Here is a 288,358-nt window from a genome sequence, read left to right on the forward strand (position 1 = left end):
TTGCATAGGCTTTGTTGCTTTTTTCTCTTTGACTGAGGTTTGGCAGCATTCAGACAATCTGCAAGTTGCACAGTCTCTTACCAGATCAATAACCATCCGATACTCTGAACTGGGTTCCCCATCCCAGTTTTACATTCACCATTTGCTTCAGTTTGTCTTTCTGCCAGCACCTTACACTGCCTACAGCAGAGTCCAACAGCCCACTACTTGGTGCTTGCCATGAAGAGAATGGTTTCCAGGGAAGGGACACTTGCTTTGCTGCATCCATCTCCTCAGGCAAAAGCTATCGTAGGAAGAACTTGAAAGTCCAGCACAAAGCACTCTCTGTTGCCTCACCCTTTGTGAATTAAAACATTATTTTTTCCCAACAGCTCTTTAAAGAATTTTTCTCTGCCTTGCCTGCATGGTACACTTGGGTATCATCAAAGAATCACAACACAGCACTAGTTTACTTTCTTGGGCTTATTTTGGTGTTCTTTTTGTAACGCATGCCCCAATTGTATGTGACAGCAGAGTACCAAAGCTATTGACTTGTTCCCAAAAGCAGTTTACTAGTGACTTACTACTGTTATTACTCATAAACAGCTGCTGCTCAAGGACAATGCCTGTTCTGGGGGACTCCCAGTTTAAGGATAACCACTGATCCGCTCTCCCCTTTTCCAAATCAGTGGGACTGAAACACCACACAATTTTTAGAAACATTGAGGTTGGATCCTCTAAGAAGCCATCCTTTAAGAAGCTAAGAACCGTGGCCAAGGGGCTTTGCTGTGAGGTTAGTGGGGCTGCGACATACAGAAGATGTTAGAAAAGGGATGGTGTGAGAGGCTGAAAATGAAGGTGACGAAATCCAGTGCCTGCAGAGCAGCGAGGGCATTGCAGGGTTTTGGAGAGGTGCTGTTAATGAAAACCATGAGAACAAAGAAAGAAAGAGATGAGTTGCACGGCCAGATTTATGGGCAAGGACGGGGCTAGCAGCTACAGTTCTGAATTATTTGAAGCAAAGAGAGGAATGACATAAGCATTTGGGAAGCCAGAGAGGTGAGTGTCACAGAAGCCAAGCTGTTAGGACAGGTAGAATATATACTGCTCCAAAGACTCATTCATTTTCTGCTCATCAATACACTTCCATTTCCCAGACAGTACTGCCCTTCTCTGGGAAGCGCCAGGCCTCAGGAGGACGGATCTGCTGGCTGCCACTGCAAGGCAGGAGCCTCTTGCCAAAGCCTGGGCCCTGGCTTCTGGGAGTGACCCAACCCAAGGTGCCAACATCGTTGTTCCCATTGTCTGTCAGCACCCAACGCTGTTGCTTTCACGTTTGCAGCCACCAGCTCTGGGTTTTTTTCCCTTCCCAGCATCTTAAACTAGATCATTATATTTAAAAACTGTGTTGTTAAACCCAGAATGACAGAGGTGAAAGTAAAGACATACCAGAACTAAGGTAGCAAGATTTATTGACATGAGCTGCTAATACACGCAGTAGGTAACTACATATATTTAATTATATATTAAAGGCAAGCTGGATTTTTAGCATACATTTAGCACGGTGTATCTCATACTATTTTTGTATTCCTCTAGAGTTCCCTACTAATCATTAGAAAACTTTCTCGCAAGCACTTGCTGCTACAAAAGGCCAAGGCGCTGAAATACCTCAATTAACTTTTGACCCAGACTTGGCACAATGTATTAAGAAACTCAGAGCAGGAGGGAAGATTAATTCACAGCAGACCAGGCACCATCCAGCTGAACAACCCCCAGTTAATAATAAAGCAGGTATGTCAGAAATAAGGAGGAAGGTAGGAGTTTTTGACATTTGAAAAATCATACTTCACCTTCCCAGATGTCTTTCTCTTACTTCATCTTCTGAGGGGAACAAGACAGTAACGGTAGTAAGAAATTTGTTTCATGTCTTTTTTTTTTTTCTTACATCTTACATGCCTTTCTTTCTGTTAAGATGCTGAATTGTTTGTGCTGTATTAATAAAATCCATTTTAAATCCATGTTTTGTCAATGTTTTCTGACCAGAGTGATGCACCCCTTCCTGAACATGTGCAGCACAGCACAATTTTACCTACATGATCACAACTCCTGTCTGCATTTCCTCCCCTCCATGCACTTGGCTTTGCAACTTCAATGTCCTTTGGAGGCAGGACCTTTTAAAAATGATACAACTTAAAGCTGAAGGTTAAAGGCCACTGGGATTACTAAATTTCTCAAAGACTCCAGCCTTTTGGGGGAGTAGAGACAAACTCATTGGAGAAGGTGAGTTCAGATGAAATCTCTCCATGCCCAGGATGGTGACACTCGGCAGATGCTGCCAGAAGTTCAGCCAAGGGTTGGCCAACAGAATGTGATGCTGGGGACGTGGCTGTCCTTGGGAGCCTCCCCCTGGGATACGTGCTCCCACGTGCTGTGATGCTGCTGGAACCCTCCACGTGCACAAGCACAGAAAATTAAAAGGCAGCAGTGCTGGTGCCCAGATTTCCAGAGCTTGTGTTGGGCAACCTCCTTGGCCCAGTGGTTCCTTGACATTTTGTTAAGACCTCTGTTTAGAAAAAAACCAAAAGCAACAAGAAGAAAAGTTTTAAACTATTGAACTGGGCTACAGATGCTGGTGGCTTGACTTCACAGCAGCATCAAGAGCCCGGGTAAGTGATAGCCACAAAGAGGAAACTAATTTTTTTTTTTTTTTAATTGGTGATTTCCAGTATCATTTTGGACATGTAGAATTAAAGTCTTCTATACAGGTGATAGAAGTTGTATGCATTTCTTGATTGTTTTAATGCATTATCATTATAACACAATATCCACCTTTATTTAACCTTTACCGAAGCACCAGTGTAAGTGCAGCTGTTGCAGTGCTGTCACTGGTACAGGTAACTCATGTATTTCAGTCACGTACAGCATTTATTGTGAAGCAGAAAAGAGTGGCTTGTAGGAAAATAACGCCCTGATTTTAGGCTCTTAATCCTGAATTCTGCACATCCTTTGTTTAATTTTCTTCTGCTATAGACTCTTTTTCACATAACATTTAATATACTTGCCATGTGAAATATGCTCTTTAATGCCTGCTAATAAATAAGTATATAATTACCCTGACTCCTATCAGAGCTAATATAGTTGAACAAACTTTCTGAAAAGCAAAAAATCTATGTACATTGCACAGTATGAATGAGCATCCATAAACACCCTACTCCGAGATCTGATTGACAGCAATAAAAAAGTGACAATGTACACTGGGGAGCACCCCAGACACGACAGCAGAAACAGTGAGTGCGAGAGAGGACAGAGTATAACCAGTAACTGAATGGTGATGGTTGGGCGGACAAGGAGATGAAAACTAAAAGACTTTCCAATGCAGAAACCGGAGTGAAGGTGATGTGTCCGTGGTCACGCTGTGGTTTCAGGCAGGTAACTGATGATATCCCAGCCCCTTCGGGGTCATACAGAGCCCAGCCAGCTCAACAGAGGTGAAAAACAGGGAAATATGTTCTTCCTTTATCTTCCCTCCTTGTATGATTTTCTCCTGGGAGAGAGCTCCTTGGCTACTTCACAGCTTATTTGTCCAGTTTGGCCTCTGTGGCCTGCAGTTTCAGGCCTCCTGTGACTGCATGTACACAGACACACGCAGCCGAATGTCTCAGCCTGAAGGTGAAGTCAATCAGCTTTTTTGGCTGATTTGCTGACGTTGAAAGCACTTCCTGAAGAGCCTCTGCTCCTTTGACCCACAAAGGTGTATAGTTAACCTTAATGTCGCTGAAGTCATCGCTCATGTGGATACAACACCTGCAAAGTTCACATTGTAATAAAAGAGAAAGTCTCTATAAACACCGCATCCAAGATACGCTTCGTGTTTACGCTGAGGAGGTTTAAAGACAAAAACCCTGAAGAGCTTATATGTAGGTTTAACAGTGCTAAGTCGAGGTAATTGTTACACGATATTCCTGGTTAGGGAAATTCAGTTTCCAGTAGCTTAATGTTGCATTTGTGATGGAGAGCAAGTTGCCAACCACAGCCACATGAAAGTCTTACTGGCAAACACTGTTTGACATTTCTCTATTAAGACAGGATGCAGTGGTCCTATTTTTTCCCAATCTGACTTAATTTAAGAAAAAAGGAAAACATCTCAAAATGACCATCAGCAGCATGACGTCTCTTTGTTTGTTTTCACACAGAGGTGGGTAGGGGATTTTTTTTTGTCCCAGTCCTTCTTGGATAGATGATAGTGTAGCACCTAGCACCCCACTACCTGTGGGATGCTACCAACCTCTGCTCCCCTCATGTGAAGTATCGACACTGTGTAGAGTCAATGTAGCAGTACGAAGTGCATCGCAATTTTCCGTAAGACCTAAAATAAAAGAGAATATCTCAGTTTCAACATATGCTATAGTTCACACTATACAGCTACTGGTTGTAACTCTCTGCAGGAGTGATGAACATCAGAAAATGCCATGTGGAGCAGCAAATGGGCACGAAAATAAGAGAGTAATTTCTGTCAGTGCTCCACTATGCTCCAACTTGTCAGCAAAATAAGAGTCCAGGAGAAACTATGAGTGAAGACTTAACTCCTAGTAATGTCAATTTAAAAAAAAATAAAATCCCCATTGGCAGTGGGACTTGAGAGTTATGCAAGGGTGGGTGCAGAAGGCCTTGGCGTTCACCCACGGGAACTGTGTAACAAGATACCTCAGGCTCTGAGTTAAGTGTTTTTCCAGTTACTTCCAATAGCTCCAGCAGATGTGACTGTGCCTGTCCTTTAACTTATTGTTTATGTACTTGAAATAATGACAGTTACACATGCCGACCTTTGAATTAAAAAAAACAAGTAAATGGAAGGGTTCTTGCAAAATAAGGAAAACCAGCAATTTTGTCTTTCTGTTGACTTAAACTGAGCTGCAGTGACTCTACCTACTAAAGACCTTATCAGAGATGTTAATAAAATAAGCATTTTGATGAGTTTTTATTGCTAGCCCATGCCTAAGTGAATAACCCATCCATCAGATAATCCACAAGAAGTGGATTAAGCAGTCATTAAACAGGTGCTTAAAACTACGTCCTTGGATAACCCACATTCTCAGAAAAACAACATAAAATTTGAAGTGTTTCCATGAAACTAAAATTGTAAAATTTAGATTAATAGCTAAAGTTAACCGCTACCATAGATACCCTTTGTATAGTCCTATCCTTAATTATTTGAAGCAACAATAATATTAGTTAAAGATTTTCAATTTAAACAATGTGCTTTTGTCTAACCTGTCTAAAAGCAAGAAGCAAAAATTATAAAATGCTAGCTCCATCAGCAACCTATGAAGAAGTGCTTAGGTTTGCCAAAGTCCTGGAGAAATTAGAGGAAAGATAATTCTAGCAGGGGTCACCGCAACCACCAACTCATGTACCCTCTACCCTAATCGCCCTACTGATTTAAAAGAAGTAGACAGAGTGGAAATTATACGTGGAAAGTGAAATTTATAAAAATTTCTCAAGCTTTTGTGGTGCCATGTTTGGCATCAAACTTCAGGCTCCTGGAAGGGAATAGTTTTCACAGTAGAAAACAGCTCCACACTGTCTGAAGATGAGATCTCTGTCAAATGTTCCAGGTTGTCAGGTTTGCTGGTCTGGATTTTCGTAATCTGGTACGCCAGGAGTGCTCCAACAATCGCAGTGGAAGGATTAGCACAGCACTTGATTTACAAAGACATCCTGTGGTTTCTTACTCCTGTCAATTAGCACATTATTCTTCCATGAATGACGAGGGCTGTGTGCGTAATTTCATTTGCAAATTAAATGTTTCCTGTTAGCCAGTAACAATACCTGACAGTTAAATAGAGGTACTGCTGTTGGAGGCAAAATGCTGACCAGAGGAAGCTGCTTGAACAAAGGCAGAGATGGCAGGTCAACAATAAGCAGATGTTTGAAATGAAGGACATTGCTAAGCAGATGCATGGCTTTGTGTCTGCTGTTGAGTGAATTTCCTGGTTTTTGGAAAGCCTGATAGATGACTGGTTGATTCAGAAACAAAGATACCCCAAGAGTACCCATTAACGGTAAGGGCAACAGCAGGTTGGTTGGAGGTTGTGGTTTGGGTGTTTGGTTTTTTCCCCTCAGTGTAATCACCTCTTTCTCATGGTCTTTCCTAATCTTGGTATATTGTGGGTGAACATTAATGCAATAATAATGTCACCAAATGAGAAAATCTTTGCAAACAACGTGTGCAAATGTGCGTCTATATGGCCATCATTATTTTTGTACAGGAAAGAGGCATGTGCTTATTACTTAGAGATGAGATTTAGACCTTAAAGTCAATGATATACAGAAATAATCTAATAGACTCTTTCTCCTCCGCTACTTGCAGTGGTCCCAGTGGAATAAACTTTAAGTGGGCAATACTTAAATAAAAAAAAAAAAAACTTAAATAAAGCTTGTAAAGAGAAAAAAAAAAAACAAGCCAAAACAAAAACCTGAACAAAAGTGAAGACAGCTCAAACATACCCAGGGAGATATGTTCTACATGTCAAATATCCAAAATCCTTCCCATCGCAGTCTTCAACCCCCTCATGTCTGTAGCCATCTCCGCAGTAAGCACGCCGGCATCCTAGTGAAAAATGCAGAAAGAAATACCTTGACAGCACTTCATATGTAAAAGAAGCAGTTGAGGTAAGTGGAACTAGGTTTTTAAGGGTAAAGTATAAACCAAGGCATTTTGGGGAGGCCATCCTGTAAGGACTGTCTTAGGAGCAGCAATATTCTTCATTACAAAGATTATGCTTTTTTTAAGCCTAATTTCAATGACCAAGGGAAAGAATGGATAACTACTAAAAATAATTACTACAGAAACACTAATTACAACAGCATTTATTCTAATAATTATTATTACCATAGATAATTACTATCAAAACAAATTAAAGAAAGCATAAAATACAATAAACATAAATGATTTGAGGAGGTCACAATTTCAAAAACACTCTGAGGTCATTAAGTGGTTTGAAATCCCAACCTAGACCTTTACCCAATATTGCACAGTACTTATGTGTGTCTAGTGCAAGTGAATTCCCACATATGAACAGAATTATGAAGACCTATTGCCTATCATCTGTAAAAAAAAAAAAAAAAAGGATGTAATGATTACCAAAAAAGTGTTTTTCCCACTGCTGACTCCTACTGACTGGAATGTGAGTGGGCCTTGTGACATTTTTTTCATGGTGACTGGCATGTAGGCTGCAGTAATTTGTGGGTTTGCTTGCTATTTTAGCAACTAGACTTCGCTTTTGATGTCTTCAACTGTTTGAGTATGACTTTACAGCTTGAACAAATTAATTTAGCTAAAATCCCTTTGACATCTTCTCACAAGTACTATTAAGCAACAAATTAAAAAGACACTCAAGAACAGAGTGTTTATAAGAGTTACAGTGGGTTATTTACAAATAGATTAATTAATTGCACCTAGGATCTGTTTGTGAGAAATTGATGCTTCTAAGAACAACAAGCCTATTTTCCAATTAAATCCACTTAAGATTAGTTAACCTTTTCTCTTGGTTCAGTCACAAGAGCAGAATGATGACAATGTGCTCATTTCCAAGTAACTGAATGACAACTCTTCGGGTCACAGCAGTGTCAGAAGTCTATGTATTGCAAGGCCTCCATAGACCTGAAGCCTTGCCCAGTGTATAGCACAAAGTAACACCATGTACCTCCAGACACACAATGTACAATTTTGCAGGCACTAGAACTAATGAACGCTATTTTCCTGTATGCTTGTTCCCCACAGTTGATTGCAAATTCTAATTGAATAATTTTCTCGTGCTTGGAGCCTGGAGAGCTCATGCTCTCTGGCTGGATTACTCTGCAGTCAGGCAAGCTTAGGGGGGCATTTATTTACATGTCCCCCTATACCCGTTGCAACTGCATTGCCTTTGAAATCTCTTCCCTGTTGCCATTGAGAAGCTGACAAGGATTCCTAACTCATAAGGGGAAGGGTGGTGATGAACAGGTGGATGGACAAACTCATACAGAGCGTGGCTGCATACACCTCATTTTCAAAGTCAGGCTAAAAAATTGAGGGCTATATAAATGAAAAAGAAAAATTGCATCTTTCAGCGTTGGCTGATTCCAGTTCTGAAATGTTAAGCATCAACCCTTTGCTAGAGCCAACAGAATACCAAACCTGCTGTGTGTCAGCTGTAGCTGGTGTAGAGTGCTGCACTCTGGGGAAGGAATCAAGCTGTAAAAATGACTGAAAGGTAGAAGTGAAGGCTGTATCCTAATATGCTCTTTGCTATCCACAACCAGCAAAATGATAGGAAGCTTGACTAGACAGCAATCAAATGCTGTGTAAACCTAACAGTGAAGATAGTGGGCTGATACCTTCCCTATGCATGTAAATAACAAAATCCAAAGTGGTTTTACTGGACTCAGGATCTAGCTTACTGCTAGAAACACCCAGCTACAGTGTCTGTCCTAAGCGGGTTTGTGGTGCACTGCAAAGTTATGCTCCATCTTTTGGCCAGAAAGCCGGCAGCCCCTGCCAGGGGAAGATGTGTATGTAAACCAGCTGCTGGATTTGGCCCCTGAAATACAGCGGTTTTGCTCTGACCACACACATCTCTGCTCAGTGAGGTACACGGTCCTCAATGAGGATGCAGGAGAAGCACTTGGCATTACCTCTTTCTTGTGCTGGTGTGTGGCATCCATGTGCATGAAGGACCTCAGTTTTCACAATACAGTTGTTGTGCCGCCCTCTCCCCATGCCTGCACTCAATCCACAAACCATGCAAGCTCCCCTGAGTGAAACACTTGTGTGACTTACATAGCAGTGCACCCCATGGAAACCACTAATGCAGTGGTGGTGCACTAGTTTCCTGGTGGAAAGAGGCTGCTCTTGATGCACTGTCACTTACTTATACAGTCATCAGTCACAATCGCATTGCCATCGTCGCACTCTTCCCCATCCTGTACAATCCCATCTCCACAGGTACCACCACCCTCGAAGCGGTAATCCACGGGATAGAAAGGGGTGAGCTGGCCAAACAAACAAACAGTGGTTACTGAACTGGACCACGAGCCGCACAGCAAGCAAGCAGAGGTGAAGGCCTGTGGGAGGCTGATCCCGCAACCCAGTTTTCATATCCCACTATTTGGTGGTTCACAGGGTTTGTACAGAATCTGATTCAAAGTCCAGTAGACACAAGAAGGATCCTGCTGCTGATTTCAGCAGGACTTAGCTTAGCTCCTCAAAACAACAAGGAAATATATGGTTTTGGTTTGCAGGGCTTATGTTTTTCTGCAACTTTGTACCCTTGTGAGTTTTGCCTTATTTTGTATTAAATAAAAAGTGCTCTTTACTATTGTAATTCTCCAAACTTAGCCTCAGTTTGTTCACCAGTGGAGCCTGCTTCAAGGGAGATTAGCAAAACCTGCAACACTAATGAGTTAATGCCTCAGGAACTAAGACTTCTGTGAACAAAAATCACAGCATAGTTATGTACAGTTCTGGCAGTGCTCAAAAACGAGCTTTTTCTCCAATTGCTTCACAGATTCTGTATGACACCTTAAGTACAGATGTATGTTCTGTATTTAAAAAGGAAACATACACTCACGAGTTTTCTGAGACCACAGTCATATTTTCACCTGGATTGGGAGCCATCCAAAGGTATCCTTGAAATACAAAGATCTCTGGTCTCTTCTAAAAGCTAAGGCATTTTCGGTGTTTAACCGGTCCAATTCTTCTTGATTATTCACCACAAAAATCTGAGGCACAGAAAAAGAGGTGATTGGTAACCCTCTCAGGAATTATTTTGGATTGTCATGGAATCTAGTTTTGCCAACTGACATATGTATCTGCAAACAGGCAAATAATTACACAGAAGAATGGTTTTGTTGTTTTCAGAAACAGAACGGTGTGAGAACTTACATCCATGGACTCCCAGACCATAAGAGGTTCCTTCGTGACTGGTAAGAAGAGACATGAGTTTTCAAAGGAGAATGGTCTTTCCTGAGCACCTAGCTATGACTACAACGGCCCCTATTTCAAAATGCACATCCACAAGTAATGATCATCAAATACTCGTGCACAGTCATTGCTGAGAAAAACTGTTAGATGCTCAGAGGGTTAGATGCTGGAACAATTGCAAAATCCATATGGGCATAAGTGCTTTTTGTGGGTTTGTCTACAATTTTTTAGGTATGCTCATGGCTGCAAAATAAATAATGCATTGCTCACGGCAACCTTCACTTATCTTTTACTACTTCGTACTTTGTTTAGATTTAATTGGTGTTGAAAAGCATGTTTCTTTATATGAATATACATTAGTCTAAAGCCAAGTCTTCAATTAAACAGAAAAAAAAAAAGTTCAAAATTGAAAAATTAGGACAACCTGCTCTCTTACCATTTTTTTCAATGTCTCAGTCACTGAAAATGGCTGTAAGGGGCATTAGGAAATAATCTCTTCCTTCAGCAGCTTAATCAAATTAATTCTAGCAAGATTAAAACCATTTTTAAATTAAGAAAAAGCAAATGGAGTGCTTCTGAGTAAAATAGATTTAGAGCTGAGCCAGATTCCCACCTGAATAAACAGAATTGGCTCTTTTTAAAACAAATTACCCTGAAATTTTTACATAGCAGAATATTCCCATAGCCCTTGACAAAGGCCAATTTCATTAAAGAAGCATTGAATAAAAATGCCTTCAGCTTGAATGAAAGCAGAGAAACAGAAAGCCAGCAAAGAGCTGATTCTGCAGTTGTGTTCAGGAGCTCAAGTCCCAGCCCCACAGCTCTAATTTCTCATGAAATCAATAGCAGATCTGCTCTCCAAAGCTCTCTGTCACAGATACTGGCCTTTGAAATTGCAGAAGATTTAAAAAGTGGAATGAATCTTAGCCAGTGACACAAAACTAGTGCTTTATTTCCCAGCCTCTCCCCTCCTCTGGCAGTGCTGGCACCAGAGAAGTTGATGGGCAGTGGGTGATGGCGCTGCGGTAGGATGCAGCTTTGGCAAACTGGGCGACAATGGGACTGGGTGCACAGAGCATCATCTCTGAGTCTTTACTGTTCTCAAGTGGTACAAGGCAGGCTTCAAAACTGCTACATGTGGATCTGAAGAGAAAAAATGTTTAAGCTCCTGCTCTTGACACTCAAGGGAGTAAAAGAAATGGGGCAGGCAGACAGGGAGCACTGCTCTCCAAGAGTTCCACTTCCAGAGCTGAGGTTTGCTTCTTTGCTATCCCGCATGTCTAAGAACGAAACGGCACCTGATCACCATCAAATGAGAGTTCATAGCAGTAGCTCAAGGTACTTATATTTTAGGTATTTAGCTCTCATTACCATCTTTTAAGATCTAATATGAAACTGTGCCTGATGAAGAAGGAGGATGATAATACCTACACAGAATATTGCGAGCCTCGTATTTTTTCCTATGAGTTCTCCATGCCATGAAGAACACAATAGTTTTTTTTTTGCAATAGCATGCAGCATGATGTGGTATACACCTTTATTTCATGCACTTTCTTCTCTCATCATTAAGTTTTAAAATTAACGTGGGCTTTTTTGCAATGCAGCACAGAGAGGGACCAGCAAGCAGCAGACAAGACTCGCAGTACGCTCCTGCAAAAGATTGAGTTCAATGACCCACTTTAATGGACAGTGTTGTGAGTATGTCCCTTTCACACGCTGTAGCAGTCTTCTGACAACTGTGACAGATGGGAAAGTTAACAAAGCTAATCGCTGCTTATTGTCATTCAGAGATGACCAGACACCGCGCAATATCCACTCGCATGAGTGGAGTGGCTGGGCTATGCTGGTACACAGCAGCAAAGTAGCATTTTCATCACTGATTAAGTGCTGTGATGCACAGAATAATAAGGCAGGGCCCAGAAGAAGGGAAAGTACAAAAATAGTATTTACAAAGCCCAAAGAAATGAAGTAATGAGATGAAAAATTGCTAGGTTCAGCAATGACTTGTCCTTTAAAGTGCTTTGTCCAATTTGCTCAAAAAAAATGCTTTCAAGATGGATCGAGATTTAAATTAGCTATATGAAGTGCATGTCTACATACAGGAGTTCAGAAGTCTGACTCCTATGGTTTGCGAAGACTCCTTTTTGGTTCAAGGCAGAGGGTCTGTGCTTTGGGAGAAAGCTCTATTATATATGCAAAATGCTTGACCCCAATGTTCAACTCTGAAATGACTGTCTTTGCAGAAGAAGATATAAAAAATAAGCAAGAAAGGGATGCTTACTTCACTGGCCAATCTGAAATATATTTCAATTTACTGAAATAAAAAGAACAGTAAGTATAAGTATAGTAAGAGACAGAAGACAGCATCCTCAGACTTGAAAAAAGGTTTCCAAACACGTGCTACATTACTGATGGTTTGAAAGAGTTGCATTTCAGTACCTCAATCACATAGCCCTCAGACTCTTGCACTGAATGGATCTCAGAGGTTTTGGATGCTAGAAAACACACAGTGCCCACATATAGACATCTTCCCTGTTAAATCCAAAGTATTACTGAGTACATCATCTCTTACAATAAAAGTACTTAAGAACTCCTCACATCCTCTCCCAGAAAATCTCCTTACCGCAGGGACTTTTGGATAACTGTATCCAAATCCAGATTCCTCATATGGTGGGTTATTCACATGTTGTGGGGATCTGCAGAGACATCTCCCTGGAGGCCCTGGAAGTCCTCTTTCCCCTTTTGGTCCTATTGCAAATTGCCCTAGAAAGCAAAATACCATGTTACCTTGTTACGAAGAAAATACACAAAAGACAAACACAGCTTTAGTAGGGAAAGTACAGATCAGGTGGATATATGCATTTACCTAAGTTTCAGATATGCACATCTCCCACCAAATCACTGGGAACTGAGGGAAGGGATTACCAGAACCAGCAATTACAGCACTTCAGGAGAAAGATACAAGTTTGTAGCATAGTTCTATTATTTCAGATCCCTTTTTAAAATTTTCTACCAACTTTACAGAGAAAGAGAGAATCATAGAATCACAGAATCAGTAAGGTTGGAAAAGACCTCAAAGTCCACCTGTCAACCTAACACCACCGTGCCTACTAAATCATGTCCTGAAGTGCCATGTCTACATGTTCTACACATTCTTTGAACACCAAAGACCATTGAGAGAGACCATTTGCTTAGAATAAATGTCAGTCTGTTTGAAGCTGCAGAAATTCAGGAGATGATGAACACACAGATCACTCTACAGGACCTACACACCAAGTTTAGCAGAGTTATTCTCCATATACATTCACAACGTATTGGACTTGTGCATTTGTACAACTACTTAAGCAATGATGTTTCAGAGGTTTCTGTACAGGAAAACCCAGCTAGAAATACAGAGGTGCTACAAATAAAAATAATTTTAAAATACCGCTTTTTGACTTTCAAACTTTGTCAAGGATGTGCTACTCTGCAGAATTAGACTATGAGCCAACATGTCCATACTGCAAGCAGTGACATCATTACAGAAAGGCCTTTTAGGGCCAGAATTTATATTCTAGAGGAAAAAGATTAACAAGCCTGACAGATAAACTGTCTGTGGATGGAATAAAGCCTTTAAAAAGTGATCTCAAGATCATGGCTACCTTCCCATCTGCATGGTGAAAATTCTGCTCTCTGAAAACTTCCAGGTAATTTACTCAAGACAAAGATGTTTCATAATGGGAGACATGAGATATGTGGAGATTTTGAAGCAGCCCCTAGCTTCATAGATGTACCATTTCTACACTGTCACAAGAAAAGATCTCCTGCCCACTGATGTAAGCAAGGGAAGACAAAGGGAAAGCAAAATGGAAGAGGATATTGAAGAGATCGGCTGCAGTACAAGCAGCTGTAGTCCACTTGAAGCAATAGTAGTTTCCAACTGGTTTAAGTTTTCTTTTCAGATACTCTAGTATATAACCAGGTTGAGAAAACCCTACCTGAGGGTTTTAGTGTCACTGAAAATTGTGGGTGGTGTATTGTCTTTCATGTCTACACTTGGTCCCACAAGCTGCTCAGAGTTTATGTGCACACATAGCTTTGAAGCTGTACAATTATCAGTTACAAGATTTTTCTCATTATTTCTGCAACACACGCAATTGCAGTGAGCAGAGGTCTCCATCTGAGGGCTCCAGACCTGGAGTACTGTGTCCAGCTGTGGAGCCTCCAACATAAGAAGGACATGGACCAGTTGGAGCGGGTTCAGAGGAGGGCCACAAAAGTGATGAGAGGGCTGGAGCACCTCTCCTATGAGAACAGCCTGAGAGCTGGGGCTGGAGAAGAGAAGGCTCCGGGGAGACCTTATTACGGCCTTTCAGTACTTAAAGGAGGCCTGTAAGAAAGACGGGGACAAACTTTTTAGCAGGGCTGTAGCAATAGGACAAGGGGATATGGTTTTGAACTAAAAGAGGGTCAATTTAGACTAGATATAAGGAACAAATTTTTTACAATGAGGGGGATGAAGCACTGGAACAGGTTGCCCAGAGAGGTGGTAGATGCCCCATCCCTGGACACGGTCAAGGTCAGGCTGGACAGGGCTCTGAGCAACCTGATCTAGCTGAAGGCTTCTTGCAGGAGGGTTGGACTGGATGACCTTTAAAGGTCACTTCCAACCCAAACCATTACACAACTCTATGAATTCCAACACTTGCTAAAGAGGAAGTTTTTCTCCACTGCCCTTTCCACTTCCACCCCTGCCACCTTGACTCCTATCCCTTTCCTTCTGTTCCTTTCTTTCCTTAATGTCATTGTGACTTGAGTCTCATCTGTTTTTCTTTTACAGAGCTACACAGAATGAGTATGTCCTGGCTGATTAGAAATCACAATCTTTCACTGTAAGCCAGGGTATCTGGAGAAGCAGCAGACCTCTGATGATGGAGATTAACTAGTCCCTCCAAGACTGCCAGATGGCTTTTCATCATCCCCATCTACCAAAGTCCCACAGGAACCAAATAGGCTATGTTTTTTGTTTTATTTGAAACATCAGAAGCCATAATGTAGGCTTTAAAGTAAGGTATACAGTCCTTAAAATGGACAAGGATGGCATGACCTGCCTTCATGAGAAATCCTCTCCTTACTGTCAGCAGAGAAGAAAACTAAGCCCTACAGCACTTTTTGTAAAGGACATACGTGATGAGTCAGGAGGGGAGCAGGGACACTGTTTAGGAGACTACCTGATCTCCTGCTTACCTGATCCTGAAGGTCCAGGGGGCCCTGGCTGGCCAGAAGGACCAGGCCTTCCAGGTGGACCCATGATACCTGCAGGTCCAATGTCTCCCTTTAGTCCCTAGGAGAGAGGAGACATCCATTTATTTGATAAACTATTCATAACATAGCATCTTCCAGCCAGCACTGGCTTCCCTTTCAAGACAGCCAAGACATTTGCCAATAGAAGCACGTAGCATGAGCTTCATAATCACCACCCCAATGAAGAGGTGCTGTCCTTTTCTACGTGGAAATGGAAAAGCATGTCCAGGCAGGACTTCTGCTCCTAACTGTGAATGGTCCCAGAGATCTCCTTTGTGTGGTGTCAGGAATCACCTTGCTCTAACTTCAATAATTTTATAGCCTTTGTTTAAGGATGCCTTTTTACCCCTGTAGCTCTCTGTGATTCAGTGCAGCTCAGAAAGGAAGGGCTGGTGGAGCTGAAACAACTGACCTTGGAAATCCTTAGTGCTGCACTAATACACTCTGGGGAAAAAAAAGAGAAAATTCACTAAGGAATTGGCAAGGGCTTCCATAGTGACATTTCTCAGTCTTAGGGTGCAGTGGTTCAGAAGACTTTGAAGGCCACACTATTTTCAGAAGTACCTTGACTCTTATATCTCCTTTACTTTCGCCACAGGTATAGCTGTGTTAACAAATCACCACAAGGCAAGTAAGAGCGTGGCTTTAAAAAATGCAAGCTAGTGTCTTTCAACACTCATGGTGACAAACAGTGTCCCTCTGGTATGTTACCACTCAGTCAAAATGTTGCAAAACTACCTATGGGAGATGAGCTTACACACAGATTCCATACAATAGCTAATATTCTGTAAAATTAGCCCTAATTTGCTTCATGGGAGCTTGTTTGTGCAGCCATACCCTTAGGTATTTGAAAGTTTCAGCCTAGAACTGTTCAGCATCTTCCTGGTTTTGCTCCTGAATTTAATATGGTGACACTTATTAAAAAGGATGATATTCATCTTCCTGCTCATATACTCTCCAAGGCTTGGATTTCTCAGCTTTGTGTGTCAGAAGTGCATTACATAGCTTAAAGTTGAAATATCTGATTTGATTCTTAGGTAACAGCATAAATTATTTAGCATAATAAAAATGATGTGCGCTATGTAAGCTTTCATTTAATGACAAAGGAGATGAATTCCTGGAAGATGGTGTAATTCCAGGTTAATGTGCATTCACATGCGCATGATGATGTATGTCTAATTTCAGAGTAATGAAGCATATACAGTAATATATGCTGAAATAATTTGTTCTTATATAATATGTTGTATCCCATGGATATGTTTGAATGTCACTTGCACCATTTCAACAGAGGAAGGTTGATTTTGCCATGGCCCATAAAGAACTAATTGAATATTTGCTTTGCTTAATCCTATTAGGTAAGCTCTGTGCCATCAAAATATTTCAGGATTTATGTGTATGTCAGCAATGCTAATTACTTCTTACATTACGCAACACAGAACTAGCAGACCAGGATTTTGTAGCCCCAAAGAAGTCTGTGGGAAATCCCTTTCCACCGCACAATAGCGATGTGGCAAAGGAAAGCCAGTGCTGGTTGGACATGTACTGTCTGAAAAGTAGCTGTCTTCTGCGTCTCCTGCTTTGGAGGAATGATTGCTTAATGCTCTTTTGTTTAGCATAGACAGAATAAATAATAATGGCAATGATTGATATTGACTATCTTTGCCTTTTTTTTTTCACATGCACCCATGACAGTCAGAGAAGTTTTCCCACAGACAGTATTTATATTTCTCTCCTTTCTTTCAAAGTTATCTAAAGCACTAAGCCATTCTTTCTCATCAAGACTGAAACTCTAAACTCGTTCCTCAGTGTCAATTCCAAGTGCAAATGTTTTGGGTGTTACATCTCAGTGAGAGGGCAGTGAGGCTGTGACTGGTGACTCCCACCTCCTGGCCATCTTTTAGGAAGAGCCTGCCCCCGAGGCAGGGAAGAGCTGAAGAAGTCAGTCAGATAATCAAGACGTATCTCAAAATGGAAGTGGAAGTGACACCTTCCCAATTTAGCTGCTTTTATCTGGAGGACAGCTGGATCAAGAGACAGGAAACGGCCCCATGTTTTTGGAAATTATCCTCTCAGCTGAACAAACAGCCAGAGAGCTACAGCAATTAAAGGCAGCAGCCAGACCCACAGAGATAGACACTCTCAAGTTTTTTTCAAAGGATTAGGAAAGAAGAAAGGAAATAGCTAGTTCACCAACTACAGAGAGAGAAACTTGGTTTTCATGCAGGAGATCAACGCTGAAATTCCTTTCAGGGCACCAGAAAAGGGTTTGTGTACTGAGCCTTGGGCCTGGAAATCCTAATTTAGGGCCAGACTATAGGTCTTTTAGTCACACTGATTGTTGCCTTAAATTATGACATGCCTTACGTCACCACTTTTTGATTAAGACACTTGGTAATGAGACAAATGTCTAAGGTTAAGGAGTGCTCTGTGTTTAAGTTGGTCTGCAGGCACTGAGTCTTCTCTTTGCCTTATGCTATAGAGAGATATTCTGTGAATATTACTTTGGCAGGACAGATGACCACAGTATACAGAAAAAAAAGAAAACAAAACCCCAAACAAACAGCAAAGAGCCCACATCAGCTCTCAGAACCTGAAAAATTAAGGACAGAAAAATATTTCTTGTGGGTCATTTAGCAGACTCACATTGCATATATCTTCCTTACTCGGTGACCTGTTATTCCCTCCCTAACATCCAACTTTTAATTTTTCCCCATGCTGGCTATTCTTTCACTTCAGATAATAGCTGATGGCATGAGAGCAACAGTGAAGCAGGCATGTGCCTCCGTTTGCAACGCCTGGCATAACCAGACTGCAAATAATATACTTTCAGCTAAGCCCATTAAGCACTTCATCTACAAGCTCCTATATCTGAGTAGATGTACATTAACACCAACCTTGGTGTAGCAAGAATAGGTTCCCTTCCCTGCTAGTCAGCAGAAAGAAGCAGGCTATGCAGATGGCAATTCAGGGCACCAGGAACCGGTTGTCTTTGTACGCCCAATATCATTGCTTAAAATAAATACAAAAGGAAAGGTACACTCAAAGAGGCCCATTTGGTGACTTGAATAAGTAACTATACAAATATTGCTACCTCCTCCTGGGAAAACGCTATGGTAGAGGAGTCAGTATCAAATTTACACACATTTCCTGATCTTTACAATTCATCTGAAAGTCTGAAAAAATTGTTCTACCAGCATAATTATTTTGAACTCTAAATAAGGACCATCTGCCAACCATCTCATTCCTAAACAGCTTCCATATAAGATTACTATCCCTTAAGGTCATTATGTGTCTTCTTGACCTTTCTCAGAGCAGAAGAATCTGGCTGGCATGCAGTACTATGGTGAGAACTGCCATATAAATGTCCAGTCTAACAAATCAATCTTGGTTTAGTGTTAACAGAGGAAATGGGAGAAACAGAGAGGGTGTTTTAGTGCTTTGGTCCTTTGCACTGTGTGTTGGACATCTCCAAGGTCTTGTGGCTCTGCAAACTGATCTGTGTTGATCAACACTTAGGCCTGAGCAAAGCCTGACTCAGCCAAATTGGATGGTGTGGACAGAAAGCGTCCTCCAGGTGGGCCCAGCAGAAAGGGCAGAGCCTGAGTGGGCACAGATGTACGCTTAATGCATGTACTAGAAACCAGGAGTGTATTCAGAGACCCAGAAAGACAGTGTTTCCCTACAAACCTTCCTTCACTCATCCCAGGAACCTGTTTTTACGAGGGGCAGAGGATGGCACCTGGGCAGGCTGAAATGTGTTGAATATTGGATATATCCCATTTGCCATTGCAGCCTGCCTGTAAATCGAGATGCTGTACTCCCTAGGTCAGCTTCAGGGTTGGAATCTACAAAGTGTAGGGCACCATGCTGTTACATCCCACGCTGTCTGAGGCCTGGACCTTGCACCAACTCTCTAGGCATTGAGTGGGACTGGGACCATCACTCTGTGTTGCTTAAGATTCAAAGGAGGTGTTCAAGGTCTGCTCAAGTTGTATTCCGCAAGTTCGTTACCAAGCCAGGAAAAATACAACTTTCCCAGAGCTGCATGGCCAGGAATTTGGATGCTACAGATAAGGCTCCAGCCCTAAAGCTGAAGCTTTAGTTCCTGCATAGCCTGTGCACGTGTGACGTGTTTCAGGGTTTCTATCCACTCCCCGTGTGATAAAGTGCATGGTAACAGGAGAACACAGACCACATGGTCATACACCATGACCACAGAGATGCCATGAGTCACGGGAAAAGGAAACACTGTAGTCTTACTTGTTTGCCTCGTTTTCCGGGTCTTCCTATAGGTCCTCTGTGTCCTGGTACTCCAGATTGTCCCTTCGGGCCCATCTCTCCCTTGGTGGGTGCATAAGGAAGGAAGCAGGATGTAAATACATCGTTATACTTGCCTCATAGAAGACAGCAGATGGACAGTGCTTTCATTCATGATTCCTCTGCCACTGTTTCTTTCTCAGAAATACAAAATTATAATAAAATATTTTAAAACAAGCATAAAGTAAAAAATATCTCTTGCAATTTACCCTCATTTTCCTGAAAAATCCTTTCCTAAAGAGGAGGCCAAATAGAGAGATCTGAAACACGCTCAGAGACTTGGAGAGGTCAAGGCTGGCAAAACTCTCTGACCTCTTGGCAATATCTTGCTTTGCTGTTAAGAGGTATGTGTAATAAAATCACTCGGATAAAGAGAGGTGAATTCACTTATCTTCTAGCCTCCTTAGAAGCAACCTTATTTCCTTATCCTAATTTCAGAGATAAGATGTGATTATGTCACAATATTATGCTCCTTTAGGTTTTCTATCCATAAGCCAATGTCTGAATTTTGATTGTTTTCCAAGTAGAGAATAACAATGACATAAAAACTGGTCAGGGTTATCACTGCTATTTATAGTAGTGCCATTCTGATTCAGAGTATCACGAAAGAAACATTTTTTAGCTTCAAGTGAATAAAACCTAAACAATTAGAGTAGTTATGAATGTATAATCAAGATTCTGAATATGTTAAACAGGAGGAAGGTTATGACTAAATCAATGTTCTGGGGGAAAAAAAAGAGAAACAACAACAAACAGCTAAATATCAGAGTTTTCTCCTAAAATAAAAAGCCTAAAAAATATGATCAAGTCCAAGAAATGTTGGTCCCTGAGGCAAGACCTTCAGCGTCTTATACTTTCCAGGATGTCCCTGAAGCCACTCATTGACCCTATGTCAGCACTTAACGCAACTCTCCAACACATCACACCCACTTACTTTTTGTCCCAGCATTCCAGGGAAGCCTATTTCTCCCTACAAAGTAAAAGGAGAAAAATAATCAAGAAATGTGGAGTGGTCTTTGACAAAGCAGCACCTTCCTTGGAAGGAAGACAAACAAGTGCCATGTACATCAATTAAAAAACCCCACGCTGTGATTCAGCACTGCAGGTGATGGAGTAGGTAGAGAATTATAGCAAAATTTTACTATAAAGCCCCTTGTACGATTACTCTACTTCTCCATCCGATCTTCTGCTGCCTACTTCCTCTCCTCTGGCAAAAATATCCTGATTGTGCTTTGTCTACAGGCAGCCCTGCTACCTGGACAACTCCCAAAGCCTGCCTTTGGCAATGTCATTTCTCCATTTACATCAAAAGCAGTTTATTTTTCCTTTCTCAGTTAAAAGAAACCCCAAGTGAAGAATCTCACTCCCCCCCTGCCCTTCTTCCCCCCTACCCCTTTTTTTTTATTTCCTCACAGCATTATCATATCACCAGCCAAATGCATTTTGGCAAGCTGTCTAGGTTATGGACTGCAGAGGCCAGGAGAGATTGAGGTTACCTCCAGGGAAATCCCCCTCTGCCTCATCACCCTGCTACGTGCTGGGGCTGGGGGGCACATGGACATGGAGGCTGCCCCACCGCCCTCCCATCAGGTAGGACCACCGCCTACCCTCACCACTCTTGCCCTCTCAGGGTGATGCCTTGAGGCTCTCTCCGTCCATACCATTCCTGGGTTTTGATATTAGAAGTACATTGCTCCTCATGTTCACATTCAGCTAAAGCTCACAGCCATTTGGAAAGGAAAATTACCTGATCTCCTTTGACTCCTTTGTCACCCCTGTCACCTCTGGATCCCTAGAGAGAGATAACAGGGTGATAACAGCTTAATTACTACCATTTCATAAGCAAGCAAAAAATATTTTTCTTACATGAGGTGTTATTTGGAGACACACAAAATACAGTAATATCTCCAGAGTGAGGTATATGGTACATACCCAAAAATGTTTCTTTATTACTTTTGTTGGTATTATAACAGAACTAAGAGTAAGCCTTGTAGGAAAAGTGACTCGTTCTCCCTAGATAATTACTTTAAACACATGCTTTCCTGGATGTAACACTTCCAAACTTGATTTTTTTTCCCCCAATTTTCTTCTTCCAAGTTCTAGTCTCACTCTATGGTCCTACAATAAAAAATATCTCTGTGCCAAAGTATATATAGCTTAAATAAACCAGACCAACAATTAAGGGTTATTATAGCCATTCTACAGATGAGGAAACTGTAGTGAGGTGCACTGTAGTAACTTGTTCATAAGAAGATGGGGTGTAAAACAGTTATTTAGTATCCTAGCCCAAGCCACAAGACTGTGCTCTTCTCGATGCTTGTTTTCATTTCTCAGTGGGACCTTTAGACTTTACTCCATCAACATTAAATCTTATTTCTACAGTTACTTTTTAAAATACAACTGTTTCAAATTGTTAAATTATACATTATTCTGTTGTCATACTGACCTTTTCCCCTCTAGTTCCAGGAAAACCCTAAAGGGAATGATAGATATTTTAATGCTTCTCACGTTCAAGATTACCCAAGAAGCAGGACTTTCAAACTTTAAAGTGAAGAAAAAGAACGAAGCACAAATAATTAATTGCATCAACTTGTAAATGCAGATGAATATTTATAGCTTCTAAAATTGCACTGAAACAGAATTATGAAATACGCATTAAAGGCAAGACAACTCAGCCCAAAAGCCAATGTGAAAAAGCCAGGTAAAGCCAGCAGCTTTGATATTGCTTTTAAAATTGCAACAAGGGAAATAAAATGTAACTGAAAGTGAATGAAGCCTTAGATGCCATAATTAATAATCTAAAATAATTTTAACAATAACCTTCCTTCCTCTTCTGTTTGTTTTTTTTTTCCCTGTAGAACACACTTAAATTGTACTTAAGTAATCTTCTAATGTGAAGATTACTAAAAAACTGAGTTTCTCTTTAAGAAATATATAACAAACAACAGTGTTCAGTTCTTCTTTCCAGTCCTTTATTTGAGTAATAATTACATAATTTTTTTCAAGTACCTTAAAATGCTGTGACCTGAATTTTTAAAGGCAGAGGCTATGCTATAGGAAATGATGTACAGATACTAGAACATCCAGACAAAATTGTGCTTACTATCCAACTGTCAATAAATGTGCAGTTTTAGTAGAGGACCAAAATGATCTCCACAGTATTATGAACTGGGTGGAAGACATTGCAGACACAAGTTAACGCGGCAGATACACTTCAGAACTGCAGTTTTCTAGTGGGATGTAATTATATATAATTTTTGCCTTTAAAATATATTTTTGCATTACAGTAATTTACACCAAAGCATTTTTATGAAAAGCCAAAAAACACAGCCAAGCCCAACCAGACAACATAACCTTGCTTGAAGGAGAACATATCTTTTTAGCTGTATTAGAAAAAGATATCTCTTGAGTAATGCCTTCCAGCAAATTCATGAGGGAAGCAGCTGTCAGCAGAGCGTTAGAAACCAATGTCTGAAAATGCACCATTTGGTTAACAAACCTTGGAGCCCATTGGTCCTCTTGTACCTGGTAATCCCATCACACCCAACTCTCCCTTTTCACCCTAAAGGGGTCAATAAAGAGAATTATTGATTGTGGCTCTCTGATGAGGTCATATTTGAATGTACTTGAGACAAGCCTAACCTTGGTGTAGCATCGTAGTTAGAGGTCTATATTGTAATTGTATTCTGCCTGAGTCTTCATATCTTATCTTATTATTCTATTTGCATTTTCTTGGGTGTGTAACTTGTGCTTCAGTTTTGCCAGATGCTATTAAAGGACATGCAAGCAAATTAGCAGCAGCAGTGCATCCTTTACTGCATGAAGGTCCACTGTCTTTATCCAGCACCACTTCCACTGAGTTGCAGAAAAGAAAGGTATTTTGCTGCAAGCCTTTATGGCTTGGGGAGGCATAGTGACTACTTTTATCATAGTTCTGAGACATTATGTGCTTTGGAGTGGTTTGGAGCCAGTAAATCATGAAAAGGCTTTACAACAACTTCTCTGGCTGCTGTCAGCTAATTATGCCTAGGGTGAAATACAGAGTAGTCCCTGCAGACATGCAGCAGCCCTACCAGCAGAATACTGTTGGCTCTTATTGTCCTTTGGCCTTCACTGTCATAGTAGTGGAGAGAATTTTCACATTGGCTGCTCCCTCGGCAGAAGTTGAGAAAAGATTTGAAGAAACAAAACAGGAGAAATAGGGATTGGACCAAAACTGTGTCTAAGAAAGAGAAGATAGCTAATGAGACTCAGCTGAAGAAACAGAAGGCACAGAGATAGGAATAAGAAAAAAAAACCAACAGCTTAGTGGAGATTTGCAGCAAGAAGCTGATGCAGCAAATGACCATAGTGAAGATGAATATCAGGGCTTTGGAAGATCAGAGACCACAAGAGAAAGGAAAGAGAGACACAACCTATGGAGGTGAGCACAGAGACCTGCTGGTCCTTATTTGACTGGAGCCTTCATCGACAGACAGGAAACAGAAATTTATAAAGACTAGAAGAAATGAAAGTAGGAAGCCGTCTGGAGAACAGAGGAGACAGGTGTCAGAGGAGACAATAAAAACAGAAGAATGGGAATTAAACAGCAAGTAGGACTTGCAGTCTAATGTGAGGAATGCTTCTAGAAGAGTGATGGAAAAGCATATCAATATACAAAGAGGAGACAAAAATCAAAATTACGAAGACTTCATAAATAAAATTAGAGCTTATATAAGGAAAAGGCCAAGTGAATGAATTTTCTGACTGCCCTGCTCTCAGTATTCAGACTTTGAGGGAACAAGGCTGTTGGACCTTCCTTCTGTCCTCACTGCTCCCACAGTGCTTTTGGGAGGACACAATTTCTTATCTCACAGTTCAAAGTGAACACTGGCTCCTCTTTAGGACATAGTCTCTCGTTGCTTGTCTACATTCCCACATACTATAATATGATGTTCCTCATCTAACATAGCTGTGAAGAGCTTGAGGATCTGCTTCCCAGGTGTAGCTTGAATTCAGAAGCCATCTACTATTATTCTTGCAGAAACGAGCTACTGCATCATGTCCTCTCAGGTGGGGGCACTGAACTCCACGGAGCAAATGAAAAGTCAAAGATTTACTGGAAAATGCAGCTTTGAACGAAACATTTTGTGCAGTCCTACTGGACTGAAGAAAAAAAAGTTATCTCAAAAGTCCTGGTAGAAACTTCATATACTGTGGCTCCTGTGAAGAGCTGTATATATTTTTCATAAGGTAACACTCAGTAAAAGACTGTCCTGCAGCTTTTTAATAATAAACAGGGATGACACAATCACTCTGCAGTAGCAAAGTGTGTCCTGCCATTTCTTCTGCTGTTGGTTATTAAAAATCCCAGGAATGAATGCATGTTTGTACAGAAAAGAACTTCAAAGATCTGATCAGCAATCGACATGGTTTGTAATCTGTTTCCCTCATACCAGCCTGGTATTTTCCCTGTGATAGCATGCAGACACAGTTATGCTGCCAAGAAGTACAAATTCTGGCAAAGAGATCATCGTAAAGAGCAGACATAATGATGATGGTCAGTTTTGAAACACTGATTCGTGCAATTGTGAGACACCAGTGGTTATCAATGAGTCTTCATTAGACTGATTTTCAATTTCCCTTTGACATATTTTAATCGACATAAGAAGCGCTACCGGGGCTAGGCTGATGGTGGAGTGACCTAACGCTAGACTGGGCAGGTCTTTGCAGAGTAGTGTAAGAAATGGTATAAGCACAGTGTCCTTGCACTCCTGCAACGTCCCAGCCTCCAGCAGGTTGTGGTTTAGAGACTTCCCAAGACAACTGTTGTGTTCAGATCACGAGGTTTAACAGGTTATCCCAAGTGAATTTTAGTCTTACCTTCGGTCCCACAGGTCCAGGCCATCCTATTGGTCCTGGCATCCCAGGGACTCCTGGGGGACCTGGTCTACCCTTGAACGGAAAACATTGATTACAACAATTAATTTAACATCATTCCTACGTACAGGCCTCCACTGCAGACAGGGGTTATGGAGGAACATAGTCTTTTTGGGAAAAGACCCACAAATTCTTCTTTACTTTGTTTTTAATTAAAAAAAAACCTATATCATATTCACAATACAGTTCGATGCTACTGGAGTGTGGGCTCACAGAAATGCTAGGTTACACTGGTTCAAATAAGTAGATAAGCTACAGAGTAAATCTACATGCAATCATAAAAATAATCCTAAAACCCCACTATCAATAACTTAAATCCTCTTTTAATTTAATAAGATTATGTAAATAAAAAAGTCCTGCATATAATTATATCAGTACGAATCCAATTTACATTAAGAACAGAACCAAATCTTTAACTATGATATTCCTATTTTTATTTTCTATTATTCTTATTATGAACATTCTCATATTGCTAGCTATAATGGCTCTTTTATTAGCTACTATATGGCTAGCAATAACTACATACATACAGCTATTTACCTATTTTAATTACTGCCTGTAGATCACTCTTTGAGTACCTCCTAAACCACTGCAGATTAGTGCTATTCTGCTGCTTTACGCCACTTGACAATATGATCTTAGAAATGTCATCATGACAATCTGGGGCTCAGAGTGACCTCCCATGAGTCAGACAGCTGTCAGCAGGATTTACATTGTTTTATTTCAACCTGGGCACCTTCTCTTTTGGGACCTACTAGTTTTTGTCAGAAGAGTGAGTACTGATGTAATATGTTTAAGGTTTGCACTTTCTTGTAGATTGGTGGGTGACTCTCTCTCTGAGATATTACTGTTTTGAACACTTGCATTTATAGAAGCAATTTTTTTTTTTTTACTATAGGGCATTTGAAATTTAGATTAAAGAAAGAGACCTACTTGTTTATATGTTTGATATTTATTTGAATTATTAATTGGTAGCTGGTGTTAAAATCCTTTGTATATTATTAGAAGGGTGTTAAAATCCTTGGTATATTATTAGAAGGGTACTTCTTTTCCTGGTTAGTGACTACCCCCTGCTTATCTCTGATTTCATCCTGCATTTCTGTCTTCTTTTAAAGTTAATTACATTAAATGGAAGCACTTAGTGACTGAGATAACATATTCTGTTTCATCACATGTAGGGGCACATATTTTTGACAATATATCATGGCTCATATGTCACCAAGCATAGGATTGTAGTCAGCATATTGCATTGGTGCCAAAACTCTATATGTGTACTCATTAATGGCTATTCTTCCTTCACGGGTATTTGGCTGAGCCTTGTTTAGACTTCGGAGGCGTACAAATTTTGATTTTGCTTTGGGCTTTTTAAAATACATCTTTTATGATAGCTCCCATACTCTGCTTCCCTTGTCCACAGAGATATAGTTCAGGTAATTTCCCACTCTGTTTGAATTCTCTGACCAGAGCCACATGCTCTTACTGAGGGAATTTGTCGAATTCAAGCCAACTGGGACAGCTGTCCAAGCCAGAAGGCCCAGGTCTCCAGCCCTGTGCCCAGAGCTCCCTACCACCTGCCCTGGGTACCAGGGGAAACAGCACAAACCTGGTAAACTTCAACATTAGCTAATTTTTATTTAACTATTGCCTGCACCCCTCTCTGACAGCTGCTATGTGTCAAGTATTAGACGGATGTCTGAGACAGGACCTTCATTCATACCTTTCTTCCTGGCCTGCCAATCTCCCCCTGCCAGAGAAAGGAATATGTTAGTCTCACAGGCACCACAAGAAGCACAGTGGCTCATTAGTTAATGCATTTATTTAAAAAAAAAAAAAAAAAAGAAAAAGAAAAAAGGGAATATCTTTGTGTTCAAGACTTTGCTTCCAGAGGTAAAATGAGAAGAACCGCTTTAGCAGAGCTCCTTGGTCTTTCTTGTGTTTTCTGCCCTAAATCTACAGTCACTCCCTTCTATAGCAAAGCATGTGTTTGTGTGCCCAGCTTCAGCTATAAGGCTTGTTAAGCATCATAATGGAGCAAATGCTTTGCAGATCTGAAGCCATAATTTAACATGCAGACCACTTTTAATATCTGAGCTGACCCGTACAATTAACACTGCATGGGGGAGAGCTCTGCTTCTCACCTCCTCCCAGAGGCATAAGGCAGTCAAAGGCTGTTGGATCAGTTAAATCACTGACTTGTGCACCTGAGCTGCTTTCTTAACACATACTGTAGACATAGATAGCTATCACGAGAATCCATAAAAAATATTTCAAGATTGAAAATGAACACTGAAAGATAAATATTTAAATTGTAGCTTCAAACCAATTCACAGCTTTACATTCAAATTAAAGCAAATCTCCACATCCAAAAGTCCCACCAAACAGACAAGGAAAAAAGTGAACACGAGCCCCCTCTCTCTCTTTAACCCCTCAAAAATACACCAACTCCATAACACAGACACTTACTTTCTCCCCTTTTGGTCCCATTATACCAGGAATTCCTTGTGGACCCTAGGGAGAAAAGTGAAAGCATTAGTAAGAAGGCACTGGTGGTTGCCTTTCCTCAACACATGGCCCTGCAGATGACTCCTGGAAACAGTGTGAACACCCCAGGTTGGGGTGTTAGTTGTGATGTTTGAACATGGCCTCTAAATCCCAGGTCTGTAGCACTGCTGAATGGCAGGCTGGAGAGTTGGACAGACATGAGAAGTGCAGGGTCATCTTCTAGATGAAGAAAAGTAGCAAGAATCAAGGCCTGGGGCAAAGGAGAGATGAGAAGTGAAGAATTAGTGACAATGAGGACATGGAGACACTGCATCAGGTGGCAAAGGAGGTCAGACAAAGGGATGGTGGAGAAGTGGCATAAAACATGTGGGATGGACTCTGCAGTGTGGTATGGTCTTGGAGGATTGCCACCACTTCTGAATCCTGAAGGTATTTCTCTCTCTCGAATAAGGCTGATTCTCCTTTCAGGAGACTTTTAAATCCAGGTAGACCTTGAACCTCATCTCAAAAAAAATAAAAAAAAAAAAAAGAGAAAACCCAGTTTTGTTTCTAGAATGCTTCGGTTCACAGACCACATTTTCTTTTTGAATGACTGAGGAAAAAAAATCCCATGAGTGTGCATCAGAGGAGTGTTAGATGCACTGTACAAATCACACACTCGTTTTGGATCCTGACTGTCTTATACTGTCCAAAACATGATCCAAATTGTACATGAATAGGAGCAAAGTATACCCTCAAATGCAAATTACTACAATTATTTTAGTCAGTAGAGACATATTAAGTTTTTCAATAGCGTAAATCAGAATGTACTCTATTAGATTTAGAGCCAAATCTTGTCTTATTGCTTTCATTTACATATGAGTTACATACAGTTACACATATGAGGAATTATACTCTGAGTTATATCATTACAAATCTAATTCTCCTTATGAAAAAGCATTAAAATTCAGCTCTGAGTCAACTGCATGAGCTTTTACAACTCCTTTGAAAGTCATGCAAGCTGCAGCAGAAAAGAATTCAGAAATATTTCTTAGATCTTTTTTTTAATGGTAGCACAGTAACATTTCTTTCCAAGTGATCATTGTCATAAAAGCATTGCTCAGAGGATTGCTGGCTCTAACATTATCCCATTATAAGACAGAGTCCTACAATTTATAATTAAAATTTTCAAAGCCACGTTATACCCACCCTACTATCTGCCATTGTGATAAAATCTGCCAGTCTATCTCTATTTAAAAACATTCTTGGAGGGATCATAGATAATTTGGTTGCAAGATTAATATTATTTATAGCAATAGACCTTGCAGAACAATAGAATTTATATTACCAACCTCATAATTTAAGTCAGAGAAAGTATTAAAAGGATTTTTGAAAAAAATAAGACAGTCTAGCAAAGACTGAAATAACAACTGCTTCTTTCACATGTACTGCAACTCTGCATTGTGGCCAACCACAGCTGTTTCATAATGCAGAGAAGATGTTTCTCAATATGGGGCAGGACAAATGTTTCCCATCACTTCTCTCCACATCTCATAATTCACATGATAAATTAATCTGCCTCATCCTGCATCTCAGCAAGGACAAAATGGCAGAACAGAAAAGTCAAGGTTCATAAAACAAGACTTTGTGGCTTTCATATTGCACCTTCTAGACTATTTAAAAATACCTTCTGAAGTATTGACTTCTAAATAATCAACTAAGCTCTTTGCCACATAACCGAACCTTTATTGTCATGGACCGTCCTCAGTTTTTAAAGAGCATTTGGGTGCTTGTTAACTCCTCAGGCTGTCAAAAGCCTCAGTCACATCTTTGCTGCAGCGAAGGTCCCTTGCTGTGCCTGCTATTAGCTATGCTGTAATAAAATCAGCACCCAGGGGCCTCGAGGAAGATCAGCATCCCAAAGCATCAGGCACGGAACAAAGGGATCACCTGTGCCCCAGGAGAAACTGGAAGTATCTCTGTGAAAAGCTGTATTTTTCTTTGGAGGGAACAAATTGAAATGGAAAGGCAGATAGGTAATCTTCTCCACACTACATAGATGTTCACAAAAACCTTCTCCCTAGAGGTGGACCGTTTCCTCAGAAGATTTCTGACCTCCCTCAGAAGATTTCTGAACGTACACACTGTAGAAAATGAAATGGGAAATCAAAAGGACTGGCTCAAGGCTACCCAGCAAGTCAGAGGCAGAGATGTTGCAGGTCAAGCTAGGAGATCTCACATTTCCTGAATCCCATTCCATTGCCCTTCTGAAGCCTCTCCTTGTCTCTAATGTTTACTGTGGGTGTTTGCCTTCTCAGGGAGGTACTCCACTGATACTCCAGTTCATTGCACCTCTTGTACATCCCCTCCGTGGGCTCTTTCCCTTACACGAAAGACAACAGAGTCTAAAGCAAAGAAAAAGCTAGTGAAAAGCCTCTGAAGGAAGTGATTGCACCTCATGGAGTTTTGATGGGTGCTGCCCACCATAAAACTCCACGAAAATCAAGGGTAAACTTGAAACTGACTGGAGTGTGCAAGGCAGGGATGAGAACATAGGGTAAAAAACCGACATGATTTATGCATAGTCATATCAAATGACATTCAGTCAGAGCTTGGTGTGCTTATTAAACGGCAAAAAGCACTTGCAGAAGATATTTTACAGCTTTCTAAGGACCTTGGAGCAAGTGAGAAGGACCTTGGAGCAAGTGAGAGAATGATATAATTTAATCACAAATGCATCACTCACCTGGGGCCCAGGAGGCCCTGCGGGGCAATGCAATTCAGGCAGAGAGGAAGACTCTATTGTCTGGAGCTCTTGCCACAGCTCTTTCATATCCAGGGTAAGCAGCTTCTACATAACGTAAAATACAGGAGTGAACACGCAGCCATGTGTAGCCTGTCAGAGAAACACATAAAAACCCAGCCACCAGACACTACAGCCTCAAGAAACTTTATTCGCTCCCTTAGGGTTTGTCACAAGGTTCTCTTCACGGATGCTTGAACATTAGCACTTCAGCATAGCCTCCTGCCCCACGCTTCCTCCTCTCGCTGAGGCACGTCGCAGCCAGGCTGTCACAGGCCCCTCCAAGTCAGCGTGGGACCCCGGCCTATTCTTGGACCTGACCCTGCTCTCTCCATCCCACTTTACAAGTAGCAGCTTCTCTCCAAAAATAGCGTCTTGGCTCTAATAATAGAGACTAGGCTCAGCAGGGGTGCAGGCAGCATGAACTTCACTCCAGAAGACACCAACCTGCAGGCATTCATTCACTGCAGAGCAGAGTTGATGCCTTTAAATATCAGTGAATGACTGATCTTTTGACTTCAAAATCAGGCTTGCATGAGCAAACTGCTATTTTCATGTCCTGTGACAGAAGTAATCTCCCCTGGAAATACAGATGAACACTGAGCCTGGGTTAACACAACTGCTCTTCAGCTTCCAGTTGAAAAGCTGTTTACCAGAAAAGCTCCAACTGGAGACTCCAAAGCACAAATTGCTTGTAGTGAGTTCGCATGGTTCCCATCCTTCTAGTAACTTCTTAGTTTTATTTCACGTTTTTATGAGGCAAATGGTGTGAAGGGTGATTTTACACTCTGATTACTCTTTGGGCTGCTTGAAGGAATGTCAGGGGCCCTGGTCTCAACCTCTTCCCCACTGAAGGAGTACATCACATTTCCTAAGGAGATCTTGTCTCTTGGTCTCCTTTCTGTGGAAACCATGGCACAGGGAAGGGAGGGGATGAGGAACGGGGAGGCAACTACGTTTTGGTTTGGGGCGGTTAGCACCCTGAGCTCAATTCTGATCTCTCTGAAGACAACAAGGTATTTTACACTATTTTTTCTTGTCAGTTCTTGTCAGAGATCTTTCTAATCATTATTTACATGACACTAGCAATGATCACAGCATTTGCATATGGTAAATGAATAGTAGAATCAAGAAACAGGAATTACCCAGTAGGTAGAAAAATTATTTTTGTTAGGATGGAAAATACATTGGAGTTAACAAACCCTGGCAATAAGTGCCATATCATTGTATCCTTTATGTTTTGTATGTTAACATATATATATGGATGCATACCATATAAAGTAGGTATGTGCCTAGATGGGCAACTGAAAACTCCATACCAGCAACCCAAACACGTCCTTCCTGCTGCAAAATGAAACGATGGGAATAGATTCCACAGGAGGATTTTGAGACCTTCATTTCACCTACTGGGTAAGGCAAATATGATGCAAAACAGGACACATATACAATATACACTCTGAAATCATTGTGCAGGATGGGAAATGACCTTTTTGTCCTTACTTGGTTTACTGCATTTCCATTTCCTTTAGTTCAGGATTCCCTTGCTCTAAGGAGGGTCCCAAAACAGATTAAGGAGAATATTTTAAGTTACTTGAACTAATTGCTTGAGCAAACCTAGCCTCATTTTATTCCTTGATCTATTTGAGGTTTACTTCAAGCCCCACTCTGTGATACCGCAAAGCAGCACTCGAGAGGATGCTTCAGTTTTTATCAAACACAAGAGGTCACGTAAAAAGAAGAAGGCGGCTCCCAGGCCACACTTACAGTGCTCCAGCTGTGCCTGAAGTAGGGTGGTGGAAACAGGGGCGGTGGAGGAGGGCCGAGGAGACAGCACGCTCTGCGACTGAGCTGTTTCTTCTGTTCCAAACAAGGGAGATCTGTTCAATACAAACACTCATCCGTTGTCTTGAACACCACAAACATTTCTTACAGAATAAAAGGAGTTTCCGTTCCACAGGATTTTTCTACATCCTGTGTGCCTTGATTGTAATGCTGCAACCCAAGCAGGAATTTAAGAAACTGGGTGGTCCCTGAGGTCTGTAAGATCCTTCTTGTGCTGAAGGCTATGCAGAATTTTAAGCTCTTAATGTGTCTGTGACATGGGCTGAGTTTGGAAAATTTCAGATAGGCAACATTAGAAAATAGATTTAAATAGTTCTCTCTCCCTTCCCTGTTCCAAAAGTCTATTAGAAATAGCATCTTCTTGTTCCTGTTACAGCTCCAGTGTTACCAGGAAGCACTCTGTGCTGTTGCTCACCAACCTTCCCCATGGACTGAATGGCTTCAGGCACTCTGTTGTAACAGAATGGGAAGTTGTTCCACAGCACATTTGCTTATATTTCCCCTGGGACTGAAATCTGGTTGCTTTATTTCTGATTCGTGCATTTTCACTAAGAACAAATATTCTGCCACCCAGATTTAGCTGATAGCTTTGCCATCAACTGACTGGTAAGACGGGATCTCACTTGTGTCTGGCAATGTATTTACCCTTTTCTAAGAGGGAAACCTCCATCAGCAAAATAAGCAGCTGTGACCAAAGATTCAGAGAGAAAGGATGTGAAGATGGTGCATCTATATTGTCTTTTTTTTCCTGAATCTATTTAGTCCTTGGGTGAGACATCTCTAATGAGGGTGGGGGCCTTCTGCAAAGGTTTGGCCAAAGACAGCAAGTGTTTATTTGTGTTTGTTGGTTTATTCCTCTGGCTAGTGGCAGCTGGAATGGGTGACTGTGAATTGAAGGATCGCACAGAGTCAAATACAGACGGAAGAAAAGCCCATGATGAACTATCCTGTATTAATAGAAAATATCAAAATTAAGTTTCTAGGCAAACAAATCTGACAAAATTGCTAGATTTGTGTGCAAATCAATCACAGGCTGGGTATTAGTCACATCTCAAGGTAAGGTAGATTTTCTGAGGGACAGAGATAGAGTTTTTCAAATGTCTCAGAAAATGTACTACGTCAGTTCCACCATCCCTCGTTAATGGGGACAGCATTTTCCTCGGTCCTGAAGCACAGAAACCAGCTGCCCAGAGGCGTGTGATGCAGCAGCGTTCACGAGTAGTTTCTGTTACCCAGATTTTTCTTCTCTATCAAAACACTATGATGTGTGATGATACCTTTGAGAGATGAGTCAATGAAAATCTGAAAGGATCCATAATGAAGACTCTTCCTCAACTCTTATGCAGCTGTAACTATGGTCGTCAATTTTTACCACACAGACTTCTGTGGTTATCTTAATTTTGGGATTGTATTTGAACATATTGCACTGGGACTAAATTGTGTATTATTAAAGCAATTACAGCTTGTAATTTAACAGGATATAAGATGTTATTATTATTTTATTTTAGGCCACGTTCCAATATTATCACTCTTTCTTAGTATTACCATAAGGAAATGATCTAGATACATTTCAATAGGATTATTATAATTCAACAAGAATAAGAATATCAAAGCTGGCCCGATGTGGCTTAGTTGCTAAGAAATCACTACCAGGCACTGTAGAAAAATGTTTACATTACTGCAGTTGTACAGCTACTTAAAAAAAAAAAAAAAAAAAGAAGAGGCTAGTAAAGTGTTGTTCTTTAAATATTTTGCAAAGATAAGATTAAATATATATGTACATCTATAACTTTAATAGGATACTTGTTATGTCCTCATGTCAAGTTTTGTGTTATAAAATATTGGTATTTTCCTAACCAAGCTGATAGCAAAACAGCCATTGATTTCAGTCTTTATAGTCTTATTCTAATACTACTGTACCACAAGTTAGCTTGAAACCCAGTTTAGGTTTGCTGGTATAAACATTGAAAGCATGTAGTGATCTCCATGTGAAAACAAACAAGTAAAAAGGTATCTAATTACTATTACTATAATATAGAATAGGTATAAATTATATGATGATGTAGGTAGTTAACATTTCAGGAGGTCCATAATTTGCCAGGGCTATGTTCTGAAAGGTGTAGTTGTAAAGCAAATAGTTAAGAAAAGGCTGGTCCTAGACCCAGGGACCTCCCACACTCAGATATGGCAGGTGGATATGACAGAAGAGGGAGTAAAAAAAATGAGTCAGTCACAGAATGACTACAGGTATGACTGCTATAATTTGCTCTTCCAGTAAGCACTGTATTTCATTTGTATGGACTTCGTAATTGCGATAGATCCGAGATGTACAACCATTACAGTATTGCCTTGTTTTGCGTCTCCCAAAAGGGTTACCTTGACAGGCTTACAGACTCTCTGCAAATGCAATGTATATTTTTAGGCTCCAGGTTACCTTTGTTTGCTAAACACAGCTTCAGAATACTCCAGTCCCCATCAGTGGAAAAAATCTCAGCCCAAGAATAGGACTGTCATAGTTTTCTGCGAAATGTGAAGACCCTGCCTACACAGAACGCGTGTTCACATATCTCATATGGACACTGCTCTTTCAGCAGCTTCACTATCAAAGAATGTACACAATAAGAGAAGGAAGATAAAATTAAAAACTCCTTATAGGACTTGTCTAAGTGGCAATCGTTTTCAGAGAACATAAACATTACCATAGCGAGCTTTAAAACAGAAAGTCTTTATCATTTTCAAACTCAAATTATTTTTATGTCTCAGACTATATCCTAATCTAATTCAAGAAAGTGACAGTATAAACCTGTGGGTATACTGGCAATTACTGCTTCAGAAAATAACATATCTTAGATAAGCTATTGCAATGTTTCATTTTCTTCCTGCAGACTGCTTGCTTCTGACCACAGCTGGAAGTTGGGAACTCGGATCCGAGACGGTCCAACGCAGAGGCAGAGAGAAGCCTTCACCCAGGCTGAGTCCCCCAGAGTGGGGGTCATAGACCCCTTAGCCCTCCTAGAGCTGCTCCGAGAGCTGACCTTCAACTCTACGAACCCCTCCAGCTGCAAAGGAGGTAACCAGAGAAGTGCTGTCCTGGGTTCAGGTTAGAGTTACAGGATTTCATTGAAAAAAAATCCTAAGTAAACCATGAAAGTGACTTTTATCCTAAAATCACAAAGCTGTAGGCCAACTGTCAGGAGGAAAGGACAAGAAAGGAAAATGATACTTAACATGTGTTTCCCTTCCTATTTGTGACCACAGTCATCCGGCAAGCCCTGACGGGAAGCCAAGCTGCTGTCCAAAGGCTTGTCACCCCGACAGCAGTGCTGGTGGCCTGCCCAGCTTGTGACGGGCAGGACTCCGCTAGACGGAGACCTCTGATGGCTGACACCCCATCGCAGGTTCGTCTCCCACTTGGATGGCATTCAGGGTTAATAATAAACAAGCTGGGCAGACCATTCAGTAAATGAATGTGGGCTTGTCCAGCTGGTACTGAGACTTTTCATCTGCTTTGCTGTCGTTTTTTCAGGCTCCTCTTACCCTCCTTGCAAGGACAGCAGCGTGCCATGGGCAGCAGCCACCTGGTACCATTCTGACTCAGGTGCTTCTTCTTTTTAAGTTAGAAAATTTTAAGAGTTTGTCAAAAGTGCCTTTTGAGAGCCATACAGGCCAAAATCCTTTATTTACAGAGCAGAGGCAGGTATTACTCTCTCCCTTAAAGCCTCAAACATATGTGCCAGCATTGAAAATATACACTTTAAAATGTGTTTTACAAGGCTTTGTGACCCTAAATGTACTATAAGCACATATAAGCAGGGCAGGGAATACAGCCTGAGTCTGGAGATGGGTCACGTTAGCAAATGGTCTGCTTCTCTCAGGACCCTTTTCAACTTTGGTCTTATGGTTGATGGCCTAAATACATCTTTTCCTACAAACCAGCTAATGTAAATATGCCAAGGGAATACATCAAACCCTACAGTTTAGGTAATGCTGCCTGCGCAGAGGAGACAGTGACCCAGGAAGCTCCCATGGGAGTTACAGGATGAGATGTGGGGCTGCATCTCTCACCCGCTTCTGTTTTCCTCCTGCTTGAAATGGGGCTTGAGTGTCTCTAAGGAACAAAGCAAAGCTGATCAGAAATTAATTCCCTGTCCTTCTGAAAGAAAATTAAAAACTCCAGTGGAAACCTTGCGAGTTTCTTTTCAGCCAAGAAAAACTCATAAAAAATTTGAAAATATTTTGTTTCTAATCCCCAAAGTGTCAATGTGGCAGCCGCAATGTGTACTTTACCAGCTAGAGCACACTCAGAGCTGTCATAATAAATAAATAATAAAGGCATTTAAAATCAGTTGACGTTCGAAAAGCTCAACAAGAGCACGAACCCTGGCACACTGCCTGGATGGTGGATCTCGCTGTTCACCCGGCCGGGGGAGCAAGGACACTCTGTCCTCCGTCCCCACCTAATATTCAGTCCCTGTCCCCCAGCATCTCCCAAGCGCCTCCCACGTGCTCACCAGCAGCGAGGTCCCAATGAGCCCCTCGCAGCCCAGCCCATAACTGGTTGGCAGCAGCATCTTTGCAGGTGAGCCTTAGAAAATGCTGCAGAAATGGCAAGACTCAGCAAAGCAAAGGGGCCTGTGAGATATCTAAGCAAGGGAAAGGCCTGTTACTGCCCCTATGTAAATATTTCAAACATTTAATCTGTGTGTATGTGCATGTACGAGGGCAACACATACTCCAAAAGATTATACACTGTTCTCTCAGAATGATTGCAGAAGGAAAATTCTGAGATCAGTACAGAAAAACAGAGGAGCGTTTGCTTGGGCTGGCTCTGTGCTCCAGTTTCACAGGAACATGAAAATCCCAATAAAATCTGAAGGGTGGAACACTTCTGTGGGTTATAATATGGGTTTATAACATAAACCCAGGGCTTATAAATCCCAATAACCACAACAGGGCTATTTTGTGCAGTTTTTCTTCTATTGCCTTCAATTTGCAGAGGTCCAGAGCTCTGGACACTGCTAAATGATGTTGACAAATCTAGGTGCTCCCCTTCAGTGCACGGGAAACTGAGGCACAGATAAGTTAACCAACTTCCCCAAAGCCACAGATGACTCAATACCAGGAGCAGAGTTCCAGTCTGGTAAACCACAGTATCTCATTTCAGTCATTTTATGAACCAGATGATGAAACTCAACTGCTCATCACACCAGAACAATATCATAAATGCTCTGCGTATTAAAGCCGAAGAACTTGCTACAACCCATAGAGGAGCCTGAAACCCTAAAGATTAATGCAAGATGACCGCTGCATCAGCCCTGGAAGACTTCTGCATATCATTCACTGCCACACAGTCGTCTCCTACTTTATCTGTGAGATCAGTAGCAACAAAGCTGAGAGACGCCAGTGCCGTCCTTCTGCAACTGCAAGATCGTAATCTGCCAGTGCTGGCATGGATTAAAAGTGTACTTGACTTTGATGTTGCTCCACCATATGCTTAGGCAGTCCCGGACAATCCCTATGAGACTGTGGGTGTTGCCGTATGCTCAGAAAGACTTCAGAGAAATGCTTTCAAAATCCTCTTTGAAACTTTGCTACCATGGACTAAATTGATTCCTCACAACTCCCTTGCTGCAACAGATTCACAGCCCAGCTGATTTTATTCTCCTGCCTTTCACAGAAAAAAAAAAACAACTGCATTGACTTGGTTTTGTAAGAAGTTGTTAACTTTGTAGTTTCAAGAAGCTAAAAAAAATGTCCATCAACGCTTTTCCCAGGTTAGAAGACTACTGAAATTGTAGCACTGCCTTCTTCAGACAAATCATCTCCCTTTACTTGTGTGCATTCCCTGTGTGCATGCATTTATGCACACACACTTACCAGTTCCTGGAAAAAATGGCTAACAACTGCTTTTCTCTTTCCCCCTCCCGGTCTCAGTCCTCTTCTGCATTCTTCCTACATTCATCTTCTCATCCCAAATGCCCTTTTACCATTACAGTTGTGTGACTACAGAAAGCATCCTTCTCCTGTTTCCTTTTCATTAAAGCTGTGATTCCTTGGAGAGGAGAAGGGAAGGAACAGAACATCTAGGTTGAGGTCTGTTAATTCCTGTGGGATTTTTCTTTCTTGCCTGTGTCTGAGCTTCCTCAAAGAATTCCCCCTTGAACTAAAGGGCTTTCCCTGTTTTCTTCTACCTACTAAGCCTCAGCATGAAACAGGCGTCTTGGGTTAGTCCCATGTTGCATTACAGTTGAACGTGCCTCCTCATTTTGCAACCACACACCATCCCAGCACCAAAGGTTAAAGACTGCAGGGATGCACAGCCTATGCTGACAGCAAACTTCCTCCTGCATAAACACAAATGGTGTTTTTCTGTAGTTTTAACCAGGACTAGTAGCTCCTTTTGCTGCAATCATGCTGCTGGTGCTCCTGTGCCAGTACAGCTCATCCATGGGAAACCTCTGTATCCCAAATTAATAGGTTTTAAAAATTAATCCTACAATCACAGAATCATAGAATGGTTACGGTTGGAAGGGACCTTCAAAGGTCATCTAGTCCAACCCCCCTGCAAGGAGTAGGGACATCTCCAACTAGATCAGGTTGCTCAGAGCCTCATCCAACCTGGCCTTGAATGTTTCCAGGGATGGATCATCCACCACCTCTCTGGGCAACCTGTTCCAGTGTTCTACAACCCTCATTATAAAAGAATTTTTCCTAATATCTAATCTAAATCTGCCTCCCTCTATTTTAAAACCATTACCACTCATCCTATCACAACAGGCCCTACTGAATAGCCTCTCCCAATCTTTCTTGTAGGCCCCCTTGAGGTACTGGAAGACCGCTATCAGGTCTCCCCGGAGCCTCCTCTTCTCCAGGCTGAACAGCCCCAATTCTCTCAGCCCATCTTCATAGGAAAGGTGGTCCAGCACCTTTAAGGAGGCTAAAATGCAACATCAACTGTTCCTTCCCTGTGCAGGGGTTTGGTAATACTGACAAACCCACAAATGAACTCGTTATACTAGGAGCAGAAGCCTGCAAGCACTATCTGTCTGCAAATATATAGGGAATAAAGCTGGCTTTACAGCACTTTGGATTGCTTGTTGGTGGAGTTCCCGTCCTTTCACAAAAACACCTGATTTTGAAACAGCTTGCATTGATGTGCTGGAATTTCAGCCTTCACCTCTGGGTCTGGTCACAATAAAAATCAAGCATTCACCAGCACATGCAATACCTATGGACTACAGCAATGACACAGCATGGGCACACTTCCTCGAACCAGCTGGGATCCCCATGCCAGCTGCAACATCGCTGAGGTTGCATTTTGGACTGGTTGTTGCCTGTCAGAAACATTCACAGGTTATAGAAAAACCTTCAGATCGGTTACCACTTCCTTCGCTGGAAAGCCAAGCAAGTGCTGCCTCAGCTCCTGGGTTGACCTCTGATCCTGATGGGAGGAGCACTTGTTCTCCACAGAACAACTACCTGAAAAGAACTGGTCCACATAGTCCTTTGACACACATTTATTGGAGCCAATGAACCTTCATAATACTCACCTTAAGCAGCGTGTAACTGAACCCTTTCCCTTCATTTTGCATTATAGTCACTGAACCTTTTTTAACAAGCCTAGAGCTTTGTCATCCGGTAATGCCACAAGTAGCTCAGAAGCCCCTTTCCTCTCCTGCATGTAAGACCCTGAGCTGTACTGAAGAAGCCTGTCGTAGTTCAGCCCCAACGGGGACCAGACTACGCAGTCTCTCTCTCACTCTGCCCACTCTCCGAGAGAATAGGAGGAGATTTGACAAACAAAAGAAAACCAGGAAAAAAAAAAACCAAACACGCGGGTTGAGATTGAACAAAAAGTAAATTTAACAGTAATGACAGAAGAAAACAATAGAGTGATGGAACACAAATACAGTATAATAGCTCACAACAGATCTCTACATCCAGTCTCTTCCAACTAGGAGGGCCTCCCTTCAGCACCCTCCTCACTTATATACTGAGCATGATGTCAGATGGGATGGAATAGCCCTTTGGCTAATTTGGGTAAATTAACCCCAGCTGTTAGCTAATTAGTTAACTATCCCAGCCATAGGGGCTACCAGCTTCAGTTCTCCACCCAGCTCAGGTAAATATTAACTCTATCCTGGCCAGAACCAGGACAAAGCCTTGCCACAACCAGCTTCCCTCTTCCTCACTAGTGGCCGTGTCCTCTTCTGATTTCTCTCCACTGCTGCAAGCAAGGCAAATGCCACAACCTCCTGAACAGCTTCTGATGTCCTTCCCTCGTCCCTCACTGACTGGACCAAGCGGGCTTCTACTCATCGGGCTGCTGCTAATTTCACAGGACCTCCTGGGGGTCCTTTGCTATTGCAGCTTGCGTCGGTCTCCCCCTTGCTTGGTGTAGGCATGAAGTCACGGACAGCCTGTGCACCAGCGTGGCTGACCTGCTCTCATCTGACTCAGCCCAGGCGTTGCACCATACATCACCAGAGAAGTGTCTTTGAATCCCAAGGTAATTTCATCCCTGAGTATTATCTGCATTGACCTGAGCAGGAAACCCAATTTGGGATTCTCACAGTTGTACCTACCAGGGGAGAAACTACAGATAAAGTCAAATCAGATGCTTCTTTAACCTGTTTTTATTTCAAAGACCCATTTACTTAAAGCAACAGTAACCACATCATGCCAGACTGTTATTTTGCTACCAGTCCAAGCCTTTCCCCAGAGGAACTGCCTCCTTTCTTGGCTTAGAAGGGTAACCACTACACAACCCTTCTTTTGGCTTATCTTTCTAGACACTCATTTGGGCTACCAAGTGCAAATGACCAATCCCAGGGCTATTTTCTTCTCTCAAGATGAAGAGAGATTCTGTTGAAAGAATCTGTTGCCTCCCTTTCAGGCTTCTGTGAGTCACAAACAAGATAGAAAGCTTTTAAATGCCCAGCAAGTCCAGCCCTAACACTTTTGCCCAGTCAGATCCACAGCCAGGTGACTGCCTTCCCTTATGGCAAATGATACTTTGCTTTCCTTCTCCTCATGAAGCTGTAGCCTTTGCCAGTGGCTCATTTCCATCAGGAATTTTAATCTAACCAAAGCTTTCCTGCTCACACCTGTTCCACGAGAAAACCCCAACCGATGGCATCAGGATGCTGGGCACCTCCTGGGCCCACGCTGACTTTTCAGAGCAGGGCCAAGCTTCCCTCCCTGGACTGATATTTTTGCCCCTGAAAGATTCAGCTCTGCTTGCTCGTCACACTTTGGGCTGTTTTCCCAGTGGCCTCTGGCTGCTGCCTTTGAGAGTCTTCCAGCTTTTACTGATGGTCTCATTTTAAATTCCTCCTGCATCTTTCTCACTCCTGAAAGCACTCTGATAATCTTTTTCCTTTGTGATTTTACATAAATAAATATTTACCACCATTCTCCTTAGAAATGAAAAACACTTGCTTGACATCTCTACTATCTGTTTTGACAATATTTAGGGTACCTGCAGGTTGTTTCATTAGAGGGGGAAAAAAAAACCCCACCTGAAGATGGAGTCAGATATTCCTTTTACAGAAACCCAGCCAGGATCCTCACTCCCTCAATGTCAGGAATCACCACTTGGTTTTGTGTTTTCTTTCTCCCGCTGTTTCTCTCACAAATGTACAATGCCCTCTCCTGTTAGCATAGTGACACAGGGGGTACCAAGGTCCCCTCCCTGCTCTGCCCAGCCAAGGCTGTCATCCTGCACAGCTCCTGTTCCCAACCCACTTTGCCCAGCACCGCAGCTCTTACTGCTCCAACTGTGTTGGTCCACGAGAAAGCCCAACTGTTTTCTGCAGCGATCTCATATGAAGTCTGGTTGTGGGTTAAAATATTAACACCTTCCCAATTCAAAGAGGCTATGCCACCCACCCAGTGAGGCACGGTGTTCCTTTTCTTTGGGAAAACAATAGGAAAAAGGCAAAAAAAGTGTGAGGAATCCTGCCAATAGTGCTCAGATGTTACTGTCCCATTTTGTTCCTTTCAATTAATCAACGATATTTTTTTCCATAGGGCTGTGTATCAATATCAATCGTAGAGAAAACTCAGTATCAAGGGATAAATCTGTGGCATGCATAAAAGTCAGTTTGGGTCAGAAGAAGCATTGAGATACTGCTCTTCTCTCCAGCTATTGATGATATTTTAAACACTTTCCCATCTCTCCATAAAACCCCAGAAACCTTCAGCCTTGCTGAGTAGAAGAGGGGAGGAGAAAGAAGGAGGGGAGTAGAAGAGAGTCTTTCTACTACCTGAATTTGGAAGGCGGTTTTCTTCAGGCTGGTTCTTACTGGTCTGCATAACTCTACTAAAAATGAGTATAAAATTCACACCTAGTTTCCATTATGTGAGCGTGAGAGTGAAGGCACTCAGGCATCCTACTCAAGCGCACAGCGCAGGAACCTCAGTAGAGCAGAGCGCTGAAAAACGCTTATAAAGGACACCATAAACACAGTGGCTTAACAGAGGGATACCACAGGCTACCCAGAAAAGAAACCTGCTGTTTCCAGGAGGGCTGGAGCCACCCACCCCTGGGGATCTTCACTGCCATGTGGAACCACAGCCATGTGCTTGAATGTGTTGCCATATTATTCCCTGAAGCATTTCATCCAGAAATGACGTGTCTCTCTCTGGAGCTGACATGACATCCAAAATAGTTCCAGAAACAAGGATGCAGTGTTGCTTGAGGCTGATGGGACTACAAGGTGGACTTGGCAGCAAAACAGACAAAAATCCACCTTATTCTTCTGTCCTCAGTTATTCTACAAACACTCTTCCCCCTCACTGGTTGTTTATCTCTGCTTTCTAGTTGCTGCTTTGTGACCCGTAAATCTTTTCATTTGTGACCTGTAAATCTTTTCATTTGTGACCTGTTGCTATGCAAAGACATGCAAGGAGAGAAATAAAAGCACTTTTAGCCCAGAAGTTTTCAGACGTACTTGGAAAATACCCAAATGCATTTTCTGAATTATAGGAAAGACAAGTTGTTGCTTAAGAACATCCTCACTGTTAAATGTGATTAGTTTTAGAATGTGCAAGTATAGTGCTGAAATTCATTCTTTAAATGTGAAAGTACATCTTGGCACCAGATACAGATAATTGACTTAGCTGACAGTCACAGAACACTTGAGAAGCCATTAAAACAACCGAGAAATTAAATTGAATTAATTCACCTTCTGTACCCACTGTGAGATTTCTACCAGAAAATTAAAAACTTTTTGTTTTTTTTTTTTTTTCTTAGGACATGTTTCTTAAAAAACAGATGGAATCAAAGCTCTACAGGAATTTTTGATCATGTAATTTTTCATACCAAATAGCCCTGATTAGCAAATAATAATGGCACATATATATGTAACAGCTCGCCAAATATGGTTGTTAATCCAGCCCTGCAGTTGGGGGATTATGACTGAATTATCAATCATATGTAATTTTTTTTCACATAGTACCAAGTAATCATTTACAATATGCTTGTGACAAAAGCCCTGCTAGGAGCTTGCTGCGTATAAAGGTGATTTTCAGTTGCTTGGCCAGAAGAGCATGGCGTGGGGCTTTCCCACAGAGCGCTGCATGGTGTGGGCATTTGGCCAAACGGACACATTAGGAACCAGATTTCCCAATAGGATTCCTTCTCCGAGCCTAAAACCAGAAGCTGCTGGCCTGCGGGGATGGAGGAGGAAGGGGCTGCGGTCGGTGGCAGTCGTGGCCTGGGGAGCCCCAGGGACCGCGCCACGGAAAATATTCTACTGTGAACAGTGGAGTCCAGCCCTAAGAGAACTCGGGCAGCATCTGCTGCCATCAACAACTGGTTTCAAGGGCTGTAGGCACAGGTTATTGTTTCATGACGTGATATTTGGGTGGAAGATTAGCCTGCCATCCCTGAGTGCTTCTTCTAATTTGACACTATACCATCCTTAACACTAAACCTGTACATGTGGCATTACTGTTGTAAAATATTTTATTGCTGTGCAGCTATTCTAGCTCAGCTTTCTCACTAGTGCGGATTTAGGGATACAAACAGTTTTCATAGCTCCTTGTTAACATAGCTGAACTGCTGATAAAATACTGAAATACCCTTCTGCCCCAAAGCACAATAATAAGGACAATAATAAGCTATGCATTTTCCTTCATATTTGCCTCTTCTACTAGGTTTTCAGCAGAAATGGGAATTTACCCCTCAGAAGAGAATGGACTTGTTTGTTGAACCCTTATTTTCTTAAGAAAACAGTTTAAATGGCTTCTCTAGACACACAAGCGTGTGTGATAGGAGAAAGGCCAGGCCATGTAGGCGACGGAAATGTGAAATTCTTGTTTGTCTGGGTGGCATCTACAAGTGTCAAATAAATGTAAAGCTCTTCAAAACAATTTTTGAGGTCTAATAACGTACATGCTATTGCAAAGCGATTTGGAATATATCAGAGAAAATAAATCTTGATGATTCCTGTACCTCAGCATTAACTACTCTAAACATGATGGAAAAATCATACCCAATTGAACAGAAATGATAACAAATGTAAGAGCTTTTTAGTATCCTACAGAGCTCAGCAGAAAAAGTTATTAGTTCCTAAAGATTTGAAACAATGGATTAAATTGTCTTTCAAAGGATGTACTTCTTCAAACATCAGGCTTCTCTAGATGTTATCTTAAAAGCTATCTGAAATGACTATAGAACCCTAATGGCTGTGTTATTAAATGTTACAGGGCTTTTCCCCAAAGGATAACTGCATTAGTCTCGTGGTCCTCAGAATCTTATTATTGGAATAAGAGTATCTTTAAATGAATGGACTGTTCAAACCATTGGGAGTGAACTGCAGTGTAGTAGCTCTGCACATTAAAAAATATATTTTTAAAAACCCCTAGAAGAAATCATGCATACTGTTACTGTTATTTAGTGCAGACATCTATCATCTCACACAAGCCACCCTCCTGATCATCCTTCTCTCTTAAACACCTTCAATGTAAAACCATCTGTCTCCATGGTCACACCAGAGACACAAGAGACAGGCCATGTGTCTTTAGATTAATCTCTAAGGTTGATTTTACGTACAGTTGTAAAATGTACAGCCTTTTGGTCACTGTCTTTGTCTGAAAGACATGGTGAGGATCCGTAGGTGTAGCTGACCTTGACTGACGAATCTCAGTTGAACCATCTCACATCTGACACTGAAGGAATCTAGGATGTTAGTTAGAAGCATCTCTAGTGACAGATACAGAATAACAGACAGAAGGTGGGAGACAGCAATTTGCCATAAGTTGGTGAAAGCTCCTCAAAGGAGAGGTGGAGTCAGAGCTCTCACCAACTTTCTCCTTCCTTTGCGTGGAACGTGGCTAAAGGAAAGTCCTGCTGATGAAACGGTGAAATTTATTAAGTGGGATTTCCAGTGCCCTGGCTCAGCTGACAACTAATTTGTTTTGCCTTTGCCTAGCAGGGATTTTCCATGCAGTGGGCTCTCGTTTGCTATGTAAGTCATCCGAGTATTTGTTAGCGTCGTAGCCAGAGCCAGATGATGTTTATTCTGCTAACATCCAGTCGGGCTCCGGCAGCGCTCATTGAGGTCAGGGCTTTATTTATAGAAGCAGATATACATTGAGATTCATTTTCTTTCCCTTGCCATAACCTACCTAAGCTCATCCAAAATAGAAAGAAACATGCAGACGTGCAAGTCATATACTAATTGTGCCAGATCCATGAATTAGCACAGTACCATAGAAACCAACGGAAAAAAAAAATCATTTTAGAGCAGCTGACGATCTTGTCTGTTACTTCTCACAGGGAAGGGAGGGGTTTAAAACCAGAAATCATAAAGCAAAAACCAAAACTAACCAAGCCACAAAATGTCCCGGCATGTGGCAGAACAGGTCTGCAATGCAAAATCCCTCCACTGAGACCTGCAATTTGAAGTATTGATTCTTTTCTCCTGTTCTCCCAATCACCGGAAAGTGCAAGAATCAGAGTGCAGAGAGCTCCAAGCAAGGAAAGGTAACAAGACTTAAAGCAATTTACCTGCTGAAACTGAGAAGACGTTGTCAACGTACGCAGTCTGAGATAAAGCAAAGCAGAAGAAAAGCTGCAGGTAAGATCCCCAGGTACGCGGGCTGAGGACCAACATGCTGGCTGCGCCCTGGCAGCTTCCAGCTGAGAGGCGCAGGGCGGCTTTGGGGATCTCTCTCTCTCTCCCTCCCTGCCTTGCCTGCTCTCTGCCTCTTCCCTCTCCGTGGGATGCGTGTGTGTGTCTGTGTGTGTACGTCTCTCTCTCTCTCTCTCTTCCCCCCCCACCCCTCCCAGTGCCTTTAGGAAGAAAGAATGCCAACCATTTCCCATCAAATCTTCTCCTTACACTAGACACGGTTATATTTAACTCCTGTGCTGGATCAGTTGCCCCTATTGTGGACATTAGCTGCTAAAACTGGGGCATGGGGGATTCTGGCTTTGCGAACAGAAGCAAAAAGGCACTTTGGATAATAATAATGATGAGCAGGAAAGGGAGAAATTATGAACTAGACTATAAACAGCATCCTTCGGTGCAGGCAACCAGACACCAAGGTTGAGATGGATAAAATCCCCGATTGATCACCTTCTACAGGTCACTAATTGCCTTAATGAGAGTGATGAGCAGTGACCTAACATCTGCTTATCACCTGTAGCTACAAGCATTGCCGTGGTTTACAGACCGCAGCTCAGGCTGAGGGATGCCACAAAGGCTTCACAAACCGCAGAACTGATTATTATTTAGGATTTAAGTGCAAACAACAGTATCGCTGATAGCGCCAGACATCGTAGGAGCGCAAAGAGTTTAATGACAGGGTGCAACAGGTGGGAGAAACAATACGTGTGCCGTGATGGGGTGAGTGAAACGCTATCAGCTCCGGGGGCGGTGACAGTCAATGCACTATGCAGCGCTGCAGGAAGAAAACAAACCTCTGACCCTCTGAAAAGCAGCCTCTGCCCTTGTTACCTGTACAAAGCTTAGTGTTTCTGTGCTGTATTGCAACTTTGCAGATAAATTTCTGTTCTCTGAATAAGCAGAAGTTCGATTGTCCTTTCTGCCTGGAATCTGACAGGGGTTTCTGTGAAAAGCAGATGTACTTCTTCACTGTGAAAACCATCATTACTCCCTGTCTTCCAGATGGAGATGGTTTTCTTTGCCCACTGTTCATTGTTCCTCCCAAGACAAACATGGAAATCTTTTTGGATTAATTACAGAATTGATTTTTTTTTTTTCATTTGAGAGAATTACTCATTGACAGAGATGATGACAAGTCCCCCTGGGTGTTAACTCCTACTGAGTACACCACTAAAGGGCAAAGTGATATATTTCCACAATTCTAGGTAACAGTCTTGGCTGTCACTTTCAAGACATTGCAAACATATTTACAAAATCTTTCTAAATGTAACGGTGTGATAGGAACAATCACATCTGCCTTATATTTCTATACTTAAAGGACTTGCTTCATATAACCATAATGCTTTCTAAAATCTCTTTCCAGTACTGCAACATTTTGATAACTGAATTTATTTTTTAATTTAATCTACTTTATGCCACTGTGTTACTTTTTAATATTTGGCTATTTTTAGTGAAGATTGTAGTTTTGCCTCTTTCTTCTTTGACCAAGATGACCATGGATTAAGTAATTGCCATTAGTTCCCTCAGCACGCTGCATCTCAGAGGGAAAGGCATAGCTCCTCTGAAGTTTATCATGACACGCCCTAAGTATGTAAGACAAATGTCCAGCTGCCTAATTATAAAGCTAAGCAGAGGACAATCCCCACATTAGCAGCCTGCATGGATGCTGGGAAAAAAAACACTCAAAAGTTAAAATGTCAAGATTTTATAAAAAGATTCACCTCTGAAAGCGTTTGACCAACTCAGTAGTTAGTCAAAGCAACAATTGAGTAACTTCCAATCCTCCTGAAATCCTCTTGTAGTCTTTTAGCAATAGAAAATTTGTACTGCAAATTTCTACCAAAATATGTTCTATTTGATAAGGAAATTAATTAATCCAATAGCACTGCAAAGAACCAAGATCACACTGTAGGACCCATATCTTTCCCCTCCTCCATCATCCCCTTACCAATTTTAGTTCTTGGTTCTCCAGCCTAGAACAGAAACACATGTTTGGGTAAAAATGCAACAACATCTTGCTGGAAGAATATTGCAAGAAATTCTATTATAAACCACATCCACCCTCTGATCTACTCAAAAGAAGACAGGAACAAGGAATATACCTTTTCCTCACCAGAGTGAATGCTATACCGGAGGTGGCCAGAAGCAATACAGAAAGCCAGGCCTGCTTCAGAGTAAAAAAACCCCACATGTAGATAGCTTTGCAGTGAAATCTAAGGTAGAGACTTTTTTATCCACTTTTTTCAGTGGAAAATCCTGATTTAAAATGGATGTTTTGTCAACATTCTCCTATTTTTTGACATGGCACCTCTATCTCTCTGAAGCCTGAGCCTGTTTGACCAGAACAGGCTCTCAGCCAATACGAGACAGAAGTTCTGTAAGCAAACGCTCTGCTGTAGAAAACACACCATCTTCCACAAAGGATTCAAAAGGTGATGTTTGGACTTAGATGTGAAGAGACCTCTTCATCATGATGTAATGGTAGTTCATCAACTCACTGGTTTTTAGCGGGACCACCATTAGGTCAACACAAAGGAGAGCTCTCATTATAAGCAGCAAACCAGGTCACGTCAAGGCGCAAGCACCGGATTTTGTTTCCTCTAATTTTAAGGGATTGGCCTGACGAGCTGAAACTGCTGGCAAGGTTGCTAGTGGTTTGAGTGGGAGAAGAACGAAATCTGTTGGAAATAAAATGGACAGTAGTTGTGGGCTTTTTGTTTTTCACTTAGGTGGCAGCACAGAAGACTGACGCTCCATGCTGACTGACGCTCCATGTTAGATGACAAGGATGTACACCTGGTTACACAGTTTGTTTCTGACCTCCGTGGCATTGGTGCACGTGATAGAGACAATCCTGAGGAGAGGAAGTGTCATGTAGCAGAGTGAGTCTTACACGGTTCGAGAAACTTGACAAACTTATGCTTTCCAGGCCCCCAAGCTATCTATTATTGTGAACTTGCTCAGCCAAGAAATGCATTCCTCCATCTATTCCCATGGGCTCATGAAGCCCATGGAAAGCTGCTGCTTCCTTCAGAGAGCTCTGCACCAGGTAGTCAAGGCCAATGCTCTGAGATTAGAGATAAGTCCTTGTCTCTATCATCCAAATCACAATCAATACAAAAGGATTTTTTTTCTTTCTTCTGTATTCACTGCAGCTGCTGTTGCAGATGTAGTGAAAACCCACATTAATATGACTTCATGGTGCAACCACTGGAGAAGATCCCATAAATATTTGGGAATAAAAATATTTTAATTTTGAGGAAGAATAATAAAATAAACTTAATATTTTAATATGAAATTATGCCATTGCTAGAAACTGCATAATTCTCACTCTTGTCTCACCTAGAATTGCTACTCTGATACCAGAAGCAGCGTTCATCAAATGGAAATACAATGGCTTTGGCAGTATTTCTATTTCAGATGACTTTAGCTTAAGAAAGAAACACAGAAAAGTTTTCACACTGCAGTTTCTGAATCTTATAAGATAGCCCAGTGGCCTAAGTGAGAACAAGTGATTTTGAGGACTTGACTATAAAAAAATGATTCCACAGCGAGAACCCCAAAACCCCAAATGCTGTCTGCAGTTTAGTGTTCAAAGATAAAGACTCCCACCATTTTATGACAGGGAATCAACTGCAGTTTAAAAAAATCCTATTTTGAGTAGATGCCATAGCAACTAAATATGTCAAAAACCAACCAACATATAATGAAAAAAAAAAAGCTACACAGTTCACCTGCTCAAGTAGCTATTGTTTGTCCTACTCAAGGATTAAGAATCATAGAATCAAATCACAGAATAGTTTGGCTTAGAAGGGACTTTTAAAGGCCATCTGGTTCAATCCCCCTGCAGTGAGCAGGGACATCTCCAACCAGATCAGGTTGCTCAGAGCCTCATCCAACCTGGTCTTGAACGTTTCCAGGCATGGGGCATCACCACCTTTCTGGGCAACGTGTTCCAATGTTTCATCATCCTCATCGTAAAAAATTTCTTCCTTATGTCTAATCTGAATCTACCTCCTTCTATTTTAAAACCATTACCCCTTGTCCTATCAAGATATTCTTTATATAATTGAGACTTTCTAGTTCAAAAGTCTGAAAGCTCTTTTGCTGAGTAGGACAAGGGTAAAACAGCAACCCAGTGTTAATGCAATAATTCAATAACAGCTTATGTCTGCAAAGTAGTACAGGAGAATTCTGTTCATTCAATTAGTGTGGGAGATGGGAAAGATTATAATTATGTTTTCCTTGTTAGATAGTTATTTAGCAACACTTGTTTTTCACAGTAAAAATACCTGTTCAAATTTGCATGCCTGAATCAGTTATGCCTAACATTTAGATTTAATACTTTGACAACATAGCTAACCTTACTTTGGAAGACACTGTTATCCAAAGGTAGCTGCTGAAGTAAAAGAGATGGTAAGTGCAGAAAACCAACCAATGGCTTCACAATTTCCTTGCTGGTGTATTTAAATTTACTTCAGAAGCCCGCACAGGAACAGACCTACTAACTGTGCAATGAAATAAATTCAACCACATGATGAAATTCTAGTTTACTCCACAGCTCCACCCATGCCAGTCACCCAGCTGGGTATCTGGTCACAGGGCAGGTGGCCAGTTAAAGGCAAGCCAGTGCTAGCAAGTCTTCAGATTACCCACTGGATGAACAGCGTGAACGCAGGACGTTGATGCCTAGCAACTTCTAAAAGCAATCCCTTTTTGCAAATTAGCCACTTGATGGATGTTATGAACTGCACAACAACTGGTGGCCTTCTGGCCTCTTCTTTTCTCTATACTCTGTTTTTGCAGAAATGCAAGACTAGGGAATCTGATTTATTTTTACACCTTTCAGAGGTTATTTGTTTCCAGAGCAGCCGAGCTCCCACTCCATTTTTAGAAATTCAGCTTGAAACTCTAACTTTGCACTTCTAGATCTATTTCAAAGGGTCAGTCCTTCTCTTTTTTTTTTCTCCTATGAGTAATCCCCATGCATACATTTCTTTTTCTATTGATGGTAATGGAATAAAGTACATAACAAATACATTATGGACATGATTATAGGATAATGCAAAGTGACTTCCATCAAAGCTGTCAGAAGAACCCCACTGTTGCCTTTTAATGTTGGAAGGCACAACAAAGTAGAACAATTTTAAAACATAATTCAGCCACTGACCTTTATAACGTTACTCTTCTTTCCCTTTCCTGTCTCATCTTCCTTTTAGACCTTGCCTTTCAAAGTGCAAATAATTTAGCATTCGCTGTGGGATTATATGAAATTTTGCACAACGGCAGGGCTGCCATTCACAGCTGAAATACGTCCATATATGTAATGTGGTAGATGTGCAGAAAGCCTATGCTTCCGTACAATGCATGCACGTGCTGTAAAAATCTATATAGGAAAGAATCCCATGGACTAGCTGCTAGATGGTTATTTGGTGCATACATAGTATGCCAAACATGTTCTCATTGTGCTGTATCTATGGCACAGGAGCAGACCACCACGCAGAACGCGTGATGCTTTTTGGATGAGATGCACCCATCACATGTGCTCACAAGTCTGCACAGAATCAAGAGGTATGTCCAGGTTTGCCAGCTATTTGGAAACCCTGAACAAACATGCAAAATCCTAGAATTATTAATAGAAATATGTTCCATAGGAAAAAGAGTATGTCCATAAAAATCCATGTGTACAATAGCCTTGAGAATGGGAGTCTAGCCAACTGGAATCTACAGTTCCTAGTATATAAATACATAAACAGCCTTTAACATCCTAGGGTGGTGAATCACAAACAAGATACAGCTACAACCCAGCCTCTTCTTCATCTTTACACCTAGAGGAGATGGAAATAGTCTTCAGGGTAATTATCTTTCATCTCATTTTCATTTGAAGTGTCTATAGCTATTATTTACTTCTATTAGTAAAGGTCTGCAGAACTCACCACCTGTACTAGTATTACTGCAGTGCTGCTGAGGCACGGAACAGAAGAATTATCTGGCAGTAACCAGCTCTCACAACTCCTAATTTAAGTGGTTTGTCATCTAGCTTGCCAAAAAGCCCAGTCACTTAAACACCACAAAGCAGAGTTTTCTTTTTTCTCTGTTAACACTATTGCAGGACAAAAATATTAATATTATTGTTTTAATGCTGACACTAGTCTCAGGAGTCTTCATTCCAGAGAGCTTCATGGATGCTGGCAATGCAGCATCCCGTTCCCGATTTTCATACTGTGCTACAGCCCACTGCACCATTAAGATGCAGGCAAACGTGGATCCAAACACCAGTGGGTATGCACCTAGAAGAATGCTCCCTCACATAGGCACTGCAGCCTTCTGCAGAGGATCCCTATCAGCTGCCGGAGCACCACTGATTCAGGAAAAGACTTAACCATGAGTGTAACCTCAGGGGTACAAGCAAAATCAATGAAGCTGCTCCTGAAATGAAGCATGTGCATAGATGCCTTGCCAAATCAGGGCCTGACAAAGCTTCAGATACCTTGCCTTTAAAATAGCATGATGCCACACGTTTCCATGGCTGGTTTTCCTCTCCTCTCATGGGTACCTCCGGGCACTAAATATTTAGGGATCCTGTGCCTTGCAGAATGCAAAACCAGGAGCAGAGCTGCTGAAGCCACTTGGGGAGCAGTAGTAGAGGACAACACTCATGGGTTTATCCAAGGGCCCGACAAAAGAATCAACATTATCAAACTGTAGATAAGTAAATAAAACAGGTCACAGTAGAAGAGCAGGAAGAAGTAGCAGTGTGGTGCCAAATTTGCTTGCTTTTTTTCTTTTGTTAGCAAATGGATGGCCACAAGCACTGACCATGACACCACAGCAAGCAAAAGTCAGTGAGACTTCACTGGCACCACAGTTGCTGGGCAGCCCACATCCATGTTTTAAAAACTGCTGTGTTTTTGTAAGCTGATGGCAAATTTCATGCTGATTTCTAGGGGTGCTGGGTCAGGCTACGGGTGGAGAGATTTCGCCTTTTTGCAGTGCTTCAAATTATGGAGGCCAGGCAGCACTCCTACTGAGCAGCGTACAAAATGTTGGGCACTGCACATTGCCCAGTCATTCCAGTATGCCAGGGCTGTCGTCTTCCAAACACAGGATAACAGCTGAGCCTAATCAAACTAGACAAATGCATTTTCCCAGCTCCCTCTGCAGAACTAGGGAGCTATAATTAAGGCTGCATTAGCATTTCCGTTATGAAGTCCTGCTTTGGAAGCTTCAATCATTCATATTAAAGACCTCCTTACCAAGTAGCCATTTGGCAAACAGGGATGAAAACTTTGAGAAAAAGCAGCTCTTACACTAAGCTCAGTAATAAATATCTCTCTAATTTCAACTACACAGAACAAGGCCCAGCCTCAGCTGCTTATCTGTGCTAGCTTAAAAATACCTGGTAGGGCTGAAATATTAATTTTTCCTAACATAACTTTTATTTATTTTCTGAGCACTTGAATTATATCCCTGTTTTTGCAGAGCAAGCAGATGGTTTGTGGCCTGGTTAATGTGGCTTTCGTATCTAAATCCTGTCAGCCATGTCTCCTTGCAGAGAGAGGAGGCACTGCTTTGGCCGGAACTGAACGTGTGCCTGCAGGTCCACCAGTATCGATATCAGCACCTCCCAATGTCAAGGTCTACAAAATGCCATACGTGCATGTTATCTTAATAACAGTGCTAAAGAGACAGATGACAAGTTCTTCAAACACTTCAAAAAAGTGCCAACTTTTTTTTTTTTTTAATACTTCTAATGTGCTGATTTCATTAGGGAGGAACCTGCATCCAGACTCTGCAGAGCTCTACCTTGGATGAGTGCCTGAGGGTATGTTGAAACCGCAGTCACCACTGCAGCTGCAAGCTGATGCAGAGGTATGCAAACCTGCTGGAGCCACCACAAGGAAGGCAGAAGGTCCTCTTTGCCCAACAAATTGGTTCTCAGGTAGGCTTGCAGGCTATGCTAAGTTTCATGCTACAGGTAGTCACTGAACAAAATTAATGCCCCAGAATAATAACTGCTTTCTGGCAGCAAGAACCACAAAATCTTATGTTGCTGTGTAGACTGGAGGTGTAAAAAGGCTTATATGAGTCTTCCACCATCTTCCACACCTGCTAGCATTACCAACACTAAGTACTAGAGAAAATTTCCCATCAGCTATATGCAAAGATCATAGAATGGTCTGGGGTGGAAGGGACCTTTAAAGGTCATCTAGTCCAACCCCCCTGCAAGGAGCAGGGACATCTTCGACTAGATCAGGTTGTTCAGAGCCCTATCCAACCTGGCCTTGAATGTTTCCAGGGATGGCTTTCTGGGCTGCAAGCACAAATTGCTGGCTTACGTGGAGCTTCTTATCCACCAGTACCTCCAAGCCATTCTCCCCAGGGCTGCTCTCAATCCATTCTCTGCCCAGCCTGTATTTGTGCCTGGGATTGCCCCAACCCATGTGCAGGACCTTGCACTCGGCCTTTTTGAACTTCATGAGGTTCTCACAGGCCCACTTCTCCAGCCCGTCAAGGTTCCTCTGGATGGTGATGTTTTAAGCTGCTGATGTTCATGTGTCTGTGGTCACTTACACAACCCTAGATGGGTTGCTAATCCATTTCTTCAACTGCAAAATACAATTCAAATCCTGTCTTCAGAAGCACCCCTTCTCTGCATCCAGTTTAGAATCTGACAAGAAAGACATTTGAGGTGCTGGAGTGTCTCCAAAGAAGAGCAACGAAGCTGGTGAAGGCTCTGTAAAGTCCTTTGAGGAGTGGCTGAGGGAACTGGGGTTCTTTAGTCTGGAGAAAAGGTGGCTCACAAGAGACCTTACTGGTTTCTACAGCTACCTGGGCAGACTGGAGAGGGTGCAAAGGAGGGCCACAGAGATGATTGGAGGGCTGCAGAACCCGCCCTATGAGGAAAGATTGAAGCAGTTACGTCTCTTCTCCCTGGAGAAGAGACAATTCAGTGAGACCCCATCACAGTGTTGCAGTACTTAAAGGACAGCTACAAAGAGAACAGAGGATTTCACAACTAGTTGCTAGTTGGATTGCTCAAACATCCTGAGAAAAAGTAAAAAAAAATTTCCAGATTAAACTATTTTATGCAACATTTTCAGTAGTGTGCTTCCTTATCTTCTCTAATACCCCCTCAAAAAGACCGATGAAAACAAAAAAATTCTTAGAGTATTATTTCTTAAAGTATTGACTCAAGCAAGCAAACTGTTATTCTATTAATTTCTCTTACTTATTTCTGCACTATTTCAGGCAACCTAGAGATTTCCTGGAAAGAACAGACACTGAAATAATTCCCATTTATATTAGTGTGCCATAATTAGGTGGAAGGGTCTGCTTTACTGAGGGCCTCTTTAAACCTTGTCCATCTGGTTTCAATCAAATCATCAAAAGAAACAGCAAACATCTTCAGAATAGCAGTTTCCTGCTCATTACAATATTCAGTTACAAGTAAACAAATCAGCAGAAGTCACATTGCCTCTGTCATAAAGAGGATCAGCTGATACCCGGTCTGACCTCAGAACATCACTACCACATGAACTTCCCATCTAAGAGAAGTTTTCACAGGGATTAGACTAATGATTGATGGAGGTCACCCATAACAGGTATAGCAAAATTACAAATATTCTTTATTTACCTGAAAGCCATGATAAGAAAAAGACTCAGAACTGTGCCTTAAACATTAATTTTTCCTGGTATGTCTCAGCAAATTACAGTCAGTACCTCTTCCACAGCATCTTCCCTTAGCTGAGGCCCAGGCATTTTCTTCCTCTTGGGTTTGGTGTCTTGAGTCTGTTCAATACCTTTAATTCCCTGCTCTGGCCTTGAAGAAAAAAAAACCCATACGGGTCAGCATTTTCCAGACTTACGATATCTGTAATATTTTGCTCCTTGTAATAAAATCAGGATATTTCAAGAGAGACTTTGTTTCTGTCTCATCTCTGAAACAGTTTTCTTTCATATCATCTCATGTGCCTAATGCTCCTCTCAGATGCAACTCCACGGTGTAAAACAAGCAGGTAAGCAACACAAACATAGTAGAGATTCCAACCTCCTGAATATATGGAAATTGCGCACTCTCGTCTCAAAAAATCTAATCATTACAACCTAAGAATTTGCATTCTATCATGGTATTAGTCTATTTTAAAGCCGTAAGAAATGCAGTGTTAATTCTTTTTTGAGCTTTTTAAAAGCTCAATGACATCCAAACCGGTGTTACCAATATTATTGCAATATTATTGCCTCCCCACAATTTCAAACTCTTTGCTTTCCATTTTCCAGGCATCTTGACATAATTTCAAATGCTCTCATTAAAGAAGAAACAGTATGAAAATATCTTTTTATTAATTTTCAAATATAAACCAAGAATTTCTGCATTTGCTTATCCAATGCAAATGATCTTCCCTGTGGTTAGTCCCAGCATTAACTCTTACAGACATTTTACATCATCATAATGGATTGTGTTTAATCACTGCAACATATTAAAATCAACTTTTGCAAGTTAAAAAGAAGAATGAAACAAAATCTGTCACAAGATCCAATGCTGTTCTACATCCTTGCAAGAGTACCCCAGAGAACATACCAACCCTGCCCTCTCAAGCAGCCTTACACTCATTCCTTAGTTGTTTCCATTCTATGGATTTTCTCTTCTGGCACTTCTTAGCCCTCATAAGGATATTACCTTTCTTGACTCAAGTATTCGTAGTGCCACACAGCTATTCCCCCCCACATAACCGGTAGCGGTACCTCTAGCCAGACTGTGGTACTCTCGCTCATGTCAGATACTATCTTTCCATATGAGTGTGTGGAGACATTCCTCTGTCTAACAGTAAATCATGGCCTTGAGTCAGACCCAGACTGAAGTGCAAGAACTAATAAGCCAAGCTTTTTGCAACAAACCTAACTGCAGGCTAGGATCCCCCACCAGTCCAGTTCTCCTCTTCCTTGGGTCATCCAAGTGCCTTCCACTAGTTAGCTAACATTTAATGTCAATGGAATAACAGACAATAAAACAATCAAAATCCAAACTGGAGCCAGAAATTTCCCTTTAACATAAGTAAATGCACTGGGAGATTCTTTGCTGTTAAGAACAGACGTAAATACAAAGTAACTCGCTTACTAGATACTGAATAGTAGTTGCTGTAGGCCATAATAGAAGCATAGAGAAAGAATTACTTCACTATTAAAGTCTGAGCGCTAAGTCAGACTGTCAGATGCAACAACAGATGAAAACATTGTAGATAGAACCTCAGTACGCCAATTACTTGCTTTAAATGTTAGCTCTGCATGACAGTCAGTCTGAATTGGGCACTGAGTTTCTACACAGTAAGTACATTATATGAAGAACCAGTTGCACAATTAGCCAGCCACAGCATGAATGCTGGTAGCCACTTTGTGATGCCAGCCAAACTGAACATTAAGCTCCAGCTTAACACTTTTTCTTTGTTTTGGTGAGGGTTTTTTTTTTTTGTTTCAGTCTTTTTTTGTTCTTTTGGTGGTGTTTTTTTTTTTAATGCTTCTAATTAGAAAAATTTACAATCTATTAATCTTTGAAATCTTACTAATAAATCCAGTCCTGTTTTCAGCCTACAGGGATGAGATTGCCTTTGCAAAGTGCACAGCTTCAAAGAAAAATGAGATTTATTTTTTTTCCTGCAAGCACCCTAAGTCTCAGTTAACAAAAGCAAATGCAAGAGAGAAGTAAGTCTTGAGTAAGTCTGCATTTTTAATACACTATTTCTACCTGCAATAGAAGTTGAAAAAGCAACATGTAAAATTATGAAGTGACTATAAACCCAATGGGCTTCAATGCATAATGAGGCCAATCAGCACTTCTTCAGAACAAGATGCTTTTTTTGGTCCTTACACGTCAAAGTCTCAAACAAGTAGCATGCTGCTGGTTGATTAAAAATGAAGTTTCTATAATCACAGACTAAGACTTCTATGTTTCTGTCAGTACAAAACCCTTAGGCTTACTCCCTTCATCCAGAACATCCAAGATTTTAATTCACAAATCTTGATGGGTATAACTCTGAGTAAAAGAAACAAGCATGTAATTTTATTGTGTTTCTGTACAATCTGCTAGAAGGCCTGCTATACATTCATAAGTGTGTTGTTCATTTCACAAACACTTAATTGCAACACTTAAAGATTCCGCTAATAGGAGTTCTAAAATTCCATTTTGTTCCAATGCCCAAGAGAGTTGTACCAGTTCAATTTCTGGAAACCAATTCAGTTTTGCTTAATGCACAGCCTTGCACCACCATTATCTTCCTCTTCTGCTACAGGTTAGAACGAGTCAGCCAGGGAAACTCCTGGAAGCACAAAAAAAAAAAAAAAAAAAAAGCAAACAAACAAAACCCAGAGTAAAAACTGAATCAGAATGGACAACCAGTAAGAGAATCCAAATATGCACTAACTACTAGAAGGAATCTACAGGAAATAAAGACTGCTCAAAAGTGTTTTGTCTCATTTTGTCAGGAATGGAAAGGAACAACCATAAATTCTGGAAACAGTCATTAAAGATGCTATGCATTAATAATAGCCCATTAAAAAAAAAAAAAACAAAAAACAAAAAACCAAAAAAACCCAAGGAAAGCAGATGGCACAGTGCAAAAGCACCAATTCTCGTATTTCCCAAATCTAAAGACAATCTTTCTGCCTTGCAACTATCTATGCCTTCTCTGCCATTTAAGTGATACCTCCTCAGGACATCAGAGGCTTGCCTAATGAAGCTAGCAGAAACAGAAATGAACACATATACACACCTGCTTCTTTCTCTCAGACTGTGGATCAATCATTACATTTATAAGAGAAGGTGTTTGCTTGTCAGTGACGCTTGCTTTCAGAGCATTCTGCAATTCTTCTGGTGTTTTAACAAAGTATCCTTTACCTCCAAAGGCAGACATAATTTCCTCATAGTGTGAATTTGGCAACAGAGAAACAGGAGGTGCACTGTAATGAAATGGAAAATCTCTGATTAATGGCAGGGAAGAACTGCCAGACTGACCAATTTAATTACTGATTTTGAAGTGTAGATTATTATTGTGCTGGACTGATGAATTTTTCTGGGCTGGAAGAACTACGTTTCCCATACCATATAAGCTATGGTTATAGGGTAGCATAACAAAGCCATTCCTGAGCAAAGCTTTAGCCTAGTTCTCCTGGTACAGAGATGTCAGCTCCAGAAGCAGAAGCCCAGTGTAAATTCAGAACACAAGCCTCAGGTAATTTTGGAGACTATAATGATTTTGGAGGTATGCCCACTATGAACTCTGTACTGTGTGGCCTGAACTGCTGCAGCAACCTGAGACACCTAACAGAGAGTCATCTCAATGCTGCACTGTTGTGTAAACAATAGTCGGGAATTAGGTTGGTTCCTCGCTTTTGGTAATTGATTCTTACATATACAAACTTAGTGTAGGACTAAGTTCACTTCATAAAAAATTTCAATCTGAATCCCAAAGTATTAAAAGTGAAGAGAATGACCATTTTGGTCACATCTTCCTTAATTAACAAGATATACTTTGAAGATGCTCACCACGTAGTAGGATCTCCAAACTTTAACATCTCCTTCCAGGCATCTGCATCCAAACCAGTGTAAATTCCATTGTTGTTTACTACGATAATCAAGATTGGCAAGTTGTACCTACAAAAAGATGCATTTGGTAGAAATCTGAAATACTTGCACCCTTCTGTAAGGTGTTAAAAGTGTTACTTCTCCTTAAAAAGAAGTAAACTTCCACCTGAAACATGATCTACTGGTAACACATTCTGTCCACTATGTATATTTTTTGGCTTGTTTTCATGTGCTTTTAAGAGTACCCCATCTAACAGCCACGTGCTTGGCCTTCTAGTTAAATTGATCCTGGCAACACACGTACAGGGTCTTCTTGAGCAAAAAAAAGAGTTACCTGCAAATAGTTTCCACCTCCATCCCAGAAAATCCAAAAGCACTATCTCCTTCTATGCAGATGACTCGCTTGTCAGGTGTTTGGTCTCTAGCTACCATTGCAGCTGCGACAGCAAAACCCAGTCCGACTCCCATCGTTCCAAAAGTACCTGCGTCAAGCCTAAAGAGGAGAATACAGAATTACTATTCCTTTATTTCTAAGCAAACTTTTAAGTTAATCCACAGTGACTTATCTTTACTTTTATTATTAAATTTGCCATATACTATTCAAATACTTTTTCATAAACAATTGATATAAAGAGATATTAGATGTATAATTATTATATCCAGTCAAACATTTGATAAGAATGCAAATGTTCTGAGTGATATAAACATACTGGAAGTCAAATTAAGAACTCTTATACACTAGCTATACTACAGTAAAGAACTATTCTTGTATGCTTTTAGCCTGCATAGTAACAATATTTCAAAAACATTCAATTACTGTAGAGATGGGCAGACTACACGAAATCCTTCTATATTTAACTTCCTTAAAATACAACTAGAAGTCTGAAAGCCATCAGTTAAATACTGCTGTTCAAATTTTAGTCTTCTGTTCAACTTCTGAAATCAAATTGAAAGCTGTAATTAGGTTAGATTATTTCAGTTAGAAGCACATAACGGAAACAAAAGTACATAAAAACTAGATTATTCTAGGGTTAACTTTTCAAATTTGTTTTCAGATACGTGCAATGCAATCTGAAGAGTCAACCATTAATATTACTGTGCTCTTATTTTAAATAATGCAAACTCTTCCCCCAACTTCACTGGAAGTATGGGTTTGGTTTTTTTTTCATTGGTTGTTTTTTTGTTTACAAAGAAGTATTTAGGTTCATTTAGGACTTTAGTGCTACTTTCACAAGAAGGCACAAATTTCACCTTCAGATCAAAAGTTTCACCTCACCAGACAGAAATAACTTTTTCCCCTCAATCAAGAAACGGCACTTAATTCCTACTCACATTAAAACTAGACTACACATAATGATTCAAGTGCGTACCAAGACTTCAAAATTTGAGTGCTTATATTTTAGGCATGGAGGTTTACATGAAAGTGTGCCCAATATATAACCCAATTTTCAAAATGAGTTTATTCTTCTTACGTTTCCCCTGTTTTTAATTGTGTTTCAAAGAAAAACCTCTTCATACAAATTCTTTTCAACATGAGAATCCCAAGGATTGTTTTTATTTTCAATCAATATTTACCACAGACTCTGAGCACAGAAATAAACATCTAGATCAGGAAGTTCAACATGATGCTCCTCACTCACTTTCCAGAAAAGAGTGAAAAACTATCACCATTCTGTTGCAGAGCACACAGACATGTTGCAGAGAATTATTAAAATCTGTGACAGGACATCAGTATATGAGTGGAAAACTTCCCTTAACCCCTCTCCCAACACACTAATTTTTTTTTTTTTTATTATTTAGAAGCTTTAAAAAGGATTACAAAAATTCTGGACCATCATACTTCTCAGCTAAATGAAAACATTTATACATAGATATAAACTGTTGAGTCAGCACAACAAAGAAAATACCATACCTTTGACGGGGATAGTAATTTGGAAGCATAGTTCGTCCAATGTCCATGGTGTTTGCTCCTTCACTTACTAAGATGCAGTCCTTGGGTATCAGTTCTCTGATGTGATGAAAGACTGTGTAATAATTCATAGGCAGGGATTTCTGTAATGCTAATCCCTTAAAAACAAGATACATTAGTAACTCCAATGGATAAAATTTATAAGAAGATGCAGAACTGGGATATGTAAATAATAATGGAAATAAAAATACACCCTGCTAGGTAACGCTGAAGTATTTGGTCTTCCATGCGCTACATCAAGGTCACTCCTTCTGTAACTATCCTGTGACACAATGTATTTATCAGAGGCTCACTTACCTCAGCAACCCTTAGATGGCCTACCATTAACAGGAAGCTACTAAAACTCAGTTTAACCTGAGAAGCACATGAAGTTTTTCTGCACATAGGTTTGACTATTGATAACCAAAATAAGCTGCCATCTGTGTGCTAGGAGGTAGTTCAAAAGAGTAATCTGATAGAATTAATTTATTTTAGATCCCATCTTGGAAACATGCACCTAAACTTGCAGAACACGAGTTGCATGAAGTTAGGCACATGCCAAACACCTGTGGTCTTTTGGCCTTAATAGCTTCTTCCTTTGAACATAGATTATACTTCCAACAGCATTGCTGAACAGCTAAACAGCACAATTACAGAAGAAAACTAAGAATGCATCTTCATGTAAGCTAGCTTCCACTTGGAGTACTTGGAGGTATCTGAGTACCTGTCCACTGCTTAGAAGTCACGGTCCATAATACAACAGCTCTGACTGTGGTCTTCTACTACTGGTATAAATTTTCAAAGTCTGGGTGACGTGGCTGTCAGAAGTAATTGAGGAGCTTGGATACAGACCAGTGACAAAACTGACTATGCACCTGTACCTGTTAAGGCGAGAAACCTCCTTTTTTCTTTAATATAACACTACCTTTGATCTTTCCTCATTGGCCGTTATTTTCTCTCTCAGCTTCTTCCACCACTCTGAATTAGAAGGATACTTCAATGGTCTTTTGCTGAATTCTTCTAAGAGCTGGAACAACATTGAAATGTTGCAGGGAATTTTTTTTTTTTAAACCAGTAACTTACTTTATAGAAATCAGGAAATCAAGGTAAAAATAGGAGGACACCTGACCTTACATTACCTGATTAGTCACGGCGTTTATGTCACCTAATAAAATTGCAGCTGGCTTCACATTATTCCCCAGCTCTTCTGCACAAACATCAATCTGTATTTCAAAAAGAAAAACCACCATTAACACAAGGCTATTAAAGAGATTTCTAATTTTTTTTTCAGTTCAAGGAACACTGTCTAACAATGTCTTCGTACCTTGTTTTAGCTGTACAACTGTAACTTCCTCTGCCTTTCACTGAAATGACATAATCAGGAAATGCTGTATTCAAAGTAAAATCCTATGGTACATACTCATTTTAACAGAAGTCCATATATATCCTTAAAATTGACTGCTTGCTTCTTTTATGCTCTTATAGACAGTATAGAACTTTACTAGAACATTAAGAAGGTGGTGGTGATTTTGGTGACAATTACGAGAACTAAAAATCTGAGCTTAGGTATACCCTTAAAGTCTATACAAATCAGTAATTTTCTTACTAAGAAAAGTTAGTGTATGCTACTTAACAGTAAGAATTTGGCTAGTATGAAGAAACAAAAAAGTAAATTACAACCACTGAAGAAACTTCCCCACTTTCTTTATCAGTGATGTAAGAGATCTCCAAGGTTACATGGAATACTAATTTAAGACCAGGTCACACAGACTATGAAGTGAATTAGTATTTTAATATTAACCCTTGACCAAAAACCAAAACAAAACTTTAAGTGAGATAAAAAAATATTTTCCTTTACATTCTTTAGAAAAAGGAAGCACAAAAGATGTATTATTTTGTAAGTCAAAGGAATTCTAGTTTAAAAATTTATGTTATTCCTCTAGAAAAGATGTAAAGTTTGGAAGCTGAGATTATGTTCCAGATCACTGAAGGCAGGCCAGTCAGCACACTGAATCAACTAATACTCTTTGATCACAGACTGCAAGGGAGGAGATTTTAAGGACATAAACAATTCAACAACTTGGTTTTTTTAAGAGCCAGCAGGTTGCCAAATACATCAATCAGTTAAATAGCATTTCTTCCTCTTTTCTTATTAACATTTCTGAGTGACTGAGCTCTTGAAGACAACTGACTCTGGATCTGAAAGTAATTCTATTTCAAAAAAATCCAGCTGAGAGAGCAGTGGAATAGTATGAAAAGTTTAACAGTTTCAAGACAACTTGCTTTCAACCATGGAAATTCAGTGCTCCAAAGATCACACAAGTATCATGAGTCTAATCCTGTATTAGTCAACTACATAGAAGTGTCCACCCTCCTCATTAGGGTAGCACCAAGTCCTTGATAGCTGGAACAACATTGTAATCATTTTTTAGAAAAAAATCAAGAAAGTTAAAAAAGTAATTAAAGAAATCAGAACTATTTCTGGAGAACTACCATAACCACATGCACTGCCCATAGGGCAGTATTTGCCACATGAAGTACACTACCAAAACAATTTACAATAACAGCTCTAGGCAATGCTAGAACACAGAGGACTTCCTTTAAGTGACAATAATTTTTTATGCTTACCTGAATAACCTTTACATCTTGCCGAAACCTTGGTGGAAGGCCAAAATGCAAAATCCAATTCAATCTTGCACCAAACAAGACGATTACATCAGCATGCTGTAATGCTCTAATACAGGGAAATAAGAGAATCAGATAAAGAGGAATTATTAATATATTTAATAGTGTTTTCAAAAGCAGAAGTAATCCTAACCATCACAGCAAATCCCAGAATATAATCCTTCCTTTCACTAAGACGCTTGCTTAGCTCATAAACCCTGTATCCTTTTACATAGCCAATCATCAAGCCACCCTTGAGTTTAGGAACTCAATAAGAAAATTAATTACTATTTTCCTAATACACTGTACTTGGGAAAGGAATCATTACACTAGGAGATTAACAAGATGCTATAATGACACTGAAGTTAAAGAAAAAGACTCATTACTGTGATACCGGCAACAGTGGGTGCCAAAATCAAGATTATTGTGGACCTCTCAGTTTAGACTCCTGCTAATTTACCTTTCAGCTGGGTACACAATATCTGGTATTTTTTTATTGTCCATTTTCCTTAACAGCATGCTTAACAGTGATAAAGCTAAACAATGGACAACGTTTTAATCTCAAAGTATATAAGTGCTCCACCTACAAGCTGGAGCATATTCATATCTAGTAAGCTTCTTATAGTTCATTCACATTTATTTTGTCAAGAGTCAAAAAGGGCTCTTATAATTTACTTTAAGCATAGTCCTTCGGTGTAGGATAAACCTTATCTACTTTTTAAATAAACTGCAGTTTAGTGACTATGTACTGCAAATATAATGCAGAGACAGCAGATAGCAAAAATTCAACTGCAATGTGTGCATCTTAACCCTCTGTTTATGGTGTTAAAATACAAAGCTAGTAGTCTGCCCACTGCACTAAATTGAATGTATAACATAAACTGTTTGGCAGTGTCATTTTATGTTATGAAATGCATACTAACAACATTGATATATCTACTTGTCATAGGTTTCCTAGTTACAGAATATTAGTTCTCAGAGAAAATATCTTCCTGTCCAGCATTTTAAGCATTGTCAAAAGAGATCCACCTAAATTTGTTGACTCTTTCCAAGCAAGATCTTCAGTGCTCTAAAATGAGGTGCAAAATGTGTTTGAAAAATTTTTGTTGTATGGATTTTGTCTTCCCTGGCATCTGTAGACCATCACAATTCCTAGCTGTTTCTCAGTTGTTAGGATTAGAAGTCTTGCTTTATATTTACGTTGATCTTGCTGCAGCTACACAATTTGGATGGTTATCAGGAACTACTCCTTTTGCCATTGGTGTAGGCAAAAAAGGCAGTCCACAAAGGTCCACCAGCTTTCTGATGTTGTTTTCAGCATGTGAATAAGCAGCACCTGAATGAAATGAAAGAGACTGCTTAATACTACAGAAAACTGTATTCACTTGAATTTCAATTAACCTGATTACATTAGTGGCAGAAAGAGTGTTACTTCCCATTATGAAAGCTGCTTGTTATTTTCATTCTGGAGAACCCAAAATATAAAATGTCAAACTACAGGTATTTGAGTTCAAATTTCCCATATTTTTGACAAAAGTTTGTGTTTTGTTTTTTTTTGTTTTGTTTTGTTTTTAAGAATTCAGCTGAACTATTTAGCTATTTCTGTAAAGCATAGAAGGGAAAAATAGGGGGATTTTGTTTATTTAAAAATGACAATTTTGAGTGGGTGAAATTTGGTATCAAGGGCAAAGACTTCAGCATCAGCAACAGGAGATGACCTTTGTGTTGTGTCATGTCATTTTTTTTGCTTGTTCCTTGCATGTCATTGTATCACATGCTCCATAACAATCTGCCCAAACAGGTCTACTATAAGCCTCTAACAAAAAAAGAGAAGCTCAAAGAAGATCTTGAAAGATGTGTGTGTGTGTGTGTGTGTGCACTGTGATGCTACCTTCAGTACAAGGCTGCTGAATTAAGGTTGCCCAGGCAATCTAGAATGTTGCTCAGGCAACCTAGAATAACTAACTGGTCCTTGTGCAATGACTTAAGTCTGAGTCTTAAATCATGAAGAATAAACTTCTATACTTCTTCCAAAAATTCTGTATACAATACAACATATACAATATAATGTATAGCAGAAAGTCCAGATAATTTGTTAAGTAGATTTGAAGAAAACACAGTATTTATCTATTGTTGACCCCAATAAAACACATATCTACGCATTTTTGAGATTTCTACCTTTCTCTTTCAAACACCCTTTTGTTCAATTACACCAAGCCAGAGAGAGGGGAAATAAAACCACAACAAACCCCACATCTCCTGATCTATCTTCCGTCTACTATTTCATTACCTAATCAATTATAAGATCCACCTCATCTCAATCATTTAACTCCCTGATTAAACATAGAACCTCTCTCCAAGACAACAGATCGTTCCTATACCTGCAGGAAAACAGCCTGGGTGAAACAAGTTGTGTATTTCAGTTCTGTTTCTAGCAGATCTGTGTCTTCAACAAAAATGTCACTGCAGTGACCGACTTTCCACAGGAAGGGACAAAATAAGCAAACTAGCACAGAGAATAACTATCCTCTATCTTTAGGGATGCCTCTATCTCAGGAACAAAATACACTGGCAGAATACTGAAAATGTCTTAAACGGAAATTCTGTAAAACAGCAACAACAGCAACAGCTGCTGTGTTGCTTTATGTCCTCACATAGGTAGGCTGACACTTTCAGTAAGTCTATGGAAAAATGACCTTTGGTTACTCTGGTTCCTGCTATATATGCCAGAGCATACTTCTGTATTCTTGACAACATGAGAGGAAACAGCTTCAAGTTGTGTCAGGGGAGGTTTACTAGGATACTAAGAAAATGTCTTCACTGAAAGGATTATCGAGCATTGGAACAGGCTGCCCAGGGAAGTCGCTGAGTCACCATCCTTGGAGGCATTTAAAAGACGTACAGATGTGGTGCTTAGGAACATGGTTTAGTGGTGAACTTGGCAGTGTTAGGTTTATGGTTGGACTTGATCTTGAAAGTATTTTCCAACCTAAATGATTCTGTGATTTGGATAGAATTTGTTTGGAATTTTGGAAGTGAATCCTTGGTATTAGCTCTACACTTCAGAAAACGGCTATCTGATTTTTTTCTGCTTAAATTTGTATTTTATCAATTGACTTGTCTCTCAACCTAGATAAAAAAGACAAGTTACACAATGGAATAAAAATATTCTAAAAACAGAGCAGATTTTAAGCATCAAATTTCAGAGGAGTTTCTTTGGGTTTTTTTTGTTTGTTTTTAATAGAGAGTGAAATGGCTAACATTTATGGGGAAAAGAAATCACTTTGGTCATTGTTCTTGTCCCAGATGTGTACAGTTCAAAGCTACAAAGCATGCTACCTTTGCCAATGATTAGTAGAGGCTGCTTGGAATGAGCAATGATAGATGCTGCTTTGGATACAGTAGAGCTTTCAGCTGTGCTGATGGGAGGTGGCAGGCAGCATTCCACGTACCTGGAAGTCAAACAAAACAAAAGAGGCTCCTTAAAAAAATTCAAAGCAAGGAATGTTGAAAGATAAAACCTATTATTTAGTATAAAACTGTAGTTGCTGCACACCATGTTACTCAGCATTTATCAGAACGGGACAGATTTTTCAAAACAGACTTTGAAGTTTTTCTTGTATGTTTCTTTAATCTTACAGGTAGTGTTGTTCCAGAGATTTACAAAGTGACATCACTATATTACCATCATGTTAATTCATTCCTTTTTGCACATTTCATTACAAACTATAATCTATATGACACATTACGATGCAGTGTTAAATGCAGACACTGGATTTTTAGTATAATTTCAGCCTTGTGGTGAATTATTTAATCTCTTGCTCTTGTTTATTTTTCCTTGTTTTAAGAAAATATAAAAGTAACTTAAAACTAAAATTTATTTTATTGATTGACATGAAAAACAATGAATATTTACGCACTTGACAGAGCTCTTATTCACCTGAAGATTTACAAAATCCCCAGGTATATCAATATAGCAGGAACCTGGACGACCATATATGCTGGTTCTTACAGCCTAGAAGACAGATAATCAGTTTTAACCACTGTTAGCAAGGATTTTTAAAATCTTTACATGTAAAACCCAAGAAAACCCTTCAGTAGGCAGAGAAGGAACATGCTCTTTCATATTGCCGAAAAACCACAGGGAAAGCTCCCATGGATTGACTTCTACCCATAGATTCAGGTTTTGATAGCTATTTTCCTCTATGTGCCATCTGAAGCCTTTCAGTAGACGCACAGTACTGGACTGTAAATTTACAGTGAGACAACTGCATTATCAGCTATTGTATTTGGAAATACCAAATTTAAACAGAATTCAGTATGAAAGTTTAAGTAGCACAAACAGAGAAAAGCCAAGACAACAAATGCCTCAATTTTTTGTTACTTTGGATTCCTGTTCTATTACAGGTAGATGCTCTGCTGAATTTGCACTTCTGGAAACAGTGTATGCAGAATTTAGGCTGACATGGCTAAAGTGGTGTTACAGCAGTAGTAAGAGACTTTTGTAACCCTTTCCGAAGCACTGAGATAAGGATGTATTTTCTCTCACTCTCTCAAAAAAAGCACCAAACCACAAGCAACCCCCAAATCTGAACTCAACCATCTCCACTCCCACCCCTCCACATCTTCACACAGTAAGAGTGGTAAAAGAGCTGAAGTTTGTGCTATTGCATTTCCAGTTCTTGCACCTCTCCCAGAAGGCATTTCTTTCAGAAACATCTTTCCAGCTCTGACTGAACCTAACAAAAAACGCTGCAGGGATCAGTAAGCATCAGATTGGATCAGAATCTATTTCTATCCTGTTCGATAGCACAGTTCATAGGAAAAACTCCCTGGTTGTTAACTTACTCAATCAACCATCACCTAATATCTGCAGGATCAAACTATTTACAGTAACAGTTATACAAAAAATAAACCCTTAAAGCTTATACAGTAGGAGACAGTTACTTGATGTTCTGTTGCTAATTTAGTATTTTTTCATACCTTTTCAATAACAGCAGGAATAACTTCTAGGCTGCTTGGGCGGACAGACAGCTTGTTGTACAGCCTACCAGCTTCAACCTGAATAAATGCATATAACCATTATGTTGACTTACCAAACTGATTTGCTCATTTCCATCTAATTTCAACAGGAATAAAATGGAAAAAAATGCCAAATGGAAAGCAACAAGTTGGAAACTCGCACATAAAAAAAAAAATGCAGTTCCTCAGCTGGTAGAAGCGGTCAAAGCTATACTCATTCCACTGAGCACTTAGGTATTTATTTCCAGACTGTGGTGCTTCTTTTCTTGGAAAATTTATTTTGCTTTCTTACACCTCATAACAGACAGCCAATGGCAGGTAATACCTGCTGAGAACCTAAAACAGAGCACGAATTCTAACATGACTGTGGACAAAGACATTACAAATAATCTGCTGTATTTACGCAATGTCCATCTTAAACCAGTAGATGGAGCAAATAAACAGCACTATAAGATCTGTTAGGAAGTATTAGGGTTTAGGATTGTTATTCTTACACTAATGAAGAAACAACACCAATTATTTAACTGGAATCTTTCTGTACAAAGTTGTATGTCTGTGTACCTGTGGGAATTCCTGAAAAGCTCCCATGGTTTCCTGATTTCTGTCAGAAGAGCCTCCAATAACAATCAAAGGCCTAGAAGAGCATGTAAAACAAACAAGCAAAACCAACCTTAAGCATACATGTATTTTTTCATAACTGCAGTCACATCTGTAAACTCTCCAGGGATGTCATGCACCTTCAGATCCACAGACTTCAACAGGAATAGAAAGTGATCAGCACAACACAGGAACGGTTTCTAAACATCAGTGTGTGAGCCAGTAGACTTCCTAGCAGCTTTTGGATTGTTAGTTTTAGGACAGTCTGGTTGTATTAAGTGATCTGCAACTAGCATAAAAATTTCTAAAACCATGTCATATTGCTAACAATTTTCATTAAAGTTTGATAACATGGATGACAAGGTGGTTTGAGAGGAATGACAAAAACTAATCTAAAAAGCTAAAAAGTATCGCTTGACCTAAAAAGTATTAAGATGTTTGTTCATAACCCAAAAGTAAATGCAAAAGCATGTTTGGGATTCTCAAACACTCAATGGAGGTGTCTACTAATGAAGGAGTCAAGGAAAATTATCTTTATTAGGCTAAATTCAGGGTGTGTGAATGCTTACTTCTCTCCTTTGGCACATGGTGTGACTAATGAAAAAAAAAAATCATTGGCCAAACACTGTGGTGTGGTCAGTGATAACCAATCTTCTTACTATCTGCCAAACTAGATAAGTCACTCCCTTCACCTTTTGCCAGGAGTACAGGTTTATGTAAGGTTAAGTCAGGTAAACAGAGCTCATCTCAAACAAAAGTCAGTTTGTGAGAAAATAGAAATGTCTCCCGCAAATCCATAAGCAAGCACTGTGAATGCTTCTTTCTTATAACCAAACCCATGACTGTTTAAGGTTTTCATATGATCTTTTTTTTTTTTTTTTTTAAAATCTAAGGTCACATAGGGACAGCAAAACTTTAATCCATAACTAATTTTTAAAAAATAATTTGAACACCAGATGTCTTTTTTTAAAGTGTCAGAGACTTGATTTGTTAGCATTCCCATTATCAAACTTCCCTTGTCCATCAGCCACTGCTAATCTCATGCTCCAGATCATGTGTGCTTCTACCCCAAATACCTCATACAACTTTCTGAAGGACTTTCAGTGGCAGACCAGCTAAAGTTGCCACATCTCAGTGAAGGCTTGTGGGAGTAAATGCTATCACTCAGGGCCATCATTTAATTCAATGCTTAATTACCGCTCTAAATGTCTGCGTGGGGAGAAAATATGGATTTTAACAATGCAGTTGTCAATTTGCTCACATACGAAATAGAGCAATTCAAAGGCAACATGGATTTAAAGTTCGAAAAAAAATCTCTAAGACTCCACAATCAATAAAGCATTACAGGCTGAATATCGACTGAATTTTCAAAGGTATCCATACAATCAGGTATACTGATAGATTTTCCAATATATGCATAATGGGGTGAGACAAAAAGGAGAATTTTATCCATGAGAAAACAAAAAAAAAGAAGGGAAATAAATTACTTTAGGGTTGATAAATGAAGAATTCTCTTCTCATTACTCACAAAAAAAAAAAAAGTCCTATACTAAATACTGCAGAGCTCAACATCTGCAACAAATAACAGTAAACAATTATTAGAATTTCAAAGGGAAAATGTAGTTAAATTACCAGCAGTTTATGGTTGCATTTGCCATCCCACCAAGGGTGTGTAAAAAACCTGGACCGGACACTACAAGACATACTCCTGGTCTAGAGAAAAAAAAAAAAAGAAGGAAATAGAGAGAAGTAGTGAACACAGAGACACTGAATAAATCACCACCAAAAATTATTAAGATGCTGAAAAATAAAATATTAAAGCTTTACTCATGCTATCAAAATACATGAACGGCAAGGGACTTGTATGAAGGGCTAAAGATAGACACGGGAATCAGAAATCATTTAGCTGTATCAACCCAATTGAAAAAGCAAGTGAACAGTTGTTATGTGCCACCCACACAGAGGTCTGCAACATATGGAGGCTCATCATAACACAGCTCCTTACTTCTTTTATCGCCACCGACTCCATCATCTAGCGTTTATATGGAATTTGCTAAGCCACTTACGGTTGCAGTTTTCTGAACTCCACTTTAGCACTAGATATCAATGAAGAAAGCTCATGAAGGAATAAGTGCATCTGATTTAACACAAATTTTATTACAGTTTAACTCAGGCAGAGGCACTTGTTATTCCAGATTGAATATGAAGTATTCCTTAGTAGCTTTAAAGACTCTTTACAAATCAGAAAAAAAATTAGCTTACTTCCAGAGGATTATTTAAAGGAAGAAAAATCACAAAACTGCATAACACACGAGTGATCACCTGCATTATCATGTCTGCATTTCTGAGCAAGCAGGTGTCAGCTGTTTAACTTTAGAAAAGGATCCATGGGATACCCAAGAAGCACACTTCACAAGTCACAGGCAACAGAATGCTTCCCAACAACATAAAAAGTAAAATTCAGTAAAAGAGGAAAAGCCAGCATTTCATGTCAGGAGAAGCACGAGGGAGACTGGAAGGCATACCATCAGTCTCTGTATTGATACAGTATTTGTTGAACAATATGCCCAGGTGACGAGATTGAAGTGCAGCAGGTCCATCAACTTGGAACAAACAGGAGTGGCATGATTTCTGCCCCTCATACCAAGGAGGGTTGCTAAGCTACTATTCAGATGTTAAAGAGGAAAAAATAAAGAAAGTTTTAAGATGGACAGTATTACATAAGCTTAAGCACCTCTTTGCTCCTGCTTTGAATTATAGCAACAGAAACATTGGTAACTGTTACTGACAGTTATTTTAAAATTCGTGTTCCTTTTTAACTGTCCTACATCTGCACATACTGAAAACACTCAGCTCCAAACCAGAAAAATGTTCCTAGCTTCTGACTGTTGACTTTAACACAGTTAATAGTAAAAATTATATTATTATAAATATTAATAAACATGGAATGTACCTGCCAGTCAAATATCCAACAGCAGATGCAGCATAACAGGCCTATTGAAAACACTGGAGTTAATTATACAATTATTATTATATATACACATTTAATTACAGCTTGTACATAACTTTCAACAAAAATATTGAAAATAAGCAAGTAAAGAATTTTCCCTGATCATCAGAGTTTAAACTTAAGTAAAAGCACCCCTTCACCCTCCCTATTATAAGGTGTTTTCATGAAGGTTTATGTGAAAAATCTCAAGACTCCTCTCCACATTTCAGGCTCGTGTTGTTCCAGGATATTACACTAGGAATATTTAGGATTCAAAAACAAAAACAAAAAAACCTCCGATCAGACAAAATAAAATCTCTAAACCCAGGGAAACAAAATGAATACAACAACATAAGAAAATTCTGCCTTCTGGACTAACATAGAAGGGGGATTTGCAAGAGAAAGGCAACAAACAAATCCAGCCATCACTGGAATGAGTCATTATACTTCAGAAATAAAGCAAAAGGTTGAAATGACATGCTGGAAAGATTCATTAGAAAACTAGGGATTGTCTTTTTTACAAGTTGAGCTGCTGAAGTACTTCCCACTCCATTTCTGATATCACACTTGGCTTTAGCTACTTTAACATTTTAAAGAAAAATTGCATTTTGAGTAATTTTCACAAAAGTAATGCCTACAACATGTGTTAACATAGCTTATCAGCAATATTATTATGGAGTACGTTTTTATGCTATCCCTGTAGTAATATTAAACATACATTTCACCTGGTAACAGGACGTGATCAAGTAGATCAAGGATGTGATCAAGTAGAAACAGAAACTTACAGGTGACCCAAGAATTCCAACGGATTCACACATGTGACCAAAGCCAACTCCCTCTCTCATGTTCTCATGCTTTTTTTCTTGAATTCAGCAAGTTCTAACACTTAATGGAAAAAAATAATTTTGCAATTGTTTTTTTTTAAATTATTTTTTAAAAAGTAAGCTCCTAGCCTATAGCTTGCCTCTTTCATTTTGAAAGAGAGTTGGAGTTTTGTTTTTTAAGCTTTATTTGAGTACTATTGTGATAAAAAGAATAAGTAACACAAAAGCTCCTTCTAAAAGTTAACAAAGCTACCAAGTATTGTCCTCAAAGCTATGAGCAATTCTAACACAGCACGTTAGCAATCTCAGCTCAAATGAATGAAAACAACAGACTTGTTAAAAGCTTTTACACAGAAGGAGAAACTGTCTTTAATACCCTCATGCCCCTACAGATACTGACCAACTGTCTGAGCAAAAATGTGGAGCTTAGTAGAGGAATAAGCAGCAATCCTTCTTTTCTTTGCAGCTTTGGGACAGTGAATTGTTGACAAAACAAAGCACACTGACAAGAAAAATATCTTTCTACTTTTCCTAAGCCTCTGACACAAAGAAGAAAAATGTCACCTACATTCAGGAATGAGATAACAATTTGATTATCTATCTGTGTGCAAAAGTTTAGAAATATTTGGAGTAGGTGTTACTAAAAGTCTTGTTAATAAGAGTTCAAAGCATGGTGTTGAGTTTCCATGGCAATTATGTTTTAGAACTGAGTGGCAAAATAAAGCAGCACATTAAATTTGGGTTTGTGTACAGTCACTGACATTAAAACTTTTATTGCTTCATTCTGCAAGGAAGGAACATGACTAAAGCTATCTGTGTTGAGAGGAGAGGAGATCATAAATAATTTTGAAGGTATACTTAAAAGACTTTTTTGTGTGAACAGTAAGAATGAAAAGCCATTTTACTTACGAAGCTTGCACTCTCACCTCTAAAATATGAGTAATGGCACCCATTATCTGTTATGGTCATAACCCAGTTGATCAGCTGAAACCAGAGCGGAATTTACCTCAGACAGGCAAAAAGGACCTGGGCACATAAAATGCCATTGTCCGCCAAAACCACTATCAACATTAGGAAGAAATGTAGCAGATCCAGATGCAGGCACTGAACTCAGAATCTGCAACTACCTTGTGAGTGCTGGGGCTGAACTGTAGCCAAAGCAGAGGCCTGTTAGTCCCATACAAGCAGAAGCACAGTAAGAAGGATTAGTCTGTTTTCAACTCAAACATAAGCAAACTAATACATAGTTAGTGAACAGTGGTTAAGCATTTTTGTACCCAGTGGCCCAGTTAAAATAGCACTACCATGTCTAGGAGCAGGTCTGAGGCCCTTATGTTGTTAATTGTACCTAATGTTAATTGTTTCTGTAGGGCTTGTGATCAATTTGTTACAAGAACTTCCTGCATGAACCTGAGCTCAGTACACGGCAACTTTCGTTACAACATACAACTTAAGTGTGTGCCTTGAAAATATGGACACAGGTTGAAAGCAGTGGTCCCAGAATATTAAACAATTTGCTAATGGCCAATTACTGGTCACTGAAAAACTGCAACTTTGAGATCTGGGAAGACACTGCTATTAGCCAGAGGTAAAAAACAAAATAGAACATAAAAACCTCAGATGTGCAACAGGGTAAGGCACCTGTCTTGGCCTGGGAAAGTAACGCCCATCCAGCACCACACAATCCATATCCCAGGCACGGAGGCCAAGGAGCAAGATCTGTTCAGAGACTGAAACAGCATATAAAAAGAGATCTTGAATCTGAGGGGTGGAGAAAAACGACACCCATGTTGGCTACAGCTGCCCTTATTGAAGGGTTCTCAAGCCTGATTCCTTTGACAGCTAGCACCATCAACATAAGCCACGCTGCACCAGCTCCAGCATATCGTACACTCAAGACTAACTTAGGATATGATTATCAAGAACAGATTGCTTTGAATTTGTAGTGATCATAGCTAATGTTTAATTTTTAATCTTTATAAGTAATGTGTGTTGTTAATGAATAACAATGTAGTAAAGATTTTTTTTTTTAAGTTTAACACTGGGTTGGGTTAAAAGTCTTGTAAAGAATCACAGCAACCTCCAGTTACGCACGGACAGATACACAAAACACACACCCCTAGCGAGCTGCAACGTAACTATCCAGTGTTTAAGGGGCATACAGGATACGGGTTAAACTGCTTCTTAGTAAACTTATGCCATGTTACAGGCCACAAGAGACTAGCTAACAGATATCGGTAGTACTACTCAGCTTTTAACTTCGTACTTCAGTCTGGTCTTTCCAGTCCCAGCAGTTTATTCTGCAGTTTTATGGGCTTTTGCTACACCTGGCTTAGAAATGAGGCAGAAACGCAACCCTGGAAAAACCTTTGTTTTCCATATACCTCAGATCATATACAGCTGCCTTCACCAACAAAGGAAGCAGCTGTATACACGTCCTCCACAGCCAGACCACAAAACCAATAAACTTAGACAATTAAAACTATGACATATGTAAACATTAAGTGTATCTTGAATATATTGTGTATAACTTTTTATCCTCTCCTCTGCCAAGCAATTACTCTACGTCTTCACTGAGGACAAAGAACAAAACTAAACCTACCACAAGGTACACCTTTGTTCATAATTTTCCACTCCCTAAAGAAGAGAAACCCTGACATTTTGATGTTAAAACAAGTCTTCATGTTATTGGTATTCCCCTAAGTAAAAGCATCTCACTTCTTGTGCAGAACACTTCTTGCCTTCTTCAGTCTAACAGAAGAGAGTCTAGTAAAAAGTGATAAATACGACAGCATCTCATTTGGCAGTGCAAAGCAATCTTCTCTGTTAATTACAGATGCATAAGGAAATTAAGTTTAATCACATTAATAACCAAAGCTAAAAATACAATACTTGCCAAACGGCCTACAGGAAAATAAAGACTATGCTGAATTCCCAGTCCTTCAAATGAATCAAACACACCTTTTAAACATATTTGTATATGTTTGCCTCACTCACGTTACAGATTTTCCAAACAGAGACATGCATTCCTCTGTAAATTCTCCGGGACAATCCATGAAGGCTATGAACTACATGGTGGAAAACAAAAAAAAGAACACTGCTGCAAAACACAGGCACCTGAATACTGTGTAGGTCTGGAATATTAGAAGGAGTTCCTTGTAAAAGTGATAAAATTCTAATTCATAGTGTTCATAGAGAGACAGAACCCATAAATAAGCTAAAACACACAAAAAAATATCTCCTGATAAGATAATAATCAAGCAATGTATTTATTTGTTGGCAACAGTTATGGGAAAGTGACAAATGTAGTAGAGCAACTCTGAGTATGGAAAACTGATGGTCTGCTTGCTAGCAGTTCAATAGCTAGCAGCTAGCTATCCAGCTTAGGTAGTAATCCTTGAAAGTGAGTTAGAAACCTGAGGTTATTATATTCAACGTCAGACCACCTAAGAAACTACTGAAAGCTTGAAGAGCTGCTACTGGGGAAAACCAAACAAATCCAGAACTAGTGGCATAACATCAAAATGCTAATGAGCTTGCGTCTAATTTCTGATACCTAGACACAAAGTTGAAATATATACAATTAAGAGTCTCTAAGTATACGCCTGTGCCTGATTTTCAGCATTCAGAAGCATTTTAACTTTACATGCTTTGCTGCGTGGTGAGCTTTTAAACACAGTTCAGGAACAAAAGATAACACAATTATTGAAAACAGTCAGGACAAGTTTATCAGCAGGAAAACCTTCCTCTTTGGGCACTGCAAGAAGAGAACAGAGACAAGAAAAAACAAAATCTACCTTTTTAGGCCTGCAGGAAATAACTCTTAAGTAAAATATCCTTCTAAACAAAAAGGAAAGAAGTAGCTAAGAGCATCCTAAAAAAAAATGAATTAAAATACTAACAATTACAGAGAGAATGATAATGTTGTCCTAATTTGGAAGGGAAGGCATCAGCAAAAGAATATGACAGTGGAAAAATTTAAGGGAGAAGGATATTGGAAAGTCTATGGAAAGCTACAGAAAAACAAAAACCCTAAATGAGCCTCCCAAAAAGTGGCTGACAATATAGTACTTGAAGGAGAAAAAAAAATTATAATTTCTTCTTTCTGTATTGAAATGCCCTGTTCAAATTATTTTTCTCCCTATTTTCATCCTATTTTCTCTCCCTTATTGGAGAAAGGGATCTAAAAATGAAAAAGTTGCAATTCCCGTATTAGAAAAGGAGGAGACATTTGAAAATGGAAGTAGGGAAAGAAGGGTAAAAAGAAACACCCAACCCAATCCATCAATGCTCTCCCTTATTCCAGAGTGACAGTAACTGCTTCTCTACAGGTTCTTTAAAGGAATGTCCAAACATCACATTCTTTCTAGTAAGAAAACATAAATTGGATTTCATTCCTTTGTAAAATGGTTAAAAGAAAGGATTGGTACTACTACATATATATACTTACAGCTTGTTCATTTCTCATTCCTACGTATTTTATTCCAACTGCTTGGGCTGCAATTGCGATTTCAGTGACTGGAATACCAACAATGCCAAACATGTATTCAATCTTCTAAAAAGAAAAGTGTTAGAAGAAATCAGAATTGTTTCCAAAAGATAGCTTTAATAAGCACTTGCCAAACACAGTCATTGTAACTATACAGGCAGTCTAAAAGCAAATTGTAACAACACATATATTCACACAGAAGCTCACAAGCTGCTGTGGAAACACATACAACGCCAGCTGACTTTTGCAGCTCAGCCCTCTGTGGTTGTGAAAGCACTGGATTTTGGAGGCCTACAAGCAGTGGAACAACGGTTCATGCCAGCTGCTCAGTCAACCTGACCACTTCTTACTCGGGACATCTCTGCTACATCATTTTGCTGTTTCTCAGTACGTCAGCTTCTCCTCCTCCGAAAATGCCTCGTAACGTTTCCTGTTTCTACAGTTTCACACAAAACTAACACCAAAAATGCCCCAGGAACCAACTGGGATAGTACTGTGCCCAAATAAACTTACAGATAAAAGACTAAGCACATTTTTATTGCAACTGAACTATCTTTTCGTGTGTCACAGGCCAAACTGAAAGCCTTAAGATCAGTGTCAGTTCAACATCATCTCAAGTTTACAGACAACAGAACAGATTTGGATAATTGTAAAGGAGGAGCTGTCACAGGCACAGTCGCAGAGGGCTGTGGGAAGTGCTTGATGGTAACAGAGGTATCGGGTGAGCTCAGCATGGGGCAAGCTCGTAACAGGGAAGAAATAAGCGAAGGACTGGGGCAAGCCGCATCGGGGCCACCCCCCCACGTCTGCCCACGGCGGCAGAGGGACCCGGAGAGGCCGAGCCGCTGCCGGGCGGGGCCCGCTCACCGGGCCACTGCGGTGGGACCTCCCTCCTTCCCACAGAGCCACAGGGCGAGCCCTGCGAGCCCGCTTTGCCCGCCCCCGGGGAGAACGACACCGGCGCGCAGGGTGAGTCTCGCCGCGCAAACTCGCTCCCCTCCCAGCCCGCGGGCGCCCGTGGCCTGGCCCAGCCCGCCTTCCGCGCCGCTGGGAACTGTCCCTGCCCACTCGCCGTAGGGAAACGACTCGCCGGTCCCCCGGCCTCTTACTTGAGCTTTGAGGGACTCAGCGATGAGCTGGGCCCCGCTGACAGCCTCCTCCTCCGCGCCGCTCCCGGAAGCCATTCCGGCTCCGCGTAACGCCAGCCCCCGCACAGGCCGGAGCCACCCACCGGAGAAGCGGACGGAACAGGACCCCCGGCCGAAGGTCGGGTGCAGTTGATTGACACGCCGCCCGGCCAATGAGACAGCGGAGGGGGCGGATCCAGATGCCTACCTCTGACCCCGTTGGCAGGTGGCGTGGGGACTGGGGCGAAGGCTAGGGAAATTTCCTATTGGCTAGAGCGGGCACCCAATCAGAGACCGGGAGGCTCCTGCCCGCCCCTGCGCAGCCACGGAGCAGCCACCAGGGGGCGTTGGCGGCCCGGCCCGGCCCGGCCCGACTCAGCGTGGCCTGGCGCGTCGCGTCGCAGCGTAAGGCTCGCGGCGCGGTGGCGCGCGGGGGCGGCCGTTAAGAGGCTGCCGGGGCGCCAACTGCGAGGGCGGCGCGTGCGGAGCCCGGCTCGGAGCGGCGGGGGCGGGAGCGGGAGGGGCGGGGCGGGGCGGGGCGGGGCGGGCGCCGCCATCCCCTCGCAGGAACGGGCCGGGTCTGCGCCTCGCAGGGCGAGCGGTCTCAAACCGAGGGAGTGGGGAGCGAGTAGTTGGGTTCACCGCCCCGCTCAGGCTCCCCTAGCGCCGCTCGACCTCGAAGGCCTGTGGGAGCGAGCACCAGGGGAAATGGCGTTTGTGACAAGGGCGGCCTCGTCCACCGTGTAACGGTTCAGCTTTGTGGAGTTGGTCAGAGACTGCTGACACAGAGCTGGGCAAAGTACAGGGTTGTTTTAGATCCAGTTGGCGGCCAGTCACAAGCAGTGACCCAGGGCTCGATACTGGGGCCAGTTTTGTTATCAGCGATCTGGATGAGGGGATTGAGAGCTCCTAAGTTTGCAGATGACACCAGATTGGGCAGGAGTGTTGATCTGCTTGAGGGTAGGAAGGCTCTGGAGAGGGATCTGGACAGGCTGGATCGATGGGCCGAGGTAAATTGTATGAGGTTCCACAAGGCCAAGTGCTGGGTCCTGCCCTTTGGTCACAACAACCCCATGCAACACGACAGGTTTGTGGAAGAGTGTCTGGAAAGCTGCCTGGCAGAAAGTGACCTGGGGATGTTGGTCTACAGCCAGTTGAACATGAGCCAACAGTGTGCCCAGGTGGCCAAGAAGGCCAACAGCATCCTGGCTTGTGTTGGGAACAGTGTGGCCAGCAGGAGCAGGGAAGTGGTTGTGCCCCTATACTGAGCACTGGTGAGGCCACACCTCGAATACTGTGTGCAGTTCTGGGCCCCTCAGTACAAGAAGAACGTTTTGTTGCTGGAGCGTGTCCAGAGAAGGGCAGCGAAACTGGTGAGGGGTCAGGAGAACAAGTCCTATGAGGAGCAGCTGAGGGAACTGGGGTTCTTTCATCTAGAGAAGAGGAGGCTGAGGGGAGACTTCATTGCTCTCTGCACCTACCTGAAACGAAGTTGTAGGGAGGTGAGTGTTGGTCTCTTCTCCCAAATAGCTTGTGATAGGACAAAAGGAAATGGCCTCAAGGAAACACTTCTTTACTGAGAGAGTGGTCAGGCACTGGAACAGGCTGCCCAAGGAAGTGGTGGAGTCACCATCCCTGGAGGTGTTCAAAGAACGTGTAGACGTGGCACTTCAGGACATGGTTTAGTAGGCATGGTGCCATTAGGTTGATGGTTGGGCTTGATGATCTTGGATGTCTTTTCCAACCTTGAAGATTCTATGATTCTATGAAGATACCCAACACCAGCATTTATGAGGAGAAGTGGGAACATAGTGTGAGATGCTTCTCCAAAATCCTCACCGAGGGATGGCGCACACCATTTTACCTGCCTCTGCCCATCCTGGCCGCACCAAGCTTGCATGTTTGATTCTTGAATCCTGTGAAGTGTATAAAACTTACTGTAAAACATTATATTAGAGTGGGCAACATTCTTTAAAAATAGATTGCACCTCTGGATAAAAGCCAGGAAACCAGAGCGGGGTTTTATAATGCATTGCACATAGAATAAACATTTTTCAGAAAAGGAAGTGCAAGATTAATACTGAGCTATGATTGCATTGCTAAAAAAAAGTTCATGAAAACCTATGTAGTAAAGTACTATATTAAACGATAGTGCAGCATATAAAAGCAGTAGAGAGGAGAGATCAGTGGAAAAAACCTGAATTTCACTATATTTTTACATTTATGTAGAAGCTGTTACATATTCTGTATATTAGAATGACAGTAACAGAACAATTAATGGAGATTACTTAATGTAAAAAAGACTTTTAATTATTGTTTCATAGCAAATTTAGTATTTTGCCTAGTAACTATAACTGTTCATGTTATTACAGCTTAACAGGCATTTGCTATTAATCACTTAAGAGGACCCAGACTAGTGCTGTGCTAGTTCTGCTTTTTTTTTAGTCTGTTGGATTCTTACAAGTATAAAAGTGCTAAGAAGCAGGGTATGTATTGCTTTTCTCTCTGTATACATCTGTGTATGGTAAGAGTTGCCAAACTTCTAAATCTCCAGAGTGGTTGAAAAGTGAGTGACCGGATGCTTTACTTCACAATGTACGGAGATCAGATGGTTCTGAAAAACTGAAGAGGAAAACAGTTTGCACTGTGACTGGGGGAAAACTTCTCTGAATTGGCATGCAAACTGAAACACCAGTCTTTTTACCTTTTGTATAAGCTGGAGCACTGTGACTGCAGGACAGTAATACTGCTGTGAAATACTGGTATTTGCGTGAGATGATCCTACTGAAGCATGTGCCAGGCAAAAGACCACATAAATCACAGGAGAAGGACAGAAAAAGAGATGTGATTGTAAAGCATTTCAGTTCATGAAAATGTATTTTAAAGCTGGGGCTCAGGTGAGGTGATAGCTCTGTAGACCCTAAACAAATAAACTTCTCTTCAAGGAATGGATTTATTAGATAGTGTAGCACTTTCTGATAGGGAAAAAAACCCAGTAGATTGTGCCTGAGAGTTGTTTGGAGCCTCACAGCCCAAGGGCTGAGTAAACCCTGATGATATCCTTATTTTGGCTGGAAAGGTTACTGTCCCCAAGCCCAGCCTTGGAGCTTATCACAGCTCTCTCTTTTTGCTAGAAGCAATCCATGAGATAGCAAGGTTCTATTGTTTAAGTTGTCAAATAGGGGAAAGGCATTAAGGAGCACTCACATAAGTGCTCAGCCATCCTCTATGGGACTAGCAGTAATCACAGCCAAGGGTAAGGATTCAGAGGAATTATTTCAGTTATTAAATTATTTTAGTGGGCCCAGGTTCAGACAGATGGGACTGTGTAGTTGGATGTTCAGGGCTAAACCTCTTGTGCATCTAAATGAGAAAGAGATTCAGTACCTTGGGTGTTTCTAACTGTCAGAAAATAAACCGGCAGAAAAATGAGAATTCTCCAAGCATGTTTACAAAATATGACATTTTGTAGAAGCCCATTACCTGTTAATTTTTAATGTTAGTGTGTTTGGCTTAGGAGGCAAAAAGGCTATTTCTCTAATGCATAGCAATTCCATCCTGTGATCTGAAGCTCTCCAGCTTTTTCCATCACTAGTAATGATGAATTCCGATTACATCTTAGTTGACAACTTCGTTGAGGAACAGCTGACTAGAACTCACTCCTGTCCTAAGTAGGCATTTTGGCTCTGAAGGGATGACAGAAATAGAAAAGAGAGTTTTGTCAGCGAAGTGCAACACTGTTTATTTTCAGAGGCTTCCCATCTCTCCTCTCCCTCCCCCTGCTACTGCTTTGGTTTAAAATTGATCTTTTTTTTTTCCTACTGAACTCCTAATGAGAACTAGAGAAGGCTCTTCATGCATATGTCTTTCAGTCTGCATTTGCTTTGGAAAAATTCAGGGAGCTGTGGATCACAAAGACTGAAAGGCACTGAGTGTTTTGGAACTTTTTTTTTCCTTGGGTAAGAGTTACCAAAGAGCAAATACAATTAAAAAGTCAGTAGCTGAACTGTGGGCTGCATCTCTCCTGCATGTTCTTTCAACTTCACTGATATTCAAGATTTAGTTCTTTGATGATACTAGTAACACCATGGTGACAAATACAGAATGCTCACATTGTGATAATAATTCTGACTAACGTGACATTTCTATGGTATTTCTTAAGCATTGCACAGCCATTGACTGTGTCAGTCAGTCCTTGTTCTGTACAAGTATGTACGTTCCCAACTTGGGAAGTCTAAAGACTACATGGGGAGCCCATGTTGGAGAGAGTGCTTCAGCCTTCCAGACTTGCTAATTCTTCATTTCTTTCTAAGAAGAGCTCAGTAATGCAATTTTTTTTTCCTACGTTTTCTGTGGATTTTTGCTTTGTTGTTATTACTAGGACAGCATTTTTAACCTTACCTATCTGCATTGCATTGGAGGAATGCAGATCTGAATTGCGCTCAGCACTTTTATAAATGTGGAAAAAAGCTGTGCAGTATGAGACAAATAAGTATTAATTACATATGTGGAGTTGGAATAGAGTGATTCGTTATCCACCAGGAAGGTATTTTCATGACAAAAAGACAGATAAATGCAGAAGTAGTGTCTAGTGTAATTCTTTTGACAGTTATCTGTTTCTGTATTGATAAAATGAGTTCTATTTCTACTTGACTAGTAAATATAGTGTCCAAGTAATTTTAGGAAATGCTACTTATAAATACATCTCCCATTACCAAATGGAGGAGAAACTGCGAATTTGTGAACTGCTTTTAACTTTTCCCAAAGATATTTTGATATATGGTGCAATAATCTATAAATGAATGCTAAAGTTAATTGTAAAGGGAGACCAAGCAAGGAGATCGGTAGAACTATATATGAAGCTAAAATGCTTTTGAACAGAAGACAACTATTTAAAGCACCAGCGTACATAGGTTTAAGGTTTAGAAACAATATGCACGTGGTTATTCAGGAGTTTTAAAACAACACATTCAGTTCAAACACTGCTGAGAGTCTCAGTCCATACTTAAACATAAATTTAAATTCCTGGTTTGACTTGTTGGTCAAGCTCCCTCTCACCCCATCTGTTTTTTTTTTTTTTTTTCTCTAGGTTCATGGCATACACCATGGTGGATCTGTGCTGGAAGCTGTCCATCTGCTTTTTTTGCTGTCAAGTTGTCTCGGGAAGAGTTAAGAGGGAGGGGCATTATGTTGCTGCTGTGTATGAACACGAGTCCATACTGAGTCCTAACCCAACAGCCCTGGTTGATCGACAGTCTGCACTGGAACTCATGGGCAGAAACTTAGACATCTATGAAGAGCAAGTAGTGGCTGCTGCAAGACAGGTATGCCGCAGCTTAGTGGCAGTTGTGTGTGTCCTATGTATATATAGAGTAAGTGCTATTTGAGGATAATCTTTCACATTTGTGTTCCCAGGCAACTAATGCCGTATTTATATACATAACTATGGTCTGGTTTTTCAGATGTTCTGACCTGCCAGAAGCTCTGAAAAAAAATCAGGGCAATTAGCAGCTCGCCTGACTTGAGTTATTCCAAGCTTGGAAAAACACGCCTATGGTTATTTAGTATAGGGAAATTAATTTTCTATTTTGGTCTGAATACCTAGCTCCTTTCTGTTTTCTTAAATGGAATGTTTTTATTGAAAGATTGTCTTACAGGCAGCTGTCTTTGGGTTTGATTTTTATTCCAGTGCTCTCAATGGAAATTCCTGAATGTTTCTAAAAACTAAGGAAGTTAAATGCTTTGGAAATGAATATTCCACCATTAACAACTTTGTGGAAGTAATGTTTTCCATTCCTTTCTCCTGCCCTCCATGGAATGGTTCTCAGTCTAAATATATTTAGAGGAGAGATATTAGTATTTCTGGCTGTTCTTATGCATAGCCTCCTTTCCTTCCCTCCCCAAGAAAACACAAAGCTAGTTCTAGTCAGAGGAAGCAGGCATTACCGTCCCTATGCAGAGAAGAATTGACTTGCAAGTTTCACAAATCTCCTGTTCTGGAACAGGAAAATTACCATTTTTTTATAATTTGAAAAGATGTTTTTTTTCCCCAAGTGACTGGGCGTCACAGTCCAGAAGCATAAGTTATTTTTATGCAGTACTGCATCTGAGACACATAAATTATCCCAAAGCCATAGCATAGGTAACACGTTTGAACTGACTTTTGAAAAGTCATAGGAATTTGAGTAACTGATACTGTGTCTGATTTAAGAGGAATCCACCCAATTTTTAGGAACAGTTCAGATCTCCCTGAACTTCAGGTAGAGCCAGCCTGGCTCTGGCATGGCTACATTTCTACCAGAATCTGCATTGCTTTCATGGTCAAGCTGTTTCTGAAAACAGTACTCCCAGTACCCTATCCAGCCCTATATACCTAATTGAGGTGTATAGCCTGCACCTTTGACACAAGTACAGCACCTTTGATAAAGTTTATCTGCAAATAGCATAATTCTGAAAAGAAATTAAGACAGATTTTAACACTATCAGTCTTTAACCTGAATGATGTCATTCTCATCACTCGTGACTGGAGAATATTTTTGGTAAGAATTTGGATGAAGTCTGCTTTTATTTGTACCCCCTTAAAATAATGTCAAATAGGTTATTTTTCAAGCTAAAGGTATGTGTCAGGTTAAATAAGCTTTTTTTTTTTTAATACACAGTTACACCTACTATGAAGTCAAAGAAAATATATTTTCAAACTACATTCTTGCCAAAACATACTTGGGTTATCCTTAGCTTTCTTTAGCTCTTTTTACCCATGAGATTCCCTTTTTTTCCTTTCGTATTTAGGTTGGTTTTGCTTTGCCTACAAAACATGTCTTTGCTTTACATACAGGGGGCACAGATAATTGTTTTTCCTGAAGATGGAATCCATGGCTTCAACTTCACCAGAAGCTCCATTTATCCTTACTTAGATTTCGTTCTGCATTCGCACTCTGTGAAGTGGAATCCATGCAGAGAGCCATATTTGTTCAATGACACAGAGGTAAATGCAGGAGTGATTTCTGCAGAGGGGGAGAATAACTGAATGCTAGGTTTGTGCTCCGAGTGGGAAACTTGCTCTCTTAGTTGTGCTTAGGGAAGTAAGCAAGAAGTTTAACAACTTATAGTACCAGATTCTGTTTTCATGGACTCCCAATTTCTGCTTGTTTCATTCTTAGCAGAGGAGGGTTTTAGATACACGCATGCAAGAAGATTAGATTGTGTATGAGCCATCTGATTTGTCGTCTCCTCCTCCCCAACCTATGAAATTGTAATTACTCTCTAATAAGATACATTGTGTGTAATTTTATTTTCAACATTGTTTTATATAAAACAACATAGTAGTACCTTCACTTTTGATGCATTCTCATTACTCAGTTTTAATGACTTAATGACATTAGAATGTTCTGATTCAGTGATTGTGTGTAAAATGATTAGCACAAGTAACAGCATTTGTCCTGCTGTAATGTAATAGAAATCACAACTTAGCACAGACCAAGTGTGATTGCAGAAGATATGACCTGCAGGTTACAAAAATAGCATTGTCATTGACTGTTCTGAACCTGAAGTGAAAATAACCATGCTTAGTAATACAAACTATTTATTCTTTTTAACATTACAGTTAGCCAATATAATGAAAGTAATCACGCATGTGCCTACTGAGCAGAATTTGTGTGCAAACATGAATCACAGTTGTCAATGGTGACCTACTTTGGCCTGTGAATCTTTACTACTAATGATCATGGGCAAGCAAGCAAGAACTCAGTTTGCCATTCAGATCCTATTTGGAGATTGCAGTACTGGCAGTTTTTGGTACAGCTTTCTATGGCGTGAAAGAAACATCCCAGTAATACCGTAGTCTGTAACTTTTTCTTTTCTATAATCATGCAAAGTTTATCCATTTGCATCTCTGCTTCTCTTTAAGTTGTAGCTAATGTAAAAAAAACCCTAGAGTATAAACATCTAGTTGCAGGAACAAGCCATTGCAGGTGTAAGTGATCATTATTAGATGTTTGCTGTTCTAAAGGCACACACACATCAGTTATGCTGCCTTGTCAGAGCTTTCAGTTGACTTGCTATTTTAAAGCCATTAGTGCTTCTGCAACAGTCAGAAGTTTCTGAAAGCTAATGGTTCCAGTAGCTTTCATCACAAAAACATATGTATTTTAAATTTTATAGATACAGTCAAATGTGTTCAATTTCCAGTTGAAAATAATAGTTTGAAAATTATTAAATAAATCATAGCTGCTTAAGTAAAACTTATTCCTCCATATATGCAGGTTGCCCAGAGAGGCGGTGGATGCCCCATCCCTGGAAACATTCAAGGCCAGGTTGGATGGGGCTCTGAGCAACCTGATCTGGTTGGAGATGTCCCTGCTTCTTGCAGGGGGGTTGGACTAGATGAGCTTTAAGGGTCCCTTCCAACCCAAACTGGTCTATGATTCTGTGATATTCTGAAGGGCTTATATTTCCCCATACTGTTTTTCAGGTTCTTCAGCGTCTGAGCTGCATGGCACTGAAAAACAAAATATTCCTTGTGGCAAACTTAGGAACTAAGCAACCCTGTGAGCACACTGATCCTCACTGTCCATCTGATGGAAGATACCAATTCAACACCAACGTGGCATTCAATGATGATGGTATGCTGGTAGCCACATACCGCAAACACAATCTGTATTTTGAATACGCTTTTGATACCCCTCCAGAGCCTGACTATAAACTCTTTGATACCCCTTTTGCTGGGAAGTTTGGTATGTTCACTTGCTTTGATATACTCTTTTTTGAGCCTGCAGTGAACCTCATCAGACAATACAATTTGAAACAAGTTGTATATCCAACTGCCTGGATGAACCAGCTCCCACTCCTGTCTGCTGTAGAATTTCAACAAGCTTTTGCAACAGCTTTCAACATCAATATTTTAGCAGCTAATATCCACCACCCTACCTTGGGCATGACGGGGAGTGGCATATACACACCAGTCAAATCGTACATCTACCACAACATGGAAGGTTCTGGTGGCAAGCTCATAGTAGCAGAAATTCCTGTGATTACCACAGATTATAAAACCAATTTGGAGAGTAACAAAAGATTCACAGAGAACTTACATCACTCATGCAAGACTTCTACAGGCACCTCACTGGATGAGCAAGTTTGCTTTAAGGAGGGAGAAGAGACTCTTGGCAGAGTATCAGAAAAAGGAAACGAACAGTTACCTCCCCTGTTTTATGCAGAAATGATGTATGACAACTTTACTTTTGTTCCTGTATGGGGGGAAAAAGGAGAGGTCCAGGTTTGTGCCAATACTCTTTGTTGTTACTTAAATTATCGGAGAGCTCTTTTAACCGATGAATTATATGCTTTGGGAGTTTTTGATGGGCTCCATACAGTGCATGGCACATACTATGTCCAGGCCTGTGCATTAGTGAAGTGTGGTGGTCTCAGCTTTAGCACTTGTGGACAGGAGGTTACAGATGCCACTGCCCTGATAGATTTCCAGCTATGGGGAAATATGAGTACCCCTTACATCTTTCCTTTACTGCTGACATCTGGTATTACCTTGGACTTTGCTGATCACATGGGCTGGAAAAACAACCACTATTTCATGAGCAAAAATAGAACATCAGCTGGCCTACTGACAGCTTCTCTATATGGACGATGGTATGAAAAGGACTAGCACAGATATTGGACAGAATCAGAAAACAACTGCCCGTATGTTCAGAGTATATATCTTAACATAAGTTGTTGAACACGTGTACTTCCTAGAGCTTCAAGTTTGTTTGTTACATAACTGATTGGTTAGATTCTGCATTTGAAATGATAAGCGAAGCGCTTAACCTAAGAGGCTGTAAGTACAGTCTGTACCTTGGTAGATTATGTCCTACCAGAAGTGAAAGAACTGCCCTGCTGAGATAAAGGCTTGTTGTAATGTGTTGAGATGTTTTATATTGGGAAAATAATATTTCTCTTTTCAACTGAATGTGTTCCTTTTAATTTAATCCTTTGGTTTTCTGGGGTCCTGGCTAGGAGTATGGAAATGAATTAAATGGAAAACCATTAGAAAAGGAAGAAAAATAGGAAAGGGAACGAAGACACAAATGACATGCATGACATGCATGAAAAGATATATGCATACATACGTACAGCTTGTATATGTACAGTTCTGGAGCCCTCAACATAAGGAGGACATGGACCTGTTGGAGTGAGTCCAGAGGAGAAGATGATCAGAGGGCTGGAGCACCTCTCCTATGAGGACAGGCTGAGAGAGTTGAGAAGAGAAGGCTCCAGAGGCACCTTATAGTGGCCTTCCAGTACGTAAAGGGGACCTCAAGAAGGCTGGAGAGGGACTTTTTCCAAGGGCATGTAGTGATATGCTGAGGGCTAAAGGCTTTAAACTGGAAGCAGTTAGATTTAGATTAGATATAAGGAGGAAATTATTTACAATGAGAGTGGTGAGGCACTGAAACAGTTTGCCCAGAGAAGTTGTGGATGCCTCATTCCTGCAAGTGTTCAAGGTCAGCTTGGATGGGGCTTTGGGCGACCTGGTCTAGTGGAAGGTGTCCCTGCCCAGGGCAGAGGGGTTGGAACTAGATTATCGGTAAGGTCCCTTCCAACCCAAACCATTCTGTGATTCTGTAGAGTGAGGTGATTTCTGGTTAGGGTGCTGTGATTTATTTTTTTCTTGGAGTAAAAAACTCCCAGCTACAATCATTACCATTTATTGGCCACTCAGTTGTCTGTAATCCTGTTAGAAAACTTAGTGAGTTTTCTCATATACTTTTAACTGTAACCGAATGTTACAGTTGTGAACATCTATGGAACAGCTAGTCTGGGGAAGAGGATGTCAAATGATTGTGAAAAACTAGACTGCATTACGACACAATTTCCAGCCTACTGTGCAGGGAATTGTGTTTAAGAAAATGTTGTCAATGAATATCGACAATTACGTTATGTACTGTTTAAGTACTTTAACTTCCCCTGTTTAAAAGAGAGGTCATTTCAAGACTTTTGACTTTAAGACATCTTACACATTGTTCATAAATTCATTCAATAAGAGCTATGAAAAGCACATACTGAATTGTGGGACAGCAAGGTTTTTACATAAATACTTCGCATGCCAGATGGCAGATTCCTGCTGCTAAATGAGTAAAACACACCGTTATTTCCAGAGCAAGAACGAGATTAAGTGCTATAAATATTGCACTGCAGTGACAAACTGTTCTGCTTGCAGTGAAGAAGTTGGGAAGGGAATATTCAAAGGATATTAATTTGGGGTTAAATTCAGAGATGATAATTTATTCTCAAGCATTATAATTTTGTGTGGTCTTAACAGCTGTCATGACTTCATCTGCACAATAGCTGTTGAGTAACAGAGTAAACACAACCATTCCTCGTGTTCCCGTTGCTCAGGCTGTTAGTTGCATTCTGATGGCCAAGAGAAGCAGCGAGGAGGAGAGTGCTAACGGGAGAGCTGCGAGTCTCCGTTTCGGTGGTCTGTGTCAGTTCTGAGATGTGTTCAAACTCAAACTGCGATGGCAGCTACAAGTATGCGTACGGAAAAGAGCTCAATAAGCTCCTGCTTTGAATGAACTCACTTTCTGGTTTCAGAAAGCACAACCACCAAGAAATTGCTGAATTTCTACCTCAAGGTTTCTTAAATATTTACACAAAGTAAGTATATAAATATTTATGATCTTGGGCTCTATCAAACCTTCCTTCCGCAAGCTGTATTACTGTGACCCAGGGCCCAGCCACACACAGCTTTGATACAGCCACACAACAGGTTTGTTTATCCTGCAGCATATATGGGACAGAAGTATGGAACGGGGAATGTCTGTATCTCATTAGACACAAACTTGCTGATGTAGAAGTAGGCTGTCCCACCGCAGGGTTATTAGAAATCATTAATTCTTTGGCACCCATAGTGGTGTTCTTGCTGAACACAAATTCCAGAACATAGAGGGTAGAACAGAAAAGCATTTGTGGGGCTTATTTGTGCTTCTGGTTCTAGTACCATATGGCCAAGTCTAAAAGGAAGAAACAATGAACAGCTGGAGAATTGCAGCTCTTGGGACAAACCTCCCCACTCCACTTTGTGGGCTGAAAACATGCATCCTCTTGCACTAAATACTGTTCTGGATTTAGTTCCAAAGCAGACCATTATTATCACAATAAATTAGGCTAAACAAGTAAATAGCATTGCACATATTGCTATGCCTAAACCAAAAAAAAAAAAAAAAAAAAAAAGCACTGATCTGTGAAATACTTGCACAGTGTGTTCCACAGAGCTGTTGTAACTTTGGGTATGTCAAAACTATTAGAAAAAAAAGCCTTTCTGCCCTACTATTTGCATGATTTTGCTCTGTCTCCTCCTGAGGAGAGCAGGTGTAATTTAAGTATTGGAATGTGTTTTCATACTTTGTTCCCTTCGTCCAAAAAAAGCAGCCTTTAGCAAAGAGACACTGGAAGAAGCAGGCCAGACAGTACTAGCCACAACGGAGAATTACCAATAAGTAACTTTCCCCTCACCATCCTGATCTTTGAGTGACAACAGATGGATCCGTTCTGAAATGGAGCGACCAGGCAGTAACCTACGCCACTCGCCACCACCGATCGGCAGCTTTTGGAAGTCTGCACTGGAGCAGAAATCCCAACGCTGCCCTACTGAATGCGGCACCGCTCCTAAACAAGCCGGTGTTCAGGTGAGTGAAGCTACGGACCATTTACTGAGGAGGTGTGAGAAACCTTCGGTGAGGCTGATGTTCACACAGGCAGGCTCGTAACATACTGTAAGGCAGCCCATCATCTGATCTGGATACAAATAGTTTTATTAAAGCTTCCTGAATGTTTTCAGTCTGTGAGCGCAACCAGAAACAAACCAGAACACAAGGATCTTTTGACATATGGGAAGTACAGCTGATGAAGTCTAAAACAGCTTTAAGTCAGTCAGTCTGTTGACTTAAATGAAACCAAGATTTGGAAAGTTGTACCAACACCAAAGGAAGGTCCTGTCTGAGACAGACAGCAGGTGCTGATGTCTTTGAAGGGCCTTGACACTGCTCCTGGGAAGGGGAAGACAACCACAGAAACTGTCTGTCCAGGTAGGGCTAACAGCACGTGAGTCAGAGGTTGGGGCTTTCTTCATAATGGATTTGCTGCTTTGGGATTACTTTGCTTCCTTTGGGGATACACTGATAACAGTGAGAGAAACCACCAGAAAGTGCACCAGAGTATCATTTGGCAAACAGGACGCTGGAGTTCAGTTATTGAGAGGCGTACGAACAGGCTGAGGAACCGGTAACAGCGTGGGACAATTTGCTCCGATCAGAGATGTTCACAATGCACAAGTGGGCGTAAGCTCGTTTAGGCAGATCTCTACAGGTGAAGCAAACAGGATTGAAGTAACTGAGCTTCAAGGACCTTCTGCAGTCAACACCTAACTAAGGAAGCCATTGTCATGAGGCACAGCACGGTCTTGCCCGTGGTCTTGGACGTGACACCCCAGCATCACAGAAAGCCCAAGAGGACCAATGCAAAAAAAACCAACCGCCCTCTTGGGCTGCTTCAGACATACCATCTAAAGCGAATAGAAGAGCCAACTGAAGAAAATTACATTTTTAGAACTGTTACAGAAAGTGGACCCGAACAATGCCTAAGCAGTATGGTGCACACGCAGATTCAGTGGCTAGAAAGAATTATCCCCTCCTCCTCCATTAGGTAGGCTAAAAAAACTCCTGAAGTGGCAACAAATGCCATTCCTGAAAACCCCAAATATTCACAGGTTGAAGTGAGAGTTGGCATTCAATCAAGTTTCCAATGGTCAACGGCAATGGAAGTACTTCAGAGATTCACTGTGCTCTCCCTCCCTTGACTGGGAGAGCAGGCATAGGCAACGGGGGTCAGAAGTCAGAGGCGATATTTAGCAGTACCCACAGCAGAACAAACAAACTCTTAAGAGATTAGAAAGGTTGAATTCAGTAAGATGTTAACAAATTCTAAGAAAGATTTTTAAGATTTTAAGAAAACTGTGCTTGCATAACAAAGTTTGGCAACAGATAGGAAATACATGACAGGGTAGGACATTAATCCTTAGATTTTGCTTTAAAACTGTTTAAGGTATCTAATATATTCTTTTAACGTAAAAGAAAATTTGAGACCTCAGTGTCTTAAGCTTTGTGAACGAAGTCAACTCTCAGGTGTAACAAGAAGAAAACCTGCGCGTCTGTCGTTTGACAAGGCTTGGAAGCACGGGTTTGGTTTGTTCTGTTGTGAATCTGAATGGCAAAATTTCTGGTTGCTTCTATTGCAATTTTAATGAAAAAAAGAGAATGTAAGGTGTTTTTCTCCTCTTTAAGTATTTAGTGACACTAACAATATTAAGACAGCTTGAAAGCTCTTTAGGTTTCATATTATTCAACTATGTTTACAGTTACATGGTGAAATACTGCAAGATTCCTTTCTCTGAAAATTGCTCAAACAGCATGGAATGGAGTGAGCTCAATTTATCCTAGTGTAAAATAGCACACAGCACCAGGGAAGCATAGATAGTTTAGGTACCGCTTTATTTGAAGACAAATAACAGTGCTGAAGAGACCAGGATACTGGGTTGGAAAGAGTTGCAAGAAATCTGTAAGTCCCGCAAGTAGGGACACTCATCATCTTCCTCTGTCAGGAACGTTCAGTTGCGAGATGAGTTTCAGAGACAGGATAAAGCCCACAGCTTGAAAATGTTAGTCGCATCTGTAACTCTTTTCCCTCAGGGAAAGGAAACCGAAAGACTCGTGCGATTTTCCTGGGCTCTAGATGACTGAACAACTGAAATGCTCTTTCTGAGGCTGGTGACATTTACAGCGTCCAGCCAGGCCTTCGTTTCTCCTGTTAAGCAGTAAAACGAAAGGATCTTTGTGGTAAGGCTTACAGATCATTACAAATACAGTAAGAGCATATTTTCTTAAGAATAACCAGTTGTTTTGCTTTTCAAATTAATGCAGGGTGGTTCCTTTGCACTTAATATTCTTCAAAACAAATGAATATTATTGTGAGAAAAGGACTCCAGAAAAAGAAAAAAAAGCCAATGCTATCAGCTAACAGAGGCCTATATTTTTTCACATTTGACATCTTGGGTTTCAGTCTGTGCAGGAGACCCAAATTTTATAAATTCTTATCTTGTCCAATTTAGAGTCACAGCTACACATTTATAAAAAAAAGGTTTTTAATCCTAATCTGAAAGAATTCTTCTCCAACTGTCCCATCAGCTTCTGCAGCATTATTTAAAGGATTATAAGGAAGTCATCACAAATCATTGAGAGGTTACTACAAGAGGCAATAATTACCACTCAATCTTGCATTTAAGGATTTATATGAATTTGCTGGAGCAACTTCAGTAATTTAAATGCTTACTTTTTCCTGATATTAAAATGGATTTTGCTAAGTTTAAATCCAGACCTACGGAAGTGGTGTTTAAAGTTCAAACTACTTATTCAGAGATTATAAAGGCCTTCTTTCCAAGGTTATTAGTCTGATTCCAACCAAGACAGGATTATCAGGAACGACTGTTATCAGGAACCAATGCATTTTAACCAAAAGCACGATGGCATTTCTTTTGGGAAGTGGGTATGTACCACCAGCAGAGCCACAGAGCAAAGTGGTGGGAGATGAGGAGGGTACTCCTGCCAGCTCCTCCTGCTGCTCCTCCAGCTGGGGAAGCCCACGGAGCAGCTCACCCACCCTGTGGTACACTGAGCCGAAGAGCATGTCCTCCAGTTCTCCAGAACTGCTGCTTCCACAAGCACTTGACCTTTTTATTTAGATTTCAGTTTTTAAGATGTGAACCTCACTGATCCAAACATGGAATTAAGTAATATGGGCTCCTCAGATACATCCAGCACTGTTAAAAATGTTCCATGATTATGCACATGAAAAATCTCCTCACAAGTATATGCTAAACACCAACAGTCCTTTGTACAGTATTCACTGTTGCTTACAGTCTTTCTACAGGCTTATCCTCTCACCCAGTTATTGCATTATTAACAGAAAGGTCACCACAAACTTTTAAAAAAAAAATTTAAATAATAATAGCAGAACTACCAGAACAACACTTGTGTTATCTCAAACCAACTGGTTTTAATGAACATTGTATCCTTTTTTTTTTTTTTTTTTTTGTAAACCAGAATATAGTCTGTTTTTCAGGATTACTACGGTAGTTGTTGCCTTTAAATGGACATAATCCCTGGGCAAGGCAGGAAGGCTAATTCCTCTCAAAACCAGAATTATTGAGTTGAAGAACCTGTAAAAATTATCTCATGCTCCTTTTTAGTTATCTTCCATACAGCTTAGGTAACAGCTTTGGGATCTTTACTGCCCTTTGTGTAGATATTTAAAAGGAGCAAAACTTAGAAGTAATTACTTTTTCAATATTAACTTTTAAAACCAAACATTTATTAATTCTTTAGCCTGGCAGACATGTCAGAATTTTAAACAAGAAAATATATGACCAGAAAAAAAACAAAACAAAACAAATCCACAACCAAGTTTAAGAAGTGTATATTTCTAGCTCTAATTGTTCCAAATATATTTATATGATTATTTTGGAGATACCCAAGTGTGAGGAAGCGATAGAGTAACAGGAGGAAATATAAAGCAGGAGACACAGAGAGGTTAAGACTTTGCAAGAAATTACAAGAAAAGTCTTTTTGATTACAGTAGGGTCATTCGGGGGGAGGGCGGGGGGCAGGGAAGACAGCAGTTCTGCTGCCACGCTACACTCTAGAAAGAACAGCGCAGCCTAGGAGGTTAACACTAACTTGGCATTTCGTCCTGCAGAACACTTGTGCTGAGACTGAAAAACCCATAAAACATCCCAGAAGTCAGACTACACAGAAAGCCGAGCGGAGTTGGTTGTCCTCATTCCTGAAGTCCATGTGACTTTTTTTTTGTTTTTTTTTCCAGGATAAGAAGGGTTTCTTTTATTCCAGTATACTGCTTCAGTGGTCCAGCCAAGGCTCACTGCTGTCTCTTGGTAAAAATCCAAGAGACTGTTTGGATGAAGGCTGTAACAATAACTGTGCCCTATTCATCTGTACAAAAAGAGAAGGATTTCTTCTAGAAAGATGGAGGTTCCAATATCATTTTCTGGAAATGAGGTATGAACATTTGTTCCTTTTTTTTTTTAAATAAAGAAAGCCACCAGCCACAGATAGCATTGTTTTACAGAAACAAGGAACCTTCTGTTCCTAGACCTCTCATTAAGAAAGTGGTCTCTGACCACAGTAGCATGTTCTTTAACAAATCACATTCCATTTTTGGAATAAGACCATATTCTAATAATAGTCCCAATTATCACTTACAAGGCACAATTACTGTCCTACCCGTAGTGCCAGGCAGTAAATGGAGGTTTTTTTGGTTTTGTTTTAAACAGGAACAACCAAATACATGCAAATTGTAATCTACAGGCTCACTGAGTAAATTCTAATGAGGAGACAGATGAGATACACAAATCATGTAACTCTGAATTCCTAAATGGAATTAACAATTTGTAATAAAAAAGACAGATCGTTAGCTCTAAAAAGTTCACAAAACTTAAAAATAATGCAATTTAATGCACTGAAAAAGTTTTCTTCCTCAAGAGATGAGTAGTAATGAAATGGAAGAGAGGCACAATTTCCGATTGACGTAACAAACCAAAGGTGTTCAAAGAGCACTGCTTTCTGCACTTGTTGGTATTCTGTATCCAAATCTTTAACTTTTAAACCAATGCCTTCTGAGCTTTTTCTCCTCCATCATCCAGGCACACAGTGGACACAAATAGCTCTACGGCCCTGCTAATTTTTCAAATAAGGTAGGATTGTCCCCTCCTGTAAACTGCCCTATGGCTACAGACACCGGGTCATCTTGAAGTCAAACAGAAGTTGGCACAGATAATAAAGGCCTATTAATATCATCTTCTCACAGTTCCTTTGAAGCAACAAAAATCTGATGGTTTCATTAACAGAAATATGCAATTGTACCTTTTAAATAACAGCACGCTACTTGGCATTTTGACTCAGATTTTCCACAAGCATATGAGGAAAAATGGGTCCATGCTGCTTCAGCCTTTGTATTTAAATAGATGCAGTGAATCTCCAGACAGGCCAGTGTGGATCTTCTGAGTGCTGCCTGCATGCTCAGCTGAGGCACCGACGTCACTCCCACACAGCCCCACACGTGCAAGACTCAGACGGAAGAAAATACGGAAGTCATCTAATTCTGCTGAAAGACAAACATACTGCACATACAAAAAATGAACACAGGCACAAATGGTTAAGAAATACTTAAAAAGAAGCCTAAAGGAATAATTAAGTAACTTAACATTTAAGGTTACTTTAAATTTAAATAGCTCACGTTCGCTTTAGAATTAAAATGCTGGCAAAGCCTTTTAGATTTTATAAATTCCAACAAAATTTTATAAATTTCAACAAAAGAGACTTTGTCATTAATGCTTAGTAGATACAAATAAATTATTCATTAGTAGAACTCACATTTGGGTTTTATTATACTCCGTAAAATATACAGGAATCTTGAAGTACTGAAAGAGTGCAGGTAAATACAGTATTCAAGCAGTCACTATTTCTATGTACATCCTTATTAATTCTTCAAAAAACCCACAAAATTATCAAATAGATCAAAATATTGTCCCGTGTTTCCACACTATGTTCAGAAAACCAGCTGATAATTTACAATATCATAAAGATTTCCAGTTTCACAATACAAAAAGGATAAAAAGGAAATTGGAATCAGTTTGTAGTAATTTATTTTTACTTTACCAGGACATGCAAGGATTCCTTGCATGTACATAAACAAATTCACTTGAAAAGTAACAGTTATAGTTAAAGCAGAGCCAAATAAAGTAAATATTCATATTTAACAGACAAAACTTCAGCTTACTTATGTCAGTTTTTCATTCTTCAGGCAATTAAAAAAAAAAACAAAACAACACAGTAGTCTGTTATAAATTAAAAAAATATTTGGGCAAATCTGAACTACATTACAGGGACCTGTTTCCGCTGTTTATTTTCTAAATGGAGCACAACAAAGATACACAGCTCTTCCCACAGACCAGACACTGTACTTTTTTCTCTAATAGGGAAATATACTTTTAAATTCACCTCCCTCCCCTTGTAACTCCAGGATTTTTTTTTTTTTTCCAAAAAAAAGTAATAGGGACATACAATTTTAATCTTACATATGAATTTTGATGTAAGGAAATAGACAAATTATTGAAAAGAACTATTCAGTCACAGCAGGGTTATCAAGACATTTCACTTCAACTTTTTATGCAGTTTCATAGTTTCCAAGTTACTCATGTATTTTTAAATTAAAAAAATCTCAATCCAAAACCCAAAAGTTAAAAAAAATCTAAAACTGTGCAACAATTACTGCTTCCCTCCCACGCTCCCACCCCTTCCCCCTTGTTTATTACACTGTACATTTTTCACCCTGACTTCACCTTGTTAGCTGGTTTAACTTTAGCATTATAAAAGTATGACAAGTTCATTTTCATTTCACCTAAAAGAAAACAAAAAAACCAAACTTAAAAGTACATCTGCTTTCTTTCATGGTACATTTAATAGTGTCGGAAGGCTTTCAGATGATTAAAAAAAAATTAGAAAAAAAAAAATCAACATTTAAAACCAAATCTAAGCTTCTTTTTCAGAAGTAATTAAGGTTTGGTTGAAACAACTTCTCAAATAACCTATTCCAGTTTTCACAAAAACATATTTAATTAAAAAAATCTTTAAGTTATTTGGTCCTTTGGCAATTTGCAGCACAAACAATGCCTACTGTACCAAACTCATTTATTGCCTTCAAAATGGTTTTTGTTTTATTGATATTTAAATCTAGCATCCTTTACGTTGTACAATAGTGTTGTTCATTTTCATCAAGTAGGGTGCCCAGTCTGCATAAATTACTCCCGGCACCAGAAACAGAATGGTAGAGTACAGTTAAATAAAACAGTTTTGACTTATTTTTTTTTTTTCACCCCATGGATTCCAAGTACTTATTCAAGAATTTATGCTTCTTCTCAAAATATGCTCTTAAAAATCCTCCTAGAGTCTCACAGATTTTTTTTTTATATGCAACCACAATAAGAAAAAACATCTTCTCAAAGGTTTGTCCTCTTTTTGTTTTCAAACACTGATAGCTTTTTTCCAAAAGCACAAGTCTGACCTTCCAGCGTGAGAGTACACTCTTCAGACCTACAAAATGTAGCTCCTAATAGGTCTCTGAATCTGAATCATTGAGTTCGTCTTCTTCTGTATATGGGTAGCCACCTTCCCGGCCAATGTTGTTGAAAGTACAGTAAGAGCTGTGGTCACTCCTCATGATTGGCAAGGAATCAAAGGTGACAGTTTTTGAGGTGTTGGTGTAATGATTAATGGCATTGAATGTAAGGGAAGGTAACGTGCTGCTCGATGAAACAGGCATCATTGTGGCCAGAATGAGAGCCAGGCAATCAGCTACGTCCTTATTGGGTGCACAGGCCAAAGCTGGTGTGTAACCTAGAAAATCAAGGAAAAAAACAAAACCTTCATTTAAAATAAAGACAATGTAAAAATGTATTCAATATCATGTAATCTTTCAGCTACAAAAGTATTTTATATTGCTTAGTTCTGTACTGTTTTAAAAAAAAAGAGCATAAAATTAAATGCATTATCAATTAAAAAAATAACCCAGAAGTTAGTGGCCTTTGGAACAGGTATGTAATTGTTTTGTTAAGCACAGCCTAGGCCAGCGAGAAAAGCCTGGATTTGAAAATGGTGAGGACGTCACCTGGCTGAGGAGACATAACTAATGGCAGCCAACAGCGATGGGTGAAGGCATTCACTAGAGAGCCACTGCAGAAACTACAGCTCAACATGTTCAATATTTCTTCATCCAGAAGCTTCCATATAGCTGTTCATCACAGATACTTATTTTAATAAGAGTGTCCCATCTCAGTAACAAGCTGGCTAAAGCATCAGGGCCAGTCAAAAGGCAGAGTATACAGTTTCAGTCCACCTGTACTTTATTACAATATACAGTAATACAAACTATAAAGCCAATGTCTAACTTTTATTTGAGGAACAGCAATTAAGAAACCCACAGACATGTGAGGAAACGCCAGCTGGATTAGTAGGTTAGGACTTGCAGAGAGAAACTACAGAGAGTCCAGACAAACTCCTTGTGCCAGGCAACGCTACTGCGACAACCCCAAAACGCAAGAGGTCGCGGGCTCTGGAATGATTTTCAGTCAGGTCATGCAGCTGTGAAATCTCTTCTGGGTAACTGTGGCTCTAATAATCCTCCAACGTTTCTTCTTTTGCAGCTTCCTTCTTCCCTATGTACTTGCCTCTACACATTAAATGTCAATAAAAACACTTCAGATTCTCCTCAGTGGAGATCTGTGCATTGCTCCTGTCTCAGGCTTTAGGCTTAATCATTCAGCAGGGCACCTGAGGGTAAGTTTTGGCACAGGTCTCAGGGTATATCTACAACACCGAGGCACTGCAATTGGTGGTGACAACAGCAGCTCTAGAAGCATGGCAATCACGTCTGTACAACCACAGAGAACAGCTCATTCTGCTGCCAAGACCAAGGTGAAGTTCCCTTTCCCCGGCTCCACACAGAGCACCCTCACAACATCTCTCACTGCATGCGACAGATACGCCCACAATGAGCTGAGCAGGAAGCCTCATGTTCAGGTACATTTGGCAGTCTGAAGTCCCACACTTCTCCCTGTCCACAACTCAAAGCCGTACAACATCCAGGTAAAAAGCTGACAAATAATTTTAAATATAGATGGCTTTAAACCAAACTGCATGATGGATTTCTATCCAGACCTTAAGAAGGCATGGAAAATGAGGCAATGCTCATTCTACCAGCAAGTGTTTAATCTACTAAGGAATCATTTTTATTGTAGAAGTAGATCCAGGTCAAATTTTAGGACAGAGCGCAGGAGTAGTTACTGTGTTATACAACTGCACAGATGTTTTAAACAAGTAAGTGCATTATGGAAAATGTAGCTAGAACTTAAGAAAACAGCAAGCAGGGGACAATCTTGCAGTTGAACTATTATTTGCTCAGGACAGACCTTGTGCTTGATGCTCGCAACAGAATAAGACAACAGTCCCTGCCCAAAGGAGCGTACAATCCAAGGAAACACACAGATAATTCAAGCACAGAATGCGCCAGCTGACCATGCGATAGGGCCGTACAGAAGTGCAGCGCAGCAGATGTTTTCATGGTTAGTAAGGTGTCACAGCACTTAAGCAGCTCAGAGTTAACAGTGACAGTCTGCAGAAGAAATACATTTTGAGAGGATTCAGAAGCAAGGGCCAGAGTTTGCTACACTTGGATGAAGACTGCATTTCAGGCACGTAGGGCAGAACAGAAGGCTCAGAATTGATACTCAAATGCACACAATTTAATATCTACAGTTGCTGGAGACTGTATGAAAGTAAGATGACACACAAAATAAATTTATTCAAGCTCGCCACACTCAACATCGTTTCTTTCACTAGAGTGATCTGATAAAAGTTCAAAGAAAAACAAGCAGTCACCAGCTACCTTTTTAGGGGTTTTTTTGTTTCTTTATTTTTTTTTTCTCCTTTTTTTTAAAGACTGCTTCTTGCTAAGATCTTGAATACTTAATGTTCCTTCTGGAATAGAGCATCCCAGTTCATCATAGAAAAATTAAAGGCCAACGTAATGATTAAAGATTACTTGTTTCTGTTAGAAGTTCTCTAAAAGCAGTGTTTATACTAATATTTGATTGTAGGTCTTAAGCTCCTGGCTCTCATAAGTGGGAATGAAATATCACAGTTTTATTCTTGCCTTAGACACAGCAAGATGAAGTACCTGCTTGCATCATGACAGACTTACACCTGGGTCCTGCACTGTTTTATTTTTGTCTGTATTATTTTAAAATTGGAAGAACAAATTATATTTTTATGTCCCTTAACTGCAAAGTGATCATTCATATGTCAGGGCAACAACAGGTATAACTACTTTAAATTTTCTTTTAAGAAGATGCTGGTAAATGTACCAGCTCCACTGAAATACTCTTACTCAGTTCTAATATAATGTTTGCCATAATCTGTACTTGTTTCTGCATAAGGCTTCACACAAAAATAACAACAACAACAATCGCTATCTTTCTTTATAGATGGGGCAATAGAAGCAGAGTGAGGTGAAGCAGCTTCCTTGCACAACAGAAAACAGAGCCTGTGTGGTGGACATGGGCTTAAGACCAGGGCTCCCTCTGCCCAAATGCAGAGCTGCTCCGTCCCCTGAGGCTTGAAAGTTTCCATGAAGGCGCCTACAGGAAAATCAGAGGGTTATTAATGTGGTTAGTGCAAAGACAGTTCTCAAGATAAACTGAACAAAGTCTTACACTTGGGAAAAGAGAAGAAAGTCATCTGAGGAGTGAGTCATCTCATAAACATTTACAAGTAAGAAAAATTCCTTCCGGAAAACTGGAGATGTCCAATATAAACTAGAATATGAGTAAAATAAGGCTTGGAAAAGAATTAGACAAAAAAAAAAAAAAAACACCCCAAAAAAACCCCCAAAAAAACAACCCCCCCCCCTTTTTTTTTAAAAAAAAAAAAAAAAAAAAGCTTTAAAGATCAATGATCACTGTAATGATAAACCTAGAAAAGAAACCTACATGCTATGCCAGTCTCTGGAGTTAGAGAATGCCTCCTCTCACCACTGTGTTGCACATTAATACAGCAAATAAAAGATCGTACCAGGAAATTTAGCTAGCCTAGTAAGTTAAATAGTGGGAAAAAATCCAAGACAAAAAAGAACTTTAAAAGTTGGTTGACTGACCAAAAATAACATTTCAGATGGTGTAAAATGAAAGCAAAAGCTAGTAGTTTCTTTTAAAACAGGTAAACTTGCATAAATAATATAAAATTCAACAGAATTTTTGTAGCTGCAGGTGATGGCAAAGTTTCATCAGAACAGGTCTGGAAACATGGGAAAAGAACTGAAAGAGTTGAGTGAGAACTGATATAGAACTGAGAATGAATCCTCAGCGTGACTACTTTTGGGAAGTACACCAGACAATTTGCTATTTCAGTTGCATTTAATCTTTTGAAAACCAAGAGGATTACATTTTTTTCCAAAGACTTAAGTTCTTAAACACATTCAGAGATGCCCTGTAACAAAAGCAGTATGATTTTATTTGTAAACTGAAATGCAGAGAATTGGAGTGATGTTTATCAAAGCTCATGTTTTCAATAATTTTCTGTAGCCCAGATGTAGCAGCAGGGGACTATTAAGTAGTTTTATACAGATATAGATACAGATAGAGACTGCTTGTACAGTCAATGCAGCCTTTATAGGAAGGGACAACTTCAAAGATGAGAAGGAGATCACCACTTCATACCAGCTGAGGTTCTACTGGTTACATGTTCCATATATTAAGACATGCTTCCATGTAAAATACTAACTCAGACTTAACCTCAGTTTCCTCTAATTCTATCTGAAATGCCAAGCTTGCGTGGCAGATCACTGTACTTATCTGAGCTATGCTAAAGTAAGAGAATGTCAGTGTTGTGATGCAAAATATTCCAGTGCCTACTTCTCCAGTCTGCTTTGCTAAGCAGATAGCTTTTACCCCCCAAAATACATGAATTGTATCTTTCAAGCCTTTCTAATTAAAAACAAAAATCAGAGTTTCTCCGATATTTTTACTTTATTAGAATTAAATAAATATAGGTAATATATTTTTTGTTTCTTTAGAAACACTTGTACTCTAGCAGGAGATGCTAAAATCAAAGACAAGTAGACCTAAAGCAGAACCTGGCTATCACTACTGCCAACTTTTCAATTTACTGTAACAGGTACACTGGAAACCAAGAAAACTTTTGCAACAGGTTTAGCAAGCCTGCTGACATACTAACACTTCCAAGAATTAAAAAAAAAAAATCACAGTGACAGGCGGAATAGATTGACAAATCCCATTAAAATTTCCCTTGCTCTCTCACAACTCAAAGTATTCATCACTTTGCACACACTACTGTAAGATGGCACATTCATCCAACAGATAAATAATTCATTATGAATATTCTCCAGGCTGCTTAAAATTTTATAAACAATGCAATTGCTATTAGAAAGAAAAGTTTAGAACCACAGTGAGGAGCCAGATAAGGTAGCACTCGGTGTTACTTTAAAATGTAAAATATTAGCAGAATTGAGAAGTTCTTTAACACGTTGCAGTTAGATTCCCAGGCTGCCAGAGAACTGAGACTTCTATACAAACAACTTTTTTCTCTGTTACGTCAAAGATCCACCCTAACAAGGGACTGGCTGGCTGCACAGGAAAAGCGCACAAGAAAAGCAAACAACACCATACTTGTGATGAGAAACAAAATATTTTCCAATGTTTTCATTTTAGGGAGCTTGATTTAGCAGTTACCCCTGTACCCTATTTTAGGAAAAGAATGATCTTTAAATCACCCATGTCGCTTTAAGCTGTGTAATTTGAGAAATACACAGAGTCAGTAGATCTAATTTTCTTTTGTTCTTAAAAGGTACAGGGTTTATTCTCTGTGATAAAACAGTTTGTTTGTCTTACTTCTATGTGCCAAAAAACTCTAAAAGCCAGAAGCTTAAGACCAGTAACTGAGATCTGTAATTCATAGTTGCTTTTAAAAACTAACATTAATATACCTACCATGACAAAATAGATGGCAATTCAATCCAGCTTCTTAACAGCTGAAAGTTATATTTTACTTTGAGAATTAAATTTTTTTTTTACTGTTTCCAGTACACCAGAGTTAGTGTATTTATAGTATATACATTATAAAACCACAGATGCAAACCAAACATTTCTATGCCATGACCTACATTGTTCTGAAAGTTTTCACTCCCCCTCGCACTTCTGCTGCTTTGCTAAAATGACCCATCACCAACACAATTCATTTTTTTTCTATGAGGGAACCTTCTGCAAAAGCTTATATGAAATTCCCAAAGAGTCGCTGCTTTGAAGTGAGCTGAGTTTAAAACCACAGTTCCTTATGGGGAAACAAAGTTAAATTTATGCTTACCATTTTCATCGACAGCAAGTACACTTGCTCCCTTGCCTAAAAGCTCCTGAACTACAACCGTTAGTCCATTCCGAGCAGCAACATGCAGAGGTCTGTGAAGACAAGCAAACTGGTATATGAACCTCTGAACAAGATATTAAGTAAGACAGATAGCTTTGTCGTAGGTAAATGATTACTGAAGTATTATACTGGTATGTTACTTCCACATTATATAAATACTGTAGATACAACAACTAAGATGGGAAAGCCAGAAAATCTCTTGTCTTATTGAAAAAAAGCTGTACAATAATAATTGTGCACTTTCTTCTTATTATGGCACCACACAGTGAGGAAGTAGCTGCTAGAAGAGACCTGCCTGCTTATGAACTTTATCACATGAAAAATTTAGAAACATCTGGTACCTTACTGTTGATAAATCCTTCACTGAACTGTTGTAACAGATATTCTCACATCTGAGTTACTCCATGTCACTGGCAATAATCATTACAATAGTAACAGCAGAATGGCCGTCATTTTATTGCATGTAAAGAGATGCACAAGCATTTTATCAATCTGTCTTTTAGAAACCACTTTATTCCATTGTGACTAGAAATGAAAAAATTATTTTACAGTATAATGCATGAAGCAGGACAAACAGATTACTTTTCAAAGCCTCAGACTATTAACCGTAACCCTATTTTGCAGTGACTTGATGTATCAAGGCAAATGTAGCTTTACCTTAAATAGTCTAATTATATCTTTTTCAAATGTAACAGTTTTTCAAAATTGGTTCCCACTGGCTTAAAGAAAATCCTACCATCACTCAGCAGGAAACAGAATAATCAGCTTACTTCCCTTCTGCTTTATATTGCTTTTAATTCATTTTGAGATTCTTAACATTCTTTGAATTAACTGTGAACTATATTTTGATTTGGAGACCAAGAATGCAAAAGATACAATTAGGAGAAGCTGTATCTATGGTGCTTATATTAAACTACTAACATTCAAGAACTACTGCACACCCCAGAAATACTGAAAAACATACTGTAATTCAAATAGAGCCCAACAATTGTAATGTTTATCTTGGCACAAAGTAGGACATTGTTTATGAAGAAAGCTGTTTAGAAAGTCAGTTTAGTTATTAAAATGCGTTTGCTAAAACAGTAATATTTTAAACAACTGTTAAAATCTTGAAATTTATATAAAAACATTTACTGGAAGTGTGAATATGTACCTATTTTTCCCTATGACATCTCTTGATCAGACTGTATCAGCCAAGGCATGTGGGTGGAATTAGATGAGCCTGTGGTAGCATACTCTCCCACTTCTGTTCCCATCCCATTTTGCTTCTCCTCCTCCCAAGATGTCCCCCCCTCCCAACCAGAAATGGGGCAATGAATCCCTTTCTTGCTTTCTGGTTATAGATGGTTAAACTCTTTGTATTTGTTAAGCAATTCAATGAAAATTCAAACAATTTGAAAAAAATTCTGGAAAATATTCCTCTTTATAAGCAAGATACTGATTTTAGCAGAAACACGCTGAAAACTAATAGGCAAAATACACTCACTGCTGATACGTACGTTTGCAAGGCTGCATTGGTGGCATTGATGAGGTTTCTATCCGTAATCTTCTCCAGTATTAACAAGGCACTAGTTTCATGACCCTTAACAGAGAACAAATATCTGTCATACAACAAATACTCTTCAAAAATTGCTTTGAATGCCTTTTCAAAGTAACAAGTTAGTATTTGCAAACAGTGCTTGATAACACAAAGCTCAACGCTGGTAAGTGAGACTACGCACACACCTTGCTGCAAGCCAAATGGAGTGCTGTGTTCTTACAACTGTCTTGCAAAGTCAGATCAGCCTTAGCACTGCTAACCAGCACCTCTGGGGAAATAAAGATTTGTATTAACTAAAAGCATACTCCTTAAAGCCTTAATGGCTTACATTTGTGCAAAATGAAAACATAATTTTGACAAAACATATCCACAAGAATGTTAACTTTAAGGTAACTTTACCCACAGAAAGATTAACAGACTTAAGAGTAGAAATATATAAAGCTTTCTCTTTACCAACTGTATTTGTCTGTCCATTTTCTGCAGCCATCATTAAAGGTGTTTTCCCAGAAGAATCTACAGCATTTACTTGAGCATTGTGACTGAGCAGAAGCTGTAGACACTCAACGTGATCTGTAAAAGCTGCTGCATGAAGAGGAGTTCTACAACAGATCAAAAGACAACAGGGCCATGTTCAGCCATGCTTTCTACTTTTTTCAAAGAGCAACCCTGACTGTGATCCTGAAGGTACAAAAGACTGGGCAGTCCCTCTCACTGATCCTTTGAAATCAGTATTGCTGGAGTTGTGACCACTGCCTTCATAAAGTCACCTTCAAGTTTCAAATAATTCCATCTATGTTGTTTACAACAGAGATACAATTTGATTCAGAAAATATAAAATATGCATAAAATACTACACCCAAAGTGATAAAACATGCTCAGGCTTGCTTCTATAATAAAAAGCCAATTCAAGTTCACTGAATCAGAACAGGATTTTAAAAAATCTAAAATTCATTTCTAGCACAGAATAAAAAAAATTCTTCAAAGATTAAAAACAGAGGGAAGGGAGAATTAATCCAAGTAGCAAATACAAAAACCCCAAATGATTACAGAATTTAGGAGAGCCACTCTATTACATTACAAACATTCTTCCACTGTGCATTTAGACTCTTACCTTCCTTTTGCATCTGTTGAATTTACAATACCAGCACCTAGTGTATCAATTAACATTTCTGCTGCACCTTCATTGTCATTTATCCTATAAGGAATTAAACAGGCTGTTATTTACAGAATGATAAATCTTTTGTTAAATACAGCAATCAAATCTATGAAGAATAATTTTGCACTTCCTTACACTGCACAATGCAACGGACTGAAAGAATTTCCTTCCATTTTCTGGAAAACTTCCTGTTCCAGGAGGAGCTCTACACAACTGTCATGACCTAAAGCAAATGTAAATGTTAGGTATTAAAAAAAAAAAAAAAAGGGAAAAGTTCTATTTATGGATTACAACCAAAAATATGTATCTACATTAGATTAAGCAATATTTCACTTGAAAGTTTCAACAACACATTGGTTATATTTGATAGGGCTACATTTAGGAACTAAGACATTTTTAGAATCCTGAAAATCAAACTAACATTTAAAACGGCAAACTTTCTGAAATTTAGAAGGGATCTTATGTGTCTGAAGAACATTGAGGACACTTAATTTAGTTCTTTACACCTCCACGTATCAAACTTTTCTGTACATTCACCACTTAGTCTACATGAAAACATCTCCACCATTTGAGGGTTATTTTTGTACAGTATCTTGCTAAACCCAAAGAAAAAACCAAGTTGATAGTCATAACAACAGCTTAAAAAGAACATGTTCAGCCTATCATACTATTTTCAAAATTCTGCTGCTGTACAGCTAGCTAAAAATTGTAACCATCGGTTTGATCTTCGATGCATATATGCAGAGAACTTTCGTTCAAATTTACTGTTGTCTGAAGATTAGTATTTTTCACAAGTCCTGTCAATTTTTCACTTTACAAATCAAGCATATTCCAGGTCTGTTTTATTCAGACACTGGTTACTATGAAAATGGACAAAGCTGTAAGAATTTAATTTTATGAATGTGATAAAGAGATGTTACTCTAGTTCAAATTATCAGTGTACTACCCAGTTGCTTCAGCTGTGAAGACAGTCTAGTTAGTTATTTACTTAAAAATAATTGGTAAAGTGAAGCTCTAAATCGTTACTTCTTGATCTTTCTCTACCATGTGACTCAAAGGTGAAATAAATGAGAACCTCTACTCTGTTGGAAAGGAACACACAGAACAAAATCTTTAGGAAAGGAGCTGAATGAGTTTCCTACCTTTTAAGGCCTCCCTCACCCCCAAATCCAAGAAAAGAATAAGTGAAGAAAAAAAAATTCTTATTGAATCACTTTTATATACTTTAGCTTCTTGTGTCTATCAAGGTTGATTTGAAGGAAGTTTAAAAAAAAAAAAGATTTAATTGGAAACTATTCCTCCAAAGACTCCCTGTGATGGTTATTTTTTTGGGATGCGTGGCACATTTATATTCACAGGTACTATGCTGAATTTCTTGAAAGACTCCTTGAGGGATAAAACTAAGAATGCAGTTTACAACAAAAAAGTAGTACGAAAATAAACACCTTGTATGATGTTACTAGATCAGTATTAGATGTTAATGGATTCCCTTTCAAGATACCATGCCTGTCACATTGACTAATACCAACTGAAAGAGGACTTTATACGTTGCTTTTATAAGTAGTAATAACTTCTATCTCAATATCAACAAAACCATGTAGATCTGTATTTTAATATATTCTACCATTATAGCAGGCCCAATGCAGCGATGTGTAGCCGTGATTGTCTGCTGTCGCAGGTACTGCATCCACAGATGTGGCTGACTGCAGGAGAGCTCCTAGAACGCCTATATGTCCACACGCAGCTGACAAGTGTATAGGGGTTCGTCCCCTACAGTCTCGTAATAAGGACTTAGCACCATGTTGAAGCAATGCTTCCACACATTCCTCATGCCCAGTCACTGCCTGTGAGAGAGAGACAAGAAATTGTAAGTTTGCAAAAAATATATATAAACCAAGGTGTGTAACTGAAGCAAGAAAGCTTCAGGCAATTTCTTACATTTTTAAGTAATAAAAATGTAAAGAAAGCTATTATTTTTATTCCTGGAAACAGCTATTCTGTTGGAAAAATAGCAATGTATTATCATACTGATGACAGAATAATTTCTTGGAATAACATTGAATGAACTGCTAATCTCCAGGGCTCATTCGATTGTATCTGGCAGAGACTATTTAAAAAAAAAAAAAAAAATTGGCATATGGCTTGTATCATGCTTTTCTTCCTCGCATTAACACTGCCCCCACCCCGTAACAGAAAGCTGTACTCTGAGACCTCTCCAGTCAACGCTCTACAGTAGGATTAAGAGACCCTTGAAGTCCGAAAGAATTCTGAGGGTACAGAGCAAACAGCCAAAAGCTTGCCTTTTGAAAGCAACTAAAAAGACAATGAAAAACGAAGAATGGCAAGATAAGAATAATGAGAAATTCATTAACACTACATATTAGGTCTGTATTTGAAATTAGTATGTATAAAACTGGAAAGGACAGAAAAGGAATATTGTCTTACCCCTCTATGTAATGCCGTCCTTCCCCACTTATCTTTGGCATCTACATTTGCTCCTTTGTTCAGGAGTGAATAAACGCAGTCTGTGTGCCCATTGAGAACTGACAACATCAGAGGAGTCCTAAGCAGAGTAAAATAAAGTGTATCCACACAGAAATTTAACAGACTAGCACTCCACTGAAATATAACAACTACTACTCTCCGTCTGGACAATGCTGCTAAAATTGACATCATCAACGATCTTCTCTAGCACTACCTTCACTCTGAGAATGCCACTCATATTTGCTTTTTAGATACAGGAAAATAAATTAGTATCCCCTAATTCCGCAGTCCTGATTAAGTTACTAGAATCCATTGTTTCAGCATGTGGACAATAAGACACATTTTAGTTTTCTCCCAATTGAACATTTTTCACCACCAATATTATGTTTATTGCAAAACACACACTCTCGTTTGTCCTAGTTCAAATATAATCTCCTTTTAAAGTAATAAATTAAAAATCACCAATGTAAAATACTTAGTTTTTCCTTTTATAAAATGCCGTAGCTTGTGAAGAACAGAATGTGTATCGTTTAAACTCACTGTCCATTTCCATCTTGAATGTCCACTGCGTTCTGTGGTTCTGCATTTCCTATCAATAGCCGCAAACATTCTGAGTGACCATTCGTAGCTGTAAAATATCACAAAAATGTGAGTTTACCATCAATTGCTTTTGAGTATACAGCTCAAACAGAATGGTAACCTGCTCAGACTAAAGCCCATTAGCTTGAGAATCCACTATACAGCTTTACCATTGTTGTAACTTCAATTAAAAACAAAATATGAACACTACAAAATTATTTCAGAAATAAGGCATTCTCAGCTGTACAGTATTAAAAGTTATCAATTCCAACTGTCAATTGCTGACAGGTATTTGGTTCTTTACATACAAATGAGGTTGCACACATTAACCATAATTAGAATATGTGCTTACACAACATCCACAAGAAGGACTTATTAAATATAGTAATTAGCATAACTTTTGCTTGTTTTAAGGCACAGGTAAACACATACCCAGCCAATCACACACTGATTCTGTTAGCAAGTGTAGCACGTGCAGAGTTATGAAATAATAACTGAAATCACATTTAGGAAGAAAGGAAAGAAATGTAATGCACAGAAGTAATTAACCAAGCAATTAAAAAAAAAGGAAAAAAGAAAAGAAACAGAAAATTGAGAAATCACATCTAAATGTGACTCATGAAAGAGAAATGATTGCTTGTTGGAAGGGAAATTATTTCTGACATACAGCTGCTGTATTCAGTCCACACAAGAACCGTGACAATTCATGCTTCTCTAGCAGACAGAAACGCTAATGGAAGTTAGGAGAAGCTAAATCAAATAGAAGAATACAGCTTGCGCTCATGGACAACAAATTAAGTGGTCAGAATGATGATGTTTTGTACATAATGCTCTTTTCTCTGCAACATTTCTATAACACTGTAACTATAAATGTCAATGTAAGTAAGTCTACTTTCAAAGACAGTTAAGAATACAGTATGAATGCTAGATTTTGAGAAAGGTAGGTTCATAGAAGTTTTCTAGGAAAGGCAGCAAGAAAATATTGCAAAGGATTGCTGTTATTTCGAAAACACTCAGGAGTCATTTAAATCCTTGGAAAAAAACCAAGTATAGTTTTCATGTCTCTTCTCAAACTGACAAAAGTCTCCAAGACTCCAGTCATTTTTAGAAGAATTTTACTGCCAAGACAGGCAACACAATTCACATATCTAAATTTGGGCTGCGTGAAAGACGATGAGAGAAACAAGAACATGTCATGGACGCCCGTCAGCACAGCCAGCATAGCTAGTTGAATGGTCAAGGACCTGCCTTCCAGTGCTGCGTGGAACAGCACTCCTCAAGCCAAAACTATTTATTTGGTTAATACTAGTTTCTATCCACAACTTTCTTGTTACACCTTTCTTGGCATGGCATATACCTTAGAAGTCATTGCCTGTTCCTAAATGATAGACTCCTAGAATATTAAAGACAGACTTCTAAACACAAAGATGATCCACTTCAAAATGCAAAATTCTAGAGGTCAGCAGTTAGCACATACCTGCAGCATGTATTGGGGTCCTCTTTACAACATAATCTTTGACCAAGATTGATGCTCCCTGATTAATGAGCACATCTACACATTCCACGTGTCCCTTAAAGGCAGCAAGATCCAATGGTGTTCTTCCGTTATTATTCCTCACATCAAGGTCCAGCAGTGACTGTACCAGCACTTCCAGAGCTTGATGGTGGCCATGATAGGCCTACAAGAGTAAGAAAATCCTTCATTTTTCTCATCCTTCACATTTTCCCTTTCTCGCCAGGATTACTTAAATCAAACTGTGAAGATAGTATTTTTGTATCAACGTGTAGATGAGCTAGCTACTCATGTAGCGTGAAAGGACTTACAACAGTTATGACTAATATAAAAAACTCCAGAATTTCAAGTAAGAAGGTTAGTCGTTTTTTTTCCATTTTACCCTTTCAGTCAGTAACTGAGACTGCTTTCAGAAAATCATGTCTCCAATTTGTATAACTACTGCTGAATACTGCACGTTTAATTGCTTCATGTTATAGTTAGATCACTCTCAGATTATTTCAAGAGATGAACATATGCAAACTTAACTAATTCCTATTAGTTTTTTAACAAAAGATGTAAAGAAGAAAAAGACAATAAAATTTGTAAGTAAAAAGAATACAGTTCAAATAGATATAGTTAACATAACTGGTAAAACAGAAGGGACTTAGGGGATAAAACAGTTAAGAGATCAGAATGGATATACAAGGATAAAAAAACAGCATAGAGAATACTGTGTAGGTATGTGTCAAGACAAAGTGTCAAAGTCAGTAATGAAAATAAACATCTACAACTATGGTTTTGTAATTTCCAGAATAAATTTGACAAGTATACTCATGGATACATAACCTCTGCCCCCAGACAAAACTAACTTCCAGGAAGAGACTCTTCGAACTGCTTTCATTTACCAGTATTGAAGGTTGCTTTTTCCTTTGGCCATATATATCTATATATATATATATATATACACACACACACAATATACTGCATGAGACTTAGGCTATTTTCATAAAGTACACTGTGGTTTTTCAATTGCTCAAAGTTCAGTGAAAAGATGAAAGCTACGAATTGAGGTGGTTACTCTGTATTTTGAGTATATTTGTATGGACAGTTTCATCAGGTCCTCTCCTACACTACTCTTTAAGTAAATCTTTCTTAAAGTATTAAAGACAAACATTTCTCATACTAAACAATGATGACGGTAAAACAATGATGATAGAAAAAAAAATAATAATTACTTATAAAACAAGTCTTCTAAAAGTTTCATTAGTATAAATTATAACATAAATCTTAATTAGAAGATTCCCAATGAAAGCTGTTCCACTAAGCAAGTTTCAAGTTAAATGCCAAAATTGCCCTGTACAGCTCATTCGGGAATGTTATGTATGTAGTTTTGCATTTCATTTATTGTTATTGACCTATTTTTAAAAAATCCAGAATGAATAAACCTATGTCAACAACTGTTTGCAATTATCAAGCTATCATCACTAAAGAATGAAATACTTACAGCTAAATGCAGTGGACTTATAGGTGCTCTGTTGTCTGAATCATTCAGCATGTCAGTACCCGATGTTTCCATTAGCTTAGCAGAGAGAGACAGTCAGAGTGAGTGTAAAAACCCCTCACCTTTAAAAAAATTCAGCAATAATTGCTACTGTTTCCAGTACACACAGATTGAAAAATAAAGGAAGAAAATTAGGAAGAATAATATCAGATTATAGTTTCCTTAGGAATTCTAGATATCCTTCAGCCTTTTAAAAGAGTTTGAGTAGCAATGACTGTAACCCCTCCCCCATATTCATCTCCCATGCACAGTTGTTTATTTTTGCATAATAATACAATAATTAAATCAGAAATGAATCTAAAAGCATTATTTTTTTCCTGAAGCAGCCATATGAAATAATATAGATGAAATGCATACGAAGGGAAGACAAGGACAGGTGAGAACAGCTATGGTACGAAAAAACCCAAAACAAACAAAAACCCAGGCATTTAATCTAACGTGAATTTCTCTAGGTGAAGAGTCATCAAGAAAACAATATGAAAAGCCAGGCAGGACTGATTTCTCAGAACAGAAAAGCATTCCCCCTGAAGAAGAAATGGACTCAAAAAGAGGCAAAAGCATTATAAAATAGGATTAAAATATCTATCTGTATACATTTCTCTTTCTTTCTTCCAGATGTGTTCTAAAGTTTTAATTTTGGGTCTTTTTCAAAATCATATTTAATTTAGTAAGCTAGTAGAACTAAAACACTCAAAGTGTTTGAAGAACACCAAATACCTTCAGATAACTAAATTTTCATTATCACACTTTTATAACATGGCCAGATGAGTGTTTACAAAAAAAAAAAAAAAAAAGGCTTAAAAATAATTTCCTTTTTTAAAATTCTGAATTGCAATTAAATCTAAATTGCAATTGAAATGAAATAATACATCGATGCATTCAAGAAATCGTTGAATAAGTCTAAAAATAGGCAGTACTTTTAAAATCACATGCTCCCTTTTGCTGTACAGTAGTACTTTAACAGTGAGAAATAATAGACTTACAACATCTAGAGGTGTTTCGCTTGCAATCTGCAATTAAAAACATTGAGAATTCATGTTTGAATACATTTGAATATAAAAGCATAATTTGTATAAAAATACTAAGTTGAATAACAGACAGAAGATAAAATTAGCATACCAAATAACACACAGATATTTGCAAAGGGATTAATAAAAAACTACCTGAGGCTTTATTATCTAAAATTCTATTATGTGGCCATTATCTACTGTAACTATGTGAACTATTTCAAAAGGCAGCCTTACTTTACAGATTTTTCATACATTTTAATTTGGTCCTTCAGATAACATTTCTGAAAATTCTTAACACTTCTCAGTGGTTATTTTATTTCAGCCATCAGGAAAAAAAATAGCAGTTAAGAAACAAAACAAAACTAATATTTCACATCCTCAACCAGTTATCTTTTAATCTCAGAATGGATTATCTTTTTAAGTCAATATCTCTCATTTTAGTTCCTCACCTTGCCTCTATTTTAAAAGTACCAGGTGCTTAAATATTTGTCCTCACAGGGGCTGAAAAACACTATCGACCTAGCTTACAGGTGAAGAACCAAGGTGGAGGAATCCCCTAGCCTTTGCTTCATAACTCTGCAAGAGCAGCTGTTACAGCTTTCATCTATGATATGTTTTCTTACCAATTCAAGACATAAGCGATGACCATAAGCAGCTGAATAATGAACAGCATTGTATCCTTGTTTGTCTCGGATCCCCGGATTGGCATCATTTCTTAGCAAGTATTCCAGGCACCTAGTTAAAGTGACATATGCAACCATGTATCTAAATGTTGGATTTCAAATTTACACTAAGTCATATATTGTTCCAATTAAATTGGAAAATAGAATACAGCACACAAGAACACTGATTTAACATACAATATTGGCTAGGACTAGAGTACACCTAACTCACTACACCAAGCGTTAAGATTAATCACAAAGCTTCCAAAATTTGAAAGAATTCTCGGCAGACATCCTGCATCCTCTGAATTAGCTGACTTGGTTAAAACCAGTATTTCATGGCTATTTCCCTCCTAGCTAATACAACCGCAGTTACCTTTGTTAATATAAATTATTATTATTTTGGTATGTTTTTCTGTATCAGTGCATTCTTCTATACTTAATACAGAAGGAAAAGAACCAATAGCTGAGTTCTTCATGGTGTGTATTCAAGAGTGACACACACATACACTTCCCCTACCAGGCTCTAATTTATTGATTTTTTTTTTTTAATATAGTAAACACACTTAGTTGTTGGCATACTTGTATCCTACCATTCCTTACACCAAGTTATAAGGCAGAACATAATCAGCACAGTTTCAACCACAGACACTCAGCCACAAGGATGAAAACCAGGGTACTAAAGTCAACTTTCTCTCCCTATTTTTCTGGTTTTTGTTTTTTTTTTTTTTTTTTTTTTTTAGAAACTCCATGCATGCACACTAAACAATTCCAAACAATAACCCTACTTATTCATAATTTTATGTTACCTACCATTTCAGCAACATTTTGCAAAGGCTACAAATACTGAGAATTCTGAAGCAGCAGCCACCAGAGAATGAAGAGGTAAATTGATCTAGACTGAACTACCTGACATACAACAAACTCAGCTTCAAGAGCTTCAGGATAACAAGATAAAAAGACTGGTGAGAAATGAACAGTCCCAGAATAACATTGGGTTATTTTGCAAATGTATTAATGAGACCATAGTAAGAGCTCCAAAACATCCACATAGACACAGACCAAGATCAAGATTGTACAGAGCCTCAAAAATTGTGAATTCATAGCATAGAAAAGAAGAAGATATTTTAGATTTCTTATTTACAGATTATTCTGGTACCTAATTTGTCTCAGTTGGCTCAAACAGTTAGGATTATGAAGGTCTCCTCATGTCATACCTTAGGCAGAACCTTCAGGGTCTGATAAACTGCACATACTGTTTTACCTGGTAACAGAACCAAGATCGCGTTTAATTCATAAGACTACCTGACTTGAGAAATAGAACATCTTGTACTTCACAAAAGGCAGATGGACTTCAGATCCTTGGATCTGATCTCCTAGTCTGGGTTCACCAAAGCTGAATTCATTCAGAACCACCTGCTACTATACTGAATGACTGGATCATTTGCTTCCAGCAGGGGAAAAAAAGACTTCATGACATCCCACTTGTCAACATTGCACATTGTGATTACATTGTCTGTTAAGACCTGGCCACGATATTTTTTAATAGAAGACCAGAAAGCTCTGCATATGTTCTACACAGCTCTGAGCTCAAGAATACTGATACGAAACGGTTGGTCCTTTTGCCCCAATATATCCATGATTTTCACAACTGCCTATAAAGAATCATCTTCTATGACAGAGCAAAATGAAGAATGGAATGGGTAAGTCTTCTCACCACTGAAGGACCACCTGACCATTCAGGAAAGGACTACCAAGCAGGTAGAAGAACATCCATCCCAGAGAGGAGTGAGATTTTTAAGTCTTGTGAACTGTACTGTGAAACTACATGCTGCTCTGTGACTAAAACACAGGTAAGACATCACTGAGGTAGTAGTCGTACATTCAAATACAGTCGTAATCTCTTATGACTTGGAACATATCCTGCACTAGAAAGGCTTTCTAAAGACTGAACTAGAGCAGAACAAAATCTGGGAGTTGAAAGTTTAAAGACACCCAGCCTCTGTATGGCCACTTCTTCAGGCAGAAGTCCAGCAAGGGCGAGTAACATTCCCATCCTTCTGAAATGGGTTGTTATGACTGTTCGTTTATGACTATTTATTGTTCCTGTGGCAAATCCAAACAGGACAACCTTGCATTGATAATAGTCCAGGAACACCTTTAAGTGAGGCTACTTTGTACAGAACATATACTTTATATTATAGTTGAAAACATCAATTCTGTAGGTCAAGAAGCACAAAGACAGGCCCTTGGAACACAGAGATGTTTATACCTAGTTACCATAATGACCTTGAACTTGCTGGTGAAGCCATATGGTTTTCTGAAGTGTACAACAGGTCACCATCTCTTCTTCTCTCTTGGATTATGAAACAGTTCTCCTTTATCAGTTAAATAAAATGCATGTGAAGCTAAAAAAATATATTATCTTGTCAAATCTAGCTTGGAAGCTTTCTTCCTTAGCACAGTTTATCTAAAGGTCTCACAGATTACCATTATCAGTAGTGACAAATGGGCCAGTTGGATACATTGACAATAGGAGGGTTTTAGTTCCCATTTATCCCATGGGAAATTGTTTGGTAGAAAATTAAAGGAAATTTCAACATTTGTAGTTGTATGATACAGCTATGCTATGATGTCATGTGAGAAACTTGCAATGGGGATATGGCAAGTTTAGATTTGAGAGACAGGAATCCCAGTGTGATCTCTGATCAATGCCGTTAAGATAGAAACTTGATCATTCAAAACCCTGGAGAACATTCAAACCCTGGAGAAATGCAGGCAAAAATTCTACAAAAGCAGCCATCTCCTGACAGAAGACAGCATGACCCTGCAACATCAGAACTTGTTTAAGTTCTTTCAAGGAAGGGCACTGTTCCATCTGCTGACTCCAGGCAAGTTCATAATCTGAATGAGATCCTGCTGTGATGAAATGTAAACACATTTCAACATGAGTAAGACAGCTGAGGTCAAGAGCCCGATAACCTCATGTGAAGTAACAGTGATTTGCTTAAGACCTGACATTTGCTTTTCCATCCCAGACAAAGGCTGAAAGTAACAAGGCGGGTGAGTGAAGACGAAAGGAGCAAAAAGCTGCAGGAAGAACTATGAACCAGGAAGTGTCTAATTATAAAGTACTCTGTCTCATTACAAAGGTGAGAACAGGAGCAACACCTAGGTGCACTCTCACTTTCACCATTTTGTGTCTAGGATAAAGGAGAAAAGGACTTAGGCAGATAGTGAGAAAGGTAAAAATTCTCCAGTTTTAAAGAATAACATGCAACACAAGATGTAAGTAACTTTACACTAAGTTCAGTGTATCTAATAAAAAGCTACCTGCAAAGCATATCTATGTTTTTAACAAACTAATTCGGGTTTTATTTGCCTAGTAAACAAATGCCTGGATTTAATTAATGGCAACTGTGCTTGCATGTTTTTATTTTAATTGAAATGGGATGAGATTTCTGAGAATCCAAAGACAAGTTAATTTGTCCCTTCAAGTGAGAATTATTGTCCCTACATTTTATTTGTCCAATCGTCTAACTTTCTTTGTTAATTTTAATCAATGATTTTGTATTAACATTCACAGCTTATTAGTAAATGTTAAAACATCCCTGGGCTTGGCTATCTAAATTTCTATACTTGTGTACTTTCTGTATTTGTGTGCTCACAAAGAATACAATACACTAAACATGCTGCAGGAAGCAAAGTCTACTAAAAATCCTTGAGTGCCTATTCTTTCCAATGCAAAGCAGATATTTATTTTTGCTGTTTCTTCTCATTCAGGAAAGAGATTAACTTAGCATCTTTTGCATACTTAACTGGCCTCAATAGGCTTCTTTAAATGAGATTAATCAAACTTTCTGAAAGCCCAGATAAGACAAATTTATTTCCCATTTATTTATTGGTGTACTGTCTATTAAATAATTCTAACACAGAAAGAGCGTGGTTTTTCTCCCCTAAGATGCTGCTTAGTTTACATCAATCTGCGATCATGTTTCTCTGTCTAGTCTTGTCAAAGTGAGGCTTACTGGTGTTTATTCCAGATCAGAAGCATTTTTAAAGATACAAAAGAAACATTTCCAAACAGGAAAATAATTTTCAACAAAAACATCCTTGTCCCTAAAATCCGTCTTTAAAGATGCCTGAACAAAGACTGTAAAAATGCACATAAATATCTTTGGAATTTCTATATAGATAATTTCCTGACTTTTTTTCCCCCAGGCTTTATATTACAACTCAATAGCAATTTTTAGCCTCATTCCTATTCTGAATATGAGCTGAGCAGTACTGTTTTTCCAGCTGTTACTAATCATCTTGCTGCACCAATATAAAAAGCTTCTCCTCAGGCCATTCTGCTTTGCAGCCTGTCTTCCAGAGAGCCAACTGTTAATCAGAAGGGCAATATCACGTGGGTTCCAGAAACAATTCTTTGACTTATATCCCAAAGCTCTGCAGTATTGCCATCATCATTCTTGCTTGTGCCTTTTATAAGACAGATGGCAAAATGATATAATCTGAAGAACCATTATGGTTTAGAGGTTTTCAGAGCAATTGTGAAGCTAAAATTAATCCTAGCTCAACTTCTAAGAGGGCAATTAGAGTAAAATTATCTCAGCAGACTCCAGCAGGAATCTAAAGTATATCTAAAAACCAGCAATTTTGTTTTGAAACTTAGCTTTACATAAAAAGGCATGTACTTTAAATATTAGTTAAATGGCCGTGAAACTATTCTTTATTTATCCTTCAAAACCCAATCTGCAAGTTGTATGCCTCCTCGTTCCTATTGCTGCTTCACCTTTTAAAAGGTGCTGTATTAAACCATGATGATACAGCTCTAAGCAGCGCTACCTTCCAGTGAAGGTGTCAATGTACGCATTTGAAATGTGATGCTGCACACCAGCTTTTGACCTGTATATGCTGAGTGTGTGCACATGCAAGCGGTACTCAAGTTTCACAGAATCATAGAATAGTTTGGGTTGGAAGGGACCTTCAAAGGTTATCTAGTCCAACCCCCCTGCAAGAAAGCAGGGACATCCCCGACTAGATCAGGTTGCTCAGAGCCCCATCCAACCTGGCCTTGAACGTTTCCAGGGATGGGGCATTAACCATCTCTTTGGGCAACCTGGGCCACTGTTCCACCACCCTCATTATAAATAAATTTCTTCCTTATGTCCAGGCTGAATCTACCTCCCTCCATTCTAAAACCATTACCCCTCATCCTGTCACAACAGGCCCTGATAAAACGTTTGTACCCATCTTTCTTACAAGCCCCTTTTAGGTACTGGAAGACCACTATAAGGTCTCCCTGGGGCCTTCTCTTCTCCAGGCTGAACAGACCCAGCTCTCTCAGCCTGTCCTCATAGGAAAGGTGCTCCAGCCCGCTCATGATTTTTGTGGCCCTCTTCTGGACTTCCTCCAACAGGTCTTACGTTAGGGGCTCCAGAGCTGGACACAGTACTCCAGGTGGGGTCTTACTAAAGCAGAGTAGAGGGGGAGAATCACCTCCCTTGACCTGCTGGCCATGCTTCCTTTGATGCAGCTCAGAAGGCCAACATTACTGGCTCATGTTGAGCTTCTCGTCCACCATCACTCTCAAGTCCTTCTCTTCAGGGCTGCTCTCGATCCATTCCCTGCCCAGCCTGTATTTGGGCTTGGGATTGCCCTGGCCCATGTGCAGGACCTTGCACTTGGCCAATAATGCTAAACATTAATAGTTTAATCAAACATCAAATGGATAAAGCACCTTCTATTTAAATGCTGAGTTATATTCTATCCTGATGTAGGCCTACTGTAACTCATAGTCTAGTTTTACAGTGCATTTCTGATTAACTACACTGATTTTGGGGCAACATTAAGAACCTTCCAGAAGACACATCATCCTTCATTAGAATTTGATTGTAAAGCAAAATGACTCTACTGCTTACTACCCAGAGTAGGAGTTCCCAAGAATTCTGAATTCCTGAATTAGGACAACTGCATTATAGTACCTAACAAAAAAATTACAATACATTTTACTAGCGTTCATTTTTCTCAGTATTTGTTACATAAAATATTTTATATACCATGAACAATCTGTTGAGTTTAATCTTTAAAAACATAAAAGAATGCATTTGGCAAATGTTTCTAAGGAGAAAGGCTTTAGAATAAAGCATGCCACTTACTTTCCATCTGTGTCTGATGCAGCTGCATAGTGCAGAGGTGTACAACCCCTCTCATCAAGGTCATTCACACTAGCTCCAGATCCCACAAGGGCAAACAGGCACTGATAATTACAATTGGCAGCAGCATAATGGAGTGGAGTTCTTTAGTACACATTTAAATAAAAAGTACAATGGTAAATAACAGAAAAAAATAATATTATAGAGACAGAAAAAGCAAAATAAAATGAAACTTAAATCCTCCTTACATTTTTTAACAAGTACGTGTGGTGAAGAATGCATCATGACAATATTTAAAAATGGAGCCATTTTCTAAGGACCATTTAATAATGCAGAACAATACCTAGGGGATCTATTTGCCAACCAAAATACACACAAATTTTGTATTAATGGAAGCTTTATATGGATTTTCTTGTGTAAACATACAGAAGAAAATCAAGTTTACATTAGAAACACTATTTTTAGTTAAGTAATTGCAAACCACATAGAAAAATATGGACAAATCTAAGAGCTGTGTAGCAACTAAACAAGGTCAAAATAAAATACAACTATTAACAAGCAGATATTTTCAACAAACAGACCAGAATTTTGTCTAAAAGGGGTAAGTATTATTTATTATTAACTATACAAACATACAAGCGGTATTGTTAAAGAAAACTTTTAAAAATATACCTTGTCATCTTATAACAAAACTGTGAAATATTAGTACTGATGTATAATCTCAGAGGAAACTTATTCCATCTTCAAACACACAAACTATTCTCTAAATAAACCAGTTCAGACAAAATTTCAAAAGCACCAAGATGACTCAGAATTCCATTTTCCTTTTTTAAAAAGAGACTGCTACTATAAATATCTCAATTTTGAGCAGACAGGCAGTTTAAAGTGTCCTATCTCTTCCCTTTCCCTTAGAATTACTTTTTCCCATTTCTCTCCACTTTTAACTATTTTAATCTTTTCGCTCTCCCAAAATAATTGCTCTATATAACCTGCATGTTAAACTAACACCTAAACCAAAGCCACAAAAACCCCCCAACTTTCCATGACAAAAGTTGTGACAGATAGTTGTTCCTTTGTCAGGAAAGAGTGGAAGTGGAATTTAAAAAGCAGAATACAACTTTAGATCCATAACATTCTCAAGTCCTACTCCTGCAGTTCACATCCTGGAAAATCATATTTTCCATGACGTGATGTGAGATTTTACAGAGGACATAATGAAAGGAAAATGGTGAAGCAGTTATAATAAAATAATGGAATTTTTTTTTAAAAAAGCTTAGAAATAGCAACAGATTTATAGGTTTGACTAATACATTATTTGGAAAATATGAGCAAAAAAGGCTCATAAAAATTACAGTTGAATCTGGAAGTCAGTCTTTAAAAACAAGACTAAACACCTACTTAACAAAACACAATAAACAAAATATGTTTGTTTGGTAACATATGCTGAAGCACAGTTTATTAGAAACATCGTATCTTAAAAACCATTTAAACTGGATCACACAGACTTGCCCACATAGCAACATGCTACTTCTGTAATACTTTCAACAGCCTTTTACAATATACAAATCTAGAATGTCTTACCTCCCAAATCTGTCCTTTTTGTTGAAGTCTGCACCAGTATTTAGCAGAAGATTTAGGCACTCCAAATTCCTATTAAATTAATGCAATATTACTTGTGATTGCAAATTTTATTTTCCTAATACTGTCCTCTGCAAATATCAAAACTGCTACACATACACACCTCATATGTTTTTTTTAATGGAACTGAACTATCATATGAAAATTTTGATAAATATATTTTTGTATACAAAACAATGTCATAATTGTAGGACCAAATCAGAAAATAATGTAACTTATTTCAAGTCCATATATAGCAATTTTATGCATAAAGCACATAAACATTAACCTAACTCAATAGAAATTTCAGTTCTTTAAAGCAAACAACCAATAATATCTGTATGTCACATGCTTTTTGCTACCAGGATTCCAGCACAGAGGCAAGTTTTTAATTTATCTTTTTTAAGGCCAAATTGAAGTTGCAACATAAATATTTTACTACTTAGTGTAATTAATTTTCAATACAATATGATAATCATAAAAAATATACAGTGCTGCATATTGTTTAAAATCTATCTTAGTAACCTTCCTAAACTGGAAATGAATGAGGGAATGTGCCACCAATTATGTGTTTTTATATGAAAAGATAGAATTTTAACCTTAATCATTTGCAATAAGGATGTATCTATCACGTATCTTTTGACTTGGAATGATTACTTAACAGTATTACTTAAACAACATTGAAACAGAAAAATGAAAATATCAATATCATGGAGTTCTTGTGTCCCACAAAGTGTATCATGAAATTTATTACCCAGTTCTTCCAGGCAATTTTGAGTAGCTGCTATAGAAAACCTACAATACAATAACAATAATCAATATGGATTACAACTCAAGTGATGAGCAAGTAGTTCTGACTACTTCATCCACCTAAACTCTGGAATGTAGTTATGGCTTTTCATTTATTTAAATTGATCTTTTTTTTATGGATTGGGTAAAACCATAGTTCCCCAAAGTTGCTGTTCTCTACCTCATGTCCTACAGTGTTCTTAGCTGGGCATGCCATATTTGAATGCTGTAAATTCTAAAAACTGTATCATCATCATCCATGGGAATGTAAAATAAAATTAAGTTCATCCCCAAGCATAAACCTAAGGTTAGGCTGATGATACCTATACACTGTACTCCAATAATTACTTACTGAGCTGAATATTTAATTTATTTTTATTGTTTGTGGACAGAATCCATCTTGGAATTATTTTCATGTTTATAAAAATTCCAAGGGGAGAGAGCAGGAAAAGCATAGAGAGGAAATAATAGAAAAAGAACAGGAATGATCAGCACTTGAAAAAAGCACACTAAATAGGAAAGCACGAATACTTTTTTACATACCCTCCAGCTGCAGCTGCATGAAGACAAGTCCTGCCAAAGTCATCTGGTGTGTCAATGTCAAAACCTACAAATCAATTTTGTAAAATCATTATGTAACACTGCCTTTCATAAAACTGCTCTCATCTACTCTTAAGATAAATGCTTGCTAAGCAAACGTAACAGCTATTTCCAAACTTAAGCACTGAAAATTTATTTAATTTGAAACACATTCTTGCTATTCACAATGTTTTGAAAAACAGGTGTTCAAGTAAAACTGAAAGGGATGAAGTACAAGACAATTAGCTGCACTGAGGCAAGAGGCTATATTCTTTCTTATCCTATTTGCCTGCAAATATTTCTGTGTAATTTAGTATTGAATATAAAACATATTAAGGTAACGTAATAGGAAAATTTAAGAACATCCTAGAATTTATCAGTGTCATGCAGAGATTTTTTTTTAAATGAAGAAGAGGATGTCAGCATTACTAAATCCAGAAGCTACTTAAATTTAATCTGTTAGTTTAGCTCTAGTCCCAGAGAAAGAACTTTGTTAAGCTGGAGTGAAGGCTGTAATAGCAATTACTTACCGAGGAGCCCTTTAGAGAAAACCTTTATAGTCTTCTCTTTGCAAAGTGTATGAACTATGGAACTTCAAATTTGAGATCACAAACTTTACCTGTGCACTTCCATATCTAACCATGTATTTTGACATGAAGATTACTATTCAAATCAAGTTTCAAAGCTACATTTTTGGTTTGAGAAAACTACTATATTCTCCTAAGAGTCTTGCTCTTGTGTAACAAAACTTATTCATTATATCTCTTGTTTTGATACTTTTGCCAGGAAGTGCATTTTTTTTTCCTTTTTAAGAATTGTTCAACAATAATAAATAGCGAACAATGCAGGATGTGTTATTCAAGAGTACGACTATTGAAGACTGGGTTCCTACTCCATATCCCCAAAAACATAGGTATTGCATGCACCACTACATTCTCCTCCCATTTCAATATGGAGTGATAGACAGCAAACAATTTAAGAGAGTATACCACTCTGATTTGAAAAGTAGTCTTTGATGCCTTTCCACATCCCTAGCTTGCTTGTCTAACACCACTAATTACTTAAATATCATTCAGTACTGGGACAAAGCAGATTGTTTTTTTTTTTTTTTTAAGGCCTGCACATGATTCTTCATGAATTTAAAAAATCCAAGATTCTTAATTTACATAGGTGAGACTTCTTAATTTACATAAGTGAGGCACATAGTCTGCAGATACCAAACTCCACACCGACAGCATGTACTAATAAGCTGTTAGCAGTATCTAGTCTTTCCAGCCTGAAGGCTGAATATACTCTTAAAGTCCTTCTCTGCTCCAGGCTAGATTTACATCCAAGTTTGCTTGACTCATGTAGAAGTCACAGAAACCACTTGCAAGTCTTCTGCAGGGATTCCTCTGCCATACTGAATCTCCAGTAAGGGCAAAGCAAGCGCAGCACTACGTGCAGAAAGGAGAAAGAGCCAGAATGTTCCTCATTTCAAACGCACCCAACTGAAGGATAGTCAACTACAGGAGTGAATCCTTGCAAGCTTGTCCATGACTGGACAGTGAAATAAAAAGCCTTACCAGTGGTAGCTTTATTTATACTCCTTTAGTTCTTCTCCCAGGCTTCCCTAGCAGATAAAGTTGACAAAGCAACTTCTTACTCTTCCTTTTTCCCCAATCCCCTACCCCCAACTTTTCCTTTTTCAAAAAACACAAAGTGCCTTCAGACTAATGTAAAACCATTTAGTTTCTTCTTCTTCTTCTTCAGTTCCTCAAGTTTCCACAATCCTTCAGACAAATCTACTTTCTCAGAATTACAATGGTTCAAAGAGCTCAGAGTTCACACCAGAATAGATTGGACAACAAGGGAAGTAATAACCTTCCAACCCTCCCTAACTTTGAGGAGGAATCCAACAATGAAAGAAAAGCACAGTTTAGATTGCATTTAATTAACAATAAACCACTGATGCAGCAGTTTCTTAATGTAGCAGTCCACAGAGTTTTCTGAGGTATTAAGTGCCCACTGTAGCAACAGATAGGAATAGATCAATCTGTACTAAGCTAATGACATCATGGAAGGGAAATGGAGAATGCTCGATGAAGCCATTTAAGAGAATATTAGTCATTCTCCCTGAAGTTGCACTATGGTCTGAACCAGTTATCTCACCTCTATGGCCAACTTAAAACACAAACACAACATTTAAAAAGTTATAGATGCAGTAATTCCATTTGGATTTTTTTTTTTTTTTGGGAAAAAAAAGTTACTTCTGTAGAAGTTTGAATTCACTTTAACTACAGACCATTAAAAAGAGTAAGCACTAGCCCCAGACTACTAGTAAACTACAAAGATTTTTATGTATTACTAAATTAAGACGTAACTAAAAGCTATTCTATGGAACAAAAACTGAAGCACAAAACAGCCATCAGATTTTTAAAGAGTATCCTACCTGACGAGAGGAGCTTTCTGCAGCAGTCTGAAAATCCACTTAATGCTGCCAAATGGAGAGGAAACATCCCATGTATACCCCGCCTAAGATACACCATAATCAGGTATCACAAAAACAAAACAAACATGATTGTGTGCCAAAGTGCATGGTGCATTCAGCAAACCACCTAATTAGAATACTGAGCCTTAGGAAAACTTCGCATGTTAAATGCTTTCCAGCAGAATGCATTAATTCGTTGCAACAGTCTACTAAAACTTTCAGAGCTTTTACTTCACCCACATTAAAGGAAAATCTATTTCTCTTCTTTTTTGTAAAAAAATTGTGATGTACTGTATAGCTTCTTAAAAGTACAGTACTGGATAATACACAAAATATTTCCTATTTCAAGTTAAAGACAATATTAAAAAAAAATCATACTAGTCTTGTTAATCTAATAAATACATTTCTAAATTCTCTCAGCATTCATGTCAGTAAAAAGTTACCTACTTTGCAGTGTCAGCACCACTCGTAATCAGAGTGTTGATTAATAGCTCATGGCCGTATCTAGCAGCTATGTGCAAAGGAGTATTTCCATTCTTATCTTCACAGTCTATTTCAGCCCCTATAATAAAACGTAATGACTGAGTAAGAATATATAGGCATACAGATACTTTTGTTAGAGAAACAGCACTGATGATAATTTAAGCAACATTAGTAATTGTCCATGAATGACTACTTTGGATTAGGGAGAAGCATTTTATTGTGTAACCATATGGGACAAACTTTCTGCAACCTCAGTTATGGCAGAAAAATGAATATATTTTCCTGCATTCTGAAAAATAAACAGTCCTCCAATGTAACTTATCAAACTTTATAAGCAGATATACCAGACTCCACCATTAATTGATCTACTACTGGATGCTGGATGATAAAAAAAAAAAAAGTCAGTACATTGTTATCAATACAAGAGGAGGAAAATATCCACAATATTGGAAAGCTGATGACAAAACTACTCCCTCCCTTTTTTTACCATTTTGAATGATGGTTTGAGATCTTGAAAATCTACCATGGATCGCTGTCATGTGCAAAGGTGTTTTCCCATCTTTACTCTGGAAAAGAGAAAAAAACCCCAAACAATTCCATTAGAACTGACAAAAAAAAAGGACATTCTTTCATTTTATTCTCTCCCCTCTAGTCTCTCTTTTAAATTGTTTCTATGCAGTTCTACAAGACACATGGCTGGCAGTGATAAGCCAGTATGACACGGCAAGCTTTTGAAAAGAGCTGCTCTTAATCACTCTTCCAGCTGTGAGTGACAACTTGGTGATGCCCACTCACTCACAGTTGTGCCTTTAGGACAGTCACTCTCAAGAGGATGATGACAGCGCACAACTTTAGCAACAAGCCTATGTCCAACTCTCCCCCAACCTGAGTCCAAAACAGAACAATGCTTCTTTAAATTGAGTTTGTTTCTTTAAAGAAAACAGCTGTACTTACTATAAAGGTTTACACATTATATTAGAAGACAACACATTAAAAAGCTCATGTGTTTCATGGAAGTTTCTGGGAAGTGATATTTGTAAGCAGTTTATCATATACCACAAGTAATCCTAGGGTAGAACTATTCAACCATAATAGGTACTATACATTTGACACATATCAAATATGCACTTAGTCATTCACCCAGTAAAGATGTCCTTCAAGTAGGCCAACGGTAATGTATAGGAGAATTACAGTCTCAAGCACAATCTCAATGCAATTACAAAAACAATTTTTTTCTGTTATTATTACTTTAGGATGATTTTTCCCCACCCTGTGCTTTATCACAGGTAATGGGAAAGCTTTACTGCATAAAAAAGTTCCTAAAGATGCACTCAAAAAATTGCAAATATGACACTCATAGAAAATAAAAGCACTCTTGGATGCACATGCACATCACATATTTAAATTCTAAAGATTGGCTTTGAAAAGCATGAAATGTTCACAAAATACAAAGTTAAAAAAGACAAAGATGGTAGGGGGAACAACATACAATATGAACGTATGTATTGAAATATCATGAATTGCTGTCATGTGCAAAAATGTCTTCTTATCTTTACTCTTCCTTTGGAACCAAATGGCAAAGCTTCTATGGGTGTTTTACTAAAAGTCTGCTGGAGACTTTCAGACAGAGTTGGATGTGGAATTTTTAGTTGTGTCACTGCACAGAGCCACATACACTACCTAGAGCAATGTAACTATGGGAAACATTTTCTTCTCAGATCTAGATTGAAAGAAATAAAACACTTGACAATGACAGCCAAGTTATCTCCAGATGTTTCAGCTAGCAGATTTCTTTGACTATAAATAGTCCAAAAGACACATCCACACATTCATAGCACACACAAAGAAACACAGAAAAGGGGGTTGAAATGCACTTGAGGGATTGGACAATCAGTTTTACTTCTGTCACTGGAGGCCTTAAGAAAGGGCCAAATAAACACATCATAAATGACAGCTTCCCCAAGCAATCTCTACGCTCTGATTTTCTTATAAAGAGTATTTTCTTCTAATATCTACCTTTAATCTTCCTCCTTGTGGTTTAGTTCTACTCTCTTTAACCAACCATTAATATTCTCTGCATCCAATTATTTTCTTCCTTTAAAACAATGGTTACACATCTGGTGTCTCTTTCCCTCACTTTTCTCCTTCTTTAAGCTGAAGAATCAATTAATTTAAAGAAAAATGATCACAGAAAGTAAGCTTAATTGGAGTGAGAGACCAAAAGCTGCTTTGGGAACTAACATTCTAAACTTTAAAAGGGAAAACTTCAAGAAAGTAAGGAAATAAATTAGTGAAATAACAGACAGAAGAATTTAAGGGCTCAATGTCACTGGCTCAGATATGCTAAATTTTTATCTCAAAGAAAGGCTAATGAAGAGTAAGAAGTGCAGCCGAAGAAAGTAGAACCAAGTGTCACTGAGCACATTAATGAAGTACCTTACAAGGATATCAGAGTAACCCAAGGTGACAGTATTAGAAACTACAGAGCATGGTGGTCAAGTGAGGATCCTCACAAGACAACTTGAGTAAGATCTTGCAAAGGACAACAAAATAAACAAGCTACAAAACAATTTTCCAGTTGTAAAGGAAAAAACACTGTAAAATCAGTATTGGATTTTTAGATTTACTTTACTCAAATTTACTTAAAAATGCACTTAGTGTAGATTTCTAAGACAATGGATTTGATTACCCACAGTGCCTCTCTCCAGTCTAACAGACTCAGGTTCCTTTGCAACTCAGGAATAACATAACACAACACACAACTGTCTATCATCATATAAACACAGAACAGGTATAAAATTAAATGAAGGTGATAATTTCAATGTTGAAGCTGAGCTGCTAGGTATAGGATTGCATTCAGAATTCCCTTCTTAGACATTGTCACTAGGGAAGGATATACAGAAGCAGAACCAGTAGCCAAAGGGTTCCTTAAGCAATGAAACAGCAAGGCTCTATTTATTGAGCAAAGTACTGTTTCCTGAGATGCCAGGAGGTTGGACTGCATAAGCAAGGTGTTCTCTTCAAAACCTGCTTGAACTTCCTTTTCTTATGCCTTTAAGTTTTTTATCTAAATATTATGTTAAGTACAGCTGCCTGATATTATAAGATCAGATAGGATCAGAGCACATGATAGAATAGCTGTGGGCTAACGATAATTCTTGTTGTCTTCACTGCAACTCAATTAAGTGTGGTAATAGGAAAAAAAAATGACAAATATCTCCTCTATCACTAGAGAAAACATATCCACAAAATACTTAAGATCATACAAAACTTGCTAAGAACAGTAATTGCTATTAGACAGAAAGAGTTAACACACAGCACAAAGTGTTCTATCAAGTGATTACTCAGATATTAACTGTACTCAGAGCTTCACTGAGGGTCAGGGGAAACGCAGGTCCCTCATGCCACAGGATTCCTCCAAGTGAAATCTCCCCCTAGCAAAAATTCTTACATTCTACTATCACCAATGGAAGTAAAATACTTTTTCTATTTAGGTCATTGAATTTTCAAGCAGCAAGGGGGCCCATAAAACAATTAATACTGTCCCGTTACGCACTCATTTCAATGTGTTCTTCCATGCATGGAAATCCTGAATAGAGAGGAGGAAGTGTTGCAGTAATGAGCAATACTTAATAGGATTCATTCACTGTTCTACAGTACTGTATGGACACTGACAAGGCTACAAAAACAAGTATGAAATGATGTCCTCTGCCTACAGAGGTGATAAAAAGTATTGATAAAATGTATTTCTACTGTTCCATTATCTTCTGCTACATATTCCCTTCTTGAGATGAGGCCAGCATCCACAGATATGCACAAGCACTTACCCTCCTTCTGCCGTCAAGAATAAGAGTGTTTCCCTTTTGCTCCCCCCAGTAGGTCATCCACAGCAGAAAGTGCTCTAGTAGTACTGTCTAGTCTGCACCTAGATTACCATCCATACCCACTCTGTTACCTCTAAAAACACAGAAGCAGTTGCACATGGGAGGGAACTCCTGAATCCAATTACACAAGCAATATAATTATGATAAAAATAAATCTTATAACATTTTTAAGAACTACTTTGAACTTTAGCCTCAGTATTTGGAAACTGAATAGATTTTGCCTCAATAAATACTTAGTAAGAACACTCTAAAAGCATCTCATTTTAGGTCTACAAATTATTCTTAGTGACACAACATATTCTAATTCCATTTCCCTTTGATATTTTTTAGGGATTGTTCTTCTAATTAAGTCCAAGATTTATCCTTATTCCAGGGAAGCAGAAGTTGACTTGGAAATTACTTTCTTTTGCCTCAGTTTTTGCACTTTTCAACAGTGCAAGTGGTAAGTGTTCATATATAAAGTAAGGCTGTTCACACCTTCAGGTGCAAATTCACAGGCCAGATCCAGTCACACTGGTATAAATCCACAGAAATGCTATTAACAGAATTACAACAGAGACACACGGTGCAGAAACAGGGGATAAGTGCTGTTTTCAAGCTATAATTGCTTAAAATCCCTGCACAACCCTATGTGCTTAATTTTGCACTTAACAATTTTGATATTCACTAAATCAATACAGTTTCACTAATTCCACTGTAAAGACATTTTCTTCTGAAGTAGGCTAAATTCAGTATTCAAATTTTTGTTAAGCTCTTAGACTTCAGCTGAAATTCTCAGCTCTCTGATACGGTTCAGGCTGCATTTCCCAGCTCCATGTTTCAGAAAAAAATGATTCTGTCATCTCATAGTAAGCTTAAGAGAAACTCTGAGTTTACCCATACTAAACCTTCTAAGTTCTTGGTTTGTTTTTTTTTTTTTAAGTTATAGAAACTGACAAATATGTACTTTGGATTGCATAACTTAAAATTGAATATGAAGGAAGGCAACAATACATCACTCTGATGTTAAAACATTTTTTTGTCACCTCCAAACAAAACTTCATCCACTTTATAAGCTTCAAAGAATTCAGGAACTTCACTATTCACTTTGAAGATATTAGCTATTCTTTGCACAATTTCTAGGATTACTTAGTGTTATAAGAAAGATTCTTATTTTAAGTTCAAACATAAAGATTATAGTAATTTTTAACAGTGTTTAATTATCCTAACAGAAGGTCGGAAGTTTTTGATTTTCATTTCTAACCTACAATTAAGGTCTATTTGAAAACAAATAGCAAAAAAACCCCAACCACCATTATTTGCTGCACATCTTTCTGGAATTAAGCCCTCCTCACTTCTTTCTTCTACATCAGAAATGTCCACAGTCATGAACCCTTGCAACCCAGAATACACAGGAAAACAGTATTGCTTTGCTTGGTAATATTTATGTTTCTCTTTTGTTCTCATTTCTGTAAGTAACATACGTACATGATCATTAGTATATTTAACATTGTGGGATTATTTTCACGACAGAACATACATTACTGAGAAATTATGTTTCAAGAATGCAGGACAGAAGTCAGCCCTGTAAGGCTAAACTCTCAGTCATATCCAGCCTGGGACATTATGCAGAGCAGAAAGCTGGCAACAAAAATAAATGGACTGTGACCTCTGGATTTTAGAACAAGTTGGCAATAAACCCTGTGGGCACAGCTCCTTACTTCTCTAGGGCACTTTGTTGATGAATTTTTCCATAACTGAGTTTAAGCACGTTTTCATTAAATGAGCTGCACATTCAAACGTGTGTAAAAGTGAGCAGTAACATACATCTAAGATTTTTCCATATCAAATAGCTTATTTTTAAATTACTCCCACATTTTCAGTGGACTATGGATTTTGTACTAACAATGATATTAAATTGTATTTTAGGATTAGTTAGCTGAAAATAAAGTGTGGATATCTTGCCTGAAGTAAGCCACAAACCCCACGATTTTTAACAGACATGTTAGCTATTCTAATATTCGCCTCTTATCCAGACTGTGTACAAATTCAGACACAACTCTATTAAACAGATTTATTTATTTAAAGAAAAAAAAGAATATATAATTCTCCTTCTACTACATGTGGGCAACAGTACAGGCAATTAGATATTTTGTAAGAGGAACACCTGGACTCCATTTCACATACCCATTTCCCACTTCCCTCAGCCTGAAACCTGTCAAGACACCACATACTGTCACTGAATATGTCTGAACACTGCAGTTTTTCATTACTAAAGTAAAAAATCAACTTAATACCGAACATGAGGTGTTACATCTCAAGACCTTACCCTACGTACTTGAGAATGCAATAGAAGATATAAGTTATAGTCTTGACAGTATTGTCATATTTCTTCTTTATCCTTTATACTGCATCCCACCGAGGTTTTCAGATTCAGATCAAGTTCCTTGAAGCAACATACTAGCTCATTTTTTCTATAGTACTTTTCACAGAAGTACTCCATCAATCAGTGAGAACTTCTAAACATTATCATAATAATGATTTTGAAAAATTACCTCTGACAAATATGTACTGAATGGTTGGCTTTGGATTCACCTACCTTCATATTTACATCTGCTCCGTTACAGACCAAAAGCTCTAAACACAATGCTCCATGTGTCGACGCAGCAGCAAAGTGCAAAGGTGTGAAACCCTTCTCATTCATTTGATTTACATTAGCACCGCAGTCTATGAGTTCATTCACTACAACATCTTGCCCGTTGTAGCAAGCTACGTGAAGAGGAGTATTTCCATAGGCATTTGGTTCATTCATCTATCAGAGAAAAAAACCCCAAGATTAGTTAGTAGGCAATCAACCTGTATTACTGGAGCACTTAATTACGACAGAGTCTCATATAATGAGAAAATTTCTCCATTATGTTTCTTCAAAATGAGAAATTAAAAGCAAGTTCTAGATGTAGTACTTTGATCAATAAGCGTGTACTGGGGAAGAATACGATTGCTTTACAAGTGAGCCAACCTCCTCCAATTGTCTCCACACCAGTTTCCTGTATGCAATATGCAACTTGGCAGAACACACATATGGAAAAAATACCAACAGTGGCAATCTGCACAGACACTACAGACTAAGCACAGCACAGCCCTCTCATTTTTCAACAGCATTTGCGGGTTCCCATTAAAAACAGAAGGGGACTGAGCCTCCCCAAGATAAGTTTTAGGCATTTAAATTTAGAACTTCTGGATGTAGTGTGTTTATGCACACACAGGCAGACTTTTCAATGTTATTGAGGATCTGTAGGTTCTGAGAGTAATGGGAATTTTAGTTATGAACTACTTCTAAAATGCAAACATACACTTTGCTAATGAATTATGAGATGCGCCACTGCTTAGGTATCCAAGTTAAAAAACATCAAACGATCTCTAAACCAAACAAGACTAAATTATACTTTTTCCCTGGTTGTTTTTTTTTTTTTTTTTCCTTTTTTTGCGAGTTGGGTGGGCTGGACGAGACATGGATAGACATGTGTATAGAAGCAGAATTTATTGTGCACAAGATGATAATGAATTCTGGTCTACTAAAGAGAGAACTTCAGCAGCATTCTCCAGCCTTGCAAGACTAAAATTTGATGCACAATGTAGATAGATTTCTTACACAGTTTCACAGTTTGTTACTAACACACTTTCTACATGTAGATAATGTACAGCCTTTTACTGTATTTTGCATTTCAATAGTAACATGGCCTCCCTTACTGCTGTATTGATCCCAAAAGTTATGTGGTGTAAGGAAGTCAGTAACATCTATATTTTACAAACAACTGAAGCAAAAGAGGTTAATTTCCTGCACTTCAAAAAGGATTGTGTGGCAAAGCTATGAACGGAATTCCTATTTTCCTGAGTTCCAGTCCAATGAACTAAGAGTAAGAAACATCAGATGAACAGAAAACCTACTGAACACAAACTTATTTCCAAATAATTGTGCAAAATCTGAAAGGCTCTTGCGTTACTTGGGGGAATTAAGTTTTATAACAAAAAAGCATGTGAATGAAGATCTTTGGAAATACTGTTTTCACTATATCGTAACCTGCCTCTAAATGAAGTGTGCTACAATACTAACAAGACCATTTCAAACAACAAAAAATACGTATCACTGTTTCATTCTTCCTTACATCAACTCCAAGATCTAGAAGATATTTGACTACACTGATCATCCCACTAGATGCTGCAGCATGTAAGGGTGTATATGATTTTTTGTCTTTGCATGTCACCTCAGCTCCGTGGGCCACAAGTAATTTCACAACTTCAATATGACCTAAAAGAATAAACACAAAAAGAATGAAGCTGCATTTTATATTAACCAGCACAAGTTTACAAACTTAGTAACTGTCCAGTTGTTATAACGTGAACAAGACATTATCCATTTGTACCTAATTTGGAAAATAATTGTTCTTGTATTCTAACTGTATAACGAAATACAAAAGCAACATAAAATATTTATCTCCAGAAGATAGTATTTCCACATACCCCCTCCAATAATCATAGTATTTATACTGCAAAAATAATATTGTATATTAAAAAACAAATCTTGTCCTCTGCTTACACAGCTGGATTTTTTGGGGAAGATCTGAGAATAAGAGAGGTGAAATAACTTTGTAATTATTAAACATTTATTGCAAATTTCTATTAACAACTTCAGAGAGAATGTGACTGTCAGCCTTCCACCTTCACCTCAACTGCAAATATGCCCATTAAGGTTTTTTTAAGGTCTTCAGCACAAACTTTGAAAAAATAAAATATTGTATTTTGAAATAAAAATATACCCCCCCCTCCAATCCACCTTCCTTTACTTGACAAGCCTTTAAAATGTTGACCCATTGGCAGTTTCATACAGGATTTAGCAAAGCTCTATTTTCAATACTGACACGGGGCTTTGAGGAACTGTAACCTTTGAAAAGCGTCAACTATTCTCTTAAGCCACAGGGAGGAGAGTTAAGAGTTGAGTGGGATCATAGGGATGACCTGGGGGAAGTTCCAGGTAAGAGGGTGGCAAAGGGAAGGGAGGGCTGGGAGCCCACCCTGAAGTAGCAGTCAGTCGCGCTCAGCACCAGCTCTGTGTCTGGGTCAGGAGCCCCAACACTGCACTGCTGCTGCAAAGGGCAATCCTGTTTTCCTCGTCACCGTGCCCACATGCTCCCCCACTTGCTTGAATGCAATTGTGACACTGCACGCTAAGAGAAAAGCGATGAAAATGAGGTAACAAAAAAGTGTCATTCTTGCTCAGATGTTAATCTAACTGCTAAACAAGTCACTCACTGAAAACACATAGATAATCCTGACAAAGTGTCAGATTAAAGGAGCACACTTTAGTTAAATGCACCACAATAGATTTAGTGCTTTACCTTTGTAACTGACCCATACAGACAGATGTGGGTTTCCTCATTTTACCTTTCAAGTGACACCTTTACCTTAGTTAAAAAAGTGGTGAGGGGCACACTGAATACTTATGCTTATCCAGTCAGACATGTAAGTAAAAAGGATCAAACCCAGCCTTCAGTTTAAGTGCTTCATAAAAAGTCAGAGTCTTTGATAAGACTAAGAGCAAAGTTTGCAAAAGTTTGAATAGGAAGTGTCTACCCAAAGGAATACAGACAAAGCTGTCTGGATAAACATTCAGTCATCGTGATACCTATTTTATGTTGCATGCCCAACAACATACAAAATGACCTTTCACCTAGCTATACCGATCAGAAACATACAGAGTTTACCAGTGCAATGTGAAGTGCTGCAATATTTCATTTCTGAATTACTTCAGTATTGTAGGAAAGAAAAGAAATGGAAATATAAACATGATATTCATCATCTGTCCGAAATACAACAGGGATAAGAATGAAAAAAGCCCTATATGAGAGACAGAAGTACAGAAGATACTGAAGGCAATGAAAGGAAGAAGGACACTGAACAGCACAGTGGCAGAAAAACTTTAAAGAAAGAAAAAAACAACAAAAAAATCCCTGACCTGCATTGAAAACACAAGCAGCGATCAGTGGAAGACACTCAAAGAGAAGAGCAAGGTACTTGAAGCAGGAAGCGCTGAAGAGACATCCCGATACACTAATGAGGGCGACGCTAACATGCACGAACGAAACTCCATTTTAGTCACAGCATTGCAGCTGGACAGCAATGGAGCCGTGTGAAAAGCAGGAAGGAAGGGAAACAATGGATATAACCCTACAAAGTTATTTATAGTAGACTGACGAAAAGCATAACTTATTTTTCTTCTATGGTCAGTTTTATATGGTGGAAAAGCTTTAAAGCTTCCAAAAAAACAACTGGAGCAGCATAAAATAGCTCAAAATTGTGAGAGATGATGTCACAGATTTTTTTCCTTGTTGGAAGACTTTTAAAATCTTTTCCTGCTCTGTTGCCTGCAAGGATATTAGGTTGAACAACATCAGATACATTAAATTTTTCCCACCTAAACACTGTTCATTAACAGAGTTTCCTGTTAATAGCCTACAAAATAGCACTGACTAAAACTGGAATAAATGTAGCTTATCTGATAAATAGCAGACCTTTCTTTCATCTAGGTGAGCACAAGCCAGGAAACATCTCTGTCTCTGCCATCGCATGCACAAGTTTCATGCCACAAAATTTTGCGAATAATCACCTTGAGTAGGGTGGTTGAAAAGCCTGTAGCAGACATTGCTTTGCACAGGCAAGTAGATTACAAAATACTAATACAAAATATTGCAAAGAATGTTGGATCAATAATGAAGATTGCTCTCTAACTTCTCTGCTTCAAGTACTGGTATCAGTACTTGAAGTGCAGTATCACACAGCTTCCAATTATAAGTTAGAGTTTTAACACTGTGACAATCACTTAACAATTCACTGGCATGTTCAAGTCTTTTCCCCTGAAGAGAGCTCAACAGGGTCCTGTTGTTCTTTTTAGCATTCCACCTATGGATTTCACAGCCTTATTTTACATTGCTATCAGATTATTTCAGACTTGTACTGTCAAGGACACAAGACTAGTGTGAAATTGGCCTGAAACACAGAGTTGTGTAAAGACAACAGTTAATAATTCCACTTCTGTGTGAATACAGGTGTTTGTGAGAAGATGAGTTTTTCAACCTTTGAGATCTTACAAACGAGCCCAATTTTGTAAATGTGTGGTCCTACATTTATAAAGACCAGAATTCTCAGTCCTTGGACCAATGTATATATCATATGCATTTCTTGCCTAAGATCAGACCTCCAAGGCAGAATTATCCTAGACTTAGAGATGTCAATGTAATGAGTTAATGTAATTTCCTAGTTTATGTGCGTTTATTTTTGGTTTGATATCAGATACAGTAAAATTAGTTTGTTTTACTCAGGGAAGAGGCAGTACAGAAATTACTCTCCTTGTACATTAAATTAAACGTTTGTCAAAAATACAAAGTTCTCCTTTATAACCCCTACGTATAAAGGTTTTCACTGAGACAGTCATTTCAAGTAGTATTTTCCTCTTACAACTGGAATAAAAATGTTCACACACTTAGATCACCTCTGAAAAAAAGAACTGCCATAAAGAACAGGACCGTGTTATCTTTTTAAGATGGTATCTTAGGCATATAGATGTATTTTCTACGTAACTTAAAATTTAGAAAAATGCAGATCATCAAAACATAAAAGAAAAAAAAAAACACCATATAATGAAATCTTATTTCCCCATTTCATCTTTGAAGAAATTCCCAGGCATGCAGATTCATACAAAACTGTTGCTACTGCTTTTATTCTTCTCTCTTGGCTGGATAAAATTATGAAGCAATAGGCTAAAATAATGAATAACAATCAAGACCATGGAATCATCTCAACTACCTTCTTCCTGAAATTGATATTGAAACTTAATTGTTCACAGCTCACATACAACACACGTTGCATGTGTTCAAAGGCATTTTTAGACATTTTCTGAAGTTAAGAGGCATTATATTTTTGGGTTTCTGAACAGGTACAACATATTCTGCAATGAAAAATACAATTAGCAGTTGCATGTGAATTACTTAGAAACATAGCAATTCATCAAAGCTAAGAAGTCTTTGTCCGTGTCTGCCTAGAACTCTTAATCAGTATTTTCTATCATTTGCCCTCCAGTGCTTGTATTTTGCGATACAAAGCTCCACTATTTATTATTGATATGCTGAAGGAGACAATTCCTACCACTTATTAAAATTAAAGTCTGATAAAAGGCAATGAAGTATATCACTTTGATAGTACTGCCAGTGCATTCAATACCATGAGAACAATAATTATCCGATAAGAATGGCTAGGCAAGAATTTTGAGTTTTAGAGATGAAATATCCGTCTTTAAATATACAATTCCCAAGGTTGGTGTAATGATCCTCTGTTTCAGGTGTGCCTGGTATTAATCGCTTACTTTCTATTTAGCATAATTGCAAAAGTTTTCACCTGTGATTAGACTCCTGCCAATTGAGGAACATAGTTCACTTTTTTTAAAGAACAAAATTACTTACCTTACTTTTCTTTGTCCAACAAATTGATTTTCTCACCACAAAAACACCACATTTACAAGGCAATCTGAAGTATACTATTAATGGTTTTCTGGCAGACACACAGATAACCTCAATGCTTATAATGTAAGTATTTTTTTCCTAGAAATACATAAAACTACCAAGCCTAAGGTGATTTGATTTTTTACAATAGCAATCAACTGAAATATGTACGTACCCATATATGCTGCCCAATGTATAGCTCGTCTGTCTTTCTTATCAAATGCATTAATATTGGCCCCTCTAGACAACAGTAAGCTGACCATCTGAGATAAATAGAAAGAAAATAAATCCTCTATTCATAATGGAAAACTCTTCTTAAACAAAGAAAATCATAAGAGAAAACAAAAATATATGCATTTTCAAAGGATTTAAACGTGTTGTTTTTTGAATATTCCATAAGCTTGAAAAAATAGGCTGCCCACCTTGGCAGCAATGATGTAGCAACTGTAAGGAACACAAAACTTGATGTCAACAAAAACATTTCCAAGTTAAACATGGCAAAGCCATGGAATCTTTGAAATCTTTAGGCCATTACTAAGGGCTTCACTAAAGGTAATCACTAAAAGCAAGCCTATAATCAATTTGTCTCCAATTACCTATATAATTACAACAGGAATTTCTCAGCAGTCATTTTTCAGGGTTTGAAAACTATCAAGTTAGTGCTTATTGCATGTATTTCCTCTGCATTTCAGTGACAACAGATTCCATATGTTCACTACCTACTGAATAGAAAAATATCTCATTTTTTTCCATTTAAAATGTATCTATTACTAGTTTAATTCCAGTTAACTCAAGAAATTTCCATCTGTCTTAAGGGGAATGCTGTAATAACCTTCCAGCTACATTATCTAACATGTACTTTCCACAATCATTCTATACACGTGCTGGTTTTGGCTGGGATAGAGTTAATTTTCTTCATAGCAGCTAGTACGGGGCTATGCCTTAGATCTGTGCTGGTAACTGCGTTGATAACACAGGGACTTTGTAGTTACTGCTGAGCAGTGCTTACACAGAGCCAAGGCCTTCTCTGCCTCTCACACCACCCCACCAGCCAGCAGGCTGGGGGGGCACAAGAAGTTGGCAGAGGACACAGCCAGGACAGCTGACCCCAGCTGACCAAAGGGATATTCCATACCACATGATGTCATGCTCAATATATAGAGCTGAGCGAAGAAAGAAGGGGGGGATATTTGGAGTTAGGGCGTTTGACTTCCCGAGTAATGGTTACGTGCAATGGAACCCTGCTTTCCTGGAAATGGCTGAACACCTGCTTGCCAACGGGAAGTGGCGAATTAATTCCTTAGTTTGCTTTGCTTGTATGCATGGCTTCTGCTTTACCTATCAAATTGTCTTTCTCTCAGCCTATGAGTTTTCTCTCTTTTACTCTTCTGATTCTCTCCCCTGTCCCACTGGGAAAGGCAGTTAAGTTAGCAGGCAGCCATGTGGTAATATGTTGCCAGCTGGGGTTAAACACCACCACCACACATGCATACAAAAGACAAATTCAAATACAAAATAGAGGATGGGTTGGTTTTTTTTGAGGGGATGGGGGAAACATGATTTTAAACTGAGAAACTAAACGTTAGAAATGCGAGGGACAAAATGACAAGTGCGAAACAAGGTAAGAAAAATAACTCTTACCTCAACGTGTCCACTGAAGGCCGCGTGATGCAATGCAGTTCTGCCTGCTCGGTCAGACACATTCACATTGCTTAGGAGAGGCACCAAAGCTTCAGCACATTTCACAGCTTTGTTTGCAGCTGCTATATGTAGGGGTGTCTGCCAGTTTTTATCACGAGCATTGACATCTGCTGAATGCTTTAACAACACCTGAACAGCATCCTGAAAGCATTTACAAAAAAACCCAACACACTTTAAGTAAAGATTTGAAATGCCAGCCTTAAATCCAATGATAATATAATGGAATAGAACAATTTCCAATTTCTTCTTTTCTGAACATCACCTTATGGTTTGGGATTTATACTTTATCATAAATACAGATTTGGGGAGGTTCTCAAGAACATGAGCAATATACTCCCTCCAGGATTCAACTGAATCAACCATTTCCAGGTCTTTTATCCAGTTCCTTAAGTTGGCTGACAAATTGTTTTGTCATCACAACTAATTTCCAAAACTCAATAAACCTCCTTAGGATTTCTTCCGTTGCTAAGGATCAGTGAAGTATTATGAACTTCTAATGCATTTTCATCAATTTGCCAGGCAAAAATTTTTGAACTGTCAATGTGTAGAAATGGCAAAGAGAAGAACAGCTAAATAAATGTACATTTAGAGAATCACAGACAAAACAGAGTATGGTCACAAAAAGTTTCAACATATACTGTTGCAAAACTCCTGAAAATAATCTCAAAATGTTGCACTGAATTCCATCTCACAAAAAGACTGCTTATTTCCTTTTGTTAAATGTACAAGCTGGGAACATTTGAGAAATAAGACTTTAATTCTTACAGCATGTTAAACAAATCCCATTAAAATATGTGCACACAATTGGAATGCATTAAAAAAAAAAAATCTGACATCCACACAACAATGAATACTGCAGTTTACATCAACACCATGACCTTCCCACAATTCACTAATTGCTTTCAGTGACTTCCAACTCAAACACTGAGCACACAAATAAATGGTTGGCACTTTGAACTTAAAACATGTTACCACAAGTAGTTACTAGAAATTTCCAGTTACACTGTGGTACAATAGCCAGGCATTATTCTCGGCTACGAGCAGAATGCTAAATACTTGATTCTATTTATTACAATAAATTGCATTTAAAATGTTCTAATTTCTTCTACTGTCAATAGAAAATAGGAACAAACACAAAAGTGAAAATACTGCATCACAGGCTTGTAATTTAAATAAGAAATGGAATAGCTCTTCTGTTCTCCAGGGAACTTAAGCAGATTTAGTACTTTAAAAATCTAATAAATACTTTGAACTTTTGTCTTTTTTTGAACCAAATATTATGAAAAAATATAATCAGAAGAAGGAATTTTTAAAACACCTATTACCCCTTTAGCAGAAGGAAGCAGTCTAGTACTAGCATAAAAATAATGTATCATATATTTTTACATGTATATGCATTAATGAATTTCAAAAACTAGTGACTCTCTTAGGGTTTCTCTCTCCCTCTTTTTTTTTTTTTTTTTTTTTCCAAAGTACATTAGGCACACAAATATAAAGGCCTGGACCATGACTGTCTTGACGTGAAGGTGCCTGAATTGCACAGTGGACAGCTAAATCTGTAATTCCAGCTATTTTACATGTTTCACTGTCCTTTTTTAATTGCAGCTGTCCTTGCTTCAAAAGTAGAGTCCAGATGTTCTACTGAAATAATACTCTAGAGTTTTTTTCATTACAGCTTTTTTCACCTAATGCCCAAAACCCATGTGTGTCAGCTGGAAAACAGTGCCTACACATAACCATGTATGTGGGATCTTACTGTGTTCATAAATACAAAATTCTATCAAGCACCTATGTTTGCCTTTTGTTAGTATTTTGTTTAAAATATTCCACATTAAAAAAATGTAACCATGGTTGTATTTCTTGAAGTTATCATTTAGGTCCAGTTTGTCTGCAGCACTCCTCTGCAAGCGTTACTCATATAAGAAGATTTTATTATCTCTCAGCGCTGAAGAACACAGCATTTGGTGTTTGGTCAGCTCCCAAAGGAGCAGCCTAAAAATACCTCAAGAAGAACAAATAGCATTTGGGAATAAGAAGCCCTCAAAGATTCATTTTCAAACACTTTTGAATAATACAACCGCCATGTAATTTAGCTATTAATGCTAATGACAAAATATGGCAATTTATCCAGGGGATTCAAAAGCAAGAACTGAAACAAGGCTTGTTTAGATAGTTTGTGGATCAAATACTAGAAGTTCAACGCTTGTCAAAACCAAAATATTCAATTCCATCTTCTCAAACAAAAATTTACACAGAAACTTTAAAAAAGCTTTAATTTTGAGACATATGGAAATGAGCATCGATTTGACTCAAGATCTCAAAGGAGATAGTTTTGCATATACTCTTCCACATAACAAGCTCAGCATTTCTCTCTTTGTTTTGATCTTCTACAGGCATTTAAAATTTTTATTAGGACATCAACAACAGAGGAACAATAACAAATTCATTTCTTACGTTAGTATATTCTCACAGCTGTGTAACTGGTAGACTTCAAAAAACTTTCTACATGTTTCATTTATAACTTTTAAAGTGATTTTCAATACCATCATTACTCATTAATAGCTTTTTTTTTTTTTAAAAAAAAAAAGATGTTTGCAGGCCTTAGAGAATCACTTATTTCTTCAGTGCCTGAACAGACAAGCATGTAAAAAAAAATGAAGAAATGCAACGATTATGCTGTAAAAGCTGTACTAAATCTTAGTTCATCTCTACTTCTCTCATGCTGAACTGTTCTGGTTACCGTAAGAGAAGTAAACTGGACTTGAGAACACTGCATGCAGGATCCTCTGCTAGGGACACAGTGGAGAGCAAAGCTGAGAACTGGAAGTTTATATTTTTCCTCCTCTCTTCCTATTCAGGCACATTTTATATATATATATATATATATATATATACACACACAGACACACATTACACACACACACACACACATATATACTCATACTCTCAACAGGTTAAACAAACTGTTGCAAAAGTGTTCTGCAATTCCAAACATTGGGAGTAGTTTAACTTTGTAAAAATCAAACAAAGAATAGAAGGTAATTTGAGGTATCTTACTTTAACACAAAGTAGTGAAAAAAAAAACCAACGTATACCTCACTACAAGATGCCACAGCTCTGTGTAAAGGAGTCAACCATTTGCTGTCTTTGGCATTAACTCTAGCTCCTGTAACAAAAAAATAAGAATAACAGAAATTTATAATATATTTACAGAAAGACTTAAATATTTGCAAGTACTGAGATAGAATTATTGGAAGATACTTATTCTAGGCTCATTAATACAGCACGATGCCAAAAATGGGAAGGAGTCTTTTCTCCATCTGAAGTCCACCCTTTGAGGAAATTCTTTTAACACTACACCCGTAATACTCTTGCATCAAAGTGCACTCATCTTTTTACACTAGGTAATCCTCTATAATCTTTTGCACTTCCAAAGGCACATAAAAGACTGTGGGGTAAGAAAGATGGACACCTTGCCTTCATTCAGCAACAAAAATCTCGTAGTTTCCCACTACAGCTGAAATTCTCCATTAAAATAGAGAAAGAGGCTACACTTGTTGCCTACGCCTCCAGTTTCCTTGTGGTTGGTGAGTCTGAAGCATAGATATATAGAATGATGCTGCCTCTTGTATTGGGAATTTGAGAATGAATTTTCTCTACTCCACCAGGTCACCTAGTCCACCTCAGAACCTTCCTTCATGAGCTAGACTGTAACAACCATACCTCTCTGCTTCTAAAAGCCTGCCTGAGAAACAGCAGTCCCCATTCCCAGGAAGAAAGGTTGCACAAACATCTGTAAGGGACACAAGCCTGTGTTTGGATTTAAATTTTTTTCTTAATAATAAAAGGAAAGAAGGATTTGGGGATTTTTTTTTTCCTAAAGGAAGAAACTGAACTACATTCTAACTTCCAGTGAACTTCAACAAACAAGAAGACTTAATGATCTGATTTCTTACTGCTACAGATACACACAAATATCACCATATAGATATAAATACACACACATGCATAACCTTACAGGTTTTTTATAGCCGGAGTGGAAATTTAGTCATCTTTATTTGAAAATTGCTGAGATTTTACAGGGATATGATAGTTTAGACAAAGTGTTAAGTTTTTGAAAAAATAGTTTGGAAATACTCTTGGAAAGAGTTCACAGAGCAACATATGATACCATGTGGTAACATTGATGCTACAAGGTCAGAGCTTATTAACTTCTCAGATTAAATATAATATTGTTATGTCAGAACCAACTTTATATTTTCCTAGGCAAAGAACAGAAAACGACGGAAGGCCAGTAACACACAAAATGTCCAACAGGCTGCTGGTCAGGATACTCAGCTGACAGACACAGTATTTTGATCCAAGTCTTGCAGACCTGCACCAGCAATGAAGCCTCTCCCAGTCCAGCTCAACAACCTAACCAAGAAACTTAGTCTGTACAAAGTCATGGTTGTATATACTAAGCAAACTAAAGTTTTGAAGTAAATTCTCTGAGTTAATCAGTTTCCAGTCAATCCATTCATTTCAAGCTTAAGAACACAACATGGAAGCTGATGCTGGATTCAAACTCCCACTTTGACCCTAGCTCTTACAAGCATCAGAGTCTGAGGTCTGATTGCTGGCCACAATTTCAGGGATTTCCCTCTTTCCTTACCCAAATTTCAGAAGCTTTGAGAGTCATCCTATTTTCCAAGTTTGAAAGTTTTTGAAAAGTAAGTCTGAAGGAATGGGAAGAAAGACCAAGCCCATTTGAAGAAAATTCCTACAATTTAACAAAAGTTTAAGAGACTTAATCTTACTATAAATATCTGGTTTTGTCAACCATCTTAAGGACCTAGTGTACTGCACCATATCATGTATCATAACATAATATACTGTATTAAATTCTGCACAGAACTTGAACAAAAAAAAAAAAAGAATTTGAGGATTCTAAAAGCCATCAGAAATGTCTCAGGATTTTTGGTAATCCTTCCCAAAAGACAATAACCTGAATGATCAGTGAGACATAATCAGTATATTTCAAATATATCTGTAATTCTTGATTGTCTTCCAGGTTATCGTTAGCCACACCTTATTTTTAGCAGACAAGACAAGAGCCAAAATGGTACTCCAGGCTCCACCTGACTTCACATCTACAACCAACAACCAAGGAATGAAGACTCTCAAAGCCCAACTCATTTCTGTTTCTAATTTTAGGATACAAATGTCTTCAAAGTGTTTCAATGAATTAAGGGAGTTACTAGGTCACTAATCACCATCCTGATTTTACTCAGAAAAATGCATTTGCAGGATTTGAGTTCAGATCAGATCCACCCAAGTGGTGAAGCCTAAGAGGAGAGAAGCACCATGGGGAGGAATGCACGTTTCCACTCCAAGGAAGCAGCAGTTACCTAAGCTCCAGTAAAAACGTGCTTAAAGTCCAAGTCGTGTTTATGACTTGGCTAAATTGTTCACTGACATTTCTGGTACTCTAACACACAACCTAAAAATCGCATCAGAAGTGAGCAGGAACAAGTACAAAGAGATACTGTACAAAAGGTTTTCCCAGTAGTAAGTTAATCAAACTTGCTAAGACTAAAGGAAAAGAATATCTGAAAGTGTTTGCTCTTTCTGTTAAGAAAGAAAATCAGCATTAGCCGAAGAAATGCCTAAGGAAATTTGAAGCAATATCTAAAAATGTAATATGTAGACCCTAAAGTTAACTTTTCAAATGCACAAAAAAAAATTGCAGATTCTCTGACAAAGGAAAAAAACAAAGTTGACTTTTAACAAAAGATCTAAATCTCTGATGGATTTATTTAAGAAAGAACTACCAAGCTTGTTTTTTAACCCCAAAACAACCCTTAAAAGAGTTCCAAAATTGTTAGATTGAAAAAGAAAGTCTTTAAGAAATAATCTGAATAAGCATACTACTGAAAGATGTATATGAACTATTAATGTGGGAATCGGGATGTCTACAGCTCTAGATTCATTAAACAAAAAAAAATATTTTAAAGTAAGAGATACTTCCCCCTTAAATTTCTCCAAGATGACATGCTACCAAGAATGACTTAAATTTCACAGAACAGCTTCTCCAAACAGCCTTGTACCTGAGGACATAATCTCCCTCTAGGCTGATCTTACTCCCTAGCACATGATTTGGGGAAAATGTTGCCATTCCTCCCTCCCCCTTCTCTCCATGAGACATAAACCTCTCTCAAACCTATCATACTCCTACCATGCAACAGTGAGGAAGTTTACAGCCTTCACTTTCTTGGGTAAAGCTCTACTCCAGATCATTGCAAATAAATGTTAGAAAAAGACATTACACCTTTACTGCATATCTTTTGCTTAAAGATTATTTGCTTCAGTTTGCTTAAAGACAGTCTGAACACTTGTATGTATATAATTCACTGTACAACACTGCCGGTGCAACTTTATCTCTGTGAAGTTCAACCTGCTGACGTGTTAACCAGGGCATTTCTCACATTTCAAATGCCTTCAAATGCCAGTTATGCAGCAGCTGCTCTTTCAAAACACCACACACTGTACCTCAATCCCCAATTTGTAAAAACAAAAAAGAAAGCAAATAAAAAAAACCCCACCACACTGGATCTTCCAGACTTCAAGGGCCTAGTCTTAACATATTTATTAAAATGCTCAAATCTTTGTTTCATGTAAAGTTTCTTATATTTCTTTTAATGCCATAGAGCTTGCAGGAAGAGGATTTGGGGGCTTGCCAGAGACATCAAATACAACACTACAACATGAATATCCATCGTCTTTGCTTGAACTTAAAAACTGATTATGTAAATGACACTCCCCTAAAACTGCACCTTCCAAACAAACCAACTTATTCTTCCAGATTGGTGCACTAAACAGAAATACTGAACAAGAACTCCCCTTTCATCACCAGCTTTGCTAGTACAGCCTAGTAAGTTTACACATCTAGGCAAATATCAAAGCAGGATTTTTGCTCTGTAAAAAGGCAGGGGAAGGGCGGGGAGATAGAGACAGAAAGAAGTATTACGTATTTTCCTTCTCTCCTTGAATCTTACATTTTGTTTTGCAAAGCAGCATTAATAAGACTGATAATTAGAAAGACATGTTTTATTTAATAAATCTAGTACAGAAGCTACTGAAAAACTCCATGATGCTTACTTTTAGCAAATCTGTGTTCCAAGAGACACATTTTCCAATTCGATACATGCATGGATTTATAGAATGATCCTGGAAGCCTCAATTATATCAGCCCATATCTGGCAATTGCATATTTAAACGTGCTGTTAGCCACCAATACCTGGACTTCTGTTTCTGCAATCCAGCTGCTACTTCATTGGTGTCGGCATGCTTACATTTGAATAAGAGCTAGTGTCTCAACCATCTCTGGAAGGGATAGGCAACGACTGACCGGGCAGGAAATGCTGCAAGGAACAGCCACACACGCCTTCCTTATTCCCTGAAGTGCCATACGACTGTATATAGCCATGTCTCAGCACACACTACCTGTGCTCCTCTCCTAAGAACTTTTGCTGCGACTCTCTTCTAGAGGTACTCTGAACCAGAATTCTTCCTATTTGTAAATGTCCTTGAAAGATTAATGAATGCAGCAGCTATATTACTTATGCGTCACTAGTTGGAAATAGATTCAGAAAAGAAATACAACAGAACTGACAAGATATTTTCACCTTCGCTCACAGTACTGACTTAAGTACTGAATTGCCTTCCACTGTTCTGTTTGCAGTCTGTATGTTTAGATTGTCAAGGATGGTATTTTCCTTTGTTATTGTACAAGATGTACTAGGGATTGAACAACATCATAATATAAGCAGATAAAGCAGAAGTGTTTTAATTCATATATGCAATACAGACACCTGATGTTCAGTATTTGAAGCTCTGAAATGCTTATTTAGGAGTAAAAGATGTAAATAAGATCTTTAGATTGCATTTTAAAAAGCTAACAAACTTTGTCTTAGCAACTAGTATACTGAAATAATTTTAGGAATGATCTTTGCAGAAATTAGGAAGATCCGAGGATAAATCACTGAGAATAACCAGCAGTTCTACTGTATTTATTTAATTAGTTTCCCGAGGACTAGTACTAGCTTCAGAAGTTTTTCCTTTCGAAATGATCTACTTTTTATCTAGAGAAGATGATCACGAAGTACTTAAAGTGGCAAGCAGAAATTCTCAGACTACACTGGGGAATGAACAGATGGAGAAGAAAACTTTTCCTTAGGTAGAAAAATATGTGAACATTCAGGAGAAGGCACAGAAAAAGTCTGTAAAGTAAAAGAAGATTTAAGATATGAATTGGAACAATCAGTAACAGAAATCTAGGGTAATATCCCATTGAAAACTTGGATATTTGGAAGATTATTGTTGCAAAAATACAGACCTTATTGAGAGAAAGCTTCTTCCTATTTATAAGCTAAATGCATAGTAGAGGATCTCTAGAACAGTGAAAAATATCTGAGAGAAACAGGACTGGAATATCTTTTGACCAGCCACAATGATGCTTCAACAACAGTTTTCATCATTTAAACAAACAAACAAACAACTCAGAACCAAAACACAAATGGAGATACACTGGTCACAAAAGGGAGGAAAATCACAGTCATGTCAAAGTAATACTCCAGAACTTCACTGCCTTGTCAATATAAGAAGTCCATTTCCTTTGAGAACTTTACAGTTTCTGCTGCATCTCAGCCACCACCTCCTTGAGCTTCAGAGAGCAACACGAGGTTCTCTTACTCCTGCAGCTACTGAATGCTTCTACCTTTTCATAAGTCAGCTTCATTTTCACTCCCAAAGAACATCAGAGCTACTTTCTTCACAGCAACTGACTGTTACTGCTGCCAGAGGGAAGTTAAGACAGCTTGAAAAAGAAAACAGCAGCTAACATCATTGTGAAAAGAAGGGAAAGCGGCTGAACGATACACCCAGTGTAAAAGGAGCCCCTGTGAAATGCCTTTGGCACTCGCGTACATCTGCAATCCAAACAAAGGGAGCTGCATGTGGCTGGTATTTCTGCAGCAAGACTTTCAACAGCTGAGCTGTGTGACTGTCATTGCATGGACTTTTAATACTTGCATAGCTTCAGAACTGGATGAAAGGAATGCAGGTAGAGTGGAGTAACATTGGAGGACCTTTACTACTCTGCAAAATCTGTTATTCCTGTAAAGACAGTTTTCCAGTGTCAGCATGATTCTTACATTTTCCAGCTGACCCAGAGGAAAGCACAACAAAAACTCATGGGCTGCCAAACCTTAATGAGATTGAGTTTGGAGCTCCATGCAGTGAAAATTTCGGGTTAAACAAACAGAAATATGTTGTGTTAGTATTTAAATATCAATGCAATATAGTAACTCAATCTATTAAAAAGAAAACAACAGATAATTCAGATATTTATTTTCATGAACTACATTGATTTCAGTGAAAGCACTAATAGTCTGCATGGAATTTTGAAGAAAACACAATTAAAAAGTAACTAATCAAAAGAACACATTCAGGAATCACTCCTCACATGTCACTTGCCTGCAGAATAGACTCTGATGGCATTAAAAAAAGTGTAGGACAAACAGAAAGAACGATTTTTTTTAATAAAGCAAGAAGTCTCCCCAGAACAGTTCACACGCAGGACTTAACTGAAAGAAGGGTTTGATTTTTTTTTAATCAGGACTTCTTGGAAAGAACAAGAAGTTGGACACATTCAGTTAATTAAGATGTAATTATTTTACTCTTCTATTTCTCAGTAGTTTGCCATCAAGTATTTACACAATTAAAGTCAGTGCGATTATGCAAAGTAGACAGATGTATTTGTGCACCAGGCTGCAAGAATTGTACACACATCATAAAAAACACAACTGTAATGGGTGTTACAACTCTTCACAGAGTAATAAAAAGAAGAAAATGCTTCTAAAATTATGATTCTCAGGTGACTAAAATATAAGCTTTTGTTCCATCCTTCTGTATACTATAAACAACCATATTTATGCCTCTTTTTTATTTACTTTTCACCTCCTTACCTAACAAATTTAGGAATGCTAATTGTTTATCTAGCTACAATCTAACAGGGAGAGATTACGTGAATATTTAGACTTCCACAGACCATAGTGGTATTTGCTGGCAAGATGTTCACATCCTCAGGGGACAAGTTTATTAGCATCCAGTGAAGCCCTGTCTACAGATAAAAAAAAACCCCAAAAACAAAAGGCAATCTAAATGTCCAGCCCCAAACTGGAGTCAATGAAGCCATTTTTTTTGCTGTTCAGAGCCTGCATCCAAACCATCACCTTCAGGTCCCTTGCTGAGGTGAAAGACTACAATAGGAGAGGTCACAGAGAAACCTGGAGGTTTGGTGGGAAACTACCTCAAGAATTCAAGTCAAGTAAGTATCCTTGTAAGACTGAAAACTTATTCCACAACAGTCTGCAAATAGGTTGAATCGGTTCTGTCTTCAGAATGTGCAATATGGGTTGCTTAGGTCTATCATAAAGTAATATAAAGATATTGTAACAGCAACATATGATCCAAAACACATATCTGAAAGCAACATGGAAGGAACATGCCCCTGGAGGGGCATGCAAAAGACATTCCAATCAAATAATAATAACAAAAAACCCCACCTATGTCTAGGTAACATATGACACACACTTTAAATAAGAATAGAGAATAAAGAGAAAGAATCACGTAAGAGCCACTGAGTAGTGGAAAGATTAGGACTAACTTCAGTAGTTTTGAGGTCCAGTTTGAAGAAAGAATAAAAAAGTCAAAGCAAACAGTCTTCATAGGATAGCTTGCACAGCAGAAAAACTGTAAAGTGGTTCCTAATAACATTCCAACAAAACTACATTAGAGGACATTGCAAGTTGCAAAGCCAAGCTCTCACAAGGTGAGAAATGCTAGGACAAAACTACACTACTGAATTCAATCCCTTGTGCAAATACACCACAATATGCCAATTAAAGCCACATACATTTTTTTTTTACATGCAAATTTACTGCACAGAGGAGATTGCTGTTCAGAAATGCTATTTATTCAATAAACTACTTTCTCATTGTTCAAACAGAGGTCTTGCAACATGGCAAGCGTTCTTCAAACCTTGCTGTGGTAACAGATGTTCTTTACGTGCTCCCTAATGCTCATCATTTATGACAAAATGTAACACTATATATCTGTCTCAAAGGAGAGATTTGATTTCCAGCTGAAACACAATAGATGAATTTTCTGTATCTTTATGAAATAGAGAGGATAAATACACTTAACCTCTGTTCCCCATCTTCCAATTAAGGGAGTTAAAAGAAAAATCTTGGCTTGTGCATTTTGCAACACCCTGCCCTGATTTCTCAGAGAAGTAGCTGGTGTGGCTTCACACACAGCTGTGAGTGCTCACACTTCACAAACGACAAAGATTTCAAATCCAACATTCGGGAATGAGGAAGACTAAATTGATAACTAATTTTAAAAGAGTCTGGTTCAAGCTGCTTGTCTAAAACTACAGCTTGCAAGCAGGTAACATTCAGATTAGGGCTCAAGTACAGCACAATCTTGCAAACTGAAGAGCCTTAATATGAACATGTCACTTTCTCATCATGCAATTAATGCCCCTCTTCATTCACTTACAAATGCATCAACAACTGCCATCTGTGCCTCCTTCACTGTACCACCCTGATTCATTCCTAGCACAGTCCTTCCCTGTGAAATTCATGAGGCTGTGCTTCTACAGCAAGGCACAAACATGTCACTGAAGTCCACAGCACAGCACGTGAGCACAGCAAGGGTAAATTGATAACTGCCTACATATTCCACCGCTTTAAAAGCTTTCGATTTTAATGCACTGTGTAAGTAAATCTTGATTTTCATTAAATAAATGCTATCTGAGACATATCAGTGCCTCCCAGTCTTCCCGAACAACCTGCAGACACAGCAGCACCCCACCACCTCTCCTCCACACAACAGCTCAACTTTGGACTATTCATACAGCCCTAACTCTTAGTTCTTCACTTCCCTCCTTTGTTCTGCAGTTTCTCTTACACTTATCCCTAGGCTATGTGCCCAAATAGCATGACTGACTTTTCTTCCCCTACTGCCATCCCGCAATCAGGATCTTGATTCATTAGTATCTGAACTAGAATGTCGTATCTTCCATAAGCCCTTTGACAGAGAGAGAGAGAGATTTTCTTCAGTCACAGTTCTGGTAATGGAACTCTGTTCACCCAAAACAGTTAGAGGCCTGCAACTATGCAAAGTTTCTAACATGGTTAGTTGGTTTGGGGTTTTGATTGTTTTTGTTCTAATCACTGCTAAAACCCAAGCTAAAAGACATATCCTTGCCAAATCCAAGATCCCTTTTCAGAAGAAAGAGGTCATTATACATATCCAAGAGTCATCAGAACTTGTTTTTTTTTCTTGATAGGGAAAACCAGCACCTTCTCAGCAACACAGGTGACCTTTCCTGGATGTATTATCCCTACGGAATATTTCAATGAGAAATATATGTAAAGTATACATAATGTGATATTAATTAATTATAACTACATATAATTATATATAGAGTATATATAATAATGAGAATATTCCATCTTGATAAATTTTAACAAATTAAATCGTTCCTGGCAATTTCAATTGAAAATCTGGAAGGGACTCCTACAATCTTAAAGTGCTATCTCCTTAAAGCAAAATTCGTTATTAAAGGTTGATGGGGAGGGTATGTGGAGGCATGGAAATAGCCAGCTTTGCCCAGGTAAGGTGTGCCATTACACAGAATGAAGATTAAATAAGTTCTATGGGACTGTTAAAGTTTTAATCTTTCCATTTAACCTTAAAGCTCCATATAATGAATTCGGCCTCAAACTACCTGACAGGTAGATTTGTCCAAGATCAAGACAATCAATTCTGTATCTCAGTCATGAAGTTCTGTTTTGAGGCTGTTTTTTGTTTAGTTTCTGGGTTTTCTACCTTTTTTTTTTTAAAAAAAAAAAGAAGATGGAAGTATACTGTTTTACAGAACTTGCACTTAGTATAAATAAATAGAAAATTGTCTTAGTACAAATAACTACAAACAAAGACAGGGGGTTTAAAAAATTTCAGCTGATTATAGTTATATTATGTGCATTTAAGCCAACAGCAAAGGATACTTAAAAATAATATAACCAACTCTGGATGCCATCTTCTATATTCAACTTTAATTGTTTTTCCTGATGGCCATTTCAGAACTAAAGCAATGCTGCTAACATCTGCCTATGACATAGACACTATTACTTCTTTAATCTAAAGTACCTAAAGCTGATCAAGCTACACATAAAAACAGCTGTAACTGAAAAAGCGTTCTACAAAGAAATATTTTAGAGCGGAACTACACAGTATTACAACACTGATAAGTCTGGAAGCCAAAATTTCAGTACAGACATCTTTAATTTCTAGTACATTAAATATCTCAATAAAATCTACACAGACTAAGATGTACATAAATATTTCTTTGGATGTAATAGAGTTATTTTTTTTTCCATTAACAGGAACAGAACATACCAGATAAAATAAGTAGTTCAATAATTTCTGCATCTCCCAGATAGGCAGCAGCATGTAAAGGGGTCCTTTTCTCATTATCCTGTGGTAAGAGGGGGGAAAAAAGTTTTTATTTAAAATAAAAAAGTATGTTTTAGCATTCTCTATGAGTTATGAAAAAAACACTGTATAAAAGTGCATCTTCTAAATATTGTACATTTTCTATTTTAGAAAACATAATTACTCTAAAACGTTAGTCACATTTATTAAGACAAGCATGCTTCTCCCTAAGGAACTCTCAATACCTGCATAGTCAACTACTGTTTTCCTGATATACACAAATTGACAGATGCTCATCACATCTTTAGATTAACCCACCAGTCAGAAATCACCATTCACTTCTCTCCAGAGACAGGAACTTGAGGCTGTCCTACACAGTTAAAACCAGTGCATCACCTTCATATGCAACGATTAGTGAGAAACATTTTCTCTGGGAAGTTTAAAGTCAGTTTCAGCAGTTATTTTTTTAAATAGAAAATAGAAAAGAAGCTGGAGTGAGTAGGGGCAAAAATACTGAAAACCAATTTCAACTGTTTTGTTTACTGTAAATAAGCAATGAGAAGGTAGAGATGCAAATTATTTTGCAGAAAACACTCTGGAGGGTGCAAGCAAGACCCAGCACTTTTGACTCATTGAGGCTGATCGAAGGTCCTTTTGGAGGTGCAAGTAAGAGAACTTACTCAGCCATACACATTACATAGCGATAAAAATTGACTTTTGAAAGACGGGCACAAAGTATTTCTCAGCTCTTTCAGGATCAGTGCAAATTTCACTGCACCAGTTTCTAGCTTAATCAGAAAAATAAGATCACTTTCACATCAGTGAGTGATAAAAATGAACAAGAACCAACTAGTTTGCTCTTTGAGGGAAGGCCGCGGAGAAATTAGAAAAGAGACAGATCATCAGTTGGCACCCTGGTCTGGCCTAAGCTCTGCTTAGATGTCTAGGTCTTTTTAGTGGAGTTTCAAATACACTGGGAGTGAGGGATTCAAGATTACAGGAAACAAGAAATTTTAAGTCACAAGACATTTCTATTAATTCAACTGTTGTGTCACAACTATGGTAAAATTAACACACATTTTAATTGACATTTTATTGTGAAAAGCATTCTTCTCCCCTGCCAAAATAACCTTATTCACTGAATCTCTACTTCAGAGCTAGCAGCATACAAGAAGAAAACTAAAGTTCATGGCAGGAGAGACCTGATATCAGAAGTAGAGCTAAGACCCAAGAAATCACTTCTAAAACATAAAAGACAATTTCAAACTTAGAACATTCAACTCCCCCAAGACAACACAACCACAGACACAACCCCTTGCCCCAAACAACCTACTCCCTGTTTAGTTCCTGCTCAGAAAAAAAATCAAAATTACACAGTCATCATCATATCAATGTTTCCTAACACAATTTTTTTGAATTACACACAAGTAATTCCAAATTGAGCAGTGCAAACCTGACACTGATGCACCCTGAATAGGGACTCAATACTACTTACGTATCACTAACACCATGTAATGCCTCACAGTACCAATTACTTGCCAGGATGGCTGAATTGCAGATTACACATTTATGACAAAAAAAGACAGCTCCTGGCACCAAAGACTTGCCATCTAGGGGAAAATAACTAAGAAAAAAAAAAAAAAAAGACAGGAAGCACAAGGGAAAAAGTGATATACATATTAAACTTGCTTCCCCAGCCCAAAGGCAGTAAAGACCAGCCAGTAATGGAAATCAGTCTTCATTCCTCCAGTCTGGAGGAGTGGAGCTACTATAGCTAGCTAATATTTTGCAACTCTATATAAGCCTTTTTGGTAATGCTTAAGAGCCTATAACCTACAGATTAAGGAACGCAGAAAATTAGTATGATAGTATACTGTCTGCAATTTCATTGTAGAATTAGAGAAAATAAGATGGGCCATGAGTACCTCCTTCTGTAGAGACCGTATTCACTCAGGAACACAAGCAAAAACCACATTCCCCACTTAAAAGGCAAAACTCATTATTATAAAAATGTTCATCACATTTGCTCTGGTGTTGGTTTGTTTGGTTTGGTTTTGGTTTGTTTTGGGGGTTTTTTTGTTTGGTTTTTTTTTTTTTTTTTTACATCTCAGTGACAGAAGTCATGCGAGTAGCCAATCTGATATAACCAATCAGAAAACTTCCAATAAAATGGTGGAGAGAAAGGAGCTGTTTGTCTAGAAAAATGCTAATCACCAAACCTGAAATATATTTCCCTGAAACATCCATTGTCCAAATTTCTCACAAATTCAAGCCACACTTAGCCAAAAATCCAACCTCTACTAATGGAAACTGTTGAGCAACCTGAAACCACCAAGCTACAAACATGAAAGCAGCTTTAACACAAGCAACATTTTCACTCCAGCACTTCTACGTTTCCAAGTTGTGTGTTTCCTGTCACGCAAATATTTCAGTTTTGCTGCTTTTAAGCTGACAGCTTGAAAATCAAAGCCCAACTCCCAGTTCTGCAGCAGGGAGTGCAGACTGGGAGGTTATGTGTGCAGGAGGCTGGTGGAGACTTCCCTGCTCTACAGCACCAGGGCAGCCCTGCTGGGATGCTCACAGCTTGTCATCTGGGTGAGCTCCAGAGCTTGGTATTTCAGCAATCCCAAGCCCCAGGGTCTCTATGGAAAGTATTCTGCATGCTGAGGGTGCTTTTATAGAAGCTCTGACTTTTTTTTCCCTAGTTTCACAGCTAGCACTTTTTGATGCTTCCAAACATTTTTTTTTTTTAAATTTAACTTCTCTGTGAGAAAGTTTTTGGTTTAATATTTTAAAACCTGCTTTTTAATGAACTTCTTACAAAAGCAGAAATATTGCATTCAGGAAACTCTCATCAGTATGCAGAAGTCTTTGCTTCCACTAAAAGAAAATTCTAATTTTGCTCCATCTGAAGCCTTACATTTATTGGTGCATTTTAATAAATGAAATCTGAGTAAAATTAAAGAGAGTTCTGTATTTTAAATGCTACTGAAGTACTGCTATACAGATCAACCACTTTTTATTAAAAAACAGTAATCATTGGATGAACAAATTTCATCTGCAAATAGAAACTACTGCATATAAAGCATTACAGCAAGTAACACTAATCAAGCTTTCCGTTCTAACAAGCGACTTTGAAAGCAGACATCTTGCAACCGTGACACATCATACTAATATAAGTACTGGCCCTAGTGTTGTTCCTTTAATTTCATAAACTTAAATGAGACTAAAAGGAACATTTCAGGAGAGAAGTTTGTATATAAGAGTCACTGTTACATAGAATGTAAAATCTAACACTATTGGTACTATTTAATTCAAAATATCTCAGTATTACTGCTGTATTTGACAACACACAAAAACAAGTGTGCCATTTTCATTTCACAATTCAAAAATCTGCAAGGCAAATGGGATTATTACAATTCTAAATCAGCAATAATGTTAGTAAGGACACACATTATATTGATTGCATTAGGCAGGTTTTACATAGTTGAAAGAGAATGTTGTTATTCCAGTAGAAACCACACAGGAATTTATATTCCTAATAAGAAACTCCAGTGTTTAATTCCAGATATTGGTCAACGCTGTCAACAAACTAAAAAGCAATAAAAGGGCTCAGTCCTTAAGGAATCAGTTTTCAGAAGGACAGGTTCTGTGTCACAAAAACCCCAAGATCATATTTGCACGTGCCTTTGGATTGCATTATATGAAAAACATATAATCCTTCCATTCGCAGTATTTCCATTTCTCAAGTTTCCCAGACATTTCATCTACACAGGAGTCTCTATAAGGGTCATGACATGAGAAATGCATACGAGAAGGCCTTATGACCCCATTAAAATCAGATTTGGAATAAAATGACAGGGATAGTGGGGCTACAAGCTTCTTCATAACTCCTTTAACCTAGAACAAGGATATTATCACCTTTATGTCATTTTACCTAGAACATAAGCTTTAATTGTTTTGCTTGTTATGTCATGGATCAAAACCTCTACAACAGACAAATCTATACCTAACTTAAACATGCATCGTTCAAACCTAGCTCTTTTTAAAGCAGCAAGTATCCTTTGAGAGATAACAATTTATTCCTGGTTTGGGTTCTGTCTCAGCAATTGATTTAGAATAACTACATACAACTACAGAGAGTTTTAAGGAGCCAGATGCCTTAAAGACAGATCTCTTACCCTGTACTTATCCAGTAAGACTGCCATAACCTGACTATGGCTTCCCGTAGTTAGAATATAACTTCAATTTGCCTTTCAAATAGTTCAATATCTACTGATCTGAAATTTTTAAATTAAATTCTTTTGGAAATGCATGAATGCAACTTCTCCTTTCATAAAATCCCTCTTTATCCTATCTGCTCTTCAAAATCAAATTTTGCAATAACACTTTAAAATACTCTTATTATTTCGTGATCACACTTACAAAATATCATATAATAGGTGTTTTATGCTGTATCACTTGTCAGCTGTCTGCTTCAGTACCATCTGTTCCTGGCAGAAATCAACCCTAAATACACTACCATAAATCTTGAAAGAGCTTCAATTCCAACATACCCTGTAATAGCTTTAATAAACATTCCTTATAAGTGAAACTATTTTTAAACATAACACTTAGTGTATTTTTCAGTTAAGCTAGAGAAACAGGACTATTCAACCACCACGATTCGTAACTCCTGGGTTCACAGATAATGTATAAGAACATTTGCACAAATGAATAAAAGATCACTTCTACTGTATTTGAAAGAAACTTTTTTTGAAAGCCCAGAATTAAACTTTCACTAATAAGACTTTATCACTTCACATTATATTTCAGGGCAAATCCTCTTCATGACACTAGGACAGAGCAAATCTAGACTTCCAAGCAATCATTAAAAACTGAGGAGGAATCTTTGCCCTCTTGCTCTTTACGACAGCAGTAACCCGTGATTCTGGAGACCTTGTCTTGTAGGAGAAGAGAAGTGTCTTTAGCAACAAGGGTCACTTCCGCCATTATCTGCCAAACCCCATTGTTGTTTCTAGTTAAGATCTTCTATACCAATTTAATATTGCATGTTCTTTGAGTTTATTCTAGATAATAGTAATAAAAACTGTCACATCGTGGATTAAACCACTAAAATCACTTCCTTGTGAATGCCCTTGTAGCTTGTAGAGACCTTAAAAAAAATTAGATGGCAGTGGTAGGTATACAGTAGAAAATAAAAGGTAAGTCAGAAGAGAACTACCAAAGCAACCTGAAAAAAGTCATAAGAGCACCATTTTAGGAAAGATCAGGAGTTATACAAACATATAAATGTCACTCTAAGCGTGCATGTGAGCACAAGCTCACAATTTTCTGAATTGCAACAACAACAAAAAAAAATCCTGTAACAAGGTAATGTTTAGTGGATCAACATTGACATACAAAGCAACCAGCAAGCACAGTACTTTTAGGATGTTAGAAGAAAAGACTATTAGCTACATAATTGCAAAGGAGACATTAACTCTCCTCTCCAAAATTCAATTTTCCAAATCAAAATCAAATGCTCAGCAACTACAAATGGACAACCCACAGAGCTGTTCAGGTTTTGCATATGGGCATATTTCAGAAAGAGGACAGAAGTTTAACTCGGATCTAGGTGAATAGGCAAAAGAGGGAGGAACTCATGCTAACCAAGTGGCCTTAAAAACTACAGAAATGGACAATCTGGTTAGTCACTAACAGCAGTGATAAAAGGCTAAGAAATTTGGCTAGAAAAACTTGTGAGCTATATCCACATTTCCATCATGGGAAATGAATGAACAAGAACAACAGAAAGAACATTGATCAGGAAACCTCCTTCCCTGGGACAACAAGGATTCTTCCATGGTGAGAGTCTTAAGGGAAAAAAAATAAGCGTCACAGACACATCCTAAACTGCAGTTTTAGAGTCTATAACAATGGTGACCAATTGTAATGCCCTTCACAACAGAACAGTTCTCCCTTCCTTTTCTGGCTATTGGAACATCCCAGGCAATCATGTTTCTTCCCTAACACGAAATCTGTATGTGAAGTCTTACAGAACAAAAGCAGATCAAACATTTGAGTTTCACCTTTACCTAGAGGAGAGCAGAACGACACTAGCCATCACAGGGAGACCCATTCAGGGGACACAAAGATAAACGGGAATCCCCACCAAGGAGGGGGCAGGGAAGAAATGACATTGCATGGCTTTGCTGTCTGGACATACTTTGCAATCCCCAAAGTATCCTTGTTTAACCTGATGCCTCCGGGCATTTTTAAAATGGAATTTCCATGACTGAATTTGAAGTTCAAGTTCACAGAACAGCACTAAAATCCATGGAAAATAATTTACTTTCCATTCAGCTAATGATTATTTGATCCTACTCAAATAACAAAACTGAAACTGATAAAAAACACGCTGGAAGTTCAACCAGGCCAAGTGCAAGGTTCTGCACATGGGTCGTGGCAATCCCAGGCACAAATACAGGCTGGGCGGGGAATGGATCGAGACCAGCCCTGAGGAGAAGGACTTGGGAGTGCTGGTGGACGAGAAGCTCAACATGAGCCGGCAATGTGCTCTTGTGGCCCAGAAGCCAACCGCATCCTGGGCTGCATCAAGAGAAGCGTGGCCAGCAGGTCGAGGGAGGTGATTCTCCCCCTCTACTCTGCCCTGGTGAGACCCCACCTGGAGTATTGTGTCCAGCTCTGGAGCCCCCAACATAAGAAGGACATGGACCAGTTGGAGAAGGTCCAGAGGAAGGCCACGAAGATGATGAGAGGGCTGGAGCACCTTTCCTATGAGGACAGGCTGAGAGAGTTGGGGCTGTTCAACCTGGAGAAGAGGAGGCTCCGGGGAGACCTTATAGCGGTCTTCCAGTACCTCAAGGGGGCCTACAAGAAAGATGGGGAGAGGCTGTTCAGTTGGGCCTGTTGTGATAGGATGAGGGCTAATGGTTTTAAAACAGAAGGAGGTAGATTTAGATTGGATATTAGGAAAAAATTTTCTGCAGTGTGAGTTGTAGAACACTGGAACAGGTTGCCCAGAGAGGTGGTGGATGCCCCATCCCTGGAAACGTTCAAGGCCAGGCTGGATGAGGCTCTGAGCAACCTAATCTAGTCAGGGATGTTCCTGCTCCTTGCAGGGGGGTTGGACTAGATGACCTCTGAAGGTCCCTTCCAACTCTAACCATTCTATGATTCTATGAAAATACACTTTTATACTACCTTTTATTAAAAATTCCTTTAAAAAACAAATAAAGATAGCTCAGCTGTGTCTTTCTAGTATTTTTGGTTTTAAGTAACACTTGAAAATACCTTTAATAAAAATTGCACAAATAATATCAAGAGTTCAAGTTACATAAGCAAACATCAGATGCCAAAGTGCTTTTGCCCAAAAGGTGATCTGGTCTTTAATACTGGCACTCAGTAGAACAACTTGACAGGAAGGGATGGGCGAAAATCTGCTGGTTTAACTTTTATTGAATCCCAAACTTCCACAGCAACTTAGGGAAGTGTAATTTTTAATGCATGTTGGTACTACACTACAAAAAAAGACTGGCAAAAAAGGAAACTGAAGTTCAGAACAACTCATATTGTTTAATAATACTATTCTTGATATATTTTCAGAAAATTAACTCTTCAAATGCTAGCTGTCTCAGGTCATAAGCGTTAGGCACAAAACACCATTCAGATCTACTTGTTTGAAGCCCTGTCCACTTAAAACAGTGGCACCAAAAGAAAGACACACAAAGTTAAAAAGAAGTGAGTCATATTTAGCAGAAGGAACAGCTCTTGAGCTTCAACTCCATCTATGATTATGACTGTTGGACGCCAAAGCCAGCTAAACTCTCGATCAAAGAACAAGAGTAAAAATTTCTTTTAAAGAAGTACAGTCAAAAAACCCCAAGTTATTTTGATGTGGTTAAGATGTTTAAACAGAGAGATTCAGTTCATGAGCATGATTTGTTTTCAAGACGGCCTTTTTGAAGAACCAGATCTTAAAAAACAGGCAGTTTTACTATGGAAACTGACAAAATTTTGTAGAATACAGAGTGTTTCTTTTTTTCATTTGGTTTCTGGAAGACCATTATTTTTGTCTGCCAGTGACAAGAAAGAATGAAGTTAGATTTCCTGATTTTATTAGAAGTTATGTTACTCCTAAAGGTCAAAAATTATCAATAACAATATATATGAAAACAAGAGGGCTTGAGGTATTCTGGTAGACATTGCATCCTTCTTTCTCACAACTAAAGAGGCACATAGCAAGAAGACTTTTTGACTTGTAGTGAAGTATTTCAAGAGCCATATTTTGAAACAACTAAACATCTGTGTATTTTTCCACTTCTAAGTAATTCACCTCAAAAACGCCTCTCTTCAATTTTTGTTTTTTTGAAAGTACTAAGTCAGGATGCTTTTTGGAAATATACATCTTCTCATACCCTTTGACCTTTATGTTCCATGCAGGTTTTGTAATGTTGCTGCCATTGTTATAATTCTCGCTGGTCAGGTTTTCAAACTCACATACAGAACAAGCACAGCTTGCAAGAAAAGCTGAACCTAGGTCTCTATTCTATAAAAATGTCTAAACTTATTTTGCTCAAATTATAAAGGCTAGAATTCCTTGTGAGTGAACTCAAGCAGCCATTTGGGTACCGGATAAAGACTCAAATAACTGAGCAGGTTTTGTGAGCTACTTCCTTTCACTGGAAGTTTCAACACCAAGAATTTGGTCTCATTTATCACTAACAAAAGCTACTGAACTCTAGTCCAATACATGGAACAACTGAAGAGCGATTCTCTTTGGTAAGAGCAACTTGATCTCATAGTACAGCTGAGATGTTTTGGATCTATTTTCCTTCCTTTACTCAGGAATTAAAACAGAGCAACTTTTAAAAGGGTCAAGTCTATCTGTTAATAAACTAGATCACTGAGGGGAGAGACAGCAAACCCTGCTATGATTAAAATTTAAAAATATCCACTCACAAACCACAAACCTCTATAGCATTCAAAAGGATGCTATATTTAAAAAGACAGATACAATAGTATCTGCTTAAAAAATACTTTCCCTTGGCTTTATCTTTCGCAAATGCCAAGTATATTGTTTGTAAATATTTACCTAGTATGTATGGCAGAAAACACTCCCAGTTTTTAATCAGAATACAGTTGCTGATGAGAAAAATGATAAATAACTGAAAAAAAAAATAAAGCAGTATGTGAAAACAATGGACTTTCCATAATGAGAGTACAGTGATGTGGAGCACATTATATAACCCAGCCTGCGATCGTGGAGCAAGCTGAACGAGGGACAGTGACTGCTCCGTCTTACTCTGTCATCTAGCTGTAATATCTGAGGACACAAATAAGAAAATATGCCAAGAGAGAAAACAGTACAATAAAGGCTCTGTTTATGCTCCAGTGAAAGATCACACCACACTAGGTAAGGTATGCACATCTCCATCCCAGTTTAAATCCACCACATTATGTTCGGGCCAATGACACTTTTGTTCAGGAAAGCTGGGGTTTCTGCCTTTTTCATTGCAAAGGCCAGTGCTGGAATGACAGCCCTATACATGTCTGATGTAAATCAGGTATTTGTCTCACTGACTGCATTATCTTGGTGACAGGAAAAGATGTGGTTTTCAGGTTGTGCGTTTAATGTTAGCACCTCTTCCTGGAGCAAACTAAAACATTTTGCTTGTGCGTGTTTAGTTAAACAGCTTCATAAAGTAAGGTCATCCAGCAGCAATATGCAAAGTCCTTCTCTTAAGAGACCCTTGCACTATTCTGAACATCTGACTTACAGTAGCATACAGCACAATCTATGCTAATACAGAGACCAGTTGTTAGGCAAGAAAAATCCCACAGAGCGTATCTGTTCTGAAGAACGAAAGTGAAAGTCAAAAAACCCCTCCACCCAAGTTGTGCAACAGAAAACTAAAAGTCCCTACATTGATCACAAAAGAAACCCCAGAGAAAGCCCCTGCTAGTGAGGATCAAAACTTCTGCAAAAGTGCTGGTAACCTTAAGATCAAAGTATTTTATTTGCACCATTCCTTAGGCTAAGTGGATAGGAGATAAGCTTAGAACATAACTGTCATTATAGGAAGAGCTAGCAGCAACTAAAGCAAGACATTTGCACTCCTTTGAGACAATAAGTCAGCACCATGTAAATTATCTATAAGTTACCATAATTACATATATACATATGTATATAACAAGTATTTCATGCAAATAAAACCTGAAATTAAACTGATGATCAGGAAGGATGATAATAAAGTAGGACTTCTAATAAAGAGTGAGAAAAGAACAGAATTCCACTGGTTCTGGAGACAGAAATGTACAGGCTGATATCACAGGCCTGAGAAAAGTTCCCTCAAACTTCATATTCTAGACACACATCATATCTGAACTTTTGGGGCATACTCTTGAGCAAGGACTCAGAAATGCCTCACTGCAAAGAAAACTTCCAGTTCATTTGTCCTCAGACCTGACACCAGCAGGAGACTTTCCAGGCCCTACAGCTACCTACCAACAGTCAATGAGAGCCCTCCTCCTTGGGTGTTTATGGGATAGTCCTCCCTACAACATACAGCAAACAAACAAGAAACACTCACTTTTCCCAGTTTTTCAAATACATCCATCCTTTATTTAGTTCGTTTGCATGGCAAGGTTTTGGCAGTGAGGGAACTACAGGGGTGGCTTCTGTGAGGAGCTGCTAGAAGCTTCCCCCATGTCCAATAGAGCCAATGCCACCCTGCTCCAAGACAGAGCTGCTGCTGGGGAAGGTCAGGCCCATGAGCGATGGTGGTAGTGCCTCTGGGATAACATATCTTAAGAAGCAGGGGAAAAAAAACGGCTGCGGAAACAGCAGCAGAGAGAAGAGTGAGCATATGTGAGAGGAACAACTCTGCAGACACCAAGGTCGGTGAAGAAGGAGGGGGAGAAGGTGCTCCAGATGCTGGAGCAGAGATTCCCCTGCAGCCCGTGGTGCAGACCATGGTGAGGCCAGCTGTCCCCTTGCAGCCCATGGAGGATCCCCACTCCGAGCAGGTGGATGCCCAAAGGAGGCTGTGGTTCCATGGGAAGCCTACACTGGAGCAAGCTCCTGGCAAGACCTGTGGACAGAGGAGCCCATGGTGGAGCAGTCTGTTTCTGAAGGACTGCACCCTGTGGAAGGGACACATACTGGAGCGGTTCGTAAAGAACTGCAGCCCATGGGAAGAATTTACGTTGGAGAAGTCCATGGAGGACTGTCTCCTGTGGGAGGGACCCCATGCTGGAGCAGAGGAAGAGTGTGAGGAGCCCTCCCCCTGAGGGGGAAGGAGCAGCACAGAAAATGTGTGATGAACTGACTGCAACCCTCATTCTCCATCCCGCTGCGTCTCCTCTGCGTCCTCTGGAGACAGAGAAAGTCAGGAGTGAAGTCAAGCCTGGGAGGAAATGGTGGGGGGAAGGTGTTTTTGAGATTCAGTATTGTTTCTCATTATCCTACTCTGGTTTGATTGTTAATAAATTAAATTAATATTCCCCAAGTGAAGTCTGTTCTGCCCGTGACAGTAATTGCTGAATGATCTCTCCCCGTCCTTATCTCAACCCACAAGCTTTTCGTTATATTTTTCTCTCCCCTAGTGGCCATGTGACACTTGGTTGCCGGCTGTGGCTAAACCACAACACTTTATTAAAGTAGATTTAAGGAACTTAAAAGGTGTATCTGCCTCGCATAGAGCCTCTGTGCAGGGGCCAACTGAACGAAGGAAATGATGGTGTTTACCGGCAGCGCATTAGATATTCTACGTGTATGAGAGCTTTAACCATTTGCAAAGCAGAAAAAACGGTCTTGTTCAAAGGTATGCTGCATATGCATAAAGGGTTTTCACCCAGAAAGTTACTGCAAATAATCAGTTAATTCAGAGCCTATCTTGCTATTACCAGCAATGCATTCTTTAAAAACTGTCGATGTTGGACGCTAATGCACATTAAGTCTATTGAGTTTTTTCTTCTCTCTTCTCTTTCAGTAGGGATGTTCTGTTCTCAAATACCAATTCTTTGCGTGACAGCCACAGCAGCTGCCAGGAGTAACCTCAGTAAGCTCTAACTATTCAAGCCCGTGCCTCTAGCTTGCTTTGTAAACGCAGCAGGAAATGCAGAACTTCAATTATACTGTGAAGGTTACAATCTTAAGTAATAATCACTAAAAGTTACACGGCAAATCAAACATGATCTACAAAGACATTATCGCTAAGAATCACACTGGAGACTCAAACACAAAATTATTGAAACGCATTTAAACTTGATCTAATTATTCATGGTTCTCTACATCAAATGTTAAAGAAATAACAACGACCAAAACAAAACCTGTCTGTCAAGTCCCCCATTACTGTAAAACAAATTCAGCGTACAGCCAATATGGTAAAAACACTGCCATGCACACATCCAAGGTTGTTTGCCCAGTTTTGCAAACAGTAGAACCATATTAGCATAGTACTAGCCAAGCTGACCAGACCTGATGAGAAGCAGGGTGTATTAGCCTGAGCAGCACACCACACTGATGTTAATTCAGACTAAGTCTCTAAAGAATATTTCTCATTACCTGTACAAGGCAGCACCGTGCCATGTAAGCACATTCTTCTTTTCAGAAAGTCATACCCTTTGCAATGGCAACTTTTTGAGAGCTACCATCCACAGAATCCACTGTAGTGAGCAGCAATTTGCTGATGTTAGTCAGATTACCCTGTAACTCTGTTGAAGGTTTGTTTGTGGCACTATTATTAGAGTGATAACTCAATACATCTGAAAATCTAATTTGCACAGGCTAAATACAATGTTATTGACATAAAGCAAGGAATTATTTCTCTTTGGTCTGGCAAGGCACTCTCTTTAAAAGCTGCAATTCTGAAGAAAAAAGCCTACTTATACAAATTTGTATTTAAAACATTCTGAATCTGTTTCTACACCAGAAGAGGAACTCAGCACCATTTGGACATACTTTATATGGAGGCTGAAAAACATGATTCACTCTCTCAATTACTAAAAAAAGAGTAAGATATCTGATTATTCATTACAGATGACATGCTTGAAAAACATTCCCCACTAATGAACAGGAAATCCACAACTTTAAAGTAAACTAACAGTAACTAGCTGCTATATTATGAATTTAAATCTTCTTTGAGTAGCTGGTGGATACTCTTCACAATATACAGCCTGCAGCAAGTTTCCACAACACTCAAAAGAATTAGGTCTCCAAAGTTCTCAGTTTCTGGATTCAGTTAAGCTTCAGATCCATGGATCAAACAACCTCATATCAGATCCTTTAGACTATAGGAAAAGCTTCCCTACATTCCCTGCAGCAAAGTTTCTTCTCATCCTTTCAGATACATAACATGAATATTCATGTTTTTAAGAACTGACTTAATTCTTTACCAAAATAACCCCTGGACATTCCCATATGGTACTGCTGAACTCTATCCACTCCCTTAAAAACACCTCATTAAAACTTGAGTATATTTATTTGCAAGATGTTTTACAAGCTAAGTTTGTATCTTGTTAACAAAACACCACACACACTTGCCTGTGCTGTTCACATAATGCCCTTCTAAAAACCATCTCCTAGACCTCCTTGCATGCAAGGTACTTCAGCACCACATTAAAACTGGTACACGGCTGTTCAGTTCTGAGCAGGCAGAACCTGCTCCTGTCTGCACAGAACCACAAACACTCTCCCAGAAAACAGGATTCTTGACAGAATTTTCCTGCTGTTCTTCAGATGTAAATAAATTTCAATGAAATGAACACTTTATAAAACAGGACAGTCCCATGACGCATCATTTCATCAGGCTGGTCACACAGGAAATGGGGGTTCCTGTTTGTGGTAGAAATATTAAGAAAGCTTAGTACAGAGACCATCTAGAAGCAGAAAGCAATATAGCACATTGACAGGCACACTGGACAAAGGCCCCAGCAAAAGTTTAAGAAGACAGGAAAGCCTTGCTCTGATTCTATAGCAGTATTTTATTAGAAGTCCATGGGCAAACAGGACAAAGATGAGTGCTACCATTAGTCTCTGAGGTTATATACTACTTTCTTCTCTCTCATACGTATGAAAAATAATTTACACATGCTTCATGCAAAATGAAAACATACCAAATTAAATAAAGGCATTAAATATTTTAAATACTTCTATTTAATTACAAAAGCCCTCCCAATTCTTATTGGAGATCTGTTCTGAGTAAGAGATAGGTATGATTTCTGTTATTTAGATGGGTAACAAAAATCCTTCCATAACCAGTTAGCAGTGGAGGTATCTGAAGGCACACTCAGCTTGTTTTGAGATTTATGTCCATCCCGACTTCACCTGCTCTCTGTGAGGTCTCACTGCCCCCAATTTGCCCAACACAAGATTTCTCAGACCCTCTGCTCTAGCACCTGAAGCTGGGTTCCAGGCAGAGAGTGCCCAGCAGGAACTGCTGCACTAAGTCAAGGCCTGTGTTTCTCAGTGGTGATTCTTCACTGGAGGGATTCTCATTATTAGTATTTGTTTATACAATAATGTTTTACCTTCTCTCTGACCTCCTGCAGTGATTTCAAAGGGCTATTCTCACTGTCAAGTCATTGTATGATTACTGTCATTACCACTAGATAAGCTACCGTATTTTTAAATATATATATATTTATATGTACTGCAGATGAACCACCTTTGAAAAGCATCATGTACTAACCTGCTCTGAGCAACTTCTCCCAGCTGTCCCAACCAGCAAATTCTTACACTAATGTGACTCTTGTTACAAAAGGCACTGATAACAAAAGGCATTAACTCAAACAATTTACGCATAGCAATTAATGAGAAAGAGGTTTTTAGAGGCATAGATATATCAGACTAAAGTGACTTCACATTTGTAGCTGTACGCACACACACTTTTTATCAAAAACCAATTAAAAAAAATTCCACATTAGTCATGGGTAAAATAATTGGTTACAGAAAGATAATGAACATAAAGGTAAAAAAAAAAAGCCTAGAGATTATTTTTACCTCGTTACACGTTATTATTTTTTGTTTATTTGTTTTTAAGCAAGGTAATATTTATTTATGTAAGTTTCTTTACATTGAGAGATATTTCAGTGTAATTGCTGAATTAGGCAGCAATTACAGTTTTCCACACAATGACATATATAAAAATTCTTTTAATGTATGAAATAGGTACAGAATTTATTTATATGATTAGAATGCTGAACTCTACTAAATTTTGTAGAATGTTCAGCTAAGTAATCCAGGCTTTCCTGTTCTACACTGCACTCTCAAGTCAGCAGAAAAAAAAAATCAGTTACCCCACAGTTCAACCATAAGGTTAAGTATAAAGATGAAAGCCAAGAGACCATACATTCATTATCTATTTTTCCTATTTAACCTCTCTTAGGACTTCGCTGATCAATACCACCATCACAAAAGAAAAAAAAAAATCTTGTTTGTTAAACTGTGCTTTAATTTTCATTATTCATTCCTAAATTACTAAGATATTTGAGACCCTCAATAGTCTAATTCTCCTGCTACCCAGACCCTATGCTGTATAAGTTGTTCTAGATTTTTCACTAGACTAACAAATCAGTTTTCCTCCTCCTTCAGTCTATGCAATGACCCTCAGAGTAACACAAATTTAAAAATTTAACAGGTAATCAAATAAGACGTCATACCTTACCCTTGAACGACATCCAGCAACATTCTCCTAGATGCAAATACCACAAATAAGTCATGCAAATCCACATTTGGCATGACTGGGAAGGGAGCCTACATCTCTACTGCAAGAGTCATCCACGCAGCAACCCCTATTGCTCAAAATAACCAAGTCAGATACATACACTTAGCCCTCCTGTTTGTACCTAGCACTTTGGTGCTACTGGATCATATCCCTTGCCAGTCCCACGAACAAAGCTTGTGATTTACAGGGCACTTCATTGCTATTTAATACAGGTGGAGGAGGGTAGGGAGGGCAGACAAGATTGTTTGATTCTATGGTTTTGTTCTCTTTTGTTTTCCTTTCCTTCCAAAACAGTAGCACAGGTGAGCTTTTATTTTATTTTTTGGTTACCTACTACAGAAAAGAGCCATTAAGAGCTGTGCTGGATGGCTAATAGTCCAGAATAGAAAGCATACAGACAACCTTGATTGCTGCAGTACTTGGTACAGTGTGTGGAACCTCATTTCCCATCTTTCATTTTGTGTTGGAAAAAAAAAAAAAAACAACCAACAACACCAGCTCACACAGAAAACAGCTTTAAAATACCTTTCATAGTTTAAATCTATTTTAATCTCACAAAGCACAATGAGCAGTAATGTACCAGTGTTTCATGTTTAAGTCACTTATTACATATGTCAATACGACTATTTTAAATAGGAGCAGTCAGCGCCTTTCAACTTTGGGAGAGATGTGTCTGGTTTTGGGATTCCTCCAAAAAGAGCGCTTGTTTGGCTTTAGCGTGAGAAGAGCAAGGGGCACCCTGACATCAGTTCCAGAGAGGATCAGATGTTTATCCCCTCAGCTAAGATCAGGTGCAATCGGGTTATAAAAACTGCATATTGGGTTACCCAAAGTATCACTTTCCATGGCAAGAAATATTGCCCTAATAGGTCTAGGAGGAGGAAAAATTGTTCTGATTTTAATCAATCATTTCAGTAGTCAGATCTACAACCTTTAAATAATTTTTGACAGGGAGCTGGTATTCCCTCCACAAAATTATATTTTTCACAAATAGCTGAGATGAAATATTCCAGTTTCATAATCTTTTAAATGGAACATACATCATTAAAGTTTTGGCTACAAACAGAAATGGCACAGTTTGCAACAGTAACAGGCCTCCAGATCTTCAAAACCAAACAAATGAATCCCGATTTATAAAAGGCAATGCTGAAATAATTTAGTTAGCTAAAACTAGCTGCTGAAAAGTACATAAAATTCAAACCAGCCATACTAATGTAATCAGCAAGCACAGGAAATATTGAGGATTCCCACTAACCAATAAAGAGACATTAAATGGGTCAGTTACCACACAAGACCTTCCTGACTGTCAAGTCTCAAAAGTTCAGGATGGTACCAAGAAATAATAATATTTTTAAACATATATATTTATATATACGCACATGCACATATACACACACAGAGAGCATAGCAAGAGTTATGTGTGCAAGAAATTATATCAGGCTTGACATATGTGATGTGTGTTATTTAAGCCTAACTCATGAAACAAGCAGCTACAGTTTCTCAAGCTTTCTTGGCAAAGGGGAGGGAGAAGCAACCCCTTCCCCTCTGTTTTTTCCATTAATTGGAGCCTCAGGAGAGTTCACCTTCCAAACAATAAATTTGATCAAAGTTCCTAAGTCAGGTTTGTCTATAAAAAAACTGCACACTTCCAACTTGCAGAGAAGTTAAGCTTTTTTGAACCACATTTTAAGCAGCTAGAGACACACTCAATTTGCTCTTTCTTCACAAAAGATTACAACTGCAGAGTGGAATAGAACACATACTTTCTAAATCTAAGCTGAGCTTGTGACTCAAAAAGGCTGGTGCGGCATGAACAGAGACCAATCTTCTTCCTGAGAAAGCCTGTTTCTACCAGCACATCATCTTACAGTCACACACAGCAACTTCTTTTACGAGAGGCCACCCATCTCAGAATCTTTGTAAATATAACACTATGGTAGAAGACATCATCTGTTTTAGGAATAACACTCTAATACAGCCCAACCTGGGTGCCATCTTTAGATATTACCATAACATCAAGCAGTTACCATAGTCTAGCTTTGGGAAACCAAATGCACAGACTCAACTCACTTTGCTTTAAAAGACTATTAAGCCAATTATGATTAATGTTAAAGATAACACACACCCCAAAAGTAAAAAGGTAAATGAAGCTGGATGATAACAATGAAGGAAAAAAAAATTTCATTAGGACACTAACAACTTTCCTAGATGAATGTCACTATCACAACAAAGACCTGCAACAGCTCTATCTTCGGTTCACTTCTCAGCAAAATTAATTTGCAGAACCCTGCTAGGGCTCCAGTTACAGCATCCAATTCATGCTCAGGGGAAGGGAGGAAGGAAGGAATCTCAACTATTAGAACACAAACTAAAAAATAATTAGTTTCTCTTGAGAGGAGGAAAATACTCTGCAGAGGCACTGGAGGGAATGACTCTGGAATTCAAACAACTGTACTGAAGCACTTGGATAGCAAAGTGGAAAAAAACCCAACATATACACGGGTCTTACAATCCACAACGGTCAAAACAGTTTATCATGATCCTTCTCTTTATTAGGAAATATAAATAACCACTTCATTTTCTTCACTTTTCCTCTCCTTCTCTCCACACCAACTTATATAACTCAGGGGACAACTCTGGATCTAGACTACGTAGGAATATATTATCTCCAGCCAAGCACATAGAGCAAACAAAAAACCCAAGGAAAAGAACAAAACACACACACAGACAGACACAAAGATCCACTAGGCAGTTTACTTCATTTCTAACAAACAATTGGAGAATTTATATGCTTGTTTAGTCCCAATAAACAGTGTTTTAAGGGATATATGTGAATGCAATATTAAATACTGTGGTAGGACTAGGACTGCCATGGTAGGAAGGAGTGGTCATGTGTGATAAGCATCTGCCTATGCTGAAGAAGGTGGCTGTGAAAAAACAGCATATTTGTTCTGGATGGATTCTAAATACACCTTGGGTGGTACTAGCCTAAGATGCACACATGTTCTCTTTAAGTGAAACGTATCCACAGAAAGGAATAAAAAAAAAAAAAAATTAAGATGTAAAATGTAAAAACCCCCAGATTTTGAATATTCTACCTAAAATATTTTTCTTCACTATAACTACCTGGCCATCTAAAGTAACCCTCTTCAAAGATATAAAAAAATTACTTGCTTTCCTATTTAAGACTATCTGCTGACTTCACATTTATGGGCAACTGTCTGCCAAAGTTGAGACAAGAACAAAAACCAAAACCAAACACTACCACATACATACTGAAATCTAGCAGAGGCTTTTGTAACAGATAATCAAAAAAGCAGAAGGATACTAACCTAACTTTGTTTACAGGCACTACAGCTATTAACACCAAATCTGACTTACACATGGAGGAATATAAATGAAACAATACAGACTAATCAGCTTTAAAAAGAAAGGGCAATGTGATAAGAGTACATATGAAGAGACTGGAAAGATACACAGCTAATGCTATCATAACTAAACAGAAGATTAAGTCTTTTGATATTACATAATCCATCATACAATCTTACTTAAGAACACGCAAAACTACTGAAAAAGGAGAGGAAAAAAGTCCAATCTCATCAAACAAAACTTAAGATTTGACAGCAAGTTTACTTAGACAGGGTCCTACTTAAGCTCTTCAAGACAATGCGAGGACTCCCTTACACTTCAGCTGGCATTGATCAGATATAAATACTGCAGAATGCTTTAAAATGTCAAAACACACATACTGAACTGAAGATTTGCTTTTGGTTTACATCTTTCAAGAAGAAAGTGTAACAATTATTATGGTCTTACACTGGCCACTATGTAACATCTAGATGTCAGTCTTTGCTTTTTAGCCTCACTCTTGTTCTGATGCTTTTGGAGGAGAAACAGCTACACACGTTCCTGTAGTGTTAAGCCCTAAATGGCTCATGTCAGTCTGCTTTAATAATCAAAACAACGTCTAATCAGTGTAAAGAGTTTATGCTACATTATCTTGCATAGTGTCAAATATACGTATGTTACTATTACTGTATTTCAAACTGTCAAATCGTGAATTTCACCCAACGGAACAAACTCAATTTCAGTTTTTAAGTCTGCAGTGTTTGGGTTCACAGCATCGCAAACAGGACATATAAACACAATTTCTCATTATTACTTATTAATATAATCACTAGGCTTCATTTTTTAAAATCCACTATTAAATCTACTTACTGAAATCTCAGACTGTTTTTCTATAATTACCTGATGTATACTATATGCTGTATTTAATTCAAAAAGAATCAAAGTCTACACAGCATTACACTTAACCAGTCTAACTTTGTATGAAGTCTGATGCAACTGTATAAACAAATTTTTCAGTTAGCCAAGCACTGCAGAACTAACATTTTAAAGGAATGCGTTTTTACTATGAACACAAATCTACACTCCTCCTTCCCAGTACGTATAGGCTTTACTTTGCCTATCACATAAAAGCAATGAAATATACAGCTCATGAATTAGCAAAGTTTTAAGCGATTAGTACACTAGAAAGCTATATCAAAACAACATTAAAATATATTCAAAGCTAATGATTTTTTTTTTTACCTGAAAATTAACATCTTCTTTCTTAAATATCAGTGCTCGAACTTCATCAGGATCTCCATTAAATATAGCTTGAACCAATAGTGGCTGAAATGAAGAAAAAACCCACATCTTAGAATATAACCCCACATTAGTTTTTAGTGTTACACATACGGTTTTTTGATACATAATACAAACACAAGATGATGACAAAATAAAACATCCCAGGCAGTGAAATAAATGAGCAACAGTATTTAGAACTGAAGAAATTCCAAGTTTTAAAATCCTCAAACACATGAACATACTCTAAGTCAATGAAATACATATATATATATTTTTTTTTTTTTTTAAAGGACCCAGAAGACTAGCCTGTAACAGCTGAAAAGAGAACTCCTCATAATAAAATTAGGTAAAATTAGGGCTGCTGTTACACACTGCAAATTCTATACGTTATAAGCAAAAAAACCCTCATTTACATTAGCAAGTGACTAAAATGACTAAGTGACTACTAGAAGTTTTTTGCCTCTTTAGACAGAGTGCGAAGGCAAAGTGCATCAGATAAGTATGGTAACAAATTCACACTTGCACACATCTATTACTAAATATAGCAGGATTTCTTAGTGAGAAAAGCTGCTGAGGTATGCTAGCAAGATCTAAGTCAGCCACTTGACAAAATAAAATAATTTAAAGCAATAAAAGTACAGTCTCCAGTACTGATCATTTCCAGTAAGTGGTAACCTGAATCTAAAAGTTACATCAAGATTACGACTTCTGCTATTTTTTATTTTAGTTTAGAATTGCTCTTGCTTGATGTACACTATATACTCTGTCAGTTCTCAAAATAAACACAGCATATTATTGCAATACAATGATTACATCATTTTCTAAAGCAGTACTGCATAAATGTACCATTGAGGAATGAGGAGTGGAGCAGGGAAAAACCATTTACTTCAAATACAGTTTACCAAGTCCTCTAAAAATCGTCTGCTATTATACAACAGTTGATAACTGTTAGTGCTGCACCACAAATAAAGTTAAATGAAAAACAACTACAACTAAGTTTCAGCTTTTTCCCCTCTTTAGTATAGGCAGTTTTTACCACCTTGTCTTGTTTCGACATCATGCATATTCATGTTAATCTTAGGAAAATTATTATTGGTATTTGTGACAGTATTATAAGCAGGAATACACCAACAAACAACATGCCTTACCAGCACATTTCCAGAGGGTGATGGACGTAAAGATACATTTTCCTGAGGTAATTTGGAAATAAATGTGGGAGAATCATCTTCCACCTCCTCCAAAACAACAATACAGACTCGACTCATTCGATCCGTTTGAGGAAGCAAAAGCAAACAAAAAAACGCCAGGAACAGTATTTTTGGAACCCGACCGCAGGTATCGCAACAGGGACCATAGAGGAAATACTTCCACCTGTTTCACACGCCCTCACAAACCTGTGAGTGCTACTGCTGGTGTATTAGCATTTTAAAAAGGACATTCCAATTCCCCCTTAGACTTCATTTTTCAGATTTAAACACCCTGAGATGTTCAAGACAATGCTGAAAAAAACAGTTGTTCTTTTTAAAAATAAAATTTCCCTAGGCATCAAAAACACAATAATGAAACTGTGGAAGAGCTGATAAAAATATCCCAAGATCCAATTCCATTCGAACAGCACTCACTGTCACACACAGTTGTCCTTTCACAAGCAAATTTGTCTGTTAATGTCACAACTTCCACCGTGTCCTCTACCCCCACAGTGAAATCATTGTTGCAGAAGACACAACACCGTCCTATTGAGGACGAAACAAGGAACAATTGCCCTGAGAGAGACGGCCGCAGCTATACCCACTTCTGCAAGGTCAGTTTTAAATCAACCGTCGCAGGCTTTCTGGTGACTGAAAATAAACACGTCTTCCGATCATCCTGTCATTCTACAGCTTCCTTTCTCAATGTCAAAAACAGTCCAACCAGAAAAATCCATCTCATTTCCAGCAGTTATTCAGGACCTGCTTAGAGGAAAAGAATTCTTTCCCATGCAAGAAAAATATCTGCAACGTACAGCACGGCTGCAGTACATTTACATGCGATGAGTCAGACCACAGGGACAATGAACTCCTTGAATAATATTGCCGGTTGAATCCAGCCTCCCCAAACGACAGCAACGCGGACCGTGTCACTCTCTCAGGGACAGAAGCAATGCGGCGCGTTCATTTTCCCTCCACCGGGCAGTAGCTGCGGTTTCTCCATCGGGGAATGCGTTAGGCAGAAATACTGTTGAGGAAGAACGCTTCAGCAAAACAAGCTAGCTACCGCACATAAAAGCTCAGATTACTGCCTTAGACGACTTTGCAAAAGCAGTTCATCACTCAAGTGTTTCTTTTGATCACCATGTGAATGCAGTTCCCATGATAGTCTTCATTCAGATCGAGGGGGAGAGGAAAAAAAGGAAAAAAAAAAATCAGACTCTGTACATCTTCTCTGAGCCAACTTCTTTATCCGAACATCTGTCACTGTGCCATCCTGATTCTCCTCTTCAGCTAGAGCTTCTTCTGCTTACCAGTTTTTCTCCGTGACAAATTGAATTATACAATCAGCAGCTAGCCCTGCAAAGCTTGAAAAAGCCTAGCTGTCCGAGCCGGTCATTAAAAGCCCGTAGGAGCAGAGCAGACACCACCGCCACGGCAGCATTCCCACTGAGCAGCAGCCTGGCGAGCAGCGACTGCAGCCTGGCAGGATGAAATGCCTAGTAATGCTCACATGTCACACTTACCAGAGAACTCAGCCACTGCTCCCCATGCAACTTCCTCTGGCACAAGGGAAAAAAAAAAAAAAAAAAAAAAAAGAAGTGCTTTTTTCTTTTCTGGGGGGGGCAGTCTTTGCAGTCGTGTGTGCCGGTTTTGTGACTAATGCAGCTGAAAACGTAAAAATCCTCAAACTGAAGAAAGAGTGACTGTTTAATATTTTCCACTAAAAGCCGCAAAGAAATCTGGTGTACTGGCTCTGCTGACTAACAATTTAGGCAGTAAACAATTATAACTGCTTTCAGATGGCTCCGGTCAGAGCAGCAAAACAGTCCTCACTTAACTCACCTCACTGAAGGCAAGAAACTCCCCACATAAATACTTTGAAAATGAATAAAAGTAAGATCTCGCTTAAATTAATCGGTTGACTATTAAAAATCCAGCTATTAATGACCAAATCCATGTCATTTTGCAACTAGCATAGACAAACATACCCTCAGCTTGAAAATAATTACATCGAGTATAATTTAAATATAATAGTAATATTATAATAATATTAATATAATATAAAGCCCGAGAACTTGCTGAATAAATACTTCAGCTTGAATCTGCCGAAATGGTGCTGGTTTGTGGGTGTATTATGTAAATGACTTCTGTCAAAGCTGCTGGATAAGCTTCAGTGTTACAGGAACAGAAGGAGGGGTTTTGTTCCTGCTGTGCAATATGAAGGCACTTCTAACGTCCTCCAGTGGCTACTAAGATAAGAATTTGTCAATGGTGAACAAGTTTGTAGCTCTTTGATAAAGCATTTGCACTCAAGTTTCACACATGAATGCTGGCAGAGAGAAAGACAGGTTTAAGTGGTATATTAAATGGTCTGGATATTAATAGACATACGAATCCCCACCTTTGGGGGTCAGAGGCAGGAAAAGCTCACATTACCACCCTTCTGAAATAATGTCTACGGCAGCTCCACTGCAACGTAACAAATTGCTTAACGCACATCTACTGACACTCCGTGCAGGTGAAGGTTTTTGCAAGGTCAAAAGAGGACCTTAGCTTAGGGCTCCCTGGGCTCAAGACTGCTGGCTTGGCAGAATATAGCACCAGTTTCTGATTCTTCGTGAGATTTCAGATACGACCCAGATTTCCCAAATGTTCTCATTTACAGCATCTGATTAACAAACATCTTCATAAATATATTCTGTTCATTATACAGAGTCCAGTTATTTCGGAATTTCTTACTTTTGGTCTTATTTATGAAAAAAAAAACAATGGTTTCTACACTGCACTGCTTTGTTCTAGCATGTCACAGATTCACATGAATACATATGAAAACTCACATTGTTCTTTGCCACAGAAAAATCAGTTTAAATAAAAACAAAGGACATCCTCAAGGTTCATCTACTGCAACACCATACTGTTTCGCTAAGGAACACAGCAACCTAGAAAATATTTTGCTTTTTATTTGTGAAAAATACCCTAAGGTATAGATACTGTAGCTCACTTGCATAACTAAATATTCACTTGGGAAGAAAATCAAAGATCAGATTTTAAGCCTATAAGCAAAGTACAGTGACAAAACGTGTACTTGGGTTTTGTACTATACACACACACTTGATATTCTAGCTAAGCCCATATATTCAGGGTAAAGGAACACTTTTTGAGAGCCAGTAAGTTTATATAGTAAGTAAATGGTAAGAGTTCCATGTTTTCTTTGGAATTACCAACTGGACATGTTGCTAAATAGAGATGATGTCCAGTTTAATTCAAATGATCTGAAAGTGTTCCATTTTTGACCATTGCAATTAATGCTCCAAAGCACACTTAAAAAATTAAAACTAGAAATTCAATAGTTACCATAAAAAGTATAGGATTTCACACTTATTCAGGTGCTGCAACTCAGAAAATTGAGAATATTTGAATCTACTCTGATAATTATTCTAGAAATCTTACCTATAATTAAAATAAAACAGAAACTATTTCCAAAAGCAAGTTAACATATTACATCTTGCATAACATCACATATTTTTGCATGGTGACAATACTGTGGTCAAAGAGTTAAACGCCAATACGTCACAGCTTGCATTAGAAAGAGAACCAACACAACTGAGTCAATATTATATTGATCTTGGTAGCAATCTAAACCATGTAAGCAAGCAGACAAAAAAGCCCTACTCATGCTAGGAATGTGTGTGTGTGCCATTACTTCTATAACCAAAGGATAACCCAATTCTAGAAACATTTAACTTCTACTTACAATAAGTTTACTTAAAAGAACAATCTTCCCTCCTCCCATCCCCTTCAACGGAAAGTACTGCCTTCAGCTCAATGCAAACACTGTCTCTAATCATCTCGTCTTTCAACTTCAAAAAAAACACCCAAGGTATCCTCTGGTGTGCAAAAATACAAGTTTCTAACGCTACCTAACAGCTACTCTGAAAGCCAAAAGTTGAAGTTCACAATGCTACTGAAATAACTCAAACTAAGGTTTCAATTTTTTGGCAGATTATCTAGACTAATAACTTTCAGTGTGGGAAAAGAGATAATAGTAACAGAGAAAGTACAGTAAATTCAAAAGGATTAATTTAAGCCTCCTCTCCCCAAACAAATTTAGGAATTATAATGGATCTTTGCAAAGGTATGAAGAAAGAATATTGCATCTCTCAAAAAAAACCCATTTCAGTTTATATTAATAAAACTTAAAATAACTGCAGACAGTAAGTCATCAGCATACATCTTCTCGAAATGTCAGGTATTACCTATTAGAAAATGTATTAAATGTGTAGTAGGAAAGAAGAGTAAAAAATGGCCTTACTTATAAAAAGAAAGAAGAATGCCACATCTATTAGGCCTTGAGGGGTGATCTATCAGATAGCCTCCACAATATTTGTTAGCAGTAAGTTGTCCATACTTAACTCAAAATTATAAGGAGTGGAATGGAGAGAGAAGAAAAAGAATTTTCAAGTGGACAATAGTGAGGATATGAATTTTTGCAAAAGCTTTTGTGTTGATACGATAGCTTTTTGCAAATAATTTTTTTAAGAAGCATTGTAATTTTCAAACTACACTTGCCTTTAAGTAAATCAAGTTCCAAGAGTCTTTAATGGGTACATATAAAGAGGATACACTACAAGAATGCAACCTGCAGGTTAAAACATGGATGACAGCAGCCATGTTTACACCAGACAGAAAAAACCATGAACTCTGAATCAGCTAAAGATAGTAACCTTTCCTATAGATCTACCCTTTTCTCTGTGAACTGATGAGCAGAGGACTGTAGCAGCACTGCTGATGACACCAAAAACCTCACTGAAGCACGCTCAATATCAACGAACCCATCCAAATAACGATTTCTCTCTTGCCAATCAGCATTTACCAAGTCTTTTTGGGGCTGAAATTAATCCAAGTGGTTTCATTTAATATTTTGTATAATTAAGGACCAGGAAATGAATAAAATAGTTCTGTTAGGTTATAGTGAAAATGAAAATAATTAAAACCAAGTAAGGCTTATTTAATATTTTTTTAAACCATCTGTATCAGCTTTGCAGGACAAACACCTAATCTATGGATTTCTTCAAAGACAAAGATTACTCATAATAGCTACAGCTGGAAGTACATCGGCATGTCCCAGTATAAGCAGATTTTTATGTAATTTAGTTAGAATATTTACTTAAATGTTGCCCACATACAAAGACAGAGATGAGTGTTCAGCATCACCATGAATACAAGCTACAGTACTTCTAGAAGCCTTGTGAGTCACTGAACTAAACTCCTCTGCTGTTTCCTCCCCATTCCTGAGGGAATGAGGTGGAGTCAGGAAAGAAAATGGTCTAGGGCAACAAGAAATTACTACCTTTCTTCTCAGTTTTGCTCTGTTTATTCCAGAGCATCTGCACAGCTGGGATGCAGAATGAGGAGACTAGTTTTAATGTTCAGACTCCACATTCTTGCTTCCAAGAAAGAGCAAAATGGCTTCGCTTCAACCTTCCCGATACCACAGGCAGTTCTTAACTTCTTTTTCTGATACAAGTATATTGCCTTTATTAATCTACAGAGCTATTTTCTGTAATCATTTATTTTCTTTGAATTAAGATTTTGCAGTTAATAAAATCCAGTAACTGAACAGTCATCTCAACAAAAATTGAGACACAAATATGACAAAGAAGAAAAATAATCCAGCATTCATTCTAGCTTTTCTCTATTGGAGCGGCACCAGAAAAATTAGTAATGCAAAATGCCTGTTTTTAATTGAGATGTAAACATAATTTGTACACTTAATCAAACTGTAACCTTTTAAAAATACTTCAGAAATATCCAATCAAATGCAATAAAAGATCTTAAAAGTTAAATAGGTAATTTTCTATTTAAGACTTCTTGCACATTCTATACATCTGAACAATACAGTGGTAGAAGAAATCTCAGCTGAAGCATCTTGCAACCACCATAGTACAAGATAAATTAATACCTTTAAAAACCCCTTATCTCTGATATCCAAAATATGGAATCTAGCAATCAGAAAAGAAAAAAAAAAAAGGATAACTGAGCACAGACATTCCTAAAAAAACAGAAAAGCAAACACAAGTCATATTTCTTTAAAGAAACCAGAAATCCAAGGGAACAGCATTTTCCCTCATGATTTTCTAGCTAGGATGTTGCCTACAACACTTCTCTTTTTATTAAGGCCAGATTTAACTTCACTGGCAAGAGTTTTCCTTTTGTGTTCTTTTAGTGTACAACTCTCTAATCAAAATCATCAATCCATCCTTATATTAAAAAACAGTACATAAAAGATGTCCTCCAATTTGTCCGATTTCAGCTTCTCAAGGTACTTTATAAAAAAATTGCACGGGCTCTGGCTGCTGCCTCCTATTGATTCATGAGCTGCATCTAAGAGCAAATACCTTGCTGTCTTTTGACCAAAACAGAAGGCAGCTATTAGACACAACCCCTTTCCAAAGTAACAACCATACAAGTCTGACAGTGGAATTATCAGTCTCATAAAATTAACTAGAAGTCCTGTTTCACGGAAGAGAGACCACATAAAGATGCATCTATCTATATATTTTGTTATGGGTAGTTAAGATAAGTTTACATCCCTGAAGACAAACAGATGTAGACAAACTACTTTAGGTAGTGTGGTGTGAGTTTTGGACAGAGGATGGGCTGGTTTTAAAGCAACTTTTCTTTTGGGGAGAAGGTACATGATAGAAGATGACTTATAAATCACTGAAGGTTTTTTTTTTTTGCAAGCATGACAGCTTTAAAAAAATGTTTTCATAATACAAAAAGCAAGGCCTTACAGATCAGTTACAGGTATTTTCACCTGGTGGCAGAGCAAAGGCAGAAAAGCCACTGATAGCAGGAATACTTCTGGCCTCCTTAGTTCTTTCCAGCTGAGACCATGTCCAAAGTCAGTTTTGTTTTCTGGCACTGAAAATGGCATCAATTACAATAATAAACACAGTATTCTTCCAGGAATAATTACTGAAGGTAGCAATTTCAGCTGTGCACACCAGCTCTAAAAACAGAGTTGAAGGAAAAAAAAAAACAAAACAAAAATCAAAGGCTCAGTCTCAGCAGCCCCTGTTTGCTCTTTCACATGTCAACTGTCCTCTCCCAGCACTACCCAGACAGTTGCTGGGAGGTGAGACTGGACAGGAACGCAACAATAACAGAGTGAAAACAACAACCCAGAGACATTGGAAGACCGCAATCCGCTGTCACAGCTGGCATTGACAGCCTGATGCTTCAGGAAGTGATGCTATTAAATCTTCCCAAGGAGAAGAAACAGATAAAGGTAGCTTGGCTGGAGCAAATGAATAACTGCAGCATTCCTAATCTTAGTTTTATATCATCTATCACATTGCCTTGAAAGTGTTTATACCAATAGTGCACCCACTCTTATGAATTAACTAAAACATGATCCTACTAAATTGTATTAGGGCAGCTGGCAAAACAACTAAGAGATTTCCCTCTGGGCACGCGGGCACACGCACACACTGGAAAATATTAGTACTTCTCTTTTGATCTACTAGTCTACTGATCTATAGTCATGCTCTAAAGACGAGCACAGGAAATGCTCATTTTATGTATTTCCCCCTTGAAAGTTTTCCTGCAATATTGCTTCTGCAGAGAATAAAGAATCAAGCTCATCATTTATTACAAAAAAACATAACCCACACCACAAAAGGTGAATGTAACACTGTTATTTTTGCCATACAATAGGCTTGCTTTTCTCTTCAGTAAGTATTCTGGGGCTTGCAAATACAATGCATGGTTTGGGCTTCAAGGACAGATGCTATAATGCACAAGATCACCACAGGCCTCTCAGAGGTTGCATCCTTGCACATCAGTAGATTACCTTGGGGTTTTGTGAAGTATGGCATAGCAGGCTTAACAGCTGCTTCTTGCTCTGATGCACTGAAACCAATCCCCCATGCCCGTATCCCGAGGAAAAGAAGCAATTCTCAAGTACGAGCTGCTTAATAAAAATAAACAAACAAACAAACAAATAAATAAATAAAACCAACAAACCTGAGTGTGATCTTTCATTATACATAGGAAAAGAGTAAGATCCAAATAAGTTTCAACTTCCCCGGATTCAGATGCTTTTTCGATTTGTTTTTTTTTTAATCCTGCATGTTTCTCTCCAGCAGGTGACCAGGAATGCATTACATTTGGCCTGTAGAGCCAGTTAGCTTCCTCTCTGAGGCTCATTTAGCCGTATGGGCTAGAAGACAATAACCTTTATCCTCACCGTACTTTTTTCTTTACTTTGGTTCTTTTGCTGAAGGCTGGAAACCCCCTTAAAGGAAAGGTAGCAGAATGCCATGTGCCCAGCTTCAGCACTGGACAGTGCTGGTGTCGAGATTGAAAATTAGTAAATTCTAGCCAGAGCCAAGAAACCTGGAATAAAATTTATCATTTCCTCGTTAAAACTCTGCTGCATAGCCATACTGCTGAGCTTCTGAAGAAGCAAATGTTAGTCAGGCAGATTTCGAAAAATGAGAGTTGCCTGTGACGAGTGACCAATCTGATTCTGTCACAAGCTCCACTCTAAATGATGACATATAAAAGCTGTCTTTGCAGTATGTGTTCAGTTTGGGATGACTGACAAATCAGTTACTCTTTTCCAAGTCACATCAAAGTTATTCTTCTCAGTATCATTCTTTAATTTAATGCAGATGTGCCACTTTACTCCTTGTCCCTTTCTCTTCCCCCTACAATATTCATTAACTAACTAATTTTTTTCAGCATAGTTTCAGTTACACTGGAGTATCTATGGCTTTTGAGTTGTGGTCTAAATTATGTAGAAAGAACAGAGAGATCCGAGTTTGACTATGAGCACACGAAATTACGGAAAAGATTCAGATTCATAAAAGACATTTTAATTTTAGCAGATAGGAACAGTAGCAGGTAGCCATATAAAAACGCAACACAAGTCCTAGTGTTCTACAAAAGCTTCTACAAACTTGAAAAATTGATTCTCATAACTGAATTTTTATCCCGTACCACTTACAGAATCTAGGCAGAAAAGTCAAGTCCGTTATGCCAGTCAGTAGAGGGCTTTCACAGTTTCATGTCACCAACCGCATGAATTCATGTCACTTACCGCATGGGTAAGTTACCGTGGTTACAAAATGTTTGCTTTTATACGTTTGTCTGAAACGTCTATGGAATTCCCATACGGCCAAAAGCTGCAGTGGTTGGGAGTGCTCCACCAGCATTTAAGAACTTGAGTCAGAAGTGCATACCGCTTCCGCTCAGACTATTATCTGGGAAACACTGAAAAAAAATGATTCATACCATATTGAGCCATGGAAGGGAGGAAACAAACATCACATTCAACTATTTAAAACCTTCAGTGATGACTCACATCAGCTTAGGACATTTCCAGAATTGGCTGCTCTTCTCCAGTAACAAATTGCTTTAGACTATTGAAGAAAATAAGCTGTTGACTATTCAAGAAAATAAACAGGACTGATTCGCTTTCAAGAGAACCATTCAGCTATCAAAGAAAGAATAAAAGGGGAAAGGTTGGGAGACTTTCATCCCTCCAGAATAAAAGACAAAACCCAAGAAGCTCAGTGGATCATATCTCTGTAGGCCAAGGTCAGAAAGCCCACCAATTCCCAACTTATAATTATGCCTATTTAAATTTTATTTTAGCTGTATTTGCAAAAATCAGCTTGGGAATTTTGTTACAGCAAGTCAGTTATCTCTCTTGTTTCAGCTGTATGAGTGGGGTTTTATCTTAGCCTATGTTTTGGTTGGACTCACATGGTTGTGTGATTTAAGCAGCCAGTTTTAACAAAACGTTAATCCAGTCACAGGGGCAGCAAGATATAACCAATTAAGAGTGAGGAATAACGAACAGCCTGTGTAAAGCTAAGAACAGAGCACAGTAATGCCTCCAAATAAGTGTTATACAGCAGCCAGTGGCCTCCCAGTGATTAAATGACCGTGAGGGGAAGTAACAAGGGCTGGACCAAGGAAGGAAAAAAACCTAAGTAGGAGCACCTACCTGCTAATATAAACTGCTTTTTCCCTACCAGAAGGGCTCTGGGAAGATGACACTTTGCATGGATGCAATTCCTGTCTAACACTTCCCAAGCCTAGGCATCTCACGGAAGGAAAGTTAAATTAGCTTTGAATGTCTGCTATTCACTCATAAACATAACGTTCTAATAAATAAAATAACTAAGAAGCATTATCAAGAGGAAACACTGTATTTAGAGTAAGAGTGATAGCATCAAATATTTTGTCAGAAGACTACACAATTTCTACCATGCAAAACATAGCTCTGATTTTGTCAATGAGAAAAGGACAATAGATCTGCTCCTTCAAAACTTCTGTTCTCCATTTTTATCATGACTGAAACTCTCCTAGTATAAAGGTTTGGAAATCAGTAATACTGGGGGGAGGAAGAGGCTGAAACGCTAAATAGCTCCAAAATTCTCAACAAGAAAGAAAAAAGTAAAACTGTTGCCTTTAAAAGTTTGCATTCAGATTTTCCTACTTATTAGTCACATGATAGTACAATCTGCCTACAGCCCTGGCTCCCCCTCCCCCTCCTCGTCCCACCCGGGGATGAGTGGGGGGTGGAGGGGTTGGGTGGAGTTTGGTAGTGAGGGTTTTTTTTCCATGATTGGGTTTGGGAGGGGAGGATCCTGAATACATTGATTAATTTTCTTTAAAAGATGTAAAAGTTTTATTTTAAAGATTTTTGAAATCAGATTCTCTCTTGCAGAAGAGTTACAAAAGTTGAAATGAGAAAAATTTAACGAGTAGAATACTAAAAATGCTTATAACATTTCTACCAGTGCAATACTTTTCATATAGTTTTGGGTAGACATGAATAGACTGCAACCACAGAAGCCACAGTTCAGCTGGCTTGCTCACATGTGGGATTTTGTTTCCATACATACCAGGGACTCAAAATACTACAAGCAAGTGAGCAACATTAATTCTAGTTGCTATGGATACTACCACGTTTATGTATTTTATCTCTTTTCAGCATGTAAACACTCAGCATCACTGTATGTGATTTATTTTCATTCTCTTTAAAATAGTGTGGGTCAACAGCTGCCTCACATATCAGGATTTGCTGTACAGGGGAAGCTAAATTTCCTAGAAGTTTTTAGGAATCCCTTACATGTCCCTCGTGTCCAAGAAAGAGCTCCTTTCTGGCAACTGGAAACACTCTGGAAAACACAGCTGGATAAAATCCACAGATTCATACACACATACACACACTACTACGGGATGAAAGAGCTCATCTGAGTCTTTTGCAGCTGCCAAAATGGATAGCTTTTCCCAAAACTGAGCAAAGATAAATACAGCAATAGCCAAGAATCTTACCCAGCTGCTCCAAACCTTGCAAAGAGTCCTCTGCATGATGCCCACCAAAGAAAAAGCTCCCAGGGCGGCTCTTACACATCCCTTCAGGACAAGAGCATGTAAGCAACATTTACTCTTAGAAGTTAATGTTGCTACCAATTTTTAAATTCTGTTATTTAATCTGAAGATTAAAAGGTGCTTTCATTAAAAAGCTGAGCACTCCATTACTGAATTAAATTTCACAAAATATAACAAAATACTCATTTAGAACACTATTTAAAGTTTTACCAGTCTAGAAATCTGTTTGTTTGGGTTTGGGGTGGTGGTTTTTTTTTTCAAAGTGATACCTGAGGAAGTGGATGAGTTTGATTTTAAATGCTGGCCACCAGAGAGACTCTTCACTCCTCCCTTCCCCACAAGATCCTTGCACATTCACATCCCCTTCCTGAGCCAGCACACGCACTTGTGTGATCCAATTGCCTCCATTAACTTTTTTTTTGCTGGTGAATTATTTGAGCCAGCTCATCATGACAGCAGACACAGAAGCAGTGGGAGCATGCAAATTTCTCACTTGCGACACAAAGTGATGAAATTACTTTGCAAAATCACACTCAAAAGCTGAGCTCCCTTCATCAACAGTATATCAGAACTACTTCATTCCTTATATTTTCCTTAAAATATCTCCAAACAGCCTTCTTGGCACCTGAACTTTCCCAAACTTGGACACTATTACAATGAAGTGTATCACTCATTAAATTCTTTCCAATTACGTAAAAATTTACTTACGTGAAGAACTCCATGTTTCAGTATACAGATCACTCCTAGTAAGTTTCTTTTAAAAAAATAAAATATCTCACAACATAGAAATTTCAGATTATGTTAAACAAACTGTCTCTACAGTACTAACAGTATTTATAAAGCATATGGCCTGGTTTTCAAAAAACACATGCAAAAATAGTTATGCATGCAGAATCCACATGTGAACAATTTATGTATTACCACGCAAGCACAACAAGGTAGTTACAGCTTTACACAATCATCTACATGTGATTTAAAAGTTAAACTTGTGGTCTGGTTTTTTTTCCAATTAGGATTATTCTGAGGTTAATTTCTTCCAAAATCTTCCTAACACTGGCTTCAATCAGCGATTTATTCAATTAAGATGACATCTAGTGGAGAACTTGCAAAGTAAATTTAGGCATTCCTAAAAGCTAACAAAATGTTTTATGAAGGAGTACTTATAATATAGAATCAGAAAGATGGTACCAAAACAGGACACATAATACATGTGAACAGTATATTATTTATTTAAAACATTAATAAAACTCATTTCTATATATCCTTGCCTCTACAAGTCCATAAGCTTAGTTATCTTAGCATCTACAAATAACCAAGTCTCATTCAGGTATGAAAAGGGAAAGTATCTGCTCAAGCTTTTTCAGAAATGAGGCCACAGAAAATCTAGTATACAGTTGTTTTCTATCACTTTTTTGCAAGGTAACTTATTTAATAAAAGCATTATGAAAAACAAAAAAACCCCAAATTTCTATGAAATATAAATATACTGAGTTTTATGAATATGTTAGAACACTTCACCATTTAGTAACAGAAAGTCAAGAATGTGGTTTAGAATATTCCTATTTGTTTATAACTTATGTACCAAGCTGTGCAAGCTGTGCAAGTCTTCCCCAGAAAACTATTAATGCAACCAGCCCAACTCAAAATGCACAACAATCAAGAGAGAAGACTACTGAACTCATTAATTGTTTTGTAAACGAAACCAAAATCTGGAAACTGATCACTAAATTTACATATCTTGTTTAAAAACCACCACCCACATTATGATGAAAATGCAACCTTTAAGTCATGCAGATATAAATTTCTGGAGTCTTGGCTCAGTTGTTGTCATGTTCTCTCCTGCAAACGATTTCAGGTCCTAGGAAATAAAGGCAATGAACTATTTTTTCAGAAGGAAATGCTGCTCTCCCAAGTTTCTTCTTGGATGTACAGTGACACCTCATGGACATTAAAAAAAAATAATAAATTAAGCTCCATTCTTTCTTTTCTTTCTTAGTTTTTAAACTTTTCTCTGTTTTTAAACTTCTAATAATTTTTTTTAAATGTCATGTTGTCATATTTAGAAATGTACAGCACATTATTTGATCTACTGCTAATTTTCTCTTAATAAAAAAAATACTTCGTGTTCGTTTTGGATGAGTAGTGCGGGTCTCCCTCAAAAATACCTGAACCACAGAACACAGAAAGACAAGGTACCTCTCTCCAGCTTCAGCCTCTCCAAACTGCAGAGAAGCAATCATATACCCTGTAACTCCTTGCAGAACAGAGAGACCAGGAAGAAAAATAGGACAAATGACATACGAAGAATGAGACTTGAAGTGTTCTTCCTCAAACAACAAAAACTAACTGAACAATTTTCTGGGGCTACACAGAACCCCTTGACTCTTTGAAGTCCATGAAAGCCTTCATAGTTACACATATGATTACCTAAGAATATTAACAAAATTCACGATTTCCAGTTCAATTTATGACAAAGTAGCAATAAGCTTTATTTAGCACTATTGTACCACAGAAAACAAAGGTAAAAGGTGAGGTTCCTTTCAGGTTCTCATTCTCAAGTGGAAGTGTGTTACCTTTCATCCTTTCACTTCTCCCAACACACGCACACAGAAAAAAGAAAAACAACCAACCAACCAAAAAAAAAAACAAAAAACAAAAAACACCCAAAAACCAACACAAACCACCACAAAAAACCAAAACCGACACAACAAGGAAAAAGTGTGCAGCAATGTATGTAAATAGTCAAGTCATCCATCATACACCTCAAGACTGATAAAATGACAAACTACTCCTTTCTAAAGAAAATAATAAGGTCCTCAACAGTGAAAAACATGAGAGTAATATAAATGCAATAAGTCTATAATGCTTATTTGCCAGAGGTATTACCAGACTCTTCTAAAATACTGTGGAGTTAATTTAATTAATGACATCCACAAAACATTAATATGCTGGTGGGGCGGGGGTGGGGAGACTCATTCTTTTGAAATATGTATCTTTATCTTAATATGCAAGACAAAGCCACTTAAAAGGATACTGTTAGTTCTTAAAAATGAAAAGAAGCTCCATTATGTCATTTTTTTTTAGAGGTGCTACTTCATCTTGTAAAAAAAGAACACTTGAATTTTGTTTTCTAAAGTAGTTATAGCATTCCTGAACACAGTATTTAAATATTTTGGCAAAATCTGTGAGGTTTTGTGGTTTTCTAAAATAAAACTATTAAAAACAAGTGTAAAAAAAAAAAAAAAAAAGCCTTTACCTGATCTCTTTCCCATGCCTAAGGGAAGAGGAAAAGATTCTCAAGTATTGACTCTTTACTTAATACAAACTTTATTTTAAATTTCCTTTGAAGTGGAATTCCTGTAGCATTAATACCAAATCAAGAAAGACAAAAAGATTTATTTTCCATCCCAGAGAAACATCCCATCAACTCCTTGTCCCACAAGGCTCCTGGCTTTAACAGAGACGGAACAAGCAAACTGCCAGTCAGCATATTTTCCCAACACATTCCTTCCCATCCCAGCCAAAAAGTAGCAGCTGGTAAATTCCATTCATGGTGGAAGAGTGTATATTTTTCAGTCATTACTATCACCATCTGGTCAACAACAAGGGAAATATCACACCTATTCTCATTTATAAAAGACTAAAATTAGGTCATCTTGAAGTACACACTTGAGAAAGAATTTGTAATGCACTTAAAACTAAAGCTTTTCTTTTGCTCCACATGTATATACTAAAGAGATGCTAGCAACATCTGTAGAAATGGTAAACCATACTAACTGCCACAAGCATCTGGCTTTGTAACTCAGCCAAACTTCAGACTCAGGTTTTCTGCATCAGATGCCAGAATCAGTTTAAGACTACAGATACATTTTTAGCTAAAAAAAGAAAAAAAGAAAAAAAAAGCAGCTAATAACTTTTATTGTCATCAGTTCAACTACTCAGGCTTGCTTATAGCAATTCAAGTTATAGCACCACACTACCTAGTAGCCGGTACATAAAATTTTGAAAGGTCAAAGAAACATGCATCATTTCTGTACTCATTACAAACAAATAATGGATGTATGGAGTTTTTTTATTACTACTGGGCTGACAAAATCAGTCCAAACGTCTTTGAGTTAAAAGTCTCTTATCTGTACACTACAAATGTTTTCAGCTAGCTTGCAGCTGTCTGGCAGCCCAGTTTTCTGAATAATTTACCCCAAAAGAACAATTTCCAGCCATGAACAATTCTGATAACCTTTTAAAAGTGGACTAGGAAGCTGTGTCCAAAACCTAATTACTCACGCTTCAGCAACTGCAGTTTCTGTAAATATTTTAGCTAGCATTGTACTTTTAAATAAAGATGTACATCGCATTTGTATTTGCATAAGAGCAAGACAAGGTATTTCAGCAACCATGACTTTCAGTTTCCTAACTACATCACTAATAACCATTATCCTTACAGCCACTCTCCCCAAGAAAGATACAAGGAATAAAGCGGGGAAACCAACATGTCTCCCCACCACATGAAGTCAAGACATTTTCCCCTAACAGTCTGATTTGCACTTAAGTTGTTCCAGTTTCATTCCTGTCCAGGACAGCTCAGGTGAGGAAAAAAAAAAACCCCAAACAAAAAACCAACTACAACATATAAAACTGGAAAAGATAGGTCTGCAGCCTGAAGCTTCATATAGGCTGCCAGATTATGGGAGACATTGATACCACAAAGCAGCTTGGACTCCAGATCCCTAGCACATGAGACTAAGGAACTGAAAGAAGCTGCAACTCTTCAACGCTGTAAAAACACAACTGGTACCAGCAGTACAGAACAGAACCCACTTGATTATTATACGTGCCTAAGGAGATTTAACAGCATGAGTTAAGAGGTACAAAATCCACTTGCCTATACAGGGAAAGAGAACAATGGAACTCCTTGGGGAGAACAAGAGAAATTCTAGTTCTTCGGAGGCAATTCAACAATGCTATGAACAGTTTTACTACTGGAAAACAGTTAAAATACAGCCAGCTTTCTCCCTGTGAGGATTAACTTAAAGCATACCCCTCAGAAAGGTACAAAGTGTCTTAAAAATTAAGCAGGCCCCTACTGGGTTGCACAGCACAGTACCAAATTAGGATGCAAAAGCTGACTGCACAGATTGATGGGAGGAAGCAGAGGTTCTGTAAATCTCAGCATGTTCCCTACTAAGGGATGCCTATTTTTAATCTAATTACACTTCTGTACCAATATAATGAAGCATCTTTGGGTTTTGGGTTTTTTTTTTGTTGGTTTGGGATTTTTGTGGGGCGTTTTGTTTGTCTGTTTTAAGGTCAGTGCCTTTTTTTTTTTTTGTTTAAATATCAACAGAACAGTTCAGATTCAAGAAGAAAAAAACCAAACCACTCAAGCTAGCTTTCACCTGGAAATTGACTCAACTACATGTTAGGAACTTCACCTATATTCAAGTATATATCAATACAGATCTTATCCATACTTGTTAAGCAGTTTACCTTGAGATTTAGCACTAAAAAAAAGCAGTTGCACAGGTTCTCAGTGAGAATTGAGGTTTACTGGGGGGTGGGGTGACCAAAAAAAACTCCAAACCATCAACAAAAAACACCCCTCAGCACCAACACAAATCTTGATGCTTAATCATTAGGTTACTAGGCCCAACTTTATACCCCAAACTAGCAACTTTCTGGGGCAAGCAGCTGCAAAAAAAAAAAAAAAAATCTAACAGCAAGGTACACCTCCATGTTGGTAGTAGACAAAGTTATAACAAAGAACTCCTTTAAAAGGAGGCTTTGAAAAATATCAGCCATGGCCCATAATAAATAGGTACACAAATGGAACAGTTTGAGGAGGTTGTTCTAATAAAGATCTGAAAAAGTTTTGTGTGCCATTTATCTCCTGATGCTCAGCATGAGTTCAGCTATCTATTCAGATGAAATCCTGAATATAATTTACCTTGAAACCCTGGAAAAGACACAATGATCCTAACCATATGACAACTATCAGAAACCAAACACCCCTGTGCAAACCACAGCAGCTACAGAAATATTCACACAAAACGAGTACAGTGGAGCCATCTAAAGTCTTTGTTAGTCTCTACAGGAATGTCTGTGTTGCAAAAGAGGTCTTCAATCAAATAATGGCGATATTTGGAATTTTGCTGCAAATGCTACAAGTATACAGTCTGGAATGCCCACAAGCAACACTTATCAACCAAAGACACCGTTAAGCTCTGTGACATCACTCACGAGGGAGATGTCTTCCAATGCACCCTAACTGGAGTGCCCCCGCAGCCTTACCCAGGCCCTGTCCATGGTACCTCACCAGAAGCATCCCAGCTGCTGGGGGCACTGACTGCAGGGCTGTTGCAGGGCTGTTCAAAGTCCGATGAGGGCTAGATCAGCTCCGAGTGGGCTGTAAAAAAGGGATTACTTCAATTTTATAAACAGAGTTGCCCACGTGGAGCTCTGAGACAGCTTTTTAAAAATTATTTTGAAAGTCACATGGTTAAGGGGTGGAAATGCATAGACAAAAAATTATTAGATTACAAAGAAGAAAGGTCTTAATGAACCAAAGTTCACACTCCATGTCTTTAAAGTAAAAACTTCCAGCAACTGAAACCATTATTCTTGACAATCTCCCCTCGTTCTTCATCCAGTTAAAAAAAAAGTTGTTGACTGGGGAGAGAGTACTAAAACTACTCCTCGTTCCTCTGCTTAGGAAGAAAAAAAAAAAAGGAAAAAACAAACAGAAAAAAAAACCCAACCTATCAGAGTACCATGAACTTTTCGAACACAAAGTTCTACCAAAAATGTCCTATACTACTGTTACTACTCCCAGAACCAGGTGCTTTCAAACAGAACAAGTACAAGCAATCCATCTTTTTATTACTGGTACTATGTATTACTATTGTTCATTTGTATGTCACCGTCTGCACTACAGAGGTACAAGAAACAAGGCAAGGTCATGCTGAGTGAGAACAGACTCCAATTTTCTAACCTGGTGGTGGCAACACAGAAATAACCATGCAGGTGCTGTTTCTTTCAGCATAGAGGTCTCCTTCAATACAGAAACAGTACAATTAAGAAAAAAAAAAAAAAAAAAAAGAAAAAAAAAAAAGAACTGATAAACATGCCATCTGTTCATTAAAACTGGCTTCTTCAGCTTTCAGTCAGCAGTAATTGTTAAGAGTCTGAAGTTATGAACACTAACTTCTCAGGTAAGTTTACTTTTGAAGTCAAGCACCAAAAATTTCAACACCTTCAAAAATCAAGACTACTCTACATATAACTTGTTCTTCTTCAATAAGTAGACATGGAAAAAGATTACATTTACATCCCTTCTAAGCTCCTACAATTTTTTTTTCACTATGCAAAGTTTATATAGCCTTCCTTCCATAAGGGCTTCAGCTTACTAAGAGGAATTAACTAAAACTAGCATAACAGCTTAGAAACGTTTTGCACTCCTCAACAGCAAGAAGCTGGTTCTTCAGCTGAGACCTACGCTAAAAAATTTTCCAGCAAACTTATACAAGTTGAGAAGGACTGTGAATTTATACCACTAAAGTAAACTGTGATGTAGACTTTTGTCAACACAGACTACTTTTGTTCAGAGAACCAGCAAGTACCATACTAGCATCAGAATATCTCTCCTAGGGGAGGGCTTGCCACTAATGCCCTGTTTGTAATTTCAGAGTTACTTTTAAGGGCAAACAAACAGTCTTCATCTATTTTGCCATGCTAGAAGCAAAAAGGAAGTAGCCGAACTAGAGCCTAAACTGGAAGGCAATAGCCCACGCAAAAGTAATTGCCATGATTAACAAGAAAACAGATTCCAAATTTAAAAAAAAAAAAAATTCTGTAATTTCAAATGAAACAATGATGTTCAGTCATGAAACCAGGACACAGAAGACAGTTCGGAATTTGAAGGGGAAAAAAAAAAAACAAACCAGAAATCACAGGGTATGTGACTTCAGGTAGAAAGCTAAACCACACACAAAGCACTGAAGTAGTAACTGAAGTCTACTTGTGTAATCCTGAAGACTTCCACCATCAGTCACCTGCTATATCACGGTTTTTCACATGGCTTTTTACAATTCAGTAACTATCAAAATAAATACAGATGATGATCTCATGCAGCTGGCTTATTTTCATGCTATAAAAGTTAAATTACAGGCATCACTTCTTGAGAAGATTTCAGGTTTTTTGTTTATCCACTTTATTTGCATGCCAAAATACTTAGTTATTGTAACTACCTTTTTCCAAACATGCACAAGACAGAAATACTACATATGAAACACTAATGAAGTTACTGAGTGTACTGGTTTTGGCTGGGATAGAGTTAATTTTCTTCATAGTAATTGTATGGGGCTATGTTTTGGATTTGTGATGAAAACAGTGTTGATAACACAAGGGCGTTTTAGTTACTGCTCAACAGCACTTGCATAACATCAAGGCCTTTTCTGCTTCTCACACTGCCCCAACCAGTGAGTAGGCTCGGGATACAAAAGAAGTTGGGAGGGGACAGAGCTGGGACAGCTGACCCCAGCTGACCAAAGGGATATCCCAGGCCTGGGATCCCAGCATGACATCATGCTCAGTGATAAAAGCCAGGGGAAGGAGGAGGAAGGGCGGAATGCTCAGAGTGATGGTGTTTTGTCTTCTCCAGTAACTGTTACACATGATGAAGCCCCGCTCTCCTGGTGATGGCTAGACACCTGCTTGCTAATGGGAAACAGTGAATGAATTCCTTATTTTGCTTTGCTTGCGTACATGGCTTTTGCTTTACCTGTTAAACCGACTTTACCTCAACCCACGAGTTTTCTCACTTCTACCCTTCCAGTTCTCTCTCCCATCCCACTGCAGGGGGAGTGACCAAGCAGCTGTGTGAGGCTGAGCTGCCCAACAGGGTTAAACTCAGCTAGAAAACGGCAGAATTAAGATAACATGCAACCTTGACACATTCACCTTAAACAGAATAAAGACACGGCTTAATTATGTGTCCCTACTACTTTGTGAGTCAGGGACATAAAATAAGTATTTTTAAAAAATAAGTCTATCCACAATTCCAGTTCCCAAAGATCTCTAAACAGTTTGGATATTTCCTTTATACATCAGTTCTGCAAGGGGACCAGTGAAACTTACATCATACAACCCATGATGGATTTCATTAAATTGAATTATTATGTTATTTCAATAAATAACACAAGCAATTCAAAAACATCTGGAGAACAAGGAAATAGAAAACAGAATTGCCACATAGCATTTAATGAAATTCTACAGAAATTTCTTACCATGAAAAATGTTATGTGACTAGGTGCAGTAGCATTTACACAGCATGAGAGAGAAAGATTAATAAAAGAGTTGAAATGGCCACAGGCAGAATTAATTCTTAACTTACATTAAAAAAAAAAAAATCAGAAGTTAAATCTTCTTTTGCTAGGATTAAATACAACCCAATAGACTACAAGCTGGATATACTTTAGAGAAATGACCACTGTCACCTCAGAAGTAAAGGTTTTAAGTATGTTGAAATTGTTGCTATTGTTTACAAAGGCAAACAAAATCATACTGTGGGTTATTAATTTTTTCATTTGCAAAATCAGAAGCACAATTGGCATATTGCTGTATCAATACTTCTTGGGACAGAACTGGCAGAATCATCAGCAACACGTGAGATTCCTTGTGCTAGAGAGATCTCGGGATGTTTCAATTTATTTATTGCTGTAATCATCACTGCTAGTGAGTTTTACTGAAGGATTTCTTTTTTGTGGTCCAAATGGAGGAATCAAAAGAAAGCATAGCCTTCATGGATGCCTCATTTCTACTAGGGTGAGGGAAACAAACCTCAAAACATTCAGCTGTCATAGATAAAAGGGCATATAGAATGAAGGGAATTGGAAAGGTAACAGCTGTGGTAAGCAGGTACAAAACCTTCCAAAATAACTGTATCATCACAACATTGTTTAGATGAGTCTTAATAATAAATCAATTACTTAGGTAAAAAAACCAATCTTCAGTCATTTTTCCAAACTGGGCAGAGCAGCACATGACATACTCAGCCACAACACAGCCAAGGACAAAGAGACTACCACTGTAGTGACACGTCTCCAGCGTTTTCTTTGTGCTGCCACTGCAGTTATCCGACTGTCCCATAAACTGATCTAGAGAGCCAACATGGCAGAAAGCTAAAAGTATTGTTTTGCAAATTCAGCCCCCCCCCCCACAAACTGGCCTACTGTAAGATGAGCTGAACACCAGTGCAAGAGGACAGCTGGGAAATTCCCATGGGAAGAATATAAAAGGAGAGTACCTTTTCTACCATAGGCTTGAAGTCACTATATTTTTAAACAGCACTTAAAGTGCTGTTAGCTTCGCTAATCTGTCCAAATGCATCTTGGCCAGTGGTCTCATCTATAATTCAGATCTTTAATCATGTTCCCAAATAATGCTGTAACTAAAGTCTTACTTTGTGTTCTTAGAAAGAAAGTGTAATTTCACTGCTCAGCCATTTTTATAGAGCTTAAGCATAAAAGGACCAGATGATAAATAGTATAACGTAAATATAGTATCATGTATATAGTAAAACCAGGGGCAACACATCATCTTTCCTGTAATTTCTGCAGGCGCACCTCCATCATTGCTGACCACACACAGCGCTCAGCAGAAGGTAAAGTAGATGGCACATCTTGGATGCGTGAGCTACACATATGTGAGGTCACCTTCAGCATCCCGTGAACACTCTCACTCCACCAGCAATAGTCTCCCTTTACCCACATCCATATCCTTCACCTTACCATCCATTTTTGGTTAGATTAGCACAAACAAGCAGAGACCCTAAATCAGATGGTACTGGCACAGATTCAACAGCAACACTGCCTGAAAAAGACGGAGATACAGTACTTCTCTGTTAATTCACCTGAACAGTTTTGCATGGAGATGCATACTTGTAGAATGACTGACCAGAAAGTGTATATGTCAACCGCTTGGCTACAAGGTCACACTTCCAGCTGCTTGGATTCATTTGCAGCATCCCAGTGTTCAGGCTCATTTCAAATGCTTTTTCTCTTTGGCGCTGAAAACAGTTTCTGGGTTTAAGATACATATTTGCAGAGAGGATGTAGAAGAATTTTTGTCTACTGCTGATGTCAGTAATTATTTAAGACTAGTTCTGCTTTGAATAAATATGTTACTTTGAGCACTGGTCAGAGTATTAGTTTAATATACTGACTGTTTTTATAAGATCTTTTCATCAAAGGATATCATGAAAAGAAATGTCTAACAGGATTCAAACTTTGTTTCTATAATATATCGGACATTTTCAAATATGACAAATATTGTTTTCTGATCTGAGCATTTGTGTTTATATCCCATTGTTTCAAACCAAAGAGAAAATTCCCCCCTTCATGCTAGAACTTTCTCAAATTATTATTTCCAATAAATGACAGAAATACAGAATCCCTAAACTGAACAGCAGAATGATGAAAAAAGCTTTGTTTTGATAAGTCTTCTCTCCTAGACATTTCAGTCAGACTGTCCAAGCAGTCATGTTACTCTGAATAATAATTTGGAGTATCATATGTGAGTGTACAAAAAGTGCGAAGTAATATTCTAACTTTCTCAGTTTGAAAGAAGAAAAGAAAGAGCATGATTGGTGGAAAAAAAAAACCCAGCAATATCAAGTTTTGTCACTTGGTGGCAGCACACCAAAGAAAACCAAAATGCTTCAGCGAGATCACAAAATTTCTTACCGGCACATATTCCTCTACATTTCTCTCAAAAGTGCCAGAATTCCTGGAAGTCTCTAGTTACTTCACAAATCTAAGATAGGCACCTAAATTTTTAAGGCTACTGACTTCACATTCAAGAAGACATTAAAGGGTCAAAATTAAAAGAGCTCTACTTCAGTCTTTCTGACCAATGTTTACAGGTTCACTTACCTCCATCAGTACTGCCAAGAGAGGGCTAAAATAGGATTCCTGAGCAGGTGCAAGCACGGGCAAGCAAACAGAAAGCAATACTTGAAAGCCTGACGTCCCAATGATGTTAACTGTTCATTCAAATAGAACTAAATAGAAGACTCAGATTCAGATGCACCATCAATTTGGATTTTACTTTCCTCACGCTGTCAGAAAAGGCCTACCAACACACCAGAAAGCTCATTAAAGTAATTTAAACTTCTACCAGCATCTTTTCCACCACCTGAAACTGTTGCCAGTGGTACATATGGAAGGCAGCACCACATGCAGTAAACACCTAACAGAGCTACTATAGTCAGTGACAATGAACCAACACTGACAGTCTTTACCCATGTAAATAATTGACATTAAGCAAAGGTTAGATATCAGATTAAATAATTTAACAAACACATCCAAGAACTGTTTGAAACTGTTACTATTGAAGCAGGAAGGAGATGTAAGGAGAACACAAAAGATCTGCTGGTTTCCTTCTCCCCTTATTAATGTTGTAGCAAAGGCTCATCTACCACATGGGTAACACAGGATAGCTATCTTTTCTCTCAAACTGATCTTGTACACAGGCATGTACAAAGACATACAAACTATCATGTTTAATTTCTGTAACCACATGATAAACAGCTTTATTTTGCACTATTTGTACTCTACATGCCAAACTTACCTATGGCTAATAAAAAAAATTACCATATGCTATCACATCACTAACACACAAGCTGTAATAACAGTTCTTTTAGATTTATTTTCTATATATTAAATCTTGATTAGTGTAATTTCAAGATTTTAAACACAGTCATTTCCTAATAATGATCCCACGCAAAAGTAACTGTCCTGGTTTCAGCTTTAATGGAGCTAATTTTCTTCCCAGTAGCTGCTGTATTTTGTATTTAATACGGGATTTGGTCTTTGAAGAATACTGATAATACACTGATGTTATTAGTTGTTGCTGAAGAGACCAAGGACTTTTTCAGCTTCCCAGGCTTCGCTAATGCGCAGGTGCAAGAAGCTGGGACGGATATAGCCAGTATAGTTGGCCCAAACCGGTCAAAGAAATTATTCCATACCGTAAATGTCACACTCAGTATGTAAGTGGAGGTTGGCTGGTGGGCAGCTCTCGCTCTTTCTCTTGCTCCTCGGGACTGTCTGAGATCTCTTTTGGTTTGTTCCATGACTGCTACTCGCGACAGGTTGTATTAGTAATCAGGTCATCAGGTAGTGGGAAGTTGTGCATAATTCGTTTTGTATATTCTATTATTATTGTTATTATTATATCTTCTTTTGCTATCCTAGTAAACTGTCTTTATCGCAACCCACAAATTTTCCTTTCTTTTCAACTCTTTCCCCCAGCTCCGTGGGGAGAGGATGGGTGAGCAAGCGGCTATGTGGTACTTGATTGCTGACTGGGGTTAAACCATGACAGCAACTAAAAAAGTCTTTATAGCACTATATTCTTTTTGTACCATACATAAGTTGATATTATTCAAATAGTTGACATCTGGAACAAAGAATTTAAGAGTGCAAACTATTCTTGTTCAAGCTTTAAGGAGATTGAGTCATCAGTTTAAGCAAAACATTAGGAAATACACTCCACATGACTCACAAGAGTGACTGTGATATTTAAAAATATAAAATAAATTCAGGTAGAGAAGATAAGCTTTCCCTCCTGTCCCCCTACCTGACCAAAGCTTATTGTTGTCTAGTATATATGAGGTCTAGTATGGCTACACTTTCATTGGGACACACATAGGCACATGAAACGACTTAGCCTAATCCAGCATAACAGCAAAAAGATAAAATGGAGACCAAGAGGGAGACAGGAAAGCAAGAGAAACATGGCAGTTCACCATCAGAGGGAGTACGAGCCTTAAACAAAAGTGTTCAGCTTTCAGGTGAGAGGAGACATGCAGCTCTGAGGCGATCATAAACACCTACACAGGTTTAAGTGAGGGTTGGTCCTCTAAATTTTTTTTGATAAAAGCATATACAGGGAACCAGCTGAAAGAAACAAATAAATTGTTGTTGAAAACCTGAGTTACTATACAATTTTTATATATAGACAGACATGGCTGTCAAGTTTTGTCTATGTAAATTAGTAATAGTGCGCCTGATTTTTTTTTTTTTTTTTTTTAGTGAACTTACTGCCTTCAAAAGGAAAAAAGGATACTGTATTACAACACAGAGCTTGATTTTGGGTCTGACTGAAGTGAAAAGGGACAAGCTGAACAAATAAGACACTTGACTACACACCAGCCTGCACTTTATCCCATGCTCTCACTTCCCCTTTGCTGCTGTTCAGTGCCAAGTGTGACTTCAACACACCGCATGCTTCTCAGCACTACCTGTAAAAGCAGATCCTCAGCTAAGGCATGGATAAAAGAGGGGAGAATAATCCTATTAAAAAAAAAGAAAAGAAAATAACAGCTGCCCGCAGCAAAACCAAACACACAAATTCATAAGTCTCCTTTTCCATCCCTGCTGCTAAAAAGGGAAGAGAAGCCATTTTTCAGCATATTCAAGACCTTCCGGATAAGGTCTAGTCAAGATCGAAGTGCTATTAGGCTCCGCCTATTTGAGGAGTGAAAATGTTTGCCGATTTACTCGTATCCCAAGTTGCACAATATACTAGCTTCCTAATACACTAGGAAAAAATAGTTATCTATATTTCAGATGTACTGAAGAAGTAGCAGAGTAGAGTTACAGTCCCTCAGAGTATTTTCTAGATCCAATTGGTAGAGCAATTTTCTTAGGTAATCTTCATTCTTCCAATTTAAGTGGTGTCAGCAAAATCAGCAGAAGTCTGGCACCTTTTAAAAATTAAGTCAATCGCATTTTTGTCAATGGAAAAAAAAATAAACCATACAACAACAACAAAAAAACAACTGCATGCCCAATTTTAAAAGGAAACTCAACTAAAATCTGATTGAATTATAGCAAAATAATTCTATTTGGGGTGGGGGAGGGAAACACTATATTCTTCACAGGAATCAAAAGCTGGAAGCACATACTTGGTGTTAAGTACCTCCTTGCTTAGGACAAGTGTAAATGAGTCATACCATCTGTAGTCGCATTCAAAGGACAGTCTGGCAGGATAGCAAGGAGAACACAAAGCAATATGACGCTCTGCTCTTAATGTTACGGAAGCAGTTAAGTTGGGGAGTAGAGGAAGACTTATCAGTTAAAATAAGAACTACCTACAGTTACAGACACTGAACGCCTTATTCTCTGAATTCATAATTATTTGTAGAATTCTACCCAGTAATCCATAGTACTACCGAGATACCTACAGACTCGGGTATAAAGACACTGCCAAGGCTGAGTAATGGTGTATTTCACATGAATATATTTATCTCACAGAATAACACAAAAGACAATCATAGTAGCAAGTAAACAGATTTGAGAAAGAAGCCATTCCCGAACATCAATAATTCAGAGAGAAGCTATTTAAGATAACCATTTGTTATAAAGACAAGACAAAATGCATTGACAAAGGAAAAAAAAAAAACCAACCAAGAGAATCAACACTGTGAGCAGCGTTCTAAACCCAGTTGTGCTGAGCAGACTAAAAGCAGTCACCACATCGGAAGAAACAACAAGGACCTCACAAAGACGCAGTGTGAGACTAATCCCAGAGAAGGGGGGCGGAAGTCTCATCCAGAAAGAGGACTTGTGGCAGTATCTGAGCAAAGGACAAAGCCATTGCCAGCGTCCAGAGCAATGTGCCACAGAAGGGTGCCATTCCCAACGGCAGCTGTGTGGGTGGGGGACACGAATTCATGGAAGTGATAACCAAGGTGTAAAGACTTATCATGAAACAAATTACTAATACTGGAAAAACATGCAAAGTTCAGGTTTTTCTTTTTAAAAGCCCTGGAAGGTTAAACTATGCGAAAGGTTGAACTTACCAACATGATTTTTGTTGTAATAAAAGCAATATATTTTAAAATACAAAACTAAGCTTTACTTTGAATCTCAGGACATGCAAGTCAACATATTTGGCACCTAACGCTCCACCGTTTACATCAGATGAGTTTGTAGTACTAAATCATGGTAAAGATCATTTCAACGTAGCACACAGCTTATTTTTGATGGTTACATTTAAACTAGAGTACTTACAGGAAGGACACCAAGTTCTCCCAAAGATATTCCTGGATATCTCCGGGGCTGGAAGGGGAAGAATAAACACCCATCTGGTGTTCCAAAATTCTTGTGATAATTTGTTTATATTTATAACAAGCTTTGAGGAGCATTAAATGCACAATTAATTTAAAATAGTATCTCACTTTCTTCTCCTAGTTCTCATGCCTTTATCTTTTAGTTATATGAGAAAATAGTTCACTATCCTAAAAAAAAAAAAAAAAAGAAAAAAAGAAAAAAACAAATCTGATCGATTTGTGTTGGTTTATCTACTTTTTGTTGGTTAAAATCAGCTATGTTATTTCAGAGCATTCTGTAAGTTATGTTAATAGCATTTACAATTCCCAGCAGGTTTAGCAGCAGTAAATATTCACAAGGATGTCTGCCCCCAGTAATCACAGTTCACAAGTAGGTAAATTAACATAAAACCATTATCCTTAATATATATATGTCCAGCTGTGAGCTGAGCTGATTCAGGGGGAGGAGAGGATGTGAGGGCATAGGAGGATGCTATGCCATACCATTTCTTCAGTGACTACCTTTTCATAAAGGACTACTGCTCAGAGCAGCTTCACTGGCAAACGAACAAGTAACTCAAGCCGTTTCATTATGAATCAGCAGAACTGCCACATATCATGGCAAAAGTATTATACCATTTTTAAATAAAAGTAGATTCAAAAATAAATTTAAGAGCACTCCTGCTGTTGAAGTCTACTTAATGATTTGCTATTCAGAAAAAAAAAAGCTTTGAGCTTTAACAGTTCCCTAGCATAAAACAAGAGGTGAAATAATGAACATGCAAGCCTGGAGAAATGTGAATCTATGAAGCATCCCAAAAGACATAAGTGAAAACACATATTGATCCTCTGATGTTCACACCACTATTAAAAACAAAAAATGATCAAGGCAGAAGAGGAGTAGGATTTCTAGAGATTCCAGAAACCTTTACCTACATGTTATTTCAGTATTTGCACATGTATATCTTCAAACAATAATTGCATATACAAAGAGCCATATCAACTTTAAATTTTCTTACGATGTACATCAGACTGATACAGTTTTAAAAAAAAAAATCTATATACTGCAGCTCAGATACCATTTTTTTACGATCCTCAATCTTGCTTTTACAATTCTTTTTGTTAAGTACTTCAGAAAGAATTTCAGTTTTAAAATTTGGGAAGAAAGCAAAGCAAGCAGAGGATGAATTCTGATCTTACACAACATAAAGAGGACAGGTAAAAAGGCAGACAATAGCACCGCTCCTTAAGCTGAGGGAACAAATCTTTAAACACTATTTCGCACATCTTTTAGCAAGGTAATTATCTGGATAAAAATAAGGTAGTGTGCTATGAGTCACAGCAGTTCATACATAAATCAACCCATCAAGAAAGTTCACAACCAGCACAGATTTTTTAGAACCTACAGCTACTTTTCAAAACAACTGTACTTTTAATAAGAAGAGACTAACGCTTTCCAATCTGAACAGATGTTTGTCACATTCAAACAAGAGATTACAATTCAAGAAGTGATGTTCATAAATTTTAAAATCAAAGAAGAAAATACAGATTCAAGCTATTTAAGGCCACTTTTGTCCATAGTAGTTTAGCTCTCAAAAATTACAGTTCAGCTGCACAGAAACCTCAGTGCTTGAAACACAAGAGGACCAAAGAATTAAAATCCCTCAGATTATTACTATGGAACAGTGACTTTCTGATACATAGCTGTCCCATAGTTTAGAATATCCAGGGGAAAACAACAGTCAAAAATGGGTATTGGGTAGAAGGAGGAAAAGTATCACATGCTTTTACGTCTCTGCCAAGAAGCAAAGATTAGACTTGACCAACAGTATTTATAGGATAGCAAGGTGGCAGTTGCTGAGGGAACCTTGTCCTAACACACCACCTTTAAGAATCTGGTTTTTTTAGTTCATGGGTTTTAATCATCACAATTTAATTTCCAAGTGTTTGAATTTTAACACTTCCAGCTCACCTAATACGAAGGTTGGAAAAACAGGAAGAGTTAGAAGCATTTTAGAAAATACTGTGAACTTATACGTCTGTCAGAAGGAATGATAAAATGTCTTATTTCAAACAAACAAATACAGATTTGCAAAATTAAATTAAGTGATAGGAAACGTTCAGATCATGCACTCAGAGGAACAAATTATCATAGATAAAAACCTCCTTGGAGTTGTTTCCCTCTTTCCTAAAGGAAAGCAATACATTTTAAGAGAGTACCTCCTTTTCAAGTCATTTTTGAAAGCAAAAATAGACGTGCATCCAAATGGCCTCACTGGATCTTTAATGAGGAAGTGCTATAACACACTGAATAACAGTGCATGCGGTCATTTCTCTACTACCAGGGCCAGCAACCCAAGCAGCAGTTGTCTTCTTAAGCCAGGTAATAGACAGCTCTACCAGAGCGGATGCAATACTGGACCTAATGGTCACCAACACTGGAGGCAGCCTGTGCTGCAATGATCATCACTGGCGAAGTTCACAGTCCTGAGGCATACGGGTCAGGTGAAGAGTAAAGTCAGGACCCTGAATTTTAGGAAAGCAAAATTCCAGCTCTTCAGTGACTTAGTTAATAGGACCCCCTGGGAAACTGCCCTCAGTGACAAGGGGGCAGAACAGAGCTGGCAGATCTTTAAAGGCACTCTCCCTTAGAGCACAACAGCTCCTGATCCTCAGGTGTAAGAAATCGGAATAAGCAGCCAAGAGACTGGCATGGCCGAGTTTAGTTTGTCCTGTTGGTGAAACTAAAGGGCAAGAAGGAAAAGCACAGGCAGTGGAAGCAGGGACAGGTATCCTGGCAAGAGTACAGGGATGCTGCCCAGTTGTGTACGGATGGGGTCAGGAAGGCCAAGGTGCAGTTGGAGTTGAACTTGGCAAGAGATGCAATGAATAGCAAGAAGAGCTTCTAACACATGAGGAGAAGCCTGAGGTACTCAACAAGTCTTTTGCCTCAGTTTTCACTAGCAACGTCTCTTCCCGCACCTCCTGAGTGTTTGGACTGCAAGACAGGGACTAAGGGAGCAAAGTCCCTCCCACTGTGAAGATCAGGTTCGTGACCACCCGAGGAAATTAAACATACATAAGTCTATGGGACCTGATGTGATACATCCCAGAGTCCTGAGGGAAATAGGAGGTGTAGCTGCCAAGCCACTCTCGATGACATTTGAAAAGTTATGGCAGCCAGGTGAAGTCCCTGCTGACTGAAAAAAGGGAAACATTGCATTCATTTTTAAAACGGGTCAAAAAGAGGATCCTGGAAACTACCGACCTGTCAGCCTCACCTCTGTGCCTGGGAAGATCATGGAACAGATCCTCCTAGAAGCTATGCTAAAGCACATGGAGGACAGGGAGGTAGTTCAAGACAGCCAGCACAGCTTCACCAAGGGCAGGACCTGGCAGACCAACCTAATGACCTTCTATGATGGAGTCAACTACATCAATGGACAATGAAAGAGCTACGGCTGTTGTTCACCTGGACTTCTGTAAGACCTATGACATGGTCCCCCACAACATCCTTCTCTCTAAATTGGAAAGATATGGATTCAATGGGTGGACTGTTCAGTGGATGAGGAATTGGCTGGATGGTCACATCCAGAGAGTAGTGGTCAATGACTCAATGTCCAGATGGAGACTGGTGACAAGTGGTGTGCCTCAGGGGTCTGTACTGGGACCAGTACTGTTTAATATCTTCATCAATGACACAGATAGCAGGATCTAGTGCATTCTCAGCAAGTTTGCAGACAACACCAAGCTGAATGGTGCAGCTGACACGCCTGAGGAGACAGAATGCCATCCAGAAGGACCTGGACAAGCTCAAGAAGTGGGCCCATGTGAACTCATGAGGTTCAAGAAGGCGAAGTGCAAGGTCCTGCAGCTGGATTGAGGCAACCCTCAGTATCAATACAGGTTGGAGGATGAATGGATTGAGTACAGCCCTGTCAAGAAAGACTTGGGGATACTGCTGCATGAAAAGCTGGACATGGATTGACAATATGCACTCTTAGCCCAGGAAGCCAACCGTATCCTGGGCTGCATCAAAAGCTGCGTGGCAAGTAGGTCAAGTGAGGTGATTCTGCCCCCTACTCTGCTCTGGTGAGACCTCACCTGGAGTACCGCGTCCAGCTCCAGAGTAGTCAGCACAGGAAGGACATAGACCTGTTGGAGCAGGCCCAGACGAGGGTCACAAAAATCATCAGAGGGCTTGAACACCTCTCCTATGAGGAAAGGCTGAGAGAGTTTGGGTTGTTCAGCCTGCAGAACAGAAGGTTCTGGGGAGACTTTATAGTGGTCTTCCAGTACCTAAAAGGGGCTTGTAAGAAAGATGGGGACAAACGTTTTATCAGGGCCTGCTGTGACAGGACAATGGGTAATGGTTTTAAACTAAAAGAGTGTAGATTCAGACTAGATATGAGGCTGAATTTCTTTTACAATGAGGGTGGTGAAACATTGGAACAGGTTGCCCAGAGAGGTGGTAGATGCTCCGTTCCTGCAAAGATTCAAGGCCAGGTTGGATAGGGCTCTGAGCAACCTGATCTAGTTGGAGATGTCCCTGCTCCTTGCAGGGGGGTTGCTCTAGGTGACCTTTAAAGGTCCCTTCAACCCAAACTATTCTATGATTCGATTCTATGATTCTTAAACCTATTGACCATGTCTTTAAAAGGCCATTTAAAAAATAGGCAGAAAAACATAGCAAAGATATATGGAATAAACAGCTCTTTGAATAGACTTAAGAGTCTGCAATTTCATATAAACATTTCCAGCACTACTAATGCACATCCTTTTTTTTGTTGTCTTAACAGCCCTGAGGCTACTGTTACTGGACAAAAATATGGCTTTAAAGGTGGGATATAAGAGTCAGAATCAACTATGTCACTTGGAACAGAGGCGTTAACTTTATTCATACAAACTTTTGACACAGCTCAATGATCTATAGCTTTTATTTCCCCAAAATGCAAGCTCTAAAAGAGCACTGGCTGGCTGACTCAGAGGCACATTTTCAACATATGCATGTAGCAGCACCTCACCTTACAAGAGACCTCAGTCAGTCAATGACGGGTCAGATAGTAGAGCAAAAACCATGATTTGCATTTTCCAGTTCAGTGTGGTTCCATGGGAAATGCAGAGGATATTTCCACACACTTGAAGACTTTCTTCCTCCAGGGAAGAACACAGTTGCTTGGACAGGATGCAGAGTCCAACAGCCAAGTACCTCCTTTATCCGCACCCTGCCAACTGCTTAAAGCTTAAGTCATGACTGTCACCTCCACGTGAACGCAACAGGAAAATTGGTGTTGCTACTTGCCATGCACAAGTGTCATAGCTGATTCCACTACATCAATACAGTCTGCAAAGGGAGGAAAGTCAGGTGCCTCTGACTGCCAGAAACTGGTCATCTTCTCTACCTGGTCAGATGACTGCCATGCACGAAAGCACAATTTTTAAGTTCAGCAGGATGTGGTCATTACAGGAAAAAAAGGATTTTTGCAAGGCAAATTAAGGAGTAAAAAACCACTTTAAAAATATTATTACATGTCACAGACAACATAATACTGAAAGGAGTGTCAAAAAGACAGGTTAACTGTTATAGCTAAGTCTGCCTGCAGGGATGAGGAAGATAGGAGTTGGATGGGGAAAGGTTGGGAAAAGATGACCTTCTGAATACAGAAGAGTGATGCGCACTGAACCGGGTGTGATCAAACAACCCAAATCAGAGACAAAAGAACCACTCTATAAAATTAATAATCCAGTTAATGTGTCACATCTCTCCACAGCAGCAAAGCAGCACTGCAGCAGTTTCTCTGCCCTCAGTCCTAGACTGCTTAAATCCCTGCATGGGGAGGAGACAAGCAAGCTACTACTAAATACTTGTAAAGAATACACCGCCTCACCAGGTGTACCCCCTTCAGAACAGACAGCTGATTTCTTTACTAACATTTTTTCAACTAATTTCCACATGTGTTTAGATGAAGGGCATATCCAGTCAAATCAAAGTGAATTATATTGGTTTGTATTTTTGCTTTTTGGATGCATTTAAATAGCATGTGATAACCTTTACAATGCATTAACTAACTTGACTTTTATTACTTTTGCTATACTTTTAAATGTATGATTGTAGCCAAGTATTTAATAAAAATAGAAAATAAAAAAATATTGTAAGCTATTTTAATTACATGTGCCACCAATTAAAAAGCTTCCAAAAAAGCCTTGAGTTAAGTAGTCATTGCAGGAAGGAAATACTATGGACAGTTAGTGAGTTGAATCAATCACTTGGGGTTGGTCACAAAATCTGTCAAAATTTTAGGATTAGTACAATTCTGTCAGACTTCACTTCATAAGAGAAGCTTTTCTTTTTGCAGCTTCTTCTGGTTCTCAGTACTGACCAAGCCAAGTAAGAGGAGTAATTGTAAAGAAAATACCATTTGTTCCAGAAGAGGCTACTGTTGTCTGATGCTGGTTTCAAACAGTGAACTTTCACAAACTTGTTCCAAGTGCTTAGCTCATTACTTCCGTCCATGAAACAGTTCAAATTCAATCCTCTGGCAATAAATATATACTACTCAAGTATTGGGTTTCTTTAATTCTTTCAGTGCAAGTAGATGCTATACTTGGATCTTAAGAAGTTATATTCATATATATTCCTAACGTAATTTTTAAACTAAAAATTCCCCTGTCCTGTTCTCTACATCCTCAAGCTGAACATTCCCTCAAAGTTCCCACACTCCACGCCAATAAACCACACTGAAAATAGATTAACCTTTTGTCTAGTCTTATCACTGAGAACCTTTGTACAACATAATACAAAAAGCACAACAGAAAGTACTCCATATCTCTTATAAGACAGGGAACATTAAGTACAGGATAGCAGAAAATTACTATAAAAGTAATTTATTTCACAACATTGAACCTGATTTTTCTACACTAATAGCCATATAATACAGGTGCTCTGAAAATTCTGCACACTTAATAACTTTCACTTATTTCAGCATAGCAAATAAGATTCTGCTATCCTCTCATACTTCCTCCTCTTACAAAGAAAATCTAGAATCAGATACTTAAGTAAACTTTCTTAAATATCAAACTACTTTTCTTATTAACTTTGCAAAATACACATTTATTGTCTGTTCCCCCCCCCGCATCCTAGTGTTAATTTATTTATGTTTTACACTTACGTCACCTATGTAGTTTTTGACATCTACTAGGAGCAGCACTGATACTATCCTCAAGTCACCTGCTGTCATGCTCACAGTAGAGATGGCTGACCTACTCAAGAAGCAGTCCCTGAGTGACTGCCTAAGATTTTTTAGGCAAATACAGAAAAAAATTTAAACAGTGCTGATGAGCACTTTCAAGAACAAGCGTGAAACAGAAGCTGTAACCTGAACTTCTCTGAGTCTTCCCCACTTGCTTCTCACAAAAAAAAAAAAAAAAAAAAAAAAAAAAAAGAGAGGGCTAAGGGTCCTGACTTAAATCTTCCATATTCTTTGATTCTTTGATTTTTAGCTCAAAATACTTACAAGAAAGATATCTCATAACAAACATACAGGTAATATGTAGACAACAATTTCTGTAGAGACTGTTAAGTGCAATTTTATTAAACACTTATTTTTCAAGGTAATTATTCCCAGTTCATTTTTCCAGTCAAGAGACATGCATAGTTTTTTGTTTTTGTTTTTGTTTTTTTTTAAATCAAGCCTTGAGCTTTATGATTATTTATTCCAGAAAATTAAACCAGAGTCAAATGCACAAATAGCTTCATCCATAACCCACTGAATTAAACAGCTTTGCAGCAGGATCAAACTGGGAAACATAATAGTCCATCTTAATAAGGTTTTCATTAATAGCAATTCAAAATGCTATCTATTCTAGCTGCTGATAAAAATATTTGCACAACCAATGCACTTATGTGGTGGTACCCACACAACCATACTAGGTGTTACGTGGAATATAAAACAAGTTAACTACTATTTTATATTTCAAAATGAGGTGAGATGAAAATTCTTCTTCCAGTACAGAAGAGAAATTTATTCTTAGACTGACACGCTTCATTAATTACTATTTGTAAACAAGTGTCCAATTACTATTTTAGTTTATTTCAACTTAGTCATTTTTCTACCAGCATATTTTCTTATTAGATATTCGCCCACTCCAAGGATGTATCTCTGTGCAGGGAGATAGAAGGATCACTAGTCACAACAGGCATGACTCCAAGCAGTCACTGGATGGTGTCCAAGAATTAGAACTGCACACAGCGAAGCATACAACAGAGTTAAGATGTTGAAGGGCTTTCTGTCCATACATGTTTCTATGAGGGAAAAGGCTGCAGCAAGTTCAGACTACTTTTGGCATACCATTTTCAGGTAACTGGCCTCCTTGAACATGATCTTATACTTTCACTGTAACCTCCTGAGAAGAGATGGAAAGCAAGAGAAAGTCTTTTTGATGCCCTTTTCAGAGCTCCAGTTGTAAAACCATGAGTAGCAGTGCATGTGATCAGCCTAAGGTGGAGAGGGGGGGAACCCTAAGAAATGCTGCAAGAAAAGTGGCACGCAGTTGTCACATGGGAGATGGGAAAAAGCTGAGGGTCCTGAAAGGCAATGCATCTGGTAAACAAGGATGTTACAGAAGTACTTTTCTTGTTTCAGTGTAAGTCAACACGACATACTATAAATAGAAGCAGACATCCTTAAGACCCTAGGTTCTCCTCAATTAAAGAGGAATTCACAACCACACTCAAACCCAAAACCAATCAGGAATCAGACAAGAAAATTAAGCATGTTGCTGATTTTCAGAACAAATTCTAAAAAGGTTCAAGCCAACAACTTTAAAGTTACTTTTCCAGAGAGAGAGGTCCAAGGCAGATCACACTTATGTTCCTCCACTCATCTCCCAGCCCCTAAAACAAAGCCACAGAAGACACCTCTTCTGTGACTACAGGACTTCTGTCACAAACGAAGACACTAGTTTATCTGAGCCAAAACACCTCTTTTCTAGTTCCTACTTGGGAAAACTTTCAAGGAACAACTTTGCAGTCATATACTGACCTAAATAATTTGTCTCTTCCCATCCTTTTCACCACTTTGCAGAAGAAAAGAATAAGCGACCGCTTAAGCTCAGCTGCAGCCAAACATCAAACCATGGCCTTAGGCAGGAGATTAGAAGCCAGAGAGTTTCAATCATTATTGTTAGAAATGCTGCAAATGAAAAAAAAAAAAAAACCAAACCAAGAAGTTGCATGTCATTAAACTCCATCCTAAAATTATTGAACTCCTACCCTTTCTTGAAAATGTACCTATTCCACATGACTTTGAAGATCAGGGTTCATATTCAGGTAATGTCTCCATTTCTTACACAGAGTCCCACCCTACACCAGAAATATGTTAGCACTCAGTAGTTCTTGTATCCACATTTTCTTCTCCTATCTGTCAGCTGAAAATGTTGGCCTTCACTGTGGTAGATAATTTCCAACTCACATAATTAGCACAGTTTCTTAAAAGAAGAATAGAATAACAAGAAAAACATACCCTAATGTTTCTGCCTGTTCTGAACCTTGCTTGTTAGAGGTAATTTTCATTGTTTCTTATCTAATGAAAAAACAAGACAGTGCAAATACACACCAAAGCAGTTGCCATCTCACTTCTGCAGCCACGCTATACACTATGCAAAGCACTTGTCATTCTGAACAGGCATCCTGTGGCGATGCACTGCTTCACAGCCACGCTGCCTGTCACTGCACTCCACACAACAGTAGGTCATGAAATCCTGAGGTCAAATTACACCGTTTCAACAATTCCTCTTCCTTTCTTCAAATATTCATCCTACTTTTATAAGTCACTTTTCCCCAAAATAAGTGGTGTCAGGCAACATAAGGGAAGGAGTAGTGGTCACTGAAGTTATTAAAAAAAAAAAAAAAAAGGAGGGGTCTTTTGTGAACATGTTTAAAACATACGTGTTTCAGAAGAGGCAATAAGGGCTCCCATAGCATAGAACGCTAAATTCCAGCAGACATTTCTGAGATCTTTTCTGCAGGCGCATTCATTCTGTCTTTGAGTTTAGTTAACTGCGGCTGACTGCTGCCACAAGACCAAGCTTCAGGCCTAGAAGATTTATTTCTGCTTGTGGTCATTCAGGAGGCAAACAGCCAATTATCTGAAGAACTTTCTCCAGAACGACAGTTCCAAAACAACTTTGCAACACCTCCAACCAGCATGGAGGAGAGCACTGCTAATACTGGTATGGCAAGCTTCCAGAGAAGGGGAGCTGAACTTCTCCTCTGACAGTCTCCACAGATACCGCTGGTGTTGCTATCCCTCATTCCATTTGAACAGATATTATTTCTTGGGCTTATGTAAGTTCCAGCGAAGAACTTTATAGAAGGAAACGTATCTCACTGCTCCCCCATGGAAGGGGTTGGATGTCGAGACAGGAAACCAGTGTGATACCCTAAACATTTACGGTGTTTTCTACAGGCATTGCAATAGCAAAAGAGAGTCTTCCATATGAAGCTTAGGTTGAAATGCAAAGATGTAATCAACAGCTTTTTAACAGCAATGCTAATTTTTCTGCAAATTTTTTCTACTGCTTGTGGATACAGAGTCACAAACCATGGAACTTCTACTTTGATGCTAGTAGTTAGTCTTTAACTATTTATGCAGTAAGTTTAATACTTTAACGATTACTAAAGCAGTTTTAACACATATGCAGAGTATTACAGGAATTTTATCAACCTTCAGGTGAGGAAACCTCACAACTAATCTGTGAAAAATACTGTAACTTTTTAAAGCAATTATGGCTTGTTAAGTGGTGTCAGTCTTAAAGTCCATTCACAATGTGCAAAGTCAAAGCCCTGTCGGAAATAAAAGATGTGACTGCATGCAGTTATATTTGCCCTCCCGCAATGGCAAATTTAATATACTGGACTCAAAACCATTTTTTGCATCTTTAGGTGTAGAAAAAATAGTAGAAAGTACTCTTCTGTATATTATTCACAGTGTTAGTTTGAGACTACAGATGCTGGAAGGGTCTCCTTCCTGTGCTGTAGAAAGGCACAACAGACAGAAAAAGGAAGCAATGTCTTGAAGTCATTGCAGGTCTCAGGTAGCTGTATACCTGTTGGTTTTTGGATGATCCTTGACTATGAAGCTCTGAAGTTCACCAGAAGAAGAGCTTTGCTGATCACAGATACTGCCAGTCTGTGATATCCTAACCATTCTTGTCCTTGTTCTCACTCTAGTGCTTTACAAATCCCTTCTTCAATTTTCTTTTACTCTCATGAAAACCTTCTCCTCTCGTCAGCTTCTTTTCTTCTGAAGTAGATTAAATTGACTATTTACACCACCGAGTGCAGTAATTATAATTTGTTAAACTTATGGTAAACAGAATAGACCAATGTCTACAGAGAAGACACAAAATGTTACTTATTCTTTACTTGAAGTGTTCTATTTTAATAGACTTCTCAGTCTGTGATCTAAGTAGCCAAATAATAATCTTTAAATGGCTGTGTGCTTGTGGATTAAAAGAAACAGAAAACGTAACATCATGCGGGAGGAGTGGAAGAAATAAATTATGACCTCGGTGGTTACTATAGGATCAGGAATAATGCAGGACACTAATGGCATTTGCAACCTTGCAGGTGACAGAGAAGTAAGAAGAGAAAGTGTTATTCTACAAGTCCTCCCTAATACTGAAAATTATCCACCACAACGAAAGAACACTATTAAGAAAAGCAACAGATACAGTAGAGCTGCAAAACAAAATACTGCTCCTGGAACTGAGACAGGAGCAAAGGAAATTAAAGGTATCAGGCAGTACCAATATAGGATGCTAATTTGGCAAAGAGAATGCACAGCAAAACAGTGCAATATTAAGTGTAAGACCTTTGTCTATTGATCCTAATGTTTCAGCAAACGTAGCAAGAACTGAACAGAACTATGCAGTTACAAAGGGATGGAGGCGAGGGCTAGGGAATTCCATTAACATGCTATTTCTGAAGTGTCCTTGTACCATGACTCAGGATGTTTCTCTAATTCAAAGCAATGAGTAATAATGTAACCAGAAAAATAATGTTGGCATTTTTTTTTCTTCATCAGCTTATTTCACGTGTGTTTTCCCTTCATTTTAACCTACCAACATTTTATGGGATGACGCTGCTGAGAGAATGAAGTGTTAGCAGAGGTACAGAAAAAGCAACAGACACCACATAGAGATCCGAAGCAGGAAAGAGACATCCGGTGCTCAGGACGAAGAGAAAGACTTTGTGTAGACTGCCCGCCTACTATCATGAGCAATAGACAGAAGTAGATGACCTAAAAGATGGGACAGGGAAGGAAGGAATACCAATTACCTCTAACATTATACAAAACTGAGTCTGCAGTGATGGATTTAAATGACTATATTATGCATTAGTTACAGATTATGTTGATATACAAATAACTACATAACTTCCTGAAAGTGGTTTGTTTCCCCCAAGTTCAGCTGCCAACGATTCAAGTAGGTCCTTCACCTATGAGCTAGGCAGATCCTTGGTCTCTCATCCCGCCTGCTGTGAGACGATCAGGTTCCTGAATGGAAGGTTCAACTTCCTCCCTGTTAGAAGTACCAGTATAGATGGCAGATGGTAAAACGTAGATGACAAACAGCAAAATCTTTAAACAAAACATTGAGTTCTTCATGATTGCTAGAAATTCTGTAAGCTCTAAAAAGGCTCATTTTGGCCTCAATGCTTTAACTACTGCAACTTCACTCTCATTTTGTCATGCTGATTAGAATCGTTATTTGTGTCCCCTTCTCTTCCTTCATTAACTTTGCCAACAACTAACTTAACTTTGCCAAAGTAAAAAATAAATAATTCAGATGTATCTAAGCTTTCTTCTCAGCACCAGATGTAAGCAAAGTACAGGATTTCAGCACAAAGTGAGAGTGAACCTCAAGTATGATTGCATGATTGCAGAATGACCAAGAATAACTTTTAAGTGAACGCTCATAAACTGGAATTAGGAAGGCCATTAAGTGGCAGCTCATTGTTTGAAAGGAAAGCATGGAAACATATTACATTTAGGACGGCTTCACAAGAGTTCAGGACACAGTCAGAAACAGACTAACCCACGCAAACAGGCAAAGTTATTTACAAAACCTGAACATGCACTAAGTTCTAATGTGAGTCAGGTTACTAGTAAGAGGCATTCATTCCTACTCTGGGGCAGGAAAGCTTTTTCTCTCCCCTATCCCTGGTAAACGTAGTTCTGAAGTTTAACAACATAAGCTTAAGCAAAGTGGTTTGGTTTTTTTTCTTGTTTTACCCAAATCCTCAGTTTTAGGATAGGCAGACCTTTGCTTTACACCTCTCAAACTCAGATACAGTTTCAGTAATTTAGAGAGAAAAATACTTAAGTGTACAGGCTGCCATAAATAGGTAGGCTTTAGTCATGTAAATAACAATCTGCTTACTATTGTTCAGTCAATTCACATACATATATTAGTGTAAAAACAACCAATGAAAGTCTAAAATTATATTAAATTCACAGTAAAGAGCACCTTATTATTATAGGAGAGAAGTCATTAGGTGCTTCAGCTAACAAGTAGTTCCTTAATCCACAAGGATGCTACAGACCAACTATTTTGACCCTCTCATTTGCATATCACTGCTGATGCTCCCTATTTGAACTCTGCATCCACCCAGCTGGCTACAAGCCTCACCTTCCTTTCTCTCCCAACTACTCAGTCCCACCACTCTCGCTCGCATTAGCTGTAGTTTTTGTGCTGAAATGGGTCAGTGCTGTATAATTCATCAACCTCTGAGCAATCACAACTGAATTAGCATGGTTCAACTCGTATATTGCCACCGCTTGGTGAGTGCTAGTGTCATTACGAAGGAGAGGAACAATAACATTCCTTGATAGTTCAGAGCTTAAATATTAAGATTCTGTCCTCATGTGCACAAACGATAACACGGAGGCACCTTATTTCAGATTCATCTTAAAATGTCAGATTAGAACTTGTCCTCCACCCCCAACAACAAAGGAAAATGAAAGCCCAAGAATCAGCATTTTAAGCATGCTCCCAGCACTTAGCAATGGACTGCTTTGTTTATTTTTTTTTATATGAAATGTTTTGTGATTTGCATTATGATACAGGTTATTTAAACACAAACATTATAAATAACTTTGAATTGGTTAGTCACTGTAACTAAGGCAACGAGTCTCCTACTCAATTTCCAGAAATAGGAACAGAGAATAGTGGTAAGAACAATATAAAAAGTTGGCAGGAGCAAGAAAACAAATGATCAAATATTAGTTTGACCTCAGGAAGGCCCAGCTGACTACAGAAAAATAAAAGGTACAGCAACTGAGAAACAAACTAGCTGCTAAAACATGAAGTTGAATATATGAAGTATGTAATAGCAGAGATATTTCATTTCAGTCATCTTATTCCACAACCCGTTTCAGTGAATGGAAACAAGGACAGAAATGTGGGAATATAACAATCCATATCAGACAGCAAATTGCTACTTCAGAGTCTCAACAGCTACTAACCAGCTTCCTACAGGAATCATTGACTTTTTGTAGGTGCTAGAGTCATCACTTCTTCATAGGTAAGCGCACATTCACCTCAATTTGTTTCCCCCTGATACTTGCCTCTAAGTAACGGTCACAAACCTTTGATGCTATCTACATGAATAGACCTTTATACCCTCACAGAAGGCCAGTGAGTTAACAGGATCTGCCATGAGGATCTGACTGCAGAATCAAGGCTTCCTTTGTTTCTCTCCCACCTTTTTTTTTTGTTTAAAAAAAAAAAAAAGAAGTTTATTTTCTTCACTGAGAAGAACTGCTTGCTCACAAGTCATAAGTTCCCAAGTTATCATCAGGGAATCTGATCCCCTGAAACAAACACGTGGTAGAACCAGGTTCTCTCAACAGGTTGTAATGGAAGGGCTGGTAATTACTTTGTATAACAAGATAAAGTGTGTTCAAGTTACTCAAAGTTTTCCATCAATTAAAGATGGAACAAAGAACTCAGTAGATGCGAGTTCTCAGCCTGGAAACAACAGAATTAACAGTAAGGTATCTTGATAAATATTACAACTTCCTAATTTAGTTATCTTGTACGCAGTGAAAACAGACTAGATCCAAATTTTAGGAAGAACGCATGACAGAATGGAGTGCAAAGAGTGGTTTCAATTTTAAAAAGATCCTCAAAAGTTTGTTGGGTTTGGTTTTTGTTTTTGGTTTTTTTTTTTGAGAACACTAACTTTAAAGTAACTTCTACAAAAAAAAAAATTAAACACATATCTCATTAGTCTATGTCTGAACAGAATTTGTAGAGCAATACCATGTAATTCCATTACCAGCATATCCCTCCCTCATCGAACAGCAGCAGCTCCTTTTCATCACCACAGGAGACCATTCCTCCTCTTAGTGTAACAAGGAACTAGTTGGGACATTTATTCTTGGCATGAATTCTAAAAGAATGAAGTCTAACGCTGGCAGTAATGAAAATAGCAACCATAGAGGCATTCAGAGCGTTCACTATGACACTGCAAACATTTGTTTAACTGCCAATTGAATAAGATCCATCTTAGCTAAGAGAAAGATATAAATGGGCAATAAAGAAGTCAGTGCTCTCACTGTTCAAGGACTTTGAAGATAAGTGGTCACTCTAATATCCTCATGCAGTTGTTCATACTCTGATCAGTCACATCTGACTTTTGGGAATAAACGCATTGCCTCAAGTACAGTCTAGCAGTCATAAAGAAAAATCCCATACAAATGCCCACTATTATGAGCCCAAAGATTTCTTCCTATCACATATTTAAGATTCAGAGAAAACAGGAAATGCATAATCAAAACTATGATGTAATGAAAGAAAAAAAAAAAAGCTTTATCAACTTCATTGGATGCTGCATCCAATGAGCTTTGCCACAAACAGTTGCATAGCTACAAAATTAAAGAAAAAAGTCAGACAGTTTTGATCAGAGCTTCATGCATTTCAACAAAACTCTACCGAAATGCAGGCTTATGCTAGCTTAATAGATGACCTATAGGCACATACACAGCTAAGGCTAGTAACAGAAAAGCAACAAATCCCTCAGTTGTTAAGCAATCCAAATTTCACCTACCCACTAAGAAAAACTGGGCTGTCAATTACTCCTGATGTGTAAGAGACTAACTGGCAACTCTTTAAAGCAAGAATTTACCTGTTCTGGGAAACAGTTACTATACCTAGAAACTATGACTGAATAGCAAAAAAAACCCCAAAAAACAGAAGACACAGCCTTTCACAGTTAGGTATACAGAGCTGAGAGGGTTTTTATGCAGGAGACCAAGGCATTACATGATGGAAAGGAATAACAAGCAAGTTACTTCTCTCCCCCCGCCCCCTCAGCTCCAAAAAAAAAGTCTGATAAAGTGTCAGTGAACCTTGAACTAAACTTTGCTTTCAATGCAGTCTCTTACAGAAGAGTACTACAGTGTTTCAGGAAGAAACAAACTGTTATAGCCTCCCTCTCATTTGGCATTCTAGTAGTTAAAGCAGCTTCTCACCCAGAAGAACGCAGTACACAAGCACCAAATCTCTGAAGACAGTATGAAAGCAAACAAACTGAAGAGCAAATACCTTAATTGTAAGCTACACTTACTATATTTTTCATCTCCACCTTGAATGGCTTAACCTTCAGTGACAGAATTTGCAGATTTGCTTCCTCTGTTTTCAGACATGTCTGTCCAACAACCTACAGCTTCTAACTTAACACTTGAACGATTGCTCTTTCTATCCCACAGTTAAAGTCTGCTGTTGAGCAGGTACCAACTTTGCTCAACAGAGTTCAGTTTAGCTTCAAATGCAATTTTTGCAAGTATGGCTTATGGGTGTTTTTTGATACCCAACATACTTTGAAAGCAAACATAAGTCACTTCTGAAAGTGCAAGGCACACTCTGAATTATTTCAAAGCTTTGAAAGATATTCCTACCTTGTAGGATTGCAAAGCAATAAAGCTCAGGCAGCATCACCACAAATTTGCAGAGAATGTACCTGCTAGCTGCTTGTTGAACCCAAGGAAAGCCCTACTCTTCTCAGTGCATGGAAAACCTTTATTCTGAAAGTTAAATGTATCTAACCAGCCTCCAAAGACAACCAAATATTTGAGCTTCACAAACCCATTAAGCATCTGTAGGATCAAAGTTTTGTTTATCAGTGTACTAAGTAAATTAAATCAACTGCAAGTAGAACTGGGATTTCACCCTGAGCTCAACTAAGAGCCTTAGAGCAGAATTTCTCACTCTCACCTCACTGTTAAGTTCTCAAGCCCTGCTTTTATGCTAGCTTACAGTAACTTAAAAAACCAAACTAAACCAAATGTAAGAAAATATCAAGCTTCTTGTATGCCCTGTCTGCCTCTACTCAGCAAAATTCTGACATTTAAATAAGTAACAAAGAGCCCTTCTATCTTATCAAAGAAAAAAATCAACAGGTTTATGTTGATTCTGGAAAAAAAAAAAAAGTCTTCAGAATCACATGAAAGTAATACTTTATTTAGTAGAATTTTTGTTCCAGAAGGTTATTAATCCATTTGAGTGCTGTAGAAGGAAATTAGCAAAATACCTCTCTCCTTCGTACTAACTCAGCAGTACAAACAACAGAGCAGCCTTTGCACTCCATGAAACACAGCCACCTCTAAAAACAGGCACACTATAGGGCATAAAAATGCACATGACACTTTATTCTAAATGAACACATCACTATGAAATAAAGTATATGGTTCAGCAAACAAGAAGCACGTTTCATGAACTACTGAAGATAAACACCTCCACTTTCATATAGTACCAGGGTTGGTTTTTATAACGAGCAGGTGGTGTTATAACCTTAGCACAGCATCTAGTCCTGAAGTCAAGACATCTTGCAGCATACTGCAGAAGAATACTGACCTGGAGGAACTATCTGTAATTAGCAAAACAGAGATATTCCATGCAAAAACGATTCCTCATTATTTTTTGCATTCTTAAAGAAAGTAATTTTAACATAACTTGGTTTGTAATAACTGATTTATCAAGCAACTGACACTTATCCAACAGAAATACAGCTGCTGCTAAAAACCACTCCCTCTACAAAAGCCTCTTCAAAACCAACACGCCCCTCTCTCCTTCCCGTGCCTCCTTTCCCTGCCCCCACCCTTTTAAGTAAAAGGATACTTCAATTCCCAATGTATCAATGCACCTTTACAGATCTGTGAAGCCTCTAAAAAAAAAAAAAATCTACCTCATACTTCTGGATTAAAACTTCCATTATGATACAAGCTGAAAGCCTCACATGCGTTACTCCGTCAAACCAGCGCTCTCACACAGCCCAGTATTTCACCTCAGCATCAGTCAATAACAGGATCCTTCCCAGAAGAAAAGTTCTGAAATACAGTACTTTCATGTTAACATATTGATGATGGGTTTTTTGCTAGTTATTTCACAATGATTACTTGTAGAAGAGTTGTATTTCTTGGTCTTAAGAAAACAACTTATTTAACAGAAGAGCTGAACGTGTGTTCGTTCCTGTGGAGAGCCTCCCATAGAAGACCAGCAATAAAGCCTAAAAAGAAACCTCACTCAAAGATACTAAGTGTATTTTGGGTCCACAATTGTTGCTCATTCATAGATGAAGTTCTAAAAAAAAAAAAAAAAAAAAAAAAGAGGCTTCACTAAATTTAAGGAATTCAATACAGCAGGACATAAAGATCCCAGTCTCATATCGTTAAATATTTTTTAGAACAAAATCCCAAGGGACCATGCAACCTAAGCATAAAAAGACAGATGTATACGCAGACTGATGAAAGGACTGGCAGGTAAAGATGAGCCGATACTGATCGGCATAATAAACAGACACAGGATACCAGTTGCCTAACCACTGCTAAGTTTCTAGGTGGGTTTTTTCTGTGGGGTATTTTTTAGGGAAGGAGGGTCTCCAAGCATTACAGTCAGTTATCTTAAGGAAGAGTATTGAGTAGCCTAATAGCAGAGTGCATGAGTTTTTACAGAGAATTTGGTGTAACACATGTGAAAATACAAGAAAAATACATTTTCTAGCCAGCATCTTTTTACACGCGGCAAACTGGCAGAGCAGACCCTCCCACCTTTGTATCTTGATACAGCACAGGAGACAATAGGTAGGACAGGGGAGACACCAGAAAAGGACTGAGCAGCGAAGACAAGTATTTTTCATATGCTGAGATGGAAACCGAAGGGTCTAGCAAACAAAGAAGGGTGTGATGCGAGGAAAGCAACAAGACACTAAAGGCATGAAAAACCTTGTTTTCAGAAGGGGAGCACGGACCCGGGGAAGGTCTGTCAAGACCACGGAGGAGAAAGATAACAGCGGCCGAACAAAAGATTTTTAAAGGCCTGGAAACGAAAGGTGGTGTGTGAAGGGACGAGCCGGCAGCTCTCGGGCACGGGAAGCAGGGAACGGCAGCGCTGCCTCGGTCCGGTTCCGGGAGGAGAGGAGCCAGCTCCCGTTCCCGGGCACGCCGCCCTCCGCCGCGGCCAGCTGCCTCCACACTGATCCCCCGGCACCGGGCAGTCCCGCAGGCCCAGGCTCACTCTCGCTACCCCAGCGGCGCCCGAAGACCTTGCCCTTCCCAACGCACCGGCGCGGGAGCCCGCAGACTCGACACCCCTCCCAGGCCTCTCTCCCCGAGGCGGGGGGCATGGCTGGGACCCGCGGCGGGGGCAGCCCCGCGCGGAAAGGGCGCCGTCCTTCCCTCCCTCCCTCCGCCCCGCAGCCGGCCCGCTGCCGCCGCGGCGGGGAGGGGAGGGGAGCGCAGGGCAGGGGGCGTGCGGGCTGCCGCGGCCACCTGTTAGGCCCGATACCTGCGCGGGGCAGCGGCCCCCGCCCGCCCAGCGGGGCCACCGAAGGGGCACCAGCAGCACATGGCGCCTCCCGCCGCCGGGCGGGCGCCACCCAGCCCCAGCCCCGTCCCCGTCCCCTCCGGGCCGCGGCAGCAGCCATGCTGCCTCCCCCAGCCCGCCGCCTGTCACAAGCACACCACAGCGAGGAGGGGGCGGGGAAGGGCGCGCAGCCGCCGCGCCCGGCGGCACCGGGAGGGGAGGGGAGGGGAGGGGAGAGGCGGGCGACGGCAGCCGCCCCCGCGCACCCACCTGCTCGCGGAGTTTCAGGAACACCATGGCGAGGCCGCCGCGCGCACCGACCGGCCGCCGCCTCCGGCCACCGACGACTCGGCTCCGCTCCCTGCCCCGCCCCCCTCCGGCCGTCCGCGCGCCGGCCACGCCCCCTCTCCCTCGCCCGCGGCCGCCGGCGCCACCCCGCGCCGGGGCCTCGCGCCGAACTCGCGGGCGGCAGCGCGCGGCGGGGCGGCCAGGGGCGGGGCCTCCTCCCACTCCGCTCCGCCGGCCCCGCCCCCGCCGCCCCGCCCCGCCGCTTCCCTCGCGCTCCCGAGGAGCTTCCTGAATTAACCGCCCGCCGGCATCAAAGGCGCCCGCCCGCGCCGCCGGCCGCGGGCCCGGCCCGCACCACCAAGGGCAGTGCTGATTGGCCCGCAAGAGGCGGGGCGGAGTAAAGGCGGCGCTGATTGGCGGGGCGGGTGAAGCGGGCTGCAAAGAGAGATAACGTGAGATGGGGAGGCAGAGGGCGGCAGGGCCAAGCAGCACTGGCTTCCACTGCCGTGGTTTCCACTGCTCTGGCTTCGGCGACTTGGCGAGAAGAGTCCCGGGGCGAGGGTTACCGACACAGCCGGGCTCGGGGCTTGGCCCGAGGCGGGGCTCCTTTGGCAGCCCTCGGGCAAAGGCGGCGCTCAGCCCCTCTACCCCCGGAGGAAGGGCCCGGCACCCGCCCGCGGCTCTCCGGGCGTGCAGAGCTGAGCCCGTTCGCTGCCGAGGGGAGAAAGTGTCGCTTTACTGCCACCTCTTTATGTCAGAAGCGTCACAGAACAGCCGTCTCGTCTGCTTGCAGCTCTGCTAACAGGGGGGGACGCGTTACGCCCCGGGGGTCATCCGGGCCCAGTGTGGGTGCGGTGGAGAGGTGGAGTGGCGCGGTGCTGCCCTCCTGTCTCCTGCGACGGGCACGGCTGCCAGACCCTGGCTTCAGGTGTTCATCGGCGTGGAGGAAGGAGGAGCAGCAGCAGAACTGACGTGGTGCTGCGTAGCGTGAACAGGCTGAATAAAGGCACAAAAAGACCCTTTGACAAATTATCAAATGGTGAGATGGAGCAGCCATATACAAATAGAATACAGAAGAGAATTCTAAAAAGAGGAAGATTATTTCACTATATATTAAATGTTAATTTTTTTTTTGGCACAGGATCACTAGAGACATCATCTGCGTAATTCTCATGCCATGTTTTGAGAAGTAATTTACAGGGCTTGGTGGTGGGCCTTTGTCCATCAAGCACAAAGAACATCATCATAGATAGGACTTCATAAACTTCTTGTGAAAGGAACGAAAACCAGCATGCAGAACACTGAAATTAGATGGTGTTGCTCTCCCATAAAATAATGCTTCAGCCAGCCAGCCAGCCTAGATGATAACTATGATTTAGAAGGGTTATTTTCTCCTGAAATTTGATCTCCCCCCCAAGAAAAATGTAACAGGCTGAAAAGACTGGATTTTTTTTGAATTGTGTGCTGCTACAAGTAACGCTGATATGAATGTTTCACGTTTCTTGGCTTTCTTGTAACTTTAAAATAGACTGTGGCTTCTTTTTAACACTCCACATGTAGTTAAATCTACTTAGACTTTAGTATTACCTTAAGAAGAAAGTTTAATAAAGCAGCTAAGTGTATTCTGTGTGAACACTCTGTGTGTTTTTGCCCTTGCTTATGCGCTTGTTGATTCCAGTTGGAGCCTGGCACGTGAACATATTCTTTTGATGACTGGCAACATGAGAACAGAAGGGTTTTCTGTAGGTGCTAGCTGAGGCAGATCTTTCGTTGTCTTTGAATACTAGTGACCTGATGGGATGTGTTTGTTTATGTTATTTCCTTTTAACCGGTTAAGATTGCAATCTTATTTTACCAGGCAAAGGAAAAAAACTCAGCATTGTCACACTTTCTAAATCAATTTTGTTGACATCTAGGTATGTCCAGAAATGCTGATTAGGGTAAGTAAATGTTTTAGTTAATTTCAAATAGGCCCCTTATTTTAGTACTTGTGCATTCTACCTATGGGGTTTTTTAATTTGTTTGTGAATAAAAGCATATTGTATGCAGATAGGAAACAGGTAGCTTTTGACACTATGCAAAACAGTTGAGGACTGGGATAACAACGTGGTAAAGAGACTGATGGTTATGGAAATTAGAGATAATTTTATCAATGCAGTCAGTGAGGGAGAAAATGACATCAGGAAACATTGGCTTTGTCTGTCCCCAAATTAGACTGCTTGTTTTCAAAGTGAAAATAATGTCCGGGAGCTGATAACGGTCTGCTTCCTCCTGTGAAGCCTATCAGTTTATGGAGTTATTCAGAAAAACTTCTACTTTCAGTTCACCCGCTATTGAGAGTAACTTCTGTATGTAGACAAGTCTTCGTACATAAAAATGTCGCGCCTGGAATCACTAGCACCTCTTGCATCTTGGAGCCAGGCACTGTTCCAGTTGGGGAAGGTGCATACTTGTTTTATTGGTTCCTTGGCTCCTTACTCCAATACTCAGGCTATAGCTGGGGACCAGACCTGTGGGTTTTACCATGTGTGCTTAAATATGTCATCAACCAACTGAACTCTGACTCCAGATCATGGTTTCTTTTCTGTGAGTTATAAGATAATACAGCATGAGACCATTTAAGTGGTAAAACGTGGAAGTTACAATACCGATCCTGGAGACAGCCGTCTGTTTCGGTTTAAGTACGAGTGGTTATTGACATAGCTTATAGACATAAATTTTCTGAGCATTGTTTCCCTGATACCAATCAGTTGCAAATGGATACTTTTTCTCAAGTCACAATATAAATTATTTTCCTAATCTAATTTTGCGTAAAGCAGTCCAAATGGTTATTACAACTGGAACAAAAATATGATAATATTACAAAATTATGATAACATTAATTATCAGTATCATCTGATCTACTAGTGTCCCGCAACATACGGTATTTGACTGCAGAGCAATAGAAATAATAGAAATGAAACCTCAAAAGTTGAATGTGACAGCGCTGTAAGGAAATAAGCGCTTCTTGTTTATTTATTACCATATATATCAGGGTATCTTCACCTGTGTTATTTTTAAATACTCTCTTACAAGGTAGGTAACTGCCCAGGCATCCCTTAGGAACATTAACAGAATGTTTCACAGAAGTCTGTGAATATTGACGTACAAACAAACTGAAAACAATCCACATTTCTGATGTTGTTCAGAATATACCTCCACAGAAGTTAGAAATTTCCACACCACCTTTTAAATCAGACAGTTTGTAAATTATTAGCAACACAGCTCTCCTGAGGGCACGCTTTCGGTAGAGCACGATAGGCTTTAACTGCACGGCTCCCATTAATGTTAATGTTAAATCTTCACGCTGTAACTTATCCCACAGTGTGTAACACTACCCAGAGTTTTAAAGATAGGACCATATGTGCTGTATTGAAATACATAATGGGATCGAATTGACGAGACCGTAGAAACCTCATACTGGAGATGTTTTGTGAACTCATCTGAAACACGCTCATGATTTATTTAGTTTGCCAGGAATGCCTGTATACTTAGCTCTTTTTCGCCAAGGCTTTCAGCCCCAGCGAAGTAAGTATTTATTCTTTTTTCGTTCCTCTACATGGGTAAATAGGCACAGAGGTCAACAGACTTACACAAGGTCATGGCGTGAGTGGCGTGAGTCACTGCCGTGGTTAGGAATAGAATCCAGGAGACCTCACTGCTACTGCCCCCCTCCAAACGCTGTCCCATACTCCTAAATCAAACCAGGGCTAATTTTATTTTTAACAGAATATGAGGTGTTTGCAATCAATATAGTGTTATAATTTCCTACAGAGGGATGCATTTAGCTTTATGACCCTGAATCAGCATTACTCGGGAGCTAGTCTTCTGATGGAAACCACACTCATTTTATAGTGGTATGCCGGGCGCATCATCGTAAAGATTTTTACACGTGCTGTGACACATTTTATCCATCAAAATCTAAAACAGCCAAGGTTTTGTAATTCTGTCCCAGAGATTACGTTTTGAATCATTTGCTGTTCATAGTTACTGATTGTAATGGAAACATTGAATATCATAATGGCATCATCAATCAAATATCATCGATTGGCATTTCTAAAGCACCATTATGCTTATGGATGCTCATTTGACCAATTTCATCCCTGTTTGGTACAGACAGGAGGAGAGAGAACTCATTTGCCCTCCTTATCCAAAGGACAAATTTAATATCTGGAGGAGGGTAGGGCAAATATGAGTGTCCTTCGTACAATCAGCAAGAAGCAGGGGCCTGCCAAACAGCTGTAAATTCCTATCAGTCATGTATTCTAAGGAAAACTGAAGTAGAAGTGAGAGAAAATTAAGAATATATGGAGTGAGGCAACAATGGTAAGAAATTATATCACTTGCATTTTGATGGGGAAAATGTTGTGGGATGTTTGCAAGATGTTTGGTGTGTCCTTATGCTGCCTAATTGCCAGTATTACTCATAAAGAACATATTAAACAAGGGAATACAAAGATGGCTTTTACCAAGGTAGCAATTTTGTCTTGCATTTGCATTTCAGAAATCTTGTTCACCTTTCTTTTGGTTTCAATAACGTGCAACTTTTTTCCCCCATAACATTAAGTTTATCTTCTTCAGCAGCATAGAGTCTAAAAGAGGCATAAGAAAGGTGTCGAGGACCCTAGGATCTGGACTGACTTTTACACAGAAAAGAATTTTATCCCAAGTCTTCTTATGATTTCTTTTTTTAATAAGTCTCAAAACTGTCCAAACATTAATGAGAAGAAGTTGTACACCTTTGGGAATGTGATCATAAAAGACTGTCAGTTCTGAGTAGCTGTAAAACCAAAATGAATCTAATAAAAATTAAAGAAATAAATTGTACCTTTAAACTTAACTGAGACAAGGAAAGAGAAAGAAGAGACATAATTAACATATTTTCTAGTATTTGCGCATCCCAAGATGACTCCTTAAAACACTGTGAATATCAGCATCCTTATACATTCTCACATCAACTCCCCTTCAACTAGTGTTTATAGAATAAAACAGAATATTTTGTTATATAATTCTTTGTATAATCAAAATAGAATTTTTTTTTTATTTAACAAAATACTCTGTTTTGTTTATATAAATAAACAAATATCTCGAAATGTCCTTTTGCCATGCTCATTGTACCTCAGAATGGCCAGTATTGACTAACTGGAAACTCCAGTGGCATGTGATCTTGCAAATTATTTTTTCAGGCTTGGCCAGTTCTTCAAAGAGTAACACCTAAAGTGAAGTACAAAAGAGAATGAGTTTTGGTCAGTCATCTTAGCTGCCTGAAAGCTTAATGCACCACAAAAGTCTTATTGGAAGGTTTTATGTGACCTGCTACACAGGGATATTTTGTTAGAGATGCATTTCACCAGTGCTCTAGTGAAGTATTAAATGGAATAAAAAGTGTAAGTGGTGGAAGTATTAAAGTGGAAATGCTGATTTTCATGTGAAAGCAAAATAAAGTTTCTGACTTCTGAACAAGAAGCTTCTGAACATCTGAACCCCTTACTTTCTGATGACGGATGACGTAATTCTAATATCCCAGCCAGCTGCTCATTTAGAGAAGAGGATTTCTGCATACATAAATTTCCTCTCCTACGAGCTGTTATTGACTATATCCTCTGCTTTTGCTTTCAGAGTGGTTTGGTTTCAATTCTGGGCAAGTGATTCCAGTGTATAGTTTACATATTTGGTTATAAAGCGCTAAAGTGTTCACCAGGGCTAGGGTTGGGGAGCAAAAGTAAAAGCATTTTTTCAAATAGCCAGATTCTAGTTGAAACGAGACCTCTGAAAATCAGCTACATGAAACACAATGTGAGCTCAGAAAGGAGGACAATTTGGGATTCTACTTTCACACATTCCCCTTTCACATTGTTGTGGTTTTACCCCAGCCAGCAACTAAGCACCACACGGCTGCTCACTCACTCCCCTCACAGTGGGGTGGGGGAGAGAATTAGAAGAGTAAAAGTAAGAAAACACATGGATTGAGATAAAGATAGTTTAATAGGTAAAGCAAAAGCCATGCACACAAACAAAGCAAACCAAGGAATTCATTCAATACTTCCCATTGGCAAGCAGATGTTCAGCCATCTCCAGGAAAGCAGGGCCCCATCACAAGTAGGGCTCATAATGGTTACTTGGAAAGAAAAAATGCCCTAACTCTGAACATCCCTCCCTTCCTTCTCCTTCTTCTTCCCCCAGCATTATATGCTGAGCATGACGTCGTCTGGTATGGAATATCTCTTTGGTCAGCTGGGGTCAGCTGTCCCAACTGTATTCCCTCCCAACTTCCTGTGCACCCCTAGCCTACTCACTGGTGGGGTGGTGTGAGAAGCAGAAAAAGCCTTGACTCTGTGTAAGCACTGCTCAGCAGTAACTAAAACATCCCTGTATTATCAACACTATTTCCAGCACAAATCTAAAACATAGCCCCATACTAGCTGCTATGAAGAAAATTAACTCTATCCCTGCCAAAACCAGCACATTTTCTGCGCCTTGTTCCATACCATTTACATCATGCTCAGGCCTCACACTATCCAATACATTCTCATTACCCACCACCACCCTTCCCATCCTTTGATATAATGCACAGATATCACTCCTTCAGTCTATGGACCATCCCTGTGAAATGTCCGTAAGTGTCCACAAATGCCCACAAAATGTCCATTGAGTTCATTTAGTCCATGACTTTGGGCTCCATCTGTTATGGTGGTCACTCAGGACAGGAGAGGTGGTGCATTGTGTGGAGTTACTGGGCACCAAAGCCAGTGCTGGTCAAGTCACTGCTGTACTTGCACTGCTTCTTGTAAGGCTTGTCCTCCACTGGTTCAGCTGGCTCCTGCTATAGTAATCCTCATAACATGCAACTCACATCCCAGGTTACAACAATTTAAAGGTATTTCCATTACAATCTCTACCCCTGGTCCCTTTGGGCCAGGTTATAGGATTTAACCTTGCAATGAACTCCTCCCCTTGCTCCTAGCTTGGCTAGCAACAAGGGGTTCCTGCTATAGTAATTCCTATAACATGCAACTGAAACCCACGTTGCAACGATTTAAAGGTATTTCCATTACAATCTCCACCCCCTGGTCCCTTTGGACCATACCATAGGGTTTAACATTGCAGAACTCCTCCCCTTGCCCCTGCTGTGGCTTGAACTTGTGCACAGACTGCAGTCCCTTAGGGGTGTACCTGCTCCAAGTGGAGCCTTATCTATGAGCCACAGTCTCTCCAGGGTTATACCTGCTGTGGCATAGACTTATCCGCAGCCACAGCCCCTTTGAGACTCGTCTGTTCCAGCGTGGCCTTACCCACAGCCGCAGTCTCAGAAGTAAACCTGCTCCAGCATGGCCTTACCCATGGCTGCAGCTCCTCCAGGGGTATACCTGCTCTGTTGTGGGCTGTATCCATGGCCACAGGCTTTGAGGTGCTCCAGCGTGACATCGTGCACAGCCACTGCTGCTTCAGGGTGTACCTGCTGCAGCATGGACTTATCCACAGCCACAGATGCTTCGAGGTGTGCCTTCCCCAGCACAGCCTTATCCTTGAGCCACAGTCCCTTCAGAGGTACACCTACTGCGGCACAGACGTAACCACGACCACAGACTCTTTGAGATGTACCTGCCCTGGCATGGGCTTATCCATGGCCACAAACGCTTCAGGGTGTCCTGCTCCCACGTGGACTGATCCACAGGTCAGTCCCTTCGACTTGAGTTCATACTGGAGTTCTGGTATTTCCAGTACAGCAGCACAGAAACAGCAGCGATGCCCTGGCCATCTGCCGGCCCAGGCGCATCGCCATCACTGTTATCAATATGTTCCCAGGCACAGCAGAGTAAGATGATAAGCAGTACGCCGCTACTGCAAGCAGTGAAAGCGAAAAGCAGCCACAAACGAGCACTGGACTCTAATACACAGTGAGGCAAGCAAGCCCCATGACAAGCACAGAAGCCTGCCCATTAATTGTTAAACAGCAATAACAACTATAAATTCTATCTGGCACACTCCCATCAAATCTGTCATTATCTTGAACCCTTGAAGCCCCATGTTGGGTGCCAAAAAGGACTGTTGTGGTTTAATCCCAGCCAGCATCTAAACACCACACAGCCACTCACTCACTCCCCCTCGGTGGGATGGGGGAAAGTTAGAAAAGTGAGAAAACTCATGGGTTCAGCGAAAGACAATTTTACAGATAAACCAAAAGCCACACGCACAAACAAAGCAAACCAAGGAATTAATTCACTACTTCCCATCGGTAGGCAGGTGTTCAGCCATCTCCAGGAAAGCAGGGCTCCATCACACGTAACAGTTACTTGGGAAGACAAAATGCCCTAACTCCAAATGCCCCCGCCCCCTTCCTTTTTCTTCAGCTGTATATGCTGAGCATGACATCTTATGGTATGGAACACCCTTTTGGTCACTTGGGCTCAGCTGTCCCAACTGTGTCCCCTCCCAACTTCTTGTGCATCCCCAGCCTACTGGCTGGTGGGGTGGTGTGAGAGGCAGAGAAGGCCTTGGCTCTGTGTAAGCACTGCTCAGCAGTAACTGAAACATCTCTGTGTTATCAACAGTTTCCAGCACAAATCTAAAGCATAGCCCCGTACTGGCTACTATGAAGAAAATGATCCCAGTCAAAAGCAGCACACACACTCTATACTGCAGAAGCAGGTGCCATGAAAATGGGGACAGTGTGTCCTGCAAAGAAGGGTGGAGATTAAGGTGAAGCTTATTTTATCAGTACCATAGTTGCTGCAGTAATGGTCAATTTTCTCAACTCTCATTCCCCTCAAAACTGCAATATAAACCAAAATGCAGCAACTAAATGCATGTATTCTTACCTAGTAATAATTTATTGCCTACTGCCATTTTATGCAAATAGCTATTACATATACAAATGTAGCAATGCAGCTGCATCGCCACATGTTGAGAACCTCAGATAAAACGTTTATGTTCATAAAATACACTTACAGGCTCCTTAATTGCTACAGCAGAGAACATTTTATTGTCTAAACATATTGGAAGGGTGATCACTGTACATCCATAGTGGCATAAAGATTCTGCTATAAAGAAAATCTGTCTTTAAAGCTGTTTTTTTTTTCTTGAAGTACAATTTTTTTAATAGTTTCATTGTGTACGTGAGCTTACAGCCACACAGATATGTATGTAAACTCTTAGCAGATAAATACTTTTATCTTCTAAAGGAATAAAGTGCTTGAGGCAGAAGACAGGAATCTCTGGGAAATACACTACTGTGATGAATATATTTGTCAACCGAGTGCCATAGTGATGAATTTCAATGGAAGATGAAAAGGTTTTTCATGACAGCAAGAAATTTGTAACTCAAAGAAGAGAAAGTGAAGCAAACAGTTTGCATTTATCTTTGCATCTTAATAGACAACGTTATTCCTGTTTTTATGATGTAGTCTTCATTCTCATGCTAAAGGATTTCCATTTATATAAAATATTAAAGAGAAATGGAGTCGTACAGGTAAGGGTTAGTACTCTTGTCAGTCGCAGCAGTTTAGAGAACCTAATATATGGTTATTTTAGTCTCCAGTTTTTAATTAGTACTGATTCTAGAGCTGCTTTGGACCTGAGAGTTGACATGCACAGAGAATGCATTGAAACACCTACACTTTATTAATAATTACAATTCGGTAACTTGCTCCCCCCACCCTTCTCTAGAACATATGCCACGACAAATGAAATCAGAAAAGCGTTTCAGTTCTTTGATAGTTGATTCTGCCACTACAGCGCTGAAATCAGTGTTTGTTTTCTTTTAGTAAGTGCAAAGAGTGAGCCCTGAACGTGCGCAAGCTGCAGGCAGTGTGTTTTCTGTTCAGGATCCGTATCGGTGAACATGCTCTTCCTCCTCATCTGCCAGAACCCGAGTTTCTTAACTCATAGGGAATGCCGCATCCCCTCTATTTTCTCTTTTTTAAATAGCCAAGTACAATACTTTCCTTGGAAAAGTGGAAAGAATAACCTCCAGATCAGCCAGCACTGGGATGAATATAATTAAATCTTTTTCTGAAGACATTAACACCAAATATTCCCTAAAGTACTGACTGTAGACTTCTACATAGCCATGAGGTGAATTTACTAAATTTAAATTTATATACACTGAAATAGCATAATTAAATTGAAATACTGGAAAAGTTCCATGTAACATATTTGGCAATGGTTCTGTAGAGGCTACTGGTCTGTGCAATATAGTGTTGACTTAGGGAAAGCCTTTGCGTTTGCGCACATGCCCATTATTAAGTGATGCAGAACATGAACATGTATTGAAAATGCTGCACACACACTGGATTTTTGTTTCTAAACCACAAGTTCTCCAATTATATAAAATATTCTAAAATGAAATTATTAGCTTTTCAAGAACTATATCATACTGTGGAATGATAACACCTTTTGTTATGATTTATGATTCTATGATGGCTGATTAGCTCTTGGTGGGCTCCCTGCCACAGGCAGCGTGGCACGACTGCCAATGCCTGCGGCAAAGGGGCAGGAGGGCCTCTGAATGGTGGCAGGCGAGGTATATGGGGGTCCCTGCTGCTGGGGTGTTGTATGGAGGAGGTTATGGCTACGGCACTGCCCAGCCAAAAGTCAGAGCTACTGACCCACCCAGGGTGATTCCAAAGGTCTGAAATGTTCATAGAATGGTTTGGGTTGGAAGAGACCTTTAAAGGTCATCTAGTCCAACCCCCCTGCAAGGAGCAGGGACATCTCCAATCAGATCAGGTTGCTCAGAGTAATGTCCGACCTGGCCTTGAACATTTCCAGGGATGGGGCATCTACCACTTTTCTGGGCAACCTGTTCCAGTGTTCCACCACCCTCATCGTAAAACATTTTTTCTTCATGTCTCGTCTGAATCTACCTCCTTCTACAGGGGTAAGTGGTGAGGATGAGGTGGGTAAATCTGGCCATGCTTTTAACACTTCCAGAAAATAAATATGTCCATCGAAGCATCACAGGTCATTAAAAGCCCTGAATCTACAGCTCTTTCTGGCAGCTTTTTGGCAGAGGAAAGCAAGCCGATTTGCTGCGTGGTGCCTCAGCCCATGGTGCACCTTCCCCAGCCACCCAGAACTGCCAGCCACTGGCCTTGCGCTACGACTGGCCGGAAAATGGACCAGCTCTACCGCATGATCCCATCTGGTGTTAGAGATTGTTAATAACTCACTTGCAGAGACCAGCTGGAACTGTCCCTCACTGCAGTGAACAAATTGAAATAAAATGTAGCTCAAAAGTCCTTTCACCAGCTAATACCTTTGCTCCTTCTACATGGCAAAACCTAATGCAAAGCCCTTCACCTGGTGTCTGGTACAGACATTTACATCTTCAAGGCTGAGGACACTGTACCACCGCCCTCTCAGTATGGAAACTCAGCGATGCCCTCAGCACTGGCATGGCCAGATCCTGCGTAAAAGGGGCTGTAGGTGCTTAGCCTGTTGTTAACAGTTACAGGTAACAACTCACAAAGCAAAGCAGAAGTACTGTGCAGGGCAAAGTGATTTTGACTGGGAATCAAATATTCATCCATCTGAAATCAGTGATTGTTTTCTTCTAATAGGCTTTTGGACAGGCTCGCATGAGGCTGAGTCATGTGAGGACACGCAGGAGAGGAAGGGAGGGAAAAAGAAAGTTGGCGCTTCAGTTAAGGTAGTAAAAAGCTGCCTATCTCAGTCCAGGATATAGATCTGCATGTATACCTTGGCAGGTCTGCGTGTGCTGAGCCGCAGATTTTCCCCTATGCAATCATTCTTGTGATTCCTCTTGGACCGTCAGCTATGTGGATAGCCAATTTTCCAACTCTGTCAAAACACTTCAACAGCATAATAAATAATACATATGGACATATTCTGATCCACCATAAAGCCGAGAGGAGATGTCCATGATCAGAAATTTTTACTAGTTCACAGAAGGTTTTGATCTTCAGAGGGTTTGCGAAATTAAATCAGCAGGGTGGGGGGAAGCAGTATTTCCTGAGAATGACTGACTTGGCAGGCTCCAGAGCAGGACGTGACCCACACCGGTGTGTGTGGCACACCAGTGGATCGGGAGCTTGCCCGCCAGCCCTGGGTGCCTGCAGCCTGCGGATGTGGCCAGCTTCAGGCAGCGGGCACCCGCAACTGCAGCCTGGAAAGCGTTGATTAAGTTATCTTCCAGCTTCATTTTTCTGACACGCAAGTGCCAGATGTGATAGGTAGATGAACAGTCACCAAGATAAGACTGGGTATATTTTCTGAACAGCATAAAAATCTTGGTTTATGATTGTATCAAAGAAAGAATCTAGTCCTTGTGTTTGAAAAGTCTGAGAATGTGTACATTCAGTATCTCATCTATCCTGAAGTCTAAGACTGCAACAAGGAAATAAAAAGAATATCACATTTCTTATTTTTAAAGACCTCATGACTTTGGCAGGCCTGACTCAGGATTTCGGAACGCTTGATATTGGCAGTACTCTGATTTCCATTCTCACACAGCCCCTCTATCCAGCTCCCCCAAACCAGCATGTGCTCTTCCATGTTGAGAAATGCCAAGGTGGGGGAAGCGAGCTGCCAGCTCTCCCCTCACTCTTTCCCGTTCCTCAGCAGAGGAGTCTCACGGTGAAGCTGTGGTTTTCACGTGAGCTGGTGTAAGCAGCCCCCCACTGCTGCCACCCCTCATTGCTGGGGATGCGAGCATCGCCAGATGTAACACCTTGGACCCACTTCTGCTACCTGGTCAGCCAGGGTGAAAAATATTATTTTTTTTTTCTTTCTGCTTGTTTTTTTCCTTTTCTTTTTTTTTTTTTTTTTTTTTTTTTCACCCTCAGTGATCTTTAACTCAAATCTGTCCACTGAGGCAGCTCATTGCACAGCCAGAGAAATGATCCTACCAGGAATGGTCAAGGACAGCACAGGACTGGGAGAGCGGGGTGGGAGCCATGGGACTGCTTCCGCTGGCCACTGCCAAAATGCCCTTGTGTGAAAGCACATCCCATTAGCGAGGCTGGGGCATCGCGGGGTGTTCACTGCTTGAACTAGAGCCCTTCAGTCCTCGTTAAATTTGCTTTTTTGTGCGTATGGTAGACAGAGACTTTGCAATTTTTCTTCCTACTGAAAGAATGTAAAGAAGCTGTGAGATAGCTGGTGATTGTTCATGTCAAACCAAACACTTTTGTGCAGGACACAATGCATTTCCTTTGAAACATAAAGGAAAGTTATATTAATTATCTTACCAGTTCCATATGTATCTGGTTCCTTATTTTTGATCTGGAGCTATCCTGCTTCTGTTTGAGTCATTGATTCAAAACATCAGGCTTAAAACTCTGGAGAGCAAACAAGGAAATCCTTGCTACCCCTTCTGTAATGTAAACTTAGATTTTCTTCCCTTTCTTCTAAAAAATAAAGAAAACAAAATAAATTTTAATATCTTTTCTTGTATCAGTTTAATTTAGAAATAATAAAAATATTCTATTTGCATTCACACTGACATATTTAGTGCTGGTTTTAAACACCCTTATTAGGTCTAATCATCCTCCTGAAAATATATTTGCATTTAACAGTGTTTTACAGTACCCCATAGCTTACTCTCTGTGATATGTCAAAAGAAATATGAGACACTTTCTTTGCTGTCTCCCACACCAGTCTGAGAAAGAAAGAGAGAAACCATTTTTAACTCTGATATATGTCCCAAAGACAGTTTAAGGGACCCTGTAGTCTTTTCTGAGATTATATTTTACATTTACACTCAGTGTTTTAGTCCCTTTTGGGGTAAAAAAAAAAAAAAGCGCCTTAATTTGAAAACATGGAATATATTCAAATAACTGAATTGCATGGTCAAGGTATGGAAAGGGATAAATTAACTTCTGGATGGCAAGGGACAAAGGTCTAGCTGAAAAACTAGTACATCTCCATTACTGTCATGTCTTTCTTGATTTGTAGCATGTGACAAATATGGATATAATGCTGCAGCTGCTAAGCCCCGTGATTTGAGGATGGATCCCTACAATTCTGAGTAACTGAATGGCAGGGACCTGGTGTTGGAGACCTTTCTCAGAAAGAAGTCATGGCTGCCCTCCAGAACGTGTACCTGGGTTTCTACCTGTGGCCACAAAACCAGCACTGGATTAGCTTTTGTCCTCATAAATTGTCAGCAGGTAATCAGCGTCCCCACCTCGACAGGGGAACTGGGCAGCCGTCAGGTCTCACAGGTTGCACACGGCTCTATGTACACATATCTAATGCTAGCAAAAATGCCATTTTTCATAATTTCACTGTTCCTTATTGCATAATACACAAACATTTATATGATGTTAAATCTGCATAGCACATATAAAGATATATATAATGTGTGTATATATATATAAAGAAAACTTGCTATATTTGTCTGATAACTGAAACGGCTCCTAAAAAGAAAAAAAGTACAAGTCAGGTTCTCTTCAGCATCCTTGCACTAGCCTTCCAGGGCAAAATTATCCTAAAGCAGTACACCCGCTTCTTGGTGCATCCAGGGAAGAAAAGAAAAAGAAAGAAGCCTGGGGTCCTGAGGGGTTTATGCTGCAGAGCAGAGGCTGGCTGGAGTAAGGGGGCAGTTGGGACATCCTTGAAACTCCAGCGATCTCCGAGCACAGGCTGGGGCTCTCAGAAGTCGTTGCCATTGTCAGAAACTGTTTGGCTGTTCTAGTCTGTATCCCCAGCCTTGGGGACAACCGAGTGCCTGACTTTGTACCCTGATTGTTGGTTTTGCCGTGCTGGCTACTCAGCTGCATTTGGGCATTTGCTTCAAAAAGGAAAACAAACAAACAAAAAAATCTCAGCAAGTTGCTGCTAGCAGATGCACATAGTTCAATGCAGTTAGAGTGCTGCTCTATTTCTAAGATCACAGAGTAAGTGACTACATTTTGCATGCCAATAACAGAAAATGCTGAAGTTTGGTTTCCAGGGAAAGAACAAACCTATTAGATGATCAAGGGAAACTGTAACAGAGAACTGATCAGGATAACTCTAAAAGAGCAGTGTAAATCCATTAAGCTGGTAATTGGCTGTGCATGATAACCTTTTTTCAGATACTACACTTTTCTTGTAGTAATACTAACACAGCACTATAAAATTTAGGGCTTCTTTTCATGTCTGCTCCATCCCAGTGGGATCTCCGCCTGAAATACTGCTCCAAGGGATGCAGCACATAATCAGCCCCTTTGAAACAGCTTCAGTAATGCTGAATCTATATAAGTGCGGATGCCAATTATGCTAATGAAACGGCAATGGGACCGTGTTTCTAGCCATCTTCTAACAGTGCTGTAAAACTGTTGTCACACTCAGCAGCTAAATTTGTGTAGTGTACGACCACGGAGAGTACTCCAACTTACTGTATGGTGGAGGTGATGCCAAATGTTCTCAAAACCTAACGCTGCTAAAAAGACCAAGAAAGCAAGAAGTAACTATAGAAAATATGGGAATTTTTTTTTCCCTATATTCACTTTTCCACTTTTTCTATATTCACATCTCCAGAAGATGCAAGGTCAATGCAAACAATGTCTATACCGCTCTCCTTTCTTGCTCCTTGTTTCCCTCCAAGGCAACGTTCCATCCTGAATAGAAGGCACTGGGAAACCATAGCAGGCTAGCAAAAGTTCAAGATGTCCCTGAGAAAAAAACCAAAAGCCCTTCTTTAACATCTTGTCTACATTTCCTCTTTTGGGCTGATAAGATCCTTTTCACAAATATGGCATTCATGCCTTGGATAGGCATTGCTTTAGGCTCAGACAAGACCAGTCACGTGTGGTTTCTCTTTTCCTCTCTTGTGTCCTCTCACACAGCGGCTCCTGTGGCAAGGGTAACTCTTCTTCCCAGGCTAAAAGTGGGGGTTTCAAAGACTACATATTAAAATACCTACATTCCCCTCTTGCCCTGAAAATGCCCCTTGACTAGAAGCTGCATACGCTTTCTGTACGCATAGCTCCCAAACAAATGCCTCAATCAGGAGGCCAAGAAACTTAATCTAAAGACTTAAATTTCAACAGAGAGTAGCACATGGCCTCAGCGCAATTCAGATGTGCATATTAGATGGGCAGTACACATTTTTGCATAAACTTGTGCAGGCTTAGAGTTTAGAGTTTCTCTGTCAACCTTAGAGAAATGTCTTTACAGCCTGGAAATGCTATAATCATGTCTGCCGTATACCATGGGCCAAGGTACAAATCAGCTTATGTGGACAGCACTACTAATGCTACTCTAAAGTCTTGCCGAAGACACTTCTAGGGTGTGGTGGGAGTAATTACTATAGATTATAAGATACAGACAGGAATATGGGTTCATCAGGAACAAAAGCTTTCACACATGATTAGTCAGGAAAAGAGAAAATGGCAACACAAGATTGACTCGTCTTTACATTATTGAGCTATTACTTCTTGCATCGGTGGAAAGCCCTTCCTCACTAGTTTTTTTTTTCTACATTAAATCCAGTCAGCATCACTGCGGTTCCAGGACTGCACTGTTTCAGCAGCCCTTCATCCATTCTTCATCTTCATGCACACTTATTACAGATACTACAGTCTCACAGAAACAGCTTTGAAATCACCGTTGCTGCAAATGCATCTGCCTTCAATTCTGTCATCCCTTTATAGACCGTGACAATTGCAGTCCATGATCTTTTTTGTAAAATCAGTGAAAACCTACAAATGTTAACCATTTGTTTAGTTTATAAAACAATAATGTGCTGCCATGTTTTCCTATCCTCTCAGCTGCTTTTGAAGGGATGCCTCACTAATCAGAAAATCATAGAATCATAGAATCATTAAGGTTGGAAAAAGACCTCTAAGATCATTAGGCCCAACCATCAACCCAACACTACCATGCCTACTAAACCATGTCCCAAAATGACAATAATGACGCTAATTCCATGATAGGCGATGGATGCTTGGAACTACCATTGGCAGCTTTTCTGGGAATAGGCTTCATTCTCTGTCATGCCTGAAAATCCATGCTAATGTTCCTCCCTTACTTCACAGAGTGTTGGTTGAAGAGCAAAGGCAGCCTACAAGGGGGCTGGTGCTTGAGCTCATGGTCCTGAGTGACCCGCTCTGCTCCCATGCCACAGACTGCAGAGCTATTCATGAAACAGTTCCTAAACTCTTGCCATTTACAGCCTGCCATTTGAAAATGTATCTCACAAGTTTCAAAATGAGGTAGAAATGCTAATCTTGTCAGGTGTCCTGACGTTTACTGTGGCTTTTCTTGAGTCAGAGCCCAGACATGTGATGATATTTGATCATTAGGCTGCTCAGATGCCCTAAACAAGTCATTCCTAAAATCACATTTCCAGGCACTGACATTACCACATAGAGCTGCCAGTGTTCAAAAAACTAATGTTTATTTTTCTCAAAAAAAATTTGGAATTTTGAAAATATGGAACATACTTACTATTTGCTTAACTGGTTCTGTATTATTATTTCTCTCTTACATACAGCTCTATTTTAACTTAATTATGTTTACCATCTGCTCAATATTCTAAAAAAGGATTTGCTTAGAAAAAAGAGCTGCCTTCTCTACCACAGGTAGCATCGCCTTTGACTCCAGAGCAAAGGAGCAAACAGCTGTCAGCACCTGAGGGAATGTTCAAAAGGAAATGTCTCCCTTTGAAGAAGAAGAGCAAGGAAAGACATCCCATCTTAGCAAAGTAGACCCTCCCCCTTGCATTTCACTGTAGGCTTCAGCTTCCCATTCCTTGAACTGACACTAGATATTGTATGAGAGGTTGCTTGTCCAACCTGGGCTTGAGGATTTCGCTAAACACCAAACAGCCAGGAAGTGTGACATTGCTCATGGGTTTCTGAGGATCATGGTGTTTCTATGCATGATCTGAACTGCCTATTAGAAATGTTGAGATACACACATTGGCTAAAATGCCCTCAGAAAAACCTCATACGTCACACCTGGAGTTGCAAAAATACCTGCAAAAAATGCAGAAATATACAGATGGGAGGAGGGAATAAATGTATGTGGAAAACTCAACAATTTTTAGGAATTTGCCCATACCTTGTGCTATTTGAATCTTGAGTATCAATGTCATAATTCCTCCCATGCTACTCACTGCTGCCACCACGTGTTACCACTTTTTTTTTTTTTTCTGAAATAATATTGCCCATTGAAATAGAAACGTGCATACTGCTGTGGGCGAGAAGGACCTGAAAACTGGTAAGACACTACCCAAGAGAAAAGATGTGACATGGGCAAGCCATTCCTTGGAAGACCGGGCATTGCTGGAAGCAGCATAACAAACTTCAGAAGAGCCCCGTAGAAGCAAAAGCACCGAATTCTGAATTGAGGATTCACACTATGTAATACCAGTAGAGTTTATGGATGTGTTTTAGGAAGTGCCAGGCTACTGGAAGTACGTACGCTGACAGTCTCTCTCTCTCCCATGCCTTCCTCTTGCACTTGGATCTTATGTCATGCTTTTTGGGAATGACAAATGCATTAATAAGGAACAAATGTGGACCGCGCTCAGGAAAGCAGTTTCTTCCTAATTCCCATGATCTGCTAGGGTGCCTGTTCCCTAAGGAATGAAAGCCAGTCTTCCGGTTTGAGCTTATTAAGAGTAATTGTGGATATTTTTGCTGTCAGTACAAATGACTAATTGAAAGCTTTTTAGCATTTGCTGTGTCTCCATGATAAAAAAAATGTGGGTAAGTTTTCCCCACGTCATTATAGACTGTATTAAGAACAAAGGAGGCTCAGATCTAGTAGGACAGCAAATTCCTACAAGCTAAACTTCCCCCAGTGCGGCTTGATTCTCTGCTAAATTTATTTCATTTTAACTAGCTCTTTAAGGATGGCATTTAAGTGACAATCTGTTGATAGCTAATCACAAGCCTACTGCATGTCATTTCAATGGAATATCTCAATATAGGAGTGAAGGTTCTTGTAACAATTTGCTGGTTTATGGTCCTGTTGAGGGAAACAGGGAGCATACGCACGGCTTATCCGTTCTCTCTTCCCTCTGTCTTGCAAGGTCTGAAAGCACAAGCGTAGGTATAGATGCAGCATGACCAGTTCCAACGTTGGTTAATATGTTATCGGCACATACTCTGGGGCCAAGGAGTGATTTCAGAATATCAGCTTTCATTTAAAACAGAAAAGCAAGTTTAGTTTCCGGCTTTCATGACTGAGAGGTAATGGACAGAGAATTCCGGCTCCAAATCAGTATACCTTGCTGGATCAGCATGCTGGGAAATGATAGGGAGAAAATGCTTGGTCAGGACATGTTGAAGACAAGAGGAAATGGGAAAGATACAGATAGGAAGGTTTGATCTTTCTTTGTAGAAAACGAAGCCTTTTTAGGAACTAATCCTGCTTTTGCACAACATTTTTAATTCTAAGTCTTATAAGGAGGTTTTTGAGAGAACAGAACCAGGGTTTTCACAGCGGTGCATGGCAAGGGCACATGACAAAACAGATGTAGCTTGAAAGAGGAGATGCTCTGTCTGGATATAAGGAAACATCATGAGGACAATTGAGCATGGGGAGACGCTACCCAGAGAGGCTGTGCATTCTGTGTCCTTAGTGGTTTTCAAGATCTGACTGATAAAGCCCTGAGCACTCTGGTCTGCTCTCGTAGTTGACCATGCTTTGTGGGGAGGTTGTACAGGAGCCCCCCCGAGATCCCTTCCTGCCTGGGTTATTCATCATGCTGTGATGCTATGGGTTTAAATGACAGCAAGAGCAGACTTCAGCAGTATTGAAAAGTAACTCACAGGCACTAACATCAAAGCCTGTATTTTAATAACCAGGATAGACTGAAGTAGTCAGTCTGTATTTTCAAGGGTCAGTTCTCAAAGAAACATTACAAAATGTGGGACTCACATTTTATTTTGTGGGGTAAGAACGCCTTTATCCATGGGAGGGGAGAACAGAAGGAAACTCTGACTTGATTTCGTGTCAGTGTAATGCTGATGTAGGCATCACCTCTATGATCACCCTGTGTCCTACTGAGGTGTTTTCAAGAATTCAGAAAGTACAAAGTCACTTCTGTAATAGAACCTAGGTCCGTCAGATGGAATGAAGTTCTTTATTTTGGTTCCCAAAGGTTTCCACTGCCAGCCCTCCTTGACATGGCATACTCTTCATACGTGCCTCAGTTTTGGGCCTGATGGCAGGCACCTAACAGTCTGTCTCAGGCTGTCTCCAGTATTACATAATTAATATTGTATTTTCCTCCATTCTTTTTCCATTTCCACTTCATCATGAAGTGCTTCATTGTAACATACATTCCTATTGCTTACTGCCCAGCTACTGGCCCTTAGTGAAGCAAGAAGAGAAGTGAATGCAAAGACCAGGAGTGTACTACCATTAAAAAAAAAATGAGATTGTATTTTATTTCACTTTCTAGAACAGTGATGGTAAACCACTACTTCCAACTGATGGAGTTACGACGTTTTCTACTTGAGGGACGGAGACTTGAGACAGAGGAGGATTAAGTCCTCAGTTTCGTGCTATTGTCTCTGACTCTTGGTTAAGGTTGTATGTCATTACTATGATGATATGATGATATATATTATTTTGTCTTTGGCAGAGGAAAGTACTTGTGGCTCCACTAATTTACCTCAAAGCTGTTGTGGGTGTCCTGAGTGCTCTATAATCTTGAAATAACCAGTGTTGCCTTGTTGAAGCTGTCACTACAGCATTTGATGGAAAACAGAAAAAGAAAAAAAAAGGGTGTATTTTGGAGGACGTGAAGGGATTCAAATCAGTTTAGAAGGATAAATAAAGGGAATGTTTCTTTAACAGGGTAATCCATATGAGACTCTCCTACCAAGTACAAAAGGATCTACATCAGCTACCTCTAGGGCAAGTCTAAAAAATATTGCAAATGATTTAGGCAGTCATTAAATATGACCTTTGTTCTTGGCACCAGCACAAGGAAAGCCAGAAATAATTAAGCAAGCAACTGTTGAAAGCACTACTGACCGATTTCAACACTGAGTTTGTTTTCTGCTGTGAGATGTTTTTGCCTCTCATTGTTTTGTTTTCCCATGTTGAAAGTAAGACACAAATGTAATTTAACATGTACAAATCTATGTATGATAATTAGCATTACACATTTAGAATTAACATAAATTATTTTCATACATACTGCAGCATCCAGCATTACTGTTTATATTTTTATGTTTCTGGGTTATGAATTTTTTAGTAATTCTCTGGAATCTGCCAAGTCAGGTACAGTGTATTGCTGAGTTCTGGAAAAAAAGACAGCACTGGGCCAAACGCTTCTTCAAGGCATAAGAAATAAATAAGAAAAAAAATGTTTCAGTGCTTTGCCCCTTCATCTCACAGAGCAGAACCAAAACAGTCTAACTGCACTGGACATCAGCCCTGACGACCAACAGGTGCTAAAAAATTTTCCAAAATGCCTAAGCATTTAGCTACCAAACTCCTCGAATCTCATGAAATTAGGCAGCTCAGCCCTTCAAAAATCCTACTAGGATCCAGATTCTTTAAGGTATTTAAGCAGAAGTACAAATATTTTGATTCTTTTAATATAAGAACCAAAAATCATTTTATTTTTAGACATCCATTGAAAAAATTTATCCCCTTTTCTCTTACCCTAAACATTTGCAGTGAGGTGCAACATGGCGAAGTACACATGGGGGATCTCTTAAGCAAGTGTATTACAGGCTAGTTTACCTTGAATATATTTTTCTCATCTCAGTTTTTATGAATCATAGAGAATATTTCTTGACATTATAACAACTATAAATCTGTATAAGTTTTGAATCTTCAGATCTATTACAGTATACCCTCACTGGGATTCACTCAGAACATGATGGCACTATCTGCCCTGATAAAAGAAGACAGAAAACAAAAATTTTCTGGTATTGGATGTTCCAGGAATTCAAATGTTAAAGTAACAACAAATTCTTTCTGTGTAAATATAAAAATCTGGACAGAGAGTGGTAAGTCCTACTAGAAAGCCAACTAAAAGTAGAAGTCTGTAGTGTGTAATCACTTCTATTCCATTGTTTACCTGTCCCAATTTCATTCTAATAATTGCATTCAAACAAATTAACATGCACAATTTCCAATTAAAGTATATCACAAAGGGAATAGAAATTAACAATGTCATAAAGCTGTGAAAAGTCAAACCTTGCACAACTGCTGCAAGCGCAGGCCAAGAAGAGTATGGATCTGGTGGAGAAAGCTAGAGTGAAAGTAACAAATAATGCTACATCATCAGACACTGGCTTATAAGCACAGGTTAAAAGAATTGGAGTTATCTTGTCAAGTAAGCAGAAGAGTGTGGGGGAGGGATGTGATACCTCTTGAAATATGTAAATGGTTAGAGAAATGCAATTAACTACAATTTATTGCGATATCCTCTATGGAGAGGATGCAACCTAAAGGGCTTCAATTCAAAGGCAGCAAGGAAGATCTAGGTTAGATATTAGGAGACAAAATGTGCTATGGTCTAACTCAAGAAATTTGTGAGTTATCAAGAGCCCTGCTAGTAGAAAGCACCTGTTTTATTTCAGCATTTTGAAGGTTAGAGGCTAGATGCTCAGCAGTAGCCTCATTTCTGTGGCCTAAAGGGTCACTGAGAGGCCAGCTTATGCCAAAAAAAAATCAGGGTTGTTTTTTTTTTCTTCTTAAGATAACATTAAGAGAACCATTTTTTATAAATCATTAAATAATGAATGAACTCTCCTCTTGTATTTCAGAATAATAAATAACATGCCAGTATGCTAGTCACATCGTAAAGTTAAACCGATTAGAAACAAGTTAAATAACTGATATAGTTTAATAGTCCATGTAAGTAAAATATGAATGGGAAGCAAAGTAATAAATAGGTCTAATGCTGACATTACATCATAATGAAGCAAATTTTTAGAAACACAGATAACAATTTGCTTTAAAAAATTCAGTTTAACCTTTACAGTGAATACAACTTTCGAGCCAGCCAGAGGAGATAGGAGCATGAAGTTATATTCCCAGATATCTATCTCATTTCGGCAAACGGTGCCTTATGTGTAAGGGAATGTTTCCCCAGCATCAAAGTGTGAATATAAACCAGTGGCATCTGAAAGGAAATGCCTACAGGTACACATACTGATCTGGGGCTTTCTTTGGTCTTTCATCTATAGGAAGACAAGAACCTGACATGAAATTCAGTCCTAGGAAGAGCTGGTATACATGTTGCTGATATTCCCCTGGACTCCAAGACTAAGATACTTAACTCTCATTTTGTGTATTCTCCTTGAAGAAAAGTCCTCCGCCACTCATAGGAGTTCAGTTTCCTGTGCCTCCACCTGCATATATCCCAGTTTAAACTGCTATGTGCATTTACACATAATAAAAAATAAAGATCTCTCATCTTCCTTCCTGCGGAGCACTTTAAATGCAGCATCCCAGCCCCGCATTTATCGGCAGAGACAAAAGCAGCTGGCACAGTTTATCAGCCTCCTGCCCTGCTCCCAGGAGAGACTGAGGATGCACTACAGCCACCTGGGCAGTCCTCTCTGTTACTGTGTGCAATCCTGGTAGAGAACAAGCACTGACGGTGCTCAAATACCAGTGTAGAAAGAGCCCTTCTCAATGTTGCCCAAAGCTTCCCAGTCCCATACCCACACCCTCATGCCCAAGGGTACCTTCCTGAGTTGTCCTTCCCGAGAGGTCTGGCCCACCACTTCCATTCTGTCCCTTGGCACGAGCAATGTTTGGATACCGTCTACCTCTCCCTGCTCCTACCCACCCAGGGGGCTGGAGTCATTATATCCTGTCATTCTGCATTTTTTTGATTCTCTGTCTCATCAACACTCTCTTCTGCAAATGGCTGGTATTTGCAGATTGTTTTTCCCTCAGCATGTTGAAAGAGCTGCTAGCCTTGTGGAAGACATCAGCTCAGAACATAAAAATGTCTGATAAAATGCACTATAAAGTCCATTAAACTCCCATAGTGGTTTGTCCTCTGTCATTAATAAGGTTGTTACTGCATCTCGTGTTTATTGTCACTCCCTCCTCTTGCAAGACCTGTCTGAAAGCATTTGATGTTTTTATAGCGCATCTGAGATTTTTTTTACCTTATTCACCAGCTATTCAATACTGTTATGCATTGTAGCACAAGAAAAAGGTCCCCATCACCATTTCCCAAAGAATGAGCATAAGAATCAAAGTTAGATGTCAAAGTACATTCACTTATAGCTATTTAAGGGAGCAAAAAGGGTTTATACTGTTGCTAACCAGCATTTTCTGATTCTTGGGTTAACGACAAGTTCATCAGATCCTATTGCTCACCAGAAGCTATAATCAGAAACAAAATTTAGATGAGGCCACTTCTATTATTCTATAATGTGTAAGGTTAATGTCCTGTACTTCGAAATAACTCTCATTTCATTTCTATAGAACTTTAATATCTTTGCCTAGATGCAAAACATATTATATTCACTGGATACATAAGCAATTTTGCTCTTGTAGCTTAGAGCAGAATCACTCACTTTTCAGGAAAAAAGAACACCAAATCAAAGCTATGATAATGAATAATAAAGGACAAATCAAGCTACAGTTTTTGTTTCTTACTACCCTGGCATCCTTCCTTCTACTCTTTTCTGTTTAGTTTAAGTGATTCTACTTCCTAAGCCAATTCTTTAGCTGAACATGTGCTCTAATTTTAGGTTTATCATATGGCCTACAAGACGTTTTCTTTGTGTGATTCTGCAGTGTGGTTTCCATACATTGTTGTGTTGGGGGGCAGAAGAAGAACATTTAGACTAATTTTCTAATTCATCCTGTGTATGTTTGAAAGGAATTTAGTTCCAAGAAAGCTCTAAATAATAAAATGCATGGCTTCCCAACATACTGCAAAGTGCTCATAATTTGGTATCCTAATACACTCTGACTGCTTTTACAAACAGATGCTCCAAATACTGTTCTTAATTAAATATTAAGGGTTGGATTCAAATGTTGGTCCATGCCAGCAGAAGATAGCACAAATCTTGGCATCTGGCCTCGATCCAAAAAAAGGATGGTTGTGAATGCCTGAAACACTTGCAGGCTCCCCTCTCTTGTGGGCAGACTTGCCAGACACCAGGATATGATGCAAGTAGTCTGGATTTTTGGGTGTTTCTCAGGTGGCAGGGTGGTAGTGCAGTCCAGATGGCTGCTTGACAGCATGACTCGTGGATACTTTGGACATGTTGGTCTCTGATCAGGCTGGAGAGAGCTGCTTAGTCATATCGTCAACAACCAGCAGTACAGATCCTTCAAAACTTTTAGTGATGATACAGGAGGAAAAAAAGGAGTTAAAGTCACTGAAGGAAGAACTACAAAGTGAGCTTTCACCGAAACAATGCCTCTCTTCCTTATCACCTTCTGGGATTTTTTTTCTGTTCAATAATGGATGTGTAATAGTTTTTAGATAGTAATGGAGATGGTCAAAGATTTATTTTTGGCGTGAGGAGTGGCTCTTAATGTTGAGATTTTTAGTGTTCAGTCTTGACAAGGAGAGGAGATAAAAAACTTGGAAGAGAGGAAAAGAAAAGGAAAGTGCAGGTAGCAAAAGGATATTTTCTTTGAGCTAATAACTTCTAAACCACATCGACATTGCACAGTATAACCTTTCTGGAGAAGGCTAAGTACCTTTGGAGAACACCATGACTGTACAGACTTACTGATCTGGTATCAGAGATTTCAAAGATTTCCAAAGATTCAGCGTTTCAGATTTTCAAAGATGTAACATTCACCTCCAGTGTCAAGGCTGAAGAAAAGCAAGGATGTAGCACAGTCAGATCAGCCATTACAGAATATATACTAATCCAATTGAAGCAAAGATACTGGTTTTTAGATAAATTCTTCTCATGGGTTCACAGTTCTGTTGGAAAAAAAAATAATCTTGGACAGCAAGGCTAAACTCTTTAAGCAAGAGGCAAATAAAAAATTAGGAGAACAAAAAAAAGCAGAAAACAAAAATTAAAATGGAGGAAGAGGCAGAAATGTGATTTTGCCAGCTCGGTTACTTCTTTGTTCCCTTCTCTAGCCCACCGGTCAAGTTATTTCTTTGGCTTGACTGGATACCCTGGGCTCAAAGTCATGGGTAGCCTGGGGCTGAGGAGCTAATAGAGCTAGAAAGCTTTCCAGGCTGCCTGTTCTCCCAGCCTCTGTGTCAGACTGTTAACCTCCCCAAAGGTCTATTACCTACTTTCTAGCACACAAATTTTAGTGAATTGATTAATATCCAGTGCTTTTTTTTTAATATTTAAAAACTTGTCCTTTGTGTTGTGTGAAGTAGGATATTATTTCATTTTAACTTTGCTGTCTTTTATGTATAACTTTGTAGAGCAAACTGATACCAAGTTTTATTTGTTTTATAGGTCTATATACTCTCACCCAAAGCTGAGGCACCTCAGTCTACCATCTGCCTTTCCTCAGCATGTGTGGACACAATTTCTATGGCAGAGAGACCTGGGTGGTGCCTCTTCTCCCTTCACCACTGAGTCTTACAGGAAAACTGCCAGGAGAAGCCAGCCTGAGACTCCAGCTGGTGAGAGCAGCCAATGCAAGGCTTTCTGGATGCTTGGAGGACATTTTATTTTTTCATAGAATCATAGAATCACAGAATAGTTTGGGTTGGAAGGGACCTTCAAAGGTCATCTAGTTCAACTCCCCTGCAAGGAGCAGGGACATCTCCAACCAGATCAGGTTGCTCAGAGCCCCATCCAACCTGGCCTTGAATGTTTCCAGGGATGGGGCATCCACCACCTCTCCGGGCAACCTGTTCCAGTTCTACCACCCTCATTGTAAAAAATTTTTTCCTAATTTCTAATCTGAATCTACCTCCCTCTATTTTAAAACCATTACCCCTCGTCCTATCACAACAGGCCCTGCTGAAGAGTTTCTCCCTGTCTTTCCTGTAAGCCCCCTTTAGGTACTGGAAGGCCGCAATAAGGTGTCCCTGGAGCCTTCTCTTCTCTGGGCTGAACAGCCCCAACTCTCTCAGCCTGTGCTCCTAGGAGAGGTGCTCCAGCCCTCTGCTCATCTTTGTGGCCCTCCTCTGGACTCTTTCCAACTGGTTTTGTATCACTCTTTCTCTGCTGTGTGCTGGCTGGCTCTGATACTGCCTGTCTTGTCATTGCTTCAACTCTATATCACTCATTCATCGATCTGTCCTTTTCCCTTCTTCCTTCTTTTCTATTCAGAGTCATCCTCATGTCACAATTTTCTTTCTGTTTATCTGATTTCCTCCTAATTCAACCCATCACAAAAGAGAAGGGAAGAACACCAGTGGCACAAACATCCCAGCTTTTGCTGTCATTCCTGTGAACCTCATTGCTTATGCATTTTACCCCTTTCCCTACTCCATTCATGTCTCATCTACCTCAATTTCAAGCTGTGTAGTACAGAGACTGCCTGAAACTTTTCTTTGTACCAAGGATACCTATTTGGTCCATAGTCAGCATCAAAATAACTTGTTAATGCTTAACACTGACACGCAGAGTCAAAATAAGTAGGTGCCAGTGCAATGTAGGGTTTCATGATATTCTAAAGAAAAAGCACCTGTATTCTAATCCAAGTTTTACTTATCAGCTCCTTAGTTTCAAGCATTGGGAAAAAATCTTTAGTGGCTGCATCTTGCCAATCTACTGTTTGCTTCCATGCTCATGTGTAGTTTAAGGCTTATGACTCTCGTGGAAAAAGATGTCCCTGTTTGGTGGAGAATTGGATGCTTAGCACAGCAGAAGCAATAAAATTCCGCAACTCAGGCTGCACTTTTGGGTGTTCCTGAAAAGTTCTCACTGATCCTGTCTCCTTGAATGGGAATGGTCATAAAAGGCTTGCAGGCAATTCCTGCTTGGAGAAGGCATCTCTGCTGTTTTTTCACCAGATCTGTTGTGTAGAAGTCCCTGAAGAAAATTATAAGCATGGTTCTAATGTGATAACCTCTTTTCTCCTGGATCTCCACTGGCATTTTTAAGCATTGTCCCAGGCTTTTTACCAAGCCCATCTGTTCTACTTTGTGCCAGTTCTCAGCAATACAAGAGAACTAGAGGGCTTCTACTGGGAGACAAAGCAAAGTACAATTATCCTTTTACAATACCCTCACAATATCCTCCTGTGGGTGCAGTTTACTGCTTGGCATCCTAGTGGAGTTTAACCCTGCGTGTGTATTCAGCAATCTTCAGGGCTAACACACTGTGCATGAATAACTCCCAGACAGCAAACCGTAACTATGATTAAGGAACGGGGGTGATCCATGCTTGGAAAGATTTTGGCAGCAAAGATACAAACACATGCGTATTCCTGACAGATGTTGTGGAGGAAACAGCTACAAGATAGGCTGGGGGCAGTGCTGTCAGTGTGTGGGGCTGCTGCACGTAGGCTTGGACCCCCAGACAGTGTCATGTATTTCCTCACCAGGGTGCAAGTGCTGAGGAAAGCAATACAAAGAGGGAAAGAAAAAAGGAACAGCACAGAAATTTATGAAAACTCCAACATATGATTATGCAAAATGCAAGGTGTGGCTGGATGTATGTGTTTTCTCATTACAATGACCTTCACATGATTACAAGCAACCAACCAGAGATAAATCTGTCATCATGCAATCAATTTGTCATGTTTTTTCCTATTTTGGTTTTGTGAGTGTGTCTACCTGCAAAAAGCGAAAATCAGGTGAGGAAAAGGGACCATATTAAAAAAAAAAATCTATCAAAACTGACTGTATTCCCTCTAACAAAATTTCCCTTTAACAAAAAAAAAATATAATTTAGTGTTGACATGCAGCTTATTACAACCACTGTCAGGTGAGAAATTACATTCCTGACAAGCATTACAAAACCATCGCAGTCAACAACCTCTTTTACACATCCAACTGCATGCTGTCTTATCAGCAATAAATTGCATTCCTGGTGGGTTAATAAAGAGTTTGCAGCATGGCAGAATCAGGACTAGTTTTCACAAGTCCACTTAGTAGACAAGCAAAACCAAGATATTCAGTGCAAGCTGCTTTGAACAGTCAACTGTGTAATGGTGAGTTTTAAAGTTGTGATGGGTTGTTGTATGCACCTCCACAAAGATAAAGCTGTTGCTTTGTATGTCAGTTATTTCTGACTGTACTTTCCTCTTTCCACCCGATTGGTTTGCGTGTCTGGCAGAGTGCAACTAATTGCTTTTTTGAGTATAAACAAGGTCCTAAACATTTTTTTTCTTTCTATGCAGAAATGAAGAAAAATATTTATTACATCAACTTAGAGTTACAAGAACAAACAACATGACTGGCAGAAAGTTTTAAAAGAATTGTGAAATTTTTGGCATTGAAGAGCGAAAGCAATCAGAGCCTAGTGGAAATGACCTAGGAACTTTGGAAGGACTCAGCCCTTTTGATTCATCATTGCAGTGCACATCCAGAAATGTTGAAATTCTGCTAAATAGACTCCTTTTTATCCGCAGAAATATATTACTTAGGTGACAGTGACAGTATTAACATGATATTGCAGTGTTATGCAGTATTGTCTACAATTCTTTTTGGATAAGAAAAGTAAAATCTGATTCACTTAGTGTGCCCCCTTCCCCAAATATATATGGTGCCATTCAGTTGGTTTTTTTTACAGTGCAACATACAGAAGACCAAATCCCAGTGAGATAGTTTCAGGAATTTATCACTTATGGCAACAGCTATGGTATATGACAGCAATTAGCAGCTTGCGAGAACGGAATCTCTCTCCTTCAGAGCACCATGGTCATGACAATGCATCAACTATATGAGGACATCACACACTTTTATAGGCACAATTAAAAGAACTGAATGAGTTTGCTGCATGTATTCTCTGTATGGGGTAATGCTGAACTGTAATCATTGTATATTGAATGAAGCACGCACGTTATCTCGCATGACCTGATTAGTCAGAAATAGTGTTTCCACTCTTTGGAATGAGATTGTTATCAGTTGCAATAAAACAAGCAAGACTATACTTGATGTGAACTGTGTGCTGCTAGCGTCGTCGAGTCTTTGAACTTGTATATAAAACATTTGAGAGACTAAGAAACTGAAATGGAGGTAAAGCAAACAGCTTCACAACCTGATTACGACAGCAATGAAGGTATGAGATAACAAACTAGTTTTGGGAGAGCCACTAGCAAAACTGCTTCTCAAAGAAACAAGAAGTGTTGATTTGATCTGTCCCCTAAAGCAGGCCAGTTTCAGTCTGATTACTTTGTCGCCTTTCTAAACTGATTTCCATAAGGTACAGGGCAAGTTCTTCAGGAATTTGCTAGACTCAAACTTGATCATATGACAGTGTTTACCACACAAGGTGCTCCCCTGACAACCTCTGGTCTCAGCTGATACTTAACTTCAATTCATCTATGCAGAGCAGTTGCCAGAAGCTGGAGTTTACCTCCTGCTTGGGCTGGGGTGGGCTCCCTCCCCCAGCTCTCCCTGCACCTGGAGGCCTCACACTTCTCCCACCTGGGCAGTGGTTCTTCTAGTTTCCCCGTTCTCTAATTTCAGAGACATGGTTATTTCCGGGAACAGGCATGTCCTTCCTCTTGCAGAGGGAGCTGGACAATAGCAAGCACAGCAGGGCGCTTATTCTGGCTCCTCACACCTGGCTTGTTCACTTCTGCCTTTATCCTCATTTGAGCATCTTCTGTGAGCCTCCAAGGAGGCACCTCATAGTGAACTCTATCCCCTCAGATTAAACCTCTTCCCCAAAGTTGGTGCACATTCTTTTGACACAGGGTCTCTGATTCTCAAGTGTGAACGCTTTCATATCACAGAGGTCTCTGGGTCCATGGTTTGGCTGCCCTGTCCCCTTCCTTCTGTCTCAGACAGTCCTGATCCATGGGGTTCAAGTACTTTCTCATCCGAGAGGCTTTTTCTCACATTAGCCATTTCTCAGTTTCACAACTTTTCAGCCAGTACTGCCGGTTTTCCATTCAACCTATCCTTCTGCCCCCTCCAAAGATTTTTGGGATTGTCTCCTCCAACCGGAGCAGTCCAAAACACATGCAGCTATCTAGGATACTGGGTGCAGCCTGCATCACTCTAACCAAGATCTTTCTTGTCCTTGATGCGAGGCAGTCCTTTCAAACGTGTCAATGAATGCTTCTAGGCCACTTTACTTCACTGCCATTTTATTCCTTGGTGTCTCTTTCCGCTGGAAATCCCTACCATGGTCACTATTACTCTGTCTACAGGCCAGACTTTTACCACCACAGCTTCTCTGCTCTATTTCCTCCTGACATTTCTGTAATGCCACTTTACCTCTCCATGCATTTTTCTTTGGGGAAGCAGTAATGTATTATTCAAGTAGCATGGCCTCTGATAGTTCAATGTTTCAGTAAATTGACAGTTGAACAGTTTCAATAAAGCAAACCCAGTTCCAGCATCACAAGTTCACTTTATGCAGGATCCCTTTTCTGCAGATTACCAAATCTCTCACCCTGTCAAGCTGGTGGGTCCCAAGATTTTGCCTTGTGCCCACTTGCTTTTCCCACCCTTGTATACCAAAGACCCAATTTTAATTAAAAGTCAACCCAAATGTCTCCCAAGTTCTTCTCCTTGATTGGCTTTCAACTGATCTGGCCTTACAACCTTTGACATCTGGTTGCTGGCAGCTGTTCACACATTACTGCCTTCCTGAACCCAAAGTCCCATGTTCACATATTTTTTACCCTACTTCAGGTCACACGCTGCCTAGGGGCGGCACCAGACTCAGGCAGCCACCTTTCAAGGATTCAGGTCTCTAGTGCAGTGCTACCAATGCTAGGTCCGGCTACCAATGTTAATAAAGCAGTGAAGGAAGACTCCTCTTTAAAGACAAAACTGCTTAAAAAATTACTTTCACAGATGTGTGCCACAAACAAAATTAAATTCTCTGTCATAGGACAATGAGACACTAACATTTGTTAACTAAATTCACTAAGAATTTAATAAATGCAGGAAAATAGCCATAAAGAGCTAGTCTTTGCAAAAACACTGTCCATGGGTCAAGAAGTCCCTGCACAGCCCATTGCTGGTACCTGTGCGAGTATTTTGGGGAAGCATTGCTCTGTGGTTGTCCCATTATATTGTTCCCTAGAATTGTGTTATTGCCAGCAGAAACGAGACACTAAGCCAGCTGGATATCCGCCTCATCATCTTATCGTATTTTTAATTTCCTATGTTGTAAGACTGTACTTAAGAGCATTGAATGCTTCCAGGAAGTTCTTGGATGCACTGAGAAAGCAAAAATGAGGCTTCAAAGGTGTCCCTAAGTTAAGAGCTTGAATGACAGAGCTGTTGATTACCCCGTCAGTAGCGACAAAACAGAAAGGACTGGAGAAGATTTTGAAAGAAAAAACTGATCATTTTTGGTCATTGTAAGCTGAAAGGTCATTTACGGTCATTCTCTAGAAGTAGTTTCTCTGGTTTTTGGTTTCTGGTTTCTGATATTGAGATCTGAAAATATTGAGAGATGCCACTAATTAAGAACCTGGGCAAATACAGAAGTAAACCCTAGAAATGGCAAGGGAATTTACAAACTTTGCAACTACCCCTCGCTTGTTTGTATTCCTGAGCCTAATTCAGACAGAAATACTAGAAACCTGTTTACTGAACAAGCAAAGCTGTGGAGCTGAGCACGCTCTGAGCGCAAACAAGCGCCTTGTTCACCGTTAACCAGTTGAAGCCCAATGGTGCTGAGATGATCCCTCTGTTGAGAGGATCAGATGAGGCAGTTTGTAAGGGCCTGACAGCCCGGCTTGCACAGCTTTGCTGGCTTAATTAACACACTTCTGTTCCTCGCGAGAGGGGAGCCTCCGCAGTGATGGAGAGAGCCCTAAGCTGTTTCCAAAGCCACCAAAGTGCCACCACCTCAGACGACTTACCAGAGAGCTAGCTAGCATCACAGGCTACAGCTTTCCCTTTTTACTGCGGTGAGTACCTAGGAGGGGAAAGCAAATCTGTTTCCTGATAATGAAGGACTGACGCAGGCTGTTTGGCTTCCCCTTGCTATGTCAGTGATAGGGCATTTGGCTGTGTCTTCCAGTGTACCTTTTGTATGCAAAATACCTTATATACATATGTGATTTGGCTTTGCTCTCGCACAGATGCGTGGGAGAGCAAACACAGCTAGCTCAGGTGACTCATGGGGTGTTGCTAGAGCTAACTGAAAGAAGTGAGTTCGATGAGGATGTGTTTGGGTCCCAAGTTCATGTCTAAATTTGTCCAAGGCATAGCAGTTGAGAAGGAAAACTGGAAATCAGCATTGTCAGAGCCTAGATCAGAGCAGTGGCATGGTGCAGAGCTCCTAGCAGAGGGCACAGCAGCAGTTCCTGCTGGCCAGAGAGCCTGGCTGGCCTCCTCTGCCCCACCAGTGCACGTCAGCTCTCCTGCCAAGAGCCCCATGGTGCCGGGAAGGGAGCGAGTGACAGATCTGGGGCTGCCCCACTGGCCAGAGAAGAAGAAACTGCTGGTGCTGCTTCCTTTGGTACTGGCATGTGGCTCTGCTGTCAATTGGGGTTTCTTGAATGAAAAGAATTTAAAAGAATTTAGGTCAGTTTGTTTTTCTGCACAGAGAATGCCAGCGCTCAGTGCTTTACCTGGGGGTAATACAAACAATCCCTACAGCCCTCTGAACAAGTTTGCTTTATGGCTTCTGTGTGCTCAAGGCTGTTGTTTTGTTTTCAGAATCACAGAACCATGGAATAGTTTGGGTTGGAAAGGACCTTAAAGGGTCATCTAGTCCAACTCCCCTGCAGTGAGCAGGGACATCTCCAATCAGATCAGGTTGCTCAGAGCCCCGTCCAACCTGGCCTTGAATGTTTCCAGGGATGGGGCATCAACCACCTTTCTGGGCAACCTGATCCAGTGTTCCATCACACTCATTTTAATTATTTTTTTTCAGCAGCACCTCAAAGATCCTACCACAACCAGGCCACCATCTTTGAGACCAATGGAAGATGTGAGGGAGCAAAGGTGTGATGCAGCAAGGCAGTTGCTCACAGGCATCCATCAGTTTAACGCGGCCGAGCAGGGACTAGAGGTCAGGTTTCCTGGCACTGTGGCACTCACCCATATTTCCAGTCAACCTGGTCATCACATCTGCACTTTTGGTGATGAATATGGAATTTGTCCACCACGTTTAGGAAGGGCAGACCTTTGTGGCTGGGCAGGCTGCCTGAGTACTGCTTTTTTAAACCCATAAAATCAGCTCTACTCACTGTCAGGATGTCACCTCATAAACATTCATATAAGAGCTAGTCCAGAATAAGCATCAAAGATAAGGAGCAACTTCAAAAAAAAAAGCCAAGTCTGACTCCATAGCCCTCTCCAGATAAACAACACCTCCAAATCCCAGGCTTGAGTGAATACAACTAAAAAGGTGGTATCTTTTCTTCAGAAAGATTTTTTCTTCAGAAAAAAAATTGCAATAACTCTGCAGTGGAAATTTCCTTCTTCAACAAATCCAATTGGAGAGAAGAGGAAATGTGTGGTGCAGGCAACAACCATCGCTTACAACATCTCTGCCACCCTCTTCTGCAAAGTTTCAACCTCAAAAAGGGAGAAGTGCCAGACAATCAGAAAATACTCCTTATATTGTCATATTTTAAAGGAAGTGCTCAAAATACTGTGGTGATGGATGGCTCTATCAGATACTCAAGATTACATTAGGAAATTAACTACTTTAAAATGAGGAACCACCATGCGAACTGACAATCACATCTCATTCAGCATGCTATTATTTATCTATCACCAGAAGCACACATGGTGTTTAGCAGACAAAGGAAAAAAATAAAAACCCTGCAGCATGGGTTTGTTAATTATAATTAGGCGTAATCAGATTGGAAGATACTTTGTCAATTTTTTTTGTTATATTGTGCTGTATTATATTTGTTGGAAAATGCCAAATTATTAAAAGGGAAGGATTTTGCAGGAAAATATTTACATAAATGAATTTCCTATGCAACTTTGTTGAAAGAAAATGTTCATAGAAGGAAATGCTTTAGAAATTTTCTAAATGAAAACATTTGCTTGTCAAATTAACATTTGCTCTTACATGTAAGCTGATATGTGCTAAAAATACACTATCAGTTTTAACAGAGTCAATAAATGGTTGCGGAGTGATCACAAGTAAGCATTCTGCTAATTTCTCTTACTGTAAACTGTAAGGATCTTTGTTTTTCACCCCTCTTTGGTGTACCACATGTTCTATAAACTGCTTATTGCTAGAAATTTTTTGATAATGTGATGCAGTGAGGTTGGAAAGCATATCAAGAACGGGGGTCAGGGATGGTGCTGGGTGGGAGAGGTTGGCCAAAAGAATCACATGGGCTTAGAAACACAGACAGGGTACAGATCACGTGGGCTGAGAGCGATCCAGGCAGAGCAGTAGCATAAAAAACGTCATAGATTTTCTCCTGGAAAGGGACCAAAGGAGCCTCAAGGCCAAGTGGATTGACAGGGCTTAGGGGAAGAGGGGCAGCGGGGGAGCACAGCACCATACAGAGTGTATTGCTAAGGAAATGGCTGCGCCAGGAGAGGATGTGCTATAAGGAAATGTCAGCATGAATATTTCATATGTTGACCCTTTTTGTAGTTTCAGCATCTTAAAAGACAGTGACTGTAATTGACGTTAGATTCTGGGTAGAGAATGTAATTCCTTTCCCAGGAGATTGACATATATTAATGCAGCTCGTGGCTAGGTGACATGCATTGCTCCATGCATTCACTGAAGGAGCATGTTGTAGTTCAGCCCTGATCGGGACCAGACTACGCAGTCTCTCTCTCACTCCCCCCACCCTCCAAGAGAGTAGGGGGAGATGATATAAGAAAAATGGCTCGAGGACAGGGATAAATCCTTAAAATTACCGTCACGGGCAAAACAGACTCGACTTGGGAAAACTATTCATTTATTTCTAAAACTAGCAGAAGAATGAGACAGGGAACAAGATAACTTCCGCCTACCCCTCCCTCTTCCCGAGCTTAACATTATCTCTACTACCTTTCCCCACCCTGAGAGGCATGGGGGGAAGAGAGAATGGGGGTTACGGTCAGTTCATCACGCGTTGTTTTGCTGCGTCATCATCGGGGGAAGAACTCCTCGCATTCCTCCCCTGCTCCATTGTGGGGTCCCTCCCACGAGCCACAGTCCTTTGTGAAACTGCTCTGGTGTGGGTCATCTCTTCCACGGGGTGCAGTCCCTCCAGAACAGCTGCCTCAGCGGGCCCTCCATGGGCCACAGCCTCCTTCAGGCCTCCACCTGCTCCGGCGTGGGGTCCTCCACAGGCTGCAGGTGGATCTCTGCCCCTCCGTGGACCTCCATGGGCTGCAGGGGGACAACCTGCTCCACCATGGTCCTCACCACAGGCTGCAGGGGAATCTTGGCCAGGAGCCATATTACTCCTCCCCCTCCTTCTTCACTGACCTTGGCGTCTGCAGCCGTTCCTCAAAACAGGCTGGCAGACACCTCTTAGGATCCTTTTTACATCTTGTTCACTTCTCATCTCCTCTCCACTTCTTGCAGCCAGGCTGGGCTGAGTTGGGCCCAGTTGGCCGCCTGGCAGGAGGCCAGAGGGTGAGGCCTGCAAGGCCCACAAGGCTCGCGCCTCCCCCTCTCTGCCCCTGCTCAGCTGCTTCACATCTTCTCCTTCTTTCTTTTTTTCTGTTTTTCCATTCTTAAATACGTTATCGCAGAGGCATTATCACGGGACATTCTGCTACCAATTGGCTCGGCCTTGGCCAGCAGCGGGTCTGCCCGAGGCCTGGCCGAGTCCACTGAACAAAGGGGAGCAACTTCTAGCAGTTTCCTACACACCTCAGGCCCCCCCTCACTAAACAAAACCAGAACAGAGCATCATCATTATCTGCCTGAACCTTAATTTCCCATGGAATATCACCTCTGTGCTTTTTTCTTTCTAGCTAATGTTGCAGTTTCACATATAAGGGCGCTTCTGGACCAGGGAGGTATAAGACTCAGCAGATGCAGGTTGAAACCAGATGAGTTCAGACTACAAATTACGTAACGCGTTTTTGCCTATCAGGGAAGGTAAGTAAACATTAACGATGGCTGTAGTGGATTTTCCACAATTGGAAAGCTTAACATTATAATTGGTTGTCCCCCTAGCACTGAACACTGCTAATGAATTTTGCACAGGAGTTAAGAGAGTGGCAGCCTTTGGTCTGCATTATGTGCGAAACCAGACTACTGCCTTCTGGGCTGAGTTGTTGATTACCTTAAAGTAAACTCTCCTGCCCTCAATAAGAAGAAATTTGTGAACTGAAAGCTAACTGCATATGCCTCAGGTTCTAGCAAAACCCTTTTGTACTAAAAGCTATTTCCCTGGCTGTAGTCTGTATAAAATAGCATCCTAGGTATAGATATATGCATTGGAGCCCTTTACATTATATACCCTCTGGTAGCTGATGCTGCATCTAATGGACTCGAATAGCATAGGAGTGCAAACAATACGTGCTGTGAAGAGGTTTGTGCACGGACCCTAGTACAAGATTGTATAGCTTCTTTCCCATCTTTTGGGATCACAGTCCCCGTTGTCCTTACCCATGAAATCTCTCAAGCAGAGCTCCCGTCTGCCTGCACCCGAGGCTCCACGGAGGTGCCAGCACCTCACATTTTCAGAGTGCAGGACTGAGGCTCCTGCTGCTTTGTGGGATGGCCCTGCCTGAGCTGTCTCACTGTTGGAGAAGCTTTTCCAGCGAGGGAATGTTGCCAAGGCTGGCCTGCTGCTCCATACCAACAAGGCTTTACTACCTGACGTATTCCTTGTGCCACTCCTACAGCATGCAAGGAGCGCATACAGGAACCAGCCAGCAGGTTGACCCCACAGACACACATCCATCCATGAGCCGAAGAGCCTGCATCAGTCACCCCGCTTGCCTAAGCAATCCCAGGCATGAAGTTCACATGCCAGGGGCTCGTAAACCGAACTTTGCATACAGTAAGAGCACAGAGCCCTCTTGTGAAGGGGCTGGGCAGAGACTATCTTCTAGGTGACCTGGAAAAGAGGGGTTTGCCGGGCAATCTCTGCCATGAAGACATACTTTGTTGACCATGAGTGAGGTTGTGTGCTCTTCTCAGCCACCCAGCCACCCCGGGAGCTATAAATTCAGCACAGGCACAGAGCACTAAAGCAGCTGGAGACTACTCCTGTAGCTGAAATTTAGGCACTTATTGAAGTGCTTTGGTGGATCAAAGCCCTTGGACTAGAGACTTCTTCACCAAATAGTGCAACGCCGTTGTCTCTTGTGGCACTTCACACCAGCCTGTATAGCCAGTTTCTAGGAGTTGTAATGAGAAAGCCAATATGTATCAGGTAAGAGATGGAAGAATAAATCCCAAAGTTTGCCTTTACCTTGCTTTAGTTTCATCAAAACTTCCCTGCTGTCACCAAAGGGAAGTTGTTTGTTCCCAGTCAATTAAAATATTAATGTAGGCTAAAATTCAGAATAAATCAAAAACAAGGAAAACATTTTACTAATCTATAAAGTAGACAGAGCAAACTGTGAACTGAGAATAATGCTAAAGGGGCACTTTAAACTACTCCATGGAATCTGAGTTTGATCAATTCAGGCCAAGCCACATTAGCCTCATAAAAGCTGAGAGTAGCATTTTCTCCCAAGGGTTTCCTTTGAGGGATACTCCTCTCAGACTGCAGTATCACAGAGGCAATTAAGGATGATCATATTTTTTGCATATACTAAGCAACTGAGGAGTCAACATTGATCTAGACATGATTTCATCATTTTTTAAAAAAGCACTTCCAAGTTCACAGTGTAGTTGTTGTCACCGAGCTGACAGGAGAAGTAATGATTAGTGAAAGTTATTGTACCATGACCCTGTGAACTATTTTTGACAAGCAAATACTTTCCAGGAAGCTGGTAGGGGAAAAAAAATAGTGTTCTCATTAATAGTCTGTGCTCTTATTCAGGTGGAAAACAAGGTGGGTATGTTATAAGACTTTCTAGCATCATTGGCACATTGTTACTCTTCCCTCCCAGATTAATTGGCATTAAATATTCCCAGGCCTCAGTGATGGTTGCAGGCTCATTACAGGTGCTGCTTTGCTTGTATATCATTGCTGTCCCACAAGCATATAATTTATTGCTTAGAAAGGATTTCTGGATATTTTCCCAGGTGTAAAATCACAGAGGCTTATATTTAGTGCTCCAGCTGACAGCAATCCTACCTGCATACATTCTTTCTTTCTCACACATGCAAACACTTGGCTTTGAACTGCAACATTTATCTTATGTCATAAATTCCTTCAATTAACCAACACAGTGCATTAGTATAATTGCCAGTTTTGGCCTGAATTCTCTTTTGGAATAGCTAAGCAGAATTGTAGCAATGTTGTTGTAGTTCATATTGTATAGAGAATTTGCTAATAGGCATTTTAAGGAGTTATTGGTGAAGGTCTTGCTACGACAATGCTCTTGGTTATTTATACAAAAAGGTGTCTCGTCTTTGTAAAGAAAAGCTGTGCATGCCTCTGTGCTTCCTGCACAATAATATGACACATTACCTTTCCCTCTGAAGTTACTATCTTGACTTCTCTATGTAAAATTTCAGCCCATTAGGACAAATCAGGCCTTAAAACAAATGAAGAGATTCATTCAAAGGTGCCCTTGAAAGTGCAGGGCCATAGAATGGGAACAGAAAAGCCAGCATGATCAGAAGCAGTTCTATTCTGGCCTCATTTGCTTGGGTCAGACTTCTTCACTCTTTAGACACCACACTGCAGTATGATCCAATATTGACTAAAGTTTGGGAAACATATGGCACCACCTAGAAACAAGCATTTCAGAGGAGAGTGAAACTCCCACCATGTTTCTAACTTTCCAGTTGAACTTTGTGGAGAGAATTTTTTTTTTCCCATGTGAAGTATGAGGGAACACAGAAGGATCTGGGAATTCTACCAAGGACCACTGGATAATCACAAGGTGGGACTTCCATCAGCACCGTTGCTATCCGTTGGTCCTGAATGGTTTGCATTAAGTTACTATGCTAACTCCTAGGGCCTGAGTGCCTGCACAGCTACCGCGTGATGGTAGGGATGGAGTGTGTACCATTCTTGTAACTTTTTTTTTGATGAGGAGCCAAGAAATCATTTTTCACAGTTGATGGAGCAAGGATTTTTAGAGCAGCAGAGTTCACATGTCTCCTGCCCTAACACATTGCTAGGAGAGCCTAAGAGCTCTGCAGGACTGCCTGTCTTCATCGTATTGATCCCCGCTGCAGCAAACAGAACGGGGAAACACCTTTAATTCAAAAAGCAACCACCCTGAAGTCCATCTGTTATTGCTGAATCTCTTTGAACATGAAAATTATATTTGTCAGATGTTTTCAGCAGTCTTTTCTAGACAATCCAGCGTTGTTTTGCGTGGAAAGGGCAATGGACTTGCTTGGTTAAAGTGACTTATTCCAGACGTGGCGTATTCACACCCAGAGCAATAATTAACATACTCTCTAGAAAACACGGAGAGGGGCTGGGAGATTTCCATTGCTCTGGGATAATAGCCTTAGTCACACTTTACAGTACCGTGCCGTTTCCACGAATTTACCCATAGCGAATCATTTGTTTCTAGGGTGATTCATAGCCACGGCTGCTTCCCATCTTCCTGGGGGCTTTCTGCAGCATGAGGCTTCTCACAGTCGCAGCAAGACCCATGCCTGAAGAGGGCTGTCATCAGCGTCCAACCCCCGGCTTCTTTTCTGGCGAGAGAGGGTGATAAGGGTGGCAGGCTGAACAATGGCTGCTCCTCCACAAGCAGATTAGCCTGGCCCTGCAGAACATCATGTATCTTTTAAGGGATGCTGTCAAGAAGAAAACGGTGTGTCAAATCCTCGGTGACAGCAAATTAGCCCAGCCGTGTCAGCTGCGCTGCGGTTGGTGGAGCGGCGCCAACTGATAGGAGCTGAGGATCTGACCCCGTCTATCTAGGAAAAACTGAGTGTATCTGGGGTTTGAACAATGCTGGAGAAGGGATTACTGGAATCAAAAGGAGTGTAAGTTTTTTGCTCACTTTTCACCACTTGCGCTGTTTCCCATACTCTCTGCCGGAGCACCAATGCTGGGGAGGTTGGGCCTCTGTGAATGCACTTTTGGCTCTCATGGGATTGCAGAATGACTGCTGCAATGAGGTTTTCTCACTAAGATTAGAAAGAGCTGCAAGAAATTTTCAAGCATACTGAATCTCTATTACATGGAAGGCTGTATCCCATCCCTCCTCTCTTCAGGTGAAGGGGACCTGACGCTGGGGAACGGCAGCAGCAGAATTTTCTACCCTGTGCCACCCCAGCATGCAGGCACCCACCAGGGACCCTTGAAAGATGCGATGCTGCTGCGGTTCTGCTGCAGGGGTTGCATGGAGAGGAGAGGATGGACCCTCTTGCACCCCCGTAAGCCACAAACATGGTGCTCTCTGCCGGAACGTCAAGTGCATTTTGAGGACTGACAGAAATGTCATAGCACATCGGAAGTGCTTTCATCCCCTCGTCAGAAATAAAACACATGTCAGGTCACAGAAGGCTGTTTTCACTCTTACCAACAGTGCCAGCTGTTGTCTGGCTGTGCAGGACCTCCCAGCCCCTCCAAAGGCATTTTTGATGCCAATGAAACAGCATTTTATGAAAACATTTCCCTTTCTCTCCCTCTCAGAGGGTTGTTGGTTTTTTTTGGTCACTGAAGCCTGAAATAAAAAGTCCAGCTAGCTGGAGCCTGTTGCGTCAGGTACAGCTTCATTTGTTGGGGTTTTTATATCACTCAAAGCAAGATTTTTCTAGCTTTCATGGATTGTGGCTAAACTTTTTGCACAGTTTGTCCTTCAGAAGGTCCCAGATGTCTCAGCTGACACTTCCCTGGCATATATTTTAGGGGAAGAAAGATGTAAAAAAAAAGCTGTCACTCATCCGACTGGATTTTTCCTTGCTGCAGTGCTGTAATAGTGTTGCTAAATACTGAGGAAAACTGGCATCAGCTTCAGTTTTCTCCCTGACTGCCAGGACATGTCCATCTTCGGTTTGCTGGGTGATCTGCAAACTTTGTTGGCAAGTGGCCTGTATGTTTTTGTCCGCAGTTTTGGCCTGCTCTTTTTCACACTCATTTTACCTTCAGAATTTAGAGGGCTTCTCAGCAAGTTATCTCTGCTCCTCTGGCACTGGGCAGACAGTGTACTAACGATCATGTTTAACGGTAGGTTTCCAATTAATGCTTCTTAGTCAGTGATCCAGTTGCCAGAGGCTGTTTGTTTTATTAATTCTGTGGAAAATCTGCCCTGATCATTTGTCCGCATCTATTCAGTACTTAAACTGTGAAATCAATTTTGACAGACCTTCAGGGCTGTGTATGTAACCCATCGTATGTCCCCAGGTTTGCCTGATTCCCACATGAGGTAAATCAGGCCCATTAGTTTGTTGGCTAATATTTTGCTTGACAAAGTAGGCATCATGCGTTTATGAACCAGAAACAAAAGGTCTTAAGTCTTTACAGATTCAGTTAAGAAACCAACTGTCAAGTTGAGTGCTGAAACAGGTCTGTGCTTTTGGCAAATGAGCTGGAGGCATCTGTATCACACCAACGCAGATTTGTATCAGCCTTCTGCCTCCAGATGCATATTTGAGGTTCTCCACAAGAGTGTTTCTGCCTTCCATCTCTCCAGGACAAGCAAAGTTAGTTTCCACATGCAGAGACAGTGCAGAGACCGCCCAGGGAACCAAGCACCTGATGCCTCTGAGCTCACTAAAGACCCTACAGGATTGCTTACACATGTAGAGGCTCATCCCATTGCATTTAGAATCATAGAAGAGTTTGGGTTGGAACGGACCTTCAAAGGTCATCTGGTCAATTCCCCTGCAAGAAGCGGGGATATCTTCAACTACATCAGGTTGCTCAGAGCCCTGTCCAACTTGGCCTTGAATGTTTCCAGAGATGGGGCATCAACTATGTCTCTGGGTAACCTGTTCCAGTGTTCCACCACCCTCATGCTAAAATTTTTTTTCCTAATGTTCAATCTGAATCTACCTCCCTCTATTTTAAAACCATTACCCCTCATCCTATCACAACAGACCCTGCTGAAGAGTTTCTCCCTGTCTTTCCTGTAGGCCCCCTTTAGGTACTGGAAGGCTGCTATAACATCTCTGCGGAGCCTTCTCTTCTCCAGGCTGAACAGCCCCAACATTTTCTCAGCCTGTCCTCATAGGAGAGGTGCTCCAGCCCTCTGATCATCTTCGTGGCCCTCCTCTGGACTCGCTCCAACTGGTCCATGTCCTTCTTGTGTTGGGGGCTCCAGAGCTGGATGCAGTACTCCAGGTGGGGTCTCACGAGGGCAGAGTAGAGAAGCAGAATCACCTCCCTTGACCTGCTGGCCACGCTTCTTTTGATGCAGCCATTTTTCTTTTTGCTCTCAGTAAGTATCCAAATATTTGGGCCTTTATCTTCCGGGATTAGTGACCACCCTCTGTTCCACTTGCAGCACTGCTCAGCACAACAGAGTCTGGGAAATCTCACATGCTGCCATGCCGACACATCCCTAGATGGAATGGTTTTCCCAGGAAAAGGGCTTTTCCGTACTGCCTGGCTGAGAAGCTGAAACTGCCCTTTAAGATAATTCAGGTGGCAAGAGGTGGTGGCAAATTAAGACCGCACTTATTACACAGCACAACTGAGAGGGCTTAGTCACAGGAAGGCACCCAGCTGTAATGTTAACTATTTTCCTGTTATCTCCATATCTTTGTGTCTGCAGGCTCTCCTGGGTTCCATGCAGGTGCTGCAGTTTCTGTATATTTCCTCCTCACACATGATCAGCAGCAACACATCTGTTTTGTAACCGATAATCTGGTTACTGCAAGAAGGCAGGATGACGCATGTGGGTTTTCTTTTATCGGTAGCTTTTGAAGCAATCAGTCACAGTTTTCTAAAGACTGCCTCAAATGAGCATCAGTCCCACTATTAATGATTAGATTTCAAGGTGAGCTCATAGGCATGGCAAGTCCCCAGCACAGTAATTACTTGAGGTACTTGAGAGCAATGAGAGCTCCTGGAAAAATTGATAAGAGTACTAATTATATCAGAAAGGTTTTTAATGATTACTTTCTGTACAAAGATGGAGGAACAAAATAAGGCATATATTCTGCATATATCCTGAGAGCTTGCAAAGGAACTTTCCTTGCATGAGGAACCTCATGGATGCGCTAAGAAATATCTCTGCCCTCACAGGAGCTCTGGCTTAGTCAGGGTCAACAAGCGACTGCATCTGGTTGTGCCACTACCCAAATTCTGTACGTCTCTACTTTCGGAGCCTCAGTTTCTCTGTTTCTCTCGCTTCATCTCTCAACACCAACAGAGCATCAATCTTTTCTTTAAACAACATCTCCTATGCTGACTATCAACCCTCTAATGGAAAATCTTCCTTTCTTTTTTTTTTTTTAACGTCCTCCATGCTCTTTCTGTGATACACAGAGGTCCCTGATTTAGTACCCTTGTATAGTGCACCCTTGTTCATGCTGGTACATTAAGAAGTGTGGAAGTGTTTCCAAGGTCAAGGGCAGAATGATCTTCCTACTGCAGATGGGCATTACTTGCTAAAGACTGCTTTAAGATAAACCAACCCTTATTGCCCAATGACATGTAACCCAGACCATTTCTGTGGCCCTTTTTATGTTTTACAAGCTGCTAAATTTTACGTATTTTCAACAATTTTGTTCCTAAGTGCACAGGAAACTAGCTAATAAATCCAAAATCAGATTATTGTAATTTAAATGGACCAGTGAATATCATCACATAGTATCGGGAAACGAGCCAGTCCTTCCATTTTAATTTGCATTGAAATAAATGTAATGCAATAATATTATCAAAGGTAAACTGCAGAAGTACTCAGATGTGATGGATTTATTAAGATACACCATGTACTTTTTATATGAAAATATCCTCCAGAATCTCTGAGTTTAACACATTCTTGTATTATAAATATAAATTATTCATAAATAATTTCACTTACAGGTTTGACACTTCATAAAGTACGATTTCCAGTAAGATGAGCATTTTTGAGAGGATCTTCTCTTTGAAGAGAAGTTCAAATAGTCGCATGTTGATATTATAAAATTGAGCCTTTCATTACGGTAGAGTCATCTGGAATCCAAGTGCAGTGGTCCTAAATTTACCCTATGCTTCAAGACCATAAAGAATATATCCCTTGCATAGCAAATAATTTAAAGTCCAATTTATAAGCCCCTTTTGAAAGTTAATAGAGCTCTTCCCCTGTCTGAGGTCATTTGCTGACAGGTGGTAATCTAACTACCTTGAATCTTTATTCCCAAAAGAACCTCCTAACTTTGATGTGCTGGTTGTCATCTTGTTCATGGCATTTGGGAAATGGTAAGACCAGAATGGTCCATGCTTGGTCTTCTGTGGCCAGGGACCTTGGTCAGTACGAGGTGCTTGAATGAACAGACACACAAGAGCTGAGCTCATCCGGCTGCTGCCAAAAAAACCCTGCAGCAGGTCCATTCACTTCAAGGGGAATTGGAAATATCGAGCATGTTCTGAAAAATCACTCTGCTCATATCCAGTGCGTATGTGTAGGCTTGAAAATTTTGGCTGGACTGCTTTACTTTGTTTTATTCACCTGCACCTAATCACATGCAACCAGTAAGCCTGTGCCATCAGGGAGCAGTGCAGTTGCACAAGCCGACACACATTTGTGCAAGAAGAGCCACAGGGGGAAACACCTGGATACCACCACTCTCAGTGAGCCATTTTAATACCATTTGTGTTTCTTTTTTCTAAACTACAGATGGACTGTGATTTTTAAGAGAGTTCCTTCTTCCCAGGCAACAGTGTTTGAAACACTGCCTGTATCAGCACTTGCTTGTCCACTGCTGCAAAGCAGGTTATTGATCAATCCACTAACACGTCCCTGGGTTCCTAGAGCAATTTCACATGCATGGACATTTCTGTCCCAGAGTCTTCTAGCAAACTTGGGTAATATCCATGGTAATTCTAGCACCACCTCCAGAAGGAAAGAGAGGAATGTGGCCGCATAAAGCCTGGTTGTCGCAAAGCCAAGAGGTCTGGTGCAGCAGGACAGAGCAGACCCAAGGAGAAGCCCATGCAGCCACTGGGAAGGGACAGCCACTCGTGGCTGGGAAGTGGCTTCCTCAAAGCCAGTAGATCTGGAGCTCTTCAGGTAACTTACCCAGGTAAAATATGTCATTTTTCCCTTCTTCAAGACAGAGTGATGCTCTTTAGTGCTTAAGTGCTACATCTGTTATCTCTTTCTTGCTCACCTTTAATTACCGTCTGCAAAAACCACAGTGTTAAGAACTACTTATCCTCAGCCTCTTTTTTCCAGTAAATAAAACTAATGACTGTTTTAATACTTAGCTACATTCTTATCTAAAAAAGTAATCAAAAGTCTCAAACATCATCCTAGATGAAACTAGCTTGTTTAGCATGCATCTGCATTATTATCTTGAGTGTTTTTTATAAAACAAAAACAAAATCAAATTCCCCAAAAAATAAAATACTGGGTGTCATTTCTTAGTGACTGTTTTTCCTGATTTAGGAACTAGATTATGTAGAACAGATGGGGCCAAATTTTGCTCTCATTTGCATCAGCCTAAGTCAATTTAATTCAATGACAGCAGCTCCTAGCACAGTTATAAAAGACATCTCTTTCTGGAGCTCCTGGAACATCACAGCTCGATAGCAGAGAAAGGCAAATGAATGCTTTCTTTGATAAAACAACCAGTAAAATAAAACAACTTAGGCAGCATATGATGGTGTCACTTTCTCAAAACATGTTATCATCAGCACACTATTAAGATGGAATAGATAATGTCAAAAACCAGGGAAATACACTGAGTCAGTCACGCCACGGAGACCCACCAAGCAGAAGCAGGAATATCACAGAGGAACAGAGCTCCTATAGGCAAGGAAGACTACTTGTTCAGATGGAATGTATGTCCTAGTTTTAAATGGCAAGCAATTTCTTATGCCTCTTTAATATGAATGCAGAATTTCTACCAACATATGTGTATGTATGTACGTATATACATATGTATCTGAAATTAGCATCACATCTTGAAATTGTAACTGAGGTTTCAACATAAATATTGCTTGATGACTGAATGTCATGAAACAAATCCATTTATTATAGCAGTGTTTATGTGGCTGATCTTCTGAACACATGACCTGCACACAGCTGAACATATGTATTTTCTTGATGTTCTCATTTGCTTTTGGATGTTTCAGGCTTGTTTGTATCTAAGGACAGGGTACTGGGGGAAAGCAAGAGCACAGGGAGGAACACATAGGATTTTAGAAGCTTGGCACAGGAAAGGCAGGGAAATCTGGTGGATTGAGGATATTTACTGTTCTGACCTGAAAAAACATACATTACCAAGTCCGCACATACATCTGAAGGCTGCAGAGCAGCCCAGCTCTGCCTGACAGGACTCCCAGCATGTGTGACATGGAGCAATGCTGCGCAGCGGGGATTTATCTGGGTGCATGTGGTAGGTGGCTTCCCAGGGTGCAAAACAAAACCATTAATAAAACCCAGCCAGTTGCAGGGGAAATACAAGGAAAGTCCTATGACCTCCCTAGCAGCAGTCTTTAACTTTACACTATGGAAATCTCTGATGTTTTGCAGGATGGCCGACACCATCTCCCCACTCTACTGATGAGCACTGACCTGGGCCCCTCATACTGGGAGCACCAGCATGGAGGTTCACAGGACCATGTCAGCGAAGTGCTGGTGGGAACTGTGTGTGGGAAGAAGTAACCAGAGTGCACAGAAGCAGCCTTCTCCATTTTCAATTGAGTTAAACTACCTGGAGAAACTTGGTTTCTGGGGAAAATGCACTCCTGCCCAGGCAATATTCAGTGTGCACTGGATTGCACACACAATTCACCAGCCACAGGCAGGTATCTTCATTCAGTCCTGCCAGTGCTATAAGCATTTGCCTTACCTCCAGCCAGAAAACCCTTAGTCCCTGCACTCACGTCTAGGTGTAAAAGAAAGGTGGTTCCCCTCGGGAACCTGCCCCACGGTGTGGCACCGCTGCTGGCAGGTCCCCCTTCACCCAACCCGAGCTGATGTTCAGAGGACCAGATCAGCGGTTGTGGGATGGACTTCAGCGGAAACAAGCTTCCCCCATTACTCTCAGTTCCCGTTTGCCAGCCGCAGAGGTTTTGAGTTATTCCTGCTTATTGCACCAAAGCGCAGATTATTAGCCCATGTGTCAGCCTGTAATTTGTTTCACGATGTGAGCCCGTATGCCTGAGTGGTTCTCTTCCTCTTTCTTTCAATAAAGCCAGTTCATCCTTTAATTCAATTACAGCCCTTTTTAGCTGGCTTCCTCACGGATCCCCAGCAAACCATCCTCTTTTCTTTGCGGACGATAAGGATACCAGCACCCTGGATTCTTGAACTCAAGTTTTATGCAAGTTACAAAGACAAGGGGACTGCATTTTTTTCAGTGAGTGCATCCTCACCCTCTTAGGCGCTGAGCTCTTGTTCTGCTCCAGAAATCCCCCGTTTTCTTCAGAGGAAAGAAATGCTCCTCAGCATGTGCTCAGCACCTCGCAGGACCCCACAATTAAGTCATTTCCTGAAAGCCACGGAGTGAATCAAAACAGTGCCAAAAATTTAATACGGCTTCCTGAATCCATCCCCTGCTAACTGTGAGCACAAAACCATGCTCTGTTTACACAGAAATTAAACGACACTGAAGTTGTACTATTGTATGATTATGTCCCATTTGTGATTAATTTTTCTCTCAGGTCTCTTTTTCACACTCTCAGTCGGAGCATTAATTTCCGTGCTGAAGCTGCCTGTTTTCCTGATGTCCCAATGGGAGAATGGCAGCCGCTGGCCAGATCTGGGCCCCAAAGGGCACTCTGTGCCAGCATGCCCCTCTCCTGCAAAGGAGACATCACCTCCCCAAGTCTCTTCTATCTTTCTCCTGGACCCTGCACTAGATTTGTTTGGGGTCTCACTCCAGCAGAGAGGAGGCTGAAAAGGAAAGAGGACACCCTTCTCCTCATCTCTCTTTGCGATATGGATCTCCTGAAAACAGGATCCACAACCAAGACTGGGGGCTGCTTTTAGGCGAAGTTCTCTCTCCTCTGTCAAAACAGGGGAAAGGAAACATTCCCCAACCCAGCATCTTCCCTTTGCAGAATTTAATCACTGGAGAAGGGTTAAGATTCAGGGTTGGGGAGAGTTTCAACGTCCTGCAGTCCAGTAATTGGACTGGAGTGACCTCAGCTTTAACGGTCTAGACCCAAGCAACATACGAGAATAGTGCTGAGCTGTTATTTCTGCCATTTATACCCCTATTTCTCTAGCAGATGGTCTTTCCCTCTTGTACCTGTCATCAGAACTGATACTGGCTATATCAGACTCTCAGAGGGGCTTTTCCTATCACTGTAAAGTTTAACTTTTCCCTCCTATGGCTGCCCATCCAGTACTGTAAGATCCCTGCTTCTGAAACCATGCTAGCTTGCATGCTCCCCCCACAACTGAAAATGAATTCACATCCCATCTGCTGGCACTTGCTGTCTGTAGCAATGCTGCATGCTACTCCGCCGTGTCTCCTTTGGCACCCATGGCACTGCTGTCACCCCCTTGGGGTTGCCATCTCTCCCCAGGGAGCACAACCCGTGGCAGTACCGCTTCCCAAACGCCTGGCATCGCCCGGGGGTGGGAGTTCACACAGTCTGTGCAGCTGACGTTCTTAATATGCTGCCTGTTGGAGACTCACACTGCTTTCTGCCTTGGGTCTGCTACCAGGCGTGAGATCTTGGAGAACTGCTCACCCTCTGTGAGCTTCACCGCAGCTGGGGACTTTCCTTTCAGGCTGTGTTTTAATTATCTTGTCAAGGGCTTAGTCTTTACTGAGTGTTTTGCTCTACTCCTGACTCAGCCTAGTCTCCTACTAAGACTTCAACATTTTCCCGAAATTGCAACATTGGTTCATTGGGCCAATCGCATACTTCTCGGTGCTTTCGCCATCCTTTTGGTCTGCCACTTAAAAACACATTGCTCACATTTCATGGGCTGACAGTTCCACTCAAACGCCTGTAATACAGTCTCGCATCTAGCTGCATTCTCTTAAATTAAACGGAAACTTTCACAATCATCAAATTCTTTAGAAAAAGCGATGGTCAGAAATTGGGCCTGTTTGGCTTAACTATCTTTATTTTGGCACCCATTGCTTGCAGTTACAGACTGAGTCACTGTTTAAACTCTCCCTGATAGATCTTCGTATTTTCAGAGAATTTCAGCCCTGGAAAGCAGAAACCTTTCATGTGTCCTTTCAGGGAATATTCTCACTTTCTTTCAATCCTGGTTCCCTTTATTGCTCAGCAATTCCTCCAAACCCAGAAGTCTGGGGTCCCAGACTGCTTCCTTCCCAGACCCATCAGGCGCAGCCTCGAGCCTGACCCAACAGGAACTTCTTCACCACATGGGCATCTGCTCTAAATCACTGTTACACAGGCCACACGGGACTGCAGTCCCCTCACAGCGGCAACCCTGCAAAGGGCGGTGAAATTCCTAGAAAATCAGAGACCAACACTATTATCAGTCTCAAGGGAGGAACACGGGACCTTTCTCACAGATTAAATACAGAACAGTGAGCAGAAATTAGTAGATTCTGTACAAATAGTGGTTTTCTGCTCTCCCTGAGGGGGGAAAAAAAAAAGTAATTTCCAAGGAGGATATGCCAATATTCACAATATCATCTCTATTTGAAAGAAATCTTCTTAAGCGTCAATAAAGGCATTGATGAGACAAAATTCAAAGCCAAATGACAGCCCCAAATCCATAGATAGTTCTCCCCTCCTCCCTCAAGAAAATTAAAAAAAATAGTACACACTGTACATCAATCTGTTTCTTGGAAAACTGGCATATTGCAACACCCAGAGTTGGCTCGGATGCTTCCATAGCAGCCAGACTCTTGCAAGCTCGAGCACTGATTGCTGAGGATGGCATCAGGCTTTTCTCCATGGCAATGCAGACCACTTCTGCTCAGCCATCTGTCTTATCCATCACCTTTTAAATTTCACTGCTGTCCTTGTCCATGCCATTCTGACATTTCATATGCAAGCATGCTGCATACAAATCCCCAGTGCAGGATTTCTCTGTAAAATTCCAGGTGCTGTTCAGAGATTTTATTTAAATGAAGGAATACATGTATTGTCATCACAGTGAAGATTATAAGAATTTGCTTTTTTTTTTTTTTTCCCACACTGACTAAGCCAGTGCAATTTTATTTAAGACTACTTAAGAGATGAAAAATGACAGGCTTACTGAAATGTATTCTGGTTTTCTTACAGGCACCAGTCAAATTGTTAATTCTACTCCTGGATGCTAAGGGGTTACATAATGATAATAACTACCTTGCATTTCTATGGTCTTTTCATGTCATGAGTATGTTCTACAAGCTGAACATGGAAATAAATGGAAATGCCACAATTTCTAGGGGTTTCACAGCCACTGTCAGCACTAGGCAGATAATAAGGAATGATAACCTATCTAAATGAAATACTTTGGGTAGGCTTCTTTGAAATGCAGACAGCTACAGAATCGCAATTTCTGCATGAAAATTTGGGGATTTGCTTAAAGCTTCTGCTCTTCAAATCATGCGATTACGAAGTTTTTACTGGAAATATGTCTTTTGGTCTGCGGTTCAGAAAAGCTTGAACATAGGAAACTCAGAAGCTTGAAAACAAATGAAAGCAACCCCTGCTATACTGAATTTAAGGCAGTGTTATGATTTGAGAAGGAAGAGGGGGCTGCACCCTCTGTTCTCAATATGTGCAGTCAGCAGGCACAGTTTTTGACATTATGCTGACTGCAACTTGTCACAAAGACAAGATACAGCCTACATTAATTAATAAAAGCCTGGCAATCTCTGCTCACATGGCTTGCAGTGATCTGTATTTTCAAAGAACAAATCTGAGTCTGATCTTTGCTCTGAGTAATGAATCACAGAAAACTTGAAACCTGGGAGTATAAAATACATGACTCCATTTCTTACAGCCTGTGGCCATATTGTTATTAATTCTTTGCTTTGCTGATTGTTCACATTAAACTTCTGGTCTACTAAATGTGTTGGAAAGGCCTTCTGGGCCCTCAGGAAGCAAAATGTTCCCTAGATCTGCTGTCATTGGGCTTTATGGTTGTCAGGATATGTAGGAAAATCCATCCAAATTTATCAAACATGTGACATTGCAGAGGATTAATTTAGCCACATTAAACTCCCATGGGGATGCTCCTATCTGGAGTTAAACTAGTTCAGTTTGACCAAGTTCCCTTTGTTTCTGAAGGAGTTAAATAAAACCATGGTGCAGCCACTTTAGTTGAGAACGGGAGCCTAATGCAGGGATTAGAGCAGGCTCAAATCAGCTCCTTTCTCTCCATGAAGAATGGCCCTCAGTGTGACAATCCACATGGAAATCTATGTTCTTCCACAGCTCCTCCTGCAATCTCAGGGCCCCTTTTTATCCCTCCATCCTGGAAAAAATAGTAAATGGACCAGGTAGCCACAAAAGACACAGCACTTGAACACAGAAGATGAACATCTTGCCTGCCTGCACCTCACCAGCTGACTCAGCAGCCGGAGCAGGAGACTTTTAAGTTATTTATTTGCTCAAGACAGGAACGCGCTGCTTTTCATGCAGGAATGTCAGACTGCCCAGGTCTTTTGCAACCTTCACCGTCATGCACATTTCCTGGAGGGCAGGATCCAAATGCTACCACACCATTTACAGCCCTCCTGAATGGGTTTAATCTAGAGGATGTCCCAACATTTCACATCTGAGCCCCCTCAGAGTTTATCGCTGTTACTCCTGACAAAACAGGACAAAGTGAAAGGAGGAGTGGAGGTCACCAGGAATTGCAGAAATACTGGCCCATTGTGCAGAATTTGCAAATACTACTCAGGCTTTAGAAAAATGCACTAAATTATGGCTGATCCAGCAAAAAGAGAGAAAAGGATGAAGATAGCAAGGAAAGTCTGTCTTCTCTCCGAGCTGTGTGTTTTGTTTGCTCATATCAGGACCGCTGAGCAATAGGGGTAGAGATTTTGTTTGTTTTTCACATGTAAAGAATGACTTGGCACCAGGGTCTGATTTGAAGAAAGAATGCTGTTTAATACAATCTAAATGATTAATTCTATATAAGCAATGGTTGCTTAAACTGGCAGGCTTAAAAATTCTGAGGGTGTCACTTTATAATTTATAATTATCTAATGTTGCAATGCCTTTTCCTTTACTCTGCTTGCTGTTTGAATTAAACTGGAATCCAAAATTTCAAAGCTAAGCCATTTGAAAGGGATTTTTAGGAGGAGAGGGAAGAAGAGTTGCATCTGAATTTCTTTTATTTGCATTCTAATCCAAACCCACAAAGGCCCTACTCTGAGATGTCCATTTAAAAGGAACTGACATCTTGAAAAAGCAAGGTATGTTAATGTGTTAATATTTTAAAATCTGAACTTGAACCACAGCCTTCATCTGACCTCGACTGTAAACCTTTAGAGCATCTTTGCCTCAGCCCATCTCCACGCGCTGCGTGTTTAGCCAGTATCTCTCCTGCCACGATTTGGGGTTTGTGCCCCATTTATTTTGCTCTTCCAGCAAATTATCTTTTTTGTTCCCTATCTATTAAAAAAGGGAAAAAAAAAGGTCAAAAAAAAGGAGAACTACAGTGTGTCAGAAACCAGCATGATTTCCCGTTTGCACTTGCAGCCAGCTACCAAGCACGATAAACACATCCAGTCCCCTTCCCCTCCCACCCACCTCCCAGACCTGGCCGAAGAAAGAAGAAAAACGGCTCAAAAGGAAAGATTCTGGGAAGCGGGACAGGATGCCCGGCTGGGAATGTGCTGTTTTCCGCGCTGAACAGCAGAGGGGGACCGCGGGACGGAGTCTGTCCGGCTGCGCAAGGGCTGCGCAAGGGCTGCGCAAGGGCTGCGCAAGGGCTGCGCAAGGGCTGCGCAAGGGCTGCGCAAGGGCTGCGCAAGGGCTGCGCAAGGGCTGCGCAAGGGCTGCGCGGTCCCGGAAACCCCGCTGCTAGCTCCTCAAGGCTGGGGAGAGCCCAAATTCTGTCACACACTGAATTTTTAGCGTTAAATGTGTTTCCTCAATGGCTCTGAGGTGAGTGAACCTCTTGGGCAACGCACTGCGCATCTTCAAGATGGTGCTGTGGGGACTGCCTACTGTCAACCCTGTATTACATCCTTTACGGTCAAGGTCCGCAGAGATGGTGAGTGCCTAACACCGACTGGTTTGGAGTGGTCTCCACAGCCCTTTGAACGGGCATCAGCTGGTATTTCCCTAGGATGAATATGTGTCGGCAAATGACACAGCCAATTCTATTCTGTCACATCCAAGCTAGCATATAAAAGACCCAGGAAATAAGTTCCGATTGAGGAAAGTATATCATGTCATTACTTGAGCATTCACACTCTGCTGTGTGTGTAGTATCTATATTTCATAGATCTGATGCCTGGAGAGATATGGGAGCTGGCCCACTAAGAGAAAGCAGAGGCCTTTGGGGTTCTCAGTCACGTGTGTGAGGTGCTAGGAAGCGCTCAGCCTGGGAAAAGCTCACGGGAAGGGCATAGATTCATGAAACAAAGGATGGGGAGGCCTTGTAAGAAAATTGGAGACTGCAAATATCAGCTGCCTCCCAGGTGATATGCAAAGCCTGGAAAAGAAGTTGCCTTGAAAATCACCTGCTCTTCATATGGACCAGCACACAGATCTCTTAGCTGCCTACTGAACAGCCTTGGCGTGCTACCAAGCCGTGTATGATTTGTAAGCAGATAGTCTGGAAAGTGTAATAGCCCTGCAGGCTCTCCAGAAGTGGGGCTTGCTGAAGCCAATGCAGGGTTTGCCACCTGCTCACATCCACTGCACATCATGGTACCGCCAGATTTGCAATATAGCACGTGGGGTCCCTTTCCCCATGCCCGTAAGTTTAGGGAATCATGGAAGCAGAGGACATGGGGACAGCACTTCTTTGGGGTGGGCTCCTTCAGGCACACGTACTGAGCAAGGGCAGAGGTGGCATGTGCCTAAGTAAAGCCATTCCTGCACTGAAGTTTGTTCAGAAAGCCAGGCAAAGACCCTGCAGATGTAAGAGCTCTGCAGAGCAAATATGCATTTGTAGAAGACCCTAAAGCAAAAATCTAATTTTAAACATACAGAGCTGAATACAGAAAGAAAAGGGGCCGTGGTGAATGGCATTTTCTGGAACAGCAAATCAACCCAGGGTCTTAGAGCTGTCCTTTAGGAGTTAAGCCATGTTACTGAAGGTATAGCAGATTTGGAAGTCCTTCAAGGGAACTTGTTGGAGGACAGTAGCTGAAAAGGCTGGTTTGAGTCTCCCAGAAGGGCACAATCCACAGGCTGGACTGCTGCAAATTGCAGTCAGGGGTAGGCAATGAGATGTGAGGGGCAAAAGTCACAGGCATTGGATCAGATATTCTAGGCTACGTGTGTGCATGTGCATGTGCGTGTGCACTCACACATGTGTGCATGTTTGTGTACTGAGCTCAACTAGTAGCTGAGATGATGGCCATATGTGCTAGGATAACCAAATTCACATTTTAGTAAAGAAAGGAAACACTGAGTCTAGGCAACAAAGACTAAAGCAAAAGTACTCCCCATCCATTAAAAGGGGATAAAAATACTGCAAACCTGTAAAAACAGAGAGCAAGTAACAGCACGTCAGCAACGACAGAGAACCAGTCTTAGCTCCAATAAATGTGTGATTAACATTTGGGGAAAACATAGAACTATAGGACAGATTGGAGATGCCATATTAAATTTAGGAAGTCAAGGATCCCAGCCCCAAAGTCTGAGAAGTCTTTGGGATAAGAAACTGTAGAAGTTCTCATCTCCGCAGTGAGTGTGTGAACTAAAATGCAGAAGTTACGTGAAGGGTCAGCCTACCCAAAATTACCCTTTAGTATTTCAACTCCTTCAAATATACCATTCTGGAAACAATGGCACAAAATTTTGTTAAAAAATAAGGCAGTTAAAAAAAAAAAAAGAGAGAGAGAGAGAAATTGCACTGGTCCTCCTATTTTGGGCAATGTTTTCTTACTAAATTTAAGATAATTTGTATAACAGGGGTCTCTACACTAAAATCTCAGTCTGATTTCATTCATTCAAGACTTCCCATTTTCCCCCTGCAGTGTCACTGGCCTGGCTTCCTGCACAAGGATGTCAACTAAAAACTTTGCATACATGATTTCAAGATACACTTGTGAACTTTGGAAGAAACAAACACTTCTTGCCTCAGTGAAGTGTCATGTCAGCAAATATTAAAAGCACCAGACCTGCTGATAACAGTCACTATGAAATAAGGGCAGTACAAGCTGCCTGAGCATTGAAGCTGTTGCTCTTGTTGTGGAAAGGGAGTGCCAAAGCCGATTGCATCAACTAGACAAATTGAACAGAGCAAAGAGATTATCCACTAAATTAATAGCTCACTGTCTATTTTGCTCATAGTAATTATCTGCATTAATTCATCCCAGATGGATAAATGTATAGGAGCTGCCAAGGGACACAGTCATAGAATCATAGAATCATAGTCATAGAATCATAGAATAGTTTGGGTTGGAAGGGACCTTTAAAGGTCATCTAGTCCAACCCCCCCGAAAGGAGCAGGGACATCTCCAACCAGATCAGGTTGCTCAGAGCCACATCCAACCTGGCCTTGAATGTTTCCAGGGATGGGGCATCCACCACCTCTCCGGGCAACTTGTTCCAGTGTTCCACCATCCTCATTGTTAATTTTTTTTTTCCTAATATCTAATCTGAATCTACCTCCCTCTATTTTAAAACCATTACCCCTTGTCCTATCACAACAGGACCTACTGAAGAGTTTCTCCCCGTCTTTCCTATAGGCCCCCTTTAACTGGTAGGCCACTATAAGGTCTCCCTGGAGCCTCCTCTTTTCCAGGCTGAACAGCCCCAACTCTCTCAGCCTGTCCTCATAGGAGAGGTGCTCCAGCCCTCTGATCATCTTCGTGGCCCAAAGAGCCTATAATTAAATTTACAACAATACCTAGCAATGCAAGCACGATGCTCAGGCTGCTCCGTGGTCACTCCTAGCAGAGTGCCAGCTTTTTCAGTGAACAAAGCAAAATCGCTTGCTTTCTCCCCAGACAGAAAAATAAAATTAGCCTGAAAGAGATGGAAAGCTAAAAGGGAAAGGAAAATTGAAAGGTTTAAAGAGAGAGGACAGATGGAAGGGAGAGAGGAAAATCACTACTGAGGAATATTTTTCTTGCTTCCTACTATTTTTGTGTTTTATGACTTTATTTTGGGTTGCAACATTATGCAAGTTCCCCAGCCTTTTCCTACCTGCTATAACACTAATGGAGCCTCATGAATTTTGCCAAAGGAGGCTCCTACCTCAGTTTTGACTTTCACATTCAGCAGAGGTAGACAGTTGTTTTTTCCCTTAGCAGATCTTCCGCAGAATGGGTGCATGTTGGCTTCTCTGCTTCCAGCAAAAAGAACATCCAAAATCCGTAACCACACAATAACATCAGGGTGAAGTTTAGCCAGCCACAGATTTGGGAACTGATTTCAAACACAGGCAGTAGGTTTTCCCTCATGTATAACTTTTATATTTGTTTTCACACTTACAATTCTCAGAAATAGTTCGGCAGAGAGTCATACAAATAAAGTTTAGTAAGCCTACACTAAGCCCAGGGCATACAGCAAAGGGGCTGAGATTTAATAGAATTTTTAATGTAAGAAAAACATTTTCATTGCTCATATGTAGGAAGTCCTGCTTCTCTCAGCTGGGATGGATGGGGGAGCTTACTTGGGCCCTGTGATGGGTGATACAGATGGAGCACTTCCAGCAGCATCCCCGCTGCGACCATGAGTTTCTCAGGAGAGGGAAGCAGCGTGTAGGACTTTGGCACAAGATGAAGAGTATGACTCAATTCTCCATAGGCTCTCTTCACACAAAGGCACCGCAACAGCAGTGATTGCTTGCAGTTACATGGCTCACAGCCCTTCGACACCTGAAATGTCTCACCTAGCCATGGGTATTTTGAAACAGGAGCAGCTGTTACAGCTGGCAGCTTTTCCTGTACGCCATCACTGTAAAATGCTGCCTGTACAGGTGACAATGGAGCACAAACCAATAATTTCTGTATTCCCACAGTACAGTCAAGGCTGACTGGCTCAAAAAACTGAGCTATGATAGAAGGAGACTCTCATCTAACCAGGCTTCCAGGTTCCTTCTTTGGTAGCCGTCAGTGACACGAATAAGCAATCTCTTGCCAGCCCTGCGTAAGCAAGTATCTCCAGTACATTACGTGCCATCTCACCGGGAAGTCACCAGCACCCTCCTGGCTGCCTCAGTGGACTAAACCTCTGGAAATGAGCTAGTGCCTAGAAATGTCAGGCCAAGATCAGGTATGGTATATAGAGGTAGAGAGATTTCAGAGAGTGGTCTTCGCTTACACTAAGGCTCATTTTGCCCTGTGGCCTGAAAGCACACTGAATGAAGCGTTAAATGAAGCAATGCGTGATGGTGGATTGAACAGATGCTATGCATGTGTCAGGGCTAAATGCAGGGGATTGGCTTCTAGGGCTGTCTAGTCTTTCTTTGAGAGGTGAACTAATGTAAAGTTGAAAATTGCAAACCGATCCCCAAAAAAATCAGATTCTGCAATTAGAGGATTTCCGGAATGTCATTTCAGTTAACATTGCTCTCCACAAAATAAGTTTTGGTAGTAGGATGGATGCCACCAGAGCACTGTCAAAAAGATTATAAATGCCTGTCTTTTCTGGTCCCCTCCTACAAGGCTGTGGAGCTGCAGGGATACTGCAATGGCAGCTGGGCACAAGAGCATGAAGCGCACTACCTTGCTCTTGGGAGACATCAATTCTGACTGCCACACAGGACAAAGCAGAGTTTGGGTAACTGCACTTCAGGTGAGTACTAAGTTGTGAGGTATTGGAACAAAAAAATTCCCTCGTGATGGAAAAATGTTTGCAGAAGGACTTTTTTTGTTGAACCTATCTCCTATTCCAATATTGTTTGGGGATCTCCAGTACCAAGAAACACAATGTAGACCTTTATCAGGCTTAAGGAGAAATGCAGCCATCTAGTACTCTAACGAAAATCCTTTGAATAGTTAGGTTACTGTGCTTTACCATGGGTACAAAACCAGCTCAGGAATGGCTGTGTCTTATGAATGCACAGGCAGACACGGACAAATTCAGCACAGAACCACGATTAGATGTATATCGAGACAGATGCATTTGTCTGTTGAGGCCTGGGAATTTTTCAAGACACATTCCAGCAAGTCCTTTTGAAAACCAAGTCAGAATTTGAAAATATTTATCTTCTTTTCATTGGCTTCCAAGCAAAAACCACCGTGTCTTCCCGATGCTGCAAGTGTTTAGGAAATCCACTCCACATCTGGACAATTAAACTGCCTGGAGATGCTCCAGCTCTGGGCTTTGAAGAAAACACTTTGAATGTTGAAAGAAAACACTGATAAGCCAAAAATAGGGAGATGGGTGGATTCTATCAACTTTTGTAATTCCAAGATCATGTACATCTGTATTTAATTGCAGAAGCAGTTTTTGTTCTGCTTTGAATTGCATTAGTCTGAAACGATTTTACTGCTCCTCGCATTTACACTTTGTGATTCTGCCCTGATGCGCTTTTTTTTTTAATTAGTAAGATTTCAAACTGCTGAAATAACTTTCTAGCAAGATAATTGTTAGCCTGTGCCACTGCATACCATATTCTATCTGTTTATCTTTGAAAGGCTTTAAGAAATACACGACATTTCAGAGCTTTCCTCCCTATGGGAAATGACTATGCCCCATATTCCCTTCCTGTCCCCTTTTTAAATTGCTCTTTTGGCTTCTTGGTTTTGCTGGAGGGTTCATAGCCCAGTTGTGAATACTTGCTGTGGTGAGAATGTTTTTCCACTCTCTTTAGTGTGAAATTCCAGGTACAGTATTATGTCACATCAGATCTCTGTGAAAAAATGTATCTTGGCTCCAAAAGAAAAGATTAATGGAAAAATCATTCTCAACCTGCCAGGAAAATATTTTTTGCCCTTCAGCATGAAAACAAAGTGTAGAGTCAGCTGAGGGATCTAAGGATTAAAGGGAAAGTAATGTTCCGAGCTTTTCTTAACTCTCTGTCCCCAAATTATCTAAAAGCTCTTGGAGGAAACGGAACAAATTAAAGAAAACCAACTTTGTTTATTCCCATCCTTTATTACCGGTGTTTTACATTGGTATAAATGTTAAGGTTGCTTTTACCACAGTGCTATTTTCAGCTATTATGTGAGCAAAAAAGCTTTAAAAATAACTGGATCATACAGAACGACACCTTTGGCTCCAGAACCACTCTGTCCTTTATCTGTCTAGCAGCCACAGGAAGTTTCTAGTGCTAAATAAAAGCAACAAATTATAGCATAGGCAAGCCAGGACCTTTACTGTCATATTTTTTTTAAAACGGCTGCAGTGCATTAAACTTCAGAAAAGACAAATAAATACAGGGGAGGAAGAGGGAAAAAAGGACTGACACAGCAAATTTTACGTTCTTGCATACAAACAGCAAGTATTTGGCCAGAAGGGTGTATTCGGCTGAGGGACACAGAGACCAAATCTTAGTGATGCCTGCCCCTCCCGTCAAACTCCTGATGGCCTCGCAGAGAGGCACATTGTGTCCCAAGGTGACCGCTGCCCTGCGAGGCAAAGCACAGTGGCCAGGTGCTCTGATTCGGTAGAGAAGAGAGGATGTGCCCCCATCCCACAGCCAAGGTCTGAGCCACTTAGTGGGGAGCAGGGTGCTCAGGTTGGAGAGAAAACTTTATTAGCTTCACCTGGTAAACTTATTCACTGAGATCCTAAGGCAGCTGGTCACTCTTCTGGCCTGCTCACGGCAATTGCTGAGGTGCTGCTTCCTATTAGCAGCAAAAACCTCCTGGTGCCTCCAGCAATTTCTCCCCAAAGAGCTCAGTGGCCCTTGAGCACGCTGGTCCTCGCTCTGCTACACGGCCAGGGAGGCATGGGAGCAAATGTCCCCTGTCACTGAGAAATGGTTTGGGTACGTTTTTGAGATCTTTTAGTGCCAGTGAGGCACTTGCAGGGAGGAAAGGGGAGAACAGGCACCAAGATAGGGGCAGGCATCCTTCAAAATCTTTCAGAGACAGAAAAGTGCAAAGACCCAGACTAACCTGCCAACATAAAACACAGAGAGCACAAAGATCTACTCCAGTACTTACTGAAATCAATAGGAACCTTAACACTGCTTTGGAGGTGAATGTGATAAATGCCCACCTTGGAGCTGACCAAGGAGAAATCAAGTGTGGCAGCCAGGTTTTTTTCAGAGAAAATGAATGCTACGAAGTGTGATGCAGAAGACAATACGGACTCAGAAGGCTGAATACACCAAGAGGTTGAGAAAGCAATCCTGCACCCTACTCTTCTCTTTTGAAAATGTCCTTATGCTGAGTGGCAGTAAACTAGAGGAGCAAGTAGGGGTCAGAAAAGAGAAACATTATCCCAAACCTAGGAGAGGTTCCCATCTTAGCATGCCTTATACCCTTGATCAGTCCAGCACACACACACACAAAATCTTGGCAAAAGACTGAGTATTTCAATGGGATAAATTACTTCCACATTTAATCAGCCAAGACTGAGCTGTATTTATTATTGAGCACAACGCTTCTGGCAATTTAAGGAGGCTGCTTATGTCATTATCTTCTCTAATGCTATTAAAACACTGCTACATTATCACTATGGAGTCTGACAAAAAGTTTATTGTGTGGAATAGGACTCAAAAGTAATGAATTTTAACCAAATTTGGACATAACAAGAATGTTTTTCATAATTGAATTAGAATGTTTGCTCTGATCTGTCAGGCCAGTTCCATAGCTCAGCTCTTGCCGAGGTCTCTTGTCGCTGTTTGACTTGTCAGACTCCTGGAGAAGAGCTGCACAAGTTACAGACACGTGGGGCTGATGACTGAACCCTCAAATCAAAGGTGTTGTTCTAGAGTAACCTGAAATGAAACATGTTAAGTTGTGACACAGAAATTAATAGCTAGAATGTTTTGTCTTTGGTCAAACAGACTGTTTTGGTCAACCTGATGTGAAATGTTTTTTGGGAGTGCAGGAGGTGGTAGGCCCTTCAAAATGTTCTTCAGATATAAAAATTAAATTTTGTTTCAAAATAACAAATGGATTTTAGCAGAAAATACTGACACTAAATATCTAGATTTCTTTTTCAGAAAAGCTTAAAAAGCTGGTTCTATAAACTGACAAATTCAAAGATAATTTTCTTTGCCTTGAATCTGCATTTTTGGTCACATTTGACCAAAAAAATATAAAACCACCGCCAAGATCCATGCTTGAGCAAGCTCCCCAAACAGAATTTAAGTCAAAGGGATCCATCCCAATGATGGGAGAAAAAACTAGACTTCTCCTTCCTCAATTCAGTAATTTGCTTCCATTTTATTTGAACAAGTATCAGAGTACTTTAACAAATTTTCAAGCTAAATTAAGCCTCAGTAATTCAGAAGTTCTACTGTGTAGTGAAGCAATGCTGTAATTGACAGATCAGTCTCCATTTAAATTAGCTTTTGGGAGGATTAGCTATGTGGGGATTAAATCCTTTCATATCTGACCCAAATCCCCCCCAAATTAATATTAGCTCCCTAAGTCAGCTGGTTTAAAGTGTACTTTGATCACCTGAGGAACTTGTCTCTACTTCTGACTGATAGGATTGCTGTGT

General features: G+C 39.7%; 4 protein-coding genes across 11 annotated transcripts; 1 reads left to right on the plus strand and 3 right to left on the minus strand.

The window, feature by feature from the left end:
• Positions 1-3,400: 3,400 nt before the first annotated feature.
• On the minus strand, positions 3,401-46,729 carry COLQ (collagen like tail subunit of asymmetric acetylcholinesterase). The gene is made up of 17 exons (XM_086741586.1): positions 46,606-46,729; positions 32,511-32,623; positions 30,690-30,794; positions 27,926-27,970; positions 27,180-27,206; positions 25,406-25,477; positions 23,043-23,105; positions 21,990-22,016; positions 21,291-21,335; positions 20,478-20,513; positions 19,487-19,567; positions 15,170-15,266; positions 12,567-12,706; positions 9,622-9,741; positions 8,892-9,012; positions 6,487-6,589; positions 3,401-4,345 (listed from the first exon to the last, which is right to left on the minus strand). Exons 1-17 carry the CDS (start codon positions 46,709-46,711, stop codon positions 4,276-4,278), a joined length of 1,371 nt encoding a protein of 456 aa, XP_086597712.1. The 5' UTR covers positions 46,712-46,729; the 3' UTR covers positions 3,401-4,275.
• Positions 46,730-57,048: 10,319 nt separating this feature from the next.
• Positions 57,049-80,151, minus strand: HACL1 (2-hydroxyacyl-CoA lyase 1). Of its 3 annotated transcripts, XM_086742604.1 has the most exons (17): positions 79,948-80,151; positions 78,800-78,904; positions 73,490-73,530; positions 72,169-72,249; positions 70,501-70,573; positions 69,901-69,978; positions 68,838-68,932; positions 68,257-68,369; positions 66,118-66,253; positions 64,882-64,987; positions 63,393-63,476; positions 63,179-63,280; positions 62,218-62,372; positions 60,640-60,798; positions 60,267-60,374; positions 59,494-59,680; positions 57,049-59,040 (listed from the first exon to the last, which is right to left on the minus strand). In XM_086742604.1, the coding sequence occupies exons 1-17, from the start codon at positions 80,020-80,022 to the stop codon at positions 59,008-59,010; spliced, it is 1,731 nt and encodes a 576-aa protein (XP_086598730.1). In that variant the 5' UTR covers positions 80,023-80,151; the 3' UTR covers positions 57,049-59,007. The 3 variants fall into 3 exon arrangements, with proteins under 3 accessions (XP_086598730.1, XP_086598731.1, XP_086598732.1); XM_086742605.1 differs by lacking the exon at positions 72,169-72,249; XM_086742606.1 differs by lacking the exons at positions 72,169-72,249; positions 73,490-73,530 and having other exon boundaries at positions 79,948-79,964.
• BTD (biotinidase) lies at positions 80,073-89,923 on the plus strand. 3 transcript variants are annotated; one of them, XM_086742607.1, is made up of 4 exons: positions 80,073-80,191; positions 85,055-85,289; positions 86,801-86,950; positions 88,436-89,923. In XM_086742607.1, exons 1-4 carry the CDS (start codon positions 80,139-80,141, stop codon positions 89,618-89,620), a joined length of 1,623 nt encoding a protein of 540 aa, XP_086598733.1. In that variant the 5' UTR covers positions 80,073-80,138; the 3' UTR covers positions 89,621-89,923. The 3 variants fall into 3 exon arrangements, with proteins under 3 accessions (XP_086598733.1, XP_086598734.1, XP_086598735.1); XM_086742608.1 differs by lacking the exon at positions 80,073-80,191 and adding an exon at positions 80,332-80,441; XM_086742609.1 differs by lacking the exon at positions 80,073-80,191 and adding an exon at positions 80,681-81,467.
• Positions 89,924-98,714: 8,791 nt separating this feature from the next.
• ANKRD28 (ankyrin repeat domain 28) lies at positions 98,715-225,623 on the minus strand. 4 transcript variants are annotated; one of them, XM_086742616.1, is made up of 28 exons: positions 225,536-225,623; positions 176,645-176,728; positions 156,288-156,366; positions 145,874-145,944; positions 142,719-142,919; positions 141,253-141,340; positions 136,692-136,834; positions 135,125-135,337; positions 129,150-129,228; positions 128,627-128,741; positions 128,141-128,223; positions 125,674-125,737; positions 124,306-124,374; positions 122,728-122,868; positions 116,528-116,639; positions 115,878-115,904; positions 114,838-114,912; positions 113,316-113,517; positions 111,800-111,887; positions 111,221-111,338; positions 110,400-110,619; positions 108,911-108,998; positions 108,731-108,814; positions 108,073-108,218; positions 107,805-107,887; positions 107,579-107,661; positions 106,020-106,111; positions 98,715-100,481 (listed from the first exon to the last, which is right to left on the minus strand). In XM_086742616.1, exons 1-28 carry the CDS (start codon positions 225,560-225,562, stop codon positions 100,195-100,197), a joined length of 3,162 nt encoding a protein of 1,053 aa, XP_086598742.1. In that variant the 5' UTR covers positions 225,563-225,623; the 3' UTR covers positions 98,715-100,194. The 4 variants fall into 4 exon arrangements, with proteins under 4 accessions (XP_086598742.1, XP_086598741.1, XP_086598740.1 ...); XM_086742615.1 differs by lacking the exon at positions 225,536-225,623 and adding an exon at positions 205,362-205,385; XM_086742614.1 differs by lacking the exon at positions 225,536-225,623 and adding an exon at positions 177,832-177,970.
• Positions 225,624-288,358: the final 62,735 nt, after the last annotated feature.

Source organism: Chlamydotis macqueenii, chromosome 2 (genome assembly GCF_036417535.1).
Source record: "Chlamydotis macqueenii isolate bChlMac1 chromosome 2, bChlMac1.mat, whole genome shotgun sequence".
Classification (NCBI taxonomy): domain Eukaryota; kingdom Metazoa; phylum Chordata; class Aves; order Otidiformes; family Otididae; genus Chlamydotis; species Chlamydotis macqueenii.

Excerpts from the sequence above, each read along its gene's own strand:
- COLQ (XM_086741586.1), bottom strand. The coding sequence starts at position 46,711 with ATGTTGGTCCTCAGCCCGCGTACCTGGGGATCTTACCTGCAGCTTTTC. Across the intron at positions 9,013-9,621 it reads TTGGATGGCTCCCAATCCAG|CTCACCCCTTTCTATCCCGT; the intron begins GTGAAAATATGA and ends TTGTTTGGCCAG. Across the intron at positions 4,346-6,486 it reads TGTAGAACATATCTCCCTGG|GTCTTACGGAAAATTGCGAT; the intron begins GTATGTTTGAGC and ends CTTTTATTTTAG.
- HACL1 (XM_086742604.1), bottom strand. The coding sequence starts at position 80,022 with ATGGCTTCCGGGAGCGGCGCGGAGGAGGAGGCTGTCAGCGGGGCCCAG. Across the intron at positions 68,370-68,837 it reads GTGAATAAGAGCTCTGTCAA|GTACGTGGAATGCTGCCTGC; the intron begins GTGCGTAAATAT and ends TTTGACTTCCAG. Across the intron at positions 66,254-68,256 it reads TCTACTAATCATTGGCAAAG|GTGCTGCTTATTCACATGCT; the intron begins GTAGCATGCTTT and ends CATTTCATTCAG.
- BTD (XM_086742607.1), top strand. The coding sequence starts at position 80,139 with ATGAGACAGCGGAGGGGGCGGATCCAGATGCCTACCTCTGACCCCGTT. Across the intron at positions 80,192-85,054 it reads ACCTCTGACCCCGTTGGCAG|GTTCATGGCATACACCATGG; the intron begins GTGGCGTGGGGA and ends TTTTTTCTCTAG. Across the intron at positions 85,290-86,800 it reads TAGTGGCTGCTGCAAGACAG|GGGGCACAGATAATTGTTTT; the intron begins GTATGCCGCAGC and ends CTTTACATACAG.
- ANKRD28 (XM_086742614.1), bottom strand. The coding sequence starts at position 177,948 with ATGAGTCGAGTCTGTATTGTTGTTTTGGAGGAGGTGGAAGATGATTCT. Across the intron at positions 111,888-113,315 it reads GACCCCAATACATGCTGCAG|CTACGAATGGTCACTCAGAA; the intron begins GTATGTGCTAAC and ends GATATTTTACAG. Across the intron at positions 107,888-108,072 it reads TGGACAGACAAATACAGTTG|AGGTGCTGGTTAGCAGTGCT; the intron begins GTAAAGAGAAAG and ends TTATTTCCCCAG.